This window comes from Castor canadensis, chromosome 6 (genome assembly GCF_047511655.1).
Source record: "Castor canadensis chromosome 6, mCasCan1.hap1v2, whole genome shotgun sequence".
Lineage (NCBI taxonomy): Eukaryota > Metazoa > Chordata > Mammalia > Rodentia > Castoridae > Castor > Castor canadensis.
The window spans coordinates 145,740,416-146,000,692 of NC_133391.1; the positions used below are offsets into that span (position 1 = coordinate 145,740,416).

General features: G+C 36.7%; 4 protein-coding genes and 1 non-coding gene across 13 annotated transcripts; 3 read left to right on the forward strand and 2 right to left on the reverse strand.

The window, feature by feature from the left end:
- Positions 1 to 25,667: 25,667 nt before the first annotated feature.
- Positions 25,668 to 75,090, forward strand: Ranbp3l (RAN binding protein 3 like). 2 transcript variants are annotated; one of them, XM_074077616.1, is made up of 16 exons: positions 25,668 to 25,779; positions 26,220 to 26,383; positions 54,013 to 54,071; positions 54,906 to 54,945; positions 55,441 to 55,518; positions 56,017 to 56,091; positions 57,738 to 57,809; positions 58,148 to 58,293; positions 61,093 to 61,196; positions 63,033 to 63,117; positions 65,718 to 65,820; positions 66,143 to 66,273; positions 67,690 to 67,810; positions 69,376 to 69,518; positions 72,091 to 72,283; positions 73,856 to 75,090. In XM_074077616.1, exons 2-16 carry the CDS (start codon positions 26,293 to 26,295, stop codon positions 73,897 to 73,899), a joined length of 1,485 nt encoding a protein of 494 aa, XP_073933717.1. In that variant the 5' UTR covers positions 25,668 to 25,779; positions 26,220 to 26,292; the 3' UTR covers positions 73,900 to 75,090. The 2 variants fall into 2 exon arrangements, with proteins under 2 accessions (XP_073933717.1, XP_073933718.1); XM_074077617.1 differs by lacking the exons at positions 25,668 to 25,779; positions 56,017 to 56,091 and having other exon boundaries at positions 25,786 to 26,383.
- Positions 75,091 to 81,487: 6,397 nt separating this feature from the next.
- Nadk2 (NAD kinase 2, mitochondrial) lies at positions 81,488 to 123,663 on the forward strand. 3 transcript variants are annotated; one of them, XM_020186120.2, is made up of 13 exons: positions 81,488 to 81,993; positions 96,643 to 96,731; positions 97,572 to 97,660; positions 98,473 to 98,554; positions 103,954 to 104,037; positions 105,662 to 105,798; positions 108,507 to 108,585; positions 111,186 to 111,251; positions 112,541 to 112,636; positions 117,604 to 117,659; positions 117,786 to 117,839; positions 120,623 to 120,746; positions 123,157 to 123,663. In XM_020186120.2, exons 1-13 carry the CDS (start codon positions 81,700 to 81,702, stop codon positions 123,293 to 123,295), a joined length of 1,389 nt encoding a protein of 462 aa, XP_020041709.1. In that variant the 5' UTR covers positions 81,488 to 81,699; the 3' UTR covers positions 123,296 to 123,663. The 3 variants fall into 3 exon arrangements, with proteins under 3 accessions (XP_020041709.1, XP_020041710.1, XP_073933716.1); XM_074077615.1 differs by lacking the exon at positions 81,488 to 81,993 and adding an exon at positions 82,139 to 82,408; XM_020186121.2 differs by lacking the exon at positions 111,186 to 111,251 and having other exon boundaries at positions 81,489 to 81,993.
- A 4,924-nt stretch (positions 123,664 to 128,587) lies between these two features.
- On the reverse strand, positions 128,588 to 157,227 carry Skp2 (S-phase kinase associated protein 2). 2 transcript variants are annotated; one of them, XM_020187976.2, is made up of 10 exons: positions 156,876 to 157,227; positions 156,118 to 156,389; positions 145,485 to 145,596; positions 142,519 to 142,662; positions 141,121 to 141,255; positions 139,663 to 139,761; positions 138,559 to 138,689; positions 133,951 to 134,002; positions 133,691 to 133,798; positions 128,588 to 129,363 (listed from the first exon to the last, which is right to left on the reverse strand). In XM_020187976.2, exons 1-10 carry the CDS (start codon positions 156,881 to 156,883, stop codon positions 129,150 to 129,152), a joined length of 1,275 nt encoding a protein of 424 aa, XP_020043565.1. In that variant the 5' UTR covers positions 156,884 to 157,227; the 3' UTR covers positions 128,588 to 129,149. The 2 variants fall into 2 exon arrangements, with proteins under 2 accessions (XP_020043565.1, XP_073933719.1); XM_074077618.1 differs by lacking the exons at positions 156,118 to 156,389; positions 156,876 to 157,227 and adding an exon at positions 150,551 to 156,062.
- On the reverse strand, positions 143,962 to 144,069 carry LOC141424407 (U6 spliceosomal RNA). The gene has a single exon (XR_012449344.1). It is a non-coding gene; the product is annotated as a U6 spliceosomal RNA (small nuclear RNA).
- A 22-nt stretch (positions 157,228 to 157,249) lies between the features above and the next one.
- Positions 157,250 to 211,930, forward strand: Lmbrd2 (LMBR1 domain containing 2). 5 transcript variants are annotated; one of them, XM_074077611.1, is made up of 20 exons: positions 157,251 to 157,431; positions 157,697 to 157,795; positions 160,185 to 160,285; positions 165,046 to 165,282; positions 165,538 to 165,635; positions 167,186 to 167,281; positions 170,132 to 170,299; positions 171,188 to 171,398; positions 175,485 to 175,559; positions 177,667 to 177,780; positions 178,141 to 178,324; positions 182,776 to 182,957; positions 183,445 to 183,578; positions 185,343 to 185,448; positions 185,967 to 186,064; positions 188,860 to 188,963; positions 190,552 to 190,598; positions 201,707 to 201,812; positions 205,024 to 205,150; positions 206,147 to 211,930. In XM_074077611.1, the coding sequence occupies exons 4-20, from the start codon at positions 165,109 to 165,111 to the stop codon at positions 206,205 to 206,207; spliced, it is 2,085 nt and encodes a 694-aa protein (XP_073933712.1). In that variant the 5' UTR covers positions 157,251 to 157,431; positions 157,697 to 157,795; positions 160,185 to 160,285; positions 165,046 to 165,108; the 3' UTR covers positions 206,208 to 211,930. The 5 variants fall into 5 exon arrangements, with proteins under 5 accessions (XP_073933715.1, XP_073933712.1, XP_073933714.1 ...); XM_074077613.1 differs by lacking the exon at positions 160,185 to 160,285; XM_074077612.1 differs by lacking the exon at positions 157,697 to 157,795.
- Positions 211,931 to 260,277: the final 48,347 nt, after the last annotated feature.

The following is a 260,277-nucleotide window of genomic DNA, read 5'->3' on the forward strand; positions in this document are numbered from 1 at the left end:
TCACCATTTTTATCTTAGGTCTTCAAATAGCTCCTTACTCACTGCCACACATAAACATTTTGAGAAGCATAGGGTTATGCAATGAGAGTCGCTTTGGTTGTTGTCATCATTGTTTTGAGATCTTTCTTTTCCAGAATCACCTTTGTTACCTGGTTGAAATTAAATAGGAATGAAGAGAAGCTGTTTTTAAAGGAGGCCATTCAACTTGGGCCTCAGAATGAAAGGTATAAGTATCTAAGAAGATTCACTGAAATTTCAGTTCAGTCCTTAACTTGCAGCTGCAAAACTAATTTTTCCAGAGTTTCCAGAAGTTGTTAGGATTAGCTGGATTTACTCAGTTAAGCTCATAAGGGACTCATGCCAGAAAGCTATTTAATAATTTGCAGAGATAAATTATCAAATGCACAGAAACAGCATCATTACTTTTTCTGCCTATGGATAAAGCTATATGAAAAGCTGAATCATAGCCAGAAGGCTGCTTGCTGAGCATGGAATCAGAAGAACAGCAGAATAATATTACATGGCTGGTGTCATGAATGGCCTGGCATATCCATCTCCATTCTGGATGAGGGCCTCCTGATCAAACTGGAATACTCATGCTTATTGGTCAAATTCTCCTCTACCCAGTGCTAAAGAAGATGACACATTTTTGACCTTGGAGTTTTTACCCTTTTTGATTTTTTTTTTTTTTTTTTTACTCCATGCTAACCTCTCACTTCTCTCAATTCATACTTCTTTACTTATTCTTCCTTCAGATGTTAAAACCATTGATTGGCTTTCAGTGTGTTTTTCAAAGTATAAACCATAGAACTACAAGTAAGCTTGGAAATTTTGGGGTCAAGCAAAGTTAAACTGTTTATTCCTGCAGGAATTCTCAGAGTATTTACAAACTGAGTGATTCATGAGCCTCTGAGAATAGAGACTACTATGTGGCATGTCTCAAACTTATTTTAGCATATTTACTTCTCAGGACTAACAGAGGTAGAAATGTGGGGCTCCAGCTTTCTTGCCTCCATGTTTATTTAAGTCTTGATTACATGATAGGTTCTATTTCTGCATTCAGATCAAGGAGATCCTGCTTTATTAAAGTGACTACTTTGGGAATAGGACCATATCTGTTTTTAGATTGAATCCACTTGTTTAAATTTTTTTCTCTCTTTCTTTCCTTTTTTTTCTTTTTCTCTCTTTTGGGGGCTTGGGATTGAACCCAGGGTCTTATGCATGCTAAGTGTGTACTCTACCACTTAGCTACGTCCTTAGCCCCTTAAATTTCTTGTGATTGGGCAACTTAACATATCCACACACTAGCTATGTATATGCATATATTTTATATATGTGTATATATAGATATGACTAAAAAGACAATAACCACATTTGAAACAATAGCAAATAAAGATTATCCATACTCCCACCATCCCAATTCAACCATGTGCAAAACATGTAAAGATTTATTTTGAACACTCTTACAGTTTTCCCTCAAAAAATAAAAATTTAAAAATATCTTATCTCACTCATTCAGTTAAACATATAATAAAAATCTAAAGTATTTAGTTTTGTTTTAGCATTCATATCTTGATTTACAATAATAAATTTAGAAGTCAATTCCAATAGGTGGTCCAGTCCTTTTCCATACATACAGAAAACACAGTGCCTAACTCAACTGAAGTATTATCACCTGCTACTGTAGTCAAAGTCCTCTCTGGGAAAAAGAGAGACACAATGAGACATAACTTGCTGCCATCAGTGGTTATCTCTTTTGTTTATGCATCTCCTCTCCTACAACAGTTACTTTCCTGTGGAAGCCTTCTCCATTGAGCTCCAGGTCTTACCTACAGTTCCCAACGTCTTCTTGTGCCTTTGTCCATTTCACTTCTCTGGGCACTGCAATGCCAACTGGCTTCATCAGTAGGGTCAGGTTGGAGGAAGTTCAATTCCGTCTTTGTTACGCAGTAGAATTTTATTGGATATTTGTGGATTATATAATTTAAAAAGAAATTTGAGTTCAGTACATAACATGGAACAGTTTGAAATTTACCATTTTATTAGACATTCTTATAAAACCAGTAACTTCTTTATTACAAAGAATTTCTTAATCCAGGCTTGCTGCTATGTTTCTGAAAGGTGCCTCTACTCTGGTTATTTTTCCCTCAGGCATGAGCAGGTATAAGAAAACAAAGGTGAAACACAAGTAAAGAAAGTCTACCTTAAGTCAATTTATGAGAGCATGAGCCCAAATTGTCCATGGGGTGGTCCCTGCTCCACGAGGTGAAAACTACACTGTGGAAAGTAAAACACCAACTGAAATCCAACTTGCCAAGAGTTTATCATCTGACTCCTAAGAATTACGGGTCTTTTCACTTTACTAGGCTCTCTGCCATGGACTGAACGTATGTGTCCCACCAAACTTCATATGTTGAAGCCTAATCTCCATTGTGCTGGTAGTTGGAGGTGAAGACTTTGGGAGGAAATTAAGGCATGAAGGTGGATCCCTTATTAATGGGAATAGTGCCTTCATAAGAAGAGACATTAAACAAACTGCTTCTCTCGGCTCAGTGAGAAGACAGCTATCTGAAAATCAGAAAAGTACCTTCACCAGACACCACATCTGCAGGCATACCAATCTTGGACTTCCCAGCATCCAGAACTGTAAGAAATAAATGTTTCAACCACTTAGTCTATAGTAAATTTTTTATAATAGTTGAAACTGACTAGTACATCCCCTAAGATAGAACTGAATGCACAAGAACCAGTTCCTAACCTATGATTCATTTGTACTTTCACCTCACTCTCATTATCTAATGTAACCTTCAAAGAGCAGGGACTCTCTTTGTTCTACTTTCTGCTGTATCCTCAATTTTCCTACTTGCCCAAAAATGTATTTCTTGGTATTTTGAGCAAAAGATTATATAAACAAAAACAAAATCTAACATCTTAGGATCTCCTAGCTAGAAAGGAAGATGTTGTTCCAAGCAACAGGCAGTGAGTTCTGAGAGACAGCTGAAAAAATATTAAAAAGACCATGGACTTTTGGTAAGGTTTATTTTCTTATTTCTGGAATAAACACACTTAATTTGATAAAAACTTAATTCTCATAACTATAGGTAAATTATATGAATGCATATATATTTAAGGAGATAAAAGTTATTGGAATATATATTAAGGGCAAAGGAAAATAAAAAATTGCTTTATTAGACTGTCTTCATGACTTTGAATTTGGACAAGATAAATATCAAAGTAATAATATTTTTTGAAAAGTGAACTTCATAAAGCATAGAACAGAAAGCAATGATGCATCCAAATGGTTCATCGTCATAGATTATGCATAATTGAATACGTTGACAATCTCTCTCCTACAATTTATTTTTGAGACTTCTTTGAGAAGGTGTATAAGAAGACTTTTCATGAAATGAGAATTTATTCAGTCAAAATATTTTTAAGGTCTGAAGATGCCATTTGTGTAGTCCTTTCCTTCATCACTAAAAATTTTTATTATTATTCATATATCTGTATACTTCCTGGTGCTGATCAGTAGCCGAAGAAAGATGTGAAAAAGGCCTTGTCCCAGCTCAAGCAGAGAGCAGTGAGTATTTGAAAGTATGCAAAATTCATGCACTGCCCTGTAGTCTTAGTTTATTATTTAGAATACAGTTCATTGCAAGTTCATTGTAACGACAGCTAAGCTGGTATTTGACATAGGCTTGCAGTTAATCTTATTAAGATAAGACAAAGGACAACTGCATATTGTTTTTCCAGGAAAAGAAAATATCTGGCCCAAATAATATATACACATGTAAGTAAATGTAAAAAATGATAAAATAAAACTAAAAAAATAAAATATCTAGAGGAAATGTACTTAAAGATGTTAAAGATGTCATTTTTTTAAGAAGCATTTGGTTATCAGAACTTAACAGGTAACATTAAGGTGTGAATACATATGTTTGGTGTTTTTTCTAAAGGGTAGAAAAAGATTTAAATTTTTTTCAAACTATTTTTTTCAGTAGGATCAACAGTATAGTACCCTACTTTCACGGATTTATCATTATGTCATACAAACTAGCTATCTAGAAGTTGTCCTAAATGTTGCTTCTGGAGCACTTAAAATTCCCATTCCCTTTTAGGGGGAGAATTAAGCTTGGGTTGAGCCAATAATGCTTCAAACACAAGACCAAGAGCAAGTCTGATCCATGTGTCTCCTGATGAGATATAAGCATAACGTGTATGAATTCCAGGAATTTTGTTAATAAAACATTGGATGGAAAACTTAAAAAGGTTCTCCCATCTTTTAAGAGCACAGGGAGGAACAGGGCCTAGATCACTTCGTCAATTTGTTAACGATTACAGCTCGTCATGAATGCCTTATGCAGCTGGAGAATGACAGCTAAGCATCTAAGTTTATAGCAGTTTTTTTTCATTTTTCTTCAGGTTTTTCTTCTTCCCATCTGTGCTCAGGATAATGTAATATAGAACTACAGGGTATGGGTCGCTAAGGCAAACATATTCTCAGTATAGATCTCTCCTTGGAGCTATTGATCTTTGGCATTTTGGTTGTATTTTACTACCTTGATGATTTATTAGCAATGGTGAAGACATTCTTCCTCTCCCTCCCATCAAAGAGAACAAAAAAGCAACAGTAGCAGCAAAAGGGAAAGAGAAAGAGAGAGTGAGAAAGAGAATACTATAAATAAGATGATAATCAGTGAGTTTTTTTTAACCTCATTTCTGAACTCAGGAAACTATTTGGAAGACATAATTCAGTGTCAAAAAGTACAATATTAAGAATATTCTCATTGTTATAAGAGGATTCAGTAAAAGTATATTAAATTAGGATTTACCAGAAATTTTGGAATGTGTCTTACATGATGTGTTTTGCATGTAAGGACTCCACTCTCTCTACATCTACATTCCCAGAGATGAGTGCCCAGTGCTGATCATAATCCTGAAAGATGCAATCCTGACGTCATAACCCAAAATGTTGAAATCCTAAAAGATCAAAATTCCTAAAGTCTATAATCTTCAAAATTACAATCATGAAAGATTAAAATCCCAAATGTTGAAATCTTGAACACTGAATTTTCTTCTTTCCCTTTTTATAATTTTTCCATTATTTACATTTTTGTGCATTATTACACATTTTTAAACACATTTTTACACAGTTTTTTCACCATGCTGTGTATTTCATCTTTGCATCATTTCCAAAACCAGAGGAACAAACTGTGTAAAAACTTTAAGAGTTCTAGCTTGTTTTATTCATTATTTGTAACTGTGGCTCTGAAAGTATATTATTACAAATGTTGACTTTATAAGCATTGTATGTGTACATAAAAACATTAAAACTTCCTCAATAAAGGAAGAGTTTTTTTTGTATGTCCACATTTGTGAAAGATAAAATTTCTCAAGATCGTGATTCCTTGGGCAACTGCATATGCAGTGGTGACCAATGAAGTTTTTATAAGGCTTGCCAAAAAAATTAGGTTATCCATCATGACAATTCTGATGACTGCAGTTTAAAGATGAGTGCAAACAATTACTTACCATAGTGATATGCATTTACACATTTCATCTTTTGACCTATTTTGAGTACAGATTTTCTACTCATAATTGTCATACTCATGTGACTGTTATTTGTGTAGTTGAATGTTCATACTTGCAAAGATGTTTTATTCTTGCCTATTTCTTGTTTCAAGTGACTTATGAAGCATTCATAAATCCCCTATACGATGTAAATGTATGTTTTAAATAATTTAAAAATTATTTTTCCCGAATTATATGTTTAGGATTTTAATCTTTCAGGGTTTTAGACTTTAGAGATTTTAGGATTTAAGAATTTGCTCTTACAGAATTTCAATTCAAGATTGCTATGTTGAGATCATGTCTTTTTGGATTATGGCTCAAATCTTTGACTGATATCCCCTACCTCCCCAGTTTGCATATGACTGATGCTTTCATGAGGAATAAAGATAAGTGCTGTGCATGGATTGTCCACTGGCTTTCCTCTACCTTTCAAAAAAATTTTTGCATCGTTATTAAGTAGCCTGTAAAATATAAGACATTGTTGAATATGTCTTAAGAGCCAACTCATTTTATATCTTTAATCTATAAATATCCTACATATATTTTTGTAAATGACTGACTAAAATTTTTTTCTTACTCTCCTAGTAGTGTTTTTGAGCAAGAAGCAACCATTTTTAATTTTGAGGTTCAATTTATCAAATTTTTCTTTTATCATTCAAGCTATCAGATCTCTGAAATCTTTCTTTGCCTAACCCAAGTTCACAAAATATTTTCTTGTTTCCATCAAGATAAATATTGAGGCCTGTAGATATTTGGACTTTGCATATAAGTTTATGATCCCTTAAGTTAATTTTTATGTGGTAGGTGACATAGATCCCAAGTTCATTTTTTTTGCCTATGAATATCCAAATGTCCCAGTACCATTGTTGAAAAGATTTTCCTGCAATGGAGTGAATGTCTGTGTTCACCGGAGAGTCCTATGTTGAAATCCTTATCCATAATTTGGTGGTAGTAAGAGGGGGCCTCAGAAGATAACTAGAATTACATAATTATAAAAAAGTTCCCAGCGAGCTCTCTTGCATTTTTCTACCATGTCAGGATACAATGAGGACATGGCAATATGCAACCTGGAAGAGGGGTCTTATCAGAACCTGACCATGATGGCAACTTGATCTTGGATTTCCAGCATCCATGATGGTGCAAACAACTTTCCCTTATTTATAAGCCACTCAGTTTATAGAAATTTGTCAGAGTACACCAAACTGATAGAAACCCTATTCTTTCTCCTACTGAATTGCCTTTGCCTTGTAAGTCAAAAATCGATTGGATATATATGTTCTGGTTTATTTCAGGACACTTTATTCCTTTGATCTATTTGTCTAAATAAATGCCAATACCTCAGTGTGCTTTTATTTATGTCACCTTATATTAAATCTTGATGCCAAGTAGTGTCAGTCTTCTAATTTTGTTCTTTCTCAAGATTATATTTTGGCTATTCCATGACCACCTTATTTCCACACGACTTTAGAGTCAATGTGACCACTGCTATTAAAATGACTGCTTAGATTTCATGTGTTGAATCTGTATTTCAATTTGAACAGGATTGATATTATAACAGCATTGAGTATTCCAATTCAAAAACTTTGTATGTATCTTCATAGTTTATGCTTCATTTTTTTCTAGAAGTATTTTTGCAGTTTTTAGTGTATAGGCTTTTTACATGTTTTATCAGATCTGTCACTGAATATTTCATATTTCCTATGTTATTACTAATGGTATTATCTTTTTCTTCAATTTGTGATTTTTGTTGCTATTCTCAATGCAACTTGAGAATCTGAAAAAAATAGTTTACTTCTACCTTTTCAATTTGGATAATTTTATTATTTTTTCTTGCCTTATTGTGTTGACACAATAAGAACATCCAATACAACATCAAATTGAACTGGTGAGAACAGATACTCTTTTTTTGTGTTCCTGATATTTGGGCAAATCATTTGTTTTTTCATTATTAAGTATGGTTAAGTATGAGTAGGTGTAGGTTTTTTATTGAGCCCCTTTGTAGAAATTCCTTCTATTTCTAATTAGTTGAAGATTTATAAGTCATCATAAATGAAAATTGTCTTCTCACATACATTTTTCTGATGTGATCTTTGTTCTTATGTGTACAAGATTTTCTACTTATTATTGGTTTTGAACAATTTTATTATGATATACCTGGTATAATTTTCTTTGTTTCTTGTGCCTGAATTTGTGGGTTTATAGGTTTGTATTATCACATTTGGAAAAATTTGGCTATTACTTCCTCAAATATTCTTTCTGCCTTCACGCCTTCTTAATAACTCTTATTAAACCTATATAATTAAATATAGGTTTAATATAATTAAACCTATATAAATCTCCTTGAAGTCATCTAACAGCTCTCTGATGCTCTGTTCACTTTTAAAAACATAAATCATTTTCTAGTGTGAGATCAGGTATCAAGGGCTAGTCTGACTCTGTGTGAGGGCCAGGCATTTTTACATCTGCTCCTTCTGGGAGATTCTGTTCCTGGCTTTAGACAGTTCCTCACGTGTATGTGCTAATCAGTTCCCAGGTGAAAACTTGGGAGAAACTGCAGATCTTCAGATGTGTCTGCCTATGTAGTTATTTAGTACCAAGTATTCTGTCCTGTGAAGTCTATCACCTTGTTTGCTCTCAACTTTTAACACTATCTCAAGTCTGGGAGTCTCCAGACTCCACCTGGTTTCCCCACGTGCAATGTGGACTTGAATCTCTCTAAGACATTGAAGTGGAGTAATCATAGAGCTCATCTCATTTGTCTCCTAGTTTTCAGGAATCACTCTTCGTTTTCCAAGAGGGAAGGCCTGAGTTCAAACCCCAGTCCCATCAAAAAAAAAAAAAAGTTTCCTTTGGCTTTTTTTTAATCTAGAAAATTTAAAACTTGGCAACTCATTCAATTAAAAAACAATTACTGGCTTACCAAGTTCCAAAGTTTGGAAAACAGTGGTTGAAATTTTGAGAATAAGAATGAGTGAATTCCAGATCACTAACAAATGACTGATTTCTGAAGGGACCAAAACATAAAAAAAAAAACAAAAAACTGAGGAATGTTTACAGCTGGTATCTCACTTTATCCTTTTATTTTCCATGTCCAGTAGATAATTGGTGCCCAATTTATGTTTGTTGAATGAATGAATAAATGTTGTACCTAGCCACATAATACTACTGGTCGCAGACCCAGGAATTTTCCAGTGTAGCCCTCCTCTCTTAATTGATCTGCTTCATTAAAGTGGAAACAGCACAATTAATAGGCTTTGACACAGATTATTTTCCCAGGTCACTGATGTGGCTCTTAAACGCCCCTCTGTAAGTGTTGTTCAAGGCACCTGAGGTCAAGAGCCTAATCAGCTGACAAGGACTAGGACCATGACTACACAACTAAGGAGAGAAGAAGGAGTGCAGAATGAACCGCTGAATCGGCTAGAATCTGAGACACAGACACAAAACTGCCTGTGGTTACCCTGACTACTTGTTAAAATCAAACACGAAGCTGTAAGTCCCACACCAGAGCTTCAGACTCAGTCTGATGGAGAAAGGAAATTATACCTTTTAAAGCTCTTAACTAATTCTGTTTTGCAAAAATTACAAATCACTACATCAAGCCAACAAATTAGTAACTTCTGTCTTTCTTCTTTTCCTGATCTCTCTGATTCAAAACATATCCTATTTTCCAGTAAGGTGCTACCAATAAGAGAAGTACCTTAGAAAAACCCAAATCAGATACCAGTGTATATGCCATATCTTTGTTTTGGTATTGATGCTCATCTCTCTTTTATAATCCCCGTTGCCATTTTATAGCTGAAATACCAAAGTGTAATCTGGTAAACATTTGTCTAACTTAATATACCTATAGTCAAATTCAAATATTATTTAAATCTCTATCCAGCTCAAAACTCTCTCTCACTCCCAATTCTTACTGAATTTCCAGGGAAGGAATTTCGTACCTGACTTTTCGTTTTAGAATTTTTTATTATTCATTTATTCACATGTGCATACATTGTTTGGGTCATTTCTCCCCCCTGCTCTCCTCCCCCTAGAGATAGTGAGCATTTTTTCATGTGTTTTTTGGCAATTTGAATTTCTTCTTTTGAGAAAGTTCTCTTTAGTTCAGTTGCCCATTTCTTAATTGGTTCATTGATTTTGGGAGAGTTTAGTTTTTTAAGTTCCCTGTATATTCTGGTTATCAGTCCCTTGTCTGATGTATAGCTGGCAAATATTTTCTTCCACTCTGTGGGTGGTCTCTTCAGTTTACAGACCATTTCTTTTGTTGTGCAGAAGCTATTTAATTTTATGAAGTCCCATTTGTCCATCCTTTCTCTTAGTTGCTGGGCTGCTGGGGTTCTATTGAGGAAGTCCTTGCCTATACCTATTAGTTCCAGAGTGTTTCCTGCTCCTTCCTGTAGTAACTTCAGAGTTTCAGGTTTGATATTAAGGTCTTCAATCCATTTTGAGTTGATACTAGTACAGGGTGATAGACATTGATCTAGTTTTACTTTCTTGCAGATAGATAACCACTTTTCCCAGCAATATTTGTTGAAGAGTCTGTCTTTTCTCCATTGTATATTTTCGGTAACTTTGTCAAAAATGAGGTGGATATAGTTGTGTGGATTCATATCTGGGTCCTCTGTTCTGTTCCACTGGTCTTCATGTCTGTTTTTGTGCCAGTACCATGCTATTTTTATTGCTATTGCTTTGTAATATAGTTTGAAGTCAGGTATTGTGATACCTCCAGCATTGCTCTTTTTGCTGAGTATTGCCTTGGCTATTCGTGGTCTCTTGTGTTTCCAAATGAACTTTAGAGTAGATTTTTCAATTTCTGTGATAAAAGTCATTGGGATTTTGATGGGAATTGCATTAAACATGTAGATTGCTTTTGGTAGCATAGCCATTTTTACTATGTTGATTCAACCAATCCATGAGCATGGGAGATCATTCCATCTTCTGTAGTCTTCCTCGATCTCTTTCTTCAGGAGTTTATAATTCTCCTTGTAGAGTTCATTCACATCCTTTGTTAAATTTACTCCTAGGTATTTGATTTTTTATGAGGCTATTGTGAATGGAATTGTTTCCATATATTCCTTCTCAGTTTGTTCATTGTTGGTGTATAGAAAAGCTAATGATTTTTGTACGTTGATTTTGTATCCTGCTGCCTTGCTATAGCTGTTTTTGGTGTCTAAGAGTTTTTGGGTAGAATTTTTTGGGTTTTTAAGGTATAGGATCATATGGTCTGCACATAAGGATATTTTGACAGTTTCTTTACCTATTTGTATTCCTTTTATTTCTTCTTCTTGCCTAATTGCTCTGGCTAGAAATTCCCATACTATGTTGAATAGGAGTAGGAATAGTGAGCACCCTTGTCTTGTTCCTGATTTTAGGGGGAATGGTTTCAGTTTTTCATCATTAAGTATGATGTTGGCTGTAGGTTTGTCATATATAACCTTTACAATGTTGAGGTACATTCCTTCTAGTCCTAGTTTCCTTAGAGCTTGTATCATGAAGTGGTGTTGGATCTTGTCAAAGACTTTTTCTGCATGTATTGAGATGATCAAATGGTTTTTGTCTTTGTTTCTATTAATGTGCTGTATTACATTTATAGATTTGCATATGTTGAACTACCCCTGAATCCATGAGTGCATATATTAAAAAGACAAAAAGATCTCAAATCAATGACCTAATACTACAGCTCAAACTCCTAGAAAAACAAGAACAAGCAAATCCCAAAACAAGCAGAAGGAAAGAAATAATTAAAATAAGGGCTGAAATCAATGAAATAGAAACAAAAAAAATTACAAAGAATCAACGAAAGAAAAAGCTGGTTCTTTGAAAAACTAAATATGATTGACAGACCCCTGGCAAACCTAACTGAAATGAGGAGAGAAAAAACCCAAATCAGTGAAATCAGAAATGCAAAAGGGGAGATAACAACAAACACCACGGAAATCCAGGAAATCATCAGAGGCTACTTTGAGAGCCTATACTATAATAAATTTGAAAATTTTGAAGAAATGGACAGATTTCTGGAAACTTACAACCACCCAAAACTGAGCCAAGAGGATATTAATCACCTGAATAAATCTATAACACAAAAAGAAATTGAAGCAGCAATCAAGAGTCTCCCAAAAAAGAAAATTCCAGGACCAGATGGATTTACTGCTGAATTCTATCAGACCTTTAAAGAACTAATACCAACACTCCTTAAACTGTTCCATGAAAGAAAAAGGGAAGGAATACTGCCTAACTCATTTTATGAAGTTACTCATAAATTACTCTCATCCCCAAACCAGACAAAGACACCTTCAAAAAGGAGAATTACAGGCCAATTTCCTTAATGACTATCGATGCAAAAATCCTTAATAAAATAATAGCAAACCGAATCCAACAACACATCAGAAAGATCATACACTATGGCCAAATTGTACCTGACTTTTGCAGGCAGCAGGTCGGCGGGGTGGGGGGGTGGGGGGGTGGGGGGGTGGGTGGGGGGGTGGGGGGTGGGGGTGGGGGGGTGGGGGGTGGGGGGGGTCAGGAAGAGCAAGCTGACTTGGGCAGGCCAGTAAGCAGGAGGAAGCAGGACTTCTGGTTTCAATCACTTCTCTGCTGATTTCTGCTGTCAATGTCACCATCCACTCTGGTCTGTGGGTGTTTCCTTGTTGGCTCAGTAATTCTTGGATGCCTCTGACTTCCTCAGATCACTTCTGCTTCATCTACTCTCAGAGTGGAGGTCTAGCCTAAGCCTCTGTTATGGGATTCCTTCATGCTTGCTTAATTTAATAAGGCCTCAGGTAAATGGAGGCCACATATGTTAAGTTTTCAGTCAAGCTTACAAGCTTACAAAGTGCTAAGTGAACTATGTCCTATCCTCTTAACTTGACAAAGATACCTTCAGGAGAATAAAAAAATGTATATGAAACCAAGTGGTAGTGAAATATCAAAGACTATTGCATTTAGTGTGTATTGAATGTGCCTGGGAATTTCTTGATGGACTGTCAATGTTTGGACGAGTAATATTTCAGAAATTGGTATATATTTGTTTCTTGGAATCTAAATTTTTGATCATCAAGTTAACAAAAGTCACTAATAATGTTGATATCAAAATTTTCAAATATAAGATATATGTTAGGATGATCAAATGGATTAAAAATAAAATATAATTGCATTAATATAAAATTTGAATGCATTTTAAAGAAAATTTATCATAAATTTGAACTCAGGGCCTCATGCTTGCTAGGCAGGTTCTCTACCACTTAAACCACTCTGCTAGCCCTCATTTTTAGGAAAATTTGAAGTACAGAAAAATGCAAATATGTAAAAACACAATCACTTTCCTAGTTTTTGAATAAGATTTCATCTAAGATATTCAAAATTATTTTTAAGAGGTCTAAGTATTTTCAAAATAAGACTATTTGAAATTCTAGAATGCAGTGCTCATCAAATCGCCATTGGAAAGGCCAGGAGTCACGCTCCATGCATGTCACAACTAGACGCACATATGCACACACTTACAGGCCCAGTGAATAGTACTGCAATTATTCCTCAGCTATCATGTTAACTGTTGGAAATAGTGGTCAAATTATAAGCACCTCTACATAGATAAGCTATAGCATGAAGGGAAGAAAGAAGCAGACAGTTTGCACTATGGGGGAACAGATATTCCTTTATGAAAGAATCTTCTGTATCCAAGCTATTCAAGAGGCAGGATTTCAAGTTAGTCTTTTTGCCTTTCTGAATGATTCCGAGGATTCGCCTGCTGAAATCCCATCTGCACTATACCACAGCCCGGGCAGCAGCACCAACTTTCAGGCCTTCGGACACACTTGTCTTTTGTTTAGCGGGAATGCAAATGAAAAGCTTTCTGTGGGGCTGGCATATTGTCAACTGGACAGAAAATATTGAGGGTGTAGGTTTCTGTGGTGACTTTTAACCCTGATCTCAGATCTGGAGTGGTAGCAATACTATGTGTTCTTTAATAGTTGCATTTGTTGGCAAATACAGGTCTCTCTAAAGTCTGGGTTCCAGGACATAGCCCATGGCTCTGGCTGGTATCAGGGCTCTTTGTTTCCGTGTGTCCAGAAAAGAGGAGTTTGCTTAGGAAGTCAATCCTCCATCCTTCTTACGGGAGTTCTGTGCCCCTGAGAATTAAGACTCCATTACTTTGGTCACATGGAAAACTGTGAGATGCTTTGTGTCCCTTCTTCACTAGCTCTGCCCCATTCTGATGCCATCTGTCTGCGTCCAAAGCACTGTGACAGCCTTTACCTGGGCCCCCGGAAGCCCTAGACATAAGAACAGGTTCTGCCACATGGCACGCTAGTGTCAGCCCCCATGTTCAGATGTACACTTGAGCTTTATAGGATCTTTTCCAGGAATCCTTTCTGTAGGAACAATAGCCAAGTAAATGAGGATGTAAAAACAGTGACAAACACTACAAGATCTCTTCAGGAGGTCTCATCAGTGCTCCTCCCAAGTCTCTATAAACCATCCTCTGGAAGGTGGAAGAAAGGCAAATCTCTTCTGGTACCCTCCAGTTCTCTATCATACCTGGCACAGACACCTGGGAGCACACATATTAGTATCTCTGTCTGTTCTAGTACCCCAGGAATGAGTTTTTAGCAAAGGAAAGAATGCAAGACTTGGAGAATGATGTCTCAAGTGATTGTCACAGAAGAGTTTATCAACTTCTTCAGCTCCTGTCTTTGGTCTAGGGAAAAGGATAAATAGATAGAGAAAGGCAAAAGTAGTTAAAGTCTCCTAAAATAGCTTTAAGAAGTTGCTATAACTAGCTGGATGACTGGTCTGAATAAGTAACATCTCTGTTATCATAAACTAAAACCCCACTCTTCCAGGAAACCTCTGGAAGAATACTTTAAAATGTGGTTCTTCTTTAACTTATTTGTTTAGTTAAGAGTCTGAAAAAAAAAAAGAAAATCTGTTATTTTGCAATCTTCTCACTTAGTGGAATCTTCTCTGGATTTACCACAAATGAAGGAGTCCAGAAAATAAAAAGGATTGGAAGAGAAGTCCACACATTAAAAACAGTCCTTGTTTAAGCACAAATTCTATTAAAAAATGACAGAAAATTTGGAAAATTTCTTTTCCAAATAATTGATTTAGCAGAATTAAAGATGAAAATAACTGAATATAATTCTTATCACTGTAACTTTAGGGTTTGCTTTTAAAGCAGGAGGTTTTAAATATTGAAGATAAAAATGCTTATTGCCCAAGTTTGATCCTAAGACATTGCATATATGTATTAAATTATCACACTATATCCCATAAATATGTACAATTATTATGTATCAATATTTCATAAAGATCCCTGGTGGGAAATTGTACTTTTCAAATTCCATAGTTGCTTCAAACTAGGGGTATATCAGGCTTATGAGAATTTCTGTCTGTCCTCTCCTTTTGTCCTTTGTTTTCTGTTTTAATGTAAGGAACCACTAGTTATGGTCCCACATATTGAGAGGAAAATAAACCTACAGTGTCCAATGGAGGGAAGACTCCATGCATCAACTCATGGCTCCCCACTCCCAACCATTCCCCTGCTCACTCAGAGGAGTTCACTTCAGTAGCACCCAGAATCTGCAAAGGTATCAGGCCAAATGGCAGAAGCCCTTTGAGTGAGACTATCTTATTCTTTTCAAACACTTCATATTAAATAACCCTGAGAACCTATCTCAGAGATTGTGAAGTCCCAGCTTCTATCAATCTCTCTCCCACAGAAATCCAGTCCAGAGTTTTGTGTCAAGTTCTAAAAATCAGCTCCAATGAAGTCAATGAGGATTGGAGTTGAAGAATGAGGTACTTACAGAGCAGCCCAACAATGTGGAGGGAAGTGGGTACACGTCATCTTCTTTCTGTGCATGAAGTACTCAGGTCACCCGTCTCTCATTCTTCGTTGTACCAACATTTCTGGAATGGCTGCTACCAAAAGCCTCACCTCTGTGTGGACAATCACTTCTCCCATGCAGGCAACCTCCCTCCCTCTCCATTCTCCTCCACTAGATTCTAAGTCATTCTTCCTATTCCTTATATCCTTCTGGACATTGCTATCCTCTACAGTTTGGCTGAATCAAAGTTTCTAGCCAGTTTTAAGGAAGTTTTTATGTTTCTGTTCATTGTTCATGGAAGCATAAGGTCATGGATCTTCCTAGCAACTCTCAGGGCTGTCCAAAAAGAAATACATGAATCAAATTCATGTATTATATAATGATATATGTCATGTATTCTTGTACATGTCATGTATCCATATACATTCAAATTATAATTTGACATTTTGCAATAACCACATTCAAGAAGTAAAAAGAAGCAGGTAAAATGAACCTTAAAATACATGTGATTTAACCTAAATATATCCAAAATATTATCATGTCAACATTTAATCAAATATAAATTTGTCAACAAGGATAAATTTAGCAATAAAAATTAATCAGATAGTCTTCTGACTTTCTAAAAGGTCCTTGCCTTAAATTTTTTTCAGTTTATTAGGTTTGTCTTGAGAAGAATGTTGAAGACATCCTTCAATCTCCATTTTTTAAATTTCTTGGTTCTTTGCAGACACTTGGAATTTTTCTCATGGTTATTCTGGCACAAATGCCAGATGTCTAAATGAAGATGCCTCTCTAGACAATGTTGTCAACTGCTTTAACTGATTTGACCTCACAAATCCTCTTGAATTTTTTCCTAAGAAATAATGTTTACTGGTAAGTAATCATTTCAGAGTAAAACAGCACTCAATTTCATCTCTAAAAAACTTAAGAATCAATATTCTAGAGGCAGAACTACTCCAAAGGTAGGCAAAGTGAAGTAAATATTTTTGTGTGGCCCCTGCTCACTTAAATAATTGGAGTCACTCAAATTCAGCATGTCAGCATCACCCTGTAGGTCCAATCTCACAAGAGCTCAGAAAGAAACACTGGTGGCAGCATCGCGGCACTAGCCAGCCCTCCTGGAATAGGACCTGGGAGGATGGTTTAGAAGTGAACCCTTTGGAACAGGTACTAGAGAAAAGGTTAGATCAAAAAGAATTAACCTAGAAGGTAACACCCACGCACAGGAAATCAATGTGAGTCAATGCCCTGTATAGCTATCCTTATCTCAACCAGCAAAAACCCTTGTTCCTTCCTATTATAGCTTATACTCTCTCTACAACAAAATTAGAAATAAGGGCAAAATAGTTTCTGCTGGGTATTGAGGGGGGGAGAGGGAGGGGGTGGAGTGGGTGGTAAGGGGGGGGGTGGGGGCAGGGGGGAGATATGAACCAAGCCTTGTATGCACATATGAATAATAAAAGAAAAATGAAAAAAAAAACCCTTTGTTTTTATTACACTTTGTTCATCCCACTAACGGTTCTTAGATACCACGTGTCAGATGCTGGGATGAACAGTGGTGGATAGGCATGCCTTCAAATAGATCCCTCTATTGCCATATTTCTCAAGCCAGGCTCATAATTAGAAAACTACTTTATGGAGCTTTAAAAAAATTCTTGTTCCCCAGCTCTGACCTAAACCAATTCATTTACATTTTGGGTATTGGAGCCCAGGCATCAGACTTCTTTAAAATTCCCCATGTGGCTCTAATATTCAGCCAGACTTGAAGCATACTGCCCAGTGGATGAGAAATGACACTGAATATATTTATTCTCTCTTCTGCTTCTGGTCCCATGACCTCTACCAAACCCGGCAGGTCCAGAATTCCTTTAGAAATTTGTTGCAGGGCTATTTGCTTGGTCAGTTCTTCTCGCCACCAAAGTATACAAGGGCTCTTCTAGGCCATTAGTGAAACTGTCTAAGGACAGATCCCCAGGTGGCTGTGGTGGGCCAGACCTGACATGACACTGTGGTGTTGAAGACGTCACTTGTTTCATGAAGTTTTTTGGTCTAGAGATTAACACCAGGTTGATTGAAAACTCCATATGGCATTTTCCCAAGCCACACAGATCTTTTTGGAGTGTGCTAAATCAACTAAAACAATTATGAAACTTGATTTTGCTAGAATTTGGGTATCAATTTTCTGCCAACCTTTTGTGATTTAACTAAGTCTATTTAAGACACAAAATACCTGCCTAATTCTGAACTTAAAATGAAGTTTAAAGGCTGGATGTGTGGTGGCTCATGCCCAGAATCTCAGCTACTAGGGAGGCAGAGATTGTGAGGATAGCAGTTCAAGGCCAGCCCAGGCAAAAAATTAGTGAGATCCCATCTCAGCCAACAAGCTGGGTGTGTTGGTGTGTGCCTGTGATCCCAGCTTGACAGGAGGCATAGGTAAGAGGATCACACTCTGAGGCTAGCCCTGGCAAGAGGTGAGACCCTTCCTGAAAAATGACCTAAAAGTGTAAAAGGTCTGAAGGCTTTGGCTCAAGTGGTACAGCACCTGCCCACCATGCTCAAGGTCCTGTGCTCAAACCCCAATACTGCCCCCCACCAAGAATGTTTGTTTCAAGTGAGCGTCTTTCTCTGGTTCCTCTTTAAAACTCTTTGTCAGGCAGATAACTCACATTTCTAAAGGACAATTTTCAGAAATTGTCCTGCAGATAAGCCCTACCGTTTCATATACGTTTCTTTCATTAATATGCTTTTGTACTCATGTATGAAAATAGAACAATGAAACTCATTGAAATTGTTCCAAGAAGGGGGACAGATTTATGGGAGAATGATGGAGGGTGGTGAATCTACTTAAGATATATTCTAAGCATATATGTAAATGTCACAATGTATCCCCTTCTGTATAAATATTATGTGCAAATTTAAGAAAGGAACAACCTGGAACTAGAGGGTTGGAAAGCCCTATGTTATATAGCAGTTCTTTTTTTCTTTTTTGGGGGGCAGCACTGGAATTTGAACTCAGAGCCTCATGCATGCCAGGCAAGTGCTCTGACCACCTGAGCCTCTCAGTCAATCCCAGAAGTTCTTTCTCTTCACTTGTCTTAGAAGAAAATGTGCAATGATTACCCTTTTGCCTATTTTATTAATTCTGAGTTTCTCTTATCCTGGTTTATTCCACTCTTACAGCTTAGATCTCATCTCATTTTTATATTCTGCTATGTCCTTATAATTTCTGGTTCAATGATGGAAGATTCATGAACATAACTTTCTAATGTACACCTACCTCTGTTTTTAAATTTATCTCTCTATATAGCATTTCATATCATTTAAGTGGATTTGAGAGTATGTATGTACTCAATCAACCTTTGAGTTGTTTCTCTTAAAGTAATTCTAAAACGTCTTGCTTCTATTGTCATTGATTTTTAACTCCTCCAATGATTAAGAAAGACAAAAGATGGAAATAAAGACTTTATTGCTTACAGGTCTTAAGAGGTAGACAGCATAACTACAGGCCAATACATGGAGATCAGGAAGCATATGGAAAGAGAGAGAGGGAACTTTTGACCAACACCTTTATTGGGGCTCAGATTGTCATACAATCTGGCTTCCTTTGGGAATTCTAGTTGGTGAATTTAAAGCAAACAGGCATGAGTTTCAAGAGGTCAGGCTGGTACTGAAAGGTGATCACTGTGACATATCTGTCCAGTTCCCATGAAGTGTGTGGGTCAGCAGTAAGTAGGTTGTATCTATCTGTTTCATAGGGCAGTAGTCAGCAGCGGGGGAGTTTTATAAAGTAGATACCTGGCTCAACCACACTGTAAGAATTCTCTCTCTCTCTCTCAACTAAGGATTAAACTCAGGGCCTCACATTTATTAGGCAGTTACTCTACCACTTCAGCAGTCTTCAATACAGTTTTTAATTTAAGATTCAATTTTGCTTTGAAAAACTGATATTGAAGGAGTATATGCTTGTTGATATTTGTAACATACAGAAAAAGGGCAGCAAACAAACATACCAGTATTATCTAATTGTGCCAATAACACACTTCTAGATTTCAAAGTTCCTGGGAGAGTTTCAAGCTATGACTATTTATAGCAATTAAAGGGTCAGAAGTATAAAGCTGATTTTTTTTGACCTGTCCTCTGCCACTCTTATGGTGGTCCCAGCTGGAACTCTGAGACCAGGAGAAGGATCCTATATTTTGACCTTTCCTTCTTCAAACCCAGTCACTGCATCCTCATGGAACAACAAGGGAGTGGCTTCAATGACCCTGATACTCACACAGTTTCTTAGGGAGCACCATGCTGTCCTAGGATTTCCCCCCTGTAGCTCACTAGATGCTGTTGTGATTTGACGCTGAAGATCAAGATCAATGTCTGGTCCTTATATGCCAGGTAGATGAGGGGTGGTGTGTGTGTGTGTGTGGTGTTTCACTCTTATATCTTTGGGCTGAGAGCCAAAAAGTAGTTGTAATTCTACAGTAAGATGTTAAGTTGGTATTTGTTGAGCACTGTGGTCTCTGAAGTCATATATGTGGAAATACAAGGAACTCAGAAATATTTTGCTTTAATGTCCCACCACTGAGCTGAATTTTGATTAAAATCTCTCTTCCATTCTTGAAAAGGTAAAGTGTTATGTACTGAATGTTTGTGTCCCCACCTAACTCATATGTACAAATCCTTGTCCACAATGTGGTAATATTAAGAGTGGGGCCTTTGGGAGGTAGTTAGGTCGTAAGGATGGAGCCCTCATGAATGATATTAGTGTCCTTATAAAAGACTCCAGAGAACTCTCTTTCTATGTGTGATGACACAATAAGAGCATAGTAGTTGGCCACCCAGAAGAGGACTCCATATTTGTAGGACCTGTCCTTGATGGCACCCTGATCTCAGTCTTCTAATCTCTAAAAGTGAGAAATAAATTTCTGGTATTTAAGACACTCAGTCTATAGTAGTTTGTATAGTGTCCCAAACTGACTAAGAAATGGCTTAATTATACTTTAGAAATAGAATCAATAAATAATAATATTAGAAAATAATGTAGAAAGGAACATTCGTAAAGTTGAAAAGTAAAATGAATGTGTCACAAGGTCGCAGCCACAAGGGTCTCTGAACTGGATGACTATGTACCTTTGCCAACAACAAATGCCTGAGAACGTGTGTGGTTTGTTTGTGTATTAGTTGTCTTCACATATTGCTACACAAATACATTTTAAATACAAAGGTGTGTTCTATGTTTGCATGTATTGTACAACATATGGAGTGAAAAGTAAATTTGAATCTAGCATATTGGCTGCTCCTTACACCCTTTCAATCAGATTCATTAAGAGTAGTTATGTTTCAAAGCTGTTCATGATAGAAATTTTTTAATTTTTTAAATGTACAAAAAAAGACATGAAAGCATAATAAATCCCCATGAACTCCTCATTCAGATTTCATAGCTATCAATTTTAGCTAATCTTATTTTACATATACCCCCATCTCCCTCTTATTTTGGAATAAATCCTAAATATAGAATAATCTCATTTTTAGCACATCAAAATTATCCTATACTCCACTTAGTTAACATTAAAAAAAATGAGAGACAGAGAGAGAAAGAGAGAAGGAAGTGAAGGAAGAAGGGACCAAAGAACCAACAAACCAAATAATAAGAAAGAAGGAAGGTATGAGGGAAGGAAAAACATAGATTGATTATCAGTTTATTTCTGTAAGTATAAATTCAAATGAAGCAATAATAATTTGATTTCATGAAAGTTTATTTGCTTCATTTTGAAAATGATCCCAGTTAATTCATATTTACCTTCAAGGAGTTGAATTCTGATACAAATCCATTGATTCTGATGCCTGTGTACTTCAAACACTTCTGGATGATACTCAGATTCTGTGGGATCATTTGATCCTTCCTATATTATGGACATTATGGAACCAGAAGCGCTGTGCTGTGGGTTTTTTGTCACCAAAACAAACAAAATACAACTTAGCATTTTTCTGAACTTTGGTTTTATTTGGTTTTGTTTCATTTTGGTTAAAAGACTTCAACAAAGATAGACAAAATGTAAAGCCATGGAAAATTAAATGCCATCACATAGAAACAATCAAATTTCACCCACAGGAAGATAACTAGTTAACTTTCCTACCTCTACAGGTACAGATTACAAACTATTCTTAAACTCAAAGAGTTGGGATCCCATTCTTGTGGGCCTTAGATATGCTGAGGCCAAGGTTATTTTACTAAGTGACCTTGAACTCTGTTGACGTCCAGAGGGAGCCCTGTGGCAGCTAAATCTAAAGCACATCAGAGAAGGATCAAAATTAGAAGGGTCTAATGCCCAAAATGCAGTGTTTATGGAGTGAGGCATGACTTTTGATAACCAAGACACAAATGTTGCTATTCAGTAGATTGAAGATCAATACTAGCAATTTCAGAATAGTGAGCACCTTTCATATGTAGAAGTCTACTGCTACACCAATGTAGCCTCCTGAATCCATGGAGGAGAGCAATCCCCTGTATCTTTATAGATGGTAATAATGAGAATCCAACCAATTGTGTTACCTGGGAAAGTCTATGAACTAAAAGCATGCTGTGACTCTGAGTTACATGACTGGGGCAGACACAAACCCCACTTTTAAAGGTGCTTTATGATATACAAATTACATATGCCATTGTGAGATCCTGAAACTCAGCTTTCTCAACTGCAATGTCTTTGGTCAATATAGTAAAGTAGAGTGACCAAGAAAAATTATCACCGACTGATAAAAAAGAGCAAAAGTTCTATTAAAATCACAGAAAATCTAAAGTCTTAACACTAATGAGCCTTCAACTACAATGACTATTGACTAATTCCTATGTTAGAATCATAGTGAGGCTACCACAGGAGCTCCAATTTTCAAGTTTTCATTCTGATAAGGGTCTTTTATCCTGTTCTTTGAGGGTTAAAATGATAAATGCACTACTACTTTTTATTTATGTAATACAGACATTCAAAACAGCCCAGGGACCTTCAAAGAGTAAATATACTCATAGAGTAGATATCATACATACATTTGAAATAAGGTAGGTTATTAAATAAATAAGTAACTAACTTGTGGACTAATGTCAAATGCATGTGTTCTTATTCTATAAACACAGTTCAATTGAAAATAGAAAACCCACCTATAAGCTTGATGTCATTTAGATTAATCGAACAAATAACTAAATGCTATACTTTCTGGGCTGTGAATTGTAATAATAAAATATAAGTTTTTCAACTATCTACCTCAAAAGTGATAGCTGATAGAACTAATTATTTCACCTGTGTCATGCTATCGCACTCTACTCTTGGAATTACAAAGTCACAGGTTAAGCAGAGAAGATGTAACAGAGAAGGAAGAAGACAGAATAAGGAAACCAGTTGTATCCTGGGGGAGAAGGGAACCACAGAGTTGAAAGGGGGAAGAAGCTTGACTTTGATAGAATGATGCTATTTTTTAATCAAGTTGGAAGTAAAAATGGCAATGAATCTCTCTCTCTCTCTCTCTTTTGTTGATACTGGAGTTTGAACTCAGAGTACTATGCAAATGCTTTGCATTTGAGTCATGCCATCAGCTCTATTTGCATTCAGTTTATTTTTTAGTGCTTCACATTTTTCTCTGGGCTGGCTCCTGGACTGTAAGCATCCTTCCTGAGTAGCTGGGATTTCAGATACATACCACTACACCCCACCCTCACCTGTTTCTTTACCCAGTCAGATTTCTTCATTCTGACTTCTTGCTTTTCTTTATAAGCAAAAAGTAAACTATAGTCTGCCCATTGGGAATGAACTTGGTGGTACTTCTGAGAAGTAAGTAGACGAAGGGGAGGATACAGAGTAGCCACCCATACCACTGTGGCAGATGCATTTTATGTTGCTTTATCCCCTCTGTATGTGGATAAGATACAGAGCTCAGCTACACTGGATTGATTCCAATGGAACCTGGAAAATCAAACCAGAGATACCTCCAAGAGCAGAAGGGTAACTCAACATGAAGTACAAGAACTCAGCAGTTGCCTTGACTCAGGTGATCAATCTCAGGGCTACTGCACAAGACCGTCCCATGGTGCCCAAAGCAGACCAGCAGCCAACTTGATATTGGTCTTTCTGCCTTACAAGGTGGTACTTGAAACTATTATGTTTATGTAATGCATGTTTGGTTTCATCAACTCTCAGGAAAGCTGTAAAGAATGAAAGAGTAGAGCAACCCAGTTCTGTCTAAGCAGGTTAATGCATGGACTCCAAACTACACCAAAGACTTCAGACTCTGCAATTGGAACTCAGGAATTTGAATCCTTACAACATTTCTAGGGTAATTATGGTACTTAGCTAAGTTTGAGAATTGAGGGCCTATGTTCTCAAACACAAATCAAATCCTACTCATATTTTTAGTTTAAATCGAGTTTTTTCTCCTCAAGCCCTAGCCATAGACAAATCACGATACTCTCTCCTTTTTCTGACCTTTTTATTCACAGAATGAGTGTGGAAAATTTTATTGTGCTGCTTCTAACCACTTGCTTCATTTCATAAATGAAGACACAAACCAAGAGATGTTCAGTATCTGGCACAAGGTTGCACAATGCACTAACATGAGCATTGTGGAAAGAGGGCCCCGTGTTTTAGCCTCTGCAGTCAGCTGACTGTTCTTTTTCTTCTTTTTTTTCCTCCAGCTTTATATTCATTCATGAGTCAGAGAAATGGAGGGCTTCAAGGGGACTTCCTTGAAAACTCAGACACAAATTGAGGTATGTAAGTAATAGTTCCCAAGCAACATTTTCTTTCAGAGAAGAACCTAGATTGACAAAGACTGAAGACATATATCAACCAAATACAATGTTTTGGTCTTCGGGTCCCAATTTGGGAGAAAAAAAATGAAAATAAAAAATTTATGAGACAATCACACATTTAATTACATCAAGGAATCATGTTTGTTAAAAGTGTGATGGTCTTAGTGTGATTATAATTTTTTTAAGTCCTCCCAATTTAGAAATACATACAGAAATATTTATGAATTCAGTGATATCTGCAATGCTTCCTGTGGTACAAGAAGAGTGATTGTGATAAGACAGATTTGAGACAAGATTGTCTGTGACTTGGTCAAGTTATGGGCACCGAGGGCTTTTTATGCTATTCTTTCTACTTATATGTTTGAAAATTCATTTCATTATCAAACACTTTGTTTTAAAAATACATCTCTCTCAATGATGGCTGGCTTAGAGTTTTGTGGGCTATTTAATTTCCGTGTATAATACATGCTTATTAGTGAGGTCCACAACTTACTAGAATATTGATGGCTTTATGTTATTCAGGAAGAAAGCCCCACAGCTTCCCACTGTGGTTTTCTTTCATAGAGGATGAGATGAACCCCAGCCATTTAAAGGAAAAACTATAGTTCTCTAATAACTAGACTTTTTCAAAGTAGCAAAACACTTCTATAACCCATTACACTGTGATGGACCTAGGACAGCAGCAGATAGACTATTAAAACAATAGCATCTTAACCAGTCAAATAAAAGAACAATCTCACATTTCATAAGTGTTTTGAAATCAAAATATGCTTTGGGAAGTGTTAATTGCCTCAGAGTAAAATCAGGGCACCCACTCAACTATGGCTAGGAGACAACCTTCTAGTAAGGGTGTCAAGTTTAGCACCAATTTCCAAATATGCTCAGAAAGCTGCAGAGTCCAGACTTTGAGGCTACACAGCTCTGCCTCTCTTCTTGGTCTTGTCTATTAACTTCTTTCTGACTCTACGAAGAGCTGTGAATTGTGCAGGACAAGATCTACCAGCACTCGTTATGCCTTTAGTCAAATTAAAGGTGGTTAGGGTTTACGTTTTTCAGCAGTAATGAAATAGCATGCACAAGAAAACACAAGAAATAGCCTTGCTTTATAAGCTAGAAGTAGCAGAAGAGACTCTAAAAGGGAAACAGAGATAAGTTTCTGAAAGGACAGTGTTTTGTGTATTTATTTTTCTTTCAGAACTCCAAATAGTTGCCTTGGCAGGGAGACTGCCCTGTAAGGGCTCTGTCCTGAAGACTGGAGGTGTTTACAGAAATCGAAAGTTCCAGCAGTACATTTCCATGAGCTCATTGCCAGTTCTAGTCATAACTTTTAGATTTCGGTTTTACCAATGAATGTCCATGCAGGATTACCCCCTGCTTGCAGCTTGTGTTTTAATTACAAAGGCACGGAAGTCAGATAGTTAATTACTGTAACAGCAGGGCGTCTTTAGAGTCCCTGTTTTGGTCACTGTTATTTAAAGCAACCCCAAGGCCATTTCTAGTCCTCCTCTTTATGCTAATCATCTACTCCACTTGGCTCCTCCTCCTTCCAGCCTCCTTAAGGGACTGTACACATCCAGCTGTCACTGGGTAACTCAGACCAGGCACAGAAATCACTTGGCTTTAACCCTGAACCACTTTTTTAAAAAATGTGTATATTTCTTTAGCATTTCTCTCTGAATGCTGGACCAATAGAATTTTACATTAGCAGAAGGAATCCAAAATTGCTAAAACTGTAATCTGTTACAGTTTCAGTTTCTGAAAATAATTACTTTCATCTGAAATCGTTACTTTGTAGGATTTTACACTATAGGAGAAGAAAGTTTCTGTGTGCTTCAATATGAAATGAGAATTGTCTTGTTTTGAGCCAAATAAATTGGCATCTTTATATGTAGAAGTAGCATTGGTAAATGTTTATTGCAGGAATCATGACTAAGAGAAACTTGGTATTTTATTAGATGAGTAAATGTTTTACATGCGAGGCAGGACCTGAGTGTACCTATGTGGTTCTTTCTGGGTGCCTTCTGAAGACCATTTTAGGTGGCTGACTGAGGGAAGGAAATGGCCTAGTGATCCTCCAGCTACAACCAGACTGCTAGCACCATGTCTGCCACACAAAGAAAAGACAACAGCCACCTGCTGACCAGTTCTTGCAAGTGTCCACTGAAGCTGCAAGAGGACCAGCGACAGCAAGGTCAGTCAGCCGGGCTAATGAATTCTGTGATTTTCTGTCCCTTTGCATTTCCAGAAGTACAGTGGACTGACAAAGCATCTGGGGAAGCTCTAATTGTAAATGCTTTGCAGTCTTCCAGTTTTAAACTCTGAGAATACGCTTTATAGTGAGGCATGCCAGTTGTTAATTGGATTCACTATTGATAGGATTAGCAAGAATTGGAAGACTATCAAGAATGCATATTCTTTGAAGACTTGTGTGCTTAAACTTCTAGCCTCTGTGAGTCATTTAGAATATGCTAGATGTGTAATTCAACACATCTACCCAGGCAGGACTGACTAGGTTACTGGTAGAATTTAGCTGAGAATAGCTTCAGCTAATCTGGAACTGTTCCCTGTGTCCTACCACAGGAGGGACACTTGGGGCTGTGGTTAAGCCTAACCTTTTCTGGATCTCTGGCACATTCATTTATGGGAAATATATATTCTTTTTTTTTTTTCAGTTTTCTTTTATTATTCATATGTGCATACAAGGCTTGGTTCATATCTCCCCCCTGCCCCCACCCCCTCCCTTACCACCCACTCCGCCCCCTCCCTCTCCCCCACCTCAATACCCAGCAGAAACTATTTTGCCCTTATTTCTAATTTTATTGTAGAGAGAGTATAAGCAATAATAGGAAGGAACAAGGGTTTTTGCTGGTTGAGATAAGGATAGCTATACAGGGCATTGACTCACATTGATTTCCTGTGCGTGGGTGTTACCTTCTAGGTTAATTCTTTTTGATCTAACCTTTTCTCTAGTACCTGTTCCCCTTTTCCTATTGGCCTCAGTTGCTTTAAGGTATCTGCTTTAGTTTCTCTGCGTTAAGGGCAACAAATGCTAGCTAGTTTTTTAGGTGTCTTACCTATCCTCACCCTTCCCTTGTGTGCTCTTGCTTTTATCATGTGCTCATAGTCCAATCCCCTTGTTGTGTTTGCCCTTGATCTAATGTCCACATAGGAGGGAGAACATACGATTTTTGGTTTTTTGAGCCAGGCTAACCTCACTCAGAATGATGTTCTCCAATTCCATCCATTTATTTTTAATTCCTTGCTTTTTAGGGTCCAGCAAAAGCTGGAAATGGAGAGGGAAAAGTGTCACATTTCACTTGATAGGCACTCATTCAGAACTACCTTACCTCATAGCCATTTCCACCAACAGTCTTTTAAACATTTTAAATCTGCTCCCCAGCCAGCTGCATCAATTAGTGGCAGATGGTTGACATGACTAGACAAGATGATTTCTCCAGTCCACTCTGTCAGGGACAGCAAAGGACACTTGTGGGAAACGCTTGGTTATCTTGCTGATGACATCATCGCTTCCCAGACTTTAAGGATTTACCAGACATTTCTAACTCCTCCTGAGGAAACTGTGACAGACCTGTTTACATATGGATCTAGGATATGAGCTCTGAATTTATTTTCTGTAGACACAGTTTCAGATTTCAGTGGCATGGAGAGTGCTGGCTAAGGAGCTGAAATCGAGCATCTTGAAGGTGGCATCTAAATGCTAACATGTGAATGAATGTTCCAGGCAGTTCCCCCTGCATGAGTCCCAGAGCTGTACCAAGTGACTTCATCTGGACAAGGTTTGGCATAGTGTGGGTAGAAAATGTTCCATGTTAAATGAAAACAGTGCAAACTTTTTAGACTTTGTTGTACCATCAAGGTTAAAAATAAATCATTTTGAATCAACTGCCTTAGAGTGGAAAGTGAAATGTAGCAGGGTGGCAGTAAAGTATTATGAAATGCTTCCACTCCTCAATTTGCAGACAATAAAGTTCACTGTAGGATTTTTGTTTTGACATGTTTACAGCTACCCGCCCACCAATTGCTGGTGCAATATTTGTTATAGAAAATTTGGTGAGACAATTCATCAAATTGGTAATTTACCACCCAAAGATAGTTTCTATTCACATCTTACTGTGGAGTCTAGCCTTTTCTTCTATGTTCATAGACAGATTGTTTTTGTATGTTTTCTACAATCTTATTTTTAGTGGTTGTATACTATTGTTTCACATGGATGTAGCAAAATTCCCTTGAGCAATTCCCTACTGTTAGACATTTCATTCATTTCTAATTTTTCACTGTTAAAATTAACACTGTGTTGAACCTAAACTAATGGGTAGAATTGTGCATAGATACAGGATTATTTTCTTGGGATAAATTCTTAGAATTTTGTGTCCAAAGGACAATGTATTTTTAAACTTCTTTTTCTTGCCAAATAGCACTCAAATAAGCAGCAAAGGGATATGCTCTCAGTAATACTGGGTATTATTTTTAAAAGTCCTTTCCAATTTTATAAGTGGAAAATAATATCCTACTGTTGTTTTAATTTAAGGCAGGCTGCCTTGATGGTCTATCCTTCACTGGCCATAACCAGAGAAGCCTGGAAATATCATTATGATGACACACTTCCCAAAACACCAGCAAGATTAGAAGTCTGGTCTTCTTTCTCAGACTTAAGCCTTTTGCCTAGAATGTTTTGAAAGGAACCATATTCTTCCATGGATGGGTCTCAAAATATGTGCCCACAAAAACCACAATCCATAAATTTGTGAAGCATGCTAATGCAGTCCAGACTGACCATTGACTGCCACGAGTGTCATCAAGAGGTCTAAGTTGACAAGTGACACTGGGTAGTGTTGGCTGTACTGCTAAATAACATGCCAATTACCGGAATCTAAAAATTTACATTTATTCCAGTCCTGGAGTTTAAAAGTACTCATTTACTGCAGTGGCTCTGATTTTCTCTGCACACTATATTTACACCTTGCTATTATGCAAAGTTCAGCAACAGTCCAAAGAGGCAAAGCATTCAGTTTTAGAGTGCTGTGGATTTGCTCTCTGAGGCACTCTGGGTTCATGGTTTTGGTCCCACCCAGCCAGACTGACCTTCAAACCTGCTTATGTACCATACCAACCAATTAATTGGCATTTGACACTTCTGAAGACATGGCCAGCTTCAACACACAGAACTGTTTTCTAACCCTTGCATTATATGCTGTCATGTCTGTTGTTAACTCTGAGGTACTTGACTCTACGTGCACAAGATTATACTGCTTTGGTCAGTCACATGGTTGAAATGGATATAATGAATGATATGGAGTTCAGTTTTGCAAGATGAAAAGAGTTCTGGAGATTGGTTGTACAACAATGTGATTATAATTAATGCTTTTAAATTATACACATAAAACAATGGCAAATTTCATAGTAAGTGTATTTTATTACAATTTTGTACAGCTATGGTTGCCCAAGGCCACCTTAATTACATTTTTTTTAAGTAGGGCTTAACAAAAGCAAACCAACAAAAGTCTATCATTTTTCTATTCCTATAAACAGAGATGTAAGTGAATAGTCTACTTACCCCTGGTTCCTAAAAGCTGTTTCTTTGAAGGCATTAAGGAAATTAATAAAACCCTTCACCAATAAAAATATATTATCCATGCCATGAATCTTATAGAGGATATAATTAAAAATTTTTGTCAAAATACGACCATAAACAAAATTTAACACTTACTGATATAAAAAGTCAAAGAATTTGAAATAAAACTGAACTTTCTCAACCTAATAAAGAACATTTACCAAAAAACAGACAAACAAATAGTAGAAGACAAAACACTTTCCACTTAAAGAAAATGAAGATGTCTGCTGTTACCACTGCTCTTCAACACCATACTAAAGATCTTATGCAGTATACTAAGCTAAAAGAAAGAAAAAATAGAGGACTCACATATTGGAAAGAAAATGGTAAACTGTCTTTATTCACAGATGATTGATAGTCTATGTAGAAAAATCCTAAGGATCTATCAAAAAGATGTACTAAAACTTTTTTTTAAAGCTATACTAAAACTAATAAATGCATTTACCAAGGTCATAGGATACCAAATCAATATACAAAAAAACTACGTTTATATATACTAGCAAAGAACAGTTGGAAATTGAACATTTTAAAGTACCCTTTTGCTGGTGAAGTGGGTCAAGTGGTAGAGCACCTGCCTAGCAACTGTGAGGTCCTGAGTTCAAACCCTAGAATCACCAAAAACAAAAAACAAAACAAAATAAAGTACCCCTTTAATAGTATAAAAAGGAAATGCATATTGATTAAGTTTTAAAATATGTGTAAAACCTGTATACTTAAAGCAAATATTGCTAAAGAAGAATGAATTATAAAAAGAGATATACCCCAAACTCATGAATTTGAAAGTTTCGTATTGTTAAGATGCCAGTTCTCCCCATACTGATCTACAGAGTCAAGACCATAATGATTAAAATTCTAGCAGACTTTTCTTTTTTTTATTGACAAGCTGATTTAAAGTTTTAAGGAAACATAAAGCATCTAAAATAATTAATCAAATTTAGCAAGGCATCATGGTACACACCTGAGGTAGAGGCAGGAGGATCACAAGTTTGAGGCCAACCTGGGCTACATAGAGGGGCCCTGTCTCAAAAAATAACTAACTAATTAATTAAATAAAAATAAAAGAAAAGAAAGTAATTCTCTCACTCTCTCTCTCTGATACACACACACACACTCTTTCATATGAATTGCAACCAGAATATTCTTACAACTCAAGAAAAACATTTAATTTACAATGTTGGCAAGTGGTCTGGCAGACGCTTATAAAAGAAAATGCTGAAAAGCACATCAGAAGGTGCTCAGCGTTGTTAGCTCTCAAGGAAGTGCAAATGTAAAACTCCCATGAGACATCACTTCACATTCATCCACCACTGCTATGCTTTGGATCTGACACATTTCCAAAGGCCCGTATGTTAAAGGCTTAGTCCCTAGTTTGGTGCTATTGGGAAGGGCTGGAAACTTTAAGAAGTGAGGCCTACTGGGGGATCTTCTGGTCCTTGGGCACATACCCTTGTCTTCCTCTTTTTTTCACTTCCAAGTTATAAACTTTAAATCAGCTTTGCTCTACCAAACATCCCCACCATGATGTGCCACTACAGGCCTTAAAGCAACAGAGCCAAGGGATTATGGATGGAGCTATCTAAAACCTTTCCCCTTTGTAAGCTTATTACCTTAGGTATTTTGTTACAGTAACAAAAAGGTGACTAACATATTTGCAGTAACTAAAACTTAAAATACTGATAATATGATGTTCGGAGAAAGGTGTGGAGTAATCAAAACTCTCATTCATTGCTCTGAAGTGGTATAGCCACCTTGAGAAATGGGACAGCAGTTTCTTATATAGTTAAACATACACTGACATTATGACCCATCCTCTCCATTTGGACATATTTTACCAAAAGAAATGAAAATACATCCATTAAAAGCTTGTTCAAGAATATTCTATCAGATTTATTCATATGAACCCAAGCATGTAAGGAAGCTAAATGTTCTTAAGTAGATGAATGAATGAACAAATTGTGTGTATTTACTTGCTGGAGTACCATTCAGGAGTAGAAAGGAATGAATTACTGATTATGTAACTATGCAGATAAGTCTCAAAAAATGTTACATTAAGCAAGGCCCTGACTGGGTTCACTCTCCAGTACCACATACACAAAAAAAAAACCTATCTCTGATCACCTTTCAAGTCTCAGGTGACGATCTGGATTCCTTGATCTGCTTGCATAATGAGATTACACCTCTAAGGGCCTGGAATTCTTGTGCAGCAAATATCCACAACTCCTAACACAGTTGCTGCCACATTGACAAGGTGGCTGACTCCAGAGTGACAGTTCTGCTAAACCACTGCTGTCAAATCAGCCATCTGCTTCTTGGCCCAGACTGGGAAGCATAGAAATACTGCTTTCTTCCTACTTTGCTCCTTGCCACTCCCACAATGGAATTAACACACTTGCAAACAACAAAAAGTGGTATTGTTGAGTGAGAAAAAGCCAAACACCAGAGAGTACACAATGTATTACTACACATAAGAAATTCTAGAACAGGCAAAACTAGACCATGGTGAAAGAAATCAGAATAGCTGCCCCCAGGGTGGGAGAACTGGAGTGGGCACAGAGGACCCCACTGGGAGAATGGAAATGGTCTATGTCTGTGACAGAAGGTTTGGTTACATGAGAACATATTTTTGTCAAAATTCATCTGTGCATTTTATTGTATGTAATTTGTACCTCATTGTTTTTTTTTTTTTTAATGTGAGGTTGCCTGGGAGGCTTCATACTGCAAAGCTTTCTCCAGGCCTCTAAGGCCAATTCCATTAAATAGGGAAGAGACTGGACTGTCTTGACAAACTTTAATACCCTTCCTAAGAAGTCAGAATGTGACAGTTCCTACTGGCAGAGTAACCACAGCCCAAATCAGAAAAATTCAAGCCATCAGCTAACGATCAGACAAGCTTAATAATTAGCAGTATTTTGTTGTCTCATTTATACCTGAAACTTAGAATTTCTCTGCTAGTAACATAGTAGCCTAAAATTACCAAATCAATGAGATAAACACAGAATAAGTTTGGTGAAAAGAACTAACAGCTAGACTGGGAGTGGCTTGGTAGTACAGTGCATACTTGACATTTTGTGGGAGAGAATTGAGAATCCTTGGATTCTGGCATCCACTGGGGGTCCTGGAACCCAATCCTCTTTGTATACTAAAGGATGGTTGTTTACATACCTTTGATAGATTTGAACTTGTTAGTTAGGCACAGTAAGAAATTCACCACAGTAACTAATAAGACAGAATAATCATGACAATATATGGTAATAAAAGTTATTTAAAACTTATTAATTGCATTATTTCTGGAATTTCCTATTTAATATTTTTGGATCGCAGTTGATCATGGGTAATTGAAACTGTGGAAAGCAAAACTGTGGGTAAGGGGAACTGAATAACTGATAACTGAATAAGTGATTTACATAACTATTACATGATTATTATGTAGATCAGGGAGTCTCAAACTTCAGCATCACCTGGAGAATCACCTGGAGAGCTTATTAAAACACAGTTGCTGGTTTCCACCCTGACTTTCTGAACCAGAAGGTCTGGGGAGAGAGGAGGGAAGGAGCTGAGAATGCTCACGTCCAACAAGTTCTCAGTTGCTGCTGTGATTGCTGTGAGATCATACTTCAGGCAAAAGGAGGCCACTATGGCAAGTTAGCTTGATTGTTAGGAATTTAGCTGAGAGACAACAGGGAGGAGGGAAGAAAGGACTCTTATGTAATATCTTGGCAGCTGTGGTAAGCTCTTTGGCCTTGACTGTGAGTGAGATGGCAATTATTACATACCAACTTGAGCTAATTTTGTCATTTACAACTTTTAGTTTCTTTTGGGGAGGTAACAGTAGCCACTAACAAGTGAGAGATGGAGTAAAAGTAAGCTATTCCTCCATAACCTCATTATCATATTAAAATAAAGCAAGTCTTAAGTTAGATTTTTTTTAGATAGGCAGATACTATTAGCAAATAATTTGATGCCAAAATGTTTCTGTTCTTTACGTAATCTGATTACATCCTGCCTACAAGGTTAGCTCAGATAAAACAACATTCCATAAGCAGTATTCTGTGCAGTCAGTCAATAATTAGGAATTTGCTCCCTCATTAATGTACATTGGACTTTTCACTATAAACCTTTGGGCACCATAATTAAGAGTGAAGGCTATAGGCCTTGGCAGATCCTTCTACCTAGTTCGTGCAAGACTAGCGGGTACTTCTAAAATATTTTAGGCCATCCAAAGGTCTTATTATCATTAATTTCACCAACAAAAATTTATTTCTGATTTTCACTGTACTAATTCTCATAGTCTTTGGTATGATTGAGATGGAAAAACAAGCTAGTAATGAGAAGTCTCTCAGAAGTGGGTTTCTTGATGTTGGCAAACCCCTCTGGGATGCAAATTCCACAGTAGGTCAATAGACACCATCAAAGGAAGTATGATTTAATCTGTCCTTCACCCATAAATCATACTATCCTTGCTGGTGTCTTCTAAGATCAATTATAACTGTCATAACAAGAAGCAATGCTTCCTCATATCTTCACAATAAAAATGGAATAAAAGTATACACAGCACATTGAGGTAAAGCCAGGATGCTGAATTCATGGCATAAAGGACCAAGATCTCACCACATGCCACTGTACTGCTACACATGGACTAATAACTGCCACTAGTATAATCTTTACACTAATTTCTATTCTGTGTTATGGAAAGCAGCAGTCTACTAGTCATCTATACCTTAGATGATAACTTCCAGTAGGGGACCTATAAAATTCCTTTCAAAACTAAGATCCTGTGATTTGAGGCGACAACACTAACACGAATGAAATAACTCATGTCACACACCTTTATAAAAGCAGAAAAATGGATCTATTCCCTAGGCCACACCACAGTATTTACATGACTCTTATAAACAAGTCACAGTTACAAAATGTTTATTACATGCTGGATGCTGTTTTAAGAACTTCCTACATATTAGCAAATTTCTTCATCAAAGCTCCCAGAGGCACCTTCCATCAAGACCTCAGAGGTGGGGTCCTGAGCCAAGCTCCTGATCCAAAAACTGTGACTCAGGATCCTGTACTCTAACCCCTTTTCACTGCTTCTTATGCTGCTACTAAATAGATACTCAGCTAGGCACTTGTGAAGAGCCTGATCAATGGCTAGCCCTTGAACTTAGTATGTTGCTTGATTGGTTTTGGGGCTCAAGTGGAAGAGTGCTTGCCTAGTAAGTGCAAAGCCCTCAGTTCAAACACCAGTACCACCAAAAAAAAAAAAATGTAGAATGGGCTGTCTTTTTTTATTAGCATGTCACATACTAAAATCAAATTCACTTCCCTCTATTACTTTCTTATCTCTTTCCTGTTTTTAAAAACAGTTTTAACAGATTTTGTTACTCTATTTTCATACATGCATATGAAATATTTTGAACATATTCAACCCTCCTGTGCCTTCTCCTTTTAACCTCCTCCCTCTAGATGGTTCCTGCCCCCAGTGGCTCTTACTGGATCCCCAGTTAAATTCTGTATGGATTATGAACCACATCCAAGTGACTCTCAGAGGGGTATATTTGACTAAAAGAAACAGGTAAAATCAGATGTAGAGGTTCATGCCTGTAATCCCAGTTACGTGGGAGTCCATGGAGGCAGGAAGATTGTGAGTTTGAGGCCAACCCTGTCAAAGTTAGAGAGACCCTATCTCAAGTACAAAACAAAACAGAACAAAAAAATACAAAACAAAACAAAATGGTTGGAGGCATAGCTCAAGTGGTAGAGCAAACTCAACGCTCTGGATTCAATCCCCAGTACTGAAAAACAAACAAATGAACAACAAACAGGTGAGAAAATGCAGCTCTATCAGTGCAAACCCATGAGCCCAGAGTAAGTGCTTGCTAACAAAGCTAGTAGTTTTTGCTTAAAACTGAGAAATTTTACAGTCCATATCTCTCACACTGCATGGCGTGTGAAAGATATCAATGTACCATTTTTGGAATAGTGTTGATATGGCTTTGGAGAGACGGTTTGGATTTTTGACAAAATAAACTAGCAATATCCAAACCTTCAAACTAAAAGAGGGCTGCATAATAGTCATTACTATAAATAAGTCACTTTTGCAAGGGGATTGAACCTAGGAACTCATGTATTTTAGGTTAAGTCCTTTAAAAGTGAGCTACATTCCCAACCCCTAATTCACTTTTTAAAATTTAAACTGGGGACTGTTTCAAGTGTTGGCTCAACCAGTATATATTTTTTTTTTTCATTTTTCTTTTATTATTCATATGTGCATACAAGGATTGGTTCATTTCTCCCCCCTGCCCCCACCCCCTCCCTTACCACCCACTCCACCCCCTCCCGCTCCCCCCCTCAATACCCAGCAGAAACTATTTTGCCCTTATCTCTAATTTTGTTGTAGAGAGAGTATAAGCAATAATAGGAAGGAACAAGGGGTTTTGCTGGTTGAGATAAGGATAGCTATACAGGGCATTGACTCACATTGATTTCCTGTGTGTGGGTGTTACCTTCTAGGTTAATTCTTTTTGATCTAACCTTTTCTCTAGTTTCTGGTCCCCTTTTCCTATTGGCCTCAGTTGCTTTAAGGCATCTGCTTTAGTTTCTCTGCGTTAAGGGCAACAAATGCTAGCTAGTTTTTTAGGTGTCTTACCTATCCTCACCCCTCCCTTGTGTGCTCTCGCTTTTATCATGTGCTCATAGTCCAATCCCCTTGTTGTGTTTGCCCTTGATCTAATGTCCACATATGAGGGAGAACATACGATTTTTGGTCTTTTGAGCCAGGCTAACCTCACTCAGAATGATGTTCTCCAATTCCATCCATTTACCAGCGAATGATAACATTTCGTTCTTCTTCATGGCTGCATAAAATTCCATTGTGTATAGATACCACATTTTCTTAATCCATTCGTCAGTGCTGGGACATCTTGGCTGTTTCCATAACTTGGCTATTGTGAATAGTGCCGCAATAAACATGGATGTGCAGGTGCCTCTGGAGTAACAGTCTTTTGGGTATATCCCCAAGAGTGGTATTGCTGGATCAAATGGTAGATCGATGTCCATCTTTTTAAGTAGCCTCCAAATTTTTTTCCAGAGTGGTTGTACTAGTCTACATTCCCACCAACAGTGTAAAAGGGTTCCTTTTTCCCCGCATCCTCGCCAACACCTGTTGTTGGTGGTGTTGCTGATGATGGCTATTCTAACAGGGGTGAGGTGGAATCTTAGTGTGGTTTTAATTTGCATTTCCTTTATTGCTAGAGATGGTGAGCATTTTTTCATGTGTTTTCTGGCCATTTGAATTTCTTCTTTTGAGAAAGTTCTGTTTAGTTCACATGCCCATTTCTTTATTGGTTCATTAGTTTTGGGAGAATTTAGTTTTTTAAGTTCCCTGTATATTCTGTCAACCAGTATATTAAAACATTAACTTGACATGAAATTTTAATCAAAATTTCAGCAAAGTAAGTTTCACACCTGAGTTGCTTTTTAATGAAGTCTGTAGGCAAATCTAGCAAAATATTCAAAATTCAGGATTTAAAATACTGTATTCAGTTAGCAGCTGCATTCCTTCTACCCAGTGATCAGATATCTAACCCACTATGGTGGCAATAAACAAATGAAAAGGTCACAGGAAAAAGATCTAGAGTTCTAACAGGGGACGATAGTCTGAAGGTATGTACATAATGACCTGTTGAAGTAATAGGTACCAAAGCTTTTCTCGTTCTGACAGAATTCACAAGAAGAAAGGTTATTGCCACCCAGGGACAAAGAGTAAAATAAGGAAAACTCTTGAGCATGTTGGAACTGGACCATTTTTGGTCTTGGTTTGACTGGGTTAAACTGTAGCTATCTGCAGAGCAGTGAAGTTGCAGATAAAGATTTGTGTGTGTGTCTATTTTTATGAACCAAGTATAAGCGAGACACATCCCAGAGCTACAGATTATAAAGTTGTCTTTATTTAATGAGATCAACTTTGGTTATGAGGATCTTCACTCTTGAATATGGATTAAAGTTCAGGTGATTTTCACTGCTTTTCTTTTTGAAAACAGAGTAAGCTAAAATTAATTAATGAAAGTGATCGTTTGAAGATGGGATGAAGCAAAGTGAGTTCGGAGTGATTTTTAGAAAACAATTCTAGCTACAAATTTAAAGATGAGAAAAAAATAAAGAAAATAAACCTAAAAAACATCATACTACATGTATCCAACTTCTTTCTACTTGTGTGAACACTGCTATGTTTTCAGCCATAAGCTCACAATACTGTCATTGTCCTTTTATTCCTAATAAGCAATTCATGTTCATTAAATGACTCAATACTTTTTTACCGAACAGTTAGTCTAGGTGATTGGTATTTGCAAATCACTGGGTGTTAGGGCTTCAAAGATCACTTAATCCAACTGACTTTGTGTGTCAGAAGCCTGAAACCAGAAGAAAGAAGTAGTACTCAGAGTTAGTGCTTAGTACAAAGAGCTGAGACTGTACTTCCATCTACATCCAAGAATTTTTTGATATAAGAGCTATGGTAATAAAAAGTACATAAAATGGATAAAAAATTAAGAAGAGATAACTTGAACTTTATTGCATTTAAAAACACTTATATTTAGTGTGGCTCAGTGCTAGAGTGCTTGCCTAGCATGCATTAAAGTCAGTCCCCTGAACCACAAAGAAGTCCATTTTATATAATATGCCTAATGTTAATCATGTAGAAAAAATGAGGAGTATTTGAAGGGGAAGTAGAAGTACAGTGAGGGGAAATAAGGGCATGTGTGGAGATATGGGTAATAGAGAAATGGAGCCAAATGGAATCAAAGGAAAGAGGAGAAGGAAAATGGGGAAATGCTGATTTTATTTTTTAAAAACCCATTAATGGACCAGTGGATTTTAAATGTAGTATATATATGATGGAATATTATTCAGCCTTTAAAAGTAATGAAATTCTGATAATGATTTTACATGGAGGAAGAGATGATACCAAGTGAAATAAGCCAAGCACAAAAAGACAAATGTTGAATATTCCACTTATATGAGGTACCTAGGACAGTCAGATTCAAAATCAGAAGATAGAATCATAGTTTCCAGGGAGTAGGGAGAGTGTGGAATGGAGAATTACTATTTAATGGGTTCAGTCTGGGATGATGAAAAAATTCTGGAGATAGATAGGTACCTAATGCCACTTTGTGCCCTTAAAAATAGTTAATGTGGCCCTGTATGGTGGCATGTGTCTGGAATCCCAGCACTTGAAGATTGAGGCAGAAGGACTGTGAATTTGAGGTCAGCCTGTACATAGTAAGACTGTTTCAAAAAAGTAAAAAATTAAAGAGGTAAATTTTCTGTTATGTTTATCTTACCACTACTTAAAAAGTCTAAAAAAACACATAACTAGAAATATCTTCTCTAATCCTCACCTCTCGATAAGTCTTAATATTCCTTTGATCACGAAAGCTTGAAGGAAGGAATCCATACATCTACAGGATTGTATTCAGTTTTCCTGAGACTTCTTCAAGTCATATAAATTTAAAAGTGAAAATTTTTCTCTTGTAATTTTCTTTAGCATGTTGAGCAAAATGTTTCTGGTAAGTGTGCAAATTTTTTTTACTTTTCTCAAACCAGTTCTAGGGATTACAATAAGATGTGTGTGCAGCAGGTTACTCCAGAGGCACCTGCACACCCATGTTTATTGTAGCACTATTCACAATAGCCAAGTTATGGAAATAGCCAAGATGCCCCACTACTGATGAATGGATTAAGAAAATGTGGTATTTATACACAATGGAATTTTATGCAGCCATGAAGAAGAACGAAATGTTATCATTCGCTGGTAAATGGATGGAATTGGAGAACATCATTCTGAGTGAGGTTAGCCTGGCCCAAAAGACCAAACACCATATGTTCTCCCTCATATGTGGACATTAGATCAAGGGCAAACACAACAAGGGGATTGGACTTTGATCACATGATAAAGGGAGAGCACACAAAGGAGATACAAGGATAGGTAAAACAGCTAAAAAACTAGATAGCATTTGTTGCCCTCTACGCAGAGAAACTAAAGCAGATACTTTAAAGCAACTGAGGCCAATAGAAGAAGGGGACCAGGAAGTACAGAAAAGGTTAGATCAAAAAGAATTAACCTAGAAGATAACACACATGCACAGGAAATCAATGTGAGTCAACTTCCTGTATAGCTATCCTTATCTCAACTAGCAAAACCCTTGGTCCTTCCTATTATTGCTTATACTTTCTCTTCAACAAAATTATAGATAAGGGCAAAATAGTTTCTGCTGGGTAGCAAGGGGGTAAGGGGAGAGGGAGGGGGCGGGGGGATAAGGGAGGGTGTAGGGGAAGGGCGGAGAAATAACCCAAACATTGTATGCATGTATGAATTTAAAAAAAAACAGATGTGCGTGCAGAAGCGTCTGTGGCAGATGGTCCATTATTCTTACTCCATTCAAGTCCCTGGGGACCAGTATAGGTGAGCCTTCACACCAAAGAGTGAGTGAGGGCTGGCCTCAGGGACTTCTGTGTGTTCTCAAGAGGAGAAGGGGCACAGGCCTTCTGGATTTATGAGGCCTAGGCTGGCAGTTTGACTCCTTTCTGGCTGCCTAGGCCACCAAGGACTAGTTCTCAGTGTCCATCCTGCATGTGAATTGGGAATCCATGAAGGAATTTAAAGAAGAGGAAGAGTTTAAATTTATCTGAATTCAATATATAAAGATGTAGTAAGTTATCAGTAGTCTTTTAAAATAGAGACTTAATTTGTACTAATATAATATTTTGTGTCAGAAATCACTTCTTTAATTTTAGCAGTAAACTTTACTAGAGGATTATTTAAGATTAACTTTAAGAAGATCCCATTTTGAACCTGTGTATATTCCTGCTCAATATATATCTTCAACATCCCTTGAAACCTAGACTTTATTTCTGTTTCCCCCTCTCGTCCCAAAGTAGAGATACCCATTTCTAACATATGGAAGCATTTTCACACTGTGAGTTATTCTGAGGGAAAAATATGTGGTTCACAAATGCTGTCAAATGAAATATGTATTTCCAAATGGTACTGGCTGACCAAGCATGTCCTCGGACGTTCTCTGCATCTTTATTAGCCCTGGGGCCCAAGCAAGGGGATGGTGCAGAGAGAGAGCAAGCAGATCCTTCTGACATTATCCTTCTGACATTACCAGAAGTCCCATGTTTGCTCTGGTAAACATATTCAAGTAAAGATTGCAAGTACCGTTCCCACAAAGACACACAATAGTCTTATTCATAGTCAAAATAACAGCTTCAAATGATAGAGAAATGGGTGTGCTCTGTCAAAGGTAATACATTTTTCTGTTATTCTTGGTATTCTTGCCAGTGGCTGAAAGTAAATACTGACGTTAGACTTGAAATTGCTAGTATCACCATGTCATTTGCCTGCAGACATTCTTGTGCAAATCTCTTTAGAGTCAGAATATGAATAATAGCAAGAATGAAAGAAGCATCTTGCATGTCAACAGATGGCAAAACAAAAACACAATACAGGATCACATCTGAGCCAGGTCTGTATAGTACCATGGAAGCAGGAGAGAGTCATTTTACCCCAGTCATGTCACCCTTCAGAAAAGAAGAAGCTGTGAAATAGTCATTGAACTCACAACGGAAGCCACAGATGGAGGCCAACTTACAGGGGCAGTCAGTTCTCATGTATTTTAGTCCCAGGGCCCTAGGTATAGTCTGTGAGACCACATGAATGCCTTGTAATTTTGGAGCCTTTAATTTCCTTGTGAGTAAAAGAGTTTAATAACTTAACCTCTTGAAGATTGTATCATGTGATAAGAGTCATTTATTAAGCATTTTTTTCAAGCCAGGCACAGGGTTAAGCATTTAATATATGTGACCTTGCTTAATCATTACAACTCTATGAGGTAGGTCTTATGATCCCCATTTCATAGATGTGGAAACCTGGGCTTAGAGGAGTCAAATGACCTGCCCTAGCTCACACAATAATTTAAGGTGAGGGAGCTTAGACCCAGATCTGTTTTCTCCAAGGTGTAGGTTTTTAAAATACATATATTCTGATCCTAGTATTCATTCATCTAGTCACTGAATATTAATATATTTAGATATGTTTGACAACAGGTAAAGTATGATACAAATGTAAGTTTTTATATTATATTACATATAATATATTACCAGTGCATAAAAGCAGCATCTGGGAAATCAGCAAGGTCTAAATTTTCATAGTAGTTAATTTCTTTTTTTTTGTTTTTTTTCAGTACTGTGGCTTAAACTCAGAGCCTACATCAGCTCTGCTTTTTTGTGATTTTTTATTTTTCGAGATAGGGTCTCATGAACTGTTTGCCTGGACTGGCTTCAAACTGCGATCCTTCTGATCTCTGCCTCCTGAGTAGTTAGCTGTGAGCCATCAACGCCTGGATCATAGTAATTGTTAAGTTCATGTTAAATTAGACATTCCAAAAGACAATAAGGTAAAGACTAGTCCTAACTTGCATAAGCATCTCACTTGTTAACAACTGCCTTTAAGAAGCATGAACAAAGACTGATCCGAAGAAAAATGTTTTGATCATGAAACAACGAAATTTAAAGGAGCATGCTGTGATATACATTGAAAATGGTTTATTGAAAACAAAAAAGATCTTCATGAAACCATTATAGACCCTGGACATTCCCAACATAGAGCACATACACATGATAACCACATATTTTGGGATCAATTACAGAGCCCCCTAAAAAGTAAAAAGCCAGTTTCTTCAGTCACGGGGCAATTTTGCCAAATGTTCTATATGAGGTGATTTAATTAAAATTCTCTGATTTTAGGAACCTGCAAACTTCTCTATAAATACATTAATGAAGTAAACTTTAAGGAATGAAAATAATTTTTCTATTATATAATTATTACTGCTTCAAAACTCTAGATTCTAAAACGCAAATGAAATGTAGTCACAGGTTGCAGTTCACAGCCACATTTGATGGATTATAAATGGAGCTGCCCAGTTTGGAGTGAGGACACAGTCAGCACAGAGCTTTCTCGTCTTTGGTTCTACTTCCAAGAAGGGGCAGTATCTGTGTTTAATACAAATGCTGATGCTTCTTGCACACATTAGAAATTTTCTTATCTCTGTGCCATGGTTTTTCAAAATTGGTCTGTGTCTAGGTCTAGATTAGTGTACAAACCAATGAAGAAAAAGTTGAGGGTCTTTGAACATAACCATGAACAGGTCCTTTGAAGGTTATCAGCAGGAGAATTAGGTAAGTCAGAAAGTTGGATAGTCTAGAGTAGCTCTGAGTGGTGATAGCTTTGTTCAGGAGAACTGAGTATTCTCATCTTCTGTACAATTTCCTGTTGTGAAATAATTGCCATTCTGAAAATGAGTGCCTCCTTGGTCAGCTTGATATTGATGAGAAGAGGAATAACTTTCCTCATTTTGTTCTCATATTAATTCTCATTTTTCTCTCATATGGGCTTCTAATTAATGAAGCCAAACCAAGAAATGCTAGTTATCTTAAGTTGGCAGCTTATAACTTCATTTCTAATTAGAACTCAAAGCAGTGTTTAAAGCTGCAGAATTAGATGGAAAATAGCACATTCCCCCCCCCTTTTTATTTTGCATACTTTTATTTTACAAACTTACAAATAGCTGGTATTTCTAGTACACAAAATTTATTATAAATGCTGCAATTGTTGCAGCAGGGACCTATACATCTTTTTTCCAAAATTGCTAGTGCTTTGTGAGTCAGCCTGAAAACTTACTATGAATGTTGCCTGATTTCCCACTGGAGTCCCGGTTATTTTACCTTCAAGGTGGTATAAAGCATCCCATAAAACAGATCCAAGAGTATCCCAGCACAATTAATGATGTCACTCTGTGGTCCCACCACCTCCTTCCATACAGACATTTGAAAACATTTTGGCATTAATTTATTGTTTATTTCATTCCTTTTGCATTTTACAATAAATGGCTAGAAATAAGTACAGAATGTCTTATGTTTGTGGTTCTTCTGTGAACTGATACAGATCCATTTTTTTGGGGGGGCTACACTTTGCCCTTTCTGAAAACATCTTTAGAAGATTTTAATACAGTTTTGGGATTTTGTTTGTTCCTTTTTTAAAAATCAAGATTGTGATTCAGCCCTATGACTTTACCTTGCACCAAAAAATTGTAATCATAGTGTATGGTTTGAATAATAATCATTTCTTCATTAATTTACAGGTTTTTCAGAATATCCCACAAGTTTAATCACTAACGCCAGGAATTGTTGCTGCCACCTTTCTGAATTTGACCTCTGTTGACAGAAACCTAGAGGTGGTCTTGAGGACTTTTTTTGGGGAGTACTGGAGTTTGAACTCAGTGTCTTGTGCTTGCTAGGCAGATGCTCTACCAGTTGAGCCATGCCCCCAGCTCTTGAGGACTTTCAAAATATCAATTTGTATACAACTCACTAGAGAGCTTGCAAGCTGTAATTCTAACTCAGTAGATCTGGGGTGGGGCCTAGTGTTCTATATTTCTAACAAGCTCCCCGTCAATGCTGGTAGTCTGTCTGGACCACGTTTTGAGAAGCAAGATGCTTTAAGACTAGTATTTATAGCCATAGCCTGAATCAGAAACTCACTGATCTTAAAAAATAAAAAAAAAATAAGAAATGTAGATGAACAATAAGGAGAAGTGAAAAACAACCTAGGGGTAAGACTAGGAAGTGAGTGAAAAGAAAAAGAAAGATTTTGAGAAACAATGAAGCATTTCTGCTGAAGCTAATACAGAATAGTTAGGTGAGTGCATTTAACATATGATTTGAGAAGAGGAGGGAAGGGAATCAAAGTTTTATGGAGTGTAAATTCTGTAAATATGTAGCCTGAAATATTGCTATATATTTATGTATGTATATATAAAAAAAGATGTCGTATCTGAACATGTAGGGAGACATGTATTAATGGAGGATGGCAGGATAGGCAAATCACTAGATAGAATGATCGATAGGTAGGATAGATAGATGATAGATAGATAGATAGATAGACAGACAAAGATAGGTATTCTGTTTTTTTTTTTTGCAAAAAAGTTTAAAGTGGAAGGTGCTCCATATGCTTCAATTATCAAACCTTTAATATTTATACATATACATTGAGAGAGCGCGAGAGAGAAATGAAAAAGCTGAGACTAGAATAACTTTTCAAACGCTGTGTTAGGATTATCTGACTGCAAAGCTCCCAAATTCATGCTTTGATCAGACACAAATGGCAGAGGAAGAGGACTGGCATAACAGGAAGTATCAGAGAACTGTGTGAGATGGTGTCCAAGGAGAAGAAATTAGAAGAGCGGATGTGGCAGAGACATGAGGAAAGGCCCAGGAAGACAAGGAAAGGAACAAGCAGAGTCTGCCAGGGCTACAGTCCAAGTGGATAATTCCAGTCTGGGTAGCAATTAGAAGTGACCCTCAGCAGAGGGTTTTCAGCTACCCTCTTTCCAATAAGGATGGTTCCCACAACCTTCCTGGTCATTGCTAGGACAACCTGGTCTATCCAGTGCAGAGAACTCAGGTTCCTCTTCCCTAAACTATCAAATGGCAAGAAGTCTGCAGGTTCCACACGGTAAAAGCTGAGGAGGAGAAACTTGGAGGCCTGTAGACAGTGCCTGACCCCATGTCCACTGGCATACTGAGCCAAAAGTTACTCCATTCTCAGTCTTTTTCTCTTCTTTCAGGATCATCTTTTGGCTAAGTAAATCCTTTCAAACCCCATCCTCTCTCTAACTTTCTAGTTGAAATAAGTTTGTCAGAAACCAAGTGTCAATTAAACATATGGAAATAAAGGTCCGGGACAACACCCCAAAATTGGGTAGGGGAAGATTATGCTACATATTAAAAGAAAGGAAAACAAGTTTGTATTGATTGTAAACATTGACTGTGATGGCACTTGGGAATCCTGAAGAACAAAGCTATTATATACTCATTGAATTGTCTTAGGACTTTGATACATGTTTTGAGTAAAAATGAAGACCAAAGCCGGGTGCTGGTGACTGATCCTGGTAATCCCAGCACCTTGCGAAGCTAAGATCAGGAGGATCATGGTTTGAGGTCAGCCCAGGAGACACCCTATCTCCCAAATAACCAAAGCAAAATGGACTGAAGGTGTGGTGGTAGAGCGCCCGCTTTGTGAGTGTGAAGCTTTGAGTTCATACCCAAGTCTCACCAAAAAAAAAAAAAAAAAAAAAAAGATGAACGCTAAGAACATAAAATGCCTTTCAAGAGCTTAGACACCATCATAAACAGTGCTTCCGAAATTATTCTGGAAAAGTTTCAGTTACTCTTTGAACTTAGTGACTCTGCGTTACACACACACACACACACACACACACACACACACAAGCACAGGGCCTTGAACTTGCTAGGTAGGAGCTCTACCATTCGAGCCATGACCCCGGCCCTTTTTAGCTGTAGCTACTTTTCGGATGTCATCTCACGTTGGTACTTGGGGCTGGCCTGTGATCTCAGTCCTCCTACCTGTGTGTCCGTAGTATAGTTCTATATATTTTAATCCAGAGAATAGTTAAAACGAAGAAACAAGATACTGGGTACTTGCCAGGCACTATAACTCAACAAGAGGTATATCCTTGGCAAGATACATGAGATTTTTCTTTTAATTATGGCTCTGACATTATTGTAGAAAAGGAATTATTTTCTATTTTTATTTTTTCAGAGACATACATATTCATGTGGTTGAAGAAATGAAAGTTCCACAAGACCTTTTGGAGAACAGCAGTGCTTTTAGTCTCTTCCGTTGTTCTTACTTTTCCTGATCCCCAAAGATAGTAGCACTCAACTCTCATGGCAATTTCTTTGGATATCAACCTCCATATATCCAAATATCAAGTATTTAGTGTTACTTTTTTATTTTTAGGTTTAGGCACCATTGATTTGTCACTATTAAAAAATTTAGATCCCTTTCACAGATTTTCCTGAACCCTACAAACACTATCACCACACATCTGCCTGCATTCTACCCCTGTATCTTTCCCAAATTTATATCATAAGTTTGATCAGATCAATATTTCTTATTGACATTATTGTGACTATGTATATGGTATTGCAAGTGAGTCATGCAACATATTATAATTTCCTATCCTTTCTTGCCTAACTTTTTATATCCTCTGGAGTTCATAATTGTGCCATATTTTTACTGTTGTTATCTATTGTATATTACTACTTGTTGATCCCCAAACTTTCCACCAATCTTATAAATATACCTTTAAATTACTCAATTGTTTAGGATATTCGACTTGTTTTGATTACATTTTCTTGGAGACTTCTCTCTTGGAGACTCTTCAGGGACCTTTTCCATTCTGGCCTAGACACTCTCTGATGGGCATAACGCTGTTGTTCTGGGTTTTCTCTCTTCATCACCTGGAAGACTGGTCTCATCTCTCTGGGTCTCCTTGTTTCTTGGATCTTTAGTTTACTAGCTCTTTTCATGGATCTTGTTTTTCAGAAGCATCCCAAGAATGGGTAAATATGGGACATGTATTTTGAGATGTTGCAGTCTGGAAATGTTTTAAATCATGTTATCACACTTAACCAAAGCTTTATATTATTATGTAATTTTAGGATGAAAATAATTTCCTTTCAGTGCTGAAAGCATTGCTCTTTTGTTTCTCATTTCTGGTGTTTTTGAGAAACATAAAGCCATTCTAATTCCTGACCCTTTTTAATTCCCTTCTGGATGGCATTAGGATCTTTTCTTTATCCACAGAGTTCTAGGATTTCAAGATGTACACTGGTATGGATCTATTTTCATGTCATCCTGAGCATCGGATGGGTTCTTGCAATCTGCTATGTCTTTCAACTTGGGGGGATTTTCATGATCTAGTTGTTGAAATTTCCATGCCGTCTTTTTTCTGTATTCTCTTTCTCTCTCTCCCTCCAATGCTATTATTCAGGTCTTAAGTGATTCTTGAATTGATCATCTGGGTTTTCTTATATTTTTCATTTCTGTTCATTTGCTTTGCTTTCTGGTTATTTATCCAACTTTATTTTTGTAAACCTTTAGTTGTTTTTGTCAACATTGATTCTACTATCATATTTTAAAGTCTAACTTCTAAGAGCTTATTCTCTGATTGCTTTTTTTTTAAAGAAATAGTGTTCTGTGTTTGTTTCATGATGATTTAATGTTTATGAGGATATTAATGACATATCTATGGTATATATCTAAAACACTGTATAGCCTTTTTCATTTCAATTTACTTTTCTTCTGTTTACTTGTTTAATACTGCGTTTCATGTCTGGGGATCCCTGAGAGCCTGCTTGTATTTATCAGAGAGGTATTAAAAAGCTTATTAGCAGCTATGTGTGCCTGACTTGGGTACTCACCATCTAGCTTGTCCATTCATTGGGGGACCCTTAGGTCAATATCTTTAAATCTTTATCTTTTTTTTTTTTTTTTTTTTGTGGTGCTGGGCTTTGAAATCAGGGCCTCATGCTTGCTAGGTAGGCACTCTACTACTTGAGCCACTCCACCAGCCCTTTTTGCATTGGGTATTTTTGAGATAGGGTCTTTCAAACTATTTGCCAGCTGGCTTTGAAACTTGATCCTCATGATCTCTGCCTCCTGAGTCAGTAGGATTTATAGGCATGAGCCAACTGTGCCTGCCCTAGGTCTTTATTTTTACATTGGTCAGATGTTCCAGAGAAAAATCTACTTTCCTGCTGGAGGAAATAAACCTGGTTGCCAGCGCTCTGTGAACTGAGTCGATTGCGTGCTCAAGCTTTTGTGTATGTGGTAGAGAGAATGTCTCCTTTAAGATGTCTATATCCTAACGTCCCAATCCTGTGCAAATGTACTCTTAAAACATTCCAAAAGAAATCTTACAGATGTAATTAAGTTAAAGATCGTGAGGTGGGAAGATTATCTTAAATTACTTAGGCAGGCCAAAGACAGTTATAAATGTTCTTATGAAGCAAAGAGGGAAACAGGAGTGAGAGAGGAGGTGTAATGGTAGAAACAGAGGCTAGAGTGTTGTAGAGACATGAGCCAAGGAATGAGAAGAGCCTTTAGAAGTTGAAAACACTGATGAAATGGATTCTACTCTATATCCTCTAGAGGTAACACAGCCCTGCCAACTCACTATAGGCTTTCGACCTCCAGAGCTGTCATGTGGTTAATTTTATTATTCTAAGTCACTAAACTTGGGTTAATTTGCTAGAGCAACAATAGGGGACCTGTTATATATGCAAACTTTTATCCTTAGACCTTCCACTTCAAATTGTGCTGGATGTTTTATCTTTTCTAGGAAATAACCTCCAGTTTTGGCTAGGTCAGGAGAGAGACAGTTGCTTGCTGCCAAATAGACAAAACATATTATTTTCAGTCAAACTTCATCTCTCCTTCCAGAAGGCCTCAGTGATACCAACTCCTGAGCTTTGCTGTTTCAGAGGGTGGCGTGGGGAGGGGGACAGGTTGCTTTCTCATACCTCCACTGCTTTCTTGAGATTGTAGATCAACTTTTCTGCTCTGCTAAATCAGTTACCACTTCCCTGCCTGCTTTTCACCTTCCAAGAGTTTGTTGCTACGATTTCCCTTCAGTTTTCCCTGTCTTTGTGGCTTCTTTTCTTCCACTTTCCCACTTTATTATTGTATGATTTTTGATTTCAGGAGGAAATAGGAGTACATGTGTATGGTCAATCAACTTTTCCTTGCCATGGTGCTGGATTGTGCATATTATACATTTATAACAGGTTTGTGCTGGCATAGAAGTATTGGGTATATGTTAGTACCATGGTTTGCATCTTGATTATCCACAAAGGCCCATGTGTTAGATGCTTGGTGTCTGGGGAGTCACTATCTGGAGGTGGTAGAACTCAAATGGGTGGGGTCTACTGGAATTCTTTAGGTAAATGAGGGTTTGATCTTGAAAGGGAGTGTGAGACCCTGGCTTCCTCTCTCTTTTTTGTTCCCTGGCCATGAAGTGAGTGGCTTTGTTCCACCATGCTCTCCCACCATGCTGTAAACCTCACCCAGAACAATAGGAGAAATAAACCATGGGCTGAAATCTCCAAAACTACAGGAAAAACCCCATTTCTCTTTATAAGTTAATTATCTCAGGTATTTTGTTACAGCAAAAGAAAGTTCACTAACATAGTAAGTATGACATGTGGGAGTTAAGATCAGTAGTTTTGGAGGAGGGAAGACTGCGTTTAATTAAAGGCTTTGATAGGACTTGAAGCAAGTTACTCTAATGAGCTTTGGTTTCTTCATCTATTGATGGTAGAAAATACATTTAATCCATAAAATGATTAGAATAATTACCTTAAACAATATGATGGATAAAAGTATTTGACGTACCGTGTACTTTCATTTTGGAGCAGAATTATGGATAAACCAAGATTGAGTTATACAGGTAGTATTTTGACTAGGTACTCACTGAAATATTCGTAGGATGAATGAATGTCATCTCTTAATAAAGTATTTAGAAAACAACATAGAATATACAGATTAAATGCTTCAAGAGTCTTAAAACAGGCAAAACACTAAAAGTGATCTTTTGGAATTAGAATATTTTTTCCTGTCCCCTCATTTTCATTACTTTTCACCTAAGACTGTACTTCCTTTCAGTAACACAAACTGTTAACTAATTCCATTTCCCTCAAAAAAATTAAGGATGTGAGATTCTAAACAAAGAAATAAGGAACAGCTTTACCAGTAATTTTCTAGAATTTAGACTAGCTTTTAATAATATTTCTTATTTCCTCTCCCTCAGCCCCTTTCCCTCGGATTAATTTTCTGTGCTATAAAGTGATCTTAAAACAAAAATACATACCAGAGCAAATCACTGCCTCATTGGCTTCCCATTTTTCTTGGAATAAAAACAAAACTATTTGAAAGAAACTTCAAGTCCTTGCAAAGCTCCAACCTCATCTCCATCCCCATTTTGTGCCACTCATCCTTTCTTCTCCTAGAGTTCAGGCATACTGGTTCCTGCCATTATTAGAATTTTCCAAGTTCTGTTCTCCCTCAGTGACAACTCTTCTTTCTCTCTCTGCTTGCAATCTGTCCACATTTGCCAGTTTAACTGTATTAACCTGAAAGTCTGTCTAAAAATCCCCTCTGCTGAGAACCCTACTGTGACCTCGAAAACCAGTCAAGTATCCCTACTGATCACTTTTGCTGGGAACCTGGCACCTCTCATTTGTAACCCTTATCCCAATTGATTTTAGTAATTGTGTAATTAATTGTTAAGTTCTGTTTCCACTTCTCATTGTAAGCTCTGTGGGGCAGGGATGACATCTCTTTTCTTTACTGCATTAGTCACAATGCCTTTAAAATGTCTTGTACATAGTTTCCTCTCAATACATACCTATTGAATAAGTGGATTAATTACTGACTATTAGGAATAAAACAGACTGAAACTTTAAAATGTAACTTTAAGGGTTTTGCTTTTGTTTTCAAATTCTTCTACTGTGTGAGGTAAGATGTCTCCTATGAGCCCAGTGGCTTGATAAGTGCTTATTTTGACTCTGTCCTTAGAGCCAAGAGAACTGCTAAAAAGGAGAGAGACTCTAAGTAGAAGAGGAAGTATGGAGATTATCTGCTTCCTAAGCAATGTACTGGGTCATGCATGTCAAGGAGAGAAGGTAGCTGCACTGACAGTAATATACCTTTAATCAGACCACGTATCACTTGCTCCCAACAATGCTGGCACAAACTAGATGGTCAATCAGTGCTGTTGAATTAGTGAATAAAAGTGATGGTCTTACTTTACCATATACCCTCCAAACTGCAAGTGATTTCCTTTGTGATTAAAGTAATGTTACCATTCAAGATCCATTTGTATGTTTTTAGCTGTATGTCTTGACTGGAGCCCAGGAGAGAGTCAAAATATTATTTGTCTAGGTTTTGATCAAGTCATACTATTTTAAGAATAACTATTTTAAACCTAGTTCTAACTTATAAGTATTCCATTGCACATTCACAATGATTTCAAAGTCACTAGGAATTTCATTGCTTAAATACAATATAATTGGTGGAAAAGGAGCTTATTCTGAGAAAGAATGAAGAACTGAACTATGTTGTTGAGCATTTTGTTGTTGTTGTTGTTTTGCTGGAGTTCACTTGTCTCCCAGGACAGGGGAAGCACTTGCATAAGAACTGAATAGTTTATCACTAAGATGGATAAAGTACCCAAGTTCGCATGGATCCAAGAGACTACAAAGTTGGTCTGGCGGAGTTTATGACACTTTTATAGGATAAGATTTTAAGGAAATGGGAGCCACGTTTTGGCATATAAAAGTACTATTTGATACTGTTAGTTTCTTGAAATTTCTTAGCTAAAGCTTTATTTATTAGATTCAAGGAGGCAAATTAACTCAGTGTATGCCAAGACAATATATCAGTAATGGCTGCTATAATGAGAAAAGTTCTGAGGCTTTGCTTGGACTCTTTGGAATGTGTTGTCATCAGTTAGTAATGTCAGCTATGAGTTTTAGAATTGGTATTGGCTGGTGGGGGGGCTCAAGCAGTAGAGCACCTGTCTAGCAGGTGTGAAGTTCTGAATTCAAACCCCAGTACCATCCCCCACCAAAAGTAAATAGACTTGGTATTGATGGTATGCCAAATATTTAATATTTTTTCTTTAAGGCTTTACTTTGTCATGCTAAGATCTAAGTATATCTAAAAATCTCATTTACTCTTCACATAAATGCTGTAAGTACTGGTTCTAATCTTTGTTTTTCTTCAGATGAGGAAGCCAAGTACAAACATACTAAGTTTCCCAAAATATATAGCCAATTTAACATTTGAATATGTTCCTAACTCCAGAGCCTGAGTTTTGTTTTTGGTGTTTTTTGGTGGAATTTAAGGCTTTCCATTTCCTAGGCTTTCCATTTCCTAGGCTTTACTGCTTGAGTAGAGCTTGAGTAGGGCCTTCAGCCCTTTCTGCTTTGCTTATTTTGGAGATAGGTCTTGCTTTTTCCCAGGCCAACCTGGATTCTGGTTCTCCTATTTTATGCTTCCCACAGTAGGTGGGATGACAGGTGTGTACCATGTTCAGCTTTTTTCTACTAAGATGAGGTCTCCCATACTTTTTTGCCCAGGCTGCCCTGCAACCACAATCCTCCTGATCTCAGTTTCCTGTATATTTTGGGATGACAGGCATGCACCACCATGCCCAGCTATTGGTTGAGATGGGGGGCTTGCTAACTTTTGCCTTTGCTGGCCTCAAACCATAATCTTTCTGATCTCAGCCTCCCAAGTAGCTAGGATTACAGGTGTAGCCACCAGGTGCAAGTATTTGGGAGTGTTCATATTTGAAACTGGTTATCATTCATGTATACCCTAGAATGAATGAGTTTATCTTCATTGTCTTACTTTGCCTGAGAAATATTTTAAAAAGTAATAAGGCTTGCAGGACTTGATGTACTTTATCACACTGTGTAAGACTGATCCTTAATCTGAATACTGAAAATAGTTTACTATATGATTACTCTAGTGTAGGAAATATGAATTTGTTTTAGACCATTTTAAGGATGATGTACAGTGTATCTATACCATTTCTGTTTTCTCATTGCCTTTCTCTCTCTCTTTCCCTCCGTCCTTCCCTTCCTTCCTTCCTTTTTTTGAACAGGGTCTTGCTATATAACCCAGGCTGGCCTTGAACTCATGATCCTGCTGTCTCAGCATCTGGAGTGCTGGGATTATAGACATGTATCACTATGCCCAGATATCTATACCTTATGATTCAACTCAAGTAAAAGTTGGATCCCAGATGATATATTTTTAACCCACTGAAACTTTTTCTTCTTAATGATGGTAGTCACTATGTACTAATGAGATTCTAAATATAAATATATTTTATATTCCTTAAAGTTTTAAAGCTTGTTCTCTTAAAAAAAAAAAAACTTTCTTTGGTTCTGGGGTTCCATCCAAGAGCCTTGTGCATGCTAGGCAAGTCTTCTATCACTGAGATATATCTCCAGCTCAAGCATGTTCTTTGTAATGGAATTATCTTTCAATGCATGAAAACATACTACTCTCACTTTCTCTAAGTATTATTTCTGTAATTAACTGTTAAATTATTTATAAATATTTATAATATCCATGCAAAACAGTTTGGATTTTTCTCAAAGGAAAATACAAAACCAAATTAAAACCTCTCTTCAAACATTTTTAGGTGGTGTTAGAAATGTCAGTATATGATTTGATTTCTTGCCTATTCATTTTACAGAAAAATCTGTCATTGCTCAACCAATATTTATTTTTGAAAAGAGAGAACAAACTTTTAAGGTAAGATCAAACTACTTTTATTTGATTTTACTTTGACAAAGAAAATTTTATTTCAAAGAAGCTAGCTATACCAAGATGTGATGGGTACATAGGTTTATCTTGTTCTTCACTAGAAGAGTAGGTCTCCGGATTATTCATGTAGTAGAGATTTATAGACATCAATTTGGCTGAAATGGGAACCCAAGACCTTACCTTGAAGCAATGACTAACATGCTGCTTTTACCAAGATAATTTGCTTATTTGGAGTGACTTGAAAAAGGAAAGACTGAAAGAGATTAGGGAGGCTAAGTCTCCTCATAGGTCCCCACACCTGATCTAGCCTAAAAATAGATGCTAAATGGCAATGTTTGTGTAAAAGGGACATGTAGACTCTACGCAGTTTTTGAGCATCACCCTGAAACCAAGCGCTGTGAAATACAAACAATAAGACTGCTGTCATTCGCACTTTGGCTTGTCTTTCATTCTTACTATGCAGGTCCTTTACTCCACCATGCACAAAACAAACTAAAGAAAAACTCAAACTCCAAGCCTTTTCTTTTGTTTGTTTGTTTAAAGTAGATTTTTACTCTAGATCAACAATTGCAAAACCTTGAGAATGTGCCTCAGAACTCTGCATTTTAAGCAAACTTCCACAAGCAAGTCTCTAGTCATTGAGATAAAAACGCTGCTGGGCTAAACTTGAATCTATCTTGACTACATGCCGATGAGTTGTTTTGTCCAGGCTGGGCCAACAAGCCCTGGCTTCTAAGAGGTTTCTTATACAGTGGTAGGGTGACAATTTGATGCAAAAACAGCAAATACTCTGTTCTCACTGGCAGCTTTGTGTTCTTTCAGAGACCTGCAGATGATACCTTGTGTGAAGCAGCAGAACATGGTAATGACTCCCATTCTGTATTTCTTTCTACAAAGAAAACAAGCAGGCACAAGCATTTTGGCATGTGGCACAACTCTGTAAAAGTTAATGTTTTTTCTTGTTTTTAAACATACATGTAGACGGGCCTTTGTTTTGAAAGGCGACATGCAGATCTCTGAAAATACTGATATGAGCAAGACTGATGTGTGCAATCACAGAGTTTGTGGTTCTAACCCCTGACTGTAGCCTTCCCCAAACATTCTCTGTAGAACCTCAAAATGCCTGTACAATTTCCTGAGGAAGTCTCTCATTTCTAATTGCTTCATACCAATATGATGTGTCTATAGTTTTATAATCCCCAACCTATGAACTACAATATTGAAAACCGGGCTCAGGAGTTAACATGTTGTCAAATGATCTATGTAGGTAAAATAAAATTGTTTATTTTCCCATAGCACAGTTGAGGATACATTGTTATTGCAAGCAATTTTACCCTTCCCACTGAATTTCTTGCAGAATGTAATGGTTTATCAAGAAAGCGTGCACGGTCTTCATCCTTTACTCTGCATACTATAGATTTTCAGTCTCAGGGAGGTAAGTATAGCCTTGACTACTGACTACTCACTGTTAGATTATTCTGATTATGAAATTACTAAGAAACTTTCAAATTGGCCATTTAAAACATAACTATCTATGCCTACGATTTAAGAAGAGCTGTGTCATACACTATATTCTGAGTCAACAAATAACTTAGTTTGCCTCTCTTTTACATCAAAGCACTCCAGTGATTCCCTTCATAATGGGTCTTTATTGTTAACTTATATATACACCTGAGCCCTTCATTATGGTTCATTGATATCATCATGACTGATAGAGTGTCTGACACATGGTCAGCACTCAAGAATAATTTCATTGAATGGAAAGGAAATTTATAATTCTCACTAGAGAGCCACACTATTTCTTTTACTTAATAAAAAGACATAGATTTTTCTAAATTAGTGATCTAAAATGTTTTCCAAAATAGCAAAAATCCAAAGCAAACAAACATAATCCCCACTCCCTTATTGATTTGAGTTTGCAATCTGCTTTTAGTGTCAACTTTGTCTCAGAAGCGCCTGAGATCTTCATCCTTCACTGACTTCCCAACCTTCCCCCCTTCTGAGCCAGGTAATGAAGAGCTTCTAGAACCTCAAGCCTGCTACTCTCTGACATTTCAAAATCATTCTTATCAATGATGAGTTTTATTTCTCAGCTATCATCAAATACTGCTATTTTGGCAACAAATGAAATGGTGGCAAATAGAGGCAAGAATACTAACTCCACAAATCCAGACAGTATGTGTGTTTATTTTTAGTAGAAGTTTGAATTTGATGGTTCTACTAGGACTTCATGCTTATGCTAGTATTAAATAAGACAATCCTATAAAATAAAAGCAACTTGTTTTATTTACTGTTGTCCACCTATCTAATTTGTGTGCTACTCAAAAGATACACCTAAGCTTTAGATTCATATTCTAAAGTTTAGAATGTGATTCCATTAGAGATTTTCCCTAATTAAAACATTACTTCTCTTTACTTGAAATTTGTTATGCTTTGTTAAGTAAAACTATTTTATCATAATAAAATATTTGAAATGGCTAGCACTTTCTCCATATTAAAAAGATAATTTCTGTTCTTGTGTATTTTTTTTTCTACCAAACAACCCAGTGCCTTTTCCAAGTTAAGTTTGCCATTAAGAAATTAAAAAAATACAAAGTATTCACTTCCTTTTAACTGATACTCCTCTACCCATGTACTACAGAATTTTCAAATGAAAGAATCAATGTTCTTATTAGTAATTGTAAGTGTGACTGAGCAACAGTACATCAGGCTCCATCAGTCACAGAAGAGTATTTCCTTGCTCAACAGAGCCCTTCTAAACCTGACTGACAAGCTACAGACATTAAGAGAAATAGGAGGCTTTAATCCTAGAGTCAAAGTGCTCTGATTTATTGTTTATGCATAAAATAAAGGGATAGTTTTAAAGTTATCTAGATAACTACTTCATTTTAATTCATTTAAAAAAATCAGACACACACCAAGAAAGAACACTGATATCAGAAAATACCATTCCATTTTATGTTGTGTAGAATGTTAATGGAACTGGAAATGAGAAAAATAGTACAATTTGTAAAGTCTGTTCATTGCTGGTTTTCAATAATACAGGTGATGAAAACAATTCAATTTAACTTGAAGTTAGAGAAGCAGTTCTGTCCCAACACTTGTAACCTTATAATACTTAGCAAAATACTTAGAAGGAACAATTCTTATTCTTTTATCATCTCCATTAGTCAAATGCCCAACAGTTGCTGTTTCTGCAATTAAAAGGGCATTCCCTTCCTTTGAAATGTGTAGAAATTCTACACTTGTAGTCCCACCAGCACACTTATAGAAAAATAATCTAGCATAGTGGTCATCTTTACTTCTTTCTTCAGGCATACTTGTTAAAGACTAGGAGTGGGGCAGGCTTTGCAGTTTTATAACATCAGATAAGAGCTATGTATCAATGCACACAAGGTTCGTTACTAATTCAGATTTTACAATTTGAAGAAAGCCTGACTTTTCTGTCAGTGGCCTAATTTTCATTTAGATTTCTGACAGTGAACAGAATTATATATTAAAACTCACCTGGCAGTCCCATTTTTTAGCATTACAGCCCTCTAACTGGCTGCTGTCAATGCCAATAGCGACATCTACTGGTGGGCTCAGAGAAGGAGTTTTAAACCCTCAGTAGTGTAGAAATTGACACAGATTTTTAAATATTTTTTCCTACAGCGAGGAAAAACAATGTTTTTATGACATCAACTGTTGTGCAGAGGAATGTTGATATTAACAATGAGAAACAAGGTATGTAGCTTGTGTTTCAAGAATCTCGGAAATTTTACGTTTTACCATGCATATTTTATTAGTCTGAATATATATGTCTCCTTTGGGTATACAGAGGTAGGGCAGAGTGACAAAACCTGAAGGATAAAAAATTTGGTAAGTCATATCCCATAGTCTAAATGAATACTTATTTTGCAAAAGGTAGATAGAAAGTAAGAAATAGGCAGTTCACTGGTTATTTTAGCTTTGGTTTGTTTCTTTTAGTCATGATATTAGAAAATAGCATTATATTAGTTAAAAATAGGGAGAAAGGAGTATTTCAAGAAAACTTATCATACTTTTAATTCTTTTCCTTTTAGGTGCAGTGAAACATTCTGAACACATTCTAAGACCTGCTATTTTGCAGCCACCACAAGCTCAAAGCTGTGAAGAAGAAAGAAAAACATGTGGGCCCAATGCATTGGAATCCTACAAAAGTAAAGAAAAAACAAAGCAAAACAAGAAGGTAAGAAAACCCCTATGGTAGGATTGTTGTGCTGATTGTTTTGGGATTCTCCACATCCAATATTAGGGTTTGTTGATGTCTGTTTTGTTGCTGTATCCACAATAGACAAGCTTGAGAAACATCCAGGGCAGGCAGCAAGAATTCTTAAATTGAAGTGTTATTCCATGAAACAAATTTTGTGGCCTCTAAAGACCCAACTGGGAAAGCTGTGTTTGGGGGCAGTGAGAACCTGTGGGTCTTATTCCAGTGCACTGAACCCATATGAAAATCAGGGAAACAATGAGGTGGGTGGGGACCAGAATCAGTAATCAAGAAAGGAAAGGAGATTTTTCTGCTTCACCCAGCTGTTCAATATCATATTGTGGCTTTGCCAGTTTAGGTCACACTAGGGATCCACTCCAGACCCATTTTCATGGGTAACAGGCTTGAGGAACTCTCCATACAGTATAATTGGGAGGGCCTGGAAAGCCTCTGGAGACAGATAAGAATTCTCTCCCAATTATCAAAGTGTCTGAATCACCCACTGTAAGCTTTGCTAAGGAGATCCTCACTTTGCTCAGGTTATGCTGATATGGGTTGAGGATTACTGTTTTGCTGTAACTCTAACTGTGTCTTCCAGCAGACACAGACAGTTAGCAAGAATAGGTCATAAGGTAGATGAATTTGAGAATTGTTTACCACTACTTTTGAGGATTGGTCATTTGATTCTGCTTTGTATTTTTTTTCCATTCTGAACACAAAGGGCAGCAATACATGGAAGTGAAAAACATATCACTTATTTTGATTCAGCAAAAAAAAAATCAGCAACTACCTAGGTTAATCCAAACAAAGCTCCCACCATTGTCTTTTTATCAGGAAAATGATGAAGTTGAGCTTGGTCAGCATTTACCAAAATTTTTATATTTCCAAATCCTTGTCTTTGTAAGATACAATTTCATGACCCATTATGAATTTTAAAAATAATTTAAAAAATAATTACTATGCATATTGTTATATATAGCAATATATACCATGCATAAGTGGTTTTTTAAGTAAGACATGTTTTTAATTTCAGGTTAATATATAATTATCAGTTTTCATTAAAACATAATATGGTAATCACCATGTTATATTAATTACTACTTTTATGTATTTAGGAATATTGTGATGTATTTTGTTTAATTTGTTGCAAATTATGTAAGAAAAAGTATGACTAGTTAACTAATTTCTAAAATGTTATACTACATTTTATTTTGCAATGGTATGTACTATAAAGTATACGTCAATTTTTTGTTTATGTGTCAAGACATTAAAAGTAGATTAATGTTTCTTTCTTGTCATGACTTTTATAAATCTTGAATATTTTAAAAACAAAATTTATTAATATATTTCTCATGTTTTCTGTCTAAGTGACAAATCATAAAAGACAATTTCTATCTCTGGTTTGCACGTATTTCTTCTTGAGTAATTTATAAGGTCTAATGAATAGATATTATTTCCAATTACTAAAAAGTCCAATTGGATATGCATATCATTGAATTTTCTGTTTTATGACCTTTAAAGATTCATATACATTTTCATTTTATATGCCTATAAAATGCTATGCAAGAAGTTTGACCAAATGAATGTAAGTTAGAGATTTGGTGAAAATTATCTTTAAGGAAACTTTGTAGAATCATTATTTGTGTATTCCTTATTAGCTTATGTATCAAAATCAGAGAAATTGCTATTTATTCTGTTATTAAACAGTGGCCACTTACTATGCATAAGCTACATAATATATACCTAAAACTATTTTAAGCAACATGAGAGTAGAAACTACTATTTTTAATGAGAGATAAATGATCTGACTGACTTGGTTATCAGCATGTACTTTGATCTTGGCTCACCATGGCACCTGCTCTCTTGACACATATTTGTCTGTTTTCAAACACCTGCTATAAAAGGGAAAATACTCAAAATTATACTTGTTGATTGACATAAAAAATTAAGTGGAAACAAATTCCACTTGCCTATAAAGACATGAACCCCTCAGAACATCTTTGCAAATCCCTGGTGGGGGAAGGGAGTTATCTGGAAAACATTATAAATGATAGACTAGATAATTTATGGAGCTCCTTCCAGTTTTAAAGTTCCTAACTCCAATAATTACATAGGAGTACAGGTAAGGTGCACACATATATTCTCTAAAACGGAGTTACTCATTGGCTAAGTTAGGAGCAGAAAATATCAGGATGAAGAGATGAGTGGAGTTTCCTCTTACATTGGGTGGCTGTGATGATGAAGGTCTTAGGATATTTCCAGGAATTAGAGAATAGTCCTGAAACATAGCCTACCTAATCCATAAATAAGAATTAACTCCATTTGGCTAAACAGGTACAAGTAACAAAAGACAACAAGGTTTCTGAATATTACAATGAAGTATGCTGTCTTCAGTGTCAGACAGAATTGTGTTTAAATGTCAGCTCCATAGAGCATGTGACTTAGGCAAGCAATTTAAGTCCTTTATATTAGTTTACACATCTGTGAAGTGTGGATAGCAGAAGTATAAAGTGTATGAAGTTCTTATGAGGAGTAAATGTGATCATGTACAAAAAAGGCTCAGGGAAATACCTTTTTTATTTGATGGTACTGGGGTTTGAACTCAGGGTTTCATGCTTGCTTGGCAGGCACTCTACCACTTTGAGCCATTCTGCCAGTCCTCAGGGCAATACTTGAATGCAGCAAGCTTTCAGCATATTTAACCATACTGTTTCCTTGTCTGACACTCCTATAGTAAGACAATTCTATGAACTTTTTGGTGGATTTCTTTTCTTTCAGATTTCTGGGTGGAACTCCAATTTGTTAAGTGAAAATTTCCCAAGTGCCGGAATTTCAATCCATTTGTCTACTAACCAGCATTTTTTAGGTGCAGCCTCAGTGAGGTAAGTTCATATAGATTGAATATCCCTTACTGGAAATGTTTGGGACTAGAAGTGTTTGATGATATGTATTTTTATTTTAATTTTGGAATAGTTGAACATACATAATGAAAAATCTTGGAGATCGACCTAAGTCTAAACATAAACCTCATTCATGCTTCATATATACCTTAGAATGTAGTCTGAAGGCAGGTCTATAAAATATTTTAATTAATTTTGTTCATTTTAACTGTGGACCATCACATGAAGTCAGGAATTTTCCACTTGTGATATTATGTCAGTGCTCAAAATTTGCAGATTTTGGAGAGTTTTAGAATTCAGATTTTTTGGATTAGGGATGCTCAGCCTGTAATGAGATAACAGAATTATTTTCCTTTCATTCTTGTTTTCTTTAATCATTATAACCACTCATGTAAAATAATATTCTGACCTTGTATAGATAAATTGCCAAGATTCCTAGATGAGAGGACATTTTATGAGAACACAAGTCTAAAATGTTTTTCAAAACATTTGACATTTAAACAGCATATGTTTATTTATTTTGCAGTACTAGGGTTTGAACTCAGAGTCTTATGCTTATAAGGCATGCACTCTACCTCTTGAGCCATGCCACTAGCCCCTTTTTTGGTTTCAGCTTGTTTCACATAGGATCACTCACTTAATTGTTTGGTTATTACATTAGTCTTTTTCCTGTTTCTTTGATATTCTTTTCCTTCTTTTTAATTAGATTCAATAGTATCTATTATTTTTTGGCATAAATTGTGTAGACAAAATTGAAGGCAGTATAAATCTGTAAAATGAAAAGTTAATATTCCTTAGCATTACTGATGATGAAGGAATGTTTTTCTTTTTAATTTTTTTCCCTTACCCCCCCTCCCTGAAGGAATGTTTGATGTGAGAGAACATTAATACTAGCTGTCGACAAACATTATCTCACATGAATAAGCTCCAACCGGGTATAGTCGCACTTGCCTACTGTGCACATTGGGGATCAATCGAGAACCCAGAGTACATCTGCCTACAAAGAGAGGGCTGCACGTCTGTTGAGTTTCTCATCATGCAAAACTTTTTTAACATTAAAAATAAAGTTTCTGGGAGGAGAAAAATAATTAAAGCAACACCTGCTCAAGCGTAACTGACAAGATAAATGAGTTTTGCTTTTGCCCTGATGATCTCTTGATTGCTAAAAGCAGCATCTGCCACTTGGGGCAGAGAAGAGTGGTGATTAGAGATTGGTGCTGAAAAAGCAAGGCAGCCTTTCTGGCTGATCACACAGCCATGCAGTGATGGGCACAAGATCTTTGTACGGGTCAATGCCAGTGTGTAAGGTCTGGCAAATATTTTGAATATCACCTTTGGTAGTGCATGTCTCAACCTATAATGTCTGATACACCTATAATAACCCTGCACGGAGCTCTGATTTCTAAGGCGGTATAATCTAACAGTGACAGTTGTACAGCAAAGCAAACAACTTTAAACAACTGTATCTTTGGTTTCTTCAGGGTCTTCACATCTTCATGCTTTTTCCAGCTTTCATCCAGACCTGGACCATGGCTGAGATAGGCCCAGGGTGGCTAGCTTGTCTTAGGGGTCTTCATTACCTGAGGAATCTTAAGGATTGCTGAGATTTTAAGATAAAAGTAATTGTATACATGTATAAAATATTCCTATGGGAATATTTTTCCTTCATTTGTTATTAACTTCAGATGAACAAGAGTTAGCAGCAGGTATTTATGCTTTACATAACTATATTGAATCACTTGATTATTTTGCCTACTAAGGTTTAAAATGGCTTTATCCATATATTCAAAATAGCAAATGCTTATTTCTTTTTCTTAGATATCAACCAAATGAAGATAAGTATTCTTTCAAAAGTTGCACTTCTGACTTTGTTTTTGGAGAAAACATGGTAGAAAGAGTTTTGGTAAGATTTTGGTAAATGTTTCTGTTACCATAGAGAGAACTGTCAGTTCAAGTTTCTGAAGGCAAATTAATTAAAAGCAATATTAAATCAGAGCATACTTTTAACTCCTGTGTTCGAAGGTACATTTTTTTCTTTCTTTAAGTGGAAAGATTCTCCTGGGAAGAAGAGTCCTAGTTGTTAGAATAATGGATGGGAAGCCACTGAGGAAGGGAACTACATAATTATAATATTATTCTTGATGTAAAATATTAAATAGTTCTTTGACTTGTGTTAAACTGAAAGTACCTAAGGAAATTACAGAATTATCTTCAGTAGTTAGATGAACTCAATTGCTAATGATATTTTAATAGCATTTTTGTAACAAGATGTATTTAAAATCACTTACCAATTTATTCTTAATAGTTAATCACAACCCTACCCTTCAAGCTCTTACATCAAAAAGTATTATTATAAATTTGGGGGGTAGCTTTTGCCCAAGGGAATGTACTTGCCAAGCAAAAATCCCTACTATCACCGTCATCCTTACTTAACACTGATCAGCTTCCTGCACAAAGCAGCTGCTGCTTGGCCCTCCACAGAGCTTTGATTTCTAAAACAGTGTAATTTATGGTGGGGAATTTACAGCAAAGTAAAAGCTGTGAATCAACTGTGCTTTGGTTTCATCAGGCCCCTCATATCTTTATGCCTTTTTCAGTTTTCTTCCAGACCAGGATCATGGCTGAGATAGGCCCGGGTGTGCTTGTTTTAGGGCTACCCATTACATGAGAAATCCTAAAGACATTGCAGAGATTTTATGATCAAAGTAATTTTATATGCATTTATGAAAAAGTCACAATGAAACTCACTTTTGTATAATTAATAAAAAGCATGCAAAGGCTCAGATTAATGAGTCAGCTCACAAGGCTAGTTTATTCCAAGATTTTAAAAGGTTGTCATAAATCACTAATTTTTCAGATTTCACTTATTCTAGCTGTATCTCAGATACTCCTTAAAGCCAAGGTTAGTATTGTAGCTTTTAGCTTAAAGGCATCCCTCTGTAGCTCATAAGAGGAGGATAAATTTTCCCAGGCATGGTGGTACATGTCTGTAATTCTAGCACTTGGGAGACTTAGATAGGAGGATTTTGACTTTAAGGCTAGCCTAGGCTATGTAGTGAGATCCTGTTTCAAAAAAAAGAAAGTCAACTCTACCAATAGGGTACAATACCATGCAATATATTTAGACACATTTATTGCATATCATTTATTTCTTAAATTTGACACTAGATTAGTCATAGCTTCTGTAAGATGTCAGGTACAATTAAAATGCTTTCCAATCACTGAATCAACCTGAACATTTATCAATTTTCAATTTATCAAACATGTACTGAATTCCTATAGTACACAAAGCACAGGCCTCAAGTTTGGCTGTGTGTTGGAATCATCTGGTGAGCCTAACAATTTCTTATGCCTAGGCCTCACCCCAGACTAGTTAGGTTAGAATCTCTGTGGGTGAGGCAAGGTGTCAAGTTATTCTAACATACAGCCAGGTTGAAACCAACTAAGTGGTTATGCAAAGCTAAAGGAGACACAGTGCCCTGGAAGGGCTTATAATCTGTAAGGGGAGATAGAGATACCTATTAAATGAATTATAGCCCAGACTATAATTTGGTTTGGTTTGAAATAGCATTTGTGCCTTTAGCTGTGGGCATAAAAAGACCTGAACTTTCTATCTCTTTCAGTTAGTACTATCCTAACGAGAACTACAGAGATAATTTATATTTTTCCTCTAATTAATCTCGTAAGCCTGTGGCCTTCTGATTTGAAGGCCAGGGTACATTCCTACTACATTCACAGGCTGACCATGTGATTTTAGAGTGAGTCATTAAATTTTCTGAGCTAAGTTTCTAGTTTCTTAAAGTGAGTATAATTATACCCATCTCTACCAATTTTAAGGGAGTACCTTGATGTCCAAATAATGTGAAAGAATTTTGAGTTCAAAAAAAGAAAAGACATGAACGTGAAGTTTTAAGTATCATCGTGCCAGTCCTCCCTATTCTGCAGAGAGCTATACATGGTTGTAAATGTTAAATCTTTCTTCATAAGGCTTTGATTACATCAGATATATTGAGCCTCAAGTATGCAGCCTTAAAAGTGATAGCTGGCAAAAAAAATTTCCTGGAGAAAATGTTAGAGTTCTTTCTACAAATATGTTCCCTGAGACATCTAGTGGAGTCTCTAGATAACTGTCCCCCACACCATGAATTTCTGGGACTACTGAGCCACCCTGAAATAGAGTTGTGTGTCCTAGTCATTGGGTCAGTCTACTGGGAGCATGGAAAAAGCCCATATCTTCTGTGCCATTAGAGCTTTCCCATTAGTCCTGTGATTAGATGCTCTCTGAAGTACACTGATGGTAACTAGTTTGTGTTTTTTGAGACTTAGAACCAAAGGCTTCGAGCAATAGCAAAGAATTCTCTCTTTGGCCCACGAGGAGCCTGAAGTAAAAACATAGCAGCTGGGTTTGTGTGCTTTGATGAAATAGAACAACAGAAGTATCTTTTGGCTTACTGAAAATGAATAGGTACGAAATTAAATAATGTATGCTTTTTTCCCATCTAGGGCACTCAAAAATTCATACCACCTCAACCTGAAAATAATGCATATGTCAAGGAAAAAACATTCAAATCCATTCTGAAATTTCCTATCAACTCTCCCAATTCAAGTAAGAATTTTATTTGTATAGTATTTAACTACTTTGTCTCCTGTGTATCATGTTACTTGTTTAATATCTATAACATTTTAAGAACTCAAGATCTAGTGTTTTAAAATTTTTGGTAAAGATTAAAACATATAAGTTGATCAGATATTATAGGCTTTAGGCTTTTGACTTAATTCTGGAGGGAGTCAATAAGGAGATTTCCCCCAAACTCAAGCAGTTTAATCTTTTTACTAGGTAAGGACACATATGTTAACAGGGGCAACAAAGAACTTTCACAGCAGAGAAAATGAGGCCTTTTATGTGTTTTCCCCCCATTTCCTTTTAGGAACAGATTCTGTTAAAAATACATCCCTAATTGAATCAGCCGCTGCTTTCTCTTCCCAACCATCACGAAAATACTTGCTGGAGAAAATTGATGTTATAACAGGTGAAGAAGCAGAACATAATGTGTTAAAGGTCTGTATGTCATACATTGCTTTTTCTGGTAGCAATTACATATATGGAATAAGACCATCATCATCAGATGGAAATATAGACAGAACAAAAATATTTGTGACTTCCAAAGCTGAAAGCAATATTTTGTTATCTTCTAACATGTGTATGTATGATTTTCAGGAAAATGGACTGTACCCATTCAGATTAGTCCATTAGAAAGAAGACAGTTAAGGATCCTGGTTTTGTTTTTGTTTTTGTTTTTGAGGCAGGGTCTTCACTATGTAGCCCAGGCTGCCCTCAAACTCTTGATCCTCCTGGCCTCAGCCTCCCAAGTGCTAGAATTACAGGTGTGTACCACTGTGCTGGGCTAGGAGACTACCTTAAAATAACTTCAGATCCTTCTTTCTTTATACTTTGCATGCTTGCTTTTATAAATCAGACTGTTAACACATGATTTATTAATTATATTTACACTGAAGATTTTTAAATGTTCTTAAGATGATTTGATTTTAGTTTAAGATAAAACATTTAGAATTTTGTATAAATCAAGAATTTCATGAATGTACTGTACAGTATCATAGTTGAGAGAAGAGTGTTATCAGGATACTACAACTTTATCATTTTTCAACAAGGCAGGAATTTCCCTTCCCCTTTCTCCTTCTGCTTTTCTCCCAAACTCTTTTCCTCTCCTCCATGATCTAAGTTTACTTTTATTCTAAAAAAGTGTGACTTTTTAAAGCATAATCTTTGGACTAGATTAACTTCAGACCAACTGAAATAATTGCTAAAATATGGCTGTGGTATGCCATATTTTTAGCAGGCTGTGTATGTGATTCTCATGCACAGGAGTATTTGAGAATCACTAGTACTCATTATGTAATGTTTGGGGACCCTGTGGTATCACATTATAGTTCTCCAAGTTCTCATGCTGTCTTTGAAATTTTTTAAGCATGCAAATAGTTCCATGATTCCTTTACTTCCAAATAATTTTAAGTAGCTGAAAGATTATTAAGTTCAATGAAAAATTGGTGTATATAGAGACATATTAACTGGAAAAGCAGCAAATATGAGTGGTAGTCTGCTATTTTTTTAAAAAAGGAGAACATATATGTATATTGGCATATATACCTACAAATATTTCTGTAAGGACAAACAAAACATATAGTATGGTATTCCATTACAGAGGTGGAAACTGGCAATGGGGAACAAGAGATAGGAGCCCTTTTCACTTTGTATATCTTTTTATTTTTTTGAGGTTTGAGCTATTCAAAAATTGCATATTTTTAAGAGTTAAATAATTTTCAAAAGCTGGATTATAAATCATTACAAAGGTTATTATGACTAAAGTTCAGATTTAAAAGTATATATAGCACAGGAAATATTTTAGTTTGAAAAAATTCTATATATATATTTGACATTTAAAAAATTGTCATTTAGATCAACTGCAAGATTTTTATATTCAAGAAAACAACACAATCGTGGATTGAAAGAGGCAGAGGAACTTTGAGACTGAATGACATAGCAAGCAGTGACTGTGGAACACTAGAGTCAAGACTAAGTAAGATCATTTTGTAAAGCAAGCCATGCTTTCTCTAATATAGGTGCACATGCTTCCTGGACATGTGTTACAAAATACATCAATAACTCCAACTATTGAAAACAATGTTATTTTTAATGTAATCTAGGGACTCTCCCTTTCAAGATGGCTCATCTGTCTAACTGCATGCATTCCAGTTCTGTCTCCACCACTGACTAACTGGTGACCTTGAACAAGGGACTTAACCTGTCTCTGTCCTAGTTGCATCAATTTAAAAGAAGGAAATTTCAACTCATGGCTTTTTTAGTGAATATAAGAACTCAATGAAATATTGCCTGCAAAGCATCACATACCTAAATAGCAATTTCATTATTATTGGAAGAATATGAAGCAAACCATTTTGCAAAATGAAAAGTTCTTTGAAAAGAAAATACCTGTCTCATAATTTATCCTTGGCATTCTGAACATGGTGTCAGGGTTGGGGTGAAGAGTCAGTTTCCAAGGAAGCAGGTGTGCAATTATTGAATCCTATAGACAATCAAATGACAGTCAAAAGTTGGAATCAAATTAAAACAGTGTTTGACATTCAAAAGGACACACTGGGCTTTTATCAAGCCAAAAATGAAAGTGAGTGTGGGCAGAGTATAAGGAGCAGGGAATAATTTTACCTTTCAGCTTTGAAATGCCAAAGCTTTGGAGGAGACCACAAGTAGAAGTTGGATCCAGGTATGTCAACATTTGTTGAGTTTCAGATATCAAACTCAAGAAACACATAAGGAATAGAATTCAGGTTAAAAGAATAGGAACTGTGTTTTCAGTTCTGTAACTGACAAACAAGGTTTCTAAATAACATAAGCAAGTAGTAGTACCAAGGTAGTATTAGTTGTTCTTGGGTTTAATTACACTGACTGAAAAAAAAAATCAAAATCAAAACAAGCAAGTAAAATCCCAGGACAACTTTTCATATTATACATGTAGAATATGTTCAGTGTAGAAATCAGAAAATATGAAAAGAAAAAATGAAATCACTTATTTAGGCCTACCTTCCTGAGATAGCCATTGTTAACAGAATACTATCTTATTGACAGGTATATATAGAACATAAAATTTATGATCAGTGTATTGCAATGCTTTGGAACCTAATATTTTCTTTTACATAGTATACCATGATCATCCATTCACATCACCATATCTTCAATATTCTCAATAGGCTAAATAATATTCTCTTGAATGACTTAATCTACTTAGTGCTATTTTTTGGACACCTAAGGTTTTTGTATCAGTTTTCTCCATTGTAGACAATTCTTGATAAATGTTCTTTAGATCAGTAGGTCTTACAGAAGTTCTAAAATTGTAGACGTTTAAAACTATTATAGAAAAAAATATAATTCTAACATTTAGGCTAAAAGGAAAGTTCTCCAACATAATAAAACCAAAATACAATTTGAAAATTAACTTAATGTGGCTTCATAGTGAAAACACAGTTTGATAACCACAAGATTTACTTTTGTTTTCAAAAATGGTGAGTTTTTTGGAAGGCTAAGGAATCAAGAACTGTGATCTAGTATGTTCGCTTCCTATTGCAGTTATGCGTAATCAAGGCAGTCTGAGGCTGATCCTCAATAGCAAACTCTGGGCTCAAATGAAGATTCAAAGAGCAAACCACAAAAATTTACAAATAACAGCTACTGATTTAGAAGACTATGGCATCAAAGTATTTTTAATTCAGGTAGGTAAAAAGTTTCAGTGATAGAAGATTATCTCACTAACATATTAATAGATCTTTACAATTGTTAATCTTTTTTTTTTCATTTTGTTATAACAATCTGTACCACTGGCAAAGAAATCAACCATTCATTATGGTTGTTTATAGTCTAGTATAAAACTTAAATTTTATATGGACTTCAGCAATCAACACCAAAGGCCACAGTAGTCACTTTTTACCTTTTCCAAGACGTTTGCATGATATATCTTATCTATCCTTTTCTTTACTACTGAAATTACACTAACAGCCTTGCTAAGTAGCCAGAGTGACTATATTGTCAGGAATGGCTCCTAGGAGATCAGCGGAATGTGAAGCCTGCTGCTGATACTGCAAATCAAGATAGAGACGCTTTGAGATCACTGGAAAGCAACCAGAGAGAAATGGAAAAATACAGAGCTAGCAAGTTACAACAGTCAGTCCAACAGCAAATTCCAATCCTGAGCAAGAGTAAATCTCCAAGGTAACAGGATGGGAGCACAATTTAGCTGTTCCTGGCAGCAGGAATGCTTGACCTCAAATACAAGATCTAGACAGACAGGAGAGCTGCCAAGAACAAAATCCCCTCCCCTGCTCCCCAAAGCTGGGTTTCCCCCATGGGCTGAGATCCAGAAAACTAAGAAAAAGAGTATCCAGGTGACTAAGGTAGAAGGTGATACTGCTACTAAATAGGCTTTCATGGAGTAATGGCGAAAAACGTTGGTCTGTGGCCAGCAATAAAAACTGAACTTTTTATTAACTATAAGTAAATGCATTGTCAGGTATGATACTGAGTTAAAATGTTCAGATAAGATGATGTTCAATCCTATTTACTACTTAGGAAGATAATACTTGATACTCTACCAGGTCAGATTCTCCCTCCTTTGAGTGGGTAAGGCAGTGTGCTAGAAACTGAGCCTGAGGACTCTTAACTGTGATTAGACCCTGCTGCTCAATATCTGATTTGTGCTGATGCTTTTTTAAAAATTATGGGTTATGTACTAGAGATAAGCAAACCAAATGTAACCAAACCACTCAAAATCCCGTCCTCAGAGAAGGTCACTATTAATAATTTTGATCCAAATATTAATATTTGGATAGGTTGAGCATCCCTGATTTGAAAGTTTGAAATCCTAAATGCTCCAAACTCCAAAGGTTTTTGAGCCAATGTGTCTTCATAAGTGCAAAATTCCACACCTGACATAGTGTGATAGGTTACAGTCAAAACACTGGTGCACTAAAAATTTTGTATAAAAGTACTTCAGGCTATACATGTAAGGAATATATGACATAAATGAATTTCACTTTTAGATGCACGTTCCATCCCCAAAAGTTTTCTCATAAATATATATGCAAATATTCCAAAATCAGACAAAACCTAAAGATATATTCATACATATGTGCCAGACTTTATATATACACTGTACGACCTTCAGGAAAGTTACTTAATTTTCCTTTAACCGATTTACTCGTGTAAAATGAAGGCAACACTAAACACTTGATAAAGCTACTGAGATTTATCAAGTAGCTAAATGATTGTGAAAAACACCTATAAATTTTCAATTTTCTTCTCTCTTTTTTTCTTTTTGGTACTGGAGTTTGAACTCAGGGCTTCATACTTGCTAGGCAGTCACTCTCACTTGAAACATGCCTCCAGCCCTTTTTTGCTTTAGTAATTCTTCAGATAGGGTCTTGTGCATTTTGCTTGGGGCCAGTCATGGACCACGATCCCTCTCACCTATACCTCCCATGTACCCATGATTATATGTGTGTAACACCATGCCTGGCTTATTTGTTGAGAGGGGTCTCCTAAGTTTTTGCCTGGACAATCTCTGCCTCTCAAGTAGCTGTAATTACAGGTACAAGCCACCATGTATGACTTCATTTTAACTTTCAGAGCCATAATTTCCTTATTTATGGAGAAGGAAATGTATATTGTGTATCTGTGCTACCTGTGTTTGCTAACATAAATTGAATAAATAATGAAACAATGGTATTTGAGAGGATTGAATGAGAAAGGTTAATTATACCAATTTTGGTTATTGCTACCATCATTTTTATATTAATAGCAGTCATAAAAATAACATAGGAAAGCATGGAAAGGCAGGAGCTTCCAGTGTGTTTATAGTAAATATCATAGATTGCTCCATTTCTCCACAGAACTATGTGGCATGGAGGGATGTCTAAACAAAATGATAGAAAGGAAATTCAAGTCTTTTTTCCTTCAACTGTAAAATTTTACATAGTGTAGTGTAAAACAGTGAAGGAAAAATGGTCTTAATATATGCAAATTTAGATAGAAACGTTAAATTACAAAATTTTATTTTTCAACTTAAAATGTACAAATTGGGACCTCATGAAATTATTCATTTTAGGATGCAAGTTGTTTCAAAATTGTCTTTTTACACCTTAATTTGTAGGGCTGTTAGCACTTACTTATATCCTAGAATTACGTCATACAATTCCTTTCTTATTGATAGTGAAAGACTTAAAGTCCATTGAATATGGCTAACATTAATAAGCAGCTTTAACTCTTAACAAGTTAATTTTCTTTATGAAGGCCAGTGCCAAAGACACAGGATATCTGTATGCAGCAATACATCATCGACTTGTTGCCCTTCGAAGCTTCAATAAGCAGAAAGATGTCAATCAAGCTGAAAGGCAGTCAGAAACAGCCCTCCAACAACTAAACTGTGAAAGCTGTGATGATGATGAGGAGGATGACTTCGTCTGTGTCACTAAAAATGAATCAGGTAAATGATTTTTGTTTTGTTAGGTCTAGAAGTTTAAAAAAGAAATCTTAAGCAAATCCCAATATATTAAAATAGATTTTCGTAAAGTGAAGCAGATCTGTTTACAGTGTATGGTGGTTGAAGCCGTGGATGTTTGCATCTGAGGATTGGGTTAGAAAATCATTGTCTTCTATTCTATGAGTGGCCTCCATTAGGATTTTATCAAGTGAACCTCATTGTTATGCCTGCTTGTCATTTGTCTATAAATCGCATAAAAACCCTTATTTAAAATTTCAAGTATTACATTGGTACTCTGAAACTAACCATTTGTTCATATTTCTCTTTACTTGTTCCTGTTCTATTATTGCTTATAATAGGAGGATTTATAAATACATGTAATGGGACCTCCAGGTAAATCTGGTTTGAAATACTGAACATCCTGTTTATTGTCCTTTTGGAATTTGACTGCTTATAGAGATAACTAGATTGCTCAAATTCTATCTTCAAGGTCCTTTGCCTAGGGCAAAAGTTACTATTTCTCTTATTGTGTCAGGATTTACAAAGAAACTAAGATGAAACAGAACTTAAGATTTTTAGGTTTCAGAGCTGGTCCTGCTGAGTTTAAAAGTAATGTTCATCATTATTTCTGGATAATACTGTCAAAGAGCTGGAAAGCTCAACTTCATTATACAGAAGGGACTATTCTAATAAAGTCACCCAAGCATTTTCACTAACAGTATCACTTAGCCCTGAATTCTGTTCTATAGGGGACTGAGTAATATTAAAAACTAGTACAGTGCATTTTTCAACCTCTAATCATTTTATAATCTTAAGATTACTTTAATGCATAATTTAAGAATTTATCAAAGAACATGTGTAGAATTGGATGAAAGATCTTTCTTTGCTTAATACTAAAAATACAATTAAAAGGAAAAACAGCATAAATTTAGATTAGGATTATAGCTTGCTTGATACAGTGAGCCAGAAAGCTAAGGTAATATGATTTTTTTTTTGCTACTTTAAATAAATCTATTGAATAAATGGTTTATTCTCTGAAACATATGAAATGAATAAATAAAATTATCTTTTATATTATGTTTCTACAGTCAACAATAAAGTGGAGTCTACTTGAAAAGGAGTTGGTACCCACTAAAAATGTCAATTTGAGATAGGGATTAAATGGCAAAATTCTCTCATCAACCAATGAGATATTTCCTAAAATATCCTATTTTAGGAAAGAGGAAATGTAAAACGATGGAAATGATGTAAAGCAAATGTCAATCATATGAACCTTTCCTCTGCTCTTTCATCCCCTTTTTACCCTTTCACTTAGTATCTTCTTCAGGAGGTACTGCAAACAAGTACCAAAATGTTAAGGAACCTACAAAAAGTCTAATTGTTGGGTTTTGTTGTCCATGAATTAAGTTTTAATTATATGAAAATGTCATGTTTAACACTATTAGCAGCATTTCCACGTTACTTATACAAATGTAGATTCTGTATCTTTCATTTCCTAACCTATAAATTATTTGCATCCAGTTGTATTTGATATTAAATCCAGTCTAAATAATATTGTGTAAAATTATACCACAGATCCTTCTAGGTGGACCCATAGACAGTCAGTTGCCTGTTCATGAGCACTACCTGCTATAATGAAAAGACTGACCATCCTTTACTGAAGAGACTGAGCTGTCCCACCTAAAGGAGAAGATTCTATTCATTCTTGAAGAGATATTGTAGGAAAGTTTAATAAATATAACTTCTTACAATTAAATTTTTTCTCTTATGTTTTACGTTTTATATTCTCATTATTGTGGAGAAAAGGACAGAGTTTAAGAAATGGACTTCAGAAGTACAAAATTTATCATTTTTGAAGAAATTAGTTTAGAATAGGACTTGATAACTAATTTGGACTATTCATCATATTGATGGATATAATACTTAAAATTATAAATTTATGGATTTGATACATAACCAACTAAAATATTTTTTCATACACTGGCCATAAAACAAAAAAAACCGTATTACTAAAGTCTTAAGTCATTTGTCCAAATGTTACTATAATTCCATGATAACGTTTCATCAAATCATGTTTATTTTCTGAGAAATGTTTATTTTCACTTAGTCTTCAGATATCATAATACTATAAGTTTATATATTCTATTATGAATGCTTTTACAAAAGTGTCTGTTCTTGGACTTGTATCCATTGCATCTGTGTATGCTTCACTGATGGTCAGCACACAATAATTGTTGAATGAATGAACAAAATGTAATACATTATCTATGTATCAAAAAAGGAAGTCTATAAGAGCCAAATATGTTAACTTGTTGTTTGCTTTATTTATGCAATTAAATAATCATTAATATTCTAGTAATGGTGGCTACATAGAGACCTTTTAAGAATAAATACACTGTATATAATCAAATGAGTCTTTTAATAAAATTCCATTACTATGGTAGACTATAGTAATTTCAATAATTGTGCAACAGAATTTTGATGCCCTTCTTCTGAGATTTGTTTTAGAGATACTTTAGGATTCATGCAAGAAAATTAGTTTCAGTACTTACAGCCATATTTCATTTCAATTGAGTTTGATCACCCTGTGGCTTCCAAATAGCTTTTGTAGGACCCTTAAACAATTCCTTTATTAGGGGATACAGATTCACAGATCCAAAGTGATTTTTGAAAATGTTTTGAACAACAGTAACATATTTGGAATAAGGGTGTCACTTCCCAAAGTGCTCCTTTGAATAAAATATTTATTTGGAAGTATAAATGTATAAAATTCATGTTACTTTTAATAGTAATAAAAACAATTACATATGTATGTGTGTATGTATGTATTTATTAAGTCAAACTTCAGCTAATACCTGAAAGTTTAGCTTAGCATGTGAAAGTTGGGGCAGGGGTGCAATTTGGATGGTTTCCATGATACAAGACAGAACTTGCAGGCAGTAGATGCAGTTCCACCCAGAGCTGAAGACAGCAGTGAAAATATACTTGTCAGTTGCCAGTGATAACCTAAGTGGACAAGACATCCTGGCCTGGATCAAGGAGTCTCTGCAGTTGAAGCTGATGAAGATTGAACAGTTGTGCTCAGGGGCTGCCTATTGTCAGTTTATGGACATGCAATTCCCTGGCTCCACTGCCTTGAAGAAAGTGAAATTCTGAGTTAAGGTAGAAAGGAATATATCCAGAACTTCAAAATACCACAAGCAGGTTTTAAGAGGCTGGGTGATTAACAAAATAATTCCTGTGCATAAATTAGTAAAAGGAAAGTTCAGGAGAATTTTGAACTTGTTCAGTGGATCAAGGTATTTTTTGATGCAAACTATGATGAAAGTTGTTTTAATTGTTTTAGACTATGATCCAACCAACACGACCATTATTCACAATTTTTCTCTTTCCATATAACTAAGTGTAATTTAGTATAAATTAGCTACTCAGAGAGGTCTATTCATTCTTCCATTGACTACAGAAAATATATAGTGCATAAAATATTTTACTTATAAATTAAGCAGTGATTCAGAATGAAGAAAAGTTAATGTGAAATAGGAAGAGAGAAAAAGGCAGTAGAAGGGGTAGGGGAGGCTTTAGCATATGGGAAAGTATAAAAAGAATTTCATCCTGATTTAAAAATTTTCTCTCCCATCTCCATCCAAAAGAGTAACTCATATGTAGAATACATTCAGTGAAAAGTTCTCATTGCAAGCGTTATATAAACATGGAGGCATTTGAAGAAGATATTAAAGTATTGGTTCTGCTATAAAATCTCAACTATGTGGGATCATTGTGATTGTACTGTAATTGTCAAAGTGAAGCAGAAAACAGAGATCTTTCTCTTCCTAATGTGTTCATTCTTGTCCCAGCTCTATGGAGGAGATGAAGCACTACCTTATCAATGCCTCAAACAATTTACTTTGAGTTAAATTACTTCTATGGTTTTCTTTGGTCTTCTCTGCATATAACCAAGGATATAATAGACTATCCTATTTTATCAAAAGATAAAATAGACTAATTTGTTATCGATGTAGAAATGCCAGTGCAACAGAATAAAAAACAGGTTTAGAGCATCAGGAAGGCAGAGAAAGTGTGAAAATTTCTGGATTATGCAATAGATACAAAAAGCAGAAACAAAGTATTTAGGTTTCAATCCATTTTCATAATAGAAATCAAAACATTTTATAGTTTTTGTTTTATATCTTCATCTAGCCTTCTTGTTGACTTTCCTATGTTCTTCTTCCCTTTTCATGTGAAGAGATCAATTGTACTATTAACTTTTGTAAGTTATTTATTTAGATATGTGCTTTCAAGGCCTACATTTTGGATTTCAATAAAAGCTGTTTTTATTAAAATTTATCTAATGATTTTCCAAATAGATTAGATACACATCTAATATATCTAATTATCATATTAGGTAATCTAAACTTTCTTCTCTTTCAATTAGATTTTACTCTAATTGTTTAATGATGGACCATTAAAATGTTTCCTTTTAAAAACTGTATTACATCCATTACTACCAAAGCAAGGATCCCTTTGTTCCCATGTAAAACATCCTACACAATTCTTAAAATATGTGAATGTCATAAAAAGGTGGGAGTATCTTTCACAGAGTCACATGTACACGATAGGAGCAGAGGAGTTCCTAGGGATTGGGAAGTATTTATCTTAAGATTTCTGTAAATCTTTGAATTGTGAGTATCACAGTGTTATATAACATTCCCCATAAAATTTAGAGAACAGTTGTTTGCCTGAGATGTAGCCATCATGTGGGGGCTAGGCTCATTCATTAAAAACACGCACACTAGCCTCACTATAGATGGGGTTAAACTTTTAAATTCAACAGCATTGCAGATTTGGTTTTAGTTGTTTTGAGACTATGTGAAACTGATATTAAACCCATGGGTGCCAGGAGTTTTGTTTATTTTTTTTGCAATGTTCAGATCATACACACAGTGTTGGTTAATTTTTGACCTCAGACTTAAAGCCAACAAACTGGAATACACAGATATATTTGAAATTTCTACAATGATATTTCTAAATTGTGGCATTGGGGAAATTATTGAAATGACACAAATGTTTAGCCTAATAAAGAGTTTGTGATATTACAGTTTTTTTCTTAATAATTAGAGAATTACTAAGATTTCTTTTCTTTCTTTATTCCTTTTTTTTTTTTTTTGTGGCACTGGGGTTTGAACTCAGGGCTTAACTCTCGATAAGCACGCACTTTATCACTTAAGCCATGCCTCCAGTCCCTGAGATTTCTTAATTTCTACCACTCTGGTGATAGAAAATGATTCCACTATGACTTTAATTTACATTTTCCTGATGAATAAAGTTGAGCATATTTTTAGGTATTTACTGTTTTTGTTTTAGGAAATTGTCTGTGATCTTTGCGATGAAAATTGTTTCACTTTCTCCTTTCTTCCTAGCACATACAGGATAAAAGCATGAATAAAACACTTTCCATAATCTTTCCTCTGTCTCTGTAGCCTTTACCTCCCAGTGCTGTTTACGTGTCTTTGAACTCTCCAGGATTTCAGAATTGCTGTTGCATTGCCTTTACTCTTCTGCAGAATTCTTCTCTTGCCCTTGGTGATACTAATACTTTACTAAGTTAAGTCTTTGCTCAGGACATTTCTAGAAAGCCTTCTCTAACTCATCTGAGCCTGAATTAAGACCTGCTCCTCCAAATTCCTATAAGCACCCAGTATAACTCGATTATTGCACAGGCTTTAGGCTCCCCAGGGGTTAAAGGGCTATTCTTTCATGTCTAGCATCTGGCAGGGTTTCTGATCCAAGTGGAATTTGGTCTTTACTGATATATGTGCAAAGGATTTGAAGTTGAGGAGAAAGAAAAGTGCTAAAGATGTTGGTAGCAGCTTAAGTTATGAGAGCGGAGAGGGGCTAATATTTGCCAGTCTTTACTTTGCAATGGACAGAGCTAGGCATTTGTGCATTTACTTACAACTTTTCTATGAGGAAGTTATGTTTTATAAATGAAGAAGTAAGCTCAGAAAGGTTAAATAAACAGTTCAAGGTTCACAAAGCTAACAAATGTTAAAACTGGGATTTCAATCAAGGTCTTTCTAATTTCAAGGCCCAAGCACTTTTCATTACGCAACACTGGATGAACTCACCTAGGAGAGGGACTGAAGTGGGGGTGGACAGCAGGTTGAAGAGACAAGAAAGGAGATACATTTAGGAAGAGGGACAGAGAGATGGAACACCATTAGGAACTGGTGTGCTGGGAGACATATTAATGATGTCAGGAAAAACCAATAGCCATTTCAAATGATGCAGAAAGATCAAGAAATTTAAGGGCTGGTCTGGTGCCGATGGCTCACATCTATAATCCTAGCTACTCAGGAGGCAAGATCAGGAAGATCGCATTCAAAGCATGCCCAGTCAAATAGTTTATGAGACCCTATCTTGAAAAAAAACATAAAAAAGAGGGTGGAGGGCTGGTGGAGTGGCTCAAGCTGTAGGTCCTGAGTTCAAGCCCCAGTTCTGAAAAAAACAAAAACAACAAAAAAACCCACCACCACCACCACCACCATAAAAAAAAGAAACGTAAGGACCAAAAAATGTCTTCTGCGGGTCTAAGATCATTTGGTAACTACGGAAACTGCAGTAATTAGTGAAGTGGTGGGAGAAGGTAGATTACACAAGTTGAGGGATGAATAGGAGGCAGGGCTGTGGCAAGAACTGATGGACAGATTACTTGCTAAGAATCTTAACTATACAGGGAAGATAGGCATCATGTACAAAACTAGGGCTTACAAGTTCTCTTAATTTTTTTTAAATTTCTTTTAGTACCCCCCTCACCTTAACCGATCTTTAAAATTTTTTTCCCTCTCTTTCATTTTATCATTTTTACATTTACATGTGTATACATTGTTTGGGCCACCTCCCCTCCTCCCCTCTCCAGGCAGAACCTGTTCCGTCCTCTTGTTCTCTGATTTTGTTGAAGAGAAAACATGGAAGATATTAAGAGAGACATAGCATTTTTGCTTCTTGGGATAAAGATAACTATACAGACAGATTCCTAGCATTGCATCCATGCACTTGTGTATTACAACCCACATTGGTTCATCTCTACCAGATCTCTTTGCTACTTCCTGGTCCCCTTCCCATAGTGGACTCTGCCAGGTTAAGATTACTATATTTGCTCCTCTACAGTGAGCACATCAGCCACATTCAAGTTTTAGCTTTCCCTATTCCTCCCATGCATGTTCTCCAGTTCCATCAATTTAGTTGGGAATGACAAAATTTCATTTTCTTTGTGGCTGAGTAAAATTCCATTGTGTATAAATACCACATTTTCTTCATCCATTCGTTGGTAATGGGTCATCTTGGCTGTTTCCATAGCTTGGCTATTGTAACTAGTGCTGCAATAAACATGGGTGTGCAGGTGCTTTTGTAATAACCTCAGCTGCATTCCTTTGAGTATATCCCTAAGAGTGGTATTGCTGGGTCATATGGCAGATCTATGTTTAGTGTTTTAAGAAGCCTCCTTAAAATTTTTAATGTCAGACATGAGCATGTTTAGACTGAAGAAAATCCAGTGGGGAAAATTCTAGATACATAAGAAAGAATAACTTAATGAAGTAATATTTTTAAGAAGGTAGAAGAAGGGATCCAAAACAAGAACAGATAAAAGGATACCCCAACTGAGAATGTGTCAATGTTTTATATAATGTTTGTAGCTGGAAATCTGTGAAGTGGAAAAAGAGGTATGAAATTTCACATATGCACAACAAAACTCACAGGCTTTGATGCTGAATAAAAAAAGTCTATTGATATCACTATCAAATGGATCAACACTCTCCTGGCTTCAAATGTGTCATATGTGACTGCTCCCTTTTTTCCCTTAATACTTAATGAATGATGATTAGAATAATAAAAACAGGAAGAACCCTGATGTGTCCAAATTACAGGTAAGTCATCTCCCTCAGAAGTTACTTAAGGTCATTACAAGTCCTGACAGAAGGGGTCTGTAACAAAACTTTAAACAACTATCAGACTAAATTGTGAATGTCCTCAGTTTAATACAAACAGCTTACAGTAGGCACTCAAAAATACAATGGGGTTGGTTTAAGAATGCTGGTGCTGGTGGCTAGCTCAGAATCACCCCATGCACTCAATCAATTTGAGCTTGGTAGAATTTGTTATCACTCTGGTTCAACCTCATTTTACTGAGGCTCAGAAAGATGAAGTAACCTGCCAGAAATCCAAAAGCTACCTACTGGTCATGCCAGGACTACAAAGGCGCTGAAAAGGGGATCTGAGGAGCTGGAGGAACTGAACACTAGGATGTGGATTACCATTTGACTCTTCCCTTGGAACAAGCGCTTTTCCTTCTATTTGTACCCCAGTCCTTACCTCTATAATTATTACAAAAGTCCCTGACAGTTCTTGTCCTGCCTCCCCAACGACCCAGATCAATAGTCATCAAACACCGCTTTCAACTCACTCCTTTCCCGGACTGCTACAGAATAAAGTCCAAAACACTGACATTTTTAACCCTTCACTTACTTGTCCTATCTAGTTTTCCAAACTTATCTAGACACGCTCTTTTGGTCCAGCTTCCTCTACCCACTATCCTCCAAGTTCCTCGGAGGCCTGCGACTGTCTCCCTGCAGGTCGATGGTGGGCAAGGCGGACAAGGTGGGCAGAGGGCCCCACACTAGCTAGGACTCTGCGCCAGGCCTGCTATCCGTAATAGAAAAGGCTTGGCATCTTCTTTTTGCACCAGGTCCTGGGTCAGCCTCGTCGGCCCTACCCCAGCAGGCACTGGTTAAAATGCACATACAAAAAAAGCATACGGTCCACTTTTCCAGGAAATAATGAAAGCAGCCCAGTGAGGAAGCCGTGGACACTTATTTTCCCGCCAGGCGCTCAAAACCCTGCCCACCGTCCCTGCGCTGCCTCAGACCGGTTCCAGCTGGATTTCCCAAGACAGCTCGAATGCCAAATGGCAGTCCAGCCCTTCCCCCAGTTACAGCCAATCCCCGCAGCTCCACGGGATCCGAAACCGCAACGGGTTATGATTGGTTGATGGAGTCAGCCTGGGGGCGGGCAAAGAGCGACCGTAGAGTAAAGGGTGGAGCGGGAGACGCGGCCCGGGCCAAGCGGGTACTGCGCAGGCGTCAATGGAAACGGATAAACAAACAAACAAAACCCACCATCCCCAGGCCTCCCCCTCTTCCCCGCCCACCTGTCCCCAGCGTGGGGCTCCCTGCCTCCCAATCGCCCCGCTTTCCCCGGCCGCGTCAACGTCTCGGCACGTCCCGCTCGCGGCGCGGGACACGCACGTCCCTGCACTTAACCTCTGCCCGCCCGGTGCGAAGTTAAAGGCCCGGGCGGCGCGCACTCCTAGCGGCGGGGAGCCGAGGCGGGAGCCCGAGTCTGCAGCTGCAGCCCAGCCAAGCATGACTTGCTACCGGGGCTTCCTCCTGGGCAGCTGTCGTCGCGTGGCGGGCGGCCGGGCGGCGCTGCGGGGGCCGGGCGCGGGAGGCCCCGCCGCGCAGCCCCGGCTCGGCGGTGACGGCGGCCGGCGACACCTGGGGCACGGGCAGGCGCGCGAGCTGGCGGGCTGCGGCAGCCGCCCCGACGGCGGCTTCCGCCCCTCGCGCGTGGTGGTGGTGGCCAAAACCACCCGGTACGAGTTCGAGCAGCAGCGGTACCGCTACGCGGAGCTCTCCGAGGAGGACCTGAAGCAGCTGGTGGGTCCCGATTGGGGCGCCGTGGTGTCTCGGGCCGGCCCCTGTTTGCTGCTTGACCCGGCTGGTGCTTTTTTTTTTTTTTGCGGGGGCGGGGGGGCGGCGGGTGTCTGCGCTCTTCGGGGAAGACCTCGGACACGACTCTTCTTCCTGGGACGCCTCTGTTGCCCCCTGCCTCCTCGCTGATCCCCCTCCCTCTGGATGCGCCTGCGGACCACCTTGGGGGGGGGTTGGCGTGGGGAGAGTGGCGGTGCCAGCGTGGAGACCTCCGGGCAGGGGCGCCCCGAGTCTGACTTCCGTGCAGGCGAGGGGAGGAGAGGCTGCCCAGCGGCCCCACAGTGAGAGGTGCCTGGGGCGTCACTTGTGCCGCGCCACCCTCGCCCCTTTGTTGGGAATGGCAGCTCCAGCCTGAAGGAAGGTGAATAGGTGGCCTGAGGTCTGGATGCCCTAGGAACACCTCCGCTCCAGTCACCCCGAGAAAGGGGACCCGGGGGCCTTTGCAGGCTGCGGAAAAGAGGGTGAAGGTGCCTCAGACACACCCCCTTTTAACTCTGCACGACCGCCAGGCCTGGGCCACTCCGGAAAGCCCTTCTGGGGAGCTCTCTCGGTGCTGGAATGTGGTCACCAGACAAGGGTGTAGCAGTTTGTTTTAAAAGCACACGTGCTTTTGGTGCGGGGAAGACCAAGGGAGGAATTTGACTTGAATGTATGTTACGTAGAACGGTCACATAAGGGGCAAGTAACCTTGGCTGATGAATGAAATTAAGAACCTGCGGCTCTATAGTGTAGCAGTGCGTTCATAATACATTGTATTTGGTGTATTTAGTAATATCTTTGAAAATATGTAAGTCTAACGGGGGGAGGCGAGTGGGAATCCTGAGTTTGATTGTGGCCTTCTTCCTTTATTAGAATTTTCATTTTGTGGCCATACCCACCAATGTTAGGAAATGGGATGGATGACATCTGCCCCCAGAAACCATATATCTAGAAAAATCTTTGGAAATCTTTTTAACTTTTGGTGATATGCACCAAAACGGTTGCAATTAATCACATGTAACCGTTACATTTTAATTCTGCACAAGAGTAGCCTGCCTGTTCTAAACACCTGGTATCATTTGTGATCTTCAGCACAGTCATTTTGTGGAGACATCAGTGATATTATAAAACGGCTTAGGTACAGCATCTTGTCAGCATTCGATGTCTTGATTCTTTGATGGGTTGATTGAAGATGGCCCCGCGTTCACCTGGTGGAAATCTAGGTGCAAATTTGTTTTCTCTTTTTCCTAAGTGTTTGAAGGTAGCAGTTTATAGAAAACACTTGGTGCAGTTAGAGACAATCAGGTTTGAACAGGAGTCTAATGTAGTTGAATTGTGTCACAGTGAAATCGGGAGTGAGGTAGGGAATGGTCAGGTCAGGTGAAAGTACTTGTTTCTATTTTGGGAAAGGCGAGTGCTTTGAGTTGTATGCTATTTTTACATGGTCCATCTTTTAGAAATTGTCAAACGTCATTTTAAAAAAATATGTTGTTCCTACAATTTTATTGAACCCTCTCACAATAATTTCAAATAGTACACTCAAACGAAAAAGCAGAAAGGAAACAATACACTCAATTGGCCCGTTGAGGATGTGGGATCAGAGGTCAGGAGCTCTTGTTGTTCTGTGTGGTCAACTTCCTGTGTGTTTTTAACTTCTGGGGGCCTCCTGAGTGAAAAGGATACTTTTTGTGTAGTAGTGCCAGCTTTCAAAGTATTTTCACCTACTTCAGTATGGGAACAGTTAGGGTTGGATTAGATAGCCTCCAAGGTCCTTTCTGGTTCTGGCATTTTGAAATTTTTTCAAGGCCTCAGGAAAATGAATGCCATCTGAATTGGGATTAACTCTTAGACCTCTGAACTAGATTGCTACTAATAAAACCTTTTAAAATGTAGGAGAAATCTAAGTCTTTAAAAATCAAACTACCAAAAGTACTGTCTCTTGAGTGGAGAAATCTCTAAGAAGTAAATATTTGTCTGTCGCTAGGTAATGCTGTTAGAATACAAAAACCTTGGAATATAACTACTGGGCTGTAAAATGCAGTTTTGTAATCACCAGCAGTGGAATGGGTTTTGTTGGTGGTGCTGGTACTACAATTTTACTGAATTAGGTCCTTACTGATAGTTTTGTGTGCTTGGTACTGGATTTTGAACTCAGGACCTCATGCTGGATAGGCAAGCGCTATAGAATTTGAGAGCATCCACAGTCCTTTTATGCTTTAGATTTTCAAATAGGGTCTCAGGGCTACCTTGGTCCACAATATTTTTACCTATGCCTCCCGCATAGCAGCAATTACAGGAATGTATTACCAGGCCTGGCTTGTTCATGGGGCCTTATTAGCTTTTTGCCCAGGCTGGCCTTGAGCCCTGATCCTCCTGAACTCAGCTTCCACTGAGTAGCTGGGATTACAGATGTGAACGACCATGTCTGCCCCTGAATTTGTTTTACAGTTCTGGTAAGCCTAGGATTTGCAATTCAGGAGCAATTAGATATAGTTTGGATCAGAGATCAGGCACAGGCCAAAGAATACCAGCTGTGTAAAGTTGGTCTAACATGAAGTTGTGAATAGGTAGTAGTGGTAAGAACATTAATGTTGTATTGTTGGGGTAAAAAGTACTAAAGTGTATGAGTCATGTAAGTTGATATAAAGAAAGCAGCTGTGTTCTTATTTGAGTCTTCAGGCACCAGGGCTCTGTCTATAGTGTCATGGTAACTTGGTTTTGTGTCAAAGCATTCCCTTTTGTTGTGGTGGTGGTGGTTTTTTTTTTTTTAAATGCAAAATAGGTCTCTTTTAGGGTACTTGTTGAAAATTCAAATAACAGATGAGTGCCAGTATAATTTTATATTCTGAAGCCTCATGGTTTTCTAACTCTGTAGAAGTATAAACAACTAGAGGAAATACATTTTTAGTGGATAAAGCATGTACAGAATGGAATGACATCCTTCAATGTGAGTCAAGGTTTGACTTTCCATTACTCTTTCAAATGGTTACATTGCCTTACTTCCACGTCTTGCCTTTTTCTCCATTGATTGATCAATGACTTGTCCTGTGAATAGTGGATTTTTAGTCAAGGATTTTACCTCTAACTCTCATGACCTTGCAAAGGCTAATAAAACTATTATTACAAGTTACTTGTGTCATAAGAGTTGTGTTGGCAAAGGTGGAACTTTTATTAGTCAGGATCCAAAAGTCATAAATTAGACCTTTAGATGAAAGAAAATGATTTTGATACCAGAAATATACTTTTCCTTAAGTCTTTTTAATATGTATCAGATAAGAAACAAGCAAATTTCTCCCCTCCTGTCCTCAGTTGCAAGTCTTACAACCTCAGAGGCAACCCTCTTTAATGGTTCCTTTTTTTAGTCTTAGGGTTTTAAAAAAGTTCACAGTGGGATAAACTAATTCTTAGTCATTGTCTCCTTAGGTGATTCAGAAAGTGTAGTACCTTGGATTCTGTTTCCCTTTGTTTCCTGAAGAAGATGGTATGGCTTAGGTTGTAGTAGCTATGAACAGGTAACACATTTGCTTCATGGTATGCAATATGAGTATTTGTCAAATTAAAAGATCATGAGCTGGTGTACTGCCAGGGCCTTCTAACTGAACCTTATTCCTCTCAGATCTTCCAGATGCAGGCGTGGGAGTGATCTATCTAAAAGTGAACATCTGGCCACTTGCTGCCTCTGCTTAGAACTACCCAGAAGTCCCAATAACCTTTCATTGGCTAGGAAACTCTGTAAGTGTCCATACCTGAAACTTAGCCCCCAAGATTCTGATCTGGTTTGCAGACAATTCCCAGGCATTGCTTCTCTGAATCACACCTCTAACATTTCTAACTCTTTGTCTGAATTCCAGGAATCTTCATTTTTACCAGCACCCCAGGTTTGCAAGTGACTCCCAGATCACACTTTGAGAAATACTCTTGTAGCTTTCAACAACCATCCTCTCATGGAGACAGTTGTTCTGTCTCTCTCTTGAGCTTCATTTCTTATCACTTCTTATCTTGAATGTCACATTCTGGCAATTTCAAAGTGGTGGTGTTGTTTTTTTCCCATTAGATGTTATGCTGATTTAATTCGGTTAATATTAGTAGCACATTAAAATGGTTCAAAATATAAAAGGTACAGAATGTGTTATATAATACAAAAGTCTTGTCACCTGTCTTGGTTCCTGCAAATAACTAGTGTTATCAATTTCTTGTGTCTCCTTTCAGAAATAATCTATGTACAAATCAACATGGTGAAATATTTTTCACTACCTTCTCCCTTTTTATTCAGTGATAACATACTATTCTGTACCCTGCTTTAAAAAAAAAAAACTTACTAGTATTTGTGAAGACTGTCACGAAGAGCATTCTCATTCTATTTTTAATAGTACATATATTTATTCCATTAGTGCATGTGTCTTTATTTTACACTTAGGTTGGTTTAATCTTCTGCTAATAGATACGTCTCCACTAATAACACTTGTATTCACATGTGTGTGACTCAAGCTGTAAGACAATGTAAAAGTGGAATTATAAGGCAAAGGCACATCCATGGGAGATTTTAACAGGTGTTGCCCTTAGAGATTGTACCAGTGTTTATTTTTACCAGCAATGTATAAGAATACCTGGGTTTTCATAGATTCTCAAACTTTTGAGTGTTCGCCAATTTGATAATTGAAAAACAATAGTACTACAGTGTGATTTTAATTCACATATCATTGTCTTTCTCTTTGAATGCTTTTTTCCACCTTTAGCCAATTCCTCTTCCTCCTTTTAGGTCAAGATCAGACATTAGTTTCTTTGTAGCTCTTGATAACCATGGTGTGCCCCTGCCATTCTCTGCTGCCAAGGTTGTGTTAGGTGTTATTCTTTATTATATTTTCATAATACATACCTGAGATTATTTCTTCTGTAGACTGTAAACTATTTGGGGGGCAAAAACTCTATCTTATCATTCTCCCCCACTGTACCAGCCCTACTGAGAAAGGTGGTGAAATGTTTTGATGTTCTTTGGGATGATTTTTGTTCTTTTCTTTCAGAGTGTGGGGACCACCTTCTTCTAGTTGAAGGTCTTATTATCAGCCATCAATCTTCCACATGTTAGCTACTGAAAGCTTAAGGCAGAAAGTGCCAACATGGGTTCTTTATAGGAGTTTCAGGTTAAATATGTTTGAGAAATATGAGTGTAAACAAAGGATGATTTTTTTCCTAAACTTTAATTTTATTTGATTTATAACAAAAGAGAAGGATTTTATACATTGAAGAATTATAATCACAGATAAATCTTCATAACAAACTCTTTTAAATTATTTTAACTTGCTACATTTCCCTTTTTTTTATTACTCATTTATTCACATGTGCCTACATTGTTGGGTCATTTCTCCCCCCTGCCCAACTCTTCCTCCCTCTCCCCCTTTTCCCCCCTCAGTTCTATGCAGGTCCTGTTCTGCCTTTATCACTAATTTTGTTGAAGAAAAGGGACAAGCATAATAAGGAAGACAAAGTGTTGCTAGTTGAGTTAAGGATAGCTGTACAGAAATATTCCTAGCATTGCTTTCATGTACACGTGTTATGACCCATGTTAATTCATCTCTAACTGATCTTTACACTGGTTATTGATCCCCTTCTCATGTTAACTTCTTTTGCTTAAAGGTTTCTCTATTAGCTCCTCTGGAGTGGGGACATCAAACGCTTTCATGTTTTGGGTTTTCTACCTATTCTTATATTTCTAGTATGTGCTCTCCCCTTGTCATGTGATCCAAGTCCAATCACATTGCTGTATTTGCCCTAGATCTAAAGTCCGAATATGAGGGAGGACATACGATTTTTGGTCTTCTGAGCCTGGCTGACCCTCGCCCAGAATGATGTCCTCCAGTTCCATCCATTTACCTGCAAATGATAAGATTTCATTCTTTTTCTGGCTGAGTAAAATTCCATTGTGTACAAGTACCACATGTTCATTATCCATTCATCAGTAGTGGGGCATCTTGGTTGTTTCCATATCTTGGCTGTTGTGAATAGTGCTGCCATAAACATGGATGTGAAGGTTCCTCTGGAGTAACCTGTGGTGCATTCCTTTGGGTATATCCCCAGGAGTGGGATTGCTGGATCATATGCCAGGTCTATGTTTAGATTTTTAAGAAGTCTTCAAATTTTTTTCCAGAGTGGTTGCACCAGTTTGCATTCCCACCAGCAGTGGATTAGGGTTCCTTTTCCCCATATCCTCGCCAACACCTGTTGGTGGTGGTGTTTTTGATGATGGCTGTTCTAACGGGTGAGGTGGAATCTTAGTGTGGTTTTGATTTGCATTTCCTTTATGGCTAGAGATGGTGAGCATTTTTTCCTGTGTTTTTTGGCCATTTGAATTTCTTCTTTTGAGAAAGTTCTGTTAAGTTCAGTTGCCCATTTTTTAATTAGTTCATTGATTTTAGGAGAGTTTAGTTTCTTAAGTTCCCTGTATATTCTGGTTATCAGTCCCTTGTCTGATGTATAGCCAGCGAATATTTTCTCCCACTCTGTGGGTGATCTCTTCAGTTTAGAGACCATTTCTTTTGTTGTGCAGAAGCTTTTTGATTTTATGAAGTCCCATTCGTCCATCCTTTCTCTTAGTTGCTGGGCTGCTGGGGTTCTATTGAGGAAGTCCTTGCCTATACCTATTAGTTCCAGAGTGTTTCCTGCTCCTTCCTGTAGTAACTTCAGATTTTCAGGTCTGATATTCAGGTCCTTGATCCATTTTGAGTTGATACTAGTATAGGGTGATAGATAGGGGTCTAGTTTCAGTTTCTTATAGACAGGTAACTACTTTTCCCAGCAACATTTGTTGAAGAGACTGTCTTTTCTCCATAGTTTGTTTTTGGCACCTTTGTCAAAAATGAGGTTGGTATAGTTGCATGGATTCATATCTGGATCTTCTGTTTTGTTCCATTGGTCTTCATGTCTGTTTTTATGCCAGTAATATAGTAATATAGTTATGCTTTGTAATATAGTTTGAAGTTGGGTATTGTGATACCTCCTCCAGCATTGTTTTTTTTGCTGAGTTTTGCCTTGGCTGTTCGCAGTCTCGTGTTTCCAAATGAACTTTAGAGTAGATTTTTCAACCTCTGTGATGAAAGTCATTGGGTTTTTGATGGGAATGGCATTAAACATGTAGATTGCTTTCGGTAGTATAGCCATTTTAACTATGTTGATTCTACCGATCCATGAGCACGGGAGATCTTTCCATCTTCTGTAGTCTTCCTCAATCTCTTTCTTCAGGAGTAATTCTCCTTGTAGAGATCATTCACATCCTTTGTTAAATTTACTCTTAGGTATTTGATTTTTTTTTTTTTTTTGAGGCTATTGTGAATAGAATTGTTTCCATATATTCCTTCTCAGTTTGTTCGTTCTTGGTGTATAGAAAAGCTAATGATTTTTGTAGGTTGATTTTGTATCCTGCCACCTTACTGTAGCTGTTTATGGTGTCTTAAGATTTTTTGGGTAGAGTTTTTTGAGTCTTTAAGGTATAGGATCATATCGAAAAGACGATTTTTATTTAATTTTTTTTTTTTTGTTGAGGGAAGAGGTGTGGAGAAAACAGTTTAAATTCTGTGGAACACAACTTGCAAAATAGAGGCTTAAGGTATACTCCCTTCCATAAATATTTGCAATCTGATAGGTGATTCACAAAGAAATGATTGAACATCACAGAGGCTGAAATGCCACCATTAGAGAAACATTGACTTTGTGCTTTAGAGCACTCTTTTTTTTTTTTTCAACCTTCACTGTGTATCAGCATTACCTGAGGCGATTAAAAAAAATACTATAACTATGTGACCAACCATGAGATTGTAAATACTGTAATTTTTCACTGTGATCACTTTTTCTGTATTTTTAATTACATAAAGTAAGCTCTGAGTAAATGAAAGTGTTCATTGATGTATGTCAATATCTTAACTAGTAAAATGTAAGTTGAATTTATTTAACTGTCAATGAATTTTATAACAGCATGTGATTTCAAAATATACACAAGTATGCCAGTATTTTGTTTCTTAGGAATAAACCACTCCATGTGCATTGTTTAGGAAATGTTTCATTAAGCCTTGCCCCATTGGCCTTCTTCCTAACTGAAAGTTGGTAGAAGTATGTACTTGAAATGACACTGATTTGGTCACTCAAGGAAGTTGCTTTACTAAGATCACTGAAGTAAACTAAACATTTGTTGTATTTAACCCTGCTCAGTGTTGTGGTTTTTACAAATGAATTGTTTTGAGGGCATTATACTTTTGAAACATTGCTGTGCTTTCAAGAAGTATTTTTGTAATAGAGAATATAGTTACAAAAGTTACCTACTTTAAAAATACTTGCTACATTGTCATTATGCAGTGTTACTAACGTAAGGAATTTTGTTAGTTGACTTAATTTGAAGTACCACTTTTAACTACTTATTATTCACCAAACCATTTATTGAGCACCTTCCAACTGCTGTGAATCCTGTTAGGTCCTGGAGAATCAAGGACCAATAAACAAGAGTTTCTAAGTCTGGAGAAAAATACATTACATGTTATTATAATTATTTATAAGTGGTCCATAGGACTACAGAGAAAGGAGAGAGCAGTTGAAAAGGAGATGTTAGATAAAGGGGGTAGAAAGAAGACCTTTGAGTTTTTTTTTTCAACTTTTAAGTTTTTAGTGATTTTTTAAAAAAATTGGTTGGACTGGAATTTGAACTCAGCTTTGTGCTTGCAAAACAGGTGCTCTACCACTTGAGCCATACCTCTAGTCCAAATGATATTTTTTAATGTTTAGATTTTTAGCCATGAAATATTTCAAACCTGTAGAAAAGTTTCAGAAAGTAAAGATTTCCATGTATTCAACTACTTAAACTTGGGTATTTTTCCATTTTACTTTAGATTTTTTAAAAGGAAAATGTTTAACAGTTACTCTGTCCATTCATCTAGATTTTTCTGCTCCCCTCCTTCCAGAGGTAATCTTTATTGGTCTGAAGTTGCTGTGTATGCATCCATAAATAGGTGTAACATTTTATGTATCTTTTAAAAAGTTATATCAGGCCAGGTGTGGTGGTTCATGTCTGTAATCCTAGCTACTCTTGAGGTAGAGATTGGGAGGATCATATTTAGAGGCCTGCCTGGGCAAAAAGTTAGCAAGACCCCATCTCAACCAATAAGCTGGGTGTAGTGACATTATGCGGGAGGCATAAATAGGAGGATAGAAGTTCAGGCTGAACCTGACAAAAATTAGAGACCATGTCTGAAAAAATAAAGCAAATAGGCTGGGGGAGGGGAGAAACATGGTTCAAGAGGGAGAACACTTGCCTAGTAAGTGCAAGGCCCCGAGTTCAAAACTCTAATACTATAAGAACAAAAAAAGTGATACCAATGATAATATCCTTTGGAATATGTACCTTTTTGAAATTTTTCTTCTCGTATATTACTGGTTTTCAAGCTTAACTATGTTGATACATATTAACTGATTTTAACTGCTGTATAGTATCCCATTATTTGGATAATTAGGTTGTTTGCAGTTTTCCTACTATTAAAAAATATTGCAATAACAATTTTTTCCCATAAATATGACTGAATCCCTGAGTTCTTTTACTTTGAGGATATTTGAATTAAATATGGAAGAATACAGAAGTATTTGTATGTATGAATGGAAGAGAACAATTCTTGCAAGATGGGTGAAGTTCATCTTATAGCCCACAAAAAGTCAAAAAATTTTTTGACTGTGATCCACAGTTAGAAATATTATACATTGTGACTCAGTGTTTATATATGAAATGAAAGATAACAGGAAACAATTATACATCATGTTTTATTTCCTATTTAATAGAAATATTGAGAGTAATTTTAATCTATTTCTTAGGCATTGTCAGGGCAGTTTAAAAATCATTGCTGAGGAGTAAGTATATTGAGGCTGGAGTATGGCTCAAATGGTAGAGTTCAAACCCTTGTACCACAAAAAAAAAAAAAGCATGTTGAGCTATTGAGCCCAAACAGGTAGGCTGGACATGATATAAAGGTGTCAGCTGTCAAGCTAAGAAGCTTGTAGTGGTTTTCAGACAGTTTTGGCAGAATATAATCCTGTCTCTTCCTACAGGAGTGGGGTGAGAAGGGTCAATTTTTCTGCGACTTCAGTATTTTGGCAGTAGCATGAGAAGGCTTCTGGTGGTGGTGGTGGTCAGATTGTGGGATAGGTTAGTTAAAGACTTTTAAAGGAGTTATGTTAGAAAATCTGGAGGTAAGCTTTTGCATTAGTCGCTATGAGTCGATGTGGTCCAGAACTCAAGCAATGGCAGTATGAATGCATAGGACGGAGTTTGGAGAAAGTTTATGGTAGAATTATTCGGCTTTCTCAGTGACTTGCTGTCAATATTGAGTCTGAGGGAAGAATTAAGGATAGCAGCTATGTTTATTCAGACTAAATAAATGGTGCTAGTATTAACTGACACATGACACTCAGAAGAGCACATTTGAAAGGGAAATATATAGTCAAGTTTAGATCTGTCTGGGGAGATGTGTTAGAACTACTGTGGGTAGTAAGGAAAGGCATTTGAAAATTTGAGCAGTAGCTCAAGAGAGGGGCCTGGGCTGGCAGGATAAATTTCACAGTTACTAGCTCGTACTTGGTGGATCAGGTACTTGGGATGGGAAGGTAAATCAGGAAAAAAGAAGTGAGAGCAAATAAGAAAGCCAAAGATGCAACCTTGAGCAATACCCACATACAAGGGAGGAAGTAACAGAATTAGCAAAAGAATACAGAAATAGAAAGAGAAGGGTGGGGAAAGTGAAGGTAAGGACTGGGAGAAAGAGTAAGTGGACTAGAAATGACCAAAGGTAAATATCTGCATATATCTTAAGAATATGCAGGAGTCAGTGCTCACCTCTGATTGTGAGAGGTGAGTAGTAGACTTTGTAGCAGTTACTTAGATGCCACTAACCGTTTTAGGCAATTTTGAATGGGACGTAATACCAGTTAAGTGTGTACACTGTTAAGGGTGCTTAAATTATGCCCAGTGAGTCTATATAACAAACTGTCATGTCACAAGAGTTTTTGCATTTCTTACGTGTTAAATTTTTAAAAGACAGCTCTTTCATTTATTGAGTGTTCATGGCAATTGTGTAGAATACAAAGTCCTAATAATTAACTGGTAAAACAAGTTATAATTCTAATAAATTCAGTTTGGGCCAAGTAAAAATGTGAACTATAGTTTAATAAAAGTATTGTAGATTGTTTAGAAAATAGCCCAACTGTCACATCTGACCTTAAAATGTGGTAAATCTGTGCCCTCAGAATCCTTTCTTTTCATAGTGTGTTGTGTTTTAATAGTAGAACTCTATGGTGAGAAGAGATGTTGGCTTTTAGCAGTTTTTTTGTAGGTGAAACTTTTGCTTATACTGAAATCTGTCAGTCTGTAGACTTTTTTAGGTTCACCAGTGTCCCAGTACTTTTTCCCAGTGTCCTGTTAAATAATATATTTATTGATTTGTTTTTAATGAGAGAAGAATTAACAGAAGTTTTTGGAAAAAAATGTTAAAGACATACCCAATGTTGTGGAACATTACAGAATTGAGAATGAGTTCTAAATTCCTTTAATTTCTTTAGCCTTTTAATTATAAAACAATTTACAAGAATTCATGTGTTTGTTTTTGTCTGATTCAATTATGTTGTTAGATGTTTGAAGTCATGTTGTTTTCAGGGACACAACTACAAATTCCTACCAGCTTTTGTAAATTATACAAATATAGGAGCCAATTAAAGAATGATTTAAGACTTTGTGATTTATGATGTTTAAGTGATTTTTGTCTTATCTGCCTAGGTTAGCTAATTGATATTAATGAAGCTCAACCAACCAGCTAGAACTTTAGAGAAAATAATATAAAAACTCTTATTCTTGACCATAAGTAATTAGAAGAAATTTGAATGGGAATAAGAATTTATGAAGTGACATTTCTGTTTGTATGCTAAGTAGTCTGATACTAAGTGAACTTTAGTTTTGGAATTTTAGGAATTTTTGTGTTGCTAGCAATCATAGAGAACTCAATATTTTTAATTCTCTAAAACTTTCCCCCGTATAAATTCAGACCCCTTCAGCATCGCAAACCAAAATTCCCTAACACTCAACTGCTGAGTATCTTAATTTCCTGGAGCTTGCTGAGAACCAGGAAGTATGCACAGAGGTTTCTTAATCACCAAATAGAATTTAAAAGACTTATCCATTAAGGATTATGTCCTTTATTCCTGGGCACAAAAATTGGAACATAAGATTAAAAAATTTGGATGACTGGCAGAGTGGCTCAAGTGGTAGGGCATCTGCCTTGCAAGCATGAGGCTCTGATCAAACCTCAGGACGGCCAAAAAAAAAAAAAAAAAAAAATTGGACAGGGATTGAAGTCTAAGGGTCAGCTACTCTCACGTTTTATAAATAGCAAATCAGAAGCATAAATTTGGTGAAACTGTGCTAATAGGCTTCTTGTGCATTTGGATTAGTTCTCATTGTCCTTGGCAGTTTTCAGTGCTCCATTTAATACATTTGATTGAGCTCATCTCAGATGTAAATGAATAGTTTTCAGGTACTCAAATACTTAAATATTTAATTTTTAAAATCTTAATTTCTAGCTTTGTAAAGTGTTCACCCCTAAAGTGAGATCATGATCTGAATTTGTACTAGTCATAACTTTTCTGTTTCTGCTCATTTGTTCAGTTCTAACAAGGTAGAGATGGCCTGCTTTGTATGCATTGTCACTTACTTGGGTTATCTTCTCTGACATCTGCTTTTGCACTGTTGTTGCTTTTCTGAAACATGCATCCCCAGCAGCCTCCCCCCTCCAAAAAAAAAAAAAAAGGGTGAAATATGTATGAATGAATGAATTCAAAAAATACTGATCCAGTACATAGGCCCTGAGGGTACAGTGGTGAACAAGATAAGCTCACTGCTCTTTTGGTATTTATATACTAGTGAGGGGACACAAATAGATTAAAAAAAATACCCAAGATAATTTAGGCATGATAAATGCAATGAAGGAAACTAACAGGTTTTGGGATGGAGTAGTAAATTGGTGATGGTGGCTACCACAGCTCTAACAGTACCAGTCCAGCAACACCTGTGTCGCAGTGATCAGGCCATTCTCATGCTCCAAGACCACAAGACAGAGTTGGGCTGAGGCAGGGAGAGAACTCCAGCAAGTGCAAAGAAAAGGGTTTGTTAGAGAAGACTAGTGTAGAGAACGAGACAGAAAAATGAGGCAGGAGAGGGTGAGCTGAAGTCAGAGTTGCTTCAGAGAGTTGACAGGGAGCTCGTGCTTTATTATCCGTGCGTTAAAGGAGGGCGACGCATGCTGTATGTCCCTCTGTGGGAAGTAGCCTATAGGAGGACGAGAGCAGAAGTAGCCCAGATCAGCGTCTTGTGCAGTACCATGAATGTGATATCATGAGTGGTGGTAGTAGAGAGAGAGGTGTGCATGTATCAAACCTAGCATTTAGTAATTGGATGTGGAATTAAGAGAAAAGTAGGTATCAAGTTCGACTCTAGATTCTTGGCTTAAGTCATAGATGGGGAGTCCTTGGGTTAGAAAATTATGGGTTTGACTCTGTAGTTATCTTAAACAAGCAAAAATGTCATTTCATTTTCCTTTCTTTTGCAAAATCAAAGAACAGGAGGGAGGAACAGGTCCTGCCTTATGGGAGCTGATACCAGTAGGAGGGGGAGGAGGTGAGGAAAGGGTGAGGGTGTAGGAGGGTGAATATGGTATAAATACCGTGTTCACATGAATGTAAATGGGAAAAAGATACCTGTTGAAAATATTTCTTGAGTGGGGTGAAGGGGCAGAAAGGAGAATGATGGAGGGGGCTAAATTTAAGTATGATATGTTTGATTTATTGTAAGAACCTTTGTAAATACACAATGTACTCCTACCCAGCACAATCAAATAAAAAATAAAAATAAACACACATAAAAACAAACAAAAAGAGAAAATTGGAAAGGCAATAACATGCTTTTAAATTCTACTTGCATTCATTCCAGTGGGTACATTTTCTACTTTATGATAAAATGGATGTTCACTTAGCTTCTCCATCAACAGGTTACTTTATGAATTATTTTGAAGAAATATATTTTAAAAAGGATTATTAATGGTAATATAGTTATAAAATATTACTGTAGTCAACTAGGGAAAATAATTCTTGAATGATGCATGTCTGTACATCTAACAATTACCCTTTCTCAGGGAGCTAACCATCCCTTGGTTTAGATGGCCTAGTGTAAATTCCAAATAGAGTTCATAATTCTGAGCACAAGAGAGCAGTGAATCCAAGTGGAGTGAAGGTTAACTGCTTCTAATATTCTTAGTGTATCTTTGGTCTTTAGCCAGCAATGAGTATTATGTTTAAAAGTAATTAAAACATAAAACCTTAAGCAGTAAAGCATGCAAATTTTGATACCCTGTTGATTACATGATGCTAAAAACTTAAGGCTGCATCTGATATTAGAACTAAATTGTGATTTTTCTGAAATCAGGCTTTCTAATTCAATTTGAACTTACAGGTTTAAATTCTGTTTTACATAGGGCTTTTGAGTGACATGATTAATGTACATAATATTTCATATAGTAAAACAACATTTCTTTTATGTTGACATAGCTTGCACTGAAAGGCTCTAGCTACAGTGGACTACTTGAACGACATCATATTCATACCAAAAATGTGGAACACATTATAGATAGTTTACGGTAAGTCTATGGGATGGGATCTTGGGAAGTCTTTTATATTCAGGGCTTCCATTTTTATTTTGTCCTAGTAGCTAATCCTTAGATTTTTTTTTTTAAGTAAAGATTGCATGAGTAAGTGATTTTCAGAAAATTATATCAAGGATAATGTGCCTGATTTTATAGCTTTGTAAGGAAATTTTTATTGTGCTGTGGAAATTTTATAAGTATTTTCAATTTTTTGGTCTGCCACATAAGTGCCTTTTCTGCAGAGTTAATTTGGTACACAGCAGGCTTCAACTGTATATGTAATGTTCTGTTTCTTAGAATGGTAGATTATATGGTGTTCATTTATAACATTCTTTCAGTGTCTAAAATAACCATGATAGAGACTAAATGCAGCAATCAAAGAAGTTACATATTACAAAGTATTTTAGCTACTATTTCGTTGTTTGCCACTCAATGAATATTTGAATTTCAAATATCAGTTATTTGGTTCTATAATACAAATTGTGTTAATCTTCTGAACCATTCTTGGATAAAGTTAATCATCAGAAGGAGTAGAAAAAAATGAAATGAAATTCTGACCAATCAATATTGCTGTTTGTTAGTGGTTATACAGATGTTTTTAAAGCAAATGGAAACTTGGGTAGTCATTAACTTTTAACTTACTCATTTGCTTCCTGATCTGTCTGTTATAACTAAGTGAAAATGAAAGTAATTTTATAAATTTACAGCTAAAATTGTTTATGCAACGTAAATTTGTTTTACATTTCTATTGTAATCTGCATCTCAGAAAACATACCCTTATTAAATATGTGTTATCTGTGTATGTTTTATATATCATTTGCTTTTTAATCTTAGGAAAGAGGGAATTGAGGTTCGTCTAGTAAAGAGGAGAGACTATGACGAAGAGACTGTTCAATGGGCAGATGCTGTCATAGCTGCAGGAGGTAATTGTTTTATAGAGATACAGATGTTGGGATATGGAAATGCTCCTCAGTACTCAGTATCTCCTGAGGCTTTCAGAGTCCCACCAGAATGCAGACCTTTGGAGTTTTAGGATTAGTTTTAAAACAGATCTGTTGCATTTATACTGAATGATTCTGTGAGGTTCCATGTGTATATTTCTCTGTGTATATTTAAGGTATGCTTTTAATTTGAAATATAATTCAAAGGATTGGTTGTAATGTATTTTGGTTTAATTATGCCAGTCTTAATTTAAAAAGCTAGTTTAGTGATATTAACTTCCATCCCTCTTTGGTCCTTAAGTCTTTGCACTTACTTTTTTCCCCTGAGCTTTCTTGTTATTAGTGACTATTCTTTCTAAATCTTTAAATTGGCAGAAGTTGTTGGAGAGAAAAAAATCTCAAGTTGGGCATGGTTGAATATATTCTTACTAAAATAACATGAATTTGGACTGATGTTATAAAAGAAAAGTTTGGGGACTAAAGCAGTGGTTTCCAACTTTACAAAACTATACCTAAATTCAGTGGCATTACTGTCGCCTGATAGAGACCAGAGATGCCACTGCATATTCTGTAATGGACAGGACAGCCCTCCTGTCCATTTGCTGCCCAAGATGTCAATCCTGGATTGTAGTGGCGTAGGTGATACAAAGACACAGTAGGAAGAGGGGGCAGGGGCTTTGGCAGTCAGCAGGGAGTAGTGTGATTCTTAAAAGTACTAGTTTTCAAAATGATGATAAATCTGGTTTTAAAACAGAAGTCTGGTTATGTGTTATGCTTTGTTCTATGCCCTGTAGGTGATGGCACAATGCTTCTGGCAGCAAGTAAAGTCTTGGACAGACTTAAACCAGTTATAGGGGTAAACACTGATCCAGAACGGTAAGGAAAAGCATGTTATTTGTGAGGTTTTTTCTTTTTTTTTGGTATGTTATACATACAGGCAGTTCTATTGCTTTATATAGTGTCTATGATAAACCTTAAAATTTGGAAACTGTCTTTCTTTTGCCTACTGTAGTCACATTGTTGGCCTCTGTTGCTACAGGATTTTACTGTGGTATATGACATTTAAGTGGAAGCATTAATTGTTTCTGGCTATCATGAATGTTAGAACTGTGTTCCAAAAACAATTTAGTGATGACATTTAAGCATGTAGAGTTAATACTACCTTTATTATAGTTGTCTTCAATATAGTTGTTTTCAGGGACAGCTCTAGTTTTTAGTTCAGGCATAGAAATGTAGAAGTATTTTGCTCGCATTAACGGGATGGGACAGTCCTCACGTTTAGCTTCCCAGGCAGTTTGGGGATAGGATCTGTGGCAGACCTACCCCTTGACCACATGACCTGACCCCTTGACCACATGAATTTTTGGGATCTTTCGTGTTATTGAAGAAAGATGAGTTAAAATGATCCATCTTTTACCCTTTTTTTCCTGGGTCTCATTTATATTCCTGGTTAGGCCTGCACTGCTTTTTCTGGGGTGACTTCATTGCTTCATTGACTTAATAAACAGATCTATTAAATACACTATTGTTTCTTTCTTCCCTAGCTTCACTGACAGTTACCCTAACTTTATTCTAACCATTCATAGCCATGACCATACCTGGACTTTATAATCATCTGGAATTTCTTCATCTGTATAACCTCAGTTTCACCCTGACTACAGTCTCCTACCTTAACAGCAGTCTTATTCTCTCATCCCACTAAATCTGCCCTTTGAGTTAGACTGCTTAAATTCCCTCTATTCCCTTTACTTAATTATCCTTCATTTGTTTCCTTGATGGTTTCATATATATTTTAAAATCATTATCCTCTGTTAATCCCAGGTCAGTTTGACTATCATTCTTTTACTCATGTCATTTTTGAGAAGGTCATTCTGGGGGAAAAAATAATTGGAAACTTGGGCTTTGTAGCACTTCCAATTTGAGGTTGCTAGCACTTAGAACAGTTTCTTAATGTTGTCCATACACTTTGTAGCCCTCTTATCTTTCTTCCTCATTCCCTGTGGAGGCTATTTCAAGTGTGGCTATTTGTATACTGCTTGCATCTCTGCCTTCTTCTTTTAGTAAGCCCTTCTTGCTCCTTACAGAGGAAATGAAAGTCACTGGATTATAACTTCTTCAACTTTTCTCCCACTTAAAAAAATCTTGTCTGTCATTCATTACTTTTTTCTCTCTTCTTTGCATGAAGACTCCTATCTTTCAAGAATATTTGATAAATCCGTTACTCTCTCTCTCTTTCTCTCTTTTCTTTCCCTTTAACCCTAAGAAGCTTGGTATTTTTACTTCATCAATTCCCAGTACTGGCAAACCTTTGTATTCATTTCTGGATTTGCCCCTAAACAGTTCATTGATTCCGGTTTTGCCTTATAGACTGGTGGTAATCCTAGTTACTGAATCTCTGGACATTTTAGTCCTTGTGTTACTTGATTTCTGGGAGGTTTTAGTGCTACCACTTCCTTATTGTATCTGTGTTGCATTAACATTTATGACATCTTTTTCTTTCTATCTCTATGCGTACTTTTTTTTTTAAATCTCTTTAGAAGAACCTAGCTTTTTGGTCACTGCTTAATTCTGGTGGTTTTACATATTATATACTAGGTTATCTTTTTTCTCTTTCATTCTCTATACCATCTTCTTCATTCTTACCCTTAATCTCTTCTCCTCACTGTAACCAGTGATAATAATATAACTGCTCAGAATCTTATGGTAATGCCCATCTAACTTAGAATAAAATTTAATTCTTTACTATGATTAGAATGACCAACTCATCCTGCTTTTTCTGTGACTTTTCTAATTTTAGCACTGAAAATCTTACATCAGGAAATTTTCAGCTCCAGGCAAACTAGAGGACAGTTGGTCACCTTCATTATAACTTAATAAGGCTCTGCATTATCTGGCCTTGACTACTTTCTGTCCTTGTCTCCTATTAGTCTTTACTTCCTCCATGCTATTCTTACACATTGGCCTTTATTTAGATCTATTAAAAAGACAATATGTCTACAAATGATTTCTTTTTTCTTCATCATTCTCAATGAGTGGAATGATCACTAATGCTGAAGGTGTGACTACTTCTGACCCCATCATCCAACTGATCCTAAGTTCTAGGAATTCTACCTTTGAGTCCATCTCTTGCCATTTTCACTACCACTAAATGTAGCTCAGGCCTTAATAAATATTTGTTGTTTAAATTATTGCAATAACTTCTAGTCTTTTCCCTTCTAGCCCATTATACTTTCTAAAGTACAAGTTTGATTGTAGTCACTCCTTAATTAAAATCTTTTAGGATTTCCCTATGATCATCAGGATACATTGAAAAGCCCTTAGTTAAATATATGTGATCTTTCACCATCTGTTGCTTATCTGCTCATCTGCTCTTCTAGTTCATCCATTCTCATATACACACTGCATTCTGCAGCTAAAAAAACATATTTTGAAACCCTTTTAGGAACATCCTAGTTTCTTAAACACTTAGTGCAAAATGTCACTGAGCATATGCTGACACTGTGGCTGGAGACTCACTCAGGGATGCTTATGCTCTGGTGAGAGCCTTTGTTGATACATAAGACAGTGTATGACTTGAAGAAGTAAATGAAAGTTTTCCAGAATGCCCATGTTTTCTCATGCTTTATGTGCTTTCCAAGAGTGCCCCTGTGCTCTTGCCAAGTCTACCCTCAGCCCTCCCTTCAAGATGGAGTTAAAAATTCGTTGCTATAGTTCTTTTGTTCATCTGAGACTCTGGTGCCTCTCCTGGGCTCTGGCTGTACCTCCTGTACAGAGAGCACTTTTCCCTTCATGTTATTCTCTCCTTATTTGTCTCTTCAGTGAGACTATCAATTCTTTGAGTATAAGACCTTGTATTTTAACTTTTCTACTCCTGGCATAGTTTTATTTATAGTTGATAAGCAATAAATATTTGAAAAATGAGTGATTGATTAAATTATCTTAGGGAGCAGGCCTAGGACTTCAACCTAACTGAGTAAATATTCTATGTGTAAGTAATTGAGATCATTGATTCAGTATCTAGATTTTGATTGCCTTCAAAATGTGAGTTTAGAACCTTTTTTTTTTTTTGCAGTACTAGGCCTAATGCTTGCCAGGCAGGCACTGTACCACTTGTACCACTCTGCCAGTCCTCAGAACTTCTTAATAGCCTATTTTTATATCATGAAGAGAAGACATTCTTAACTTTAGTGATTTATAGTTTATTGAACTACATTTTCCTTTAAAAAGCTGGCTTAATGTTCATTGTGGGGATTTTGAAACTGGTGAGCAGAGGGTATTCTCCCTGTTTTCCATTTAGAATAGTAGATTTTAGAAGTGTTTTGTTTTCTTTTGTCTCAGGCAGACTTATTAGGTCTCCTTATATGTCTGCCTCAACTTGCTTGTCTTTTTCTTAGGTAGCACTGTGGTGTCTGTAATCCTTAAAAAAAAGTTGGATGTTAATGTTTAGCTTCAATGTCTTTTCTTCTCTATTATCAAATGTAGAATGAATCACTCCAAAATATAGAGGCTTGAAAGAGTTATTTCTTGTGAAATAATAATAGGTAGTGTTTTTTGTGGTTTCTTTGTGTCAGGAGTTGAGGAGCAGCTGGGTGGACTTGGCTTGGAATGAATCTTTCTTGGAGTGGTAGTCAGGTGTCAGTTGGGGCTGCAGGCATCTGGGGGCTTCGCTTGGGTTGCAGCGTGTTTCCAAGATGGCTCGCTCACATGGACTCTCCAAATTCAGCACTTCACTTCAGTCTGCCTCTCTGCGTTCTCCACCTACTCTACTGAGCCTCTTAAATAACATTTGAGTGCTTCATGTTCAAAATGGATACAGGCCTCTGGTAGCCGGCCTCAAGGTAGCCTTCTAGCTAGTATTACACCCTTATGTAGCTTCCTACCTCCCACACCCCCCATTTTAAAATTATGGCTGGCCTATGGGACCAACAGAACATGGTGTGACAGTTTGAGAATTTCAAGGCCAGGTCATAAATGGTGTATTTCAGCTTTGGTATTCTTCTTTTGGATTGTTTATTCTGGGGTGAGTCAGTCACCATGATGTGAGGTTGGTCAAGCAGCCCTATGGAGATGCTCACATGGAGAGGAATTGAGGTCTTCTGCCAATAGCCAGCACTGATTTGCCAGCCTTGAGCAACCTTGGAAATAGATCTAGTAGTCCAAGTCAGGTCTTTTGCATAGCCCAAGGCGATAATGACTATAACGTCATGAAGGATCCTTCTCGTCACAATGCTTTACACTGCAGTTGACCTTAGAAGGCATTATTTTATTAAATGATGGTTGACATATTTTATGCACTTACAGTGTTTAAGTATTATAGTCAATCTCAAAATGAAAAAAACTTAAGAGGCTTGGCTTGGTATGGTGGCTCCTGCCTCTAATCCCAGCACTCAGGAGGCTGAGGCAGGAGGATCTAGAGTTTGAGGCCAGCCTGGGCTACATCTTATTGACTCTCTTAAATAATGAAATTGGCTAGTCACAACTTTGCAAAACCTTTTTCTCTGCTCATTACATTCATTATCAGGAGTTTGTTTTGCCAGACCTGCTCTTAGCCATTCCTTCCATATTAAAACATCATAATAAATGATAATTATGAAGTTTTCTGGACGTCATTAAGGGCCATATGTTCTCATTTTCCTATAGCAGTTTATAGAGAATCTTGGCACCTTGTTATTTGCAATTATTTGTCTTAATTTGTTTTCTACATCAAGCTGTGAACTACTCAAAGGAGTTCATCCTTATATATGGTTTTGAATAAGTGAAAGATTATATTGGATTAAGCTTTCTCAGTTCTCTTTTCATTTAAGGGTATCTTAAATGATACTTTAAAAGGGATTATGTTTGATTCTTCAGAATAAGCTTTTGTGATTTGGTGGTTTAGTCACAATTTTAAAAATAAGGCAACTGATACTACAATGAAGTTAAAAGTTAAGTAATTTAAAGTAAGATGCAAGCATTCCACTATACCATTGGATAACTTTACATGGTAATCAGTAGAAGATTTTCTATTATTTTTGGCTTCACCATAATGTGGAAACTTAAGTATAATTCTCTGTCATTGCATTAAAGCTGAATGTGGACTGCTTCTATTTAATTGGGTTTTTTTGTTCTTATTGGAAGTATGTATAATTTTGTGGCAAAGATGATATAGAGAGTAGAAATTTTGAAAATTTCAAATCTGATTTTTATAGTTTAGTGATACTCTTTGAATTATATTTCCCTCTCAACCATTTTTCTTCTCCCCTTTTCACCACCCAAAACTCTCTTTTAAAACAAAGGTCTGAGGGTCATTTGTGTCTGCCTGTTCGGTATACACATTCCTTCCCAGAAGCCTTACAGAAGTTCTATTGTGGTGAGTTCAGGTAGGAATTTCTTACTGTTGTTCTTATTTTATGTTTTAGTAAGTATATGCCATTAATGCTGCTAAAACAGAAGAATCTGATAATATTTGGGTTACTGTATATTTATAACAATAGCCATAAAAGTAACACATTAGCCGAATCACAGACATATCTGCCTTATCTTCTCCTGGTCTAGTTGGAAGTAGGTAAAGAAGACTTGACAATGTTACTTGGCCTATAATTGCAAATGGAGGCTTTTATTCTTCAGTGAGATAGGATACTTTCTTAGCCTTGCTACATGTTCTTAGCTGTTAGATAGAAAGATAGTTAAAGGTGTTTGCTAAATTGAGGGTTCAAATTCTGAAATTTTATAATTCTGGAAATGATGAGTCCAGCCATGCTGAGATTCTAGATATCTTGGTTTTACACGTGAAGTCTATCTTATGCAGTGGGGGATGGGATTTTTAAAAAAAAAATGTTTGTTGCACTTAATCTGTTCAGGGATCAGACTGTCATTAAAAAGAGGCAAGTGGAGGGAGAAGTTGGGATATGGTAGAGCCATTTGTAATTGGCTATCCCAGATATTTGTGTTAAAAAAGTATATTTTATATATATATAAATATATATATTTTAAAAAAGTATATTTTTAGTTTTAATTGGCACAAATTTATGGGATACAGTGTTACTTTTCAATACATGCATACAATGTATAGTGATCAGATCAGGGTAATTGGCCTATTTATTCATTTCTGCATTGTGAATGTTTAAAAAAGTCCTCTCTACTAGCTATTTTGAAATACTAAGTTGTTGTCAGTTATAGTTAACTTATGTTATAGAACATAAGATATTATTCTTACTCAGCTGCACTGCAAAAATTTTGACTTCTCTAGAACCACTTAATTACCAGTGATTCCAGTCATTTCAGAAGTTTGGCACCTTTAGAAGTGACTAACTTATGATCACCAAGTGGGAATGTGTTTTTTTTTTTATACTTATCTGTCAAAATCTGTCCCTTAGCTTTTTATACATCAGTATTGGTTTTTGAAATCAATTAAACACTATTCATTTTTTCTTTGCTTTTACAAAAATACCACTTAATCTGTAGGTATGATAACTTTTCTTTTTTTACATAATCTGTTTTTGCTTTTATTATTTAAAAAAATGCATCATTATAAAATTTAGGGGATTTTTATTTAATCCAGCCCCCTGAACATACTTTTTTTTTTGGGTGGGACTGGGGTTTGAACTCGGGGCTTCTCACTTGCAAAGCATGCACAATTCTAGCACGATACTATTTTTATTACCACAGTACCTTCTTTTTTTGCATAATTTTTTTTGGTGAACAAGATAAAAGCTTAGATGTAGCTCAATATTTTGGACTTAATGGGCTCTTGATAAAGAGTTTAACTTTAATTCAAACTACTTGGGAGATTTTGTATAGATATGTTAGATATTTCCACTATAACTGAAAAGAGAAATACTGAAATCTGTCTTTGAGCAGACGCCTGTGAGTTTTAGGGCTTTTCGGTGTATTTCCACATGGATATGTAGCTTTGTAGTACACATTTTTAAGCTGGCGAAACTGTCATAATGTCTAATCGTTAGTGCGCTCTGTTTCAGCCTAACTTTTGTTCACTTTTCTAAGGTGGCTGTGGAGGCAGCGTATCAGGCTGTGCCTTGAAGGGACCGGCATAAACCCCATTCCTGTGGATCTTCATGAACAGCAACTAAGTTTGAATCAGCATAGTCGAGCCTTCAACATTGAAAGGGTTGATGATGAAAGTAGGTAAATTGGGAATTGGAATTAGTGTTTGGGTCAATTCTTAACTTTTAGTTCCTTTGACCTCTAATTTTTTTAGGCAATAATTCATAGTTAACTTATTTTTAATGCCACTAACAACACTTAAGGTACAGCGAACTACTTTTTGATAAAATTTATTATAATTAGAATCCAAAGTAAGAAATATAGTATCTATCTAGAACTGTTTTGACACGACAGGTTAGAAAATTACTTGATTAGGGAGGGATTTTAAAGTACCTGACAGGGTAGTCAATGTTTAATGAAAGATACTAGTTCTTAATCTTGGAAATGTCCAAAAAAAAAAGACAGTAAATTAATTGTTTTCATCAGCACCTTATAATTTTAGGAAAGCTATAGATTGGTATACAAGAGTTATATAAAAAAACAAAACCTATACACATAGTAAACAATGGTTTTATACTCAAGGTGATCATATCTGATTAATGGTAGTTGTAGAAAAAGAACAGAACAAATGTTCAAAACAATAATGAAAGAATATTTAGGCAATAATCTGAATTGAAAGGATCCACATGTGTTTAGCTTAATTAGGGGCAGTGGGTTCCAAACCAAGGCATGTCAGAATTCTAGAGATGAAACTTCAAGGAAGGAGGAAGTGATAGTGGTGGTGATTCAAGGAGTTTATTTGATAATAAAGGATCTGGAATCAGGATAGTTTCAGATTTCTCCATAGCAATGCTGGACATTGCTATTATTGTAATTATTATATTACTGTTATTACTGTTCAATTATGTGGTATTTACACTATGTTTAGGTACTATTCTTAGAGCGCTTTTTTTGTTAAGTTTTTTTTTTTTTGGATAGCTTCATTTTTCTGAGAAAAAAAGTTCAGAACCATTGCAAGTTTGCAGGAAACGTTTCCTAGTAGGCTTCCATTGGAGAGTCTTGAATATAGGAGTATGTTTGAGATTATAAATACATTACCAAGTTTGATCCCTTATTTAACTTTCTAATTTAGAACAAAAGATGAGAGAAAAAGTTTAAAAAAACTCTTTCAACTTAAACTTTAAAGAAATGAAAATTTCTACCTTATATAGTATAGCCTATCCTTCTCTAGGATGTATTTGTGTATAAATTGTAAAGAAGAATTCATTTGTATTAAAATACCTTCAAAAGGGGAAGGTGGGTTTATTTATTTTCCTTTTAAATTTTAATGATACGAACTTGTAATTCTTATTTGCAAGAATACAATCATATTGTGAAGTGAATTGGTTTGATAAGCAGTTACAGATATATCAGCATCTTAATATAATAAAGATTTATTTCTAGCTCATCTCAGTGTCCAGGGGGGCTTTCAGGCAGCCCTGGGCCCTTCTATATGGGTCTTGCCATATTCTAAGGCCTCTGAGTCTTATGTAGGTAGGTAGTAGATACAGAGAGCATGGAGGATCTTAAGGAAGTTTTAGGAGCCAGGCTGTTTCATTACTTTTGCCTAGAAATGGACTGGTAATGGGTTGACCACCATCAGTCACATGGCTCTACCCAGTGCAAGTAGACCTGAAAATAACATCTAGCAATATGAGGATGTGAGAGAATGATACAGTGTAGCAGTGTCTATCACTAGTTTAACAATTCTGTATTTAAAAATACTAATTATAACTGTGTGATCCATTTTCTTGGATGGAAAATTGTTAATTAATACTGAGTTAAATATCTTTTAATGTCTTATTGAAGCAATAGGTGAAGTTTGGTGATCAGTTAGCATGAAAGAAAATATAAGCAGGATTAAGATGAATGAGATTTGAAGCAGATCTCTTTCTCATGTGATAAGAGTTTTGAGATGAAATTCAATAAACACACATTAAAAATGTAATTAGGAAAAATGGGGGTAGAAGTCGAAAATGAAGAATATATAAAAGAAAAATACATGTTTACAGTTTGATAGAGTTCAGATTTATTAATATTTAGTGAGTGCCCACTATTGAACAGTTACAGAAAATTCCATGGAGATAGATTCTAAAACAAACTCACTAATCTCCTTATTTTAAGGAAAATAATTTAAATAAATTATATAGTTCTTTTATGTTTGTTAAACTATTGTCCTGAGATTGGGTATATCTAGTAGCAAATGAAGATAGTTTCTACAGTTAGTCCATTTTACAGTTTTAAATGCAATTACATTTGATTAAACATAAAATCTTTTTTTTTGAAATTTCCTTTTTTAGTTTTGGTGGTACTGGAGTTTGAATTCAGGGCCTCATGCTTGCTAGGAAGGTGCTCTACCACAAAAATCTTTTTTATATAGCTTTGTGTGTCAAGCTGTTTCTACTGTCTGTTATGAGCTTGATCTGATAATTTAGGCAAATAACAAGTGCTCAGCAGATTCTTGTTAATTATAATAGGAACTTTTATATTTGAAAGAATGGTTGTTTCCTTTAGGAAATAATAATCCAGAAGAAATGGGGAAAATGTAATGTTCAATTTAGCAAATGTGTGAACAGAAGAACATAATCATGCTACCAAGTCAGGGGAGAAGATCAGTGCTTATGCTGGTGACAGTGGTGGTTTAGTATATTCAGTATCTAATATGTATTAGGTCTCTATTGCTGCATAATAAATTACCCCCAAATTTAGCATTGTAAACATCAATATTTATAATCTCACACAGATTTTGAAGGTCATTTCTCAAATTTAAGGCGCTGTCTTGGATTTTTCCCCCCTATTTCTGCAGGGTCTGAGGCTTCAGGACCCCAGCTTTTGCCAGTGAGAGCACTAAATGAAGTCTTCATTGGAGAGAGTCTGTCTTCCAGGTAGCTTGTGATCTTGATCTTGAGTGTGGAATTTAATGTTTTAGTACTTTAAGCTATTTATTTAATTACTACAACTTGGCTCAGGTATGTGTAGAAATTATTTCCAATTCCATCATATGTGCCAACACATATTAAGAGAAAAGAACATTCTGTACTGAAAAAAGTGTGAAACCCTATATTAAAAGTTATTTAGATTTCTGGGGCTGGAGGCAAGTCTCAAGTGGTAGAGTGCCTGCTTTGTAAGCGTGAAGCCCTGAGGTCAAACCCCAGTCCCACCAAAAAAAAGTTATTCAGGTTTCTTTACTGTACTACTTTCCAGTGCTCTTATTGTGTAGGTGCTTTATAAATGTTTAGGGGACTGATATACTAGGTGTACATATGCAATTAATATAAAACTTAGAGACAGCCCATATTAAAATTTGTGCAGTAGAGCCGAGTGTAGTGGGTATGTCTGTAGTCCCTGCTATGTGGGAGGCAGGAGGATTGCTAGAGCCCAGATATTCTAGGTCAGAGTAGGCAACACAGTGGGCCATGGTCTCAGGAAAAAAAGGGAAATAAAAGAAGCTCTTTGTTTACTATCTTAGAATCCTTTTAATTGGTTTGTTTGTTTGGTTGTTTTTATGTAGGATTTAATTAAGAATCACAGGTTGCATTTGGCCATTGTGGTCCTTTAAGAATAGTTCTATAGGCCTACCCCACCCCTGTTTTGTCATTAATGATAGTAATACTTTGGGATAATCTAAGCCAATTTGTTTGCAGAATATCATTTATTTTATATTTGTATGATTTTTCTTACATTGCTTAAGATTCAGAGTAGGCATTTTGACAGAATGCTACTACATAGGTGGTGATGTGCCTTTTTAGTGCCACATCATAAGGCAAATGTATTGACAGTTCAAGATTCTAATCATTTGGAGTATAAAAATGTAGCACTGACTAATAAAAATCTGTTTTATGTGATTAAATATAACTTGGGCCAAAGTTGGCAACAATGTTTTTGGCAAAATTTTTTGTGTAACATAGTTAACAGATATAAAATGAATACCGAAATGTAGTTAATTTAACTCTCACTCATACTTTAGAGCTTCCCATTTTTGTAAATGTACCTAAGTTATGGGTAGAAGACTGGAAGTGAATTTTATGTCCCACTTTCCTGCTGCGAGAACCATGTGATCTTTGGAAGTCATATAATCGATTCCCTAGTTTTCTGAACTTCTGGAACTTTTAGTAATCTTGTTTGTCGCAACTTACATCCTTTCATAAGGAGTTTAATTATGGTGAGAAAATTTGTCTTATGTAAAAAAGAATGCACATTTTAGCCAGTAGTAAATAAAGTTTTATAATCAACTTGGGCTGTATTAAAAAGAATGAAGCCTAATTCAGCAGAATTATTTGAATGATCTTTGTGAATTATAATTATTTTGTATATAATATTGAATATATTTAATAAAAGTATATGGTATACCTGTTATGTATAATGTGTGAAAATAGGGATACAGAGATGAGTAAGATGAAGGTAGTAATATCTTAATTTTTGAAGGGTGTAATAACATAATTTTTACAAATGTTAAAAGTAAAATTCTATTCAAAGAAATAAAGACAACTAAAAAATATACTACATTGTAAAAATGTATTTAACATAAGATATCCTGTACTTAAAGGTTTTTCTTTTGCTGGATATCAAGTTTGAAGCAATATGGAAATGAGTAGTAGGCTCTACTATGTGATAGAAGAGAGGAAAGTGAAACTAATTAGAGATATAGTCTAGTTCTTACTGCCAAAGACATAAGACAGAGGAGAGCAACAACTATAAGCAAGATTGGAGAAAGTCCATTAAATTTAATAGATGACAAAGGTAAAATGTCTTGGGAGTTTGTTTACCCTAGGCAACCCATTTATGGCTTATTTTATTCTGTTTGTATATTGTAAAGGTTGTATGATTAACTGAGAGCTTCTACTAGCACTGCTTTATACTTTGTATTTACTAAAACATTAAATAACTTGTAGTAGGAGGAAAACTGGGACTAGATGCAGACTCCTGGGGATTCAGTGAAGTCCCAAATGGTGATGTCTGATGTTGCTTCTTTTTTTGTTCTTTGATGTCTCATCTTTTATCTTACTAAGATAAGACCCACAGTGGTTTGGTTTTTGATGCTGTTGAACCTAATTTAACTATTGTGGAAGTACTAGAATTTACTTTTAAAGATTTCCATGATTGTAAGACCTTTGACAGAAAGAAAATGAGCACTTATAGAATGCCTGCTCTGTGTCAAGCTGTGAATATTGTGTATATTATTTCATTTAATGCTTACAGCAAATTATAAGAAAGGTAATCATATTTGAAAGAGTTGAGATATACAGGGTTCAAATAACTTGCCCACATCGTGTAACTAGGTAGCATCAGAACTGTGGATAAGCCCATTATTTCTGATTCTGGACCCTGTGTTGACACTTCACTATGCTCCAGAAACTGAAGAGCTTTGCTTGGAAAATACGAAGTGCAGCAATATTATTCCTGCCTCATTTATAATGTTCTTAGATTTAAGAACATTTTAAAAGCCCAATTTTTTTTTTCTTTTCTCCTATTTGTTCTAACCTAGAATGTCTTATTCTTGGGCTGTAGCAGTGGACAATTTAAGAAGAAGTGTACCCACTCTAAAGGGACTGTGAGTTTTATTGCTGCCTTAAAAAATAATTTCCCCAAAACCAAAAAATCTGTGAATTGACTAATCTCAATGAACCTGCATGTGAGAATGACACTAAATTTGCTCATAGTTTTTGGGCTCAACATCTTTCACCTGACTCTACTTTTCTTCCTATCCACTTCTGCTTCTCTTTTCCCCACCCCCACTTACGCTAATCTTTTTCTCTGCTTGATTCTGGCAGAGTAGCAGGCATTTCTGTGGATTTGCTGGCTTGTTTGTACATTATAGTCTCCAAATGTGCATTTTCTAGGAAGATATAACTAAGCTATGAAATAGATTAAATGTGAATATCAGGTCTACTATCTTTTATTTGTATGAGCAATACTAACTTCAGAGAAAAAAATGAAATCTTTACAAATTAAGAGTTTGCAAGTAAAGTTGAAAGGGTTACAATAAGAGATAAATTATTCATAGAGTATTAGTGTTTGCAGGCATGTCTAATAATTGTCATTATTTTGAACACCTGTGTTGTATTAAGGATTTTATTTTAACTTTTTCATTGGCTGAAAAAATAAGCAGTGTTATTCAGTGACACCATTATTTTAAGATAGTCTACAAAGTAGGCTTTTATGTATTTCAGAAGTTCTTTGAATAGTTATTAATGATTTACACATTCAGTGAGTTATAGTGTCCTTTTTGCTGGTGTCAGAAAATCCATTTGATTATTTATGAAGTATTTTAAGAAATGTAAATCTTTCAAGAAATTAGTTCTAATTTTATTCCAGGTTTTGTCCACTAATTTAGAATTGGTTGAGAATTTTCTATACAACTTTGTTATCTTTTAACTTGCTACCAATTCAAAAGGTACATTAGCTTATAACTTAAGAAACAAGAGTTTAGCAGAAACTATTGGTAACACAAAGAATTAGATACAGATTTGAATATATTAAGGACTATCTACCAGAAATGAAACTTACCTAAGAATGGTATTTTTCATTTTGAAATGAAGCTCTGTGTTACAGTCCATAAAAGAAGTAGCAGCAATGCTAGCAAAAAGGCTCCTGCTTGAAATGCTAAAGTATCAATAGAAAGGAGAATATAGAGAAGAAAGGTGTGCAGACATGCACAAATTTTTTCCTTCTAACTTTTCTACTTAATTGGCATTAGAATTAGGACCATGATTTGTGTGCCTACTAAGTCAGATATTTCTTGGTCAAGTTGACTTAGATTTCATAATCCTGAAGACTATATTTGTTTTATTTACTATGAACCATAAGCTCAGCAAACAGTTTTATATTCTCAATTTATAGGGCTTCCTACTATGAAATTTCAGTTGATGACGGCCCATGGGAAAAACAGAAGAGTTCTGGGCTCAATTTGTGTACAGGAACAGGATCAAAAGCCTGGTGAGTAACTTGTGATGTTGTTTATCAGGTTCTGCTTTGTCATCCATTGGGTCTAGTAGGACCACCTTGACTTCTTGGATTGCAACTATAGCTTGGATTTGGGCATTATTTTATCATTATTGAGTCTAATGCACTAGGTCTGAAAAGATAGGAAATGAGAAGTTGTTTGGGAGACTGTATTGCTTTTTGGAAGTAAAGAATATTATAAATAGTGAAGAAATGATCAACTCAAAGTATAATACAAAAAGGCTGAAAATTTGTACCTTAAAGGCCTAACTGGACTCAGCCGGGCTCCCTGTATTCTCTGTAACCTCCCTGTGGGTAGTCTTTCTTCTTTTTAGTACATATACCTGATGCAGATGCATGCATATCTGTAATTGTCTTTTCTCCTGAGTCCAAGCTCATATTCTAAAGTTACCTGCTGGATAGGATGTCAATATCACATCATTTTCAAAACATTTAAAACTGAACTTGTTTTTTCCCCCATATTCCCTACACTGCTTAATAATATCACTAATTACCCAGACTCGATGCTCTAAAGGAAAAACATTACTGCTTAAAACCTCCCTCTTATCTTTCAGTCTTCTTCATTTTGCCTTCCATATAGCTTAGACTCTTAAGTCCTGTGCATTGCACTTTTCAAGTCTTTATCTACCTTTCTTAGTTTCTCCTGCTGCTGCTTTGGTTCAGGTCCCTGTCTTTTTTGTGGATATTCTTTGTGCCTCAATTTTTATTCTTCTGGTTGTCATCTGTATTGTACCAACAGAGTAAATATTTCTTAAGCATAGATAAGTCTGACTGTTCTTTGCCTTAAAACGTTTATTGACCTCTGACTAATCATTTCATTTAGTCCTCCATGTAAGGTCTGTCAAATATGGCCATGGGTATCTCTTACTGGATAGTAGAGACACCATTGGCTACTTGCAATTCTCAGCACATGCCTTGTTCTCTCATGGCTTTTTGTTTTTGTTCATTGTAACTTATTCCTGCTTTGAATGTCTGAACACTCTCCACTTTCTATCCAATAGCTAAAAATTCCAGTTTTCAAATGCCATTTTCTTTATTAATTTTCTTCATTAATGCTCTCTTCCATTCATAAGCACAATGAATTAATCCCCCTTTTGTCCTTCCCCAAAACTTTTCTCATAATACTATATAGTACCTGTTAGTTATGTTAGTACTAGATTAGTTTGACCAACTTAAGGAATTTAAGATTGTGACTAGTGTTTTTTTTCCCCTGCTTAATTTTGTATGCATACACAGTACCTGATATCTATTCATGCAAATAATTTTTTGAAGGAAACACTACATGCTCATAGAAATAGCAAGAACAGTATGTATAAAAGTGATTTTTATCTGGGTTTGGTGACATACCTGCAATTCTAGCACAGGAAATTGAGGCAGGAGGATGGTGAATAGCGAGACCTTGTCTTTAAAAAGCCCCCAAAACTATGATGTTAAACTTGAATAATTTAAATGTTATTTCCTTTCAGCATGACTTTTTGTTGTGGAAACATTTTAGTTTGTAAAAAAGTAGACAAAATAGTGTAATGAATCTCCATGTACTCATTAGGAAGGTCAGTACTTACCAACTCGGGCCTAATCTTATTTCTGCAGTATACTAACCTTACCCACCTTCTTTGTCCTGTATTGTTTTGAAGTAGTTTTCAGACATCATATCATTTCATTAATAAATATTGAGTAACTTTACATCTTTTATTTTTAAAGCTTAGTCTTATATTTTGGAAAAAATGATTTTTTTTCTTGTACTGCTGGGGTTTGAACTCAGGACGTTGTCCATGCTGGGCAAGCCAAATGAGAATTATTTTAAAAGATAGGTTCACGTTTCATTTTCCTGAGGGCTAATGACTTTTCCAATAATTGTTTAAGAAATAAATCTAACAATTGACGTTATAAAATTATTTTATAACTATCTTACAGACTAAATCAGAAACATTACAATTAACAGCATTCATCTTTCATGACGGCGTCTTTCCTACTGAGCATGGTATGCTACTTGTTGAAAACTGGAATGACAATTATGAATAGTTCTCCAGATTCTTGCCCTCTTCTTTCCCCTGATCTCATCCATAAGAATGAGCATAGTCACACAATTGAAGGGTACTGCCTGGGAGTTAGGAGGGCTGGCTAAGTCACTGACTAGCTTTACAACTGTGCACAAGTTTTCTCATCTGGAAGATAGGGGAAACCTAACAGATGTAATAGTGTTACTTTATCTTCTGAACTTCTGTTTATGTTCTGATACATTATGATACAAGCTATCAGTTATTTAGTTCTTGCTACTTAATACCATCCTAGACACTTCTCATACATTGATCCTTATAGAAATTCTGAAAGGATATAGTAGATACCCTTTTTATAAAGGAAGAAGTTAAGGCTTAGCAAGGATAAATATTTTGATCAAGTCACACAACTAGAAAGTATCAGTGCCTCTAATTTGTTCCATTATAATTTCAGTCCTCTGGCAACTATGGCCCCTGTTCCCATACATATAGCCTTGTGACTGAGTTCTAGGTGAAAGAATTAGAGTGGATATGATGGACAACACTAAGCACAGTTCACCAGTCTCCCATGGGGATACCCCACAGTCTTCTTCCTTCTGTGTTTTATGTAAATGAGCACAGCAACCTTAGAGCCATGTTTAGCAGATAGCAGGGTCACAAGATGGCAGGAGCTTGGCTCCCTGAATAGCTGCGTGAAAGAGAGTCACCTGTCATTTAGGAATGCCCACTCTGGACTTCATGGAAACAAAAAACACCATATGTTTCAGTTAGTTTTTTCTTAAGACTGCTCCCAGTCCTTCTCCTCATCTATTTTGCCTGCCAGACTTCATTAAGGATGAGGAGATGCTTTCATGAGGTGGAACTGTAGTAGCTAATGAAGAAGATGCTCAACTTGACTTCTGAAGTTGTTATCTTTGATAGTGGTTATATCTGGTTTCAGATGGAAGTTTTGCAGAGTGGTGAAGGTCGCAGACATCAGAAAAAAGTTGTCATTGCCGAAGCCAACACTTGTATAGGCATTTAGTTTGCCCTTGATGTAGAGTGTAACCAAGGTAGAGGGAATTGCCTGAGGTCCAGTTTACAATCACAGGAAATCTTAATCTGACTCCAGAAGATTTTAGGGTTGGTTTTTGACTTAACTAATAAGTCACAGTTTTAGTAATATAAGACTAAGTTCTTATAAGACCTTTGTTCTTATAAATTGTCTTTACTGTAAGCAGATACTAGTTTCTAAAATCTTATGTCCTTCATATATTTTAATTCAATAGAACCTTAATAAAAATAGTTCATTTTTATGTTACATTTGAGTTTAAGAATTCCTAAACAATCTTCATCCAATAATGTGGGTATTCAGAGGAAGTCAAATTTAACTCATACATCTCCCTTTCTTTTTACATCTTCATTCAATGGTGAGTTCTTGCAATAAGCCAGTAACCTAAGTGCCTTATGGTTTATAGTGTATTAACAGCAAAACTAACAAGATATTAAACAATAAGAGAGTTTGCATTGCATAATAAATCTGAGGAAAGGTACAGATGCAGGAAGGAGCTTAGTTGGTTGGATTGTGAAATTGCAGGGTCGGATTGTGGAACATGTTATAGCCACCTTAAACTTTTATTTGGCTTACTGGGTTTGAACTCAGAGCTAGGCAAATGCTGTTCCATTTGAGCCACACCCTCTCTTTGCTTTAGTTTGTTTTTTAGATAGGGTCTCATGGTTTTGTCTGAGCTGGCTTTGGAGCACGGTCCTACTTCTGTCTCCTGAGTAGCTAGAGTTACAGGCATGTGTTGTACACAATCATGCCTGGCTTGTTTTTGAGATGAGGTCTCACTGACTTTTTGCCCCCGCTGGCAAACTGCTTTCCTCCATCTCTGCCTCCTAAGTAGCTGAGATTATAGACATGTGCCACCATCCCTGGCCCATTTTATATATGTGCGTCCGTGTATGTGTACATACATCTATTTTAAGCTAAGGGATTTGTCCTATAAACAGCCAATTTTTAGTCTAAAATTGTTTTTGCATTTTTCCTTAAAAGAATGTTTGAAGTGTTTTTGAATTTGTCCAAAGGTGAGAGTATAGGGGATAACTCCCACTCCCATTCAAAAAGAATCGAGAGGCAGTGCTTTAGGCTTAGAGTTGTGCTGGCTCAGTGTGTTGTTTCTGTTCAGAGATTGTCTATTGAGGCCACGGAACAGGAATTGTGTGTCAGTAGAAGAATTCTATTAAGTATTGAAGTTTTTTAAAAACTTTTCTTAATGATCTTTATAGACTGCAGAGCAGAAATATTTGTAAAAGTGATCCAATTTTTTGCTAATAATTGTTTTTGAGTGGTTGAAGAAGGCGTTATATGTGTGCATTTCTCACCTTCAAGGGAACTGTTTATAATTTGAAGAATTGTACATATATTAAAAAGTACAAGATGGTAACACAGTGAAAAGCTGTGTCCCTTTCATATCTCTACTACTAATATATGTATTATTTCTGCCTTTTGTTTTTAACTTACATTTTGGTTATCCTTCCATATCAGCATTTATAGTTATTCTTTTTAATATCATAATGAGTACAATAATATAATTTATTTAACCAGCCTCTTATGAATATATCTGAGCTGTTGTGCAATTATCAGCAATGCTTCAGTAAATTTTCTGGTATGTGTCTCTGTGCATGATATGTAGAAGTGCATTTTAGGATAAATTGCTAGATTGAGGAATATGTTCATTTTAAGTCTGCAGAGCACATAATTATTTTCGAGCTGTAACTTCTATATTTCTAACAGTATACCCACATACCCGTGCCAGTATATTACTAATCAGTTTTAACTGTTCATTAATAACTGTCTTAATAATTTCTAAGAATTCTTTATATATTAAGTAGATTCATTTTTCATTTCAAAGACGCTTCTAAAATTAAAACAAAGAATTACATGATTTTTCTTCTTTCTAGGTCATTCAATATTAACAGGGTTGCAACTCAGGCTGTAGAAGATGTTTTAAATATTGGTGAGTACCAAGACAACTATTATGTTATAATATGATTACAACATGCTATATAATGTATATATGTTACTATATATTGACTGTTACGATATTAAATACTTAATGAAGATTTTTACCTTCTTTTGATAGCGAAACGACAAGGACATTTGAATCTTCCGTTGAGCAGAGAATTGGTAGAGAAAGGTCAGTACCAAACGATATTAATTACTAATAGTTTAATTTAGTTCAGTATGTTTTGACAATGATGGCCTGAACTATAGTTGTTTAATTGTTTAGTATAAACAATTAAATTGAAGTATAGTTGAAGTATAGTTTAATTAAGTATAGTTGTTTAAAAAAGCGAAGTACTTTTTTGGACTCACGCATGCTCTTCATATAATATCCCTTTAAATGTAAACAATATAAAATTTAAAAGTGGAATCTATATTGTGAATTTGTCAGCCACAAACCACAAGGTACCATATCTGCAGACATGTCCATGGGAATAGGGAAATATGGAAAAGTTCCTGTCTTGCAAATAGGAAGTGCATGCCTAAATTTGGTGTGCCGTTACAATAGGTTCCCCTTATCCATGGTTGCACTTTTCGTGGTTTCAGCCCTCTAAAATATATTGTTGTTGTTTCAATTTGAGACCAAAAAGATTACTTTAATTATAGCTTATCAGTCAGCATTAGCATTAAATCTGTTTCAAAGAAAGGAAAATTAGGCTCATATATTAATCAATTCTTAATTATATAGTTTAATTTAAAACATAACGATAAAGAGATGATTAAAGTTGTCAGGCACTGTGGCTTACTCCTGTAACCCCAGCTATTTGGGGGGTGGGAATTGGGAAGATTATGGAGGCCAGCTCTGGCAAAAATGTTAGCCAGATCCCAATCTCAATCAGTTAAGCCAGGTGTGTCGGCATGTGCTCTGTAGAAGGCCGTAGGAAGGATGATGGTGGTCTGAGGCAGGCCCCAGGTTAAAAAAAAACAAATGAAAACCCCCTAAAACTCACAAGACCTTGCCTGAAAAATTAGTAAAGCAAAAAAAAAAAAAAAAAAAGGTGGGGTAGGGGGCTGGGGGCATGGTTCAAGTGATTGAGCCCCTGCCTAGCAAGGGTTAGGCCCAGAGTTCAGACCCCAGTACTACAGTATGCTAATTATCTTGTCAAACCCCAGTACCACCACCCTAAAAGAAATGATAAATGTTTAAGGTAACTGATATGCTGATTACCTGAGTTGATTCATGTATACCCAATGTATACACGAATCAAAGCATCACTTTGTACCTTATAAATATGTACAAATGTTATGTGTCAATCAGACTACAAAGAAATGACACATAAGATAACTTAAGTTTATGTCAGGTGTATTAAGGTTACATACAAAATATAGTGATTGATTTAATAAACATATAAGATCTTTACTGAATGTCACTTCCTTGGACATTTGGTTGTCTTGAGAAGCAGTAGAGATGAATACCAGGGTGTAACCATTGTTCCAGACGTTTCTAGAACTACTCTTGAAGTTTCTTTCAGAGCTAGCACTTTTTTTGTGATGTTTCCAAGGAGGAAAAATTTTATTTTTGCATGTAAGTTACATTTTTTTTTAAAAACAAAGAACCAAATAAATAGTTTTCCAGCTCTATGATGGTGCAAAATGGATTACTTTGAGTAGAAACTGTACTTTGAATTTTGAATGTTGATCTTTTCCTGGGCTAGTGATAGATGATACAGTGCTGTCTCATGACTTCGTGCCATTTTAGTGAGCTGCAGCTCCCTGTCAGTACACGCTCTAAAGGGCACACAAGGGAAGTGTTGCTGTGATGTTCACAGGTTAGTGGATTAGGTGCATTTTCAATTTGCAGTATTTTCAACTTATGCTGGGTTCATAAGATGTAACCCCATTGTAAGTTGAGAAGCAGCTATAATTCAAATATTACTTTCATAAATAAAGTAGATATGACGTCTTGTAATTTTTTTTATAAGAAATGTGGTATTCAACTAAACTTTCTTTAAGTTCCAATTTCTTTGTGTAGCGGTCATTTTTTTTTTATTTATTACTTAATTTTATTTAATGCATTTATTCATCATTGGTACTGGAGTTTGAATTCAGAGCTTCACACTTGCTAGGCACTCTACCACTTGAACCTCTTTCCCCAGGCCAGCCCTGGAGAGTGATCTCCCTACTTGTGCCACCTGTGTACCTGGGATCACAGCACTACCACACCTGGCTTACTGGATGAGATGGCGTCTCGCCATCTTTTTACCTGGGTTGGCCTCAAACCATGATTCTCCTGAGTAGCTAGGATTACAGATGCATTCCACCACGCCTGTCCCTTGTTTTGTTTTATAAAGAGACAGCATCTCATTGTGTTGCCCAGGCTGGCCTCAAATTCCTGAGCTCAAGCAGTGTTCTTGCCTTAACCTGAATAGCTGGGACTACAGGCACGTACTGCATGTCCAGTTTATACGGTTGTTTTTAACCAATTTGTGCTTTGCATGCCAACCCTCATGTATCTCTTGGTTGGAGAGAAAGCAGGTCCTAAAGATTTCTAAAATTATCTCGAGTACTGGAGAAGGCATGTTGCCTGTCATTTTTTAGTAATAAACTATTTGACATGATATTCTGGAAAGAACTTGGGAGAGGAATATGGCAACTCAAATTCTGTTTTTGACTTATTTTTAAAAAAAAATGTTTTTTACTTACTAGCTTCATAGTTAGCATTTTTTTCACTCCTAACTGTACTGATTTCTGCTGTATTGTGGGTGATGTATACTTTTGTGAGCTAATAGTAGAACCTAATATTCATTTACAAGGCTATTCTTTTAGTGTAATATGTATTGAGTTCCAAGAAACTTCCCAAACAGACCTTTGGAACAGATCGCTTTTAAGTTGGAGATAGCATCTAATATTCATTTTGTACTTCTGAGATGTAACTATCCTTTATTAAATGTGCCAATATGGTTCTTTTCTTTATAGTAACAAATGAATATAATGAATCACTGCTCTACAGTCCAGAAGAACCAAAAATACTTTTCAGTATTCGAGAACCAATAGCAAACAGAGTTTTCTCAAGCAGTCGTCAGCGTTGTTTCTCCTCAAAGTAAGCACGTTGGGTCTGACTTGTGACTGTTTTCATCCAATATAAAGCACAACTGTTTTTTGTTTTGTGTCTGAGTTAGGGTTTCAGTATGTATCTCAGACTCATTTCAGATTTTCTGTGAAGCCCCGCATGGCCTCGGATTCATGATCTGCTGGGATTACAAGTGTGTGCCATCATGCCCAGCTGTTTTTTTGAAACAAGGCCTTGCTGTGTAGCTCTGGCTGACCTGTCACTCATGATCCTTCTGCCTCAGTCTTCTGAGTGATGGGACACTTTTGGTTTTAAGAGTATTCAGTTTCATTAGATCCACTAATTTAAACTTAATCTAGCTGCAAAAGTAGAACCTTGAGAGTAATTTGGTATCAAGCTAAACTGGCTAAAATATTTTCAAACTTGTGTCATTTTAGAGAAAACTAAAGTTCCATGAAAAGAAGATATGTAGTTACTTGGTGTTGATCTGTTGGATTTTAATGCATCAAGACACAGTAGGATCAAATTACTTCTGAAACAAAACAGAAAGCAAATTCTTTTTCATAAGTTGTAGAATGCAAGCAGAATAAGTACTCATATGAAACTTAAGAGTAGAATTCATTTCTTTCAGCTTTTCCACTAAATTTGCCTCAGCTTTTGTTTTTGAATAGTTTCTATTTTCCAAAGACTGCCCACTTTTTCAAAAAGTAAGAAAACTTGTGAGACAATGTCATCTTACCTTGTGGCAAGCAAAGAACAGTTTAATTATAAAATGTCACCTGTGGTGTGAGTATTTTCTTTTTATAAATACACATTTTTTGTGTAGAGTACCTGCTTTGCAGTCACGAAGCCCTAAGTTCAAACCCCAGTCCCACCAAAAGAAGAAAAATTTTTGGTAATATAAATAGAATAGCTTTATGGCTTTCATGGTTAGAAAAGGTTTTAAAAACATGTCGTGAAAAGATACGATGAAAGTAAAGTTTGGTAAAATGAACTACACTAGAATTAAGAACTTCTGCTAATGAAAATATTCCATTAAGGAAACAGGCAAGGTACAGAGTGAGAAGGATATTTGTGAAAGATACCTGAAATCTGTAATGCTATACAATATCCAAAACTTTGTGAGCATGGACCTCATGCCACAAGAGTGAATTCCACATGTGACCTCATGTGGTGGGACACACTCAAAGTGCAGATGCACTGGAAATACTGTACAAAATTACCTTCAGACTATGTGTATATGAAACGAATTTTGTGTTTAGACATGGGTTCCTTTCCCAAGATACTTCATTACTTATATGTAAATATTTAAAAAATTTGAAAAAATTCTAAGTCTAAAACATGTCTGGTCCCATTTTGACTAAGAGATACTCAATCTGTATATTAAAAGTCCTATAAACCAGGAGTTGGGTTTATTCTTGTAATCCCAGCCCTCAGGAGGCTGGGGCAGGATTGCAAGTTTGAGGCCAGCCCTGGGCTACATAGTGAGATCTTGTCTCAAAGAAGAAAAAGTATCTTGCAGGCAGCCATCCCTATCTTCCCCTGCCCACCCCACAAAAGGCCAAATGTTTTAAATATTCCACATAAGGGGACATCTCGCAAGCATATGAAAAAGTACTTGACCTTATTTTTCATCTGGGGATTGAAAATTAAAAGTATGTAATAAGATAATAGATATACTCACTAGAATGGCTAAAATACTAACATAATGTTCAAGAATGGACACAGTTATTAGTATGAGGGTAATAGAAATAGGATGGTGGGTATGCTTAGAAAGGAGGGACCAGGAGTAGCAACTGGGAGAGGACACTGATTCCTAATTTTTAGATGATAATTACACAAGTGTTCATTGAGCTGTACATTACTGATTTGGACCTCTTCTATTTATGTGTTATCCTTAAGTTAAAACTTTATATGAAAATAACACTTTTGCTCAGTATGAGATACTTGTAATGATAGTAACTCAACAGTTACATGAAAACAATGAGTTTTCTTGAGTTCCATCTTGTCTGCACTGTTCACTGATACATGTGAAATTTGAGACTGATAATGTGCCTATATTAGTTACAGTCACTAATTCTCTCATTCCAAAGAGCAACTTCATTTTTATTTTTTCTTTCCTCCTTTTATTGTTTTTACATTTACTTACATGTGTATACATTGTTTGTGCCACCTCCCTGGTACACCCTGCTTCTGGGCAGAACCTGTTCTGCCCTCTTCTCCAATTATGTTGAAGAGAAAACATAAGAGATAATAAGAAATACATAGTGTTTTTGCTAGTTTGAGATAAAGATAGCCATACAGAGAGATTTCTCATGCAACTTCATTTTTAAAATGAAAACTAATCTGCTAGTTTAAATGAAAATTCAGGGTATAAACTATTGTTTGGAGTTGTGAAATATTTAATGAGTCATTAAATGAGTCATTTTCTTCTTGTTAGGGTTTGTGTTCGTTCTCGTTGTTGGGATGCCTGCATGGTTGTGGATGGAGGAACTTCTTTTGAGTTTAATGATGGAGCAATTGCTTCAATGATGATCAACAAAGAAGATGAGCTTCGAACTGTGCTTCTAGAACAGTGAAAGATTTCCTCAAATGACAAACTTGAATTTCTAGAAAAATATTTTTACTTCAGAAGCAGTGTATCAGTCCATAGGCCTACAGTATTTGTGTTATTACTGAGATTGATTGCTCCTGGGCTCAAAGGTGACAAAGAAAGTGGGATTTGCATTACTCTTGTTACATTCTGATAGACAAAAGATGTTCACTGTATGAGAAAATGGATGAACTAAATGGATTAGAACTGATGGCAGTGAAATTTCTTTATTATTTACATTTGGTAACCAAGAGTGTTGATATCTTTTTAAATTTAGAGGCAGGCTTAAGTAAAAGGATTAAATGTTAGGATTTGAAATTTAACTATAAAAATGTTTGTCTTCCTAATGTGGAATTGATCACACATATCATTTGATTAGTGCATTATTTTTTTATAGTTTCTGAAAGTAAAGTTTTTTAAAAAAATTCAGTGATGGAGAATTTTGATAAATCCTGACATTGACCTAATTGAAGTAGGTAAATGTGTTTTTATATGTGCTAAGATTTTTCTAATTCCAGGACACAATGATGTGTTGACTCTTTATTGCTTTAAGAGTTTCCATTAATTTTTAAAATTATTTATAGATGAATACTTTCATTCTGGTTGATTATACAGTGCTGGGTGAAAAACATCTATTGAGACAAAACCATGATGCTTTTATAAATGTAGTATCCCATACCTATTTTAGGTCAATTTTTTGAAAAAATGACTTGAGTCCAGTAGGCATTTTTTACCTTTGAAACTCTTAACACAAAGTCAAGGACTGAAAGGAGGAACTGATGAGAAGTGTTCCTCCTTTGGGAAGTGTGGTAAAGTCTATAAAAATTGTTCTCATCTACTGTTAGGACTATTGTTAGAAAGAATGGATTCCTCAGTAAATATGTCAAACATTTTCACTTATTCTTATATTCCAAATTTTACATAGTAGCTTTGTACGATAAAATGTCATGCCTTTTTTTTAAACCCCATTATGAGCACTCCTTTACTTTTAGAGGAAATAATTTTTATTTAGTTCTTGTTTAACTTGTAAGTAATCCTCAAATTTTCACAAAAAGCTACTGTTGCTGAATAATGGAGTGGTATCTCACGCCATGTATTCAGAATTGCCTAATTTTTTTACTTGCTGGTGAACATATTTCATTCACAGATATTTATTGAATACTCTGTGTAGGATACACACTGATGATGAAACGCTGTAGTCCTTACAGACTTTGAGCCTGCTGAGCTCAGAAGTAAAAACTGTGAGTTAGGATATGTGATCAAATTGAGTGTTCTTGTTTTGCAGACAGTTAACATGCTGCTGTTATCAGTGTTTTAAAAAATACTAATTTGCAAAGGTAATCTAGGTTTTGATATCTACCTGGAAGAATCTGTTTTTCTTAAGAGAATCTGCATAGACACTTAAAAGCCATGTACTTGGCATGCTGCATCAGATGGAACTAAAATAGAAATGAGTGTTTCTCCAGGGCTGGATCGAATCTTTCATTGTTTTAAAAAAAGTAATATATCCAGAAGAATGCTTTTCTGAAGTGTCCTTGCATAAACAGAGCAAAGGATTTACATGATGCATTAGGTGGAAATAAAAATTAGTATCTTCCCAGAACTAGTTTTTTTTTTTAAAGGGTGATATATGTAAGATACCACTTTGTAAAGAAGTTGAATTCCACACTATAGAAACTCCCCTAATGGGGAAAAATCCAACTCTGTTCTTAATATTTCAAGAAAATCTGACTGTCCATGTGCTACCAGACTTGTTAATATGTAACATATTAATAGGCAACTTGCTGTGTGAAATTGGTCGCAAGCCATATTTTAAGAGGTCTTAAGATGCTAAACATGCTTCACTTGCAATATAACTTCTACTTCCTGGTGGGGATGTATTTGTAAGAGATGAGAGGAAAAGAATGCTAGAATAGCAAAAATGTCTTTATGAATGGGTTAACCTTTTAATGACAACTGTATGTGAATAAAATTAAACCACTGCTTTTATCCCCCCCACTTAAATCTCTTATTTCTTTAATTCTTGGGGGACTGAAAACCAGGTTTTCCAGAAGTGCTATGCTTTAAAAATATTTTTCCCTATGGCTGTGTATATTCTGTGCCCTGTTGATATCACTCACTGTTAAAATATGAGATAGTGATATTATCTGATATTTGATCAGAAGATAAAGTACTTTTCTAGAAAATGTAGCCTTTTCAGATAATTTTGGCTTAATATTTTTGATGTTTCTATGTATTTATATTAATGGTCCCAAGATAGCAAATGGATGTATATCTTCATATACAAAATATTTACCTTTTTTTTCCTTTACGTTTACTTCACTTTTTAAATAAGCAGAATCAGAATGATAAAGCCTGTTAACATTTTATTGTAAAATACTTGAGGAAGGGCTCAGATAATAAAGTTAAGAATATATAGTGCTTGGCTGTGAAAAGAACAATGTAAATTTAGATCTTAAATAGCACACATTCATTTTACTGTGCTGATAGTCATGGGTAGAGTCTAACGAGATGATTGTGCAAAAAAGGTCCCAGGGATAACATAACTAAAGTAGAATGATGAAAAATATATATAGTGGAGATGGGGTAAGAGTAAATGTACTACTGAACTAAAGAACAGTGTGCTGTAATCCTCGCCATTAGGAAGCAGAGATGAGAGAATCAAGTTTGAGGCCAGCCTGAGCTATGCAGTGAGACCCTATCTCAAAACTAAAAACGGTTCAAGTGCAGTTTATTTTTGACTTAACATTCTTGTGAGGAGCTAGGAGGCATAAGTTAGAAAGAAGGCTTAGGTTTAGTACATTAAGGAAGGTAGAGTTTAAGTCATGGGTCTTCACATATTTTTAAGAAAAACCACTGAAAACTAGAGAGAAAATAGAAAATATTTTAAGTGTTAATCTGAATACCTTAAATAACTGATTTTAACCCACAAAATTGTAAGTTAGATATTTTGGTATTCATTTTGAGAAATATAAAAATGTCAGCATTTTAATATTTGGATTCAGCAAAACACAAATAACTCAATTATTGAAGCAAAACAAACCCATCAAATTAGTTTAGTACGTGCTTTGGCCTGTATCTTAAGAGTTAGTGTCTTGGCGAATATACCTTGTTGACTTTTTGGGATGTGTGGCTATGTGGAGAGGGAAGAAAGGAGGCTGCTTTTCTGCTTATTCTGGGGTTGGCATATGCAGCCCTTCTGTTTGCCCTGTACCTTAGATTACTTGCCTTTCCTCATAACATTCTGCATCTGCCCGTTCTGTTGTTCAAACAGTATCTTCCGTATGGTAGATAACAGCACATGCTGAGTTGCAACTGAATGCACCAGGATAAAAGGGAACATGTATTTTATCCAGAAATAACGTTTGTCCCAGGCCAAGAGTGTCCTTATCTCTGGAACTTGTGAACAGGGTATAAAACATGTGAACTGTGTTAGGAACCTGATCAAAACAAACCCACATAAAACGCTTGAGATAATGAGGAATCTTCAACAACATCCTGATATGCTGTGCTTCAGAATTCAAGAGAATCACTTATCCTTTAGAGGAATATAGTGAAATACTGATGAAATTGTAGGTCCAAATTTTGTTTCAAAATAATTTGTATGGGGGGAACAGTAGAGATCATGGATAATGAGGTTGGGCAGGAGTCAATGACTGTTGAAACTGGATGATGGAGTTTATCCTATTTTCTTTACCACATACAGTGGACATTTTTCATTAAAAACAATAAGCATAGCAGTGATGATGTAAAATAATAAAGTAGGTGATATTTAAGAATCATTCTACCATTTGAATGGAAGGGTTCAAAGGAATCGAACTACTTGAAAGACTCTAGGCATAAAAAACAATTCAAATAATTTCCCAGTGAGTCCAGTACAGATAAGCTGGTAAGTCTGTATCTAACATTGTTACTAGCCGACTTATTTTTAGTATTTGATTACCACATTAATCCTTGAATTCAAATGTTTTATAAATATGTTATTTTTGAAGTATTTAAAAAAGCTTTATATTTTTATTATAAGCTATCATTTTAACTTGACAAGCATATGAAGTAGACAGGATGGTGTTTAGGGTTCGGTTTTGAAGGGTCTTTAAAGGTCTCAGAGGCAAATGACACTTAAAGAAAAAAGAAAAGGATACAACTTAGCCCAAGTACTCATTTTTATAAAAAGCTGTTTTATTTTAAAACAAGTCTATAAAAGTAGAAACCACATACAAAAATACAGATTACTTCGACATGTTGGCAAAATAGCTTATGGCTGGACTTGAGTTTGGAAGTACGGGTACTGTATACTTGAGGGCATGAGGAAGACAGGAGTCCAACTGTATCCTATCATCAGCCCCTGTCACTAATCTGTAAACAATAATTTCAAGTAGTATTTAGCACTTATTAACTACCAGGAAATTGAAGCATAATCATTTCCTGTGTAACAACACTACTTTAAAATGTTCTTTAGGTCTGAGCAGATAAGGGCACTTCATACTATTGTTTCTAACATTAAAAAACTTGATTAAAATTAGTAGAAATGATGGGATTGGCTTTTTGTTGCATTTTGAACACACAGGGAGATTACTGACCTAAAACTATTTTTTTTAATGATTTTTTGGAGGGGGGGAATTGAACTTTTTAAATGATTTTTTAAAAAACATAATTTGGTCATTTTGCTTCTATGTACCAGGTTAACAAAACAAAAAAATAAAAAAACCCTGCTGTCAAATGGCTCAACACCTGAGTCTTAAAATCTTGTGTAGGTGCAAGTAGTGCCAATTGCTCTGAAGTTGTACGTAACACACACCTGCTTCTGCGTGTATTTCTGATTTAAAGAACAAGCAGTTCTGACCTAATGAGTAGTTTCAAGCAATTATTATGAAAGGACATTTAAAAAAAGATTTTAAAATACTTGATTCCAGAGTACTATAAAATAACCTCAGCGTTAAGAAAACAGCAGAAGATATCAATTCAGAATCTTCCCATCCAAATTCTTAAGACTAGAGACTGATCAGGATAATACCGACTTCCTAAAACAAAGCAAGACATCATAAAAGCAAACAACCATGTTAACATAACTTGATTATAGTTAGAAAACCACAATTATATTTCCTCACTTAATTTGAATTCTAGGAACACGGTACCTTAATAAACATTAAGGGACACTTCAGATGAACCTGATTTCAAAAACTGCCCCTTGAGACTTCAATTCCTATTATCAGTTCTATACTTCTGGTCATTTCTTTGTTTTGTATTTAGGATTTAAGGTGAATTACATGGGGCTCTGTTTCTATTAAATTAATTTCAAATTAAAGATTGAAATGTGTTTTTTTTTTTTTTACTTTCCAGACTTAAATGCTACTATCCTGTGATTTTTCTATTCAGCTTAATATGTTTATCTATTGATATATTTAGATAGATATCTCCAAACCATGTTTTATAAAGAAATACTGAAAAAATTATAGTTACCACAAAACTAAGAAAACTGTTAGCCAGTGGTAATTTTTAAGCTTAATTCTAAATAGACTTAATCAGAAGGGCACTTGGAAGAGTTGGCTCAATTTTTGCTCCTTAAAAAGGTATTTTGAAATTGTTAGCTCATTCTCATAAAACTTCCAAAGCCCTACAATTTAGGCTTTTAAGGGCACAGCACTGACAAGACGCTTTTATAGTCAATTAAAAAAAAGCAACACTTCATAGTTGTCCCTTGCAAATGGTTCCTATAACATCTGCAGGACGAAGGGTAAGGGGAAACTGGTATCAAAACTAGCCAAGTGCTCCAGCAATTGGCTTCCTGTCTGTGTTCCCCATTCCAAAGGAAGAGGAGACACCACCCTGCAATAAGCACTTCATAGACAACTGGGCTTTTGCAGAGTCAGTCGGCACTTGATGCCCCATATCTCTTGGTTCTTTTTGTTGCCAATAGTTGGCCTGGCAATGGTGGTGAAATAGGAGCAATTAATCTGCAGGTGAGGAAGGGCTTCCCTTAATAGTTGAAGGGTACCATCTGGCACGATTCCAAAAACTTGTAGTGTTTTTAGTGTGGGAATTTCTCCAAGTTCACTGGAAAAGAAAAAAAAAGACTTTCAGTACCTATGGAAACTATGTGATACGGGTTATATAGCCCAATGTTTATAATCTGTGTCATAGTCTATAAAATGTAACCTGAAATGTGCAATACAGATTTGATGAACTCCCAAAGGTGAATCGAGGAGGTTATGTGTTGTGAGCTAGCAAGCTAGTGATGATAAAAGGCAAATGTTTTACTGTGGTATCAGTTGGAACCACTGCATGTTACATGCAATTTAAGGATGTGGACTTGACCTTTATTTGAACTAGCCTCTGTTTCCCACCAGAAGATGGCAGCAAGATTGATGATTTCTTATGAATGGTTCATAGTTAAGTCCATGTGTGTAGTGAAACCTACCAGTGACTTCTCTAAAATATTTTAGATAGGGTTATGTAGCTGGGTGCAGATGTAAAAAACGTGGTAACCAATCACACATTTATAGGTGGTGATAACCTCCTACCTCTCTATATTTTACCATTTTTTCCCTCCCTCTCTCATAGATGAGCCAGATGTCTCCTTAGGTACTTCAAATTAGGTGAAAAATAATGTGCCAACAGTGAGATTCTGGTTCACAAAAAAGGTAACCTGTTTCCCCAAAGTAAATACTTTTTGGTTGTGGTGGTGATTCTTCTTAACACAGATCTATGTGCTTAGAAAAATCATCTCTGATCTGTATTTGCTCCAGGCTGGGACAAACAGTACAAAGTCTTAGGAAAGGGAACATTTACTTTAGAATTTCAACAAAATTCCACTACAGATCAATGACCTAGAGTTAGAAGCAACAAACAAACAAATGAGGCATAAGTGGCCACCAATCTTTCTTCCTTTCAGGTTATTCTGTACACCAAAGTCCAAGGCATCTTCCTAAAGCCTCACTCAGATTATGTCACTCACTCCAAAACCTTGGATGTTCCCTGTGTTTATAGAACCCAACTGTTCACTGGGCGTTAAGACATTCCATGCTGAACCTGCCTTCTGATCTTCCCACTACTCCCTAAGTGTATTTATTTTATACTCTATGAAGTATCTTAAGCACCACAGACGTTTTAGTGTATCACAACAAATTGAAAGAAAATGGATTGGAACAAATTGCAATTGATCTTCATTTCTGGACTTGTAGAAGCAGGAATATAAGAGTAAGGTCAAGCCAGGCACAGGTGGCTCATGTCTATGAGGCTGAGATCAGGAGAATCTTGGTTAGAGGCCAGCCTGGGCAAATAGTTTGCTAGACCCCATCCTCAAAGTAATTAAGAGCAAAAATGGACTTGAGGCATGGCTCAAGTGGAAGAATGGCAGCTTTGCAAGCAGGAAGCCCTGAGTTCAAACTACAGTCTCATCACAAAAAAAACAAACAAAAAACAAAAGAGGTCATGATCCATAGATGTTTATTCTTATCACTACTGAAGATGATAGCAATCTACCTCCTACCACAAATCCCTCTTATATGAAATCTGAGTGTCTGAGAACTGTAATAACCAGGAGAACTCTGGTTCTAGGATATCCTAAAGCAGCCAAGTTGTGAGTCATTCTGGAGTGGATAATGTTTAAAAGAAGACATTGTAGGTGGGAGTAAGACGAGGAGGAGGGATGGCAGATGGCAGAGGAGGAAATGGTCTTGCAATAGCATTGGGAAAGGGATTTGGTGAGGAAGGAAATCACACAGCATTCTCAGAGTTACATGTGAGAAGGCAGCTGCAGAAGATGGGCTGCTGGGTCAAGAACCGGATCAAAAAAGTTGCCTCTTAGCATGTGTGTCATGTACAACACAGAAAAGCAAATTTATAAGCATCTCTTTAATAAAACAGTAGACTGAAAACTAAGTAGAATGGATGGTGAACAAGAATGAAGAGCTTAAAACCCATTCTTTCTAGTTTAAGAAGTATAAAATGACATTGATAATGCCTTAAGAATTTTTGTTCAAGTTTAGTGAATGAAAGATTAATATATGAGGGTTGGGTGGAAAGAGTGCAAATTTGAGGCCAGCAAGACCTGGTCTCAGAAACAAAAACAAAACAACAAAAAAAGACATTTTAAAATTCCTTTACAGGTTTACTCCTTGCTTCATCTACATAATCCTGGTTTCCTTTATCAAGTCTAAATTACCTTCAGTACAGATTTTCCTAAAATGAATTGTTAAGGCTTCTCTCATCTCTGGTCAGTTTACTCTTTCCAGGTTGGGTTTCTTACTTGAATGATATGAAATAGGACATAATGAGAAGAAAGTTTAAATGTAGAAAATAAGATCAATTAAGGAAGAAGGAAATAAATATCATGGGGACTGGGGGGGAGGGGAGGATGTAGTTCCTTAAGTATTTTAAAATATTACTATTATAGAAGGCACTCAAATTTTACTGTTCCTCTTCAGAGTTAAGAAACAACATAGATGGCTGGCTCTCTGGAAATCATTGTTGAGGTACCCTGAAATTTTTACTATGAATTTCAAATACAACAGCTGCCAGAATGACTGAAATTATTGGGAAAGACATTTTACTCTGAGAAGCTTCTGGAAAGGGTATTAACAAATTCATCTCAAAGGATTTATGACATAAATTGTTATGGTATTTACTAATGCCTAAAGAAACACACTGTTTTAAAGTTCAAGAACACCTTCTTGTTCTCTCTCTGTTTAGGGGTTCTGACTTCTAACTAAACTCAATCCTGTTATGGCCCCATTTTTTCTTTCAAGATCTGATTTAGAGAGTAAGTAATGATGTAGAGAAGGTTCACACCTGGGTCTGTGACTTCAGGCCCAATGCTCCTCACCATCAGTTCACACTGCCTGTCTGGATACTATACAGATATTAGTATTAACCACTGGATACAAATATTAAAATGTGAGGGCTCAAAGCCTTCCCTTTGCCTTTGCTGGAGGAAAACCATTTGGGTTATCACCTTAGCTTCTTTCCACAGTGAAGGAACAAAAAAAGCAAGACATGGACAGATTCTCTTGAGAAAAGAAACTAGGAAAGAATTATCTTCAACCTTCCCGGAGTCTGCCCAGGCAAAGTGGCAGCCCAGATCGTAAGGAAGGGAATGAATGGATGACAGGAAAATCTTTTTGGGTAGATGCTAGAGGCTCCTAAGATACCTGCATGCTAGAAAATAGGAATTTGAGTAAGTTCATGCACGTGAATTTAGACTCAAACACTTGAGAGCTAGGTAAGTAAATACTGGCATCCTTTTTAGACAGTGCTTTTCCAAATGCAGTACTAGCTCAGGGCCTCCTGATAGCAATTAAAATAATTAATCACATAATTTCCAGGTTTCCTAATTCTACTAGTTAACCCGGACCACCTCAAGTTTCTGACTTATTCATTAATTGTTGAAACCAATTTGTAAAATCCAAACCATTAATTTGAAGACTAGATAAATTCTTTGTTTAAATTCAGCACCTTTGTTAGGTAGGAAGGTGAAGCAAAACTTGACTCATTCTGAGTATGGTGGCCTCACTGGGGCATATGGACCATGAAAGAAACAAGGGTACTTGACCAAGTACAAGATACTGACCTCTTGTGGTTTTTAATGAAATTACTATGCATTTATTTTTGGCATTAGGAAGAATATATAAGGCCTGAGTATTATCCCTCCCCACCAAAAAAAGGATGGGTTAGATCCTTTTTCTTTGTACTTCCTTTGAGTCTGCTGAAGTTGCTGAGGAGATAAAATTAACTCTCAGATGAACCACTAGACTAGATATGGACTATTTTGCATCTGTCCATGAGACCCTGGATCTAGACCCAAATCAGCCAGCAACTCACTATCAAATCTGGATAAAACACCTCACTTTTTTTTTGGACCTATACAGTATCTATCCCTGTTCAGAAAAATTAGATTCTTATGAAATGCACCACACATGTGCTTTTATTCATTACATTCCTTGACCTTCCATCCAGGTCTTCCTCACTAGATTACAGAACTTTTCCTCTAAGCCCAGATGAAAGCTTTTGGAATCAACTAGAAATAATGTGAAAAATTTGGAAAATGAAACCAAACCCACTCACATTGGGTCTGCCTTCCCAATTACACATGAGTGCTCTGGAGGTGAAGGCTTTCTCCTACTTCCTTTGTAAGTCCTCCAGAGACAGCAGGGGATTGTAATGCGAAATGCTGACAGTGCAATAATAAATGCTATGGAACACCTCAGTCAACCACACATTTTAACTCTCCATGGATTTTCTGTTTTGCTTATCTTCTAGCCAATTTGTGACACACTAGTGTTAGTTTCATTGTAAATACCTGCTATGAATACCAATGGATTAACCAAGTAGTTATCTCTGTTGGCCCTTGCCTTCTATTAGCATAAAAACACAACATACTTACAGTAGAGTTTCAGGTATTATATCATAGCACCGACTGAGTGACAGATGTTGGAGGTAGTTGAGATGGAAAAATTCCGGAAAGCAATCATTCTTTAGCATGACACTATCACTGTAACAGAAAAGAAGAAATTCAAAGTCGCCCGTCCATTCTAGATGAATACCACTGCTTAGCAACTTCAATTCAACTTTTAGAGCCTTCCCCACTCAATGAGCAATCAAGAATGTTCAGCTTTCCATTTAAAACAAACAAACAAAAAATACCTTAAGTCTAGGTGGACAAGGTTGGGGCATCTTCTAACTAATGTAGCAACATCTAGGGGAAACAAACAAACAGGATGGTCACCATTAAGTGAGGAACAAGACAATCACATTTGCTACTGCTGCTGTTCTTTGACATTGTGCAGGAAGTCTGGGACAAGGCAATGAGAGTTGCTTACTACTTGAAAGAACAAGCAAAAGCGATTATCTTGGCATATGAAATTCGCTACTCAGAAAATGCAAGAGATCACCTGAAAAACTTCTGGAAATGTTAAACTGGTTATCAACAAACTACAGCTTATTTATGTATCAGTAGTAACTGGCTGGAAGAATAAAGGGAAAAAAAAAGTCCCATTCACAATAGCAAAAAACAAAACCAAACATCATATATTCATGGACAAACAATATGGTGTAAAGGCAGCTCTTTCAATCAGTGAGGGAAATCATGGATTATTAAAAAGCAATGTTGCTACTGTGACTAGAAAAAAATAATTTCTCCAACTCACATAATATATCCCAATAAACTGAATATATTAAAAAAGTTCTATATGCAAAAGTACAGGTAATTAATGAATTTTAGGATACATAGGGTGTTTCTAAACATCAAGAAAAACATAGGGTACATTTATAATCTGTATAAAAATTTTAAAACTCTACTGTGTTAAAACATTTAAAGAAGCATCAGAAAACTGGAATAAATGTTTTCAACATAAATAAAACAGGGTTAACACTCTTACATAAAGAGGAAAGAGATAACAGAAAATACACTAAGAATATGAGCAGACACTTGCAAAACAGAGATAATGCTGGTATTGAGGCTCACACCTGCAATCTTAGCTACATATTAGGTGAAGGTGGGGAGGATTACACTTGCAGGCCAAGTTGAGCAAAAAGTTTGTGAGACCCCCCATCTCAACCAATAAAAACCTGAGCATGGTGATACACTTTTGCAATCCCAGCCACACAGGAAGTGTAAATTGGAGGATGGCAATCTAGGCCTTAACAGGCATGGACCTGAGACCCTATTGGAAAATTAACAGGGTGTGGCTCAAATGGTAGAACGTCTGTTTAGCAAGTCCCTGAGTTCAAACCCCAGTAACACATATGTACATAAGTAAATAAGTATTAACATGGTACAAGAAATACTAAGTGAAGTTAGACTGTTTTTCAGCCACCAAAAGAGAGATATTCTATCTTAATACCCGAAACTGATGAACTATAGTAACACAGGTCCACCCATACACCACAAATAGATATTTTGTACAGCCTTTCAGGAAGCTTAAAGGGATTTTTAAAAAATTGAGGGGAGGAAGGGATCATTTAAAAATGCACTCTTGAGCATGGTACTTTGCCCTTTGGCCCAGTAATCCCACTTGTAGAAAAAATAGATGCCTCGAGCATCTCCATTGCAGCTACAGTTACGATAGCTCCTCCTCTGAGTTAAAGCCTCATCAACTCCATGAATACAGGTCATTTATTTATTTTTGTGGTACTGGGGTTTGAACTCAGGGCCTCATGAATACCTGGCAAGTGTTCTACCACTTGAGCTATGGCCCTTGGCCCTTTTTGCTTTAGTTATTCTTCAGATTTTGGCCTGGGTGGGCCTGGACCACTGTACTCCTACTTAGGCCTCTCACGTAGCTGGGCTTATAAGTGTATCCCAATATGCCCAGCATTTTTGCTGATAGGGTCTAACTTTTTGTTCAGGCTGGGCTGCCTTAAAATGAGATCTTTCCAAGTAGCTGGGATTATGAATATCAGCCACTGTGCCTGATCATTGAAGGTTATTAAAAACCTTCTTGGTAACGTGAAAAAACACCAGGGGATACTGTATGCTGAAAACAAAACAAAATATATTCAAATCTCAATTAGTCAACACACACACACACACACAGAGAAAAGATGAGAAGGAAAAGAAAAGGCTGGAAGGAAATATACCAAAATGTTAACAGCAATTAGCAAGAGTTGAGACTACAGGTAACTTCAGAATCTGGAAGAAAGTCAACCTGAGCTGACCTATTTTGTAAGCAGGAAATGCACCAGTAAGTGTTATTTATTTAAAATAATAGGCACACTTCACTGATGTTGGAGAGTTTTTTATTCTCATGCCTGTATCTTCAACCACATCCCTAAATTAGAGTTACATTTTCCACACCTTCCAACATACCCACTTGGATATGCAACAGACGTCCAAATTTATGTCTAAAACCAAATACTCAACTTCCCTAAATCTGTCTCTTCCCTATAGTTTTTCCTGCCTTATAAGCGATAGCTTCATGGATCCAGTAGCTTATGCCTAAACCTTTGGAATCACACTCAACTGTTTTTCTCACTTCCCACATCCAGTCTGTCACTAAATCCTGTTATGTGGCTTTCAAAAGCCTCAAACCCAATCATTTCTTAGCACCCCAACAGTTACCATTCTAGTTCCTGACAGTCCTCCCTACTTCACACTTTCCACCTTGCACTCTGTTCTCAACATGGCACTAAAGTGAGCCTTTAAAAAAAAAATTATTTATTTTGCAGTATTGAGTTTGAACTCAGGGCCTGGTACTTGGGAAGCAGGTGCTTTTACAGCCCCCAGCCCTTACAGGCAGCCTTTTAAGAGGTAAGTCAGACCACACCACTGCTCTGCTGAGAGGCTTCACTGACTTCCCATGTCATTCAGAAAAATCCAAACCTTTGCCTTGGCGTGGGTATCTTATCCCTTCCCTTGCTTCTTCTCACACACTAGCTCCTGTATCAAAGGACTCTGTGGTCTTTTGACGCAGAAGGCTTTTTTCTCACAAATGCGTACTGAGCTCTCCCTCACTCAATCAGGCTCTGCTCAAATGTCACCTCCTCAGAGAGGTCCTCACTGTGGCCATTTATTCCATCTAAAAGTAGTCCTTCCTGTTTAGTCCTACCTGCTAACTCTGCTTTATCTCCCTTCCTGCATTTTCACCTCATTTCATAACATTTAGGGAGTTTGTTTTCTGGTGAACTGCTTTGCTTTTGTTTTTCTATGTTTCATGTATTTTTGAGAACAACTGCATTATACTACCAGATTTAAGAGTGTTTAAAGGGAAAAAATGTCGCACAGAAATAGTGTGTAAGGAGGGAGTGATAAGAGATCAAAATATGACTGCAGCTTTTACAGATCTCTAAAGAAAGTGTTCCTCTGTCTGAAAAAGTAGACACGTGAAATGGTAGCAGTGCAAACCTTAGTCCTTGCATTAATAATGGACTTAAATTTCTGGCCACTCACGAAAGTCTACCTATTATTTTCTATAGCTTGATATATATTATTCATTGGAGGACACATCAAGCCCTGGAGAAGTAGTTTTTGAATACTTAAATGCTAAGAAGTATTTGCAGGGTTGGAAGCATGACTCAAGTGGTAGAGTACCTGCCTAGCAAGTACTAGACCCTGAGTTCAAACCCCAGAATCCTCCCACCCCCTCAAAAAAAGTATTTGTAAATGTTTGGTTCAAATTATTAAGCATAGTAAAAACTTTAACAACAAAATGCCTGTACTCATATGAGCTACTACCACCCTGAACACAGGGCTGCCCAGATTGAATATTAGCTTGAGATTGTAATGGGAAGCTGTTAAACAAAAACCACCACCTCTCCATCTGCAAATACTTTAGCAAATCAAGATTCTCAGTGTTATATATACAAAGCAAGGCATAGCCAAATACTGAGGTTTGTCAAGATGACAACTGCTTCCCACCCTGATTTCAAATGCCTGTTTTTATGTAAACAACCTCACTGCCCTTTCACTGAATTGTAAATACAAACTTATTAACAGGACTTATAACAGGGTTTCTCAACCTTGGCACGACTGACATTTTGGGTCAGATTACTTTTTGTGGTGCTTTGCTATGTTGTTTAGCAGCATTGCCAGTTTGAACCCATTAAATGTCAGCAGCAGCCTGATGGCTGTGACAACTGCAGCTGTCTCCAGACATTGTCGTATGTCTTTTTGCAGGCAAACTGTCCCCCTTTGAGAAACACTAATCAGTCTTCCTTCAGTATTCATAGGAGATTGGCCTAGAAACTCAAAGATACCCAATCCAAGGAGACTCAAGTCCCTTACATAAAATATTGTAGCAGTGGCATATAACATACATCCTGTATGCTTTTTAGATCACTTACAACACCTCATACGATATAAATGCTATGAAACAGTTTTTATATTGCATTGTTTAAGGAATAGTGCCAAGGGAAAAAACTCTGAACACGTTCAGGATGGAAGTAATTTTTTTTCCCCTAAATGTCTCTGATTTGCCTTTGAATCCATGGATGCAGAACCCAGGGATACAGTGGGCCCACTGCACTGCACTGATCTGTTTTTATGTCGGAGTGTTGCCTAGTAATTTTGTTGTATTAAAATAGTTCTGCCTACAAACAAGTTGTCTTAAAGTATAAAAATTTCTCCTTCTGGACCCTGGTGACTTCAGTTCTCTGTAGGTGTTTACACCTGTACCTTTTGATCAGCAGTTCCTCAGCTGAAAAATGGAAGCAACACATGCACTGAACTAAATGAGGGAACTCATGTTGACGAGAACTTTGGAGATGTTCAACAAATCAAATGTGTGTCTATTGTTAATGCCCCACAGCTCTCACCTGATGGCTGGAGATTCTTTCGGTATCCACTAAGATTCAGCTGGGTGATAGTCTCCGACACATGTGCGACAGCTGCTTGCACATGCTTTTCAGTGAAGTCATAGCACCAGGAGAGGTTCAGCTCATCCAGTCTGTACAAAAGGGAAATAAGGAAGGCATGAACCTATCAACAGGAATGAGTCTGCCTCAAGTTATTAACTTAATATAAAACCAGAAATTTCTTACCATTTTAGGCAGAGCCCTGCTATTCTAAGCAGCTACCTTTGCTCATCTGAAATAGCCTTTTGCTCTCTTGACACACTTCCCGGTACCATCTGCCCCTGAATGTAGCCACGAAATCTAAGCAAATGCCGTAGCAAGTGCTGTCCCCTTCCAGAAATGAAGGGAACCCTAGCCCCTCCTCCTGTAGACTCAAATTTGACTCGAGGACTGCAGGTGGAAATTCTAGCCTGCGTATTTTCTTTCTCAGACCACTCAGGTGGCTGCCAAACGGCCACACAGACTGAGCAATCACCTGAGATGGATTATGCAAGAAGCTACTTCATCTAATTCTGCCTCTGCCAACTGAGCCAGTGAGGGTTTCAAGCAGTGTGCAACCCCCACTTCTCAGCACTACTGACTAAATATGGTGCTTATATATTATCTCCCAGATGACATTCTTATCCAAAGGTAATCTACTTTCAACAGATCACGAAAGACAGACAGGTACAAATGCTGCAGCACAGAGACCAAGGAATAGTTAAAAGAAAAACAAAGAAAAACCAAACACATATTGTATGGTATGTTCTGTGTACCATCTGTCCCCTCACTTAGTAAATCTGTACCTCTAGATTTTTTATGTACTGTTATTATTTCACCCACATTTATTATGGTTTATACTCACAATGTACCATCTTTGATTAAAAAAAAAAAAGGCAGTATTATCTAAGATAATATAGGCAAAAAACCTATGACTCTACAGTCAAGTGTAAACAGCTTTCTTTCAACTACACTGACATAAACAGACTGCTACATTTTCTTCACTTTCATCCAACTCTGTTCAGATGTGAGGCAGAACTATATTTGATACCAGGGCTGTATAACCAAGTCTCATATCTTTCCTACCTGGAACAGCTGCTTAGCAAAGTCTTCAAGGCAGATTCAGAAAATCCAGAACACCCACAGAAGTTTAGTCGCACTAAATTTGAGTTCTGTGCAAGATTGCTAGGAAAAGAGAAAAATGCTAAAGGAATATCGATAAGGCACTTTTATTCAATCAACAGTGATTCATTCAGAGGAAAGCAGGGTAGTGTAATAAAGTGCATAGGCCTGAGTCAGAAGCAAATTTAAAATTCATGTTCCACTCTCTCTGTGTCATCAAACAGTACTTTGCCTCAGTTTATTCATCTTTAAAATGGCATCTTCCTGGTAGGGATATTAAGAAAATTAAATGATACAATGTAATAAAGGACTCTGCACAGTGCACAAGAAGTATCCATCAATATACCTTAAAAAAAAAAAAAGACAATAGAGTAAACATGTAACTATTTTTCCCATGATTGGAATTTGCTTATATGCAAACTTTTCCTTGTAAAGTCATGAGATTCTTTCAGTTAGACATTTCTTTGCCCTCTCCCCTGCTAAATACCCTCTTTTAGGGAAACTTAGTGATTAAGGGCCATTATTCTGAAATCATATTATAATGCCAGGTTCGAATCATGGTTTGGCTCCCCATTAACTGTGTGAATTTGGACAAGTTATTCAGCTTCTCTGTGCCTCAGTTTCCACAGCTACAAAAAGGAAAAAATAACGTTTCGTGGGCTTGCTTTCAGAATTAAGTGAGAATACATTTAAAGAACTTAGTATACAGCATAATAAATAAATATTAGCTGCTATCATTACTGTTACTTTTTATACCCGGTTTCATCTTTTCTCAACTGAATGAGTACAACACTACCCTAACTACTCAAGTTTCTCCCATGTCTCATTGACCCTCCACGGTGCCTAAAGTGTTAATTTTCTAAATTTCAACTCTGACATGCTCCTTCCATGCATCCATTCTCTGCACCATGCTTTATAGTCTCTTCACAGAGTGTGGACTTCAGACAGTCTGCATGGAGGCCCATTAACATGTGACCTATTCTCAACTCCCTGAGTCCCATGGTCCAGCAACTCCGGGCTTCTTAAGTTTAGAAGCCTGCCTGCAACTTTACTTAGATAGGCTATCACTTGGAAATCTCCTACCTGAATATCTTTAATACCTAGCTTACGAGTCACTTCTGAGAAGGCTGCCCTCCCTAAATTTCATTAGGCCTCCCTTGTGTTGCCACATAATCAATCACTAATGCATTTAACAAACGCACTGCACTACAATTATCTCACCCAAGAATGAACCTAGGACAGGGACAGGCATATAGTCAGCATGCAAACTTTTGTTGCCTTGAAATTTCTGCAGAAGCCAGAGACTTACTCAATATGTTTTCTGTGTCCACTTGGACACAGGCAGAAGGGAACCCTGTCATCCACAGCGGACAAAATTGACAAACATGACAACTGCCTTTGTGATTTCTAGGTGCCACTCACTTGACAATGGGATCTGAAAGCTGTAAGCCTTCCAGGCTTAGATTCTGCAACTTGGAGCATTGAGACAGAATGCCTTGGAGGGTGGACACATTTATAACCGAGTTTGACAGATCCATATGCTGCACACGAAAAGAGCTGAACACAAAAGAGAAGAGGCTCTGTGAGGTGGCTTACGCAAGTACACTCAGATCAACTCCAACCCCTCTCCCCTCCAAATGAGCAGCCAAGCACAAACAAGATTCTACATACACATTTCAAGCACTGAATACATTTCTGGTCATAAAAAAAAATGCTTTTAGCTAGTATCCATTCTCTTTCATTTTAAAATTCAAGAGGAATTTTGCCAAGTGCAGATGGTGCTGCCAATATTGAACCCAGTTAGCAAATTCCTGTTTGGGCACTGTGAGATTAAGCCTAGGACTCTTATTTTCTGGTGGGTTTAGCGGGAGAGCAGGAGCGTACTTACAAAGGCCGTGAAGACAGTGGAAGAGAGGGAGGCCAAGTTTAATTTTAGATATTGACATTGAGGTACTTGGAAGAAATTCAGGTGGAAGGTGTTAGGTAATTAGAAACAGGAGTTTGAAAGAGTGGCCTGAGCATAAACGTAGGGTGAACAAAACATAGCTTGTCCAAGAACATGTGGTTAAGAAGAAGCCAGGAACAAATCATGGAGTGTACAAAAGATATCCCATCTAGGAGGAGAACTAAGAAGGAACAATTATGGAGTAAATTAAAGCAGCAGAATTGGTGGTTTTGACAATGTAAAGAAGGGGAAAAGTACTGGAGTGGAAATGTTTTTCCCTCAGCTCTGCTATCTTCAACTTGTTTTTCTCTTCCATAGCTAGTTGTTCTACTCAACCATCAGATAGCGCTAAGCCTTAGTATTGCATAATTTTTAGCATCAGAGAAACATGTTTTTCCTTGTAGACTGTTAAGTCTACAAGACAAATAAAAAGAAAGTATATTTTCAGGCTGCAAACCTGTCCACAAAAGAATCACAAATCTGAAAATACTCCTCCCACTATTTGATTATCAGAAATAGGCAGTTGGGAAAGAACTAGGCAGCTTTGCCCCTGATGATGAGTGCTCTGCCTGACTCCTGACCTGTAAGAGTCACGATCCCCACCTGCAAAGCACCCAACATGAGAAGTTAAATGAAGTTTTTTCTTTTTGTGGAGCTGGGGATTGAACCCAGGGCCTTGCACATGCTAGGCAAATCAGTGCCATGTTTCGATCCAATGGCCACGTGGCACAATAAGCAATTAATACCCCACACTGCAAAGATGGCCTGTTGCAGGCTGGATAAAGAAAAAAAAAGGCGTTTTCTCTGTTTTCACCCCCAGACAGAGAGTCTTTTCCAGATAGAGAGCTTTTCAAGGTGTTTTTCTTTCTTTTTACCTGAAATGTTCAACCAATGGTTGGTCCATGAATGATCGTGGGCAGCGGAAGGCAATCACCCCTCGAGACAGCAACCGACCAGTCACATCTGGGTGCAGATTTTTACCTGTGAGGTCTAAGGTCTGCCAGAGAGATTCGTCAAAGCTGGAAAAGAGAAAGGGCTTGACTTGGTAAGGGACCCTTAAGACATTACTAACAAGTACAGAACCAGTAAAGCCCCTTGAAGCAAACTCTGAAGGAACTTTTGTTTTGAGGTTGCCTGCATAATTACTTATGATATTTTAAAGGCATTATTGAGTATTTCTTGATCACAACATGAAGAAGCTTTCATCTTTTTCTTTCTGTATATTTTTAACAGATGGTTTAATGCTACAATTAGCACTGACAATGGTCTGAACTCAGAGAATAAAATTCCAGTACTCAGTTCAGTATGCCCAGTTTAAAAGTGACTATTCAAACTGCTTAACTGATCATTACGAGGTGAGTAGTTTCAAATCTTAAATTATCCCACTAGCCATTTTTGTTCAACATCAACAGGTTGTCACAGTTACTAAAAATAAATGCAATGCAGATATAAACAAAGGAAGAAAATTTAGCACTATTTTATTATGAGATACAGCTGCCATAGACATTTCCTAGGAGAGTCACAGTTCAGCTCTGCTGTGTAGTCAGTGCACACATGTGTCTATGTGAGTGTACTAATGTGAAAGGAAAAGGGAAAAAATACTAAGTTATGGACAGGGTTTCTAACATAAAAGGGAGGCCTCAAAAATGTAGAATAAAAGAGTTTTAATATTCACAGTTGAATCTGATTAAAGAAAACGTGAAGTATAAGCACACAAAGGAACATTCTACAAGCTTATGTTTATCAGAATTTTCTCTGTTAATAAGTGCAATAAGCACTCTACTGGCCACTGGGTTTGAAATAATTTTGTTATACCAAAATTGTCATTATGTGATTTCAGCCCTATTCTTAAAAAGGTAGATTATAGATAAGATATTCTTAAGATACTGGCATGCTTTGTATCTTTCTCTTGCCCAGACTAAAATCTACTGCCAAGAAAGTGATACCAGATCATATTTTGGTTATCTCAAATCTCATGTTTGATGTTTCCATTTGCAAGGGCATTCTGCAATAAGCACCTTGTTCCCAAATAACATACATTTTTAGCATACCCAGGAAGATGAATTCAGGATCTACGTTAACTCTCAACCAAATATAACTAGTTATGGTTAAGGCTGTGAAGCTACTAGACCTCTGGTTTCTGCTTTACCCCTCACCTCTCAATCTACTGTTCCTGATCTTGTAGTTTCATCTCCTAAACTGAGATAATATGAATATTGTCACCTAAGACTGTTTGGAGGATTAAGTTGATAACATACTCACAACACAAAGAGTAACTGCTTAATAAATATCAGCTACTATTTTTAAAAAATTTTTTAAAAAACATGAAACGCCTCACAAATTTGCATGTCATCTTTGGGTAGGTGCCATGCTAATCTTCTCTGTATCGTTCCAATTTTTAGTACGCGTGCTGCTGAAGCCAGCACAGTTACTACTTTTATGACAACTGAGATGAAGATTAATGGACTCACGGGGAGATACAGGTGCAAGGATACAAAACAGCAAATGCACATGGCGAACAAGTCATGACAGCTGATGTACAACATGAGAACTATTAGTCAATACTACTGCCCTGGATTTTGGATATTTTGCTCAATGAGTATGTTTTAGGTACTTTAGCTGCACACACAGAAAAAGTAATTATGGGAGATGTATATATTAATTTGCTAGAATATAATAATATCTTGCTACTATGTATATGTCAAAGCATCATGTTTTACCCCTTAAATATGTACAAGGCATTTTTAAAAAAAGGTTAATAGACTCTTCATGGAATGGACAAATGTCCAGTTGGTGGAAAAAAGAAAATCAAAGTGGGTTTCTTGGGTGTGGATAAGTGAAACTCGGACACCATTTGCACCAGCATTTCAGGTGTGCAGACCTCTTCATCTTCTAAGCAAATAGGCTATTACTGCAAATATCTGTGCTGTGTTATTCCAGCACACCCTTGAAGGCAAGTGGCTCCTGTTGAATTACAAGGGGAATTCTAGATATGTGGAGAGAGAAGCCAGAAGGATTGTTTTCAAACATGAAGCACAGAACAACCAGGGGGTAGGATGCGGGTGAGGAAGGGTAGAGCTGGGAAAAAGTTCCAGTTGAAAAACAGAGTCTTGGTGGTTGATGTAGCTCAGTGGTACAGCACTTGACTAGAATACATGTGGCTTTGGGTCTGATCCTCAGCACCATAGGGGGAAAAAAAAGAGAAAGTTTTATTTTTGTTTTAGGCCTGTTACTATCTTCCCAGCTCATCATCCACACCTGAAGTGCTGACAAAACACCAGCCAAAACGACATACAAAGGCATTCTTGAGCTCAGCATGCCTGTGAAACAGGCACTGGACTGGCATCTTTCATTTCATTTCAAAATCGCTCTACAATGAATGTACCATTAGGCCTATTTTACACTGGGGGAGACTGAGAATCAGGAGTGTCAAGTAACTCGCTTAGATCACACAGTGTAAGAGGCAGTGGTTGGGAGCACACTGTGTCTGACTTGCCAGCCCCTCATTCTCTGCCAGCTAAGCTCACTGCCTGGCCCCTGGTGTGAGGCACAGCCATCTTCATGCCCTCCTTCCACTACTCTTTTCACTCAGCACACTGTCTGGCCCAAACAGGTGCGACCTGGCAGTACATGACAAAGAGGCATTCAGAAATGGAATAAATTATACCTCCAGGAAGCGCTTCTCTCCCACTGTGAAATGAGGATACTAATTAGTAAAAACACAAAGGCACCTAGTTTGCTTGGAGCTGCAGTATTTTTCTTGGTTTTTTAGCTTCACCAGACTAAAAATGAATACATAACTTTCTTCTTCCCTTCCTCCAAAGGGGTAAAAAATACTTACGCGAGGCAGTACCACCTCTTACAAACCCCAGAGACTCGCAGCAGTTCTGGGAGGCACAGACAGGAAAAGATCCCCAGGAGCAGCTCATCTGGAAGGGAGTCCCATGAAACACCTGTGCAGAGACAAAAATGTTTTCCATCACCATTCTTCCCTGTCAGGTCTGTTGAGTCTCTCCACGCACAGGAAAGACACACAACAGTTAGCTTAAAGAGGGTTTAACACAATCTGTGTTCCTCATCCTTACATTTATTTTTTCTGTGCACTCACTGTCATCATACCCTGAAGTAAACATCTCACTTTTCAGCAATGAGAAGAGAAAAAATCCAGAATACTTTCCTATCATTCTTCCCTTCAATGCCAGCTAACCACGGATGGGGACATCAATGGTGGCAGAGAGCAGTTCCCAACCCATCAAAATATCATGCTGCTCTGGGGGAAAGGCCTTGCTTGTCTACGGTGTACACTTATTTAAAAGGCAAATGAGTCTTCTTCCTCTTTCAGGTATATAGTCCACACATCTAAAAATACAGCATCAGAAGGATGCTTTCAGGATTGGTGCATGGTGATTCATGCCTATAATTCCAGCTATGTGGGAGGCAGAGATCAGGAGCATTGCCATTGGAGGCCAACTTGGGCAAAAAGTTAGCAAGACCCTACTTCAATTAATAAGCCAGGTATGGCAGTATGTGCCTATCATCCCAGCTGTGTGGGAGCCATAGGTAGGAGGATTGTGGCTTGAACCTGAAACCAGGAAAAAACACAAGACTCTATCCAAAAACAATGTGAAAAAGGGAGGGGAGGCATGACTCAAATGGTAGACTGCTTGCCTAGCAATCGTGAGGCCTTGAGTTCAAATTTGAGAACAACCAAAAATAAGGATGCTCTCATTTCATGTCAGGTATTGTTCCAGGTGTTGAGGGAAGAACAGCAAGCAAAATTAAGACAGACAAACTGGTCATGATGGTACATGCTTGAAATCCTAGCACTTGGGAGTAGAGATAAGAGGATTGTGAGTTCAAGGCTAGCCTGGGCTGCAGAGTGAGACCTTGTCTCAAAAATTAATAGAAATATACCTTCCTGGAGCACACACGCTAGTGAGGGGGAACAGACTATCATACATAAAATTAAGTACATTATGTGATATGTTAAAATGGATAAATGCTATGCAGAAAAATTTAGCCAGGTATGGGCAAGAACGGAAAGTTCAGGGATAGTAATTATGTCTGAACAGAGGTCAGAGAGCCTTTACTTAGACAATAAGGCTTGAACCAAATGAGAGAGCAAGCCTGGTGACTATCTGGGGTGTGTTCTGGGTGCAGGGTGTTGCAGGTCTGTTGTGTGGAACAGCATGGAGGCCAGGTTGGAAGAGTGGGATGAGCTAAGAAAATGGTGATTCTGTTTTCTGTCTAAGAAAACGGAATCAGAGCGGTGAAAAGGGAGGACCCAGGGAGGCTTTCTAGATCATGAAAGGCTTTTGGCTTTGGCTCTGAACTCAACAAGGAGACTATGAACATAGGGATGACAAGATCCCCATGTAAAAAGAACCTCTGGCTATTGTATTCAGAACAGACTGCAGAAGGAGAAAGGTAGATGCAGGAAGACTGGTTTTGCCTTAGAAAAGCAATCTCTAAATAGCAATTCAACAAGTCCACCTCTAGTCAACCATCTAAGTCTAGTGATATCCTCTCCTTCATGCCCATTTAAAAGGTACCAGTATTTACAAAGCAGGTACATGTGCCAGGCCCTGTGTACAGGGGAATGAAGCCACCATGGAGGAGAGCATGGAGAGTGTCAAATATTATAGCTGCTGTCCCTGGCAGCATCCCTGGGCAGTCTTTCTAAGACAACTATGCCCTTCCCTCAATTAGAACCCTTTAGTGGAACCCCAAAATATTTAGCCTAAAGTCCACACTGCTTAGCATGAAGTTCAAAGCTTTCATGCCAAGGCCCCATTCATTTTTCTGGGCTCCTTATTTAGAAATGTGTTCTAGCCAATTGAAGCTTGCTGTAATTCTTAGAATGAGTTGTCTCGTATCACGTCTCGATGCCCTTTTTGTGCTGTGGCCTCCCCTGGTTGCTGTCCCTTGAAAATCAAATTGCTATGAAAGCCCCACACCCACAGAAGGCTTCCCATGACACGATGAAGGACAGGTCCTCATGTATATCATGTCATTACTGACCTACTCATCTCTCTAGGCTCCCACTGCTTCCCAGGTTCTTGCAAATGAGAACCTACATTTTTTTTTTTTTAAACATGCTTTTGTATTTCCAGGAACTAAAGTCTGATCCATTCATTTGTTTACTGATCATGTACTATATGCTGAGGTCTGTGCTAGGGATACAAAAATAAACATAGCACAGTCCTGATCCTCATTCTGCTTGGAGTTTGAGAGAGACAGATGAACAAATATAAAAGTTCACTAAAGTATCATGATAGGCTACAGAGGGCTCAGGGCACTATCTGGCACACAAGAGTAGACCGGTGGTCAGGGAAGCCTTCCTGAAGGTAGCGGCCTCCACTGAAGAATGATTAGGAGATAGACACTTGCTCAATCAGTGCCTGTCTCCCTCTCTTTCAGAGACAAATTAAATGACCAAAAGAGGCCTTGAAAGCAAGAGGCAGAGTGATGAAGGAAGATCATCCATGCTGACCTCGGCCTCTGACCTGGGGAGGCAGGTGGAAGTTACACCATATGATAAACTTTCTGTCACTGCTACCAAGTATCTCCAGAATCAGCAGGGGTTCTCAAACTAGGTTGCTGCCTGCTCCCCAAATCAGAAAAAAGTTAAGACAGACTTTTTCTCAAGTTCTTCCCCTAATAACTCTCAATTCTCTGACCTCTGCTGTCTCTTGCATGTATAGGTCTGTTCCTGGTATTTAATCTGGCAAAAAACTACATAGTTATTCTGAATCTAGTATGCTGAGATTTTATTATGACCTATAAAGACTATCCTGATGCCAAGTGAGTGGTCCCAACAAGTCTGAGAACTATTGGACTAAGGAAGAAGCTTGGCTTTGATCAGAATCCCAGCTATGTAGCTCCCCCCCTCTACTCCCCTCACCCAGTCTGTGAATTTGGGTTATTTCATCTCTCTGGGTCTCTGTTTTCCATCTGCAGGAAAGAGAATAAACAGATTTATCTTGCAAAGTCGTTCAATGTGAAGATTAAGTGATGTATGAGGTAATGCAGGGGAGATCAGACTTCCTTGTCTCTATTCCTCTCTTTCCAGATTAAATCTGTATATTTTCCTTTTGTCACTATCTCTTCTTTTCAGTGCTGCTTTGAATTTTCACCATCAGGCAAAAATCCAAGATCAGAGGAGAGTTTGGACAAAGGTTGCACAGTGTGATTAACCAAACCTCATATCTGCCCTCTATCTAAGCTTAAGATCCCCAGAAGCAGATCCTGAGGCTTCAATTTCAAGTTGTTTATCTGGGAAGTGACGCCAGGAAGTACTGGAAAGAAGCAGAGAAGAGAGACATGGAAGGGAATGAAGCCAAGTCAGGGCATGTTGATAAGCAGGTTGTTGCTACGGGCAACTGAGGTTCAAATCTTCTGGAGACTCCAGGAGCCAATCTGGAACCTGCCCCAGAGCTGTCCCACTTGCGGGCATGGGTGCTGGTATATGAATCTACCAGTTGCTGTCAGTCACTGACTGGGGACTCAATCAATGTTAATGCCCCAGTATTCCTGTCCAGAGAGAGCCCTCAAGTACAGAGTTACTTCTATATGCAGGAGAAAGCCTTTGGCTTTAAAGGAAAAGCAAGTTTAAAGGGCTATGGGCAGAGCACCAACAGTGTCCACTAACATGGCTGAAAAAGGAAATTAGGAAAGCTTGCTGAGAAATGGCACAGCAGGTGAATAAATGACATCAACTAACAAATTTGGTGCTTCCTATTTTGTTGGAAAGATATAAACAATTAGAAGAGCAGCAGGAAATAGGTAAAGTGCTAGGAGAGAAATCTGGCATACTGATGAATGCAGAGGTCAGCAAACCTAGGCAATGAAGTTGTGCAAGAGAAGAGTCCAGAGTTAGGAGGTTCTTGGGCTGCAACATCTGTCTTTAACTGCTCCCACTTGTCCTACAGATTTCAGTTTAAAGGGCACTTGCTCAGAAAAGCATTTCTAGAACACCATCAAAGCCTCATGCCCAGGTTTGCACATCTAGTGACTTGCATCACCTGGCACATACCCGGCACTCAATATTTGCTAAATGCATCATGCCTTTTACTTCCCCTTTCCACAAATGGTGAATGTGCTAATTCTGTCTTTGTGTGACTGGTTAACCCTCTTAACCAATTAACTACTACATGTCCAGTGCCTAGAAACTGCCCAATTGATATTTTACAAAGGAATGACTGACACACTAGAAAAGAATGTTGGCTTTGTTTTAAATATAAGAAAGACTGTTGGCCTCTTAGGACCAGCCTTCCTCATTTGTAAAATTATAAGGTTGGCCTATGACTCTACTTTCAACAAACATTTCGTGAGTGCATAACAAAGGTACTAGTGCTGGGAGCTGGGTATAAGCCATAGCTCTTGCTCAATGGCCTCACTAAGAATGGCCTAATAAATACATAAATATATAACCTAACAATTAAAACTGCCATCTACTGGAAGCCCTAAAAACTGTCAGGCATTTATTACAACACCCTGATGCTAATCTTTAAAACTGCCCAGGTACAAAGTATTATTATTACCATTTTATAATTAAGGACGTTTATCTTAGTGGGATGAAATAACTTCACCAAGGTGATACCAACTAAAACTGGGTGAAAGAGCCAAGAGGCAAACTTGGGTTTCCATATTCCCATGCCTCGAGATGTCAGTGCAGATTCAAAAGAAGTGAGTTTTATGACTTGCTAGATGGTAGAGGGCACTGCAGGTGGGGGTTACAGTGCTTGCCAAGGAATGGCCCAGCACCCTGGGCATATGGAAATGAGGCTGAACACAAAAACCCAGAGCACAACAATGATGTCCTCTATCAAAACACCAGTAGTCTTTGGGAGAAGGGGAGAGGAGTTTCAAGAGAAGATATAACAATGATAAAAGGGACAAGGTCACCTTTTTTAGTTCATGGCAGAGTGGGGACTCAAACTCAGGTCTGATTTCAAAGCATATCCTCTTTTCACTCCATCAAGCTTTAAGGGTCTATCTTCTCCTCTGTTCTGAGCAGTACTTGATGACTCTAAGTTTAGAAAAGGTGAGAAGTAAACCTGACTTGCTATGGAAAAAGAAATCAATCTGGGATAGCAAGTGAGTGGCAGAGGAAAGAGGGAATAAAAGATGCTGAGAGGTCCCAATGGGTTCACACCAAATGGGAGGAGCAATTGCTCAGACATCCACGGTCTCAGCTAAGAGTCAAGCATCCAGAGCTCCACTCAGCTGACCACTCAGGGCAATCCTAATTCGAGGGCCCCTGAACAGGGGTGGATCAGGCTGGAATTAGCTGCTCATCTAGCAGATGGGGCAGAAGTTTGCCTTCAATAACTGTGCTAATGGCTGGCACCCAGGCTTTGATACACTTAATCTAATTTTACTTGCCATATTTAATTCTCAAAACATTGGCCATCTGTTTCCTGGATTCTTGACTAACTGCTGCCTGGTCTGTTTGCAGGGAGAGGAAGGGAAAATCCAGGTCTTTTCTCCAGTTGCTTCTGCTAAACCCACCAGGGCTGCACACCAGCCCTACATGAAGGAAAATAATTATTAAACTCAAGGCCTCTAGTCTTCAACAACAGGAACAACAGGGAAACACCCTTCAGAGGCAGGAAAGGGTAAAAACTGGCCAGAGCAGAGTTTGCTGCTGATTACGCTCACCTACCATTTCTTCTAATTACCTCAGGTACAAACTCACCTTCCCACCTCTGAAACCCACCACTTCCCATACTGCTCAAACTCCTCTGGAAAGATGGGGATGTGGGAGACTTTTCTATGAATTTGATCTTTGCAGTACCGGTAACTCATCTTACTTGACCTATTTCTTTTTCAGAACATCACTTACACTCAGTTTCAAATTACAAACCCAAAGTAACCCTAACATATCCCAAATTTTGACTTTTAAAATTGCTCCTCAGCTAGGCATGGTGGTACACATGTGTTATCCTAGCACCCAGGAGGCTGAGGCAGGTGAATCACAAGTTCCAGTCCAGCCTGGGCTACACAGAGACTCTGTCTCAAAAAAAAAAAAACAAAACACAGAAAAGTTAAATAAGTAAATAAATAAATTGCTCCTTTCTTTAGGCATCAATAATCAAATTTTGCAGGTGAAGTAGGCACTGAGGCCCTGGTACTCAAGTCTTCTGTTTTCTTTTTCCTTTCTTTTTTTTTTTAAGGGTGGGGCAGGGCTCATCTCATGATTGCTTTTGCTGGTTTGTTTTAAGTAGTGACCCTTTTGGGGTGGTGGGGGGAGGGACCATGCATGCTTCCTTTCTAGGGGGAACTATGCGCGCTTCCTTTCTGGGTAACTATGTACCGATTTTGCCACCCTGGATGAGTTCTTTCCTTTTCCTGCAAAAACAATAAAGAGAAAACAGAAGACTGCTAGCTTTGTATATAGCTGGGAAAAACAAAAACAAAAAAAAAGTAAAACATAGCAAAACAAAACAGGGGTCCCTAGTAAAACCCTCAGTCTATAACTCTTTATTTCTGTGAAAGACTTGCTCAACCCTGGGGGATCTGAAGAGTAACAAATAAACAAGGAAATTAGGATCTGGGAAATAAAAATGAATATAAAGCTCTAGGAAAGCAGAGTTTTTCACTTATGTTCACTACTGTATCACCACTCCTACAACACTGTTCAATAAGTATTTTCTGAATGGGAAAGGAAACTATAAAACAAACAAGGATGACTGGGAGGGTCCCATAAAAACTTCCACAGAACTGGGAGGTGGGACTGTTGACTGAGACTCATTGATGGGTCCTGAAAACAATTTAGTTAGGTTTGACCAGTATTTTTTTTTTTTTTTAATGAACCAGAACAGAAAATATCTTAATAAGGGGAAATATAGTTCTGTGAAACTCTCGTTTCAGATACGCATCCAGAATTGCAATATAAAACATATTTCTTACTGCTTAAAGAAGAGCTGAAGAAAAAACGTTTGCCCTGGGGTATTAAAACACAGATTCTCAAGCTCAAGGAATTCTTGGTTCAGAATCTCAGGAATTTTCCACTTTGAACAAGTTCCTTCGGGGATTCTGATACACTCTGAACTTTAGAATCTCCAGTCTGAAAACCTTTGTAGGGTCTGGAATTTCAAGCCCTCTAACAGCCATGGAAGAACTGATCAACAAATTAGTTCAACTACATTTTCATGGCCATCACCTGTTTAAAGGGCAGGAAACAAACATTTAATGACCATAAATAAAATGTGATTGTCCTCATTCTACTTCTTACTGGCTGTTTCCTCCCAACTCCTTCCATATACTCACCCCAAGGGCCAATCAGACCTGTTCTGGTCTAGCTTGGCCACACAGCTTTAATCTTCTAACGTAAACAGATGAGGAGGAATTTAGACGCCAGATGTGAGGCTGGATTGGGGCCTGCAGGGAGAGCCGGCTTAGCAAAAAACCAACAAAACTTAAACTCGGGGCCAGTCATCAGATCTCTATGTACAGCAGGTGTGGCCTGTCCTGCCCTAATCTTGGCAAGGCTATTAGCCACCTGTCCTGACAACTGCAGACCAAGTCCCTGGAATGAAGATCCTGCTACACTAGAGGCCTCAGCTTGCTTCCGGGGGCCCATTAGGACTCTCCTCGACCAGCTGTCCTTCATCCTGCATCATGAGTGCACTCCTCATCCACAGCAATTAACCAATAGACATGTTTGCATTAAGTTCACCCACATGCACATGTATGTTATTGTTTTCCCCCTCTCCTGTGCCTCTCACCTTGGGCAAACAATTTTACAGTCAATTTTAAAATCTAGAGTCATTGATTGGACCATTTTCAGCTCCTCTCTTTTCTTGGAAGCTTCACTCTTGCTGAGTGGAAGACTGTCCACTTCTACCTTGGACTTGAGTAACTTTTCCAAGAGGGCTCCCTCCTCTTTGTTCTTAGAGAACTCACTGCTGCTAGTCTTAGTAGCAACCACATACTGCAGTGAGATGCTCTTATTTTTTGTTTTTTCTCCTGAACTTGATTTCCAATTTCCTAGGAGCCAATAACCATCCCTTATACTTTTGTCTGGTTCCCACAGTGCCTCACTTAAAAGATGTCTTTTTAAAAAATTTACATCTGTGTATGTGTGAATGTGGAAAGATACATAGCAGTCATAGTCCATGTCAAAAGCTATCAGCACTAGACAATTTAATCAAAATTTGTTCATCTTTGCAGGGAATATCTTTCACCACATTTGTATGGTCCAGTACCAACTTATTAGTGCTACATTCCAGGTGCTAAAAATAAGTGACATAAAATTTTAAAGAAAAAAAAGCTCTATATTAACAGAGTCAGACTAACAAAAGTCAATTAGCCTCCCAAATGGGTGTCAGAAATTTTGTTGACCAGTATTAACTGGGTTTACTTATTGAGCGTTAAATGCGTGACGCATGCTAAGAGCTCTAGACACTTTCACTTAAGTAAGCTTCACAGCAGCCCTGGAAGTGGGAATTATTACTTCAGGTCACAGGTAAAGAAACTAAGGCTTACAGCCTTAGGTTACCAGCACCTTTCCAAGGTGTTGGTAAACAGAAGGATTATAATCCAGATTTGTCTGACCTCACCACAACCCTCTACTGCCTTGCTAATCAACCTATTTTTTTGGGGGGGGGAGGGCAGTTGGTTTTATTTCATTTTTAGACAGTATCTCACTATGTAGCCCAGGGCTGGTCTGGAATTTCTCATTCTTTTGCCTCCTGAGTGCAGGGACTACAGATGTGCACCACCCAGCCCAGTATGAATCTAATTCTTGATGTGGATCCCCATGCTGTACCATGGACAAGGCTCCCTGTCCTAAGGAAAGAGTCAAGAAACTAAACAGTTATTTTAAGCAAGCAAGAAAACAGGCAACTTTTCTGCCAAGAAAGCCAAATATAGAAATTTAGGAATATACACATTTACTTAGGATCTGTAAGACTTCCATCTTTATTTCTTTAATGTCTGTCTCATTATCCATCATCACTCACTCAATTTCAGTTTAGACTCTGATCACTTATATAGACAATTTCAACAGTCCACTAATTCTGTTGTCTCTAACATTCGAATATATCCAGGCTCTAACCACTGCTTATTGCTCCCTATCTCTTAACAAGTCTGTAAAATTCTATTTCCCACTTCCTACATTTCAGGATCAGCATATCAAAAGTTCAATCAGGTTACATCATAACTCCGCTGAATTCCATCTCTAGCCTGACTTTCCCCTACCGTCCCCTTTCCCACTACTCTTAGTATATAGTTTCCTGTTTCATCCTTTTCCCCATGATCATGCATTGGCTGTTCCTTTTGCTGGGGGCTCTTTTCTCCCAGACATTTGCATGGTATACTCCCTTGCCCTCTTCGTGCCTTTGTTTAAAGGTCACGGTGCAATTGAGGCATTCTCCCAATATCCTGTTTAAAACTGTAATCTACTTTTCTATCACAGGACTTCCTCTTCCACTTGGCTTGCAGTATTTTGTTTTCAGTCATAGCACTTATTGCCCTCTAGCACAGTACATAAAATATCTTATTGTTTTTATTGTATTCTCCCACTAGAATGGAAGCTTCATGACGGCAGGAATGTTTATTCTGCTTACTATTGTGTTCTCAGCATCTAGAACAATGCCTAGCACTTAGCATGTGCTCAGCAAATATTTCAATTTTTATTTTAAATGACTTTACTAGCAAGAAAAACTGATACACAATGCACTCTATTTACCTTATGGCTTTGAGTATTCCAGGATTCCACCCTGGAAGTACTCAGTAGGAATGAACAGCTTTTAAGAGAGGCATAATATAAAGTGAATCCTATGTTTTACTCGATCCATTATATTTTTGGGGGATGCAGAAGGCTAAAAGCGTGAATACATTCCAATAGTTCATGTGAAAGATAAAAGCTTGAGAAATACTTACTAGACAAGAGGGAAAGATGCAATGATTGTTTGGAACTTGGGAGGGCGATGGGAAGCAGACTGACTTCAGTTTTTGGGTTGGGTGACTGAAAGGTAATGTAAGGAAACAACTTCCCAGGACAAGCCTGTTTGGGAATGGACCTGGGAAGACAAGTCTCCTCTACTTACATTAACGTTTGCTTTAGCATTCCATTGACAAATAACTACAGTGATTAAGGCAGAAAGCTCTCTCTGGGATTATAAACAAAAGGAATCCTACATGAAGATCACTGTTTATGTTCCCATCCATCAGTGGCACTGAGCTGGGCTTTGAGCAGGCAGATTCCCTTCTAAGGGAAAAGGCAGGAATGTTGTCTCATGGGTTAAAAGTTTCCAGACAACAGTGCAGAAGATGAAGACCTGGGAGATTCTGTAGACTTCAGTGATGACTGGCCCCATTTCACAGCAAAATAACTTTAGAATGAGGCAATTTTACAAGGGGCCCATCCCAAAGACCACCTCCCCCCCCAAAAAAACCCAAAAAACAAAAAACAAAACAGTGCAATCCATCCCTGACATAAATGACAGTTTGACCCTCATACCTACCTGGATAGTTCTCTCGATTGAGCTTAGGCCTGCGAATGATCACAAAGTCTTTGTCGTTCCCTTTGCTCTTCAGCCGTTTCCGTGGGGGGCTTTGGGGGAGGCCCAGGTTTGAGAGCAGTTCCTGGGGGATGTTCTCACTGTCCACCTCCTCCTTCTCCAGGGCAGAGACCCCCATGCCTGACAGCAGTTCAGAAGTCTTGCTTGAATCCCATCCCCAAGTGAAGCTGGTGCTAACGTTGCTACTTTGGTCCGGAATCTCCTGGAGGTGCTTCCTGTAGAAGGGCACAACACCCCATTCTTTTGCAAACACACCCCTACATCATTCCAGGGTAGGCACGAAAGAAACATCAAGCTATGCATTGTAGAAAACTTTCGCAGCAGCTAGTAGAATTGCATTTTTTTCGTGCCCTCAGCGAGTCTCCAAGAATGAAAGAGAAAACTGAAAAAACCGAAAAGGCTTTTGGCTTTACGATCACGCAGAAGGCCTCAAGAAATTTCTTCACGTGGAGAGAACAAGGAAAGAGGGAGGGCAATCATACAGTGATTGAAAACGGTAGCAGGAAAACCCAAGTAGGGAAGCCAAATAAAACCGCACGCTGACCTCCGCATTAAAGCATTCATCATCCTTTCCCCAAGAACGGGGCTAAGCAACTATTCACGTAACAGCATTAGTAACAATCTGAGCAAGTAGAATATTAGCGGCCTAAAAGAATTAAGACGGTGCATTCATGCTTAGCCCTTTTTTGCAATCGGCTTACCTGTGCATAGCGTTCACAGGTTAGGGAGTTTTAAATCCGTGCATTAATTGTAGAGCCGCCTGTCTCCTGGCTTCCCGCTTAGGCACGCGGCAGTTTCCAAGTGCGGCTCGGGCCGCAGCCGCCAGACCCGCGAACTCTAGCAACGTTCCATCCCTGCCGCGCGCGCACGGCTCTCTGCCCGCTCTCTCAGGGGCCGCCGTCTGCGGCCCCGCAGCCTGCTGGGAACTGTAGTTTCTAGACTGTTTCGCAGTCCGACTGACTCGCTCCTACTTCCTTCCCTCGCAGTTTTTGCCCGCCTTCTAAGTACCCACAAACCCCTGCGGTGCGGGGCTGGACAGCGCGCGGGGTAGGCGGGGAAGCGGAAGTGGGCGGTGCTCCGGCTGACTGGGAAATGTCAGCTGCTTGACTGTGAACGGGTTTACCTTTCCCGGGAACCTGCAGGCCTTCGGGTGACCGCCACTGCCGTCGCCTCCGAGCGTGGGTCTAAATCCTGGCTGGCTGTGGCAGACGCGGAGTTTCCCGATCCCTTCCAGATGCTGTCTAGCGAGATCGGATGGTGAGCTTGACCGGGAGCGGGTGAAGCGCGTTGGTGTCTGGGTTCCCGAGCGAGCGCAGGCGGAGATAAAGGGGATCCCAGACACTCTGAGCGGCCGTGGTCGCGAGGCCCACCTCCCTGACCTGAGTAGAGATCAGGTGAGGGGCTGCGAGCCGTGGGTGTCACACCTGCCTGTCTCTGCCAGGAGGCTTCTTCCTTCACCCGCGTTAGGACGGCCCTTAGGACCGGGTCTGTGGACAGGAGCTATGCCTTATCTCTAAAATAGGCAGGACGACGACGCACATCCCACAGGCTTGCCGTGAGGATCAAATCAGATAACGCGCGTGAAAGCCTTGTGTAAGCTGAAGCGATGGTGTAATTTGAGGTGAGCTGGGGGCCACAGTGGTTCCCGCGTGCGGTGGGAAAGGGACCTTCGCGGGTCCCACGAATGCTACTAGGGAATAAATAAGATGACGGTAATGCTTGCAAAGCTCTTTACCCGAGCAGCCCAAGGCGCCACCCGGAGAGCAGTCGGGCTCTTGCGCTCAGCCCGCCGCGTCCTCGTGCGCCACTGCCCCAAAGCCGATGCATTTGGCCTATCTGAGCAGAAGAGGTCGGGGGCGGTGAGTAGGGAGCATGCCGTATTCCAGGTAGGGTGACCGTGCGAAATCTACTGTGCAGACTATGCAACTGTGACCCCAGGACAACAGTGGGAGAGGGGAGGAGGATGAATTCCAAGCCCAATAACAAGGCAGAGGATTTATAAAGTACAGAAAGTAAGCAGGCCAGCTTCCACACAAACATTAAAATATTTGTTCTGCTGTATGACGTACCCTTGTGTTTCTTTGAAAAAAAATCTGCTTCGTACTGAAATTAATCTTTCCTTGCTCAGGTATGTGCTTATTTCAAGCTTGGTCATTGGCTTGAAAAATAACTACCTCTTGACGGGAAGGAGTTCACGAACCTTTGGTTTGTTCTGGAAAGTGAGATTGGGGTAAAGAAGAAATCTATTAAAAAATCGATTTTAATTGAAATGAAGCAGAGAATACTAGACTAAGTGTTCACAAGTCATTAAACTGATACGGAAAATATTTTAAGACACAACCTCCTGATTTTTTTTACATAAAGTTACATTTGTGTTACTTTGGAGAAGGTAGTTGTCTTCCTTTGAGTCTACATCCTTTCTGTTATTTTGCAATTCATTAAAGAAAACTTTTTAGCCAGAAAAAAAAACCTGTAGTTTTCTTCAGGGAAGTGAACAAGATAGAGCTTGTAAACTAATGGAGGAGAAAAAAAAAACAAACCACAAGAAAAATACTTAAACACCATAAGGAGAATTGTAAAAAGCTTTGAGATATGACATAATTGAGAGAGGACACTTAAGACCTAGATCTCATGGATTGGTAGGTGTAACAGATGGGCTGGTTCTAAATTTAAAGATAAATAACCTTGTTCAGTCATGGGTTTAGCTATGAGTTCCCAGAGAACTAGAAATGTGTCATATCTGAATTAGTGGACTCAAGGTCCTCTCTGAGAGTTCAGGGAGAGCTTGTCAACTTTGACTGATTTGCCCTGGTAACAGAAATGCTTCAGCACACTTTATAATGGGAATAATTTTTTTTTGCATTACTTCTAATCATAGATATTCCCTTAATATAGTAAATAAAAATTGGCACATGTGATTCTTTTTGATATAAGTAATTGTGTCCGTTGAAGACCTGAGATTACTAGCTACTCAGAAATTGCTGTCTGGTCTCTTAAAGGACTGCATTGTGATTGCCACTAATGTACAGTATTTAACAGTTGATTTGGTGTCTGCAGGTATGTGGTTCCAGGGAGACCACCCCTGAGGAACAATTGTGAATGCCAGGATGCAAAGAGTTCAGTACTTTTAAAATTTCTCAAATTTAGGACTGGAGGTGTGGCTTAAGCTGTAGAGTGCTTGCTTTGCAAGTGTGAAGGCCTGAGTTCAACCAGTCCCATAAAAAAAGAGAAAACTCTCAAATTTACCAGTACTATGCATACAGTAGGTTTGAGCATCCATAACTTGAAACTGGATGGAGTAGGCTACAGTACTGTCATAAAGATACTATTACATACATTAATACTGCTCATTAAAGCCCAAAGCTTATTTATGCTCTTTATATCACTTAAACACATTACATGCCCTTTTGACTTGAGGGCATGACCATAACTTTTATCTTGCTTTTTTAGACAGTATTTGCTTTTTTTTTTTTTTTAAATGCATTTAGTTAAAATGGTGTATAATGAATTTGTGAGTATGGTGGGCTTACTGTAGTTTCCTAATTAGTCCCAATAATTTAATCTTCACAGCTCATACCACGTTCCATTTTAGTAAGAAATAGAACTGGAATTATCCAAGACAAAAGAATTACATCTTTCTAACTGCAAATGACATTCGGTTGAGTAATTTCTAGTACTCTTTGGAAGCTTCAAATGCAATACAAATTGATTTTGTAAGTTGGGGAAGTATATCTCATACAACATGAGCTGTTTGGGAAAGTCAGGAATATTATGCAGAGTCAAAATCACAGCATAGTTAACAGTATTATCAGGGCACAGGAGAGGCCAAAAAGGACTGGCAAACATAAATGACATAAATATATATAAATGTATATATTGTGTGTGTATGTGTGTGCATGTATATATATTCAGTAGTAATTTCATTTTGAAAATCAAATATGAAATATAGATTCTATTTAAATAGAAAAATGATGTACTTTTTCCTTGGTTGTATGTTCTGTGATGAACAGATTAGTGCAAGAATAAAAGGATTCCAATTTGCTCTTTGTTTTCCATGGAGACTAAAGTTACATGTTAGCCTAAATCAAGTGATGGCACCATTACCTGCAAGGTAAAAAGTTAAATTCTGTCTTAAACATGACTTTCTTGATATTCTGTCCTGATACATCTATAAGAAAAATTAATAGGAGATTGTTTTTAATTTGTTCTCTATGAAAACTGAACCAAAGAAATTATTTAAACATTTTAAATTGCATTAAGAAAGGGTTGGAGACCAGACACATAATTGCAAACCATTCTCTGTAGTCAGGATGCCTCAGTTTGAATCCTGGCTTTGTCTAAGTGTCCACACTTAGTAGCAGTGGACACTTGGACAAATTACTTACCTACTCTGGGCCATTTTCTCCTTTATTAAGAAAGGATACTAATAATCTTGTCTTATTAGATTGTTGGATCTGCTTTAATAATGCATAGTAAATGCTACCACAATACTTGGGATACAGAAAACACAGACTAAATGTTAGCTATTCCTTTTAAAAAATTACTTTGTATTAGGAAGAATCCTAAAGATTATTCTCTATCAAAATAAGTCTTACACGTTATATACCTGAAATCTTAAGAACTCATTAAAATTTTAGTTTTCTTTTGCCTACCTATGTGGTTGCTAACTCTTGCTTTCATGCTTTGCCAAAGGAGAAAAAATTTGTCTGAATCTCCCTTCTGGGAGGGACTTGTGACATTGTGGAATTCAAGTTGCTTGCTTTGTTGTCAACAACAAATCAAGGTTTTAGATGTCTGCAAAAAATTAGAACATTTTTTTGATTTTTAGAGTGAAAGTAATAGTTTCATGGTATTCTGCATCCTAAACTGAACTTCATACTTGAAACCTTTAAATATGAGAATAATGATTATGTTTAAGACTTAATTTTGATAGGCAGTAGAGAATGACTTTTAATCATTTTCTAGTTCTTTTAATTTTTCATTTGTTAGGATCTTGAGTTGTTTTCTAGTTTTTATGTCACATTTGAGTAAAGATACTAACACCAAGTCTGGTAAATCATTAGGGTTTAATTGGAAATTTTTCATTCAATTTCAGAATTTTTGGTTTTGACAAATTTTTTGTCAGTATTTTGTTTGTGTTCTTATCAATTGCACTCTCTGTCTTAAACATTTGGGATTCTTCAAATTCCAAAATTATCTTAACCTCTAAGGTTTCTATTCAAGGTTGGTCTGTTTAGTACAAACATTTAAGTCATTCTATGTTTTCATATTTAATTAATGCTATAGTGAAAAATTTGTAGATAAGTAGTCTCATTTTGATTTTTCTTGAGAATAAGTTGTTTGAAGAGGAGTTGCTAGGATGAAGGATATGTACTATTTAAAAAGTTTTGCTTGTTTTTTGTGGTACTGTGGTCTGAACCCAAGGCCTCACACTTGCTAGATCAGTACTCTATCACTTAAGCAAAGCTAGAGTTTTTGTTTTTTTATTTTGTTTTTGAAATAGGTAGGGTCTTGCTAACTTTGTCCAGGTTAGCCTCAAACTCTTCATTTTTCTGCCTCTACCTCATGAGTAGCTGAGATTATAGTTGTATACCACCATGCCTGGTCAAAAAGATTTTTGATACATACTGGAAATTGCTATTACCCTAGCAATAAGTGTTTTTATTAGCTAGGTTAGGTTTGAGTTATTCAATCTTTGTTATTATTAGATTTTATTTGACTTTTTTTGTGAGGCTGGGGTTCGAACTCAGGGCCTTGTGCTTGCTAGGCCAACCCTGTACCACTTGAGCCATGCCATAGCCCAACAATGATTTTTATGATTTATAATTTAACATCAATCAGATGGGGAATAAGATATCCCTAGCTTTCAGCAGAAAATTACTTGTTTGAAATAAACAAAGCAGGCTGTAGGAATTCATAAGGAAGCTTAGAAAGTGCTATCCTGTGCTGTAAAAAGTAATTCCTTACTTAAATTTAGGTGCAAAATCAAAGATACAGGCTTTAAAACTATTATTTTCTCATCTGAAGTTAGGAAAGCCCAATGCATCTCTCATATCATGGGACTAGTAGGCCTTACCTGAGTCATAACAAGGCAAAAGAAGAGAAATAGATAGTGTGGCAAACAGAATAGACACACAGGATGACTGTGTCTTAATCTCTGGAACCAACAATATGATTAGATTATATAGGTCATTCTAGGTTATCAGATGAGCCTGGAAAAGCAAAGCTTTCACCCAGCTGAGAGCAGAAGAGGTCTACAGATGTCAAATATGAGAAGGACTTGACAAACCACTGCTACCTCTAAGATATACAGGTCTACCATCTCCCCCTGAAATACACACACACACACACACACACACACACACACACACACACATGCACACACACAAAAGGAGAAAGAACTGGACTTCTGACCCACAAAATCTATGAGATAATAAATAAGTGTTGTTATAAGTCACTAAGATTGTAGTGCTGTGTTGCAACTACTGCATATGGGAAGAGGTATAGCCATATATTTTCTTTACTCCTAGCATAGAGGATCCATAATTATGTTTATTCATCTGCAACATTTTAAAGTACTATGATTCAGGCTGAGAAATTGAGAACCATAGTAAAAAATTAATGGTGGCAGATTTGTAACTGTGATTTTGTTGTTTGCTTAGGCTCACTATCTTACAACCTATTATTTAATATTTTCATATATTTCACTGGTGTCTTACTCTGTTTTTAGGCATATTACATAAAATATGTGTATCTAGTTTTCAGTCAATGCATGGGTAATTTTATAATATCAAATAATCTTAACAAATATTTATTTTACTTCAATAATATTCTATCATTTAGCTCTGCAGTAGTTTTGTATTTTGTTTTTTGTTTGGTCTCTAATATTTTTTATTGTTATCATATTTGTTGTACTAGACAATCGCAGATAAATATCTAGACAAAACATAAAGTGATTTTCTGATAATAATTATGTTACACTTATACCCACACTGAATGATTTTTTTTTTAAAGACTGGATCTTGAAAGGGGTAACTGTTTTCTACTTGAGCTTTTAGCTATTTAATCTATGCTTTCCTTAAAAATAAGATTTGGCTTACTCTTGTTGTGATTTTTTTTTATAGAATGTGTTATTTAAACACTCAGTAATGTACAGAGTAGTAAGTAAGCCCTTGGAGTTGAAATAAGTACTTGTAAAATTAATTTACCATAATAAGAGTTTCATATTACCTTTGAATTAAGCAGTAATAGAAAAATAGTGTAAATACTAAAGCATATGGTAATGCTTTTTATTTATTCATTTATTCTTTCAACATATATTTCTTGGAATACTTACTATATGCCAGATAATACATTAGAGACTTACGGTATTGTACTGAATAAAATAGTTATCTTTGGTTTTGTGGAGCATAGGGGTGGGAGAGAATTATGGGAGATTGTTAATAAGTATAAAGACTACACATTGTATCAAATGGACACGTGTTGAAGGAAAACACAGAGGATAAGGTCATAATGATGAAAGGAGTTCAATTTTAGATATTTAAGAAAAATGAAAATGTTGATGGCTTAAATATGTAGAGGGATTGAAGAAAGAAACTGCTTCAACAATATTTAGATATATAAAGATAAAGAAATAGTGAAAAAAATATTTCACTAAATAAGATTTTGGTGATCTTTCTTATAGGGGTTTTTCCCATATAAATTTAAATTTAGTCTATTAAAGTACTCTAACTTTCATTCTTTTTTATATTATTAGTTCTGTCTGGCTATATTTGTTGATCTGAATTATTTGATAGATTCTGCCTTATTTTGCTCAGTTACATTACAATCTTGATTCTCAATGTTAAGGTAGTAATTGTCATCCACAGACAAACAACAGCATTAGTTTTACAAAGGTGAAAATTCATATTATCTTTATATAGTAAAAGTTAATTATTTTATTTGTATGAATAGAATGAAATTAGTAAACCATTTGCTGATGTCTGTGTCATCAACATTCATAATTAAAAATATCTTTAAGCTGGGTGTTGTGGCATATGCCTATAATCCCAGCACTCAGTAGGCAGAGGCAGGAGGATTGTGAGTTTGAGACCAGCCTGGGCTACATAGTGACACCCTGTCTCAAAAAAATCATTAATATTTTTTCTATATATAAAACAGGTAAAGTAACTTTCTTTAAAGAAAATAAGATTTATGTAGACAAGTGGAAAGTGAAAAAAACTAGACAATACTAGCACAATAGGAAAATGTTTCAAACAGAGGAAAGGCTACTTTAGAGTTGCTCAGAAAATCTTAAATTATGGGCTACAGATGATCTTAGGAAACTTTATTTCACTAAGTAATTTCCTAGGGTCCTAGTTCCTAAGATAGCCTAAATATCTAATCACCTAGATAGCATATTTGTATAAAATATTCTTTTAGGACTTATAACAGAAACAAATTCCAAATGACACTGTACTGAAACTGTTCACATCTGATATTAAGAATTTCTTAATTTGTAATATTTTAAGAACTAGTATGACATATTAGAATAGCTTTTATTTTCTGAAGGAAACATATGCAAAAATTTTAAGATCTGTTTTTCAAAGTAGGATGTAATGATTTGACATTAAGAATTGCCCTTTTAGGGCAGAACAGGTTCTGCCTGGAAGTGAGGGGGGTGGGGGCAGCAGGGAGAAATGGCCCAAACAATGTATGCACATATGAATAAATGAATAAAGAAAAAAAAGAATTGCCCTTTTAATCTTATTTGGAGTTCAGTCTACATTTACATGACAGCTTTTCAAAGAATACCTTAATAAATATTTAGAACATTTCCAAATGGTCATTTCCTGTGTTAATGCTGCATTTCTCTTAATTTTCTTTTTTTAGTGAACAGATGTGGTCCAGAACTATACATGAATAACTTTGGTTAGACAGAGTGAACATTCAATAATGAGTGGTGCAGCATTGGGACTTGAGATTGTTTTTGTCTTTTTTCTGGCATTATTCCTGCTTCATCGATATGGAGACTTTAAGAAACAACACAGACTTGTAATTGTTGGAACACTACTTGCTTGGTATCTCTGCTTTCTTATTGTCTTCATACTGCCTCTGGATGTTAGTACGGTAAGAGGTGAAGCTGATTTTCACAATTTTAAAGGCAATTGTTATTGTACAGTTTGTTTGAGATACTATTTTTTAAGACACCTAAATTATATAAGATTATACATATATTTTGAATTTAAATGTTTTATGAATTTGATCATTAAATAGCATAGCCAGAAAGTTAAGTTTAGGTAGATAGATTTATAAACTCCAAATTTCTTAAGTACTTAGTAACTTTTTGATTATCATTTTTAAATCATGTGTTCACTGCTTCAGACAATATACAACAGGTGCAGACATGCTGCTGCAAATTCAAGCCCTCCTGAGAATAACAATGTTACAGGATCATATGCAACTGTCACCCCAGTTACAAGGTATGTCTTTTTTTTCTTTTCAGTGTAAATATTGTAGGGGGACATTGTTTAAAAATTATCAGTTTTTACCATTTTATAAAGTTGAGGACAACTTTATAAAGTTGTCCTCATTCTCTATTGATCCTCCCACTTTCATCCTTTGTAAGTAATCTTATTATGTTTAATCAAACCTTAAATATTTATTGGTGTACAAGGCCTTCCAGTAGAGCTAATGAGAACTTTAAAGACAACCTTTTTTTTTTTTTTTTAAAGGCTGGATTGTTCCCTTTACTATAGGTTTCAAACCTATTTTTCCTCTCAGCCTCTGTCTCATATCTAAAAATGGAGTATGGATGTTCCTAGGTTTCAGAATCATTAAAAAAATAAAGGAGTGTACATTTTCCCTTTTGTATAACTTGCAAGGTTGTTATAAAGAAAAAGGAGTTTATTCTAATTATATTTCTCTCATAATTGCATCCTTTAAAATCATTATAGTTTTACATCAAGAATGAAATAAATCTGTAATATGAGCTACTTGGGAGGCTGAGATTGGGAGGATAATGGTTCGGATGCCAGCCCTGGCAAATAGTTTATGAGACCCCCATCTTCAAAATAACCAGACCAAAATGGACTGGAGGTGTGGCTTGGGTGGTAGAGGACCTACTTTGCAAATGCAAAGCCCTGGGTTCAAACCCCAATTCCACTAAAAAAAATGAGTAAATAAAGTTCAAATTGTTGAAAGATTATTGTTAAATTAATATCATGTTTCCAATTTATGTTGACATAAAACCTTTCCAATGCTTTAAGTAGCATTTGTATTCTTCATGAAGTTAAAAAAAAACTGACTTGAATAAAGGTAAATTTAAAGTATAGATGTTGTTCCTTTTTGACTAACCATTAAAATTGTATAAAGATCAACAGGAATTATCAAGATTGAAATATTGGAATAAAGGATATCCTCACAGTCTTGAAAACTATCAAATGGAAGAATTTATGTTCAGAGACTCATTATTAGAAGGTTTAAGCAGAATTGTATATAGATTCTGATGTGCATCTCTGCGGGAGCTATTATAGTGACTAATTTAATTAGCATCTCCATTTCTGGGAATTAATAACCTATTATCTTCTACACAACCCTCACTCCTAAATAATAATAATAATAATAATAATAAATAACATATGATATGTTAATAATAATAAATCAGCTTTACAAATAGAATGAGTATATATTTTAAAGTGACACGTTTACTTTTTAAGGACTTATATTATTAATCTATCAGTTTAACACTATGTCCTCTTCTTACTCAGAGACTAAAAATATACTAAAATTTGAAAATTGAAATGGCATTTCTCTTTAGAATGAATTGTTTTATTTGCTTTGTGTACATTTTTTAGTAATAGCTTGAATTTTAAGTTTTTGTGTATGCCAATTTTCTGGGGCTGGTAGAATAACTCAAGTGGTAGAGCGCCTACGTAGCAAGTGTGTGACCCTGAGTTCAAATCCCCAAACCATCAAAGATAAAAAGAAAGAAATAATTATGATTAATTGGCTTTAAATTGTTATTGAACAGACAGCATCCGTGTTTCAAGCCATGGAGTTACATTCCTGATGGAATCATGCCAATTTTTTGGAGGGTAGTATATTGGACATCACAATTTTTAACATGGTAAGTGTCAGTGAAGGATAACAATTTAAAAATTTTGGCTAAAGTTAAGTTAAAAAAAAGTGATTTAGTTTTCAGTGAACCCTCAGATTTTGAAATTTATGTGTTGCTTATTTTTGTCCTTAAACTGGCATTTTCTTCCTTTCTGCTGTCTCAAAACTACCTTTAGAAAAAAAAAAAGGAAAGGAAAAACAGACAAACAAACAATAGAAAACAGAAACAAAAAGATTTTCTTGTCATATTTTCCTTATATTATTGCCTTCTCTCTTGACTTTCTATCTGGTCTACTTCTAGCCCCATTAATTATATGAAACTGCTTTTGCTAAGGTCTCAACTATCTGTCCTACCTCTAGTTAACTTTCTATCTTCTTGCTCCAACCTTCTGAATTTCCTTCATGGAAATTTCCTTCATTTTTGTGGCCCATATCCTAAATTTCAGTCTTCCCTTAGAGCCTTATGTTCAGGCACTTGTTGTCTGACTCTCCCTGAATAACTTTAATTATAGCCATGGTGACCACTAATGCACTCCAGATATTTCTTTCTACCCATTACTGCTGTGCTCCAAAATCACAGTTACTGAACATCTCTTAGCTATTTTGCAGGCAACTAAACTCTGAAACTGGAAAAAACACAGCAGAGTAGAGTAGTATCTCTGTAAATTCATATTTATTAACTTTGAGCCATCAGCAATTGCCCATTCATTTGCTTACTCTCTATTCTCTACATGCACTATTTCCAGTCACCTCAAACGTCTACCCCCTTTGTGGCTTTCTTCTATTCCCTCCTAAAAGTCACCTTCACTCTTAGCATTTGACTTTACCTTCTATCTCACAGAGGAAATAGAAGTCATTAGATGGCAGTACTCTCAGCTTCTCACCAACAAATCTACTTACCTACCCATCCTTTATTCTTTCTCCTCCAAGAATGGAAGAATCATTCTTTTTTTTTTCTAAGAATGAAAGATTGTTTTTATTGTTGTTAATCTTTTTAAAAAACTTTTTTATTAGAACATAATTGTTGTACAGGGGGTTTCGTTGTGACATTTCCTTATATGCATACAATGTACCACAGTTCATCCTCTCCACTATTCTCCCTCTTCCCCTCCCACTGGAAGAGTCATTATTGTTAAGCTAACCCCTCTTCCCCTCTTCCTCATCTCTTTAAGCTCTTGTTATCCACATACAGCACTTTTAGCTTCCAGTTTTGACAAAGTAATTCCCTCGTTCTTTAAAATAAGAAACAAAAAATCTTTCAACTCAAATCCCTTTCCAGCCTCCACCTCATTGATCTCATCACAACTACAGTTTTTTGAGACTTCTTTTTAAAATTGAAGTATAAATTCCTACTGAAAAAATGCACAGATGGTGTTTAATCTGACATTTTTCAGAGTAAAAATGCACCCATATACAAGCCATCTCTCAAATGATATAGCACATTAACAATACCCCAGAAGCCTTCCTCATGTTCCCCCATAAACATCCACTACCCACAAAGGTAACCATGATTCTGATTTCCATCACTATAGGTTAGTTTTGTCTTCTTGTGGACTTTATAAACATGGAGTTGTATTGTATGAACTTTGTGCTTCTTTCTTTTTTTACTCACATTTTTGGGAGATTCATCTATGCTATGATGTAGGTATCACCATGCTGTTTTCATTTCTCTAAGACATTTCATTTTATATATGTACCATAGTTTTTCTTCCTCAGCCAAATTTCTGAAATGAACCATGTACATTTGGAGTCTCTGTTTACTCACTGTCTACTTATTCTTCAGCCCATGGTCCCCTTTTTTTCTATACCTACTAACACATATAAGTCTTTTATTTATTTGATCTCTTGACAGCATTTGATTTTACTGTTTTTTTCTCACCACTTTCAAATACTTCCTTCTCTGGTTTCTGCTCTGTATACACCTTGGTTTTCTTCCTTGATCTTTTACTATTTTGTTTCCATCTTGTTCATTGGATTCTCCTCCTTCTGTTTCTCTACCTCTTCCTTAAAAGTTGATATTTCTCAGAGGTCAGTCTAAGTGTTTTCCTTTGAATTCCACATACTTCCCCCTTCAGGTCTCATCTACTGATAATTGGTTTAATAATGTTGATGTGGTGATGGCTCTGGAATTTATCTGCCTTTCTAGTCCAGTCTCTCCTTAACACTGAAGCTGATAGCCAACTACTTACTCCTAGATACTTCAAAATCAGTAGGTTAATAACAAATCTTTTTTCTCCTGCTTCTTATCACCATCACCCTTACACTCCCAGCTAGTTCCACTTTCATTTGCTTTCAATCCATTCCCCATGCTAAAGCTTTAGAAAACTAAAATTTGATCAAATCTTCTTTCTGCTAAAGAAAATGTTCTCGAACACGTCTTTAAATCCATGGTGGCAACACATCTGTAATCCCGAGGATTTGGGAGGCTGAGTAAGAAGAATTACGAGTTTGAGGCCAACCTGGGCTACACAGCAAGACCCTGTCTCAAAAAAGAAAAGGAATTTTCTTTATTTTTTTATTTTTTATTTATTTTTTTGGATATATTCCAAACTGTTCATAAATGCTTTATAGGCTTGTTTTTAGACTCATCTGGCATCACGCAAACTGTTGTACTCTCTCCTTTGCTCCATGGAATGTACGTTGCTGTCTCCTGTGTTTGTTTTCCCCAAAGTTTAAAATTAGAAAGCTGTTCAATCATCTATTGTGGTTTATTCAATATTAATGTGTAGTCACTCATATTAATATTCATTAGTAGGGAAAATTATACATTAAAAATTAAGATTCCTGTACTTCTGCTTTTTAAGATTATATAGATATATAATTCTTTTATTATTTAATCATGTATTTTCTACCCAACTAGGATTCTGTTACCTTTTATGCAGTCATATGCAAGGTCTGGAGGGTTTTCCATCACTGGAAAGATCAAAACTGCCCTGATTGAGAATGCAATCTACTATGGCACCTATTTGCTGATTTTTGGAGCATTCTTAATTTATGTAGCTGTAAATCCCCGTTTGCATTTAGAATGGTAAGAAAAGTAGCCTTATTAACATTGTTTCTGTGTACATTTGCACTTTTTAAAATTAATTCTTTATCTCATATGCAGGTAAACAGACATTTCATCAAGAAACATACCAAATTATGTATATTATAGAGTCCTCAAAAAGAATTACTGAGTAATCTATATTACTAAAAATGAATATGAAATAGCATCTTTAAATATAACTATTAGGTGGCATATTAATGCTTATGTTAAAAGCAATAATACTATTTCTTAGATAGAATTTCAAATCTGTTAAATGAACAAATAGATGGTTTTCTTTTTCATTAGAACTTGTGAATATTTTTTCCTTTTGTTTTTATTGGAGTCGGAGGACATATTTGACCTTAATGTTATTTTAGCTTTAGGTATTTCAATAAGTTGTGCTTATGATATGTAATATATGTGAAGAGCTAAGTTTGAAAATTTAGGAACAGAGTAATAGAATAGAGTAGTAGGCCTCATTGTTATATTCTGAGATTTGTGTGGGTCATCCTTAACACAAATTAATTAAAAATTTATTCAGGATTCTCTTGGTTAATATTGAATAAGAAAGCACCTAGCGAAAAAAATATTTTTTCTATCTATGCATATTTTTTACCATCAATTTGCCTAGATTCTAATTTTCATTATTATAGTAACAGTGTTTCCTAGTTAAAGTCCATCTTTGCAGTCACACTCTATCTTTCCATTAAAATATACAGATATCTGTTGTGAGTGAAAAGAAGAATGTGAAAGTCTAATTTTTGCATATGAAATCCTAGCTATTGTTAAGGCAGTTTTCTAAAAAACTATTTAATACTTGTTAGTTTTATTTTATATTTTTGTAGGAAAATGTATTTATACAGCTATCTGCTTATATTTTCTCTTTCTCAGGAACCAACTTCAGACAATTGGGATAGCTGCTGCCAATACATGGGGTTTGTTTCTTCTTGTGCTGCTCTTGGGCTATGGCTTGGTGGAAATTCCTCGGTCATACTGGAATGGAGCAAAAAGGGGTTATCTTCTTATGAAGACTTACTTTAAGGCAGCCAAACTGATGACAGAGAAAGCAGATGCAGAAGAGAATTTAGAAGATGTTATGGAGGTAAGCAAATTTAAACCTTACAGAAGCAACAGTTAACCAAGTTGTATGTATTTTCTTTTTGTCACTGTTGGGTTTTTGTTGCTGTTAACATTCTTGGGCTTCAACTACAAATTTAATGCCATCCTATCCAGGATGACTTCTTATTGTCAGCCAGTCTTATGAGGGGTCATCTCCATCTTTGACTGACAAAGATTCAGGGTCAATGTATTCAATAATTCAGTTATGATTGTTGTCTTTGGGTAACTTAATAGTGTCCTCTTTCTCAGACTAGATAGTAAGTTAAATGGCTAACTCTAAAATAGTGGAGGTGAAGCTTGTAATTAGAGAATACTTCTTCCTGAGGAAGTTTAACCCAAGGAAATTCCACCAAGTCTGAAAACCTCTTTAGAGAACAATTTGCATGGGAGTTTGTATCAACAAGTTTTGTTTCATATGTGTAGTCCTAACAAGGCACTTCATTTTGTTCACTTGTAAGATGCAAATGACTTGAACTAACTTCACAAACTTACAGTAATGTATACAAAAATATACTACAAATTATAAAAATTTTGCTATGTTAGTAATAATTTGGTTATGGATTTGAGAAGAGATTATTGTAGTCACCTTACATTTTTGCTCCCATAGAAATATACCATATTGGTGAAGTTACTCTTCAACTTGAAACCTCATGTTAAAGGCCATTTTTTTTATGTTACAGTTAACTCTAAGAGTTTTAATGTGGCTTACAAAAAATAATTTGACCCATGTTTAACTCTCCATCCTTATCTCAAGCCTCCATTTATCTTACTCTTGTCACTTTGGTTACTCAGATTTGCTAATGATAAATAATAAACCATTCTATAGACTTAATATTTATCTAACACTCAGCTTTAGTTCCTCAAATTTAATAGTGGTGATAATAATAACAAACAATTATATAGACTCATTCTTTGCCTAAGATTTTCTAAGCACTTCACATATATTAATATACAATTGATCCTTGATCAATGGAGAGATTAGGAATATCAGCCCTTGTGTAGTTGAAATCCATATAACTTTTTACCTCCCAACAACTTACTAATAGCCTGCTGTTGACAAGAAGCCTTTCTGACAACATAAACAGCTTATTAATATTATTTTGTATGTCATATGTATTATATGGTAAAAATATGTTAAAATCACCAGAGTTTGTTTTTTTACTGAGATGCAATTTATGGGAGAGAGGAGGTGCTCATGCAGGGATGATCAGTCTCTCATGGTGTTTTAAGCAGATACAATACTTGAGCTCACCAGGATAGCAACAAGAGGCAGCTTTGAAATTATAATAGTACAGTACATACTATGGCTAATTTTATGCAATTATGATTTAATACTGTATGTTTGTTTACATTTCTCTTGACTGCAAATGGTGCCATATGGTCTATAAATGTTTATTTCTGTGAGTCTGATAAATTTTAACTTCTTATAATAGATTTGTATATATTTTATGGTAGTAAATGATAAAATAGCTTGTCATCTACACATATTTTATGCATTCATAACATATCTAACTTGTAAATTCGTTTTCAATATTTTTAGACTATGCAGTCCATCTGTGAATTTTTTCAAATCTCAAAAAAATCTGCAAATAAGTGGACCTGCACAGTTCAAACTCATGTTGTTTAAGGATCAACTGTTTAATTCTCAGAATGATTTTATAAGACAGATATTTTTATTCCCATTTATAAATGAAGAAAATGAGACACAGAGAATTTAAGTAACTCTCCCATGTTTACACAGCTAGTAAGTGATAGAGTCAGGCAGTCTATCTTTAGTTCATACTTTAACAGGGACCAGGAAGCTTTTTCTATAAAGGATCACACAGTAAATATTTTAGGCTTTGTATGCCATATGGTCTCTGTTGCAGTTATTTTGTCATTGCATCATGAAAGCAGCCATAGACAATACATAAATGAATGAATATGCAGTCTTACAGTATGAGAAGGTGTAATGGACTGGATTTGATCTGGTCTGACAATCCTTATTCCTAACCTTTACATTCATTACCTCTCTTTTCTGTCTTTGACCATGCTGTTCCCAAATTCTTGAGATGCTCTTTGTTCTCTTCAGCTAATTCTTACTTGATTTTCAGGTCTTACCATAAATGAGACTTCTTCAGAGATGCCTTCTGTGTTGGCATTGTAGGGCTGCTATAGTCAAAGTACCACAAACTACGTGGCTTAAACAACAGAATTATTGGCTCATAGTTCTGGAAGCTAAAAGTCTAAGATCAAGGTATTGGCAGGGTTGGTTTCCTCAGAGGGCTATAGGGAAAATCTGTTCATGCCTCTCTACTAGTTTCTGACGGTTTGCTAGCAATCTTTGGTATTCCTTGGCTTATAGATCTCTACCTTCATCTTCACATAGTGTTCTCTTGATGTTCTTTCAAAGTTCCCCTTTTTAAAAGGAAACCAGTTATATGGGATTAGAGCCCAATACACTTCATTTTGACCCCATCTTAGCAAATAACATTAGCAAAAACCCTATTTCCAAATAAGATCACATTCTGAAGCTGAGGATTAGGGTTTCAATATGTGAATTTTTAGAGAACACAGTTCAACCTGTAATACCTCCCCTGTTCCTCCTAATTTGTAGACACTCAGCAACTGTTTTTTAAATGAAGGAATAAATGAACAAATGGTTGTACACTGTGAATGGAAAATTTTATGTTGGCTTTTTAGTATTTATTTTCTGTAAAATGTAAGAACTAAAGCAGAAAATGTTGACTCAAAATATAGTAGTAGCTGGGTGCTGGTGGCTCACATCTGTAATTCTAACTACTTGAGAAACTGAGATCAGGTGGATTGTGGTTTGAGACCAGTCCTGGCAAATAGCTCATGATATCCCCATCTCCAAAATATCCAGAGCAAAATGGACTGGAGGTGTGGCTCAAGCAGTATAATGTCTGCTTTACAAGCATGTAACCCTGAGTTCAAACCCCAATCCTGTAAAAAAAAAAAAGAAAAAAATGTAGTAGTAAGTCTTCTATAAATAGTATTCTAACATATGTCCTCAGGCTTATTATGAATGTTATATTTTTCAAAAGAAGATAGTTTATATCTAATAATTTTTGTTTCTTATATTTAAAATTTGAAAATTGAAAAATATCTAAATGTTTGAAAGTGTATTTGATAAGATACTTAAATTTGATAAGAAAATCTAACTTAAATGTGATCATGTTTCTCCCAAAAGTTAGGATGAAATGCAGTTTTTGAGGGCTGAGGATGTTGCTTAAGTGGTAGAGCACTTGCCAAGCAAGCACAAGGCCCTGAGTTCAAACCTCAGTACTGCCAAAAAAAAAAAATCAGTTGTCTGAGATTTGAAGAGTTTGGATTTCATTAATTCATATTTAATATTTCTTCAAATAAAAATCATATTCAATATTTCTTCAGATAAAAATCAAGTTTGTTATTTGAGATTTGGATTTAAATGTCTGAATGAAATATTCATTAGGTAGGAGCCCTTTGCGTAGGAATAAGATGTTGAAAATTAAGAACTTGGATTGGTACCTTCTGTGCTATTTTATTATAGTATTAATAGGTTTCAAGTGGGGGTATTAAAGTGTGGTCTTAATAAGTAAGTGTGGAATGAGTCAATCGTGACTGCTACAGAATATTTTCATGGAAAGGAGTGGGCACTTTGTGCCATGTGTAGTCTTCTCTTTCTTTTGGTTTCTTGACTCTATTTTAGATAATGAGATCATTGATCTTGAAGAGCCAGAGGGAAAAATTTAATCCTGTTCTTTTAGAAACACAAAATTTGTCAGATCCCTTGTAAACTTTCATAGTAATGCTTATCATATTCCTGTACAAAGTAAGCAAATGATAAAGAAGTGAATCTAGAAAGTAAAAAATGTGAGGGCATAGATACAGCTATTCATTTACCTTATGTTTGTTTTCACATGTGTTCTTAAGAACTTTTATTCAGCAAAAAGAACTTCATTTAATGCTTAGTAATTTGACTTGAAACTAAATTTGTGAGAATATAGATAGTATTTAGTGCACTTTCATTTGAAATGTCTGATCTGTAAAAATGGAAATATTTTTATATTTCTCACTATTTTTGTAGGAGGTTCGAAAAGTGAATGAAAGCATCAAGTATAACCACCCACTGAGAAAATGTGTTGATACAATACTTAAAAAGGTAATTAAATTATACCTTCTATTTCCTTTTGAAATACTTATATACTGCATAAATTTATATTTTATGTATTAAATGCATCAGAAAAATATTTAAAAAGCTCTAGCTGGGGTCTTCCCAATGCATTTTCACAGAAATCTTAACCATAAGCCAGTAGTCATTTGTACATAGGGTTTATTCTTTTATTATTACAAGTTTGACATTAATTGTTGACATTATTTTCCATTGAAATGTGGCGATAAAGGTGAGATTGAGTAATGTACAATAATTGTTATGATATAGTGATGGAAATAAACCTTTAAATGCCATTGTACATGATTGTTAGAGGCATATCTCCTATAAGAAAATAAAATAGGGCCTCAATAATCTCTTTCAGTCAATTTCCTACATGTCATTTTACCATATATTTCATATAATGTGAAACAAATGGCATTTTGAAATATGCAGCGTAAGTATTTAATAAGAAGCTATTCTATTAAAATTTTGATGCAGTGGTACTGACTTGTATGTATTCGTATACAGTAGACCGTTGGTATTCATGGGTATATCATTCCAAGGAGACCACTACTGAGGAAAACCACTAATGTTCAGGATGCATGGAGTCCAGTATTGTACAGCAGATGCTTGATTCACTTTTGCCATTGTACCCCCAGCTTCTGCAAAAAATATGCTCACTTTCAACAAATGTAAAATTAAGCATATTAACTTTTACCTCGTTTTTGGGTCAGCATTTGCTTTTTAGGAGGCATTTCACAGTATTAAGAGCAGAGAAACATTCAGCAACTCACAATAATTTGAATACAAGTGATGATAATGTGGAATTACTGAGTGCTTCTCTGCAGCAACTGATCTGTGTATACCCATGGAAATTTAAAACTTTTACTTTTGATTTTTTAAATTACTCATTTTTTAACTTGCTTGATCAAAAACCACATAAAATAAACCCACAAATAAGGCTTACTGTACTTCCAAAAGTGGTTATTTGCAAAGTTCCCCAGTTGTCTTTGCACCCACAAAATCATGTTTAAATCAGTTGTACTATTTATTAGCTAGTGTTCTTTTGGGTAAAATAATGGTCGTAGGAAAAATCTTCTAACCATTTTTCTCCTATTTGCTACTTTTTGAAACCTATTCAGAGTGTATGTGTTTCTCTGCACTATGCTTTTCAAAAAATTAAGCATCTTGGGTTTGTTTTGATTCTTCTTCATTGTTTAGCTAGGAAAATGAGTGACAGTTTCATCAGGTGCCTACTTAGAATAATGCCCTCAAATCCAAGTTGGTTCACATAGGTAGCTCCCCAGCCTTTAGTAATCCCCCACTTGGATATCTGAGTGTAAAGATTAATATTAATAGAAGTGAGAAGAGACCAGGCCAGTTGCTCATACCTGTAATCCTAGATACCCAGGAAATAGAGATCAGAAAAATCATAATTCTAGGCCAGCTTTGGTAAAAAGTTAGTGAGAGCCCACCTCACAAATAAATTGGGCATAGTGGCATACACGCCCATAATCCCAGCTACAAGGAAGGCCATAGGTAGGAAGATCATGGTCCAAAGCTAGCAATGAGCAAAAGTGTGAGGAGACTTTGTCTGAAAAATAAAGCAAAAAAGGACTATAGGCATGACTCAAGTGGTAGTACACCTGCCTAGGAAGTGCAAGCCCTGATTTTCAAATCCTAATACTGCCAAAAAAAAAAAAAAAAAAAAAGTGAGAAGAAACGCAATGCATCACTTAAACATTTTCATGAAAATGTTAGCAAGAGAAAACCTGTTTAGAGATACAAATAGAAAGAATATATTTTTGAGAAAATTTGAAATGACCAGGAATGAAAGATTTTTTTTTTCTTTTTTTTTTTGTGGTACTGGAGTTTGAATTTAGGGCCTACACCTTGAGCCACTCCACCAGCCCTTTTTCATGATAGGTTTTGTTTCAAGATAGAGTCTTGCAAACTATTTGCCCAGGCTAGTTTCAAACCAGGGTCCTCTTGATCTCTGCCTCCTGAGTAGCTCGGATTACAGGGGAGAGCCACCAGTGCCCTGGTAAAGATTTTTAATAAAAATAATTTTATCTTTCAAAATTAAGATTTTATAAAATCTGCTTGTTTCTTTTAGTGCCCTACGGAGTATCAGGAAAAAATGGGTAGGAACATGGATGATTATGAAGATTTTGATGAAAAACGTAATACCTACCCAAGTGAGAAAAGTCTGGTAAAATTGCATAAACAGGTAAATTTAATTGTTAAATTAAATGATGACTTCAATAAGATTTATAATTATTGTCCACTAAAATGGAATTTTGAGTGAATGTATATCTAAAACTTTTTATCCTGTTCTTCTTATTACTCTTTGAAATGTTTCAACTTTTGTGTTTCTGCACAGGGTGCTTTTGGAAAATGGGGCAGGAGAATTAAAGTATCATATTATATAAAAGAAGAACCAAAACACTTAAAAATATTAACATCCTTGGCCCCAGCTAGTAAATGTCACTAGCACTTCTTCTTTGTGACAGAGAAACAAAGGAAGATACCCCTGGCAGTAACTTGACTGACTGTTGGAGCAACTATTTACCCATTTTCTCTTTTTTAGGTGATTTATTCAGTTCAGAGGCACCGTCGAACTCAAGTACAATGGCAAATTCTTTTGGAACAAGCATTTTATCTGGAAGATGTAGCAAAAAATGAAACTAGTGCAACTCATCAGTTTGTTCACACATTTCAATCACCAGAGCCAGAAAATAGATTCATCCAATATTTTTATAATCCTACAGTTGGTATGTGATTTGGTGAAACTTTTAAAGTTTAGTGATACTTTTTCTTTAGGAACAAAGTAGATATTTTCACCTCACCAAGGCAAAACCAAATTTTGCTTTATTATTTTATTTATACCATGTGGTAATATTATGTATCTGATAAACTTCCCTCCAAAATAACTATTTTACTTGTCATATATATCCATCAATTTCTACTGATACTTCACAAATAAAGTTCTATGCAAAAATATATGCAGTATAACCACGTACGGTGGTATACCCCTGTATTTTCAGCTACTCAGAGATAGGAGTATTGCAGTTCAGACCGGCCCTGGCAAAAAATATGAGACCCTATCTCAAAAAATAAGACAGGGCCAGGCATGGTGGCTAATACTTGTAATTCCAGCTACTCAGGAGGCAGAGAGATTGGGAGGATCCTGGTTTGAGGCCATCACAGGCAAAAAGTTAGCAAGACCCCATCTCAACAGATAAGCCCCAGCTACATGGGAGTCTATAGGTAGGAGAATCATAGTACAAGGGCTGTCCCTGGCAAAATCATGAGACCCTATCTGAAAAACAACTAAAAAAGCAAAAAAGGCCTAGGAACATGTCTAAAGTGCAAACGCTTGTAAGGCCCTGATTTCATACACCAGTATCACCAAAAAAACCATAGCTGGATATGGCAGTATACACTTGTAATCACTGTTACCTGGGAAGCAGAGGTAGGAGGATTATGGTCCAAGGCCAGCCCAGGCAAAAAAGCAAGAACTTATTTGAAAGAAACTAAAAGCCAAAAGGGCTGGTGGATGACTCAAGGTGTAGAGCGCTTGCCTAGCAACTACAAGAAGAGTTCAATTTTATATCAAAAGTTCAAGTCTCTTCTTCAGGCTTGACCTACTACTAAAATATTTCCCACAAAAGTTCTCTAATTATTTACATTTATTAGTCTTATTTATAAAACCTATACTCTATAGTCATCATTATTTTTTATCCTCTATGACTGCTTATGACACTCCTTTTAAATGTTATCATGGTTAGTATGATGCAACTTAATGCAAGTACTAAAGTGTCAGAGTTACTACTCAAATCAATGTTATTAATTCAAATGGTTATATTCACTTAATTCTCTTTTGCATGGTTGGTCTTCAATATGAAGACTCAGTGGACAAAGCAAATATTTCAGAAAACTTCAACAAAGGTTCTTTCTAGTTAAATGAAGGAGGAATATGGTACCTATTTTCATTCATTCTGTATATATTTGAGTGTATAAATGATATGGGTGTCTGGTTATATCACTTTAAAAAGATAAACACAAGGATATAAATAAGGAGGCTGAGTGGGTGGTGATAGAAATTAAAGACAGAACCCTGGTATGCACATATAAAGTAGGGTGCCACTGATGGCAGTGTAATGAGCTATGGGTCAAGATAAAATGGGTGAAGAAGTGATTGGAATAGGAAAGGGAGAAAAATCTGAAGACTAAGCCTGAGGCAATGCAGGATCCAAAGATTAGGTTGATAAGGACAGCCAGATAGGAGGAAAACCAGAACAGCAAAATGTTTTGTAGATAGGTTATATCACGAATACTAATACTTGTCCACGAGATTTCAGAGAACTAAGATAGGGGAGGAGTGAAAAAAAAAAACAACCTGATTGGAATCTAAAAGAAATAAGCAATTAAATATAGTCAGAATAGAAAGCTCTCAAAATGTTTTCATTATAAAATGAAACAGAAAAGGGGTAATAGGTGACAGGATTGAAATGAAAAGAAATTAGAGCATGTAATGTGGGAATGACATCATGAAGAGTAGTAGAGATGAGATGGAAGAAAAGGCCTTACATTAGGAGGTCAGGCACAGATAAACTTTAGGTTCAAGTGAGAAGATGTAGTGGCAGAAATGTGGGGACATTCTCTTCTGATTGCTTCTACTTTCTCAGGGAAATACTGAAAATAAGTCTAGGGAAAGATTTTGGAGAAGATGCAAAACAGTTGCCTAGGAGAGTGGGTGAAATTGGGGGATTACAGTAGGCTGCCAATACAATGCTGAGGGCCCGCTTGATGTTAGTTATTAATAATTTAAAGGGAGGGCTGGTGGAAATGGCTCAAGTGGTAGAGTGCCTACCTAGCAAGCCTAGCAAGTGTGAGACCCTGAGTTGAAGCCCAGTACTGTCAAAAAAAAAAGAATGTAAGGGGAGACCAGCCAGTAAAGTTGTATGTTTTTCTTCTGCAATATGCAGCTACATGCATGCAAACTCAAAGTAGTCAGGAAGTTAGATTTAAACAGAGTGTGGTTTAGCTAAGCAAGTACCATGAAGCAAGAGAGAGAGAAGGAAGCAGGACACTAGAGATTGGTTATCCTTAAAGACTGACTAATCTGAGCTGGGTAAGGAAGAAAATAAGAGCAATCTGTTCAGTAATAATAGAAAGGTAATAGAATAAATGTTTTGTTGTTCCACATAGTCAGTCAGTGGGGTTGTAATACAGATGAAGATATTGCATGGAGATGAGGTTGATAGAATTGGAGTACAGTAGACCCTTCGTATCTATAATTCCAAGGAGACCTCTGTTGAGGAAAAGCCTCAAATGTTCAGGATGCATAGAGCTCAGTACTCTAAAATTACTTAAATTTACCTACATGGTATATACGGTAGATCTGAGCATTCATAACTTGAAGCCATACAAAAATTTTTGTTATACACATTAATATTACTCATGAAAACATAGCTCATTACACTGCCATCAGTGGCACCCTACTTTATATGTGCATACCAGGGTTCTGTCTTTAATTTCTATCACCACCCACTCAGCCTCCTTATTTATATCCTTGTGTTTATCTTTTTAAAGTGATATAACCAGACACCCATATCATTTATACACTCAAATATATACAGAATATCTATAATTTTCAATTTATCACTTAAATTCAGCACATTATCTGCCCCTTTTGGCTTGGGAGGATTAACATACTTTTTGGGCAACATTTGCATTTTTGGAGGCATATTTTCACAAAATTAAGGGCTGAGAAACACTCAGCAGATCACACAGCAATTTAAACCAATTAGTAATAATGCAGGACTGACTGAAAACTCTGCATCAGCTGAGTTGTGTAGTGCATGAGAATTTTAAATTGTTTTTGAGATTTCTTTTAATTTACTTATTGATTGATTCATTTATTTCTCTATACGTGGTCAAAATTGCATGTAATTAATCTGCAAATAAGGTAAGGTTACTGTATACGGAAAGATTGCAGTTGTTGGCAATAAAAGGTTTAAAGAGGACTGGAGCTGAGTAACTGAGATAGGGTGCACAAGATATTTAGAGGAAAGGAGGTAAAGGCATGAGAAACTAGGTTATTGAAAGAAGGATTCTTATGTGGATATTTAAATCACTGGGAATTATGCTGAAAGTAGGATTGAAAAGACTTAGACAGTGAGCCAAGATCTCACATTTTCAGTAAATGAAATGAAAATATAGCCTTGCTAGATGTATAGCTCAATGATAGACTATGTGCTTAGCATGCCCGAGGTCCCAGGTTCAATCCTCAGTACTATATTTTTCTATACCCTTTTCAATTTATTGAGCTTTCTCTTTCCTTTTAGCTTTTATTTTTACCAAAATTCAGATTCAGCAAAACCAGAATCTCACAAAGTATACTTATATATCTAGGTTCTGTTGTTTTCTATGTATATTTTTCCTTAATCTTTCAAAATTGTATCCAAACATGATGTTTTTTTTGCCCCGAAATGTTTCAGTGCATATTTCCTAAAAATAAAGATATTTTCTTCATAATCAAGTACAATTATCAAAATTAGGAAATTAATATTGATGTTATACTATTACAGACTGATTCATATGTTGCTTAATTATCCTACGGATTCTCTTTGATCATACCTTGTATTCATTTGTCATGTCTTCTTAGTCCTTTTACTGTGAGACAGTTTCTTGGTCTTTATGTCAATACACACACACACACACACACACACACACGCACACGTATGGCAGCAGTGGAGTTTAAACTCAGGTCCATATGCTTGCTAGGCAGACACTCTTACAGCTTGACTCACTCTACCAGCCCTTTTATTGAGATAGGGTTTAATGAACCATTTGCCTGGGCCTGACTTCGAACCATGATCCTCCTGATCTCTGCCTCTTGAGTAGTTAGGATTACAGGTATGAGCCACTGGCACTCAGCTGTTATGTATATTTTATAACAGATGTTTGTGAAGAATACAGGGCACTTTTTTTGTTGAATGTCTCTGAATTTGAGTATGATATGTCTCCATCACCAAGCAGTGATGTCATGTTGTCAGTTTGTCTACTGGTGATCATTTGGCTAGTGTGCTGTCTGTTTTCTACACTGTAAAACTGGGATTTTTCTCTTTGTGGTTTCTGTTGGGTGATATTTTAAAACAATGTAAATACATAGTTACTCCTTTAGTTTACTTAATTATACTTTTCTTTTATCTTCCAGAATGGTACTGGGAATGTCTTTTGCGGCCATGGTTTTACAGGATACTTGCTGTGGTTTTGTCCATCTTCTCTGTAATTGTGGTGTGGTCAGAGTGCACGTTCTTTAGCACAACTCCTGTTTTATCCCTCTTTGCAGTCTTCATACAGCTGGCAGAAAAAACATACAATTATATTTATATTGAGGTTAGTTCACGTCCTTTTTATTATAAATATATGTCAGTTCATAGATAATCCTTAACTGTTGTTTTTTTTCTCATAGATTTCTTCTAGTAATAATAAAAAGCAGTGACGTTTTCCACAGTGTAATTATTCATAGTTTCAAAAATGAACTTTATTCATCTACTCAAACTATAAATAGTAAAAGCTGTATTTGAGAAGTGAAGAGGTGCAAGATAGTACAAAATTATTTTTGTCAGTGAAGCTATATAACTTATTATCTTCATGTGAAAATGGCCAAGGAAATGGGAAAGTAGGCTCACTTCGGGAGGTAGATTTGAAACTTATGGATCTAGAATACTGAACTTATTGAAATGTAGGGTTTTTTTTTAAGGTATTGTCTTAGGTATTAAAAATTCCATTATTATATTTAAACTTTAGAATATCAATAAATGTTAGCTATAAAAGAAGGGTATTAGTCTTAAACTGTTTTGCTTTTTTTGGTTTTTTCCAGATTGCTTGCTTCCTTTCCATCTTCTTCTTAAGTATCTGTGTTTATTCTACTGTATTCAGGATTCGTGTCTTTAACTATTATTACTTGGCTTCACATCACCAGACTGATGCTTACAGTCTTCTTTTCAGTGGCATGTAAGTAGGATTCAGTTTAGATACAAGAGAGATGTCTTCATTGTACGCATTGTTATGGATCCCTTTATTTCTTGTTTATGGATGTTGTGCCTATATTCTATGAGCCAGATGATTTGGTAGTAAGTGGGTGTTTGTTGATTTCCAGCTAAGTCCTGCTTGATGTTTAAGGTTAAATTAGGTATGCTACATTAGGAGGGAGAAGAAAGACATAGTAAACCCAAATTTACCAATTAAAGATTCAGTATATAAATGAATAAATAATATGAAAAATGGAGAGTTTAAAGACAAAGTCAGATGTGGAGAGTGTTCTGAAAGTCAGTAGCCTCATACTATATTGAAGAGGACTAAACACCAAAAAAAACAATTTTTCCTATGGAATTTAGAGAGAGTTGAGAGAGATGCTCTAGCTTGGCTAGATTACACAATTTATTACTTACTGCTAAATCAATTATATTGAGTATTTGTAAAGGTTGAAATCAGAGAAGTTCATAGAGGAATTGATAAACAAATTTTTATTTGTATAAAAATAATTATGGACTGTGTTAGTCAATTACTAGTTGCTGTGACAGTATACCTGATGTAAACAACTTGAGATAGGAAAGATTAATCTTAGCTCACGATTTCAGAGGCTTCAGTTCGTGGTTGGTCCCATTGCTTTGGACCTAATGTAAGGCAAAACATGCAGCTCTACATGGCAGAGTAGAGCTGCTCACCTCATGGTAGGCAGAAGGGGAGGGAGGGAAGGAGGTAAAGAGGAAGGGATGGAGGGAGAGCTTGAGAGGGAAGAGGAGAGATGGGTAAGTGAAGAGGGGAGAAGTAAAAGGAGAGAGGGAAGGGGATAGAGACAGAGCTACTTCCTCCAGCTAGGCCCCACCCCGCAAAGTTTCCACACCTCCAAAAATAGTACCACCAACTGAGGACCAAGTTTTCAACATAAGAGCCTGTGGGAGGACATTTTATAATTAAACTGTTACATGTTTACAGGACTTATAAGAAGTTACAAATATATACAGAATCCTATATAACCGTCCCAAGCTTCTCCTAATGGAGATACCTTCTATAGTTGTTGTACAATATCAAAACTAGGAAATTTACATTGGAACATTACTGTTAGCCACACTGCTGATCTTCTTTTTTTTCTTACCATTTTATTATCCTTCATTTGTGTACATAGATTCCTACAGCCACCATCACCATCAAGTTATAGAATTGTTTTCTCCACACTTTATATCACACCCTTTATATTCATATCCTCTCATTCTTCTGGCCCATAATTCCCTGACTCTGTAGTTTTGTAAAGTACTTATTTTATCTGAATGAAACTGAACATTTCTTTATACCTGTACCTGCCACAATAACAGATTTTGCTATAATTTTATACACTGATCCTCAAATCACCTTGAGGATGTTACTGTTCTTGTCATGCTGTTAGATAGTTGCACAGATGGTAGAGTTGAAGGAGGTATGTGCAAAGACTGCCCAAAAATTACGAGGATAAAAGAGTGGCATATACTACCAAAGCAGGCAGCCTGAGGCTGCAGTTCTGATGTAAGTATTGATGATTTTAAGGCAGATGTGGTCAGTTAGGATTTTCAGAATGAAGTAAAAGCGGTTCATATTAAGGATTCAAAATATATATTATTCAAATAGATAAAATTATAACTACAATGATCTGAAACATTCTTAATATACTTCCCTATAAGATGTATCTTGCCACATTTTTTAATATGTATTCAATATGGTATCTTAAAATGTTTACTGCAGGTTATTTTGCCGTTTGACTCCTCCTTTATGTCTTAATTTCTTGGGCTTGACCCATATGGATTCATCCATCTCTCACCAGAATACTCAGCCAACTGCTTATACATCTGTAAGTATGATCAGAAAAACATGGGTTTTTTTTGGATTCATTAACTAGATGAGATTTTATTATGAAAGTTCTTTTTATGCTATAGCAGAGAAGTTCTATAGCATTATTGGACTCTTGTAATTAAACTTTCTCTTAAAGGTTATATATGTAATTACTAATGATTGAGTTAAAGTGATTTTGCTTTTCTTATTTTAAAAATGATTTTGGTTCATATGGGTTGTCTAGCTGAACATTGTCTAAAGACCTGACCTATAATAGTAATATCTTTTATATTTATAGTGTTAGTATGTAGTTTTGAGTAATATTTGTAAAACTTTAGTTTTCATTGGGAGAAAAGCTTGATAGAAAGCAAGATTTTTTTTTAATCAGACCACTTAGTGTTTTGTTTCTATTTTTTGAAAAGTCTTCATTTATTGATTTAAATGATTATGGGAAAATGTTCAAAATGTTCTAATGATGTAAAGTAATGAAAAATATAGAATTATGCTTACTTAACTTACTTTTTTCTTGCTCTTCAGATTATGGGTTCCATGAAAGTTTTATCCTTTATTGCAGATGGTTTCTATATATATTATCCTATGTTGGTAGTAATTCTCTGTATTGCTACTTATTTTAGGTAAGAAACTTAACATTTTTTCTTGTACTCTTAGTTTAATCTAGATACTCTTTCCCCTTAAAACTTTTGAAAACATTTACTGGTTAGGTTTTAGTTGTTTGTTTTATTGTGGCTTTGGGGGAGCTGGGAATAGTTTGATGGGATTGCTTGAGTGATCATGTCATGTTCACCTGCTAAGGTATTTTAAAAAAAAGAGAAGTAGAGTCATTCTGTTACAATTATTTAGGCTACACAGTGATAGGATTACTTTCAGAATGTTAAGTCCTTTCCTATGACAAGGATAGCTAGTATAGCTTGCAAAACCCCTTCATCCCATCTTCTCTCCAGTAACATAATTCACTTTTTGCACTTTTCCCATATTTATTGCTGACTTTCCAAATGATTCAGACTGTGGCCATCACAAAGGGTCATATGTGCAGCAACTGTAATGAAGGAATACACATAGGGTTGGAGGAAAAATTTTCCCCTACTTTTGGAAGGTATATGGACTTCCCTTTTTATGGGACTTAAGAGAGGATAGTAGAATCTTGACAAGGATATGTTTCAAAAGGAATTAAAGGATAGGTATGCTTGCTCTGACACCCTGTCAGAAGACAGAACTAGTAGTTATTATTTTCTAATGAAAATAAATCTTATCTGCATACTTTTATTTAAATCTTAAATATCATTTAGTTATTATAAATAATATATACCAATATTAAGGTAACGAATAAACAGATAATGTTTAAGATAAATTCTATATCAAATTTTAAAAATATTTGTTTTACTTTCTAAACTATCTAAAAGATTATAACTTAAAATAATACTCAATGTAAACTGATTGCAAAACTAGTATTTTGAATTTTTTAAAGTAGAAAAGACAGACATATACTATGAAAATTATGTTTTTAAAAAAGAGACTAAAAATACTTTGTACATCTGAAACTAAGTTTTGATTATATGCTTATTCATTGTAATAATTTATAAAACTTCTATGGAACATTGAGAGCTCACAATGTACAAATGATATCTTTTCATGTTAGTTATGTTGGTAATATTAGCTTTTTGAGATGAGATGGTAGTATGGATGATATGGTTTAAGATAGTATTTGTCATTTATAAAATCTTAAGTGTAAAGAATTATGTTTAAAAGGAGAATGTTAAACTTAAAAATAATCATTAAAAGTTTTTCTAAGCTGCGTATGAGTAATCCTAGTACTTAGAAGGATGAGGCAGAAATAAGAGTTCAAGACCAGCATAGGCTATGTAGTGAGGCCCTGTTTCAAAAAGAGGAAAAAAAAGTTTTTCTGGAATTAATTAGAATAAACTTTGAGTGCCATTTTATCTTAAGGGAAAAGGGTCATGTCTCTCAATTTGAAAGTATCTTACAAAATAAATATTCTGTTAGAGAAGTATATAAACCATACCTTTCTGACATTTTAGTGGTAGCTTGACTTTATATCTACATTTTCTTTTGCAATTATGCCATAGTTAGTGTAATATCTATATTAGGAGCAACATATCCATATTCCTAGCTAAAACTTAGACTTAGCTGCCTAGAGAGGATAAGGTTATTTCTTGACATTTGAAGGTAAGACCTTCCCAGAGGTAGTAGTTTAGTTCCAGGCTTCTTATCCTAATGTATAGTGTTCCCACAAGGATGTGAAGATGGTTAAGGGAATGTTTCAAGTCACAGAATTAACATGATTATCTATCTGAAACCCTATTTTTACTCAATTGTAATTCTTATAAAGCATTCTTTTTATATTAAATAAACACATGTACACTGAATTAGTTAGATAGTCATACATTTTCAATGTAACTAGGAGATCTTCACTTTAACTGCCCCTATGTTTTCTCTTCTCTGCATGTACAATTAATTTTGTCTTTTACTTCTCCTTTCCCTTTGCCCCTCTCTCCATGTATGTATTCAGGTTTCTGCCATTAGAAGTATATCAGTGAAAAATAAAAACAGTTGTATGGTTTTTGTTTTATCTTGGATTTAAATCCCAGCTCTGTAATCTAGTAAATTATATTTAGGAAATTATTTCACCCCTTGGACCTGTTTCTTTATCTGTAAAGTGATATTTATTTCTTTGAATTATAGTAAGAATTAAGAGACTATCTGTGAATTGTCTGTTACATAGTAAGATCTTAACAATATTAATGCTGCATATCCATCTATTGCTTCCTTCCTTGTCTTTTTCTGCACGATAATCAGATTCAAATAAATAGCAAATAAAATAGAAATTGTCGTAGATAAGTGATCATATATCACTATCCTCAGGAAAAATCTACATAATTAAGTCTTTCTAAACTAGAATATTCTACCCTTGGAAATTCTGGCTTTATGTGTGTGCTTCAGTATTAAAATTGATATTCGAATAAAGCAAAGAATATGTTGCTCTTGTATTCTAACCATTGTATAATTGTTGTATAATCTCTATATAATTGATTTCTGAAGACATGTGTATTCACTTTACAGGTAAGAAAACAGGCCTAAGGGGTTAAATAGTTTGCTAAATATAACTTAATAAATTACAGAGCTGGGATTTAAATCCAAGATGAGTTTACTTTCATAAGAAGTCTTGATATAGTATACACCCTAGAGATTAAAGTATTGGGCATAAGCTTCTTCAAAAGGAAATTAAGTATTTCTTGGAGAAATGCTTGCTATAGAACTAAAATAATGAACCACAGGTTTCTTTGGAGTACTAACACTAAAGAATAGTTGATCTAAATGCTTATATTGTAAAATGTTGCTTATCTTTTTTTAAAATAAAATGCTTATCTTTTTGAAAATCTACTTTTATTAGTTTGGGAACCCGTTGTTTGAATCTGCTTGGTTTCCAGCAGTTCATGGGAGATAATGATATGACATCAGACTTAGTTGATGAAGGAAAAGAATTAATCAGACGAGGTAAGATTTATCTTTTAAAGTAAATTAAGGGAAAATACTTAGTGCTGAGACTCAAAGTATAAAGTTAATGTTTGTATAATTTGCAAATAATGTTTAATCTAAAGAAATTATAAAAATGCAGCATTTTAGCTAAAAATCTACATGCAGCTTTTGTAGCAAAAATAATCTGAACACATAAATAATTGTTTCATCTATCTTTAAGAAATTCTTCAGCATAAATTATTAGTATGTCTGCAAGTAACTAACACCCATTTATGGTGTTTGTATTTGTGTTAATCACCTTTCTATTTTTTGTTACAGAATACCTGAAATAAACAATTTATAAGAGGAAATGTTTATTTTGGTTCATGGCTTTAGAGGTTTTAGTCCACGGTCATTTGGCCCTACTGTCTTTGGACAAATGGCAAGGCAGCACATTATGGTAGGGAGCCACTTGTTGGGGTAACCAGTTCATTTCATAGAAGCCAGGAAGCAAAGATTGACGCAGGAGGGGTCTCAACATTCCCTTCAAGGACATGCTCCAATGACCTAACTTCCTTCCACCTAAGGCCCATTTTCTAAAGACTCCAGCCATTTCCCAAAAGTGTCACAAACTAGTGACCAGGGAGGAAATTAACATACAAACCTTAACACAGTGTTTTTCATGTTTGTCTTGAAACATATTTGCCAATTTTTATACAACCGTAACACTCATTTATAGTGTTATAATTTAAAGAATCATTAGTTTGAGCTGCATGGGGAATCATTCAACCCCAGGCTATTTTTTTTTTTTCTTCGATACTGGGGCTTGAACTCATCTTGAGCCACTCCACTAGCTCTCTTTTGTGAAGGGTTTTTTCAAGATAGGGTCTCACAAACTATTTGTCTGGGCTGGCTTCAAACCCCGATCCTCCTGATTTCCGCCTAAGGCTATTTGTTTAGAATGTGATAATCATTGATGTGTGAACATGAGTGCTATTAGAATACACAGCACTCTCCTAGAATCTTATCACAAAATTGAATGTATTAGTGGTTTTTGAATGTATTAAATTTACTGATGTTCAAATGATGGTAGGATTGGGATAGAAACTTTGTCTTTGATTCTTAGTCCTCAGAATTAGCTAGTATAGCTTCACATGCTCTTGTGGGAAGGTAGTGTATAGTTGATGTAATTGTTCTCATCTGGTACATCACACCCAGTTTCAAGTAAGGTTTTCACACATCAGAATGACAAACTGGAAGCATATCCTGAAGAGACTGGTGACCCCAAACACTTGAGTATATAACCTGAAGAGAGTGATAAGGGGAAAGACTCATGTACAGAAAATAAAGAAAGTAGGAACTTAGTTTAGGAAAAAGGACTAAATGAGAGTAGAAGTTACAGAGAAATAAATTTTAGGTCACCGTGAGGGATAACTTTTTCCTTGTAATACACTGATATTTCCTATGTCCTGAATTGAACTCTGAGATCCTTTCTATCATTAACTATTGCTTTTAATTTTGTAGTAATTTAAAAGAAATGTCAGTCATATCCTGGTATCTTTACTTCAGTTACTTTATGTCGAATTAAACCGTGTTACATGAAATTTGAGGCTGTTTTTCTCTCTAGAGAAGAGAAAAAGGCAAAGGCAAGAGGAAGGTGAAAATCGAAGAAGAGTAAGTACAGTATTTTATTAAGTTGCTATAATCAAAGATTGATGTGAAACATGAATCTTACTTATTTGAAATAATTGGTTAAAGATAGAAAATTAGTGGGGAAATGACATAGTATGTACTTTCAAAGAAAGGGAATTTTAATGCTTTCACATACATATGCTAGGTGATCTGTCAGATTTGTTATAAAAAGTTGTTATTAATAAAATATTTCATTTGTGTCTAACATCAAATAGTTTCTTGCCTGAGGTATGTGCTCAGTAAATGTTTATTAAATGAGAAATAAATTCATGCAATCTTGCCATTAAAGTGGTTTTAGATTGATTTAAAATTGTTATGCTTTCTTGTAATACGCAATTAATTTTTTCTCCTTAGTTTCTCTTCAGTATTCCATTTGCTGAGGCAAACTAACCTCCTCCTAGAGTGTAAAAAAAACCCCAGAAAAATTAGAAAATCTATTCACAGTTACCACAAATTTTATACACCTGAGTGTATTTATATTGGTGAAGTGAAAACTAACAGGAGACTTGATAGTTGTCTATGTATATTTTAGTATATATCATGTAAAAGGAAGATATTCTTTATTTCAGAAGGCACAACTAGAGCCAAAGAGTAGAAGTTACAGAAGGTTGATTTCATATCTTCCCCTCTCTCTCTCTTTCTCTCTCTCTGTCTCTTTCTCTCTGTCCTGTCAATCTCACTTTTTTCTTTGGTTTTTATTAGTGTTATATTAATTCTACAGAGGAGTTTCATACTTCCATACATGCATACAATATGTACTTTGTTGGATTTTTTTTATATTCGTTTATTCACATGTGCGTACATTGTTTGGGTCATTTCTCCCCCTTCTCCCCCACCCCCTCCCTCTCTCCCCACCCCCTTTTGCTTCCAGGCAGAATCTGTTCTGCCCTTATCTCTAATTTTGTTGGAGAGAAAACAAAAGCAATAATAAGAGAGACAAAGCATTTTTGCTGGTTGAGGTAAGGATAGCTATACAGAGAGATTCCTAGCATTGCTTCCATGTACCAATGTGTTACATCCCAAGTTAATTCATCTCTTATTGACCTTTTCACTAGTTCCTGATCCCCTTCTCATGTTGCGCTCTATCACTTTAAGGTTCCTGTATTAGTTCCACTATAGGAGGGACATCAAATACTTTCATGTTTTGGGTTTCTTACCTATCTCCATACGTCCCATGAGTGCTCACCCCTTATCATGTGATCCAAGTCCAGCTGCATTGCTTCACTTGCTCTAGAGCTAAAGTCCTCATATGAGGGAGAACATATGATTTTTGGTCTTCTGAGCCTGGCTAACCTTGCTCAGAATGATGTTCTCCAGTTTCATCCATTTACTTGTGAATGATAAGATTTCATTCTTCTTCATGGCTGAGTAAAATTCCATTGTGTATGAGTACCACATTTTCTTAATCCATTTGTCAGTAGTGGGGCATCTTGGCTGTTTCCATCTCTTGGCTATTGTGAATAGTGCTGCAATAAACATGGTGTGCAGATGCCTCTGGAGTAACCTGTGTCACATTCCTTTGGGTATATCCCCAAGAGTGGGATTGCTGAATCATATTGCAGATTTATGTTTAGATTTTTAAGAAGCCTTCAAATTTTTTTCCAGAGTGGTTGCACTTGCTTGCACTCCCACCAGTAGTGTACTAGGGTTCCTTTTTTCCCCACATCCTCACCAACACCTGTTTTTAGTGATGTTATAACAGGGGTGAGGTGGAATCTTAGTGTGGTTTTGATTTGCATTTCCTTTATGGCTAGAGATGGTGAGAATTTTTTCATGTGTTTTTTGGCCATTTGAATTTCTTCTTTTGAGAAAGTTCTGTTTAGTTTAGTTGTCCATTTCTTTATTGGCTCATTGATTTTGGAAGAGTTTAGTTTTTTGAGTTTCCTGTATATTCTGGTTATCAGACCTTTGTCTGATGTATAGCTGGCAAATATTTTCTCCCACTCTGTGGGTGATCTCTTTAGTTTAGAGATCATTTCTTTTGTTGTGAAGAAGCTTTTTAGTTTTATGAAGTCCCATTTGTCCATACTTTCTCTTAGTTGCTGAGCTGCTCAGATTCTATTAAGGAAGTCCTTGCCTATACCCATTACTTCCAGGGTGTTTCCTACTCTTTCCTGTATCAATTTCAGAGTTTCGGTCTGATGTTAAGATCCTTGATCCAGTTTGAGTTGATACTAGTGCAAGGTGATAAACATGGATCTAGTTTCAGTTTTTTTGAGATGGATAACGACTTTTCCCAACAACATTTGTTGAAGAGGCTGTCTTTTCTCCATCATATATTTTTAGTGCCTTTGTCAAAGATAAGTTGGGCATAGCTGTGTGGGTTCTTATATGGGTCCTCTATTCTGTTCCACTGGTCTTCATGTCTGCTTTTGTACCAGTACCATGCTGTTTTTATTGCTATTGCTTTGTAATATAGTTTGAAGTCTGGTATTGTGATTCCTCCAGCATTGCTCTTTTTGCTTAGTATTACCTTGGCTATTTGTGGTCTCTTGTGTTTCCAGATGAACTTTAGGGTAGATTTTTCAATCTCTGTGATGAATGTCATTGGGATTTTGATGGGAATTGCATTAAACATGTAGATTGCTTTTGGTAGTGTAGCCATTTTTACTATGTTGATTCTCCCAATCCATGAGCACGGGAGAGCTCTCCACCTTCTGTAGTCTTCCTCGATCTCTTTCTTCAGGGGTTTGTAATTGTCTTTGTAGAGATCATTCACATCCTTTGTTAAGTTTACTCCTAGGTACTTGATTTTTTTGAGGCTATTGTAAATGGAATTGTTTCCATATGTTCTTTCTCAGTTTGCTCGTTATTGGTGTATAGAGAAGCTAATGATTTTTGTAAGTTGATTTTGTATTCTGCCACCTTGCTATAGCTGTTAATGGTGTCTAGGAGTTTTTGGGTAGAGTTTTTTGGGTCTTTAAGGTATAGGATCATATTGTCTGCAAATAGGGATATTTTGACAGTTTCTTTACCTATTTGTATTTATTTTTTCTTCTTGCCTAATTGCTCTAGCTAGGAATTCCAGGACTATGTTCAATAAGAGTGGGGATAGTGGGCACCCTTGTCTCGTTCCTGATTTTAGGGGAAATAGTTTCAGTTTTTCACCATTAAGTATGATATTGGCTGTAGGTTTGTCATATATAGCCTTTATGATGTTGAGGTATTTTCCTTCTATTCCTAGTTTTCTTAGAGCTTTTATCATGAAGTAGTGTTGGATCTTGTTGAAGGCTTTTTCTGCATCTGAAAAATGGCCATAGTTTTCTCTAGATTTGGGAAATTTTCTTCAATGCCCATGAGTCTTAGGTTTGATCTTTTGATAGAGTTGGTGAGTTCTTGCATATTCCTTTTATAGGTCTTGAGTTGTTTGAGTAATTTCTCTTCAGTTTTTCCTTTAATTTCCATTTCATCTGCAGGTTCTGAGATTCTGTCTTCTGCTTGTTGAATTCTGCTGGAGTAGCCTTTCATTGTGTTTTGTATTTCTTTTTCTTTTTTTTTTCCTGAGGTTTTTCATATCATGGGTCACTTCCTCTTTAATATTATCAATTTTGTCCTTAATTCATTTATTCCTCTATTTATGGTATTCTCTCTTTCCCTTTGGTATTTATTTAGGGCTCCTATGAGTTCACTTATTTGTTTTTGTGTCTCATGATATTCTCTGTTTTTGTTGTCTTGGAATTTCTTGAGTGCTTCCTTTACATTTTGGTTGACTTTGTCTAATAAAATCTCCATGAAATTCTCAGTGATTTCTGGCAGGATTTCTTCTTTCAGGGTGTTCTTGTGGGCTTCTTTGGGTTCCTTGGGATAGTCTGTCTTTGTTTTTTGGGGTCTGGGACTGAGTATCTGTTTTCTTCATTTCCCTCGGTATCCTGTACTGAATTAGGAAAATGGTTTCCATGCCTTCTTTGTGTTCCCATCATTCCACTTGGTGCTATTTCTAACACTGTTCTGTGTGTAATTTAGTATTGGCTAACTTACAATATTAAAATTAATAAAATCAGGAAGGGAAGAGATAAAAGAAAGAGAAAGAAGAAAAAGAACGAAAAAATCAACAGTGAAAGGTGATGGATTAACAAACAGTGAACAAGATAAGTACTGAAAGAGAAAGAGTAAAAAGGAAAAGAAAAAAGAGAAAGAAAAAGGAAAAAAATGGAGAACCAAAGAACTCTACGAGGAGAGATGGTGGACTAATATACAGTGAACAAGACAAGCACTTAGAAAGAGGAAGAAAAAAAAAAATTCCAGGTTCAGGAACAAAGGTATTTCAGTCTTAGTCATTTTGGTGTTACTCCAAGCTCAGCAGCTGGTTGCTCCTGCAGGCTGCTTGCTTAACATTCATGGGGAAAGCTGCCCCTTCCCCCTTCTCAGGTGGAGAAGCTTGGCAACCTTCTCCTGCTTGCTGAATGTTCTTGTGGGGAGCTGCCCCTCCCCCCTTCTCCAGTACACTCAAAGCACTCCAACCTCTCTGCTGCATGTCCTTTTCAATTTCCAGTTTATTCAGTTTTTTGTTTTTTTTCCTTTTTGTGGAGTGGGGGTTCTGTCTGTCCAGGGGGCTATGCTGGCCTTTCCAAGGGATGGCTGTGGGAGTACCACGTGGTGCTTATCCGCTCACCTGTTGGTCCGCATCTCCCAAGCACGTTTGGAGCTGGTGGTGTCTGGCAGCATGGAAGCCCTCCTGTTTTTTCAATGTAACATGGTGTGGAGAAGCCCTGTAAGGGCTGGGGATTCGGGATCTCAGAGTTTTGCTTATTCTTGGTGGTTTTTTTTCTGCCAAGTATGGCTCCTGCGTCTCGGCAAGTTTCCAGATTTATGGAGTTTATGCTGCCAGTTACTTCCCTGTAGTCACCATCTTGAAACTTCCCAATATATACTTTGATCAAATTCATTCCATTACTCTTTCTTATCCTCTCCCCTTTTAAAAGCAATTGTTAATGGGTTTCAGTATTCTATTTTCATACACGTATAAAATAATCATATTTACCCTCCCTTCACCCTCTCCTTTTGCCCTCTCTGCTCTTGCTAGTTTCCACCTGCTAAACAATCCCTATTTTATACTTCCTTCATTCATATTCTTTAGGTCTAGATTCCTCATCTGAGAGAGAACATAGATAATATTTATCTTTCTCAGTCTGAGCTGGGGGTGTCTGGCAGCGTGGAAGCCCTCCTGCTTTCTCAATGTAACATGGTGTGGAGAAGCCCTGTAAGGGCTTATTTTTGTTAACATGATAATCTCCAGTTCCATTCATTTTTCTGCAAATGATATAATTTCAGTCTTTTTATGGCTGAATAATACTCCATTGTGTATACATGCCAAATTTTTCTTTATCCTTCCACTGGATCATGAGCACCTAAGCTGATTCTATAGCTTGGCTATTGTGCACAGTTTCTAACTTTCACAGTATACCAAAATTGCTATGGGCTGCTCAAACGTAGAGAATTATATTATCCAGTCGAAGTGACAGAAAGCATCAGGCATGGATAGATTGAAATGAGTCCATGTATTGCAAGGAAGGTTGAAGTGGGTGACCTCAAATAACAATTTAATTCTGAGAAGTTAGTGAGTGGAATCTCAATTAATATGATGTTTCTGTGCTTATAGTAACTCACAATTTTATGTGAATCATAGTCTAATGCTGTATACAACTTTAATTTTGCTACCAAAGATGACTTTTCAGGTTTCTAGTATTGGTAGCTAATCTAAGTGAAAGAAAATTTTATTAACATCTTATTAATCATTTGTTGGTATTCATAACTTTATTATGATAAACTTATAGTTGTAATATCATTTTGAAATTTTTATTTTTTAATTTTTTTATTCATATGTGCATACAATGTTTGGGTCATTTCTCCCCCCTTGCCCCACCCCCTCCCTTATCCCTCCCCCACCCCCTCCCTCTCCCCCCACCCCCTCAATACCCCGTAGAAACTATTTTGCCCTTATCTCTAATTTTGTTGAAGAGAGAGTATAAGCAATAATAGGAAGGAACAAGGGTTTTTGCTAGTTGGGATAAGGATAGCTATACAGGGAGTTGACTCACATTAATTTCCTGTGCGTGTGTGTTACCTTCTAGGTTAATTCTTCTTCATCTAACCTTTTCTCTAGTTCCTGGTCCCCTTCTCTTATTGGCCTCTGTTGCTTTTAAGGTATCTGCTTTAGTTTCTCTGCGTTGAGGGCAACAAATGCTATCTAGTGTTTTAGGTGTCTTACCTATCCTCATATCTCCCTTGTGTGCTCTCACTTTTATCATGTGATCAAAGTCCAATCCCCTTGTTGTGTTTGCCCTTGATCTAATGTCCACATATGAGGAAGAACATACAATTTTTGGTCTTTTGGGCCAGGCTAACCTCACTCAGAATGATGTTCTCCAATTCCATCCATTTACCAGCGAATGATAACATTTCATTCTTCTCATGGCTGCATAAAATTCCATTGTGTATAGATACCACATTTTCTTGATCCATTTGTCAGTGGTGGGGCATCTTGGCTGTTTCCATAACTTGGCTATTGTGAATAGTGCTACAATAAACATGGGTGTGCAGGTGCCTCTGGAGTAACCTGTGTCAGTCTTTTGGGTATATCCCCAAGAGTGGTATTGCTGGATCAAATGGTAGATCAATGTCTAGCTTTTTAAGTAGCCTCCAAATTATTTTCCAGAGTGGTTGTACTAGTCTACATTCCCACCAACAGTGTAAGAGGGTTCCTTTTTCCCCGCATCCTCACCAACACCTATTGCTCCTGGTGTTGCTACTGACGGCTATTCTAACAGGGGTGAGGTGGAATCTTAGCGTGGTTTTAATTTGCATTTCCTTTATTGCTAGAGATGGTGAGCATTTTTTCATGTGTTTTTTGGCCATTTGAATTTCTTCTTTTGAGAAATTTCTGTTTAGTTCTCTTGCCCATTTCTTTTTTGGTTCATTAATGCTGGGAGAATTTAGTTTTTTAAGTTCCCTATATATTCTGGTTATCAGTTCTTTTTCTGATGTGTAGCTGGCAAATATTTTCTCCCACTCTGTGGGTGTTCTCTTCAGTTTAGAGACCATTTCTTTTATTGAGCAGAAGCTTTTTAGTTTTATGTAGTCCCATTTATCTATGTTATCTCTTAGTTGCTGTGTTGCTGGGGTTCCATTGAGAAAGTTCTTACCTGTACCTACTAATTCCAGAGTATTTCCTACTCTTTCCTCTATCAACTTTAGAGTTTGGGGTGTGATATTAAGATCCTTGATCCATTTTGAGTTAATATTGGTATAGGGTGATTACATGGATCTAGTTTCAGTTTTTTGCAGACTGCTAACCAGTTTTCCCAGAAGTTTTTGTTAAAAAGGCTGCTTTTTCTCCATCGTATATTTTTAGTGCCTTTGTCAAAGACAAGTTGGTTATTGTTGTGTGGCTTCATATCTGGGTCCTCTATTCTGTTCCACTGGTCTTCGTGTCTGTTTTTGTGCCAGTACCATGCTGTTTTTATTGTTATTGCTTTGTAATATAGTTTGAAGTCAGGTATAGTGATAGCTCCAGCATTGTTCTTTTGACTGAGTATTGCCTTGGCTATTCGTGGCCTCTTGTGTTTCCATATAAATTTCACAGTAGATTTTTCAATCTCTTTAATGAATGTCCTTGGAATTTTGATAGGAATTGCATTAAACATGTAGATTACTCTTGGGAGTATAGACATTTTTTACTATGTTGATTCTACCAATCCATGAGCATGGGAGATCTCTCTACTTTCTGTAGTCTTCCTCAATCTCTTTCTTCAGAAAAGAGTTTTCCTTGTAGAGGTCATTCACATCCTTTGTTAGGTTTACACCTAGGTATTTGATTTTTTTGAGGCTATTGTAAATGGGATTGTTTTCATATATTCTTTCTCAGTTTGTTCATTATTAGTGTATAGAAATGCTAATGATTTTTCTATGTTGATTTTGTATCCTGCTACCTTGCTATAGCAGTTTATGGGGTCTAGAAGCTTTTGAGTAGTTTTTGAATCATTAAGGTATAGGATCATGTCATCTGCAAATAGGGATATTTTGACAGTTTCTTTACCTATTTGTATTCCTTTTATTGCCTCTTCTTGCCTAATTGCTCTGGCTCGGAATTCCAGGACTATGTTGAATAGGGGTGGGGATAGTGGACACCTGCTGTGATTTTGATGGATTTACCTTTGTATGTTATTTGTTTTTCTCTCTTACAGCCTTCAATATTCTTTCTTTAGTTTCTGTACTTGTTGTTTTAATGATGATATGCCATGGGTAGTTCTAGTTTGATCTAGTCTGTTTGGTGTTCTGGAGGCCTCTTGCATCTGTATGGGAATAGATTTCTCTAGATTTGGGATATTTTCTGTTATTGTTTTGTTGAATGTATTGTGCATTCCCTTTGCTTGCACCTCTTGTCCTTCTTCAATGCCTATGATTCTCAGGTTTGGTCTTTTGATGGAGTCGGTGAGTTCTTGCATTTTCTTTTCACAGGTCTTGAGTTGCTTAACTAATAGTTCTTCGGTTTTTCTTTTAATTACCATTTCATCTTTGAGTTCTGATATTCTGTCTTCTGTTTGTTCTATTCTGCTGGATTGGCTTTCTGTTTTGTTTTGCAATTCTGTTTTGTTCTTTTTTCTGAGGTTTTCCATATCCTGGGTCGTTTCCTCCTTAATGTTGTCTATTTTTGTCCTGAGTTCTTTATCTCTTTATTAATCGTGTTCTTTGTTCCACTTTGGTGCTTATACAGTGCTTCTATGGTTTCATTTCTTCTTGTGCTTTTTTAAATTCTCTATTTTTGTTGTCTTGGAATTTCTTGAGTGTCTCCTGTACATTTTGGTTGACCATATCCAGTATCACCCCTATAAAATTCTCACTGATTACCTGTACTATTTCTTCTTTTAGATTGTTCTTGTGACCTTCATTGGGTTCTTTGGCATAGTTTATCTTCATTTTGTTGGAGTCTGGAGCTGAGTATCTGTTTTCTTCATTTCCCTCTGGTTCCTGTACTAATTTTTTGCTGTGGGGAAACTGGTTTCCCTGTTTTTTCTGTCTTTCTGTCATTGCCTTTGGTGTTGTTATTGTCCCTGTACTGTGTGAAATTAAGTATTTTCTAGCTTGTAATAATAACAATGGTGATATTTAGAATGGAAAGGTGAGAGGAGATGGAAAGCAAAGAAGTTAAAGAAAAAGGGAAAAACAAATAAACAAGTAGAAAAAACAAGCAAACTAAAAAGTTTCAAAGATATAAACAGGGAGAGATAGTGTACTAATCAACAGTAAGCTGAACAGGCATTAGAGAGACAGAGAGAGGATTGAAAATAAAAAAAATAAAAAATAAAAAATAAATAAATGAAAATAAATAAAAACCTCCAAGTTCAAATGCAATAAATTTCAGTCTTAATAATTTTGGTGTTCGTCTCTCAGCCTCCAATCCTGGAGATGGTGTCTCAGAAGTAATTCTGTCGTTCATCAAAGTGGAAAAAAACTACGAAAACCAAATAAAACAACACAAAACAAAAAATACCCCACAAAGTGTCCCAAGTTCAAATGCAATACAGTTTCAGTAAGTTTTTCAGCATGCAGATGTAGTTCAGTTGTTGTCTCATCAAAGGTAGGGAAAAAAAAAAAGTCTGAAGACAGTTCTGTGAATGGCTAGCTGAAGCTGTGGCTCGCCTGCCCGCTGCTGTCAGCCTGCTGTTGCTGGAGGCTTTATTTATGCAGATCTCAGGAGTGAGCTTAACACTCACCTAGCCCGTCAGGTTTTGTTTACTTAGAGTTCTCCTGGGTGCGACCACCACTGCTACAAGCTTTCCCCTTTCCAAGCACACTGGGGGAGGTGACACTGCACCAGCTTTCTCAGGCTTGCGCGTTTATTTAGAGCTCACGTGGGAAGTGGGTCTTCCCCCCTCTCCTGTGGAGTTTTCCTCCCACCGTCACTTTTACAAGCTTTCCCGCTCCTGGTTGCTGGGCATGTGCTGCCTCTCCTGCCTTCTCCAGCTGGCTTGGGAGGGATTTCCCCTCCCCTCTCTTCGGCGTTCAGGGCACCCCGCACTCTTTGCTATGTGTCTTTTTTGTTGTTATTGCTTATTATTCAGTTTTTTTTTCTCCTTTTTCCCTGGGTGGGGGTCAGTCTATCCAGGGGGCTATGCTGATCTGGCCCAGGATTTTCTGTAGGAGTACTGCGTACCGCTTAGCTCACCTTGTGGTCCGCATCTTCCCAAGCCGTCTGGGCGCTGGTGTCTGGTGTTGGCGTGGGAGCCCTCCTGGTTTCTCCATTTAACGTGAAGTGGAGATGCTCTGTGCAGGCTGGAGGTGTGGAGGAGTCAAAGTTTTGCCTCTTCTCAGTGGTTTTTCCTGTAAGGTGTATCCCCAGCGTCTCTCCAAGATTTTACTTTAGGAGGCACGCTTTCTGCTTCCTCCCTCTAGCCACCATCTTGGTTATCTCCCTCATTTTGAGATTTTTAGATAGAATGATGAGTTAACCTGATCATAGCTAACTAAAATGTCTATAAATATCTTCATTAAAAATTTAAGTTTATAAGGCTGAGCATGGTGGAACACCTCTGTAATTATAGCTACTCAGGAGGCAGAGATTGGGAGAATCATGGTTCAAGGCCAGCCTGGGCAAAAAGTTATTGAAACCTCCATTTCAACTAATAGGCTGGATTTGGTGTTGTGTGCCTGTTTTCCCAGCTCTACAGGAGGCATAGGCAGGAGGATCACCATCCAAGTCTGGCCCTGGGGCAAAAATACAAGACTCTATGTAAAAAAAATTATCTTAAAAGTGCCAGGGTGTGTGGGGCTCAAGTGGTAGCATGCCTGTCTAGCAAGTTTGAGGCCCCAAGTTCAAACTCCAGTATTGCCAATATATATGTATACACACACACATGTGTGTGTGAGCCTATATATATATAAGCTTATAGAGGCTGGCTTTGATAAGTCATATTAAGATGAAAACATTGGCCTACGATTTTTGGGGCACTATGACAGTTGTACTGATTACTAATGAATTTGTGGTAAAAATAATTGTATTGCCCTGTAAATAGAATCTGTTGACACTGAGGAGTTAGTCTTTGTTCTTTTGTTATATATTCATTTATGTTTTTTATGTTTTTTTTCCCCAGGAATGGAAAGAACGTTATGGACACAATAGAGATGATTCCACTAGGAACAGAAATGTTCATCCTGATCCCAAAGAGTCAAATTTCTCGGATGTTAATACCAATTGGTGTAAGTAATTTATTTTCTAGCTTGCTTAGAATTTGTTTTCTTGGGGCTGGAGGAGTGGCTCAAGGGTAGAGAGCTTGCCTGGCAAGTGTGAGGCCCAGTATCACCAAAAAAAAAGAATTTGTTTTCTTATATTTTCCTGCACAGAGATGGAAAAGATATCCATCCAGAAATGCCTCATAGTATTGCAAATTTATATCTATATTGACTTTCCTTTCTCACATTACATAGTATATAAAAGGAATGGGAAATGAAATATGTATTCTGGTAGGACAAGGAAAAAGTGGGACACCTAATGTACAAATACTACCTTAAATAATAAAAGCACTTATTCCAGTCATGGCCTAAGCAGGTGCCTGTTTCTATTATTTGCCTTCCTATTAGTAAATGTAGTTTATCAGTCATTTTTATAATTTTTATAATTATTTATTGACTGACATGTATTCAGATACTTTCCCATGTATGCAGTTATACTAAGAAGATAAATTTCTTGTCTGCAGGATGTTCATAATTTAATAAGGGACTAACACCAGGCAGAAGCCATCCGCTCTTGGTGTAGGTCAGGAAACCTTCCCATAGCATGGACTCTGCACTAACATGAGGCAGAAACCATTTATCCCTGGAAAGTTTCCAGGAAAACTGGCTTTGACTGCATGGAAGGCAGTTTGTCTTTGGGAAAGATGTGATTTTGCCAGGGTAGCACCACCACTGAGGTTTCCTTGCACAGGCCTGCCAAAGATGGGATGAAGCAGGAAAAATGAGTATTCTTTCCCACCAAGCAGCAAGTTTTGCACAACAGTAATCTACTGTTAGAGGAGGAGCAGAAACATGGGGACACTTTCTGTGGCATAAGCATGAAACCTGCAGGTACAAAAAGAATACTGAGAGGAACATCTGACACTTAGACCCTATTAAGCCTGAGCTTAGGGAAGGCCATTGCTGGAGAAATGTGTACTCTATGGGGACTTAAGGGAACTAAAGCAACAACAAAGTCCAGACCCAAGTTAAGTACAGATTAGAGTGATTTAGTCCTTCAATACTAATGACTTAATAGAAGATGCATACTCATTCTGGGCATAATTATTATTTGTCTTATTTTCTACTTGTTAAAATATAAAATGTCTGGTTTAACCAAAAATTATGAGGTAAACATGAAAGAAAATATGAGCCAGCCTCAAAACATAAAATAATATTACTGATCCTAAAAGCAGATCAAACATTGGAATTATCAGATAGTACAGTGACTAAAATAATGAATTTTAGTATGTTAAATAATGTAATGGAAAGTTTAGACAATGTGCATAAACAGAAGGAGGGAATTTCACCAGAGAGATGGAAAATATACAAAAGAGTTACATGAAAGTGTTAGAAATATCTTAATGACAGGAGATGTGGTGCAAATGGTAGAGTGCCACCTTTGTGAGCATAAAGCCCTGAGTTCAAACTCCAGTCTGCCCCCCTACACACAAAAGAAATATTTTAATGACAGACTACTTACAATATTGTGTACTTGTCAGGAGAGATGTTACTGAAGGGCACACACCAAAGAACCATCATGGAAATGGAAAAAGAATTTTCTGCAAGTATTTCTGTCATAAAGAAACTCATTCATTTCGAATGAGCAGTACTTAGTCACAAGAAAAGGGTTTTAATCATAAGGAAAGGTGAATGCAAGACAGTGACATGACAACCTTTATATAAATACACATTTTTCTTTGTGACTATAGCAGATAAGTGAGATAAGAGAGGCAGCCACAAAGATAGTTGGGGGACAGATATCATCATGCTCAAAAGTTTGGCTTTTATACTACAGGTAAGATTTAATCTGGAAAGTAGCATAAAATTTTTGGTTTCAAAAGATGGCTCTTGATGTCCTGGATCAAGTGCATTGATCCAGGAGATGAAAAGCATTTATTTGATATTTACGGTAGAATAAGTAAGAGAGGGCTAAAGTGTTGTTAGAACTAGGAAACAGAGGAATCTGTAAAGAGATTTGGATGTTTACCACAGAGCAGAAGTTTAAAGAAGGGAAAGATCTGGGAGTATGAAGAATGATAAAGAGAAAGGAGACACAAAATTCATTGGATGATGAGTTTGAGATAACCTGGAATGTGGGCATCAACCATTATTTGCTGAATAAAAGGATGAAAGAAATGCTGAAGGGGCTCACATTTAAGGCAGAGTCCAAGATGACAAAATACAGGATCTGGATAGCTTGCCTTGCCTTGTTTTCAAAAAGAACTATATTATAAAGTTGTTTTGAGGCTACTTAGACTGCTTAAAACTAATTGTGAGAGTTTAAGTCATTACAAAGAAACCCCTATCCACATAGAAAAGGAAGAATTACTTGTCTAGATCTATACTGAACAGTATTGTAGTTGTTAACCACATGTGACCATCGAGAACTTGCAATTCAGCTGGTGTTTCATGTTGACAACATTTTGGATATATTGGGTTAAATTAAATGCATTAAAGTTAATTTCACCTCTGTCTTTTACTTTTTAATGTAGCTACTAGAAAGTTTCAAAGTAAATATGGGACTTGCATTTTATCTTTGTGTCCAGTGTTGCCCATACTCCTGCCTCATTGATGAGAAAAGACTGAAGTCTTTATTCAAGAGCTGAGTTTATTACACCTTAAAGTTCTAGCTGAAAAATGAGATTTACTATGAAGTCAGCTGAAATTTAATTTGATAATGAACAACTTCATTATATTGATATCATAAATGTTAGTTTTGATTCATATTATTTATTTGTTTTTGTACCATATCTGCTTCTGAACTTAGACTAGCCACAATAATAGAAAAATTTCCTCATTATTTTCTGTTATACTTTTTCCAGTATTGGATCTTGGACTCACGCCCTTGTGCTTGCTAGGAGGCATTCTACCACTTGAGCCACTCCACCAGCCCTGTATTGTGTTGGGTATTTTCCAGATAAGAGTCTCACTAACTGCTCACCCAGGGCTGGCTTCAAACTGTGATTTTCCTGATCTGTGCCTCCTGAGTAGCTAGGATTATAGACATGAGCCATCAGCACCCAGAATAATTTTCATCTAATTTTTAAAGAACCATGTAGTTATTTCTTATGTTGTCATTACAATTAAAATTGAGATCCTTTATAATTAATCTTGAGCTTTCTTTCTTTGATTCTATAGTCTGTAATCCATAAATTAAAAGACAATAGTAGACATTTTATTTTCTCCTTTTGAGCAGCATCCAAATATACCAGGGCTAATAATAGGACTGAAAGGGACCGAATAGAACTTCTCCAAGATGCAGAACCTTTGGATTTTAATGCAGAAACATTCACTGATGATCCTCTTGAATCTGAATCAGGAAGGTAAGTTCTGGCTGGGCCATTTTGATTCTATTATTTCTCTAAAATTTTAGTGACATAGTGACTTGTCAAGGTTGAAAACAAGTGATAATTAAACATAAGATACATGTTGATGAGGATGTTGCTTAGTGGTAGAGTACTTGCCTAGCATGTGTGAAGCTCTGGATTAGGTCCTTAGCACCAAAAAAAGTTCATTTTTACTACAAATAAAAAACATATTAAGTAACTATACCCTCATATTCTTTTGTATTTGAAAAATTACAGCATTCAGTAGTGGTAATTGGAATAGGTATCTTCATACAACACTAATGGTATTACAAATAATAAAAGATTGAAATAAACAGCAAAGAATCATAAAAATGTTTCTGTATCTATGACAACCCACTTATGAAATTTATTATGTTTAGCAAGAGTTGTATAACTATTGTCTTGATGTCAAACACAGTTCCAAGCACTGTAATAATGATTTATAGTTGAAAATCCAACTGGATTTAAATCCAGAGAGACTTGGTAACTTACTTAGAGTCACACAGCTTGTAAATAGCAAGTTAGGCAAACTCCAGTAATTTGATAGCAGAGTTTGTGCCTTTAGCAACTATGCCATGAGAAAATAAGAAAACAAAAGCAAAATATCACATTCATAAAGACATTTGCTATATTATTGCGTAGAAATAGCAAAAACCTAGAATATTGATTTATACTCAACAATTTATCATTGGTTATTAAACTGATTAATCTCCTGGATGTAGTTTACACCCTCCCACTTTTTTTTATCCCTCACTCTGCCATACATGTATTCTAGGCTCTAACAGTTACTGGCTGATTTATAATTAAGTCCTTTTGGATAATATCCTTAGAAGGTAAGGTTCTGTTGTCAGCTGCTGAATACATTTCATACTCCTTACAGATGTAATAACTTCCTTTTAATATGTTCATATTTTTCTTTCCTCTTTTATTATTTTTGATGACTCAGATCATTTCTTTATGTTTACCTTTAAGGTATCAGCCTGGTGGACGATATCTCTCAATGTCTTCCAGCGTAATATTTGAAGATATCTAAAGTCAGAAAAATTTGTGGAGCAACTAACCAAGTCAACACCTCAGTTCAGCTTTTATGAACACGTGTGTCCCCAAATTTCCTCAGTACTCTCAATGAAAAGTGTCAGGATAACAAAAAAGTGACTGAGAATTAATTACAACTCAGTAAAAATAGGTTATTGTTCACTGAATAGAGCAGCATCTTTTCTAATAGGACTTCTTACATACTAGTCCCTTAATGTCTGCCTTAGAAGTATAGTTAGAAGAGAAAGATTCAATTCATGATGAAAATCAGTAGATGTTGAGAACACGTAATTCAGATTGTTTCAGATTAATTTTTTTCAGGAGAGTTATTTTAAAGGTCCTAGGAAACCATAAGTCAACTAAATATATGTAGTTTCATTAGTGTGATTTACATTTTGGCTGTTCCTAAGAGATATCTTTAACTGTATTTCCCAAAAGAAACATAAGTGAATAGAGATCTCAGATAACAACCTATATTCACAAAACCTATGTCTTAAAACAAGACTGACTTATCAGACATAACTGAATGTAAAAAGCTCTTTTATAAATCTTTATGCCAATTAGTGGGATTTTTGCATGCATAATTAACTGATAGTGTTGGTGTTTTGGGCATGTATACTGTAATCAGGAGATATATTATTCTTTCAGTCCTTGTAGTAACTGTATTTTTTTATGGCATTGGTATTTTTATTAATGCTTTGTAAAAGATTCTCATTTCAGAAAAAAATACTCCCCTTTAGCATTTAGCATATTGATTTAAGTGTTGATCATACCATTCAAGAAGAAATCCTAAGTATTAATGGCAATAGATTTTTTTCAACAGCCAAAGAGTTTCACAAAATTCTCTTAATTTCAAGGTACCTGTTTACACTTTTTGAAAAGAAAATAGCTGGTTATTTAAAGGTAAAAAATGAATGCATTTACTGGTATTATTAGTTCTTAAATTTGGGCTTATAGAAAACAGAAAATTAGACTGGAAAAATAGACAAGTTAATAATAACTTGTTTGTTAAATGTGCTTATAATCATAAATTGATTGTTAAAACCTTTGTGTTTAAGCCAAAGTTAGGTATTATGTTTTTAAAGCACCAGTGTTTTATTGCACAGTGAATATGGTTGAGTACAACATGCTTGCATGGTGTTTTCTTATGGCTCTGAAATATTTGTAACTCTTGTAAAATCCATGCTACATTGGGTGACCATACTTGAATTTGCCCAGGACAGTCTCATAATAGTACCTATTATCCATGTAATTATTACTAGAGCTCATTTTCACTTTCAGGTGTCTCCATTTAAATAATTATATGTTCAACCTAATTGTGTTTCTTGAAAGTAATCTTTTCCTGAGTTATAATTTTAAAATTTCTAGTTTGCCTTTTAATGAGTATTAGCATGTAAAAATTTGAAGGCATAGTTCTATGCAGGTACTGAAAGGAATCGTGTATTATCCTTTTATCTGATTTTTTGATCTTTGAGTTTTTATGAACTTTGAAATTAGATCCTCTTTAAAATAATTATCGATGAATATATTTATTCTGAACTGAAGGTCACATACCTGCTCATTTGAGTATATATACACACACATAGCCTTTTATTGTAAAGTAATGATCAGAGACCCAAAGGTCAGGAATACCATTAATTTAATACTGTTTGTAGTTTCGTGATTGACTCCTTGAATACCTTGGGCAGATCATGTAACCTTTTAGTGCCTCAATTTCTTCATTTGCAGAATGAAGATAATATTTGCTATTTACCTACTGATCTACCTCACAAAACTATTGTGAGGGAGTTGAGTTAATGTTTATGTACTGAAGTTTAGAAAGACAAAACAGTCAGCTGTGCTGGTTTTCCTAGTAGCACTTGAAGGTGATGGATGGTGGAAATGATCATTCCAGAAAAAGGGGTCTGGTTTCTATTTATTATAGAGAAGCTTACAAGTCTCTGAGCAAAAACTTTGAACTAATTTATATGAAGTTCTGTGAAAATAGTGTTTTATTTTTAGCATTTGGGTTTACTTTGGCATCTCCCTCCTTCTTTCTCTCTCCCTTCCTTCCTTCTTTCTCTCTCTCTCTGTCTTTTTTTTTTTTTTTATTGACAGTAGTGTGGTTTGAACTTAGGGCCTTGAACTTGCTAAGCACCCCCAGCCCTCAGAATATTTTTCTTAAGTATAATGTTGCTTGTCATCAGTTTTTGTCATGATACTCAGATGCCATTGTAGAAGTAGAAGAAAAAAGAGAGTAGAAATTACCTAATTACTTTTATAAATAACTTTTATAACACTCTATGGTAAATTGGTAGAAATGCATAAAGGAGTCTTATTACTTTCCTTTATTACTAAATTTTTATGGTTATAATAATTGGAGTATGTATATGTATATACATAAACTTCACAAATAGTATAGATCCCTTTATGACTTTTGAGTTATTTCCAAAATAATTTTTGGTTGTGTCAATGATCCAGAGTATTCAAATTTTAAGTTTGTCTTACGAGATTTTATATGTAATCATATTGAAAGGTTACTTTACTGGGTAAATTTGAGCCTAGAAAACAATTGTTTCTAACCCCTGAAGACCAAGAGTTTATTTCTGGGGAACAAAGGCACCTTGTGTAAAAAACTATAATATGTTCTGTTTTGAGAAGCTTATTAACATGTAATGATTCTGTTGCAAAATATTACTACTAAATTCACATACTTTACATGCAAAGTGCATTCCTTGAATTATTTTGAGCAATTACTTTTTGATGTCTTTCTTACATAATAGGTATCTGCTTAGAATTTTCCAAATTATTTTTCTAAATAGTTATTAGGTAAGGCTATTCAGTAAGCCAGTAAGTAATTCAAAATAATAGTTGCAGAAAGTAATAATAACCTAATAACGTGTTAACAATAGAGCATTTTTTAGGAAAAATTCTTAAAATAAGAAGTGGAGTATAAATCTAATTTTTAAAAATTTGCTCTCCTACCAAATAAATTACAAGGGCTTTAGAATAATGTCAGCATACAAGAAACACTTATTTCACAAAAGAGGTAAAAGTAAATCAGAGCAAAAAGATTTTCTCTTTATAAAGAATAGATTAAGCCGGGTGCTGGTGGCTCACGCCTGTAATCCTAGCTACTTGGGAGTCTGAGATCCAAAGGATTGCAGTTTTAGGCCTGGGCAAATAGTTCACGAGACCCTATCTCCAAAATAACCAGAGCAAAGTTGAGTATAACTCAAGCAGTACAGCGGTAGAGTGCCTGCTTTGCAAGTGTGAGACCCTGAGTTCAAACCTCAGTCCCAACAAAAAAAAAGAAAAAGGATTCAACAACACAAACATTTAAAAAGAAATCCTGCCAGTTGGTTAATTTTTGGCCTCTACTATTTGCCTAAATTTTTAGTTCTAAAATTTAAGCTGAATATATACCCAAATTAAATATGAATAGGAACATCAACATGTGTGTGTTTTTTAAAGTATATTTTAGCATGTTGAATGAATTTCATTTACATTCACTTAGACTAGCAAATCTCATTTTTTTGTACCTTTAATAGATTTAGGGAATGATCTTGATGATGTATTGACCATATTAAAGAAAAAGTAAGCTCTATGTATTACAATTCACACTGTTCAGTTAGGTTAAGTTTTATACTTGTGATTTTAGTGGGCCTTGCCTAAAAATTACAAGGATAAAGATAACATTTGTACTAAGGCACAAAATATGTCCCAGAGAAATTTTAGCATACTTGAATATCCAAGGTGAAGTGGGTCATATTAAATTATAAATGTTAAAGAGTAAGTGGATTTAGAGTTTTGTCTTTTTTCCTCCCTTTCTCACTTCTTTTGTACCTGCCTTTGTTTCTGAGACCTCTTGTTATAGTATGACTTCTAGTGTGCTGACAGATTTTTCTTTTGTTTTTGTGTACACAGTTGTTTTGATGAGCTGTACATTTAAAAGGAACTAGTTATGACCACAAATCCTACTACTTGAAATAGCAGTATTGTATCTAAAGTAGTGAAACAGGTTTTGCTAGACAATTAAGCAACATCTGAAAGTAAATGCTGGCTCAGTGTGTTGCCTTTTAGGTCACTGAGGAGGGCACTTCATTTAATAAAACAATTTTTCCATAAAATTGTAAAAAAAAATCCCAAAACATTAAGAACTTCAAGACCTTTTACTATGAAAAGTAATTCGTACATAATATACATCATTCATATTTTCTTAGGAAAGATAGAACAGTATAAGAGGGTTACAGGAGACTTTCTAATCAGTGACTCTTTCCTGCCCAGAGAGTTGGAAGACCAGGTGGTGTTACTACCTTTTCCAACTCCTGGAGACTAAGCCCTATGCACCTTCTCCCCAGCCAGGTAGGCACTAGTCTGTCCTTTTTCCCATTGCAGAGGGAGCATGTTCTCTCACCTCTAGTTTTTATTGTGCTTATTCTAATTTAACTAAAAATTTGTTTCCATTTTCAAAAGATTTGTCCATTGAGATCAGCTGAGGCCTTGCTATAATTTTTAATATCTTAATAAAGCAAGATTATTCACATAGTTCTCTACTTATCAGTATTTTAAAAGATACTTGTTTTAAATACACTCCTTGGGAAAATTAACTGTTTTTTTCCAGAAAACCTTTTGTGGTTACTTGTTCTCAAGTTACTTTGTAAAAGGAGAATTTTACTGTACTTGGTGCAAAAGAGTACAAAGAATGACTTACTATGGCAGACATACGTAGGGTAAAGTCATAACTTATTAAACTGCATAGTGCCATTTAGAGTGTGTTTGCTGATATAATTCTCATCAACCTACCCATATAGAGCTGTATTTATCAAAAGAATGCTGTCTAGAATCTTCCCTACTTAGTATACCACATTGTAGGGAAGCATTGTGTTATTTATTTTTTTAAGAGCAGTCCAATGGATTTGTTTTTGTCCATATTTTGAAACCAATGTGAAGGAACTTTCTCATTTTAGAAGGTAGGAGATATGTAGACCTATCTTTTAAATTACTCTAACCTAATATATATTTATAAATTATAGCATTGAAAAATACAAAAGAGCTCTATTATTGATGTTATTACTTATTTAATTTTTATAAATGTTTTTGTAAGCAACTAATTGTAGTTCTGACCTGTTTCCTTAGGACAATATTCTGAAGTTCAGTAGTCTAGTATGAATTTGAAATATACCTACATCACTTCGGTATATTTTTTTATATACCAGTACCCAAACAAAGTATACCAAAAGCCTAATTTCTGTATTACATTAATAAAGTGCTTATTATTTTGCCTTCATCTAATTCAGTTGATTAGATGAAATAGAAGATAAATCTCTTCAAATGTGCATCTGATCATAATTTTTCAAAAGCTAACTAGGCTCATTTTTGGTGCATGATGCCAAATTTAATCAGCCTTTACTAACCTGATGTGTAATAACAAATGTTTTCCTATTTGACCAGTGGGTTGTAGTTTAAATTATTTTTCTGTGCAGATTCTCACTACATTTTCAAATATGTATTTGGAAAAAAGCTACAAAGTGCTACTTATAAGTGAGTTAGCATCTTTGGCTTTATCTATGCATAATGTCCTCTCAGTTTGATTTTGAAAAACTCATTGACTTGCAATTCCTTTGTAGTATTGTAACTTATTGTGATGTAATGAATTTTTTGAAATGTTTATATGATTAGTTGTTTGTTAAAATATGGGAAATGATGTAGATTTGCATGAAATAAACTACATTTCTATAACTTCGGATTACTTGTGTATTTTACTTTGAGATTAAGCTTTTAAAAATGGATTTAGACATTCTGTGGTTGCTTACAAATTTATTAGCGAATCTTACAAAAGAAATGTTTTAAGATAAATAATTGAATATGGGTACTTTAGGTTCCACATTACTTCATCTTTTGTTTATAAGTAAAACAAAGGTAATTATAAAATTATAGTAAAAAGCAATGAAATTGAAAATGGGAAAATGGTAGGAATATTAGCAAAACCAAAAGCTGGCTCTTTGAAAAGATCAGCAAATGTTATAAAACTCTAGTCAACCTAACCAAGCAAGTAGGGCAAGTTGCTTTCCTATATACCAAAAATGAACAATTGGAATTTGAAATTAAAACACAATGACATTTATATTAGTACCACAAAAATGAAATACTTAGTATAAATCTAACAAAATCTGTACCAGAGATACAGGAGGAAAACTGTAAAGCTCTGATGAAAGAAATCAAAGAACTGATTCCTATCCATGTTCATGGATAGGAATACTCAATATTTTCAAGATGTGAGTTCTTCCTAACTTGGTTTATAGAGTCAATGTACTATAGCTCAAAATTCTAGTAAGTTATTTTGTGAATATTGACAAACTGATTATAAACTTTATGTGAAGAGGCAAAAAACCCAGAAGGGCCAACTCAATATTGAAAAAGAATAAACTCAGAGAAAAAAACATTACCTAATTTCAAGCCTCACTGAAAAAACTATAGAAAGACATTGTTGGGAAAATAAACAGTTCAGCTGAATGGAAGAAAGAGCTTAAAAATGAACCTACATAAATCTTTTTGGTTTCTGACAGACCGATTTTTTTCAACTGATCTTTTACAAAGGAACAAAAACAGTTCAATGGAGAAAAATTGTTTTCTTTTTCTGGTGCTGAAACAACTGAACATCCATGTGCAACAATATGAGTCTATTTACTGATCTTACGCTTTTCACAAAAATTAATTCAAAATGGATCACAGGCCTAAATGTAAAACACAAAACTAAGAAAGTTTTAGAAGATAATGTATAAGAGACTATAAGTGAAATGAATGTTTGGATATACCAAAACCAATCCACAGGAGAAAATTGTGAATGTTGGACTTAATTAAAATTAGAATTTCTGTTCTGCAAAAGACAGTGTTAAGATAAGGAAGAGATAAGCCACAGACTGTGAGAAAAATATTTGCCAAAGATATATCTGTTCCAGAACTTACAATCAAAATATATAAAGTACACTTAATGCTCAAAAATAAGAAAGCAAGCAACCCAATTTAAAAAAAAAGCATGCAAAGGAGTTTAACAATACTTCACGTAGAAGATACACAGATGGGAAATAAGTATATGAAAATACACTTCATATCATATCTTATTAAGGAATTTCAAATTGCAACATTGAAATGCCATATAAACTTATTAGAAGGCTATGAGCAAAACACTAATCACACCAAATGCTGACAAGGATGGTGGAGTAATAGATACTGTCATTCATTGCTAGCCACTTTGGAAGACAGTTGACAGTTTATTACAAAACTAAAATAGCTGTACAAATTCAGTTATCATGCTCACTGATATTTATCCAAGTAAATTAAAACTTATGTCCATACCAAAATCTGCATGCAAATGTTTATAAAAGTTTTATTCATAATTGCCAAAAATTTGAAACAACCAAGATGTCCTTCAGTAGGTGAATAAATAAGCAAATTGTGGTATGCCCATCAGATGGAATATTATTCAACAATGAAATGAATGATCAAAGCATGAAAAGACAAGTGGGAACCTTAAATGCATATTACTAAGTAAAAGAAGCTAATATGAAAAGTCTATATGTTGAATGATTCCAACTATATGACATTCTGGAAAAGGCAAAAACAATGGAGATAGTAAAAAAAAAAGGTGAAAGTTCTTTCTAATGATGGTGGAAGAATGAATGGCCAGGTGGAATAACTACATGTGGGAACTGAAACTTTTCTGTATGATACTGTAATGACTGACACCTGGCATTACACATTTGTTACAACTACCACATAAAGAGTGAACCCTGATAAACTTTGTGCTCTAGTTAATAGTGTGTCAATGTTAATCCATCAACTGTCATAAATGTGCACCCATGGAAGATGTTAATAACAGGGAAATTGTGAGTAGAAAGCTATTTGACTTTTTTTGCAGTCTTCTGCCTCAGCCTCCCAAGTGCCAGGATTACAGGTATGAATGACCATGCTTGCCTTCTGCTCAATAATTTTGTAAACCTAAAACCTCTCTAAAAACAATACAGTGATTTTTAAAAATAACTTTTTTGTCACTACTAGGGCTTGAACTCAGGGCCTACACTTAGAGTCACTCCACCAGCCCATTTTTTGCTTTGTGATGGGTTTTTCTGAGATAGGGTCTTGTGTACTATTTGCCTAGGCTGGCTTCAAACCATGATCTTCTGCCTTCTGAATAGCTAGGATTATAGGCGTGTACCACTGGCGCCCAGCTTAAATAATGGTATCATTAAAAGTAATTTAAAACTCAATACAGGGAAACTTCCATACACATCCTTTTGTATCTCTTCTTGGATAATAGTATAAAAATATGTAAAGCTTGTCAAAGTTGCAAGATAGTCAAGCTATCTAGCATTCTAGACAAAATATTTTGGGAGGGTGGCTTTCTAGTTTAGAAAGTCCCGCAGCAGAAGTGACAAAAATGAGGTGAAAATATGATTAACACTTGACTTTGTCTAGCTTTCAAAAGAGCATTCCTTTTTTGCCTTCAAGAACTAAGAATAAAGTTATTTTCCATGAAGGTAGCCAACAAAAATTCCTGTGAATATGTTGATACACTTCCTTTTTTTTTTTTTTACTAGTACTCGTTATATTCTTTACTCCAATGTGCACAGTTTAAAAAAAGACAAAGCAAGCAAATAACCAAATAAAAAACATTTTCTTAAATCTTAAAGCCTTAATAGTACATATCTTTTTAATAGTCATTGTAAGGAAATGGAAAGTGTACAAGAAGCACTTTTTAAACATGTGAGGTATAGTAATTGTCTCCAAGTATCATTTGGGGTGCAATCTGAACCAGCCACCTTCACACAACAGCACGTTTGGTAGGTTTACTTTCTAAAACATACTTAAATAGCTAAAGATATTATGTAGCCTAATAGGACTCTAGGAAATTTGAAATGACACTTGTTATTCACATGCTGGTTGTCTTCCGACCAGGACAAAAGTAAATTTCTATCAATATGATTGATGTATCTTCTGTTAAAAAAAAAATGTAACTCCTACTAGTGACTCTTCACCACTCACCCATTGCTCAATAGATGTTTAGCAACACTTAATAACTAAAAAGTAGCAGGACTGTGAATTCTAAGGACTGTGGAGACAATAACTGTGAATAGGCTAGATTCTTCCAGAGCATGGACTGTGGGTATATGGATATACATCCCTAGAGCCTGACGGGGCCTTGTGTGAAGCATGTGCTGACTGAAGGAGGGATAAAAGGCTAAAAAGTGAACACAGAACCTATTATGGTGGCATATCATGGGAAAATCATATTTAACTCTGTGTGTGTGTGTGTGTGTGTGTGTGTGTGTGTATCCTATAAAGACATAATGTTTACCTTAATTGGAGAATATAGGGGAACTTCAATTTTAAAGTTAATTTTGATCAAGGTGTTTACTTAAGCATTTCATTTTCAAAATTAATTAGAAAGCTGCGAATGTTCCAAGTGTTTGTGACTTGGAGTAGCATAGCTCACAGATTCGGTTTTAACCTGTTGGAAACTGTTCATAATTTATTGCAGTGGTATTTAGCATCTTTAAATGCAGTATGCTTTCAACTGCCAAATACATAATTTAACATTTTATTCTGGATCTGCTTTTTATTTAAATTAACGATTGCAGGGTTTAAGACTCTTTACAAATAAATGAAACATGAAATCTGTCCATGAAACATGAAATCCATCAAAGAGATCTTCAGAAGTTACTGGGCAGTTTCACTTTTGTGTCTTGTTAATAAAAGCAACTGAATAAAGCACAAATCTGTAGCTATATCTTCAAGTTCCACTGCTTTACCTCACTTTCACCCGTGTGTGTGTGTGTGTGTGTGTGTGTGTGTGTGTGAGTGTGTGTGTGTGTGTGTGTGTGTGTGTGTGTGTCTGGGGGAGGTTTACTACAATTATTTTCCATGAAGACAACTTTCCACTGAGTTGATTTAAGCCTGGGCTTCTTAGGCTTTAATAGGGCCTTTCCCAAACTACATCTGAACAGTTGCTGAACTTGGTAGAATAAGAAGCTACAGCGAAGCATAGATATTTCTCATGCTGTGTGCATGTGTGTGTGTGTGTGTGTGTATACAAACACACACACACACATATATATACACATATATATAGGCAGTACTGGGGTAAATATAATTGTGTACACATGTTACGCTTTGGATATGGTTTGAATGTGCCCCTCAAAATTTTATGTGCTAGAACTTGGTTCCCAGTATGGTAGTATTGAGGTGATGCAACCATTAAAAGATGGAGTCTAATAGAAGATGGTTTAGGTTATTGGGGCACGCCCTTGTAAGGGATTAGTGTAGTTCTCTCAGGACCCCCGATTGGTTCCCAAGAAAGCAGATTGTTATAAAAAGAGCAAGTCAGGTCCCCAAGGCTCTAGATTCCTGTCTTACTTTGTGTTCCCTTTTGCATGTGACCAGTTTCCTTTTCTCTCCCATGTTGTGAGCCAGCCAGTGGAGCCCCCTCTAAAGGTCAAACTGATGGGCCACCCAGCCTCTAAAACTGTGAGCTAAATAAACCTCTTTTCTTAATACATCACCTATCCTCATTTCTTACAGAAATAGAAAATGGACTAATACATGTCTGTATAAGCACACATCTACATATGAACTGTTAAAATACATTTGAAAAATAAACAAATACACATGAACTATTAATACTGAGATAAAAACTATACCTCCATATCTTCTGTCTGGCTAATCTACCGGCTCAATTTGGACAAGGTTTTACTTCTGCATAAACAAGCAAGAGTTGTCTGTAATAACAGGACTGTGAAAAAAATCTTTCATTCTCTCTCCTGTTATTTTGGGGTAATGAACTTAAGGATATTTGCCTTTGTACACTTACCAGCCTTAGGAGGTAAGAGCTCAGGTGATCCCATCTTGCTCACTGGATGCAGGAGGGAAAAGGGAGTTATGTCTTAACAGCCTACTTGGAAAATTATCTCCTTAAAACAGCTGAAAGACCCTGCAAGTAACTGACTTATTTTTGGCCACCCAGTTCCACTCTTGCAGTGTGAAGATATACAGGCAATACGCACCCAGCCAAAGACAGGTGGGTCTTCCCTTGATTGGATGGTTATTTCCTGATGGTGCTGATGCATGGACTTTCCCTAGATGATTCCTTCTTCTCTCCATAAGGTATCGAAACTGTCTTGTACTTTCTTGGCTTTCTCTGTTTTCTTTCTCTACCCACACATCTTTCTATCTCTGACATGGGGAGATTCACATATTTCAATGGAGTTATTTGTGTATTTTGAGCTTCATAAATTGTTCTCAGCCTCTCAAAGAGTAAACACTTATGTGGTCTTTGGATACCAAGTTATAGAATTTATAAAGTGAGAAGGGACGACCTCCATTATTCTTTTTTGGACACTCAGTTCTTACATATAAAACATTCCTTCATACTTCTGGGATAAGGAAATATTTCAGTCAAATTCCTGCTTATATATTGAGGCTTTATTCATACCAATATCTTAAGCCTTCAGCTCCTCAAGGGTAATGTATCTGGATATGATGGAAAAAAATAGAAACTATGCTAGGTATTTCACCAAAGAAATTTAATAGCATAATTAGTTACATATGTTGAGAGCTGAAAGAGCAACAATGGAGTTCTGCTTCAATCTTGAGAGAAAAAATGTGCAGAAAGCAGTTACCTCTAGGGTTAAAGCAAAAGTGAAGAGGGTAGAGCTGCCCTGTTGTGGAACTTAAAGGAGAGACATCACAGAATTGATGCTCGGACCTCTGAGGGTGGGGGTGAAGTGAGGGGCACTACCTGGCTGCTGCTGGCGATTCTGAAGGAATGAAGTGAAACTGTTTCTGAAAGTACTGAAAGGAGCAGGAGGCTGAAGCAAAGTGTCTCTAGTGGAGCAATGCTGAAGGAGCAGCAAGAATCAAGAAGGAAGTTCCTCTCTACCTCCTTTTTGGTCTCTCTCTGGGATCTCCTATTGGCCAAACCTAACAAAAAGCCAGAGGCGAAGGAGCCCAGGAAATTATAGTTTTCAGAGCCTTAGCAACATGAAGCAAAACATGAAACAGTAGATTTGCAGCTGAGAGATGATAGGCAAGTAACCTCTACAGGTAGGGAATGTAGGCATTATTTTGGGGGGTGGGCAGAGCTCCCAATTTATCAAGGACCCTACATCTAAATGCCTAAAAGGATGAATTCTAATCATGACAAATTCATCTTACTGATCTTTTCAAAACTCTGAATTGGGGGCTACTTTGAAAATAAGAAACATTTCCCAGGCCTAGGATGTCTTAGAAATCCCTGAGACCAGTTTTCAATTAAAACTTGAACCCAAGCAATGTGAGAGTCTCTTAGCGTGGGGCCCCTGAGAACTCAGGTGCTTAGCCTTACTGCCTGTATCTGCCAAACAGATTGATTCTTTGCAGCTTTGCAGCTATGAAATCATGACTGTTTATTTCCTGAGGTCCTGAACAGAAAGGGGTCTCTAGAGATTCCAGGAGTTTCAAGACATACAGGTCCACAAACACATTAATTGTCCACATGTGGACAATGCTAACAAAAATCTACATCTCTTTGTTCTGATTTCTCCTTTTCAGGGCCTAATCAAGAGTCCCAATTAGGACATTTTCTTAAACTTATCCCATAAATGCAATTACGTAATTAAATAGTAAAGACTATTTTGTTTAATATCTTGAATATCAGTGCAGCAAATAATTCTTTGAAAGTTAAAATTATTTTGCCTGTATCAGTATTTAAATTTGTATAAACATTTGTTGGTCTAAAAGGAATGACCGCAGGGTATGTGGTCAGAGTAGATGAAGGCAAGCACATCCTTATGAAAGTATTCCAATTAATACATGAAAAAGAAATGATAACTTTTGAAACTTCAGGGAACTAATGGACTTAGGTATGGGCATTAGGGGCTGCTAAAATCATAAGAAGAGAAAACCAGACACTGTGGCTTCTCTAATGAAAGAACACGCCACCAAACAAGGGAGTGAACCTGAGCCAGCTCCAGCCGCTGGTGCTAGTTGCCAATTTTCAGGGAAAAGGGAGAGAACATCTTAACTGCCTCACTATTATGCAGTCATTACAACCCAGACTGAGAAACTCTAGATCAAATGATCTGGGTTATTCAACATATAAGTTATAAGGCAAAGTAAGGAACAGAGGGAGAACCTGTAGATTAAAAAACCTTTAAAACACATTCTTGTGGTACTGGCATTTGAATTTAGGGTCTTGTGTTTGTTAGGCAGACACTTTACCACTTGAGCCAGACCCCCAGCCTTTTTTGCTGTAGCTATTTTTCAGATAGTGTCTTGCCTTTTGCCCAGCAGGCTTGGACCCTGATCCTCCTATACATGCACTTCTGTTTAGCTGGGATGGCAGGCAGGTGACCAGCAATAGGTTGAGATGGGGTCTTACTAACTTCTTGCCCAGGCTGACCTCTAAATGTGATCCTCCCAATTTCTGCCTCTCAAGTAGCTAGAATTACAGGCGTGAGCCACTGTGCCCTGCAAAAACATGTATTTTTAAGTGGACAAAGCTAACCTACAGTATGTTGAGATACACACTGAAGAAATGCTGTGATAAAACAAAAACATTGATACATTTAATAAATTTTAACTAACTTTGTAGTCCTTGAATAAATCCAACTTTTTCAATGATGGCTAATCTCAAGTACCTTATTTGAAATTAAAAACTTCAACACCCATTATATTCACTCCTTATGCCTCAACATTCACAGATCTCTTAGCTGGACTTTAATTTTTTTTGTTTCTATGTACTTTTGTAGCATTTTCTCCATGATGCCTACCGCTCATCTGTATCCTCCCCCTGCTGAATATAAACTTCTTGAGTGCGGTCTCTTCATCAGTGTATTCAGGTATCTACAATGGCTGCTGATATTCAGGTAACTGCTGAGAGGGAAGGAACCAATGAATTATTCTCCAGAAACAATAAAGATTGACTTCCTAGGAATTGGAGAACATGCAGGTCCACGTGCATATTATTGCCCACAGTTAGACAATGCTAATAACCACAACACATCTATTTTTCTATTTTCTGCTCTTCAGAGCTCAGGAGATATCTACTTCTCATTATACAAAGCAGAGTGTGCTGAGGGTAATGGTGTGGAAGTCAAGAGGCTCAAGTCAAATTAACTCTGTGATAAGCGAATGTCATATAGCCAGGCTTCATAAATGATGTGGAAGAGAAGAATTTTATGATAATTTCAATAAATGAAAGTTACTGGACAAATTTCCTGTCCTTTATAAAATAAAAACCCACACATTTAGAATACAGGGAAATGTATTTTGTTTATTAAATGATATTCTAGATTATCATCTGTATGAAAGAAGTATTAGATAGGAAGTAATTTGTTTTTATTCTTTGAACCTGAGAGTCACTACTTTATTCATACAAATGAACAGGTGGATGCATAGATGTTTGGGGTGAGGTTAAGAGGAAAAAAAGGATGGATGGATGAATGGATAGATGGATGGGCAGATGGAGAGACAAATGGTTGGTAGAGCAAATGAGTACTGCACACCAAATCATGCAGGACAATCACTGAAGCTTCTTCCTTATTCTACTTATACTGTCCATCTTATGCTATATGTGGGAATGTATTTCTTTAGAAAGTGGACAGTACTTCCTTCTGGAACTTCCTTTCATCCTTTTACCTACAATCTTTGCCTACAATTTCCACAACACAACAGCACTGATATGGCCCTCCTTTTCTCATTGTTTATAGGGAAATCCCATTTATTTTTCCTCCCTCTCTTTACATGTATTCATAAATGGAGATGAGACTTTGCAGGAGTTAAACATCTGGCCATTGAGAGTCTTTAAAAAGCAATCAACCTAACACAAAATGAGATGTGAAGCTGACTCCTTTTGCTTCATCAGGAATGGAAAGTAACATGTAACTCCATCTTAGACACTAAAGAAGAAAGACAAGTCTATTCCTATCTTAGTTAATTTCAGTGGTCTCATCCCATCTTCTTGACCTCAAAATTCTTCTCAATAGTAGTGGCTGTGCTTAGATCTAGCTTTTTCCATAGGCATTCATCCTTTCCCAAAGTGGAAGATCACATTCCCCCTTTTGATTTTATATAACCTGCTCATTTGATGCCTGTATTATCTTGCATTGTTAGTCACATATTTTATGTATATGCCTTGTTTCTTCTCCACCAGCTTAATATTTTAATAACAGAAATGGGTAACAGTGCATCCTTGAAATTTTTATTAACTTAATTTTAAATATGATTAGTGAACTATGCTTTAGAAACTTTTGGTGCATTATTGAAATTATCCAAAAATATTTGGCAACAATTCATGTGTTTTAAAAAATGACATGTGTGTAAAATAGAGGGATTGTTTGGGGGTGGGAAGCAGTGGAAGAGTGAAAGGAGAGGACAAAGTGGAATAGCAAATATGTACCTCATAGTCAAGTATGAATATGTAACAATGAAACCCACTAAAATTATTTTAAAATGGGGGGAGGAAGTAAAGAAAGAGTAATAGAAGGGGTGAATTTGATGAAATTCATTATATGCATTTATCTGTGGTTAGTTAAACTTCTAGACTAGGGGCAGCTGATGGAGCGTGACAGGGCAGATCCAATGGATTAGCAGAAATTCCCAGGGGTTGGGTTGCTCTGTCAGAATCTGGTGGGGGTGGTGTGAGTAGAAGTTTGGGTGAGTGGATAGGTCTCTGAGAATTGCTTGTGGGCGAGAACCACTCTTCCAAGTGTTCCCACTCTTCAAGTCTGTTCCTTGACTTCACAGGGAATCCAGTGACAGCTCCAACTTGTTCACAGTGAGCTTTTCCCTTTACTCCGTAGGCCTCCAGTTTGAAGTTTTTTTTTTTTTTTTCCAAAGTAAAGGGTGAATAGCTCTTCTCCCTTATGTATATATATATATACACCCACTGGATTTGGTAGTAGGTTTAGGGCTGTAGATATGTGGCTTATTTGCTCTCATGCCCACCTTTGTCTTGGACTGGAGAACCAGTCACCATGTTAAGGCAGGCTAGGTTGGGGATAGTCTGGGATTGCTCCCCTCTTGGCTCAAGGGCTCCTTCCCCTAGCCCACAGGTGAGAGGAGCCAGGTGATGACATAATGTCTCCCCACCTCCAAGTTCAAGGTGGTATAAAAACAACCTACCAAGATACCCTGGCACTTCTTCTTCCCTTTCCTCACCTGACAGAATAGGTGACTCCCCTTCCCTCAATAAAGCTATTCTACCTCACCCCATCCACATGCTCTGCTTGGATTCTTTCATTTGGAGCACAAAAACCAAGATCTTCTGAGAACAATGATTGCTGATAACCTGACCAAAGGTCAGGAGCCAGGTGTGTGGATCTTTGGTCAGCCCACTTTGCAGAAATTATTTTGTGAGCAGTTACATTTACATATACTCACTAGAGGGGTGTGGGTGATGCTCTTGGGAATATGGCCAGTTATAGGAAAGTCCCTTATCTTCCTCACTCCTGTGCCTTTTGCCCCAGGAGGAGGGACACAGTGCTGGTCAGCTTCTGTCTGGTATCTGGTAGTCAGAGCAAAGTTTGCCAGTCTGTGCTTAGCCCTCTGTGCAGTTATTTTGTTTGCAGGGTGGCATGTGTAGATGGCTCTTACCAGAAACAAAACAAACCAACCATGGCTCTTGCCAGACACAAAACAAAACAACCATGTATGTATATATAATGTATATATATGGAAAGAGAAAGAGAGAGAGGAACAGCCAGAGAGAAACACAAAGAAAAACAGAGACACGGGGGGCAGGGGGAGGGGTGGAAGAGGGAAGGAGAAGAAGAGAAAGAAAGGAAAGGGAAGAGAAGAGGAGAAGAAATTCTTTTCATTGCCTTTTGGATATTTGGGTCCTCATCAGAATGGATATCTGGGATACCTACAGCACTATGGGGTTACACACATGGTTTTCCAGTTGGGCATAGACCAGGACTGAAAAGGGACATAATAAGTAGGCAGTGTACAGTGCAGAAGGAACTCTACAAAAGGGTGGGGTGATATGGTGATGTCAGAGTGATATTGGATGGCAAGATCTTATGGCATGAAAACAGTAGGAATGAGATGAAGCCATACATTACAAACAAGGTAGGCAAGACTTCTTTATTGGGATGTTAGCTCATGAGTATAAGGGTGCCAGAATTGATCCAAAATGTGATAAGGCTATTGATGTAACAAAGGGAGAAGCAGGCTTTTATTGATTTTTTAGGGTAGGATAATTATTATCCATTAGCATAGCCTCAAAATATGTTTTTGTTTTCCTTCCTGTGTGCAAGCACTCTCCCCTTGTGGTTGCAGGCTAACTGGCAGTCAACTTAATCCTAGAACTGCTGAGTTACTCTTATAGCTGATGTCATCTACCCACATGAAGGTTCAGGCTTAATGATTTGATTATACTAGAGGACTATAGGTGTTGAGCAGCTGAGAAAGCACAAGAGCAGGGTAGAAGCAGCACAAACCAGCTCCAACAGACAATAGACCAAGATAACCTGTAACGTAGTCTTGGACAAAAAATTTTTAAATGATCAACATGTCTATATGTAGAGTTGAGTTTAATCTGACACAAGGGTGAAGACAGGAAAGGGGACAGATATAATATGAATGCAGAGATGCCAAGAATTTTATCTCATTTTAGTTACTCATCAGACATCTGTAGGCTCCAGTAAAGAGTTAGTGATTTTAGCAAAAGGAACTTCCAAATTTCTGCCAAGTAACTTTGCCAACTGTTTAACTCATGTCAGAGGTATGATATGCATCAAAGCCAGTGAGAAAATAATATGTATTGATTCTGGGTCATTTCCAAGAGCACTCCATGGGGCAAGGTATTTTCTCTGTAACAGTACTCTTTGTCATTTGTGTATCATCTGGAAACACACTTGTTTAGCATCTTCTAGCACGAAGGGCATCCTAGCCTGCAAATATTTCAGCCTTGTGACCTAATTTGGTGTTTTATGACAAAGCCATTGAAAGCATGCTTTTAACAGGTAAATGTTAAGTGTCCAAAGTTTATTTGCCTTCCATTCCTTTTCAGTGTTTCCCAACTATTTCAGGAGGGGGATAGCTTCAGAGAAACAGTAGTTCTTTTTCTTTCTAACTGCTCTGGAAGTACTCCCCATTGTACAGGGCTGGTGTCAGAGGTTTAAATCTACTTTTGTGCATGAGATCCCCAGTACTTCCTCCAGGGCAGGAGGCAGGACATTTAGGAGATCACCTTACACTTCTTAGAGGTACACATTGGCTTCCAGTAGCTAATGTGAGCATTTTCAGGCTCTCGGAGGGTCTGGGACACAGCATATACTGGGAGTGTTTTCTTCCCCAGCAAATCTGGAAGAATGGCCAAGTAGTAAAGAGAACCCCAGCCAGTTTGATCCTTGGGGTCCACTGATGTTTTACTTAAGTTGCTGAAACTTTTAAGGACTCATATTGTTATCAGCAATTGTTATTCTCAGAAATGCTTGGTCTTTGTTTCCAAATGGAAGAATCCAAGCAGAGCATGTGGATGGAGTGAGATAGAATAGCTTTATTGAGGGAAGGGAGTCACCTGTTCTGCCAGGTGAGAAAAGGGGAGAAGAAAAAGGGCCAGGGTCTCTTGTTATGTCGTTTTCATAACACCTTGAACTTGGAGGTGCGGAGAGGTTATATCATCACCTGGCCTCTCTCATCTGTGGGCTGGGGGGAGGAGCCCTTGAGTCAAGAGGGGGAACAGTCCCAGACTATCCCTAACCCAGCCTGCCTTAATATGACTATTAATTCTACATTTTTGTGGGCCTATTATTAATTCCTTTATGTTTTTCTAAGGGAATGGAACAGGAAATGTTAAAAACTCATCAGTATGAAGAGTGATCAAGGGTGAAAGCTTCTTTAGGTCAATTTTTTCAACACTTTCTGAAATGATTGAGCACTCCCTTAGATCACAGATCACTTTTAGAAAATTTATTGATCTTAGTTCTGGCAGGATCCAACGAGTACATCCATGTAAAGCAGCCTTCACCTTTTGTTGTCTTGAGCAGGAGATAAGGATTAAAGAAGTGAGCTGCCTTTTGCAGAATATACAACACCTCCTTAATGTTACACAGAAAGTCTTTATACATATTTTCTTTGTGCTTATGGTTGTTTCTTGGTGTTTATGCTTGTTGTCTGAGTTTCTCATGCATCTAGATTCCTTTATGCCCATCCAGAATTGTCCTGGTCTCACTGTAGTTCTTAATGGATTAATTCAACAGGGTGCAAAAACTCAGATGCAAGAAGAGAAATTTCCTGCTAAATTCATTTGAAACTCAACGACTTGGGCTCCAAGTGGTGACTCCACACCCTTCTGCATCCATGGCTATTTCTTGAACTCATGTTTTAGCTCATGTATGTCTATTCTGATATTATCATAACTTTTAAAAGGAGGATCTAAAAAATAGCTATGTTTAATTGTTTATTAGGAACATGTCAAACTCACACCAAAAACATTGTGCCATAATGTCCACTGTTAGAAATATCGGGGAACTACCATGATCACAAATCAGGCACATGCTCAAAAGTTGATGGGCAAGGCAAAATTTACTTCTGCTGAAGGTTATGTGCCTCCAATCTAAGTTAGGCAAGCCAGCACACACGTGGTGGGTGGAAGGACCACCTCAGTTTTTATTCTTAACACAGGACTGTCCCTTGCTCTAACAGGTGAAGCTCAAATTCACAGTCTTTGTGACTGACTAAGGTTGAGGTTTAGGGGAGGGCATAGGGGAAGAACAGACATGATTGGAGAGCATGGACATGAAATTTAGTTTTATTGGTGTATTCACAAAGAGGTGACCCGTAAAGCAGGAATTTTAGGATTCTGGGGAAACTGAGGCCTGAAATGATTGTTTGACCTACAATGGCAGCACCAAGTATATAATTAACCCAAGGGCCGAGAGGACCTTGAAGCGGAGATTCCTTGGGACAATGATTGTCTTAAAAGTAGCAGTTTGAGTTTTAGGATATCCAATGACAATTCTCTGTTTAAAGGCAGAAACTTTACAGCTAGGCAATGTGCCACTGAGCACATAGACAACTGGGGAAATTAGCTAATATCCACACAATGGCAGACATATTCCATAGTGTGATACAGAGTGTGTGTGGGGAGAGGAGGAATCAAGCCCATGATCCTGAGATTAAGAGTCTCATGCTCTACTGACTGAGCTAGCTCTTTGACAGAAAGGACCCAGTTTAGTTGATTTTCACAATTCCCCCCTTTCCTTTTAATTACAATTCTTTTCTTCAAAAATTTTTAACATGAGTTGGCTTTCTTGTTCAGCAGTATCTCATAGGGGCAGATTATATTGATATGAACCACGGGTTTGTTTGGTGAAGGCTATTCCAATTAATCATCAAATCAGGTCTCTCATGCACAGAATTACACAGCATCCTACTGTAGCCAATGTTTAGTGTGGTAATGATAGACATTATAATTTTTTCCCATTTTTAAACCATTTTTTTATTCAGTTAGTGAATGGGTCATCAATTTTTGAATTTTCTGTTAATTCGTCTGCCAGGGTAGTTAACTCTTGTAAGGCTTTTTGGGGCAGTGCCATCAAGGGCAGTGCTATTGGTGATGAAAGTGCAGCCGTAGACACCAGTCATAACACAGACTCCCCCTTTTTTGCTAGAATCATGTCTAAGGCTAGCCTGGTTTTTGTTGTTGTTGTTGTTTGTTTTTATGTCATCTGATCAGAGGCATTTAGTTGTTTTGTTATCCCCCTGATTGCATCTCTAGTATAAGTAACAAATCTTTGCTGATTGCAGCAGATATAATTAATCCAGTCCACAGTTTTATAAATCATGGATCACCAGAATAGAACTCATTTAAAACCTGCAGCTATTTGGTTTTTAGCCTTAAATTGTCATAGGTCCTTGGCTAAAGCTTGTCCAAAGAAATGGGGACTATCTCTGAATCCCTGAGGGAGAACAGTTCAAGTTAACTGTCCCAGTTGAGTCTGGGGTACTCATAGGAAAACAGGCATTGGGAATCTGAATGTACAAGAATATCCTCAGGCCTTGCATTAGTCTCTAGTCCCTGCTTGTTTTTTTTGTTTTTGTTTTTATTTTTTTTTAACTCCGAGGATTAGAGTATTACAGGGACTTCTGTAGGGCACCAAGAGTTTTTTGTTACATTAACCTCTTTATTATCTTAGATAAACCTTCCCTTGTCTCCTGATGAAGGCGATATTGTCTCTGATGAGGATATTCTGCCCCAGACTTAAGATATATTTGTACCAGGGCAGCTCGTTGAGCCCTGCCAACCTGTCCTCCATCTGCCCAGGCATTTGAGTCAATCTCAGTCTCCACCAGAGTCATTATAAGTTAGGGTTGTGTCCTATCAGGACCTGATTTTTTTTTTGTGAGCTAAGATGTCTCCACCTAAAAGAGGAGTAGGAGCCTCAGGCATTATCAGAAAGGAATGTGTAAATAGGGCACCACCATCCCATTCACAGTCAAGGGGCAAGGTGAAATAGCAAGTTAGAAGCTGGTCAGAGACGCTATGGCCTGTTACCTTTTAGGTGGACATCAGTCTGGAGTAGGAGAGAATGGAAAAGAAAGCACTGGTGTCCAGTAGTGAATCAATCATTGTTTCCCTTCACTTCAATAACTACCAAGGTTTTCATTTGTTATCTTAGACCAGAATGGAATAACCTCATGAAGTGGGGAACTTGGGCCCCAAGCTCCCAATAGTCTAGTCTGCCCCTAGACTATTATGGAGAGTCCCTCCCCCTGGACCTCTGTCCCTTGGGATGTTCTCCAGTGGTTCCCTCAGAAAATTGGACAGGACCTGTAAGACGTGTTCCATTATATGATAATGGGGTGTGTGTGTGGGGGGGTCAGTCCTATGATCCTGAGATTAAGAGTCCCATACTCTACCAACTGAGCTAGCTCTGGCAGAAAAGACCCAATTTAGTTATTTCTCACATCCACCATTGCAGTTATTTCCTTTGGACACAAAGGTCTCTATATGGTCCCAGTTAAAATGCAGCAAGTGTGGTAGAATAAGCAACACCTTAGTGCTAAGCATAAGGAAGCTCATCACACTGACTTGGAAACCTTCAGTAATCAGAGGGGATATATATTTTTTAAATTTTATTTATTTATTTATTCATTTATTTATTTATTCACATGTGCATACATTGTTTGGGTCTTTTCTCCACCTTATCCCCCTCACCCATGCTTCCCCCACTCTCCTCCTCAGTTTCAGGCAGGTCCCATTCTGCCCTTATCACTGATTTCGTTGAAGAAAAGACATATACATAATAAGAAAGACAAAGCGCTTTTGCTAGTTGAGTTAAGGATAGCTATACAGAAAGATTCCTACTATTGCTTTCTTGTGCCCATGTGTTACGACCCATGTTGATTCAACTCTAACTGATCTTTACATTGGTTCCTGATCCTCTGCTCATGATAACCTGATGTTTTAAGGTTTCTGTATTAGCTCCTCTGGAGTGCAGACATCAGATGCTTTCACGTTTTGGGTTTTCTACCTGTTCCTATATCTCCTGTGTGTGCTCTCCCCTTTTCTTGTGATCCAAGTCCAACCACATTGCTGCATTTGCCCTAGATCTAAAGTCTGCATATAAGGGAGAACATACAATTTTTGGTCTTCTGAGCCTGGCTGACTTTGCTCACAATGAAGTTCTCCAGTTTCATCCATTTACCTGCAAATGATAAGATTTCATTTTTCTTCATGGCTGAGTAAAATTCCATTGTGTACAAGTACCACATGTTCTTTATCCATTCATCAGTAGTGGGGCATCTTGGTTGTTTCCATAATTTGGCTATTGTGAATAGTGCTGCAATAAACATGGGTGTGCAGGTGCCTCTGGAGTAATCTGTGTTGCATTCCTTTTGGTATATCCAGGAGTGGAATTGCTGAATCACATGGTAGGTCTATTTTTAGATTTTTAAGAACTCTCCAAAATTTTTTCCGGAGTGGTTGCACCAGCTTGCATTCCCACTAGCAGTGGATTAGGGTTCCCTTTTTCCCACATCCTCGCCAACACTTGTTGTTGGTGGTGTTTTTGATGATGGCTATTCTAACAGGGGTGAGGTGGATCTTAGTGTGGTTTGGATTTGCATTTCCTTTATAGCCAGAGATGGTGAGCATTTTTTTATGTGTGTTTTGGCCATTTGAATTTCTTCTTTTGAAAAAGTTTTGTTTAGTTCAGTTACCCATTTCTTAATTGGTTCATTGATTTTAGGAGAGTTTAGTTTCTTAAGTTCCCTGTATATTCTGGTTATCAGTCCCTTGTCTGATGTATAGCTGGCAAATATTTTCTCCCACTCTGTGGGTGGTCTTTTCAGTTTAGAGACCATTTCTTTTGTTGTGCAGAAGCTTTTTAATTTTATGAAGTCCCATTTATTCTTCCTTTCTCTTAGTTGCTGGGCTGCTGGGGTTCTATTGAGGAAGTCCTTGCCTATACCTATTAGTTCCAGAGTGTTTCCTGCTCCTTCCTGTAGTAACTTCAGAGTTTCAGGTCTGATATTTATGTCCTTGATCCATTTTGAGTTTACAGGATGATAGACATAGATCTAGTTTCAATTTCTTGCAGACAGGTAACCACTTTTCCCAGCAACATTTTTTGAAGAGTCTGTCTTTTCTCCATTGTATATTTTCTGTACCTTTGTCAAAAATGAGGTGGTTATAGTTGTGTGGGTTCATATCTGGGTCCTCTGTTCTGTTCCACTGGTCTTCATGTCTGTTTTTGTGCCAGTACCATGCTACTTTTATTGCTATTGCTTTGTAATATAGTTTGAAGTCAGGTATCGTGATACCTCCAGCATTGCTCTTTTTTCTGAGTATTACCTTGGCTATTCACGGTCTCTTGTGTTTCCAAATGAACTTTAGGGTAGATTTTTCAATCTCTGTGATGAAAGTCATTGAGATTTTGATGAGAATTGCATTAAACATGTAGATTGCTTTCAGTAGTATAGCCACTTTTACTATGTTGATTCTACCAATACATGAGCATGGGAGATCTCTCCACCTTCTGTAGTCTTCCTTGATCTCTTTCTTCAGGAGTTTATAATTCTCCTTGTAGAGGTCATTTACATCCTTTGTTAAGTTTACTCCTAGGTATTTGATTTTTTTTGAGGCTATTGTGAATGGAATTGTTTCCATATATTCCTTCTCAGTTTGTTCATTCTTGGTGTATAGAAAAGCTAATGATTTTTGTACGTTGATTTTGTATCCTGCTACCTTGCTATAGCTGTTTTTGGTGTCTAAGAGTTTTTGGGTAGAATTTTTTGGGTTTTTAAGGTATAGGATCATATCATCTGCAAATAAGGATATTTTGACAGTTTCTTTACCTATTTTTATTCCTTTTATTTCTTCTTCTTGCCTAATTGCTCTGGCTAGAAATTCCAGTACTATGTTGAATAGGAGTGGAGATAGTGGGCATCCTTGTCTCAATCCTGATTTTAGGGGAAATGGTTTCAGTTTTTCATCATTAAGTATGATGTTAGCTGTAGGTTTGTCGTATATAGCCTTTACAATGTTGAGGTACATTCCTTCTATTCCTAGTTTTCTTAGAGCTTTTATCATGAAATGGTGTTGGATCTTGTCAAAGACTTTTTCTGCATCTATTGAGATGATCAAGTGGTTTTTGTCTTTGCTTCTATTGATGTGCTGTATTACATTTATAGATTTGTGTATGTTGAACCACCCCTGCATCCCTGGATGAAGCCAATTTGGTTGTGGTGAATGATCTTTCTGATGTGTTGTTGGATTTGTTTTGCCATTATTTTATTGAGGATTTTTGCATTGATGTTCATTAGGGAAATTGGCCTGTAGTTCTCCTTTTTGGAGGTGTCTTTGTCTGGTTTGGGATGAGAGTAATATTGGCTTCATAAAATGAGTTAGGCAGTGTTCCTTCCCATCCTATTTCATGGGACAGTTTAAGGAGAGTTCTTCTTTAAGTGTGTGATAGAATTCAGCAGTGAATCCGTCAGTTTGTGGACTTTTCTTTTTTGGGAGGCTCTTGATGGCAGCTTCAATTTCTTTTTGTGTTATAGATCTATTCGGGTGATTAATATCCTCTTGGTTCAGTTTTGGGTGGTTGTATGTTCCTAGAAATCTGTCCATTTCTTCGAGATTTTCAAATTTATTAGAGTATAGGCTCTCAAAGTAGCTTCTGATGATTTCCTGGATTTCCGTGATGCTTGTTGTTATCTCTCCTTTTGAATTTCTGATTTTATTGATTGGAGTTTTTTCTCTCCTCATTTTAGTCAGGTTTGCCAGGGGTCTGTCAATCTTACTTATTTTTTCAAAGAACCAGCTTTTTGTTTCATTGATTCTTTGTATGGTTTTTTTGTTTCTATTTCATTGATTTCAGCCCTTATCTTAATTATTTCTTTCCTTCTGCTTGTTTTGGGATTTGTTTGTTCTTGTTTTTCTAGGAGTTTGAGCCGTAGTGTTAGGTCATTGATTTGAGATCTTTCTGTCCTTTTTATGTATGCACTCATGGCTGTAAACTTTCCTCTTAGGACTGCTTTTGCTGTGTCCCATAGGTTCTGGTAGGTCATGTCTTCATTTTCATTAACTTCCAGGAACCTTTTAATTTCCTCTTTTATTTCATCAGTGACCCATTTATCATTGAGTAATGTGTTGTTCAGCTTCCAATTGTTTGCATGTTATTACTGCTGTTTTTGTTGTTGATTTCTAGTTTTAATGCATTGTGGTCAGACAGAATGCATGGGATTATTTCTATTTTCTTATATTTGCTGAGGCTTGCTTTGTGCCCTAAGATATGATCAATTTTGGAAAAGGTTCCATAGGCTGTTGAGAAGAATGTATATTGTGCAGAAATTGGATGAAATATTCTACAGAAATCAGCTAGGTCCATTTAATCTATGGTGTGATTTAGTTCTAGGATTTCTTTTTTTTTTTCATTTTATTATTTTATTTTATTTTATTATTATTTTTTCTTTTTTCATTTTTCTTTTATTATTCATATGTGCATACAAGGCTTGGTTCATTTCTCCCCCCTGCCCCCACCCCCTCCCTTACCACCCACTCCGCCCCCTCCCTCTCCCCCCCCCAATACCCAGCAGAAACTATTTTGCCCTTATTTCTAATTTTGTTGTAGAGAGAGTATAAGCAATAATTACTCTTTACTTTCTTGCCTTTTCTTCTCCTGTGATTTGGTATTGCGTGTCCTTTCATGGTTTTGTTTGCTTTCATTTTCTGTGTGCAGAATTCCTTGGAGAATCTTTTGTAGTGGTGGCTTGGTGGTCATATATTGTTTTAGTTTCTGCTTATCATGGAAGTCTTTTATTGTTCCATCTATTTTGAGTGATAGTTTTGCTGGGTAGAACATATGTTATGTTCATAACATTCATAAGTTATGTTATGAACATAACATCCTAGGGTTGAAGTTATGTACATTCAGTGCTTGGAAGACCTCACTCCATGCTCTTCTTGCTTTTAATGTTTCTGTTGAGAAGTCTGCTGTGATTTTGATAGGTTTACCTTTGTATGTTATTTGGTTTTTTTCTCTTACAGCCTTCAATATTCTTTCTGTAGTCTCTGTACTTGTTTTTTAATGATAATATGTTGTGGAGTAGTTCTTTTTTGGTCAGGTCTGTTCGGTGTTCTGGAGGCTTCCTGTAACTGAATGAACATAGTTTTCTCTAGATTTGGGAAGTTTTCTGTTATTGTTTTCTTGAATATATTATGCATTCCTTTTGCTTGCACCTCTTTTCCTTCTTCAGTGCTCATGATTCTCAGGTTTGGTCTTTTGATGGAGTCAGTGAGTTCTTGCATTTTCTTTTCACAGGCCTTGAGTTGTTTAACTAATAGTTCTTTAGTTTTTCCTTTAATTGTCATTTCATCTTCAAGTTCTGAGATTCTCTCTTCTGTTTGTTCTATTCTACTGGAATGGCCTTCCATTTTGTTTTGTATTTCTGTTTCATTCTTTTTTCTGGGGTTTTCCATATCATGGGTTACTTCCTCCTTAATATTGTCAATTTTTGCCCTTAATTTCTCAGTTTATGGTGGTCTCAGTTTCAGTTTGGCATTTAGTTAAGGCTTGTGTGATTTTCTTTATTTGTTTTTGTGTTTTCTCATATTCTTTGTTTTTGTCTTCTTGGAATTTCTTAAGTACCTCCTGTACATTTTGGTTGACCATGTCTAGTAACATCTCTATGAAATTCTCATTAATTACTTGTAGGATTTCTTCTTTCAGAATGTTCTTGTGGGCTTCTTGGGTTCCTTGGTATAGTTTGTCTTTGTTTTTTGGAGTCTGGGTCTGGGTATCCATTTTCTTCATTTTGCTCTAAATCCTGTAGTACTTTATTTTGGGGGAGGAATGGTTTCCTTCCCTTTTCTTCTTCCCATATTTCTACTAGGTAATGTTTCTATCCCTGAACTATGTATAATTTAATATTAGCTGGGTAACAATGTTAATATTAACAAAACCAAGAAAGAAGGATAAAAGAGAGAGAGAGAGATGGAAAGATAAAAAGAATAGAGTAGAGAGGAAAAGAGAAAAAAGTAGTAGAGATGGTGGATGATCAAACAGTAAAACAGGCAGCAAACCCCTTAAAGAAGGGAAAAGAAAAAAAAGGAAAAAAAATCACCAGTTCTGGAACAGTAGAATTGCAGTCTTAGTTGTTCTGATGCTAGTCTTTAGCATCCAGACCTGTCTGTGTGTATCTCTTAGGTAGGTTTGGAGCCTTCCTGTGGTAATTGGATGGTAGGTGGGTTCCCACAGGCCTACGGATGGAGGCCTTTAACTGAGGTGAAGTAGCAGGCCTTTGAAGCATGGGCTTGGCATGCCTGAAGGGCGCAGGCCAGTGGAGTGGAGATCCTGCATGACTGTGGACCCCCAGCTTGATAGGCTTGTGGGGGCACAGTGCAGCATAACGGAGATCATGCTTGTGTGGGTCCTCAGCTTGGCAGGCCTTAGGGGCTCAGGCTTTTGGAGTGAATATTGTGCAGGGCTGTGCAGGACTTGGGGGCCTGGCCCAGTGGAACAGAGATCGTGCATGTTTGTATCTTCCACACAGCAGGCCTTTGGGGTGTGGACGGGCAGAGCAGAGATCATGCAGCACTGGGGGGCTTGGCCCAGTGAAATGGAGCTCCTGCAGGGCTGTGCAGGCCTTGAGGGGATGTGGCCTGGTGGAGATCATAAGTGTCTGTGGATTCCCCAGCCTTAAGGGCTTGTCCTATGGAGATCCTGTGGGTCTGAGGGGGTGGGAGTTTGGGGTAGCACAGCCCTGGCAGGGCAAAGGAGCAGAGCCAGAGAATTGGAGATCCCACAGTGTATGGAGCAGCAACTCCACGGGCCTATGGGGTGGGGTTTAGTGTGCACTGCCTGCTATTCTTTTAGTATATGGTGGTGCGGAGAGGCCTCTCATGAGCTAGGGGTTCAGAGTGCTGATGTTTCATTTCTCTCTGGTGCTTTACCTCAATAAAGCATGTCTCCAGCTTCTCATCAAAGTCCCTGGATCACGGAAGTCAGAGCAGAGGGGATCTTTGATAGAGGAATGACACAGGTCAGACTCTGGACACATGCATGTTCTGGATGTTCCCCAAAGTGAGGTCAAGGGACTGGAAGAATTTGTCTTCCCCATTTAGCACGATGTTCTCTGTAGGCTTATCATCTATAGTCTTTACTATACGGAGGTACATTCCTTCTTATTTATTTAGGATGTATTCATTGTACAGAGGAATTCATAGTGATAATTCCAAATAAGCTTATATTGTACGTTGGTTGGATCATTCCCAGTATCTCTCCCCCTCCACCCCTTTCCTGACCCACTTAAAGCAGTTGCAAGAGGTTTCTTTGTTCTGTTTCATGTAGTGTAGAAGTAATCATAATCTCCTTCATTCATCTCCTCTCTCCCACAAGTATCCCCTGCCACTGCACCCATTTTAGTCCTGTCTTTCATTATTAATATTTAAATTGATGTTAAAAGGGATTTCACAATGTATCCTTACTGTGAGTATACTTTACTTTGGTCTATCCAAACTCTTCCATTACTCTCCCTTACCCCTTTACCTCCCACTCTCCATTTTTCAACAGCTTTCAATACATACCCTTATATTTGCTACCTTTACAGATGTTATGTTTTATGATTTTGTTGATGTTCTATTATTCTCTTTTCCTTTCCCTCTTTTCCTGCATTCCTTAAAGTAGTTCCACTATTACCAACATGTTCTACATATGAGTTTATATATGATCATGCTTTTTTGTGTATATGTTTTTCTTTTGGATCTGTCTTCCATGTATGAAAGAAAACACGCAGCCTTTGTATTTCTTCACTTAACATGATGTCTTCTAACTGCATCTGTTTACCTTAAACCACATGTCATTATTTCTTATGACTGAGTAAAACTCCACTGTGTATATATACCATATTTTTGTGATCCATTCTTTAGTTGTAGGCCATCTGGATTGTTTTCATAGCTTGGCTATTATGAAAAGTACTGTGATGAACATCAGTATACAGGTGTCTCTATTGTGTCCTGACTTCTGTTCCTTTGGGTATTTGCCCAGAAACTGTATCACTGGATCATATGACAGTTCTATTTTTAGCTTTTTGAGGAATCCCATACTGCTTTCTATAATGGTTGCACTAACTTGCATTCCCATCAACAGTGTATAAGAGTTCCTGTTTCATCTCATCCTTACCAGCATTTGTTGCTTTTTTGCCCTTGAATATGGTCATTCTAGTGGGGGTGAGATTAAATCTTAGTGTAGTTTTGATTTGCAGCTCTTTTATTGCCATGGAAGTTGAACATTTCTTCATGTATTTAGTGGCCATTTATACCTCTTCCTTTTAGAATTCCTGCCTAATTCATGTGCCCATTTTTTCACTGGAATGTTGATTCTTTGGGAGTTGAGTTTTTTGAGTCCCCTTTAGATTCTGGATATTGGTTCCTTATCAAACGAATAGCTGGCAGCAATTTTCTCCCATTCTGGGGGGAGACTTCTGAGACTTTCTTTTGGTGTGTAGCAGCTCTTTAGTGTGATATAGTCTCATTTGTTCATTGTTTCTCTTGAGTTCTGCTTAGGAAGTCGCTCCCTATGACTATCTGTTCCAGTGTATTTCCTACTACTTCCTGTAGTTGTTTCAAAGTTTCAGGCCTTATATTAAGGTCTTTGCTCCATTTTGAGTTGATTTTGATATGAGTGAGAGACAGGGATTTAATTTCATTCTTCATGTGAATATCCATTTTTCCCAACCCATTTGTTGAAGATGCTATCTTTTCTCCATCATGTGCTTTGGGCTTCTTTGTCAATGATCAATTTGCTGTAGCTGCATGGGTTTATGTTTGGGTCTTCTATTCTAATCCATTGGTTTTCATGTCTGTTTTTGTACCAATACCATGCTGTTTTTATTATAGCTCTGTAGTATAGTTTGAAGTCATGTATTGTGATACCTCCAGCTTTGGAATTTTTGTTTAGAATTGCTTTGGCTATTTGAGGTCTTTCATGTTTCCATATGTATTTTAGGATTGATTTTTTTATCTCTGTGAAGAATGTCATTGGAATTTTGAGAGGGATTGCATTGAACATGTAGATTGCTTTTGGTAGTATTACCATTTTCACAATGTTGATTGTACCAATCCATGAGCATGGGAGATCTTTCCATCTTCTGATGTTTTCTTCAATTTCTCTCTTCAGTGTTTTATAGTTTTCATCGAAAAGGTCTTTGGTTTCCCTCATTAAATTTATTCCAATGTACCTTATTATTTTTGAGGCTATTGTAAATGGGATTGTTTCCCTGATTTCTTTCTCAGTCTGTTTATTGTTGGTATATAGGAATGCTACTGATTACTGTATGTTAATTTTGTATCCTGCTACTTTGCCAAAACAGTTTATGGTTTTTAATTTTTTTTGGTAGAGTTTTTATAGTCTTTTAGGTTTAGGATCATATCATCTGAAAATTGGAATATTTTGACTTCTTCCTCTGCTATTTGAATCCCTTTTATTTCTTGTGCTTGTCTTATTGCTCTGGCTAGGAATCCAAAACTATGTTGACTAGATGTGGGGAAAGCAGGCATCCCTGTTTCCTTCCTGACTTCAGTGGGAATGGTTTTAGTTGTTCTCCATTTAGTATAATGTTGGCTATAGCTTTGTCATACATAACCTTCACTATGTTGAGGAACATTAACATTGCTTCTGTTCCTAATTTCTTTAGAGCTTTTATCATGAAAGGGTATTAAATTTTGTCAAAGCCTTTTTCTGAATCTATTGAAAGGATCATGTGGTTTTTGTCCTTGCTTCTGTTTATATGCTGTAATGCTTTATAGATTTATGTATGTTGAACCATCCTTGCATTCCCTGGAATGAAACTGACTTGATCATGATGTGTATTCTTTTTTTATTTGTTGAATTCTGTTTGGCAGTATTTCTTGAGAATCTTTGCATCTATAATCATAAAGATATTGGCATATAATTTTCTCTTTTTGGTGCATCTTTATTGGGTTTTGGAATGAATGTAATAATGGCTTCATAGAATGAGTTTGGTAGTTTTCTTGCCATTTCTATTTTCTGGAGAAGTTTAAGGATCAATGTTATTAGTTCTTCAAAGGTTTGAATATTTTAGGTTGTTATGTTGTTTCTTTTGTTGTTGAGGTCTAGTTTTATTCTGTTGTTATCTGATATGATACAGGGGGTTATCTCAATTTTCTTACATTTGTTGAGACTTGCTTTATCTCCTAAAATATGATCTATTTTGTATAAAGTTCCATGAGCTGCAGAAAAGAATGCCTATTGCATGGCTGTTGGGTAAAAAAAATCTCTGTAGATGTCTATTATGTTCATTTGGCCTAACATGTATAATAATTCTGAAGTTTCTTTGTTGATGTTTTGCCTGGATGACCTATCTGTTGGTGGCAGTGGGATATTCACATCTCCCACCATCAATGTGTTAGGGTCTATCTGTGCTCTTAAGTCCATTAGAGTTTTCTGTAATGTAGTTGGAGGTTGGGCCTCATTTTTAAATATAGTTTACTATTCTATGTATTTTGATTGGGACATTGAGACCATTGATATTCACTGTTAGTATTGAAAGGTGTGGGTTGTTTCCAGTCATTTTTATTCCCCTGATGTTTACTTTTTTTTTTAACCAATTCCTTGTTTACTTGTCTGCATGGTCAAAAGGGTTTATTCTCTCTTGCATTTTCCTGTCTCTAGTTTTTTCTTCTGTGTGTAAGAGTCCTTTAAGTATTTTGTGCAGTGCTGGTTTGGTAGTCATGAATTCCTTTAGTTTTTGCTTGTTGTGGAAGGTTTTAATTTCTCCTTCAATTAGGAAGGATAAGTTTGCTGGATAGACTAGTCTAGGCTGACAGTTGTTTCCTTTCAGGGCCTGAAATATATCTTTCCATGACCTTCTTGCATTTAGAGTTTTTGTTGAGAAATCTGCTGTTATTCTATTGGGTTTGCCTTTATATATGACTTCTTTTCCCTTTTGCAGTTTTCAGTATTCTGTCTTTGTTTTGTATGTTGAGTGTTTTGATTGTGATCTGTTTGGGGATGTTTCTTTTTTGGTCCTGATGGTTTGGTATTTTGTAAGCTTCTTGCTCCTGGATGACCCTCTCTTTCTTGAGGTTGGGGAATGTTTTCAATTACTATTTTATTGAATAGGTTATCTATGCCTTTAGTTTGTATTTCTTCTCCTTCTTCTATACCCATGATTTGTAGGTTTGGTCTTTTCATTTGGTCCCAGATGTCTTGCTTGTTCCATTCACATTTTCTTAACATTTTTCCATGATCTTTTACTGTTTGGTCTAATTCCTCTACTTTATCTTTTGTTTCTGATACTCTATTTTCAACTTGCTCCTCTCTTTTCACCAAGCTTTCAATTGAGATTTTAATTTGGGCTATTGAGCTATTTATTTCAAATTGATATTTTTCAGAATTTCCATGTCTTCATTGATTTTCTCTTTCATATCCTTCACAGTCTTCTTAATTTCATTCATCTATTTGTATTCTGTTTGAGCTTATTTAGTTGTTTATTCATATCCTCTTTGAGATCAGACACTAACTTTTGTGTCTCTTCTTTGAGCTCATAATTAATATTCTTACTGTTATTTTGGAATTCAATATTTGATATTTCCTCCTTTTTGCTATTGTTTACATCATTAGTGGTGGAGTTGGCTTTTGAGGGATAGCTGGTTTCTTGTTGCTTCATGTTTCTGTATTGAGATTTACATATCTGGGTTGTTTTTGGTTCAGGGTTCCAATCCTGTGTGCTCCCTATGTTTAGGTTTTTATGAAGAATTGTACAATACCGAATGGTGGTCAAGCTCTGATGTATTTTCTTGTCTCTAGTTGGTGGGGTTGAGGCTTGATAGTATTCCTTTCTGCTTCTTGTTCTCAGGGTGTTAGTTTCCACCCCTGTTCCACTTAAGGTAGAAAGGCTTAGCTATTAAAACTGCTACAGTTGTTAAACTGCAGCCTTGAAATTAAAATAATCCCACATGTAGATCAGTTATTGCTACTGTTTCAGTATCTTGGTTGCCTCTTGGAGAAAGAATGTATCTTCATGGTCCTAGAAGGCTAAAGGTATTAGGGGTTATGATGGGAGGGAAAAAGAGGGAAAGCTCTTGTTGGTTCTTTGAAGTGAGCAGTTTGTGTAGCAGGAAGGGATGTAGGTTAGGTATTAGATGGGGATATTAAGAAGACTGGGATGTGATGAAGAGAGTCAGTAGATGTTGAAATGGATGAGGGGTGGATAAAAGTAGAGAAATGTGAACAGATGGACAGATATCGACACAGCAAAATTGCAAACTTGATCTTGGAATTGGTTTAACCACTAATAGTATTGATAATGAAGAAGGATTGTGGGTGGGTTAACAGTAAAAAGGGAAATTAAGAGTTAGGAAGAGGTTGTGATTATTGTTAGGTGAATAGTACGAGTTGTGAAAGGTGATAGAAAGGGGAAGAGGAAGAAATGGTATAAGGTTAAAGACTGAAACTCTCCTGTGATAATGATCCAGAATGGAATGGGTGGAAGATAGGGCTTAAGAGAAAATTGGGGGCTGAGAATACAAAGCTACTATTGGAATACACAGTGCAAAAGTATATAAGTAGATGAATATAAAATATACATCACAATCTTAAAAGTGACAAACACAAATTTTACATTAAAAGATTGGGAATTTTCTAGTGCTCTTGAGAGCAATTAATCTTTTCCCCTTCTCCTGAATGACTGAATCTTTCAGTCCACTAGATGGCAGACTAATTGGATACTTGGTTCTAGACTGGTGTCCAAACATCCTGAAGAGGGGATGTTTGGAGATCTACCCTGGGTCTCTTGTCAATTTGGCAGTCTCATGCCATCACCTGTTGCAGCTTCCTCCTCTTTCATCTCCCCAGAACTTACAGTCTATAGCTATGCTCAGAGGCAGGATTTTGCTAGATGTCTTCACTAACAGAAGGCTCAGGTGCTGGCAGTTCCTTGGAGGCATTCACTGCCAATGACCCTGTCTTCACTCAGCAAGGGAAGGTCCTTGTTCTAAGGCAGCCACATGGAGCATGTAAGCTTTTTCTCTTGGGGTTCAAGCAGTTTTCCTAAGGAAGAGGCACACTGTAAAACTTACACCACATACCTGCACAAGGTTCTTGTAGTACAAATTACCACTTTTCTCCTCTCAGTTGAGAAGCTGACTGCTCTTGCTCTTGATGAGGGAATCAGGACTCTGGGGTGGGGGATGGTGAGATGGGGAGTACTGGAACTCTGTGCACAATGAGGAAACAGGCTTCCTGGCACCCACAAAGTAGCAGAATGTGGAGTCTGTTTCTATGTGGCAGCGGGTTTCCTGGCACTGAGTAGAGTTGCCAGGTGCCCATGGGGCAACATGGCTGCTGGGTATGTACTTTCTGGCAATTTTTGAGCATAGAGCCCTATGCCTGCTTGTGTGGGGGAGTGGCCTTCCTGTGCTGAGCAGAATTGCAGAGCAGACTACTGCAGGATACAAAAAACAAAGCCAGCAGGTGTGTGTCTTCTGGTGCTCATGGTGCAGTGGAGTCTTAGGGCCTGCTTGTGCAGGGGCACATGTTTCCTGAGTGTTTCAGGGCATGGGGTTATGGGTCATGGGGGAGGGGCTAGCTAAGAGCCTCTGTGTGTGCTGGGAAGCATGACTTACCAGTGGAGGGCAGAGGAGTGGAATCAAGGAGCCCACAGGGGCGAGGGATCAGGATTGCTGACATGTGAGCCATTTTTTCACATAGTTGCTTCTCTCTTTGTGCTTCCCTCTTCTTCTCTTTAGAAGAGAGCTCTGCTTCTCACTGGTTATGGGACCTTGGTGGTGTCTTTGGGGTCCCCAAAGTCTTCCTTTTTTGGAGTTATTAGGCACCAGGATTTAAGGATGTCAACAACCTGCCACCTTGCTGCTTCTCCCCTATTCCTTCTAGTCCTAGTTTCTTTAGAGCTATTATAAAAGTATGTTGAATTTTGTCAAAGGCTTTTTCTTTTTTTTTTTCTTTTTAAGAATTTTATGTTTATAGAAAATTGAACAGATAATACAGAGAGTTCCCCCACACATCTTTCTTCTTCATGGGTTTCCCTTTACTGATATCTTCTATTACTGCAGTAACTTGTTACAGTTTTGGACCAATCTTGATGTAGTATTATTAGCTAAAGTCTATATATGGATCCACTCTGAATTGTGCAGTTCTGTTGGTTTTGACAACAAATGCATGATGTTATGTATTCACCATTAACAGTATCAGACAGAGTATTTTCATTGTCTAGAAATCCCCTGTGCTCTTCCTGTTTGTTCCTCCTCCACCTCTAGGTCAAAGGCTTTTTCTGATCATTTGAGATGATCATGTGATTTTTGTCATTGATTCTGTTTATATGCTGTATTACATTTATTGGTTTATGTATGTTGAACCATCCTTGCATCCCTGGAATGAAACCAGTTTGATCATGGTGTATGAAGTTTGTGATGTGTAGTTTAATTTGATTTGAAAGTATTTTATTGAGAATTTTTCCATCTGTGTTCATTAAAGAGATTGAAGGGCTGAAAGTGTGGCTCAAATGATAGCACACATGCCCAACATGCATGAAGTGTGAAACCCTAGTACTGCCAAAAAAAAAAAAAGAAAGAAAATAGATATTGGTCTATAATTTTATATTTTTTGTTGTGACCTTGTGCAGTTTTGGAATGAATGTAATACTGGCTTCATAGAATGAGTTTGGTAGTGTTCCTTCATTTTCTATTTCAAGGAAAAGTTTGAGGAGAATTGATATAAGTTATTCTTTAAAAGTCTAGTAACATTTGTCAGGAATCATTGAGACTTGGACTCTTTTTGTTGGGAGACTTAATTACTGCTTCAATCACATTGCTTGTTATAGATCTACTTAAGTGATTATAATCTCTTGGTTCAATTTTGGTAGGTTAAATGCACCAAGAAATCTGTCCATTTCTTGTAAATTTTTCAGTTTATTTGAATACAGGTTTTGAAAGTATTTCTTCATGATTCTGTTGGATTTCATTGGTATTTGTTGTCATACCCCCTTTTTCATCTCTAATCTTTTTATTTTGTGTCTTTCCCCTCCTCCTTCTAGTCAGATTAGCTAAGGATTTATAAATCTTATTTATCTTTTTTAAAGGACCAACTTATTGTTTCATTGTGTAGTTCTTTTGGTCTCTATTTCATTAATTTCTGCCATAACTTTTTATTATTTCTTTCATCTGTTAAGTTTGATTTGTATTTTGATAATTTATTTACAACTTTATTAAATAAATGATTTCAGAGATACTGAAAAAGGCACTGGTTTCTAGTGGTCCTGTGGTAGTTTTCCAATCTACAAATGGAATTATAAGAATTAGATAGTGCCCTAAAGGAAGACTTAATGGTTTGAAGTTCTGGCACTTTTCCTTTTGATAAGACAGCTTCCTGTGTCTCACTGTCTACCAGGTATATGACCCAAGTGACACTTTCTTGTCTTGGGGGGACTGACTCAGTCACCTCAGTGATTCCCGTGGGCTGAGTATGAAACTTTCTGGTGTACAACATGTAAATAACATTATTTTTTCAGGAATTGTTCTTTCTTTTCTTAGTTTTTAAAAAATGATGGTGGATCTAGTCTATTATATCCTCTTATCCACAGATTGAAGTTTCCTTTCCTTCATGTAAACCACTTTATTGTGGTAGTATCATCATGTAATAAATTGAACATAATTAAAATGCATAATTTGTATGTACAGAAATAGATATGTTCTTGAGTATATACATATCCATCACCCTAATTAAGATGTGAATCCATTTGCCATATCATTAGATGCCCCCACAACTGATCATCTGACCTCCCAATGCCCATTGTTGGTTTGTGGCACCCAGATTTGATGTAAATGGGATCATAAATTATATACTCCTTTTTGTTAGATGGCTTTAATTAACATTACTAGGTAAATATTCATTCATGCTGTGTTTATGAACAATTCATTTTCATTGCTTAGTTGTATTTTATTGCATGAATTACCACAGTGTATCTATTTAGTTTCCTATTTATGACATTGATGTTATTTATAGTTTTCTGTTATTACAAGCCATTTGCTATGGACATTTTGTATATGGGTCTTTGTATAAATAACTAGTTTCTTTTCTCTAATTTAAAAAAAGAGTGAAAGATAGTTGTTATGCTCAAAGTTCTGCCCACCTTACAGGATCTGTCTTTGCTACTGTCTTTCATGAGTGAAGACCAAAAGGATTATAGGGCTCTGATGTTAACCATGAGTAATATTCTTTTTTTTTAATCTCTAATTTTATTAATTTGGGTCTTTACCCTCTTCCTTCTAATCAGATTGGATAAGGGTTTATCAATGAACCAAAAAATTTATTCCTCAAAAAGGTTCATCAGAATGCTTTGTTTCTCAGGAAAATTATTGTAGGGAGATGTCCATGAGGCTGGAGGTGTGGGAAAGAGAGGGAATATTGTACAATTGAGGGCTACTTCTTGAAGTAACTTATTGCATCTTCAGAGCCTGTCTGAAATTGGCCTTGTATCTACCAATTGTATTTGATGGTGGAATGCCTCTGGACTTGAATAAGTTTATAATTTCATGCTTCAGATATGGCTTAGTTTATTACAGTATCCTATATTGAAACATTCAGATTCTACCAAGTCCCTTTAACAAGCCAAAAGGTATTTCTCAAAAAATGTAGTAATCACTAGAGGATGGTGGTCATTGTTCTAAAACCATAAACTTCTGAGCTAGGATTCATCTACAAGGATCTGTAAAGGATCTAAACAGTACTCCTATCTGCCAATGATACTTCAAGCGCCATTAAATTGTTGGGTCATATGGACCAAGCGGCAATTTAGCTTTCCTGCCAGCCAGGACCTGTTACAAAACCATCTTTTATTCTGAGCCTCACCTAAAACTAGCAGCATATTGTTTTGGGACACTTTTTATATGGAAATTATTAGCATATTCAAAGGAGGAATCTATTGTTTTTTAATCCCAAAAGGCCCAGTTAGCATTCTGCATGAGATTTTATTTGGTGGTTTGTTTTTGCTTTTATTTTTTGGTGGTCCTGGGGTTGAACTCTCAATCTTTCAAAAGCTAGTGTTTTCCATTGAGCTACACTCCCAGCCCTCCACACACTTATTTTTTCTGGTACTGAGGATTGAGTTCAGGAGCTTTAGGACACTGCTCCAAGTAATTTATCACTGAGCTATATCCTAGCCCCATGATTTTGACTTGTAGGTTGAACCAGATACAACAATTTATTTTTTGTCATAGAAGGTGTATCTTTCAACATGCCCTACACCACTCGACCTCTGGGCATTTCACTGTAATAGAATGCTCTGTAATTTGTGTGGATTTTTTCACACTCTCTATCAAGAGATCTGGAGTAGTGTCTACTTCTTGTTCACTATATCTTTTGTGCACAGTATTGTAAATATAATGGATAAGTGTGATGTCCTATGGAAGGAAAGGGAAATAAGTTTCCTATAGACTTGAGGTTGCATCTAGAGGTTTGATACATCCTTGAGGATATATCAAAAGTAAAGTTGTATTGCTTGCTTTGCCAGATGAAAGCGAACTGTCTCTGGTGGTCTGTACTAACCAAGAAACCAAGACACCAAGAAAAAGAATTTGCCAAATCAATAGCTGCATATCAGGTATCACCAGTTGTGTTAATTTGCGCAAGCAATGAAACTGCATCTCAAAGAGCAGCTGCAATTGGGATTTCTGCAAAAAAAAAAAAAAAAAAAAAAAAGCCTAGGTATAAACTTAACCAAGGAAGTAAAAGACATCTACAATGAAAACTATAATACTTTGAAGAATGAAAGTGAAGAAAACACCAGAAGATGGAAAGACCTCCTGTGTTTATATGTTGGCAGAATTGATGACGTGAAAATGGCTATAGTACTGAAAGTAATCTGCAGATGCATATTCTAAGATCTATCTGTTTTCCATGCATGCAAAAATGCAAATTGAGTAGAGGTGAGATTGGAATCTCTGCTTTTATCAAGTCCTTAATGGTGGCATTAGTTTTTGAAATCTCTGCAGAAATGCAATAGTACTTTCTGATTTCTTGTTTTCTTAGGCCATTGCAGTGGACTTCCACATCAATTTTCATTCTGTTTTAGTCTATTTTCTTTTTGCTATAAAAGAATACTTGGGAGTGGAGTGTTTATAAAGAAAAAAGTTTGATTTGGTTTACATTTTTGAAAGCCTGGGAATTCCTAGAGAATGGCGCCAAATCTGCTTAGCAATTGTTGAAGATCTCATGAAGCATTAACTCATGGCAGAAAGCATAACCAAGTAAAGGTCATGCAGATGTGCACAGAAGAGATCACATGATGTGAGAGGAAGCAAGAGGAAGTGAACTTGCTTTATAACAATCCATTGTTGTGGTAAAAATTTCAGTCCGAAGAGTAAGAAGTCAAATCTTTAGACAAGTAAGTACCTTTTAGTGACCTATTCCATTTTATAAATTTTTTTATTAAATTGACACAAAAGTATACATTTATAGGGTATCATGTTATTTCAGTAGATGTACACATTTTGTAATGTTCAAATCAGGGAAATGTATCTATTTCCTCAAATGTTTTTGTGGAGATAACATTTAAGACTGTTTCTTCTAGATTTTTTGAAATATAGACTAATTACTTTTTAAAGACTGCAAAACCTCTCAATATTTCTGCACTGGGGACCAAGCTGAAAAGTGAGTTTTTGTAAGAAAAAATGCATAGCATTTATCAGAATTGTCCACTGGCATGTGAAATATTTTTATTCTGAGTTTTTTTTAATTCTAGTTACACATTCCAAGTCTGGGAAAATAATCACAGTCACCTTGAAGTTCACTGGAACCACTGTCAGACTTCAACTAAGACTCCTTCAGTTATTTGACTTCCACAAATTCCTTCTCTTAATGGTAGATCATGTTTTGTTACATTGTGGATCTTTTAGAATTAGTGTCTGTTTAGACCTAATATTCAATAATGCCTGAAAATTTTATTATTTCATTTCTACCATTGTGTAGCCATACTGGTAAAAGTCTGAATACTCCTTTAGGGAAAGGTGGAGAATATTATACATTTCTGACAGTGTTGTGGGGGGAATTTGCTTCTTTGTATATTGATTTTGGTTATTCAGGTTACATTTTTGTTCATTGTACTTGGAACTCTTTGCTTATACTGAGCAAGTTGTAACTTATTAGACTGCCCATCTATTTCTCTTTGTGGCACACCATGATCAATTGTCAGTGCTCTGGGTCTCTGTGAGTCAGACTACTCTGAATACTATTTTGTTCTACTGTTCATTATAGCAACTATGGCAACCTTGGTTTTGGTGACTAAGTGCTATTACTTAACTCCAGTAACTGCATTGCATTAAATGATCCTACTGCAATGGCAATAGTTGTCACTGGAATTCCTGACCTACTAAGAAGACCAGTCCTAAAGTTCATCAGTTGCCCTGAGGGTCTCTCACAGACTTACTTCTCTTAGTGTCTTAGTCTGTTTTCTATTGCTAATAATCTAGTACCACATAGTGGATAAGTTATGAACAAAAGAGATTTATTTTGTCTCACAGTTCTGGTAACAGGTCAATGGCATGCAATTGGTGATGGCCTTCTCATTAGTAGACTTCCAGGTGGCACAGGGTATCCCAGGATGAGACACAGGGACTATCTATATGTGGCTTTTAGTCTTTTTCTCTGTTCTTTTAGAACCACTGGTATTCAGTCATGGGCGTTTCACTTTAATGAACTTATCTATTTCTAAGCTCCTCCCAAAGGCTCCACATTCTTAAAATTTCACAATGGGGATTATATTTCAATACATGAAGCCCTTCAGGACATAAGCAAACCATATCCAAAACATACCACATAATAAATGTGAAAAATTGTATCCTTGGGTTATGGGGTGGGTTAGTAGGTCTTACATGAAAAATCCACTCTAAAATTTTATTTTCTTTAAACTGTTTGGTATATTCCTCCACCTAGTACTAAATAATATCTGGCATTTCATCTTATATGGTGTAGGCCATGCTTTGGTCATGCTTAATTCCACTAACCAAAAGAAGTGAATTCTAACCTATTAAGCTGCAATAAAGAATCAAGTATTTCTCTTTAGCAGCAGTCCTATCTCAATAAATTAAATCTGATAAAACTTTATGTTCCTTCCACCATTATACCACGTAGTTAATATCCATTCCTACACATATACCCCAGTTTTCTGTCTGTATACATTGGAAAAATCATACACTTCTTTCGTTGCATAATAAACCTTCTTGTGGGTAACATTGGAACTTCTTTGACCTTGAATTTATCTTCGAATCTGGAAAGAAATGAGGCTGATTGATTGAAGTGGGTGTTTCAGGAAAATAACTCAGAGATGGCCTTTAAGGTTGCTCAGGAAATTTTTGGATTAACCTCCGCAGGCAAGTATTGAAGATTTGTCTCTGTGTGAAACACAGGCTCTGCTAAAGATAGGGGTTCATCATCACCAGCTTCATCAAGATCTGCCTATATGTCCCACCCCTATTTTTAAGATCCTGTTATTTCCCAACCAATAATTTTGCTTTAGCAGAAAATGACCTGCATGGTTAGGAGTTCAATTTTCTTGTAATCCAGTCAATCATTAGGGAGATATTGGGGATTATCTGAAAGGCTGTAGCTGCAACTACAAGAGATAGGTGTTTTCATCTGGGCAGACTGAGACTGCAGTTCTTTCATATGAACTGTGATCTGAAGCATTTGTTCATCCCTTTGTTTCCTCACTTTCTCTATCAAGTGAGAAGTAACTGGCATTCATCATTATACTCATTAGTGTGAACAAAAAATCCCAGAATGTTGCTTTTTGTAAGGACTTGTTTAGGAGTATCTGATGATGATATTTTCAAAGTTTTATTGCCACGTAATGACAATGATTAGTTCCTGTTTAGCACTGGAGTTGTTAGTGTTTTATATTATAATTAGTCTTAATAGAAAATTAATTCCAGAAACCCAAATCCAATTCAGTGTTCTCTAGACAAACAAAACCAACAGGAGTCTTTTTCTCATACCTGCACATGCACACACACTCACATACACCATGCGTAATTCAAGGATTTAGTTTAAATGATTTTGGGAGCTACTAAGTCAAAAAATTTAAGGGTCAGGGGCCAGGAAACTTTCAAGTTTCTGTCTTGAGGCAGAATTTCTTTCCTCTGAGAAACCTCAGTGTTTTGTTTTTAAGGTGTGTAAAATGCACATATATGCTCATATGTATTTACTACTTTAGAATGCCGTCAATATCAAAGGAGTACAGACTAGCAATTCCACTTTTTAAAGGTTTAGCCCTTTAAAGGTGAATTAATGAATGTTACATGTAGGCTGTTTCTTTTCTTTTGAACTTTGGGAGGGGACCCAGGAAAATGTGGCAAATCCATGATAAGTTTTCCTTGAAACCAGCCTATATGTGTGTGGAGTAGGAAAGGGTGTGCGTGTGTGGGTGTGTGTGTGTGTGGCATGGATATAAGAGAGAGACACACACACACTCACACACACACATACAGAGAGAGAGAGAAAGGAGAGAGAGAGGAGACAGAGATGCAGCGGCAGATATATGTGGTCTCTATGCCTCTTGAAATTGCATCAGTAAGGCCCCTTCTCTAGGTATATAAATCTGCAGTGGTAGCAGGCAGCATCATAAGCACTCACGCCCTGACCCCTGCCCAGGGACTGGTGAGCTGGACTGACCACTCCTAGAGACTGGGGGAGCTGTGCACCTTAAGCTCTATTCCTTCCAGCAACCATGGCACTGAGCAGTGCCTGCCTGACATCTTCTTGTTCATGCTAGGGCTCACTGTGGGTAGCATGTGGCTTTTTGGAAAGCTGTTAGGCATAGTGACAGGTGGTTGTGAGGATTCAGAAAGGTAAAAAGACATAAAGCCAAGTGAGACCTGGGGCGTGATTTGGGGAAAGTTCCGTTTCTTTACAAGCTTCTGCAGCCCCACAGAAGCCACCTTAGTGTTCTGCTCCTCCCTCCACCTGCCTATGGTCCTGCAGTTGGGTCCTCACTATCATCTGCCTCTGCTTAGAAACCTTTACATGCACCACGTGGGTTTCTTCATCTGCCTCTTGTACTTGGGTCTTCCTGGTCAGCCCCAGCCCCCCAGCCAGTGCTACATCCCTCTCAGCACAGTGCTCTGACCAATTTCATTCTCCCTGTGCAGATGACTTTTCAGCCTCTTTCCCACTTTTCCTTCTGCCACTCTACATTAAAATCCCCAGATCTGACAAAATCTTTCATTCTACTCCTACTTTTGCCTCTTCTGTGAGCTCCACCCAAAGCTGAGGAGCCCTTGTCTGCTCCCTTTGCTCAGGCAGGAAAAGCCCCTCCCATTTAGTGTTAATTATGTTAACAATATAAGAAAGAAAAAGGAAATCAACTTTTACTCTGTAAAAATCAGAAGAAACATCATATACTAATGAAATACTGGGAGAAAACCTCACTATGTATCAAAAATGACATGCAAATATCATATTAAAAGAAATGAAAACAACCAGCAAAACGTGGAGCATCAATACACTGGAGTCGTGTGTAGCTACCAACAGAGTGGACCAGAACGTTATAAACTCATTTGAATCAAGTTCAATACTTTTAAGTATAAAATTGAAAAGTGAAAATATAATTACGTATTCTCCTTTTTTGAATGATAAAGGGAGTTTATAGGATATAAAAGAATATTCCCTGGTTCTTTGTAGAATATAATTTTATTCTCGACAAAACATGAATCTTGTGAAAGAGGATTTGTACAGCATGAATGGATGAGGTTGGAGAGATCGGGAACGGGTTGACATGTGCAAGTTTACATTTTTTAGCTAGCTTTTTGGGGGGGAGATATGTTATTATTTTAAATATCAAACATGTATTTACATAGATAAGCATAGGTGAAACCCTTAAAATGAAATATGCACAGAAAGAAATGTATCTCCTCTTTTCTAGAATAATTAACATAAACAAAAATATACACAAATATTTAGCACACTTAATTGTTGAACCAAAAATTTGGAGTACAAAGCCTTCATTTTAAATGGAAATACAACTGCAAAACCTCTGGCACAATAATTCACCTTTATGGGGAATGGCCTATCATTAACCACTTTCTTCATGGAAAGAGCACCATAATTCATTAATAATGAGATTCAAGTTCATAGTTTTAGAAAAACACATTAAAATTATAGGAATGAGAAGAGTAATAACCATGTTCTGTTGTACTTCAGTTTAAAGCATCAGTTTGAATTCAGGATTTCAGACAATAGATAGACCTTCAGATAGTCATATAGACATAAGATCTTTATAGCCTTAACTACACTTGTGTATTCCCTATCTTGTCACTGCATATATAAATACAGTGCTGCTTCAATATAAAGATGCAACCTGGTGAGCATGTGGTGAGCTGATTTCTAAACACCATTGCCCAGGAAATGGAAGCAAGTTGCCTTGAAAACATATGAACTCAAGACTGGAACTGGGGAAGTTTCAGATGAGCATCATGCATCAGGAAGAACGAACATGATTTAAAAAGAAGTTTTCACAGGCCTACACAACAAATAATGAGATTGATAAATTGTATTGTGAAAATAAAAATTCATATTTATATTTAACATTGGATATTATATTTTAAAAATGACACCTTGATAATGAAGATTACTTTTCTCAAGGGAATATTAATACTAAAAAGATAATTCTCAGTGTGTATGCATGCAATGATATGACATGAAAGCAAGATAATTTCAGGAAAAATGATATTGGAATAGTTTCTAGACTTTAAAATGAAATGCCAACCACTCACAGAAGTGGAACTACTCAGTGCTGAACACTCAGCTTCAGTACTTATTAAGGCCTCATCTACTTTCTCTCCTTTCTGCAAACAATAATTCCACTGACTTTCCACTCCCCTTACCCAAAGATGTTGATGCCATGCCCAGGTGTCATAACCCTTCTGCCAATGCTGTAAATGCACCACTAAGTATACTCCTTTTGTGAAATACAGTGACATTGTACCTCATTACAAACTCTACACGGCATCTTCATGTTTAGTGTTCACATTTCCCTGATTGGCATACAAGTTTTTAAGAGTTCACTTAAATCACCTCACTCAATACTTCAACACACCTGATCACCTGCCCTTCATATCTCCTTTCTATTATTTTCCTTTAAGAAATTGTTATTAGCACTAGACACATTTGATTCATTTATTTGATTAATCACTTGACTTCCTCACGAAGATGGAATCATTGAAGGGCAGAGTTTAGACATTTACTGTTCTATTAGTAGCAGAAAATAATATGTGAACATCATTAAATAAGAATACAAACATTGGATAAATAAATAAGTGTGCAGTTAGAAAACAAAACCTTTATTATTTTCTACATAATATATAATATAATATTATATATATATATATATAGAGAGAGAGAGAGAGAGAGAGACAGAGACAGAGACAGAGAGACAGAGAGAAATAGAGACAGAGAGAGAGTTGAACAGGGTTTATTTGGGGTATTGGTTCACAAGATTATACCATCTGTAGGCTGCAGAACCAGGGTAGTTGGCAACATTTCACAGTCCATGGCTGATGGCCTGAGCACCTAGGGGTAGCTTCTTCAATCTCCAGAATTCAAAGGCCATAAAATACATATTTCTGATGTCTGAGTTCAAGAGAAGTTGATTTTCCCAGCTCTGAAGGAGAGCTGTTTTATGATGTTTATTTAGCATTATGGCCTCAAACTTAGAGATTCAGTTTCTGGGTAAGAACTGGAGTAGAACACTAGAATTTATGAATTAGTGACTTGGAAAGAGGTGCTAAGCAGGAATATTAGGTGTTTTCCTTGCAGAATAGCTTCTGTGGTCTTGAATGTGAGATACTAGAGCTTTTAACTTATTCATGGATTAATGTCTGTGCCAAGTGTAGTAACAAAGGAAATAGAGTCCTACAGGTACTGGAAAGGGCCCAAAAAGAGACATGGGTCCAAGTCTCTTTGAGGAGCAATAATTCGCGATTTTTTTTTTTGTGGTACTGGGGCTTGAACTCAGGACCCTCACCTTGAGCCACTCCACTAGCCCTAATTTTTTTTTTTTGTGTGAAGGGTTATTTTGAAATAGAGTCTTGCAGAGCTATTTTCCTGAGCTGGCTTTGAACTGTGATCCTCCTGATCTTTGCCTTCTGAGTAGCTAGGATTACAGGCATGAGCCACTGGTGCCTGGCTATAATTTATGGTTTTTTAAAGGTCTCTAAATTCTAATTCACATTCTTTCTGGGCAGGAAGGAGGAGATTATGTGACTAAAACAGGGATAATGAGCAGCTCTCTAACTTTTCTGTCCCAAGGACTTTGGTTAGAACGTGAGGATACAATGTTCAATGGAACAGGATCAAGTGAGGAGGGGATGAAGGGAACAGAAGACACTCAGGATATGCTCTCTTACCTCTTCTCAAGTTCACAGCCAGTGTTGTGAGTGCAGAGGTGACCAGATTGCCTAAGAGGACTGGAGAGTTCATGGTCTGTAGCAGCCTAGGCCTGGGCTCTGTAGTATGTAAAGGAGTGAGAATGGCTAGAAAACAGGCACTTCTACTAGCGAACTTCTTTTTCTCTTGGGTCCTGATCTCAGAGTCTGCTAAAATCTTGACTCTCTCTACCTTTGGTAAATATTTTCCTGCAATACTCAGATACCAGACAGTCTTAAATTATCGTACCTCCAGGGTTCAGGTAAATACGGTAAGAAAGTCACTTACGTGGTTTTCAAGCTGGACTTAGACCAGGTGATTACGGAAGGACATGCAAACACCGTAGAGCTCAGAGGGACACCACAATGGTGGAGGGAGGAGGAAAGGGAATAATTCTGGAGAAAAGGGGAGTCCCCTTTGCTTTTTAACGGCTCAAGAAGAACTCCCCTTTGTGCAGGGTTGGGTCCAGATGTTGAGATTGAATCCTGGACTGGAAAACTGCAACTCCTTTTCCATTTCTTATGTAGGAAATTCAGATTACCCTAAACTTGTTAAAGGAGTACAGTATCTTCTAGTGGAATCTTTGAGAGTTTTAATGTTCTTTCTTGGTCTAGGGCAAGTGCTCTTGGTGGGTACAACACTCTAGGATAGTTTTCTGCCTAAGGAAATCAGGAAAAATGACTGCGCAGTAGAAAACATCACAGACAACTGTGTTTTGGGAGCCCCTCTGTATTCAGTCGGAGTTTCTGAATGTTTTAAATGATTCATAGGGCTGTCAATTCTGGATTTTGTGGCCCCATCATCATTATTTCTTTTACTATTGCCCAAGTGGAATAGAACAGTAAAGGTAGCAATTTATCAGAATTAAGGACAGAATTAAGGGGTGGTAATGGGAAGAAGCTTCCTTCAGCCATTTCTTCAACTCTTTCTGAAATGAGAGTGTTTCCTTAATACACCTTTAGAAAGCCATGTCTGTATCCTAGTGCTTGAGTGAGACAGAATATGTACATCTGACCCAGCCCTCCCCTTTTTTCAGAGAGGGAAGCAAGGGCTAAGGACCTGAGCTGCAGAATAAGCATTACATAAGGATTGCAATAATTCTCTCATGTAACACACAAAGAATTCACACACATTTTCTTACCTGGAGTCCTTTATAGTGGGTATTAAAAAAAACACTTTTAAAAACTCTCTGACTCCATTTAAAATCTGTTTTATTTTGATGTCTGAGGCAATGAAGGAAAATAGCTGACATCTTGGAAGCACACTGTTACCTTCCATGTTTTCCAGCCTCCGCCTCCAGGATCATTTAGTTTGGTTGATAAAATGCTGAAATGCTCACTTGTGCCCAGAGGTGCTGCACTGTTACTTATTAATAATCACCGGAATGATGGCCTTTCTTGGCAATACTTCTTACCCTGTTCATTTACTTTGTTAGAGGTAAGTTGGAAGAGGCAGTGTAAGGAATGTGAATTTGTAGTTTATATGTCCTGTATTAACACCAGTCTCAAAAGTATGAATGTAATTGAGTTGCTCTTATAGAAACATACAACTTCTGCGGCCTCACAGACGCCACCCCAGTTAAATCAACGTGGAACTTTTAGCCCCCAAACAATTCATAACCCCTAAGTTTAGGTAATTTACATTCCATCTCTTCTTATGTGGATTTGTTTACTGCTGATACCCTAGACTCAAGAAGGATGTGTCAAATAAAGAATGTCATAAGAGAACAGTGGAGAGATTCACTTGACCTCTCCCAAGCACTGAGGCCTCTTTCCTTAGGATGCCAGGACTGACCAAGAATGGGTATGATTCCAGTATCTCATGAAACTAGAGTCCCTTGAGCGCAACCCAGAATTGTCCAATTCTCACAGATTTCATGATTGTATTAATTCAAGAGGGTACAATATGCAGGCCCAAAGGAGACACTTTTTATCAAATACATTTGAATCTCATTGGCTTTGGTTTGAGTGATGGCTCCAAATCTCTGCTGCCATGGCTCTCATCTGGACTCATCATGAAGCTACTGTATGTCTTTTTTTCTTGTAAAAATTTATTAGCATATGTTAATTGTACTGAGGGATTCATTGTGACATTTCTGAATGTGCTTACAATGTACCTTGGTGAGATTTCGCCATCACTCTCACTCATCCTCCTTCCATTACTTAAAAGGATTTCATCAACAGATTTCATTGTTCTATTTCATGTAAGTATATAAAGTACATCAACAATATTCACCCTTAAACTCTTGTATTTCTGTCTCTAAGAGAAGCATAAATTTCTAGAGAAGAATCTCAGACAGGGCTCTTATTGATTGATCATGACAAACAAGTCAAACTCCCACCAACTGCAGTGTTCCATTACAGTTATTTCTTTTGGACACATATCTACATAAGGTGCCAGCAAATGCAGCATGTGAAATAGAATGAGATTTCTGAGTTGTAAACCCAGAAAAGCTCATCGCAGTGGCATGAAGCCCTTCGGTTATCATAGTGGATCTCTGATGGAGGACTTATGCATACAAGGCTCCAGGTGCATGTACTGGTATTACCCAAAGTGAGGTCAGTGGACTGGCAGTGCTTGTGTCCCCCTGTGCACTGTGCAGCCTCATGTGTCCCCAGCCTTACTCTCCTGGACATTCATCCTCTTCTACCAACACCAACCTCACCATGAGAGTATCTATTGTAATCTTTACAAAACTAAATTTGTGTCTTGTACCTTCTGATGGACCGTGCATCTCAGATTCTCCAAAACATGGTCATTAAGTGGCCATTCTGCGGAAAGGAAGTTTTATCCAAAGTATCTTAAAAAGTAGCTATATTCTTGTACTTTAAGCCAAAATAACAATTCATCTTGACTATAACTGCTTAACAAAAATCCTTTCTGAATCTAATTGTACTGAGGGATGTATAAATTCTGTGTCTGTGTGTCCATTTGAGTATTGGAAATGTTACTAGGTCCTGTAATCTGTCTCTTTGTGAGCTGTATTTTATTGCTGATAGGTTTGGATTTGCTTAGAGTGTGTGTCCAAGGTTTCTTGTGGTGAAAGCTTGGTTTTCAAACAAAGGGTATTTATTTAAGTTGTGGGGTTTGATAAAAGGCGATTCTCTCATGACAGCCCCATCCTTGGAAGGATTAATGTAGTTCTCAAGGAAAGGTTTAGCTTCCATTGGAATAAGTTGTTCAAAGCAATGATCCTGTCCTCTTCTGAGTCTTTTATGCCATGGCTTCTTCTTTTGTCATGTGACTTCTCATATTTGCATGCTCTCTGGTATATGATGACACCTATCATATTGTGACACACCCACTAGGCGCTCATGTAATACCAAACATCAGTTGAGACCACCAAATCTTGGTCTGTCAACCATTAAAGCTGTGAGCTATAAACATGTTTTCTTTATAAAGTAACCAATATCAGTTGTTTTGTTTTAACAACACAAACCATTTGAGACACATCTTTCTTGAGTGTCACTCTAATCCAAGTAACACTCCACATGTTACTATGGTTTATTTTGAGAAATTTAGAATTTTTAAGCTATATATATAAAAGACTTTTGTAAGGATAGTAATACTTCATGTCCTTTAGGTTGGTATCTATTCCTATTATGACAGTTAAAATTAAAGAAATATTCAATTTTTTATTTATACTCTGTGATGAATAACTTATATTGTAGAAGAATCTCTGGCTGCACTTAAGTTGTACATAGCAATGTCAGAAGATATTAATTGATACTGAATCTAAAGAATGGCAATTAAAATAAAGATAATTAATCTCTGTTGACAGATAAGGACACAGAGGCCTACAGGGCTTAAATATTTTGTTCAGTGTCACATGGTAAAATAATAACAAGAGTTAGGACTTTAACCTCTGGGTTTCTAGTCCATCACCTGACCACTCAGCCATGACTACAGACTAACCTCTGGGCTTCTAAACTTAAGTTTTACTGAACTTTGGAATACCAATATTAAACAACGTTCATGAGAACAACATTTGACTAACTATAAAATCCTGACAGTAAATATCAAATCTTGTAATTATCAGATGATTTTAATGCACATTTGAATTGCCTTTGACTTGGGTTTACATTGTTCACTGAATATTCTTTCTCTATATTTTCATTTGTATATGCCATGAAACCAATCTGATTTCAGAGCTGTAGTGTATTTTCTTCTTATTTTGGTAATTACCATTGCCCTTAGTTTACAGCTAAATGATACAGGTTCTATGTGTCTGTCTGTATATCTGTCTATCTATCAATCTATCTATCTGTTACCTATTTTTTCTATCTGTCATCTATCTATATCTACATATATGAACTTTTTTGTTATACTGAGATTTGATTTCAGGGCATCATGCTTACTAGGCAAGCAATCTATTACTGGTGCCATTTCCTAGCCCCAGGGTCTCTGATTTTTAATAAACCTTGCAAATCGAACCTCAAATGATTTAGTAGATCCATAGGTCTTGTCAGTTTTGGCATAGGATCCACGTTTTTGTAGTCAGTGTATTACCTCACTTCTGGACATTTCTGAGGTGGAAATGGAATACTCATCTTTTCTTCTGCAGTGAAACTTGGATAGAGTTCTGAAAGAAAGAAAAACCCATGATTGGTTATTTTTGCACGCACGACTTCAAGCTCATATTGAAACATTTGAATGTCTGTTAACTACCTCTTTGAATCATATCACTATGGTGGCCATTATTTACAAGTAAATGACTTCTGAGATACTGAAGGAGTGATGGCTTAGAGTGGTCTCATGTAATATTTTTCCCACCTATAAATGAAACCACATGTATAAGATCATTCTGGAAAGGAGGACTTAACGTTTTAAACATCTGGCTCTTTTCCTCTCTATGAGACAACTTTCCTTTCCTCACTGTTTACTAGTTATATTGCCAAGAGAAATGTTCTCCTTGTTTTTGGGGGACTGACCCGGTTACAACTGCTAGCCTCAGGTGCTGGCTACACACACTACAGTCAGGACTGTGTGCAGGACTTTCCTGCAGACCTCACAGTTTTCATCACTTGCAGCAGGGCAGTTTTGCCTTGTTTTGGTGAGTAGGTTGGAGATGAGATCAACAGTTGACATAGGGAAGTGCTTAACCTGCAGTTCAGGATTCTGATTGGAATCCTGGGCCTTTTTCTTTATAAATGGTGTTCACTGCAGCAGAAGGATGTGAATGTACAGTGTGATTATCTGCTGTACAAGGTGAAGTTCATGAATAAAGTCACCTTTCTTCTGAATATCAGAATGCCCAAAGGGAAGTATTCATAGGACTCACACAGATTATCAGAGAGCCATGTTTCAAGTCAATTGAACAACTTAACTTCAGATGTCTGTGAACCATTAAGAACTGAATCAAGAATGGATAAGAGCTTAGAGAAAAACCTGTATGATTCCTGGCTGTTGTTCTTCCTACCCATTTCTGTAGAACATTTCTGGCATGAGGAAAATGTTCACACTTTTCAATGGACTGGTTTTCAGGAAGGCCCAAACTCTTGATATCCTCACGTGACTCATTCCTTATTAGGGTTCTGTTTTGTGAATTCCAGCTGCCTTGTGTTGACTGAATCTGAGCAGAATCTACTGTACTTATGGAGAAAGCCTCACAGAATTGAATACCTCCTGTATGAACTACATTGTGAGAATTAGTTCTAACCCATGATCATTTTTTCAGAGACAGTTCTATTTTTTTTTAGGGTTTTAATATAGGATGGTGTATCTTGCTGATTTTTTCTTTTTGACCATAGATTGAAGCTTCATTTTTTTCCATTTAAAAAAGAGTTAATTGAGATCATATTAACATATCATAATCTAACATAATTAAAATACCTATTTTCATATGTATGGACAAATGTATAGATCTATGCCTCAATTGAGATGTTAATGTATTCATCAGGCTTTCTGTTCCCTTCTCCTCACGTCTTTGCGATCACTGCTATTGATCGTTATTTCTAGGAATTCTAGTAACCATTGCTAACCAACCATCTAGTCACTGTTTATAAGTGCACATCACTAGATTTGATGTGAAAGGGAACATAATTTAAGTACTCATTATTAGGGTTTTAATTTACATTATTATGTATAATCCATGTTGTTTATATGAATAACCCATGTTTAATTTCTTTGTAGTTACCTCTTGCATGGATTACACAGTGTGGTTATTACTGTTGATAGACATTCAGGTTGTTTTCAATTCTGGACTATTAGAAAAAACTTGCTGGGCATATTTTGCATAACAAACAACTACTTGGATAAGTAGTTGGATATCCAACTTGGATAAACAACTACCTTCTTTTCTCTGGGATAAAAGTTAGGAACTAAGTTTCTAAATTTGTATTCATGTTTGAGTTTAAAAAAAACTGAACTATTTCTTAAAGTAACTGTACCACTTAAAATTCTCAACAGATGTGAGAGTGAGGTCTGAACCATTTGTTGTCCTTCCTAAATTAAGTTTCTTGTGGGTTTTCCATTGTATTTGGAACAGGCATGTTAATCCTTACAGACATCCTAAGAGATCTCTATTTTATGTAGATTTCTACTTCTTTACCTCCCACGTGTAGTAGTGACCCAATCCTCTAAGACATGTCCCTCTTAATGACTTTATGAGTTCTTTAAATTTTGTTAATTGACATGAAACATTGTTTATTATTGTGGGGTACTGTGTATTTTTGTATATGTATGGATTGTATAATGTTGAAATTATGGTATTTTCCAAAGTTAATAGTCACTTTGTAATGAAAACATTTATAATCTTTTCTTCTGTCTTTTTGTAAACATATACTAATCACTTCTCCAAAGTCCCAAGAACACCTCAACACTTTTGAGTTGTTGACCAAGCCTCAAAGTGAGTTTTAGTGTGAACAAGATGTATTCAACATTGATATCTCAATTGTCCACACTCTATGGTCCAATGAACAAATATATGGATTATGCCAGTGCTAAGGATTTCAATTCCAGATCTGTTCTAAAATAGAAAAAATGATCCTAATCAGTTTGGGGTACAGAGGATCAACTGTGAGTTTAATCTAAGCAAAAATTCCTTCAACCACTTGATCTCTTTAAATTACTCCTCTGAAGGGTGGTCACACTTACATTGCAGGTGTTTAAGAATTAGTGACTACTCACTCACATCTAATATAT

Bases quoted from the DNA above. Each gene is read 5' to 3' on its own strand.
- Ranbp3l (XM_074077616.1), top strand. From the start codon at position 26,293: ATGTCTGCCACACAAAGAAAAGACAACAGCCACCTGCTGACCAGTTCT. The intron at 61,197-63,032 runs GTAAGTTCATAT...TCTTTTTCTTAG, and splicing joins TTAGGTGCAGCCTCAGTGAG to ATATCAACCAAATGAAGATA. The intron at 67,811-69,375 runs GTAAGATCATTT...TTCCTATTGCAG, and splicing joins AACACTAGAGTCAAGACTAA to TTATGCGTAATCAAGGCAGT.
- Skp2 (XM_020187976.2), bottom strand. The intron at 142,663-145,484 runs GTAAGTATTTTT...TCTCTTTTCCAG, and splicing joins AAGAGGTGGTACTGCCTCGC to CTTTGACGAATCTCTCTGGC. The intron at 141,256-142,518 runs GTAAAAAGAAAG...TTTTGTGTTCAG, and splicing joins CCATTGGTTGAACATTTCAG to CTCTTTTCGTGTGCAGCATA.
- Lmbrd2 (XM_074077611.1), top strand. From the start codon at position 165,109: ATGAGTGGTGCAGCATTGGGACTTGAGATTGTTTTTGTCTTTTTTCTG. The intron at 186,065-188,859 runs GTAAGAAACTTA...TACTTTTATTAG, and splicing joins TGTATTGCTACTTATTTTAG to TTTGGGAACCCGTTGTTTGA. The intron at 201,813-205,023 runs GTAAGTAATTTA...CCTTTTGAGCAG, and splicing joins GGATGTTAATACCAATTGGT to CATCCAAATATACCAGGGCT.
- Nadk2 (XM_020186120.2), top strand. From the start codon at position 81,700: ATGACTTGCTACCGGGGCTTCCTCCTGGGCAGCTGTCGTCGCGTGGCG. The intron at 81,994-96,642 runs GTGGGTCCCGAT...ATGTTGACATAG, and splicing joins AGGAGGACCTGAAGCAGCTG to CTTGCACTGAAAGGCTCTAG. The intron at 96,732-97,571 runs GTAAGTCTATGG...TTTTAATCTTAG, and splicing joins CACATTATAGATAGTTTACG to GAAAGAGGGAATTGAGGTTC.